The sequence below is a fragment of the Leucopleurus acutus genome, assembly GCF_964270905.1.
Source record: "Leucopleurus acutus genome assembly, chromosome: X".
Classification (NCBI taxonomy): domain Eukaryota; kingdom Metazoa; phylum Chordata; class Mammalia; order Artiodactyla; family Delphinidae; genus Leucopleurus; species Leucopleurus acutus.
Genome location: NC_139148.1, coordinates 11,771,609 through 12,059,966, shown reverse-complemented (window position 1 = coordinate 12,059,966; position 288,358 = coordinate 11,771,609). Strand labels below are relative to the sequence as shown.

Sequence of the window (288,358 nt, the reverse complement as noted above, 5' to 3'; positions counted from 1 at the left end):
GTAAAATATCATTACATTTTCTTATAAAATAAATTAAGCTGTGATCCAGGTTGCAAACTGGCTCCCCTGAGCAGGCAGAGAATCCCAGAAGAAGAAAGGACAGGCAGTGGGGTTCTAGAGGCTGATGACTGGGTCAGTCTTTTTGGTAATGCTGGGGAGATTACAGAGTTAGGTTGGGAGGACAGAAAAGGTTTCAGTTTGTTTAAGAAAACGAATGAATGTATTAGAGCTGAAGCCCTCCCTGACACAAGCTGAATAGGGATCTCCTCCCTGTCTTCCATCTTTTTTTTCCCAGTAAATTAACCATACATATATATATATATATATATATATATATATATATATATATATATATAATGAAAAATGGTAGGAAATGGAGTTTAAGAACCCAAGGGCATGTCCATACCACTTCCCAAGGACACGGAGATGGGAACCTTGTTGGCCTTCGTTGACACAGGGTGGCGGAGTCGTGTGATCATGCCTGCAATGGAATCAGCTTCACATCATCACATGATGACATTATATCACATCACATTACCTTACATTGGTTCACACCTCTGCTTATGCTCTCTCTAGAGCAGCTGAAAAAGCACAGAGTTCATGATGTTGTCATGCAGAGAGAGAATCCATTCTAACCATATTCATCCTGTAGTTATATTAATTTGCTTGACTTGACTAACTAGTTCTATGTAAAGCAAAAATTCAAAGAGTAAAAGCTATCAATACTTTATGTGATTTTTTAAAAATCTCATCAAAGTTAGTTGCTTGATGGAATCTTTTATTTTAAAAAGTTTCTCATTTTTATTTTGCTAGCTTTTCTTGTTTTAATTATTTTATTGCATTTGTAGCTAGCCATCAACTATTTTTTTAAATTGAAGTATAGTTGATTTACAATATTTTATTAGTTTCAGGTGTACAGCACAGTGATTCAATATTTTTATAGATTATACTCCACTTAAAGTTATCACAAAATAATGGCTCTTTTCCCCTGTGCTGTACAATATATACTTGTTGCTTATTTATTTTAGACATAGTAGTTTGTATCTCTTAGTCCCCTGTCTCTATCTTGTCCCTCCCCCCTTCCCTCTCCCCACTGGTAGCCACTAATTTGTTCTCTTTATCTGCAAGTATGTTTCTGTTTAGTTGTATTCATTCATTTTATTTTTTAGATTCCACATATAAGTCTTATTTCACTGACTTATTTCACTAAACATAAACCCTCTAGGTCTACCCAGTTGTTACAAATGGCAGAATTTCATTATTTTTTATTGCTGAGTAATATGCCATTGTATATACATATACCACATCTCCTTTATCCATTCATCTGTTGATGGACACTTAGGTTGTTTCCATATCTTGGCTATTGTAGATAATGCTGCTGTGAACATGGGGTGCATATATCTTTTCAAATTAGTGTTTTCATTTTCTTCAGATATATACCCAGGAGTGGGATTGCTGGGTCATACGGCAGTGCTATGTTGAGTTTTTTGAGGAACCTCCATGCTGTTTTCCATAGTGGCTGCACCAATTTACATTCCCGCCAATAGTGTACTAGGGTTCCCTTTTTTGCACATCCTTATTAATGTTTGTTATTTGTGGACTTTTTGATGGTAGCTATTCTGACAGGTGTGAGGTGATAGCTCACTGTGGTTTGGATTTGCATTTCTCTGATGAGTACTGATCTTGAGCATATTTTCATATGTCTTTTGGCCATCTGTATATCTTCTTTGGAAAAATGGCTATTCAGGTATTTTGCTGTCTTTTTATAGTCCCATATTTAAGTATTATACACACAGCACATACATTTGGTTAAAAAAAACAAATCCAAACAGTACACAAGGGTACAAGATAAGTAAACCACTTGAATTTTTTTAAATGAGCTTGGGCTTCCCTGGTGGCGCAGTGGTTGAGAGTCCACCTGCCGATGCAGGGGACACGGGTTCGTGCCGCGGTCCGGGAGGATCCCACATGCCATGGAGCGGCTGGGCGTGTGAGCCATGGACGCTGGGGCTGCGCGTCCAGAGCCTGTGCTCCGCAGCGGGAGAGGCCCCAACAGTGAGAGGCCCACATACCGCAAAAATAAAAATAAAAAAAATTAAAAATGAGCTTATTCCTAAATTGCATTTAACGGTCAAGTCATTTTAATTGTTTACATGGAGTTATGGTAAAGCTGGGTTACAATAATCAAAGTATTTATAGTGGTTCAAAATAACTCATTTTAAAAAATGTATGTTTCTTGCTTTAAATGTGTGATGTTTTCCAAGTCCTGGGAGCTCTCACACATGTTTCGTTTCTCTCCTTCCTTTTTTCTCTATTACTTATCTAGTTTTTACATGAGTGGTCTCTTGTAAATCCTGCACCTTTAATTAGCAAAAAAAAAAAAAAAAATTAACATACTCCTCCAAAATATGTGTATATATAATTGCTGCTGTGTTGATACAATATATGAATCATGAAATATACTCACAAATAGAAAACTTAAGAGAATTAGATTTTAGAAACAAATCTAAATAAACATTTTAGTATTTTCTTCCAATCCCCTGGGGAATTTCTTGTGTATCCTCTGGAGTGGAATCATTCCACTTGGAGACATCTATTTGTACAATACCTTTTCCAAAGTGTATTTTTCAGGTGCTACATGTTAAAATACACAATTGAAGAAATTGGGACCATGGAAAAATACAAATAAAAACCAAAATCAACACCAGGAGTAAGAGCAATTCACCCACGTGCCTGTGATCAGGTCAGGTAGAGTTGCACAAGTTTGATGCTGATCCCACAGCTTACTTTTACTAACTGTTGGAAATTCATCCAGTCACTGCCTGTAAGTGGAACTAGTCTAGATAAGACATTTAGAGTGGATTTTTAAATTTCATTTTTTTTAGGTTTATTGAGATTTTATTGACATATAACATAGGTAACTCTTAAGGTGTACAACTGTGATGATTTGATACATGTATACAGTGCAAAATGATTGCCACAATAAGGTTAGTTAATACTTCCATTACAAGGGATTTCTATATATTTTTATATTATTTTATACTATTTGTATCAGTCAATTAGGCAAAATTTCAAAAGAGTGATAGCACCCAGGGGCAGTGAGGATGAAGTGTTGCTGTTAGTGGGAGCGTACATTTCTGAATAGCATTTGACAGTGTCTGAATTTTAAACTTCTTAACCATTATCTCAAATTCCACTTTTAGGGAATTTGGCTACAGAGACACTCATACAGGTACACAGAGCTATGTTTGCATGAAACAGCCATTGTTATGTGAAAATATTGTACATGATCCAACTGCTAATCAGTATACGGTTCAGTGAATGAATTACGGAGTAATTCTACAATAGATTTCCATTAAACAGATCAGAGTGAGCTATACACATGTGCATGGGAAGACTTCTAAGACATGCAGAGTAAAGAAAGCAGGCTGAAAAGTAGTATGTATAGAATGATCTCATATCTGTAAACAGATAATGTGTGTACATACATATATATTATATATATGCATATATATAATGAATAATAAATGTTAGTGTCAGCATAGAAAAAAATTCTGTCAAAATAGACACCAGCTTGTCCATGAAGGTTATCTCTCCGATGATGCACATTTCTATATTGCTTGAATTTTGCAGTCATCTTACTTCTGTAGGCAGAAAAAAACCTGCAAATATTTTTATAAAGAGAATCTCTACTTCTAAGTCACTGAACTCACTCAACTTCATTTTTCCTGGCATTATAGAGTGTATAATGTTATATTCCAGGAAATGTAGGTTAAAAATCACAACAGTCATAGGGCTTGAGAGCATTTTCCCCCTACTTTCATGATTCCTTATATAATTAAGAGTATTAGGAGTGGGGGAAGGGATAAATCAGGAGTTTGGGATGAACAGATACACACACTACTGTATATAAAATGATAAACAACAAGGACCTACTGTACAGCACAGGGAACTACACTCAATATCTTGTAATAACCTATAATGGAAAAGAATCTGAAAAAGAATATATATATATTATATATATCTGAATCACTTTGCTGTACACCTAAAACATTGTAAATCAACTATACTTCAATTTAAAAAAAAGAGTATTAGGAGGGTCAGTAATATCCAAGAAAATTTATATTTATCAACAAGGACCCATAAAAGAAAAACTGAACCAAGTTACCTGCTGAATTGTGTTGATGATAGTGAATAAGCTTTGGAATGGAATCAAAACAGTAGTTTTCTGCCAGGTACAATTTGTTCTCGGCATTTGTATGCACATGGTAATGTTTGACGGTTCCTTTTTTATCACTAGTAAGGAAGAAAGAATGTTAGAATGTTTTTAATAAACAAGTGAAGCTTGATTACATAATGGTTAAATCATTATTTTATGTGCATTTGCAGAGTTTAGAAAGGGAAGTCAGAGGTGGCTTCTGAGTCTTGACATCTAGTGTTTTTCTGGAGGTGTCCACGATAATCCATAAGTATGGAAGAGGGCTCCTCTCTGAACTCAGTGGATCCTTTGTGCTCATACAGAATTCATCTATAATAAAATCCCCCCTTTCTGTACCGTTCTTCCTTTAGTAAGTATAAAGCCGGCATCTTCCTTTGGTGATTGAGAGCCCTGCAGTTTTCAGGATCATTATTCTGAACATTAATTCTCTTTTAGGATAGTAATGGAGATTAAAAGGTGGGAGGCAAAGGTCATTAGGCTGTGGATGGGAAGCTCTTTTGGGAGTGGAGTGTACAGGTTGGAGTTGGTGGGAATAGCCTTAAATTCCTCATGCGAATTTGTGCCTTTTTCCCATAAAACTTTTTTTTTTTCTGTTGCTCTACTTGTAGAAAATAGTGGTGAATTGATGCACGTTGATTTAGGCTAACCAGGAATGATATGCCTGTCTTAGATGTTAGAGTCTAACGTAGCGGTCAAGAACTGGGCTTTGAGTACATTTCTATTGCTGGCTAGCTACCTCATCCAGTTGTTGGAAAGCTCAGATGAGAGTATGTATATATCAGTTGCACTATGCTTGGCACATAAGAAACTGTTAATATATTCTTGTTGCTGTAATGTCAGCCTCGTTAGAATTACAGTTATAAAAAGGAGAAAGGATGCTTTCTTGTTGCATATGGCTCACTGGCTCTTGGTCTGAGCATCACATTCACTCCAGCCGAATGATGGTGCTTCATTAAAGAAGGCTTCTGTAGTCTTTCATTGGGATTCTTTTCATTTGATTCCTCATCTATTTGCTGATTTTTTTTTTCTATGTATCCACCTTCAAAAATGAATCTGGTGTCAAGAAGCTTAACTAAGAGGACTTCTGACATCAGGTTTGGCTGAAACTGGAGGCCCTGAGGGCCATAGAGCTTTTGATATTCAGTGAACCAAGCCTTCTCCCCCTTCTTACTGGGTTGGCTTTAGTCAGCATCCAAGTTTGCAAGCTAGTACACGAGGTGCACCGGGGATGTGGCTTCTGGCCCTGGAAAATGCCATGTGAATGCTTATGGTACATGCTATTATCTCAAATTGGAGGTAGGTACTCTGTAAAAAAAATTCCCGAAATAAAATAACTTTTTCATCACTTAATTATTTAAAAAATACATATATGCACCACAAGGCAGGGCACATGGAGAAACCACCAAGGCCCTTCAGTCATTCAAGGTCGTTCAATCCAAGCATTAAAAAAGGGGTCGCACACATAGACTTTTTTTTTCAAATGGCCCTAATCGAGATTTGACCAGATTCTCATTCCAAAACATTGGGTGGTTTCAGCATAGACACAGGGATATGATTGAGGGAACATGAACTTGGCTGTTGAAGGCCTGGCTTCAAGTCTGTCATTTATTAGTTTTGAGGGTGGTCTTTATAAGCTCTCTTTGAGAGTGGCATGGACATATATACTCTACCAAATGTAAAATAGCTAGTGGGAAGCAGCCGCATAGCACAGGGAGATCAGCTCGGTGCTTTGTGACCACCTAGAGGGTGGGATAGGGAGGGTGGGAGGGAGATGCAAGAGGGGGAGGGGATGTGGGGACATATGTATATGTACAGCTGATTCACTTTGTTATAAAGCAGAAACTAACACACCATTGTAAAGCAATTATACTCCAATAGAGATGTTAAAAAAAGAAAAAATAAAAGCTCTCTTTGAACCTCAGTCCTCTCATATGTAAAATGATGTAAATAAAAACAGCTTTCCTGTTTGCTTCACAGGATGTTTAGAAGGAACAAAAAGGCTAACAACCAATGGGAAAGTGGCTTGTAAGACTCTGGAGGGGGACCCTAATGTTGGTGAGGGTGACTTGCCTGAGGTAACCGTGGGGCCTTATATACCTAAGCATGCGGGGGAGGGAGGCAGGTAGAATTACTGTTTCCCAGCAACAACAATGCTAGTGATTACTATTGCTTTATTAAGTGTGTGCTCTGTGTCAGGCACTGTTCTGATCCAATTTGTGAATTAACCCACTTCATCCATAGAACATAATAATGGTTATTATGTCCACTTTTCAGATGAGGAAGTTGAGGCACAGAAGTTAAGAAACTTGCCTAGTGTCATAACGTTTTGAAATGGCAGAGTCAGGATTTGGACTCAGAGGTGCAGCTTAACACCAGAACTCTTAACCACACCAACAGGACAGCACCCCAGAAAGAAGCCATCCAGGGAACACAGCTACACTGATTCAACCTCCTGCTCCCACTGGAAAGACTTACTAAAAACCAGACACCGGGCTAGGTTTCTCAGCTCAGCAGGTGGCTAGGGCCAAGAGTGTAGAGGCACCATTGCTATTATTTTTCTCTTTCTAGGGTTAGGATGAATCAAGGGGGAATAACGCAGGATGCCTTTAACAAATGTTAAAGGCTCGCCATGCGCTGGGCGCTCTGCTGCGGTCTGGGATGGGCAGGAGAGAATCGCCCAGAAAACAGCCTCTTGATAGTACGGGGTGGGGCGGGGGAAGGCAACTACGAATGGTCACATTCCACAGAAATACTTTGATCCCAAATTCCAGAGCTTAAAGATGGGATCTTATCCCCAAATGTGACTGAATGACCAGCATATTCAAAGAACATACACAAGAAGGCGAAAGAAGTCCGCATCATACTTACTTCATAGCCTTACTAAACAAGGACACTGTGTACATTCCCGGCTGGCTGGAATTTCTAACCATAAATGCTCCTTCTTTTCCCTAAATAGGAAGGAGAGTGTGGAAGGGACAGAAAACATTTTCATTATTCTTGAAAACGATTTGCCCTGGTAGGTTGGTCGGAAAGTAGATCTTTTAGATCCACTTTAGACATTGATGGTACAGATTACTCACCAGTTGGCACAGAAGGGACCCCTGGTTTAGCTTTCCTCCTTCTCTCACTCAGTGTCCTTATAGATCTACCCTGTGTGCTTCAACTCTTCCTCCCCAGTTAATTTTTAACCTTCTCTGATAATTTTCCCTGTTTTGTGTTTGTGCAAGCCTAACGTTTTCATCTTTCAGAAATAAAATTTAAAACCACATATCACCATATCATGCCCTTGGAAGGTTTTAGAAAACCAAAGATGCAGAACAAATCATTTATTAAATTTATGCTCAACTTGTCTTCTGTAATGTGCTGATTCTAAGCAAATTTAGATTTAGACGAAGTGGATATTAAACTGTGCATGTGGCGAAATAGCGAGTTAGGTAGTGACCACCACGTTCTCACTAGGGCCCCTCCAAGAAATAATTGGTGTGTGTCGTATTAGGTTGAACTATAGCAAAGTGTCACTTTTGTAGGTCAAAAGAGTTTGCAATTGGTAAGTCCATTACCAATTAGTACCAAAATCCGATAGATTTATTCCCCATTACATCTGCTGTACTCTGGTTTAGGTGCTAATGGTTTTAGTGACAGGCTTGAAGTATGAGGTACAGGTGGCCCCCAGTAAATCATCTCTCTGTGTATTCCTGCCCTGTGTAGTCCCCTCCCACATCGACTTTGGGCTGGCCCAGGTGATTTGCTTTGGCCAGTGGGACATTAGCAGACGTGGCAAAAGCTGAGACTCTGTAATTGCTTGCACTGAACTGTGGGGCTTGGCCTCTTCAGCCACTGCCTTGAGATGACCATGCCGTGAGGAAGCCCAAGTTAGCCACATGCAGATGGAATATGGCACCCTGGTTGACTACCCCAGCTGATCCCACCCTTAGTCAATCCACCAGCTGAATGCAGCCACATGAGTGGCCCTGACCAAACCTGCAGAACTGCCGGCCCCGCTGACTCACAGAACGGTGAAGAATCATAAAGCTTGTTGTTTCAAGCCACTAAATTTTGGAGTGGTTTATTATAGAGCACTGGGCTTAGAGGAAGTGGCTAGGTGTGAAGGGCCTGGTAACCCACAGGGTGGGCAATTAACACTATCACGTCTTGACTGTATAATTAGCAGTAAGGTTTCTATGAGCAGTGCATTACCCTCCACGCCCAACAATAGAAAGACATTCTTAGAGGCTATTTTAAAGACTAGACTACTTACCTTTTGTCTCAGTAACTGCTCAGATTGTGACCTGGAGATGTTACCTGCAAACCAGCTGCAATAGAAAGGAATTCCATTTTGAGAATTAATAGGTTTTAATTGCATAACTTGTCACTTAAGTTTCTCACCTGTAAAATGAGGCATTGACCCAGATCAGGGTTTTCCAAACCTGGCTGTTCAAGAGGATCACTTGAGGAGCTGTTAAACACTCAGATTCCTAAGTCTCCGCCACCAGTTATGATTCTGGGTGGGGCCTGCGTATCTTTCCTGATCATTTCCCCAATGCACGCCTCTCACACCCCATTGGAATCTAGAAATGATGGAGATAGAGACTGTCTATATGGTCAGATCTGGGCTTTCCAAGTCAAAGAAAGCCTTCCAGTTCATCTAAATGCGAAAGACTAAAATCCATGATTAGAGGTTCTCTCCCTTTGGTTTAAGTCTTTGTCACCTGTTAAAGTATAAATATCTTTGAATAATTTTTGTGCTAGCCTTTCTCAGTCATTTTTCTTTTTAACATCTTTATTGGAGTATAGTTGCTTTACAGTGGTGTGTTAGTTTCTGCTTTATAACAAAGTGAATCAGTTATACATATACATATGTTCCCATATCTCTTCCCGCTTGCGTCTCCCTCCCCCCCACCCTCCCTCTCCCACCCCTCCAGGCGGTCACAGAGCACCGAGCTGGTCTCCCCGGGCTATGCGGCTGCTTCCCACTAGCTCTCTGTTTTACATTTTGTATCTCAGTCATTTTTATCTTAGTTTGAATGATTCCAGTAGTTGCTTTCCAGAGGGTAGATGTTGGGGAAGAAGCTACAGTTAAAGGGGAGCTAGAAGGTGGTGAAGAGTGACATGTACTTTGTAAATGCTCTCACTGCGCTCGTAGCCAATGAATCAGTAACAGCACTCATACAAAACCAGAACTAGAAAAATGTGTTATCCTAGTGTCCAACTGAATTGGTCGCTGTTGGGTAGCAGGTGTCTGAGAGATGCACTGTGCCATTGCTCCCACCTCTCCTTAATGCCAGACTTTAAGTCCAGGGGATGATTATTTTGTCCCTATTTGTTGTCGAATGGTAGAGTCTTAGATTTTGGAAAGGACCTTAACAACCACTTAAGACCACCCTGTCTCAGTATAATTGGGGCGATCACACATTCTTATTTGCCCAGAGGAGTCCAGTTTATGCCTGATGTCCAGATGTAACATTGAGCAGTGCACTCTTTCTCTTTCTAAAGTGTCCTAGTTTGGATGTTCAATGATAAGGTCACTCTAGGAATAGGAATCTCTCAACATAAATGCTGTGATATTCAAGGCTCCGTTGTGCTACCTTGTAAAATTACTGCATCATAACTAACTTCACAATTGGACTCGACGCTAATAAGAGCCTTCAAACATCATCCTGGCAAGGAGCCTCCAGGGAAGAAATAATCAGCAGAAATGTCATGGGCTGCATCTATGAAGTCAAAGCGAAATGAAGAGGAGGCCAGGTGTGTGATAGATCCCAGGAATATGTGCAGCTGGTTTAGATCATCCAGACTGGGGAAAAATACTTTCATTAGCAACAACCCAGTTCCTTGTCACCCATCCTCCAGATACATGGCCCAGAACCTCACATGAGTGCCTCCATGTAAATACAGCCTCCTGAGCAAGTTTGAACCATCTGCTTGTAACCTTAGGGGGAGAAAACAATAGAAACATCTATGTCTAGTTTTAGAGAAACACAGAGGACTTTCAAAACTCACTCATAGTCATCAAGGTTTTCCTCTTCTTCAGATGAACTTGACTCAGGGGATCCCCTTAAGAAGAGAGGGAATGACATGAATACAAAAAAAAAAACAAACCACCAAGAAGTAATCCAAGTGCCTCCCAGTGCCATATCAGATCCCACCCTGCTTTCATCCATGTGAGTAAAAGCTGGACTGTTAGCTTTCCCTTTTCTGCACTTGGCAAGGTGTCAGCAAAGTGAAGAGAGAATTGCTTAAAAGTTGAGCTCATGCCCAGTTTCATGAGAAATTGGCTCCTTGATACAGAAGGCCCCCAGGAATGTAGATTTCTTGGACTCTGTCAGAAGAGCGGGCTCGTGAAATAAATGAGGATGCTTCCGGGAGAGCCGTGATACGAAGCTAGAGAAAATCTTGGTTGTGCATAGAGCTATTCTCAGAGAAGAGTTACTCAACTCTACATTGTTTTCCCGCCTGCTAGAGATGCCTGAGCCCGGTGTGTCCATGTTCACGAGAACACCAGTGTATATCATGAACCATGGGTAGGAAATTTCAGCGTGACCCAGAAGCCATCAACTCAGACCACCTGCAGGGTTCAGAGAAGCAAACTAGCTGGATTTGTTTTATATTTACCTTAAAAAGTAAAGGCTAGTTGCAAAATTATCACAAATGTGGTTAGTTTTCCTGCCAAAGGCAGAAATCCTGGGTGTAAAAGAATATCTGAATTTGATTTACCATGACATCTTTAGGGTGCTGTGATCTGCAGCATTTCTTTCCCTTTGGTTACTGCATGCCAGATCTTCACTGCTACAAAAAAGAGGGATGCATTTCGTAAATTGATGTTTGTTTATAAATGTTAAATGACAAAAGTAGTTTTGTTAGATATGTTTCAGCTTTCACAGTTTGACCCATATATGTCACTTGGTTTGGAAATGGAAGCTAATGAGTCGTTTTCACATTTTCATCCTTGCAGGGACTCCACTAAAAAGCAGTAGTTTGACAGGATGCCTAAAGAAAAGAGAATTTTTAATAATGGCTCATAATAACCCCAAACAATAGAAAACTTGGAATAATAAATCATCCTGACTGGGTTTGCCCTGATTTTCTTGTATGTATGCAAGCATTCTGTTGCTGATATATTTTAAAATAAGTTATTTTCCTCTTTGCTGTTATGATTGCAAAGGAAAGTCCTGAAAATACCAAACCGTTTAACTCCATGTGGACACAGATGGATCTGCAGGATTCTCTTCATCCTCTGCCACCCATCATTTTATCTGTCTCATTTGGGGTGCAAAGCGGAGCATGGGGAAGTACTGACTTCTCCAAGTCCAAAGGCTGTGTTATTTGGAATGTAGGACCTACTTCCTGTTTGCCTTCACAGCCCAGGGTCTTTCTCAAAACCACACTTCAGTGAATGCCTGGAGAAGCCCCAGCACAGCAATGCCTCCTTCCCCAGCTTCCCAAACAGCCTTGCTCACGAACATAGCTTTTTCCCTTCAGTTCTTCATAAGAAAACGCTTACTTAAAAATGCTAAGTGAAAAAAAAATGCTAAGCGATTTATTTAGCCTTTTTGTGGTTTTTAAGAGCACGTGGAGAGTATCCATCAATTGTGCATCGCTTAGGTTTATCCACATGGGAGAATACTATACAGACATTCAAAGTAATCAGGCAGGTTGCACAGCACTGGGAGTGTAATGGGCACCACTGAACTGTACACTGCAAAATGACTAAGGTGGTAAATTTTACATGACGTTTTACCACAATTAAAACTTTAAAAAATTAAAAATTTAGTATGTTCTCATGTATTCAAATGGGAAAAATGTCCCAGATGTTAAGTGAAAAGAGGAACTGGCAAAGAAGACTGTGTGGGCGAAGGTGTACATCCTGAGAAGGCAGCCATGGCCTCACTTGATCGACTAGTCATTTGGCCAGTGATGCCGAAGTGCATTAAAAAGTAACCCAGTCGAAGCTCTCTCAGACAGAGGATATAGTTGAAAGATTTGGTGTTCTGGAACACGGGGTTATTTGGAGGTGGAGGGGAGAGAAAGGAAAGGGAATAAAATGCTCAAGTATTACTTAGATCATTAGATATGATCATCTAAATGGAAAGTCTGTGCTGCTGGGTCTCAGCAGGGCCGCCGCTGCCCAGGCTTCCGGCTCAGGCACCGACCATTTTCTCGGAGGGCATCTCTATCTCAGCTGAGGCCTGTGTGGACCGAGTTGAGGCTCAGCTCCAAGGCAGTGAGTGGGGCAGTGTCTACTCTGTGCGCCGCACAGCCAGACTGGAAGCTGGGGTTTACCTTTTGAGTCCTCTTACTTGCCACCAGTCAGGGCAGTCTTCTCTGGGCATGAACCACGTGTTGACGTTTGACTGGGAGCCACAGTTTTTCTTGGAGTCGCTGTCATACTGAGCTAGAGCGGTACTTGAAGATGGTTCATCCATCTTGAGAACAGGAACTGCTCGAGGGACCTTCAGCTTTGGAGGATAAGATTTTAGTACATCACAGTGAGGCGCAGATGCATGAACTGGGGACTAACAACCAAAGTATATTAGCTCTTAAATTTTAAAAAATCGGAAGGAAGGGAGGAGGGAAGGGGGGGAGGGAGGAAGGAAGGGGAGGGGGGGAGGGAGGGAAGGAGAAGGAGGGGGAGGGAGGGAGGAGGGAAGGAAGGGAGCAGGGAGGGAGGAAGGAGGGGAGGGAGGAAGGGAGGGGAGACAGGGGAGGAAGGGAGGAGGGGGAGGAGGGCGGGAGGGAGGGGGAAGGAAAAATGGGGAAGGGAGAAACGGGGGAGGGAGGGGGAGGGAATTACTTGCCAGAGACTAGATGCCATGGTTTTGGGCTCCTAAATTATCCTCTGCTCTTAGATTTGTTTAAAATAAACTTTATTAGCGTATAATTTACATACCACATACTATAAAATTCACCCTTTGTAAGTGTCGAATTCAGTGATTTTTAGTAAATTTATCAGGTTGAGCAGTCACCACCACAATCCAGTCTTAGCATCTTTCCATCAGCCCTGTAAGATCTCTCGGGCCCATTTGTAGTTAGTCCCCGTTCCCATCCTGCCCCTAGGTAACCACTAATTGACCTTCGCTTATTCTGGACATTGCTCTTAGGTGTTTTACAGAGCCGTAATTTTCAAGCTTCAGGGCTGGAGCATGTATCCAAACCACAAAAAGCAACATCACTGACAACAGACTAAAACTCCCAACCCTTAAAAATTCCATCAGTTTCCTGGGGCTGCCATAACAAGTTACTACACATCTGGTGGTTGAAGACAACAGAAATTTATTCTCTCACAGCTCTGGAGGTCAAAAGTCCAAAATGAAGGTTTCACTTAAAGGCTGTGGGGGAGGATCTTTGCTTGCCTCTTCCAGCTTCTGGTGGTTCTAGGCATTCTTGGCTTGTGGCGTCATAAGTCCAATCTCTGCTTAGGTCTTTAAATGGCCTCCTTCTCTGTGTATCTCTCTGTGTCCCCTCATCTTCTTATAAGGACATCAGTCATTGAATTTATGATCTATTCTAATCCATTATGATCTCATCTTGATCCTTAACTAATTATATCTGCAAAGACCCTCTTTACAAATGAGGTCACATTCTGAGGTTTTGGGTGGACATGAATCTGGGGAGACAAAAATTCAACCTATGACAATAATGGATTTCTTTTTGTCCTTCATGTTGGTTTACAAAAGTTATATGGTTTTAACTTAGATAGAAAGAGAGAAGTAAGTACGTGTGAATGTGGGTAGGTGAAAATAAGTACCCAAGACACCACAGAGCTGATGGGTGGATGGAGATGCTCCCTTACTTTCAGGTGAGCTTCCAGAAAACCACAAGGAGGCCATTTTATGTGTCTCCTGGCATTTGAGGAGGCTGACGCCTACCTGGGAAGCCTAAAAGCAGGGAGCACGAGCCACATAGTTTTACTAAGCAGAGCAGTCAAGGTTTTGTTTGTTTTCCTGTAGGCCAACTCCACCCTTGAGTGAGGGTTGGCTGGGAGCCACCTTGAAAGGAACTCTGCCCTAGATGAGTGAACGGACCCAGTAGAAAGTTTGAGGGCTAGAAACCGAAGAGCTAAGGGTCAAGACATTTGCTCTGTCGTAAAACTCCACCCCAGGGGGAAATCCACGAAAGTGTCCTGTATGATAAAGAATCAGCATTGGAAACCTGTCTCACCCAGAAGCCACCACTGCCAAATCATGATGGGAGTGGCCACGTATGACTGTCTCTTTTTCATTATACCCTCTCTTCCTGGGCCTCAATCCTGAAAGCGTCAGAAATCTCAGCCTCTCCCTGACCTCTCCCCCAAAGCAGGCTGCCCTCTGAATGCAGACTTGAGCTAAGGGAAGGGGGGGATGTTTCAACTTGAAATGACGTTTCGAGTCATGGGATTATAACATTGGATGGATCACTTTAGAGGCTGTTCTCATGACTACTAGTAATTGGGAAATTTTATGTCATCTGAGGTAATGACATACCTCAGGGACAGAGAAGAAAGCCCACCAAGTGGCTCTGAAGGGATAATGGAGGGAAAGAATTATATTCTGCTTGTGCCCTATGGGGTCCCATTCCTTTGCCAGGATACGTACACGAGGCAGACTTAGCCATGCTGGTGGTGGGGGAGGAATGTCAGCCAATATAGCTGCCTGTTATATGCGATGCCATCTTAAGGGCTTCTCCCACATACATCATTTTTTGCGTTTACAGGTTAGAAAAAGGCCCAGTCGTTAAATGCAAAAAAACATAAAACGGTTCTTTGTTTGAGTTTATTATTTGCTACTGCCATGGCTGTTGGCGATAGGTCACGTCTTCTCTCTCTTTGCCGGGCATTCTGAATGAAGCCCATGTATTCCAGTCTTGAATTTGGCAACTCTTGGTTTATTTAATATATATTGACTATGAAAAAAATTGAAATGTTGACTTACCACTCTGTCTGGGAAGATGGGAGCTCTGTGTTTTTCTTCTTTGGGTTCAATGTGCAGATCAGCATCTGAAGAGTAAAACCAAGTAATAGCAGAAAAAACTTTAAATAAAACAAAGCAAAACACCCAATGTTATGAATCAAAAGAGTGAACTAGATTGTGTGAGCAATACTCCAGATTACATGAACTTAGAACATCTGGAGTGATTCTGTTGCTTTCCTGTATAATACCCAACTCAGATACCACTTCACCATTGATGATCAGTATCTTCCCAAGTGGATAAGAAATTCAAGGTCCTCTAAATTCTATAAACTGTTACTTTATGCCACATTTCTACCTCGTCTCTGAGTAACATATCTAATCTCATTGGGTAGTATCTACGAGCCTAGGATTCAGAATCCATGTCTGATTCTTCTTTGATCAGCTCATACAAGATGCATAGAAATAGCTGATTTATAAGTGAACAAACTTATCCTATGCTTCCCCCCACCACCCCGTTGTTAGGATACTTGCTGGTTTTTCTTTCTACTCACACATGTAGATAGACATCCAGGTTGTGAGGGTGAAGCCATTGTATGTCTTATAAGTGGGGTCACCATATGGTGTATTGACTCAGCGGGAACCTTTCTGACAGTGATGGGTAGGCTTTTAATAACTATGCCAGGTCCCCAGCTGCAGGATGGACTGTCCCAAGCAAATTGGGGTGTGTGGTCAACTTATTTATAGGCCATATATACCTTGGACAGAGGATGGTCCATGACATTTTGGAAACAGAAGGAAGCAAAGATGCCCAACTGTTCCCTTCCTAGTAGATGTGCCTGCGGGCTGCCTTGTAGCTCAGCAGAGGAGGAGGCCGAGGGAAGAAGTGACACTTAGGCAGACAGACAATATCACAGCTGTCTGCAAGCCATGACACCTCTACTACGTTCTGTAGTTTTCTTCAGAGGCCGGCAGAGAGCCTTTGGCACCCAGGACACACGGCAGGTGCCACCCAGACAGGGCCCAGGAGGATAACCCCAAGGCAGTGCTCTCTCTGGCCTGTTTTCCTGCTCTTTACCAGGGAGTTAGGGCAGAGTCAGAGCTGGAATCTGGCCTGCTGAGTAATAATGCTGACCATAGACAGAATCATTGGGGTAAATGATTAATGCTGTAAGGAGACATTACTCTCTGGCCCTTCACACTGGAGGGAAGATCCATGCACAGTCCATTCTGTATAGTTCATTAAATCATTACAATTCATGAGTATAAAGGGCAATGGGATCTAATTAAGATGAATAAATATTCATTGTGTAGTTTAATTGAGATGGGAAATACAATGAATATTTAGTCACTGATTTTTGTGTGTGTGTGTGGTATGCGGGCCTCTCACTGTGTGGCCTCTCCCATTGCGGAGCACAGGCTCCGGACGCGCAGGCCCAGCGGCCATGGCTCACGGGCCCAGCCGGTCCGCGGCATGTGGGATCTTCCCGGACCGGGGCACGAACCCGTGTCCCCTGCATCGGCAGGCGGACTCTCAACCGCTGCGCCACCAGGGAAGCCCTAGTCACTGATTTTATTGTAAAATTACCCATAATAACATTAACACGATTGTCGGGGGTCAATACTATTGTAGGGTGAATTTGAATAATATTTCACATCCTTGTTTTACAGTTCTTGAAGTTGTTATCATGCAGCTGATCTCATTTAATTCTTTAAAGTCATTATAGTCCAAGCATAGTTTGTCCAGGCTGGTAAAACTGTTACCAGAATAAGTTCTCCTTCTTATTTATCAACAACTTCATGTTGTTAAACAATGATAAACTTCTAAAATATATGACTGCTTCATGTAAGTATCCTGGTGATACAGTAGGACCCCGTAGGGCACAAGCAAAAAACAGCATAATTCTTTCCCTCCATTAGCCCTTCAAAGCCACTCAGTGGGCTTTCTGTCCCTGGATAAAGTGTCAGGCAGATTTCCCTGGGAATAAAAGTCTGGGTAGAATCCGATTGCACGTAAAGCAAACCCTACACTACTTTCTGTGATGTTATTAAGAAATCAGCAAACATGTACAGAATGGCAAACCACGTTAAATATATCTTTGAAAACTTGGCCATCCATCATTTTGGTATATATGGTGATTAAAAGTGTTACTTAAATTTTATCCTTGGACATATTTTTGAAAAGAATGTTGGTTTTTTAAGTTTATGATGTTAGTTTGTGCACCATGGTGATATGTTCACCACGTTCTACCCATCTGGAGTTTATCTTCAACCAGGAAGAATTTTGGGAGGAAATAAACAGCTCCTTGCTTGATTTATGATTTCCGTTTAAAAATATTTCTCATGACATGAATGAATGGCAGATGTTCATATTGTTATTATTTTAAGGAACATGACTCAGTTGACCCTGGAATTAGGTTTCATTTGCTAGATATCATGTTCGAAGCTGGATATTCATGATGCTGACCAATCTGGCACATCTTGTTTTCCTGAAGTGGCGAGCTGTTCTGGCATTTGCCAGGTTTGCCTAAAGGGCATTGTCCACCCAGGGTCCAGCCCAACAGAGGGGTCACATTACATGCTTCCCAGAGAGTACATCCTGGGGCCGCTTTGCAGCTCTGCTGGCAGCACAGGAACTTCCCGTAGGCGAAGAATCCACTGTGGTACTTGATCAGCAGATGGGGGTTGCCCCTTATCTCTGGGGAGCAGGCAGGAAGAAAGCACAGCATGAGTAAACGTTGGCCCAAGAGAAGAAACACATTCAGTAAGTGCTGTTATCAGAAAACAATGAAAACCTCATTTTGCTAGCAACCAGCCTAGGGGCAAATGGTTCCCAAAGGATGTAAGTCTTTCCCTCAGAAGTTACAAAGCCAAAAAGAAAAGTCCAATCATGTTTTAGTAAGAACAACACAATAACTTCTATCAGTCTTTAAAAAATACTGCTAGAAACTACATATACGCATCAGCTTGGTGTTAGGATTTTAGAGTAGGACTAGATCTTAGCAAGAAGAAAAGAAGTTTCCAATAAACATGTACTCCTCCCGCTTCTGCTTTCTATTTTGAAACATTTCAAATGTGCAGAAAAGTTGCAAGAATAGTGCAGTGAATGTCCATATACCCTTCACACAGAGTCACCAGCTTTTAACTGTTTGTTTGTTTCATCTCATTTTCTCTCTGTACATACACATTATTATTATTATTAAAATTTTTATCATTATATTTTGCTTAACCATTTGAGAGTAAGTCACAGATATCATGACCTAAATAATGTCATCCATCACTACTTGAGCGTGTAACTTCTGTTAACAAGGACATTTCCTTACATAACCGTAATACAATTATCAAATTCAAGAAATTTAACACTGATACCATACTATGACTTAATATATATTTTGTATTCAAAACTTTTCCAGTTATTCCAATAATACCCTTTGTAATCATTCACTTTTTCTGATCGAGGATCCAGTCTAGAAACACACATGGCATTTAGTTATCTAGTTTTTCCTGAGCTAGAACAGTTCCTCATCCCTTCTTGGTCTTCCGTGACTTTTGACCTGTTTCCACTAAGGAATAAACGGTTTATGGGGCTACTTTTCTAGAAATATGTGCATATTTAAAAAAACCATGGAACTAGGGCAATGTTGAATCCAAAGAAACGAAATTCTAATATTGGAGTATAATACTGTGTCTACAACAAATTCACCTCTCTCGAAATACAGCATAGAAGCCTACAAGGTCTTAGTAGAGAACAGTTCAACAGGATTCTCCCGGTAGGGAGGGCTGGTTCTCCGTGTGACTTGAACTCTTTCCTTGATTTTGTATTCATCTTGAGGATTCCTTATTTTGATCCCAGGAGAACTCCTGGGATCAAAGTCCCGTGGCCCGACTCTGGGCTGGAATCAGGAATATTCCAAAGAGTTGATAGTCTTTTGCTTTTGGCAAAACTCTGCTTAATCCAATGGGTTTGTCCCTGTACAGTAGATTTTCCAAATGGAATAATAAACTTTAATATAAAGTAAAAAACAAAACAAAACAAAAACCAAAAAAAGAAACAAAGAAAACCCCTTCTTTACAAGCATGACTCAAGGAAGTGTTTGGGGATAATAATATCTACTTTGCTGGGTCATTGGGAGGAGATGAGCCAATGTATGTAAAGCGTCCAGCACAGTGTTTGGCTCAGAGCAGGTGCTCAGTGAACAGTGGGCTTTAATGATATCATTCCCTTAGTCTAACCCAGCTCAGCTTAGCTGAAAATTCTGGCATAAAAAAACTTTACCAAATATTAATGGGAAATTATTACAAAAGTCACAAAAAGCAAAAGAAGTTAAGATTACAAAACACTAGTTTCTGACCTTGGCCCCAAATGGTCATTGCAGTTCCTTGGGCACATTTCTTGCCTTCCTGCTCTATAAGCTCCTGGTCTCCATGTACCAGGATTCCTATTGTTCTCTATTACATGGATTTGGTTTCCTGGGGAACTAATTGTTTTCCAGCCAAGTCCAAAAGTCCACATTGCAACAGTCCCACCATCTAATAATGAGAATAAGAGGAACTCATATATTGATTATGTGTATAGGACTCTACATTTGCATATTTTCCCTCACACTATCTCACTGAACCTACTCAACAACCTTGGGGGGAGCTATTACTGTTATCATGGCTCTTACAGAGTCAAGTAACCTGAGGTGCAGAGACAACTTGCTCAAGTTCACAAATCTAGTCAATAGCGTATTTGAGACTCGGGCCCAGGCTTTTTCTACTATATTCCAATGCCCAGATGCCAGCTTCCCTGCCAAACCCCCTTCAGTTTTGATTTTTGGAAAGAAGGATACAGTTTATTCACATCGGGTCAGCTGAATTCAGAGCCATGGTAGCTGATCTCACTCACCTTCTCTCTTGCTGTCTTCCAGCACAGAGGCTGGAAAAGCCAGATCCTGTGTTCCAGCTTCCTTTGCACACAGAGATGGCCATGAGACACAGCTCTGGCCAACGAGACACGAGCAAAAGTTTGCAGAGGGGCTTCTGGGAAAGCTCAGAGCCTTTCTGGGAACCTCTTAAGGGTGGCAGAGCAGAATCTAGAAGGAGCCAGGGTTCCTACTGACTTCATTGAGCTGCTGCACCAGCCCTAGGTTTGCTTACCTCTGGCCATGGAAGAGGAACAAACATGTATCTGTTTCAGCAACTGTTTGGTGTCTTTTTACCTGCATCCCAAAGCATTATTAAATGATACAAATGGCTTACTATGCACATGGCAGCCTTAGTGATAGGGTCTCTCTGCAGCTTATGAGGGGCTGAGAGGTTCACTTCTGCTACTCTCTCTGCTTTCCTTTTATGTTCCATAAGCCTTCACATGAGCTGCCCAGGGCCCACTCAAACCTGACTACCATATATAGTTCCAGAAAGACCCACACAGAACCCTAGTGCGTGACAAATAGCTGCACACAGGGGGTGTCTCCATAGCAACTGCCCCTGGCAAATCCCCCCAAAGGAGACCGAATGGGAAGCAGCATCTTAGAGCTCCTCCCGGAGGCCCCGCTATAACACAGTGGTTCATGTTTGTGTGTCGGACTCTTTAATGTATTTATGAGTCATTCATTTCTGGCTCGTGAATGCTCTAGGAAAAAAGAAATCCAATCTCCCATTTTACAGGTCAGGAAACTGAGACCCAGAGACGTTAGATGGTTTTATAGATGACACAGCAAAGCAGCACTTGTTCGCAGATTTGTCTGACTCTAAGAAGGATGCCCTTCTTACGTCAACAAGCTGGCGGCAGGTAGAGGGAGGCTTTTCTCTTACCTGGACCACTTGATTCTCCTACAGAATAGGTTGCTAAACCCTTTCATACAAAGGGAAAATTAAGCCCTATGAGTGAAAAAGGATGTATTTGCATTGAAGTAGAGTAGGTGGTTGTCTAAGTGGTGTAATTTGAAGGGTAGTGAGAAGAGCCCGAATCTAAAACTTAAATGAAGTAAAATCTTCCCCCATCTAGGAGCTTAATATCTGAAATTCCACCAACAGAGTCACTCGTTTGAGTTAAATATTGTCCTCATACCATTACCCACCTTTAAAATAAAAATATCATAGGGAGAAACATCATAGTGCCCAATTAGTAATAATTTTCTCTCTTCTGTCACAGGTTGTTACCAGGGCAGCCTAAGAATCACTAAATAAATGTTTCATGAAATTCCCAGTTTTGCCTGGCATTTATACTGTACTGTTAAAAAAGTTGGGTTTGGGTAATTGAATTATGTGTTCTCCATAATTAGGTATGTGACGTTTGCCATGTCTGTGTAATTTCACTTATCTGAAAAATGGAGAATAGTATTATTACCCCTTGCCGTGGAGTTGTCGAGAGGATTACCTAAGAAAATGTTTCCAACTACTTGACACAGTAGCTGGCAAATGATAAGTATTAGTAAGTATTAGACATAATTTTCTGTAAATACCCAAAGTACAGTAGCTACGGGACCCAAGAGAGAGCCCCATGAGGATCTAGACTTTGCTCTGATAAAGGCAAGCACAGTGGGTGGAGAGCAGGTGGTCTGGCTTCCTCCTAGCTGTGGGGAAGGCACAATAGCCAGCTGTGTGCTGGGCAGGAAAGGGAACACGATGCCCAGGCTTCCTCTAGGTAACAAAGCGAATGCAAAACAAGGATGAGTGCAGCACATTCTCTGAGGTTGGTAGGAAAATCAACAGATTTCTCTATTGGTGTTAGGCCCTTTTATTGCCATATCTTTCCTCCACTAAGCCTCAAAGGAGCTCAGTCAGAGACTCCCTTTGATGACATTTTTTAAAAATTACCTTTTTGTAATGCTTTCAACCACTGACTTCGGCTCTCTTCATTTGATGCATACACATAGAGAAGCCCATCTTTATAGACAATCTGGAAAGGAAAAGATTTGGTGCATTTAGATATAATTGTGTTATAGTTCACTCTGGTACAACTACAAATTTTTGTTATCCAAGAGAAACACTGAGTTTGCCTATATAATACACATTAGCTCTGGAATTAGATTTTTTAAATCTAGTTATTTTTATCCTCCACCCCTCAGTTTATATTATCCCAGACACCTCTACGCTTTGGAAAATCACAGCAATGATGCATCTGACAGCAGTGAACATTGAGGCCTCAGCAGGAATGCCCTGGACCATGGAGAATTATAAAAGTATAAAATGTTAGACATTACAGGTGTCTTAGAAGTGTTCTGGTCTATCCACCAACCCAGTGCATGACTGTATTTATAGCCCACTGGAAAATGTTTATCTGCTCTATCCTTGAAAATATGTTCAGGGATAGAATGTCCTTTACTTTTGCTATGCCATCCTTGCCAGTTTCCATTCATTCTGATCATTTTATGGTTCATGCTTATATTGAGTGAAAATATGTCTCCCTGTTACTTTACTCCCTTGGGTCATGTCCCACCCTGGGAATCCCCAGTATAAGTCATTTTCTATTCCTTATGATACTTGGTGAAATGTTTGAACATTCCAATGTCTTGCCCAGATCCTTCTCTAGTTTATTCAGCTTTTGTGGGTAAACAATACAGACCATTTATTAAATACCAACTAGTTTCTGGGCTCTTTCCTAGATAATTTAACATTTTAATTCCCTTTCAAGTCTATAAAAATACATGATTATGCCCACTTTGCAAATGAAGAAACAAACTCAGAGAGAGGTTGAGAAGGTTGTCTGTGGTTACACAAATATAAGCAATGGGGCTGGGAGCTCTGGTGTTCCAAAGCTCATGTTCTTTTGAGTATTCCATGCCATGGTGATACTCATTTGAAGCATCTTCCATGAACACACTATCCTCCGGTTTTTCCCAGTTGGGCAATGTTCTTTTTTTTTAAGTGGGAACTATGGACTGTTCACTGACTGGATTATTTTATTTTATTTCATTTTTTGGCCACTGTTCCCTCATAGTAGCACAGGGTAGTCTGACCATTGGAAGAACAGTCTGTCTGTCTCTAGAGCAGAAAGATAAGTTTTCTTGATATAATGAAAGTAGGGCAGGTGTTAGATCAAGTCACTTCCATGGGGTACTGTAGGCACACTCTCCGTAGGAGACCAGTGTTTGAAATACTTCAGGGTAAAATTCAAACTCCTTAGCGTGCTATGCAAAGCCATTTGTGATATGGCCCTGGCTACCTCTCCAGGCTCGTCTCTCACTCTTTCATGGGGCTCCTTAATTCTGAGCACCACCCGGATTTCTCCAAACATGCCACACTGTTTCACCTACCAGGGTCTTGACATCTGCTGTTTCTTTGGTTTCGCTGCCCTTCCTGTTTTTGCTGGGCTAAACTCCCATTGTCCTTACCGACCTGAGTGTCACCTCCAACAGGAAATCTCCCTGACCTCTGGGAGTGAGAAGTGCAGCTTCTCCGTTCTGGGACACCATGGCTACGCTGCCGCCTTCGTCTTAACACTCACCTCCCTGCATTATAATGCTCTGTAAATGCCTTGGGGACAGGCGTAGTGTGCCTAGTACCTTGTAGCATATTGGAAATGCTGCGCAATGTTTGATGAAAGAGATCATCAGACCCCAAGGCAAGTCAGACCACTAAGGCCTACACACTCACCTATCTTTCTCTCCCACCAGGGAAGGCAGCTTGGTGGATAGAATTTTAGCAAACTGCCCCAATCCTATCTGGGGATGTTCCAGATTCAGAGAGAGGTTGAGAATGCTCTCTATGGTTACACACATATAAGCACCTGCCATCGTCTTAATGAATCATTTAGCAACATCTTTATTTATCCCCCCCAATACTGAGTTCATAATAGAAAATATTAAAAGAAGAGTCATCCACCCGATGGAATGTTATCCCTCCCCTTACCTGAAATGGGTACTGTCTCTCCACGGGGGTCTGCTCCTCAAGATTTACTTTCTCCACACATCTGATTTTCTTAATCTCAATTGATCCTTTTCTGCTGCCTCTTTTCTGAATTAAAAGGAAAATATAAGATGCCTCACGTGATATACAGTGGTGCACAAAGAACAGAATCAAGTTAACGTTACACTTAGGAGGGAGATTGGGAGATGAGATGGGCACGTGAGAATCACTCCAGTTATTCCATAATAGTCAAAATCCAATGATGAGACAATATATTTTTCGAGGGTGGACATAAACTCCTCCAAGAGCAAGTCTTCAAGCAGCACTTAATTTTTTTTGTTAATCTTGAAACACATTTCAGATCACCTGCCATGTGGTTAATCTATTCAGGAAAATTAAGCATCTTCATCTTGTTTCAATTTTATGACAGTATTTCAGTATTTCTACTGTGATAGAATTCTCAGCTGCACAGAAATAGTCTTATTTTCAGCATTTGTTAAGACAGGGTTTCTCACCTTCAGCACTATTCGGGGCCAGATGATTCTTTGTGGTGGAGCCAGCCTGTGCACTGTAGGATGTTTAGCTGCATCCCTGGCCTCCACCCACTCGATGCCAGTAGCAAACTGCCCCCCTCCCGCAGTGATGACGACCAAAAATGTCCCCAGCCATTGCCAAGTATCCTTTGGAGGGCAAAATCACCCTCAGTTGAGAACCACTGTTCTAAAGTTACAATTTGCCTTAGTAAAGTTAAGCAGTGTTTGAAAATGCTTTATCTTGAATTAATTATAACTTGGCTAAGAAAAGACAATGTGATGAGTACAAGTTGATTTTTACCGTGTTCGCTAAGAAACCTGATGTTTCCTTGTATTAAGCACTTTGTGGAGACTTGAGAAAAATAAGTAGCATTAAAAACAATGAAATAAATAGGGCCTCACCATTTTGTCATATTCATAGTAGGAGAGGTTTGTTTTGGTCAAAACAAAAAGCCGCTCTTTGTAATTATTGGGTGACATTTTCTTCTTTTGCTGTGACCTTTTGAGAAGAAGTTCTTCTAGAATGGGTTCTGTGTTCATATTGTCGTCCTAAATAAAATAAAATGATCAGAATGAATGTTGGCAGCATCTAGCTAGGTTGTCTTTTAGCTTTCATAATTTTTATTCAACTATTTCTCATTAACGGATAATACAAATAGTTTTTTTAAATTAGATTTAACAGTACAGAGGAAAATGCAATGAAGCGGGCTTCTTTTTTTTTTTTTTTTTTTTTTTGCGGTGTGCGGGCCTCTCACTGTTGTGGCTTCTCCCGTTGCGGAGCACAGGCTCCGGACGCGCAGGCTCAGCGGCCATGGCTCACGGGCCCAGCCGCTCCGCGGCACGTGGGATCTTCCCGGACCGGGGCACGAACCCGTGTCCCCTGCATCGGCAGGCGGACTCCCAACCACTGCGCCACCAGGGAAGCCCTGAAGCAGGCTCTTAAACACACACATTCCTGCACTTTTTTCCTACTGCCTTGGCTTTGACGTGTTTAAATACGTTGATATTTTTATAGCATTTTATGCATTGTACTCATCTCCCACTTTGGATCATAAATTCACCATCTTCACACTACCTTCCAGACCACCATGTCAAAATTCTCCTTTTTCCTTAAACATTCTAGGGACATCTGTTGAATTGAATTGAATATCACCCAACTTTAAACAATCTGAACTCCAGACAGTTCATCGTGTCTGAAGTAACTGATCAGCTGAAATTTCTCTCCACTAATGTGGCCCACTGTTGGATCAAATTATCCAAACCACTGTGAGACTCTGATATTGTTGTAAATGACACCGCAGTCCCTGAACATGATCAGATCTTTAGCATAAAGGACTTGGGTATAATTTTCACTGTTTCTGAGCATAAAACATTTTCAAAAGCTGTCAAGAGAGATTTAAAAGAACTGAAAGAATTGGTGCTTCATAAACTAAAAACACTCTTGCTTTTTCTTCCAAAACTGCATAAAACATTAAAAGTTAAGGTATTTCTGGAAAATAAATGCATTCATTTTCTGGTTCTACTAAGACTGTTGCTTCAACCCTCTGTCTGGTATCAGGTCTAGTAATGAAAAGCAATGCTGAGCAGTCGGCCACAAGAGACCAACCTCCTTATGTTCTTTGCTTTGTGAAATCACGTGCTTGTTAGCAGTCAGATGCCCAATCATTACTATCTTTCTTTGTTTATTGATAATCTGAAGGCAATTAACTTTACTCACCTTAATTTCGACAGAGCTGAAGAAGTGTGCTTGTAGGTCTTTCACTCTCAAGCTCTAGGCAAAAAGTCACTGCTCTGAGACACCCCACTCATTTTCCCTCTGGCTATGCCAGGGTCATGCATTAAAAAGAAGGTATTTGCATCCTATCTATCACCTGATCAGGAAGCAGCCACACAGGCACTAAGGGGCATGGCCGCAGAGTATGATGGGCCCACTATGGTAGGAGTGGAAGAAAGGGAGACTAAGAAACTCTGCTTGGCGTTGAATAAACCATGGTCAGGCCCAGCCAGCTTCCCTCCTGACATAGGCTACACCACTCTAAAGATGGGAATCAAGCAAATCAGCTTTTATTATTTATCTACACAGTCAGAACATATCTACATGTTCTCCAAGGGCATTGTTCGTCTCCTAGGCAGAAGTAGTAGAAATCTTAGCCATTGAATATAATAAAGACTTGGCCACTTTTTGCTTTGAATATTGTTTTACCTGGAAATAAAGTATAATTCTTTTGTGAAAGTAGAATGGGTTTCCTTTTGAGCCCAGTGAGTGCTATTCTCCATGGCCACTGGTTTCTTTTTCCTGGACTCAAAGATGAGGCAGAGATCAGGGCACAGTCAACCCAGCCGGCCCTGGGAAGGCAGGGAGCACGCCTCCCTTCACCTTTGCCTCCGTGGTAACCTCTGCGCACACGCCTGTTCAGATAAGATTATTTTCTACATCCGTAGTCTATGGTCGGAAGAGAATTTGCTTGAAGACTTACTGAAACTCTGGAATGTCTACTTCTTGTGAGTTAAAGTTCCCTTTGGAGGAGCCATATCACACTGGGCAGAGGTGTAGGGAACTTTTTGCCTTTTAAATTTCTCCATGAAAAAAATTAACTAACAAAGCAGAAAGAGAACACTGTGAAAACTCTTGTCAAATGTCTTTTACATCCACAGCTAAAACATTCCTCCTCAAAGCAGAGTGGTAGTTAAATAGACCTGGTTAGTTGAATACAAAGTTAACTTTTCAGCACTTATTTTCAGACGCTGAATCAATTTGTAACATTAAGAGCACTGTTTTAAAAATGCAAATCCCAATGTCCAAGGTAGAGCACAGCCCTTCTCGTACTACATGATGATACACATGCTTCTCTGTTTATAGAACTTGCACATTCATCGCATGAAGAATGGTTTCTTGGGGAATTTTATCTAAAAAATGAATATGATGAACCACTGAAACCACTAACAAATGAAATTCACAAAGTCGCTTCTGTATATTGAAGGGAAGAAGGACATCGAGTAGAAAGGAAGGTAGCAAGTCCTCAAGAACATTTTCTAATAAATCTCCAAGAGTTTATACACGTCGTTGCATCTAATGAAATATAATTTGTCAAATTTTAACAAAAATGTTTATTCCAAATCCTGCCCTTTGTGAATTTTTTGGCTTTCATCTTTAAAACCATATGTGATATATGTTTATTCGACAAAAGCAAGAACTACAGACAAGCAAAAGAAAACTTAACTTTTTGGTGAACATACCTTTAGATTTTTTTCAAATTACACATGCAGGTGTTCATTTTCACAAAAATGAGTCCACATGCTGTGCATACGTGTCTGTAATCTGTGGTTCTTATGTCACACACACCTGGACCCACCTGCCTCTGAAGTCCTTCAAAGTTCCACTCCCTAAGCTGGATTCCAGAGCATCTTAACAAAGTTAAAGAACCCTGTTTTGATGACTCACACTTCGTTCACCTCCCGATCAGTTTCTTCTGAGACAATACTTGGTTCCTGATCAAGTTTGGACCTGCCTTTCTCCTTCTATTTGCTTCTATCCCTTCCTTGTACTTCCCTCTTCTCCTAGAGTAGCCTCGATTCTAAACTGAAGGCATTTCTATGGTGAGGACTAATTTTTAGAAATGGAACGTCTCTCGCCTCGTATTAGGACAGTAAGTCAACAGGCTCCAGGGCCACTGTTCACTCAACCGCCTGTCCAGCGACTAGCAAACTCGGCTCTGCCTACCCACATTTAAGGGAAATTCAGTTGGGAAGGTTTCTTTTTTTTTTTTTAAACTAAACAAAATAAAATTTGATCCTAAAGCTAGAAACCAGAACTCTATTTCCATAGAGAAGCTGGTGCGATTTGGCTGGACACTCATATATCACTACCTACATAGAATAGACACATCAATTTGCTTACCAAATAGCTCAGGCTGCCTATTTCCATAAACACATGAAACTAGAAAGATTAAAGTGCAGGGGAGGCCAAAAAAAAAACCTGTCAGAAATCAGTACAGTATTTTCTATAAGGAAGTCAGCAACCACTGTGTAAGTTTTAAACATAAAAGGTGCATGCTGAATTAACCAGACTTGGAATCATTATGGTTACTTAGCATTTCTAAGGAAACGATATCATGAGAGTAAGGAGTTCAAGCCTGCACATCTATGCAGCACACTTGATGTTGAGCCTACAGTGTGCTTGAGTGACAATGAACGGGTTTGAGAGATAGTTTCAGTAGCTCAGGGATATGCAAGCTTGCTGTGGGCTGGTAGACTCAGAAGCCTTCCAAGAGGTGACAGGACTGTCACTCGTGCACTGTGTCACCCTGACCGAGCCCCTTCCGTGCTGTAAATGTTAGTTTTCTCACCTGTGAAATGAAACGGGTAACAGCTCTTTCACTTTCTGTGACTTAAATGAGGAACTTAATGTGAAAATACTGGGCACGCTGTGGGTACCCATAAGTTATTTATGATGAAAAGAGAAAAAGGTGGAGAGAAACAACTCAAGTTAGAGAGGAGTCCTTACTCTTTGCTACAAAAGGCCCGAGGAAGGAAAACTTATTATTTTTCTTAAGATAATTGAGAAAGATATTATGGAAGAGAGGGCATTCAGATTGGACCTTGAAGGATGTGAGTGATCGCGGTGATGATAATCCTGGCTGACATTTAAGGAGGGCTCACGAAGTGCCAGGAGCTCTTCAAAGAACCTTAAAAAGATGCATTTGTTTACTGGTCACAACGGCCCTATGGGGTAGGCTGTAAACAGCCCCATCCTGTGGGGTAAGTTGTAACAAAGCCCCCCTACGGGGTAGGTTGCAGCATCATTCCCTGCTTATAGCTGATGACGCTGTCACAGATAAGTAAACCGACCAGGCCACACTGCAAGTGCGCAGGAGCTGGGGTCTGAATCCAGGCAGTCCATAGCCCATATTCATTTTATTTTATGTTGGAGAAATATAAAAAAAAATTTTAATTGAAGTATAGTTGATTTAAAATATTAGTTTCAGGTGTACAGCATACTGATTCAATATTTTTTTAGATTACATTCCTTTTAAAGTTATTAGAAAACAATGGCTCTATTTCCCTGTGCTGTACAATATATCCTTGTTGCTTATCCATTCTTTTTTATTGAAGTATAGTTGATTTACAATATTGTGTTAGTTTCAGGTGTAGAGCACAGTGATTCAGATAGATAGATATATATATATATATTCTTTTTCAGATTCTTTTCCCATATAGGTTATTACAGAATATTGAGTAGAGTTCCCTGTGCTATACAGTAGGTCCTCGTTGTTTATCTATTTTATATATAGTGGTGTGTATCTGTTAATCCCAAACTCTTAGTGTATCCCCCCCCTGCCCTTTCCCCTTTGGTAAGCATAAGTTTGTTTTCTATGTCTGTGCCCAGCCCATATTCTTGACCACAACGCAGATGTTAGAGAGCGATATGCCAGCTGTGTAACGCTCCTAATCAGAGAAGGCTCTAACCTAAATGTAGGAAGGCAGCCACAGGGTATCAAAGGTGGTAGGAACCCTAGAAGTCATTTTGTAGATGCAACACTGAGCCCTGGCGGCCTAGGTGACTTAGCCAGAATCACGACGCTGTGACTAGAGAGACGCAGCCCACGGAGCCAGATCACTGGTGTCCTGCCTGGGACACTTGCCCACACCATCATGGCAATAAATACACTAAAAGAGATCTGTGTGTTCAGCTAAATGTATGATAGCCTTGCTGAAGCCTGTGGTCTGGTAGAACTAGGCGTAACTTTGAGCCTGACCAGATACACGCAAGGGAGCTTCTACTGGAAATATCAGAAAGACGTGACCTATAAATAAGGAACCTTTAGAGGTTCCTTCTTTCAGCAGGAACCTCTCAAGCAGTGTTAAATAGCAAAACTCTAGCCCACGTTTTGAAAATAGGTAAGAACATACAATCTCAGAAGTTGGAATACATTCTAAGTGGTGCAAAAGGGGCGCAGGAGTCAGGAAAGGAAGGGAGAAAGGTATGTATAGTTAATTGGGGCCACTGGATAGCTCCCTCAATTAAAATGTATATTCCCTGGCTGGCTCAGGATGGTGGCTTTAAAGTTTTATTTTTTAGAATTGAGAGATGAGGGTAGCAATTCCTTACCCCTTTATTTGATTTGGTTATCCTCCCTTACTTTACGTATCATTTACCTAAGATTTTGGTAGGTGTCAAGATATTAAAATAATACGTGTGGTGGGAGGGCAGTGGAGGGGGGAGGGCGGGAAGGAAAGGGAAGGCGCTCCAAGTGCGGACTGGGATGGGGGCTCCGAAAGCCAAAATGGTGGACCTGTGGCAAACTTGACCTTCAGATACTTGCCCAAGGTCAGGCCTGCTTATCTTCCTGCTAAATAACTGAACAAAATATGATGGTAAGTTAAACAGGAACAGAAAGCTTCACTCAGAATCAGGTAAAGTGGTTCAAAAATAGAACTCTTAAGATGCTGGCCAAAGACATACCAGCTGCACAGAAGCTGACGAGTCCCCGTTCCATAGGACATTTTGCAGGCGAGAGAAAGTTACAGTTGATCTCGGCATGATACGGCCAGAAATCCTTTAACACTGACACTTGAATCCAGCATTTTGAAACAGCATACCTTGGTTGCTCCAAAATGAATTTATGGAAAGCACGCGCTTTAGGAAGCCATTTTTGCACAGAGAATGCCAATGGCTTTCCTGTTAGAGCTAAAATTTGCTTTTGGCGTGAAGCTCATCTTCAGTGCCTCACAGAGCTTTGCTAAGGCCTTTCCTTCTTTTCAGCAGCCTCTTTCCTTCTGCTCCCTCCCCTCTGCCCAGCGCACCCCTCTGGGCACCTTCCTTAGAAGAAAAGCAAAAAGTGATAAATTCACGTCCTAATACATCGTGCTGAATTAGTTTAACACGTAACACTGCTAAGGATACAGGTTGGTGTGGACAAAAGCACCAAGCTTTGGGGGGTTCAGATCCCTGGCCTGTCTCTATGCTATGGCCTAGCACCCTAGTAGATGTTCTAGAAACCTGCACCCCTTCCCCTCATCACTCTGTAGGCAAAGTTTTTAAAAAGACCATAGCAAAGTGTAAAAACTGGAGACAACGAGATGACCTCAACGTAAAAGTTTAGTCCTCACCCTCCTTCCCCCAGCCCTCTGGGGACAGGAGATATTGGGAGGGGAAGACACCTCACGCCTTCTCTCGTCAGCAAGTACCTGCTCCGTGGCTCTGTTACGGCCCTGCAATCCTGGGACTGGTTACCTTAAAATCAGTTTGACTGTGTATTTGCGCCACCGATTCCTAACAAAGAAGTACGTGGATGTTACTCCAAGTGTGGCCCACGGACAGGCAGTATCAGCATACCCTGGGAGCTTGTTTGAAATTCATACTGTCAGATCCCACCCCAGTCCTAGTGCATCAGAATCTGCATTTTAGTGAGATACCGAGGTGACTCATGTGCACACGAGCGTTGGGAAAGCAATGACCTAGAGCACATTACAGTTGTACTACTTTTTAAATCCAATGAAACCATCATGGTCTGCGAGAACTTTCAAAATTCTATGTATGTGGCTGCAACTGTGTGGTTCACCTCCCTCCCATCTTTCTACCTCCATCTAGAATACCCGCAGGCCCCAGACTTAGGGAGACTTCCGGAAGCTAAGAATAAATATTCGTAGCAAAAAAAAAACCCATCATAAAGCACAGATAAGTAAAAGAAGGCATGACCAACGTTTTTTGTCTCTTGAGGAGCAATTAACAGAGCCAACATGAAGCGCGGGAGAGTAATCTGAAGGAGGGTGTGTGACTCACTCACTTTACTGTGCGCCTGAAACTAACACAACACTCTAAATCGACTACACTTCAATTAAAAAAGTAAATAAAGGGGAGACAAAGAAAGGTCCTCAAAGGGCAATGGCTTAAGCATAGTATGGAGAAAATCAGCAGAGAATAGACACAGCTCGATCAAGCTGATGGTGACGCACACAGAACCTGACAGGTTCCCTGAACGGGATCTTGAGCTGGGGGGAATTTCCAGTGACTCTTCTGTAGCAGGCCCCCGAATGACATGGTCCCATCCAAAGCCCCCAGAGGAGCCCCAGCAATTTCACCTTCATGATTTTGCACTATTTTTCTTAAAGCACCCCCCTCCCCCCAAGTTTGTGAACTTCAGGCTCTACAACACCCAGATCCGAACCTATTTTCCCGTAGGACGTGACGCTGTGGAGCCACCTGCCCTTCCACGTACCATTTTGCCTGGCTCTGTCGCCCGGGTCCGCGGCGGTGAGGTCGCTCTGCTCTTGTAGGCACTCAGCCGCAGCTGTCCTCCTTCCAGCAGCCGCAAATTGCCTCACATTTTCCCGGCTGCTGGGTCAGAAATGGCTGCATTACTCAGTGCCCCCCAAACGTTTATTGTCCTGTAAGGTCTTACACAATCCCACAGGAAACCGCGCTCAACACTTAGCCAATACTTGTTGACCTGATTGAGCGCAACAAAAACGGAGACAAAAGCATATTTCATAAAGGTTCCAACTTTGATAACTACAGCTCCTGCTTTTCCCAGGCAGCTCTCGGGCACATGTGATAACCTCTCTTTGTTTGGGGAGCTCTGCGCTGGAAAGGACGAGAAAACATCTCGGCAAAAGCCCGCTTGTGATGCTGACTTCTCTCACACGAGTCAGGAAACCATGAGGTAACGCCAAAGTGTGCAGAGAATAAGCAATGAAAACTTCAACTCAACACTGGACCCAGGGAGGTCAGAGAGGATATGAGTGAGAAGGACTGTCAAATGATGGAAAAGGAGCACATTTCCACAGCTTAAATTAAGAAATCCAGAAATGGAAGAGAGATGGGTGCGGCTCACGTACCAGGCACCAAAAGTGCAGTGAAAGAATGTGATTATCACCTGAATGATTTCTGATGATCACTCTAATGATTTATGACATCACAACTTTTAAATTTTATTTTTTATTAAAAAAATTTTTTTATTGAAGTATACTTGATTTACAGTGTTGTGTTAGTTTCAGGTGTACAGCAAAGTGATTCAGTTATACATACATATATATATATTCTTTTTCCAATTCTTTTCCATTATGGTTTATTACAGGATAATAATATAGTTTATTATTGAATATAGTTCCCTGTGCTCTACAGTAGGACCTTGTTGTTTATCTATTTTATATAGAGTAGTGTGTATCTGTTCATCCCAAACTCCTAATTTATCCCTCCCCCCTTTCCCCTAGGGTAACCATAAGTTTGTTTTCTATGTCTGTGAGTCATAATATCATGGCTTTATTCGTTCTGCCATCTTCTCCAGTGCACACTGACTGTATGTAATCTGTGATAAGTCTAATGACTTATTTTAGGTTCAGCTATGGATGGCTGAGAAAATCATCCTTTTGGCATGCATTGACACACTATATTAGCTTATAAATTGTTGGCTACTTTAACTTATTCGTAAACGTCTGTGTTGTGATGAAATCTTGGGTGGGCAGAGGATGGTGAAGCCCCTGACTCTGAAAGAGGTATTCTTCTGAGTGGACACAGGGTGAGCATCATTTCTATTCATCCGTTCAGTCTTATTGAGAACCTACCATCTACCAAGCATTCTGTTAGGTCTAGAGACACAGCAGTAAACAGAACAGCGGCAGCGCACATATTCAGGAGGCTTATGTCCAGTGGAGGAAGGACTACAAATAAAGATTTAATTACAGTAGAGTGTCTGAAAAATAAATATTTCTATTTGAAACTGGAATTTGGGGAATGACGGAGTCCTTCAGAACAATTCAAAAGAGGAGAAATTACACCCTGATAGCAAATAAGTCACTGATGGATTCCACATAGGTCTCCATCCTCTAGGAATCAAGTAGGCAGTCATTCGAGAAATTGATGGTGAAGCAGAGTGACAGTGGCAAAGCACCTTGGCCAAATAAATGAATTCTACACTCTGCTAATTCACTACCTTTCCCACGTGGCGATTTGTATTTACTCTGCGGTTTAAACATGGTAGCATGGCTGAAGATCAATTCTAGAATAAAAAGTCAGTTTAGGGGAGGAGAGGAGGACGTGGCAGAACGCTGAAAACACCTAGGCACGACCTCTTGGGATTCTCATCCCTTCTTGCGGCTTGAAACGCTCAAGGGCAGCTGGGAGGAGTGGTTTCCTCTGAGTCAAAATGTCCCAGATTTATGTATTTATTCTATTCATTCACTTCCTCTGCTACTTCTCCGGAACTTTTCTTGGGCTTCGTATTTTCCATGTCTTCAGTCCAATTCTAACTTGTTGTGGCGACCTACTGTTTCCGTTATGTGATTTAATTTGCTCGAATTATGGTGTGCGTTGTCACCTCTACCCAGGGAGACCCGTAGGAATTTTCTCTGAGCTTCTCTGCGTGAGCTTTTAGCGCGCAACAGGTTTGTGTAGGGCTGCAGCATGGGGTGATTTGGCTTCACGATGTAAACAAGCTTGTTCAGTTGGGAGCAGTAGTGCTTACATTTTTAGAACAAGAAAGAACCTGATAGGATCCATTATGTGTGTGTGTGTGTGTGTGTGTGTGTGTGTGTGTGTGTGAGAGAGAGAGAGAGAGAGAGAGAGAGAGAGAGAGAGAGGGAGAGGGGGGAAGAGAGAATGTGTCTGTCCGTGTTTCTTCTGGCTTCGAGTGACGTCTATTTTTCTCTTACTTTAAAAAATTCATTTGATCAAAACTACAATGAGATATCATCTCACACCAGTCAGAATGGCCATCATCAAAAAATCTAGAAACAATAAATGCTGGAGAGGGTGTGGAGAAAAGGGAACCCTCTTGCACTGTTGGTGGGAATGTAAATTGATACAGCCACTGTGGAGAACAGTATGGAGGTTCCTTAAAAAACTACAAATAGAACTACCATACGACCCAGCAGTCCCACTACTGGACATATACCCTGAGAAAACCATAATTGAAAAAGAGTCATGTACCAAAATGTTCATTGCAGCTCTATTTACAATAGCCCAGAGATGGAAACAACCTAAGTGTCCATCATCGGATGAATGGATAAAGAAGATGTGGCACATATATACAGTGGAATATTACTCAGCCATAAAAAGAAACGAAATTGAGCTATTTGTAATGAGGTGGATAGACCTAGAGTCTGTCATACAGAGTGAAGTAAGTCAGAAAGAGAGAGACAAATACCGTATGCTAACACATATATATGGAATTTAAGAAAAAAAAATGTCATGAAGAACCTAGGGGTGAAACAGGAATAAAGACACAGACTTACTAGAGAATGGACTTGAGGATATGGGGAGGGGGAAGGGTAAACTGTGACAAAGCGAGAGAGAGGCATGGACATATATACACTACCAAACGTAAGGTAGATAGCTAGTGGGAAGCAGCCGCATAGCACAGGGAGATCAGCTCGGTGCTTTGTGACCTCCTGGAGGGGTGGGATAGAGAGGGTGGGAGGGAGGGAGACGCAAGCGGGAAGAGATATGGGAACATATGCATATATATAACTGATTCATTTTGTTGTGAAGCTGAAACTAACATACCATTGTAAAGCAATTATACTCCAATAAAGATGTAAAAAAAATTCGAGTCATGGCTTTAAACACCATCTATATACTTATGGTTCCAAATTTCAGCCAGGTCCTCTCCCCTGAATTCCAGACTTGTATTCGACTGTCACCTTGTCCATCTATACTTGGAATATCTAATAACCATGTCAAACGGAACATGTCCAAAGGTGACCTCCCGACTAACCCCACAAACCAGCTCCTCCTACAGGCTTTCCTTCTCAGCTGAGAGCAAATGTAGCCTTCCAGTTGCTCAGGCCAAAGAATGTGGAATCACCCTTGACTTTTACCCTTCTTTCACAACCAGTATCTGATCCAGCACGAAATATGGTTAGCCATATTGTCAAAATATATCCCAAATTTGGCCACTTTTCACCACCTCTACTGCTACCTACTGGTCTAAGTTGCCACCATCCGCCATCTGGAATGTTGTGCTCGCCTCCTGCCTGCTCGTCCTGCTTCCACACTTGCCGCCTGCTGTCTGTTCCCTACTGACTAGCCAGAATGATGCTTTCATATGTAAGTCAAAGCCGGCCACTCCTCCTGTCTGAACTCTCCAATGGTTCCCCCTCTTCTGGTCCCCTAGTACTGTCTCTAGCATCATCTTATGATTCTTCTACCTCACATTGCCACTCCTACGATATTCTGAGCACCACCTGCCCCAGGGCCTTTGCCCAGGCTGTTTCCTTTACTTGGCAAACCATCACAGGCCTCTGACTGGTTCGTTTCCTCATCACCAGGCTCTGCTTCCAACGGCATCTTCCTAATGAGCCCTACCTAGACCATCTTGTTACTACCACCCCTCGCTCCACCCAGCACTCCCAATCTCCCTTACTCTGTTCTACTTTTTCTTTTTTTCATAGCACCTAACACCTTAAAACTGACTACATAATTTAGTTATTTATTGCCTTTAATATCTGTCTCTCCTCCCTGAGGGGTAAGCCCACAAGGGCTCTGATAGCTTCGCTCTGCAGCCTGAGCTTTTTCATGGGGATCTCTTCACTGGGGGCGTCACTCTGTCACCTCCTGCTCTTATGTCTCCTGGTGCTGAAATAATGTACTTGGAGGTTGGGATCTGATGTGAATAGTTTACACGTACTGGAATCAAAGATGAATGTGTCATCTCTCCTAAGGATGCTTGCATATTAAACCTCAGGTTCAATGGTGGAACCCGAGGTTTTTCTTCATGAAAGGAGATTGTGAGTGGAGGGTGAGGGTGGACACAGAAAGGTTTGTTTTTTTTCCTTTCTTTTTTTTTTTTGGCCATGCTGCACGGCTTATGGGATCTTAGTTCCCTGACCAGGGATCAAACCTGGGCCCTTGGCCGTGAGGGACCACCAGGGAATTCCCTGTTGTGTGGTTTTGTTGTGCCCTTTCCCGACATCCATGAGATCTTTACACAGATTGTTGGCATTTTATCAATTTCACTCCTATTTTCTAGCGGAAGGTAAGGATTTGAGGTCTAGATGGGGTTGGCAAACTATTTCTACCACCTGTTTTGGGAAATAAGATTTATTGGAGTGCAGCCACGGTCGTCCGTTCACGTGTTGTGTGAGGCTGCCCTCCTTCTCCAGCGGCAGAGTTGAGTTGTTGCGACAGAGACCATATGCCCACAAAGTCTCAAATGTTTACTATCTGGCCTACATAGAAAAAATTTGCCAACTCATGCTCTAGAAGAATCCTGCCAGCTGTGGAAGTGACCTAGTAGCTTGGAATTTAGCTCAACAGCTCAGTTCAGTAGATCTTCACTGAACTGTATTGTGTACAAGGTGCCAGTTGGAAGCAAAGGAAGTAGGCAGAGGGGAGATCTTTATGGAGCCCTTCCAGCTACGATTCCCACTTCGATTCAAATGATTTTTTCCCAAAACTTTATTATGAATAATTTCAAAATACAGAAAAGTTTTTAGAAAGTATGGTGAACACCCATACACCACTAGATTCTACAATTACATTTTATTATATCTGCTTTGTCATCTATTTATCCACCCTCTATCCATCCATCAGTCCACCTTATTGGTATTACTACTATTACTGTTATTTTTTGCTGCGTTCAAAGTAAGTCACAGACACCAGTGGACTTCATACGTGAACACCTCAGAGTACATAACATCAACGAGGATAATTCAAATTAGCCTTTTATTTTATTTATTTTTAGTTACTTTCTTTTTATTGGAGTATAATTGCTTTACAATGTTGTGTTAGTTTCTGCCACACAGCGAGGTGAATCAGCCATACGCATACACACGTCCCCTCCCTCTTGGACCTCCCTCCCATCCCCACCCCCCATCCCACCCATCTAGGCCATCACAGAGCACCGAGCTGAGCTCCCTGTGCTATATAGCAGGTTCCCACTAGCTAGCTATTTTACACATAGTAGTGTATTTATGTCAAACCTAATCTCCCAGTTCATCCCACCCTCCCCTTCCCATCCTGTGTCCATACGTCCGTTCTCTACGTCTGCCTTTCTGTTCCTACCCTGCAAATAGGTTCATCTGTGACATTGTTCTAGATTACACATATATGCGTTAATATACGATATTTGTTTTTTAGCCTTTTAACTCCAATCCTGTGATCTTGAAAGCAGCCTTCATTTGGCCAGAAGACACAGTCTTACACAAGCTGAAAACTGAGAAAAGCTATCAGGATAACTGAGGTAAGTATCATTCACCTACATTTCTCCATTTCCCTGGTTCAGAGATGAATCGGCCTTTCAGGGCTGAGAATGTTTTGCATGTGATGAATTCTAGGAAAGCTCTGTGGCTCAAGAGAGAGGGTCATAAGCTATTCTTTTCTGGCACGCTGCCGAAAACCCATGGGAAAGACAATTACGTGTTTCATGCAATGGCTGATCACGTGTAGCCTCTGGGTCAGAACCCTGGCCGATGGGCCAGACCACATCCATGCAGATTGCTCTCGCGAGGGTGGAAACAGGAGTCACGTATACACATCTTTTCTGGATATTTTTGGATGTCCTTGACCACAAGCACATTAATGCCCTTCATAAATGAATGTTTACAAAATAATCAGTCCCTTACTTGGAGACATTTCCTGAGTCCAGAGAGTCTGAATCCTTAACATGGAATATTCTAAAGATATTTGTCACTTAATGAACAGCATTTACCATGCCCTGGGAGGCAAATTACCGAAACCTGATCAATCTGCAAGAAAGATTTTTTTTTAAGAAAGACTTTTTGAGTTGACTGCTTGAAGGAGAAAACAAATTGCAAATGATGAAATGTATAAGATGTCCATATATTTCTATAAAGTATATTTTTGAGAAGAAAGTCAGTCAGTCATCCAGGAGAAGAAAATCAAATTTTGGAGTGAAAAAGGAAAAAAGGTCACATAAAATATGTTGATAATATGAGTGTCTTCAAGGATAACGGTGTTACTTGGAATCATTGAGCGATTGATGCCGTATCTACACGCTCGTATATCCAGCTGCCTGTTTAGCATCGCCAACTGGATGGCAAATGACAGTGTGAAAAGTGCTCAAAGCTCCATGCATGAAGTCACATTTCTCATCTCAAAAGCCAGCCTTGTTACAGTGAAACATTACTTGCTGCATGTTCTCTTTGTAACAATTTGCCCCCACCTTCGTTTTTCCTCATTTTAAGTCTTCTAGCTTTTCAGGTCTGCTCTTTTTTGTTCTTTTTTTCTGCAGCAGCCCACAAACAGACTTCCCTGCCTTACCCTGACAATGCACACCCTTGGACTTAGCTTCTCCCCATGACTGGCTTCCCAAAGTCAAGAAGGAAGGGAAGCTCTTCTGCCTGTTTCAGTTTCAGAGGTGGAGGGGATTCTGAGTCCCAGGGGAGGTTCTGAAAAGGTGATAAACTGAAAGCATCCTCAAGAGTATGGCAAGTCCAATATAGAAGTGGGTAAAAATGCACAGCGATGCCATTCTCTCCTGTTTTCTTGTATTAGGAAGCTGACCTTCTAAATGCTACATGTAACAGAGAAAACTTTCAGGACATCCGTGCATCAGAGGTTACTGCTCTGGCCAGTGGGATGCAACATTTCATCTCTCAAGTCTAGTTTAATAAATTTTTATCTTACTGGATGGCTGCTTGCCTTGGTACTAACATTTAAATGAACAGATCCGCTTTCTGAAAGGGTAAATTTTTTTTTAAACATCTTTATTGGAGTGTAATTGCTTTACAATGGTGTGTTAGTTTCTGCTTTATAACAAAGTGGATCGGCTATACATATACATATATCCCCATATCTCTTCCCTCTTGTGTCTCCCTCCCTCCCACGCTCCCTATCCCACCCCTCTAGGTGGTCACAAAGCGCCGAACTGAAATCCCTGTGCCATGCGGCTGCCTCCCACTAGCTATCTACCTTACGTTTGGTAGTGTATATATGTCCATGCCACTCTCTCACTTCGTCCCACCTTACCCTTCCCTCTCCCCGTGTCCTCAAGCCCATTGCCTATGTCTGAGTCTTTATTCCTGTCCTGCCCCTAGGTTCTTCATAACTTTTTTGTTTTTTAGATTCCGTATATTTGTGTTAGCGTAAGATATTTGTTTTTCTCTTTCTGACTTACTTCACTCTGTATGACAGACTCTAGGTCCATGCACCTCACTACAAATAACTCAATTTTGTTTCTTTTTATGGCTGAGTAATATTCCATTGTATATATGTGCCATATTTTCTTTATCCATTCATCTGTCAGTGGACACTTAGATTGCTTCCATATCCTGGCTATTGTAAATAGTGCTGCAATGAACACTGTGGTACATGACTCTTTTTGAATTATGGTTTTCTCAGGGTATATGCCCAGTAGTGGGATTCCTGGGTCATATGGCAGTTCTATTTTTAGTATTTTAAGGAACCTCCATACTTTACTCCATAGTGGCTGTATCAATTTACATTCCCACCAACAGTGCAAGAGGGTTCCCTTTTCTCCATACCCTCTCCAGCATTTATTGTTTGTAGATATTTTGATGATGGCCATTCTGACTGGTGTGAGGTGATACCTCATTGTAGTTTTGATTTGCATTTCTCTCATGATTAGTGATGTTGAGCATCCTTTCATGTGTTTGTTGGCAATCTGTATATCTTCTTTGGAGAAATGTCTATTTAGGTCTTCTGCCCATTTTTGGATTGGGTTGTTTGTTTTTTTGAAATTGAGCTGTATGAGCTGCTTGTAAATTTTGGAGATTAATCCTTTGTCAGTTGCTTCATTTGCAAATATTCTCTCCCATTCTGAGGGTTGTCTTTTCGTCTTGTTTATGGTTTCCTTTGCTGTGCAAAACCTTTTAAGTTTCATTAGGTCCCATTTGTTTATTTTTGTCTTTATTTCCATTTCTCTAGGAGATGGGTCAAAAAAGGATCTTGCTGTGATTTATGTCATAGAGTATTCTGCCTATTTCCTCTAAGAGTTTTATAGTGTCTGGCCTTACGTTTAGGTCTTTAATCCATTTTGAGTTAAGTTTTGTGTATGGTGTGAGGGAGTGTTCTAATTTCATTCTTTTACATGTAGCTGTCCAGTTTTCCCAGCACCACTTACTGAAGAGGCTGTCTTTTCTCCATTGTATGTTTTTGCCTCCTTTGTCATAAATTAGGTGCCCATATGTGCATGGGTTTATCTCTGGGCTTTCTATCCTGTATCATTGAGCTATATTTCTGTTTTTGTGCCAGTACCATACTGTCTTGATTACTGTAGCTTTGTAGTATAGTCTGAAGTCCAGGAACCTGACTCCTCCAGCTCCGTTTTTCTTTCTCAAGATTGCTTTGGCTATTCAGGGTCTTTTGTGTTTCCATACAAATTGTGAATTTTTTTGTTCTAGTTCTGTGAAAAATACCTTCGGTAGCTTGATAGGGATTGCACTGAATCTGTAGATTGCTTTGGGTAGTATAGTCATTTTCACAATGTTGATTCTTCCAATCCAAGAACATGGTATATCTCTCCGCTTGTATCATCTTTAATTTCTTTCATCAGTGTCTTATAGTTTTCTGCATACAGGTCTTTTGTCTCCTTAGGTAGGTTTATTCCAGGTATTTTATTCTTTTCGTTGCAATGGTAAAGGGAAGTGTTTCCTTAATTTCTCTTTCAGATTTTTCATCATTAGTGGATAGGAATGCCAGAGATTTCTGTGCATTAAGTTTGTATCCTGCCACTTTACCAAATTCATTGATTAGCTCTAGTAGTTTTCTGGTAGCATCTTTAGGATTCTCTCTGTATAGTATCATGTTATCTGCAAGCAGTGACAGCTTTACTTCTTGTTTTCCGATTTGGATTCCTTTTATTTCTTTTTCTTCTCTGATTGCTGTGGCTAAAACTTCCAAAACTATGTTGAATAATAGTGGTCAGAGTGGACCGCCTTGTTTTCTTCCTGATCTTAGAGGAAATGGTTTCAGTTTTTCACCATTAAGAACGATGCTGTGACAGGGCGAGAGAGAGGCATGGACATATATACACTAACAAACGTAAGGTAGATAGCTAGTGGGAAGCAGCTGCATGGCACAGGGATATAGGCTCGGTGCTTTGTGACCGCCTGGAGGGGTGGGATAGGGAGGCTGGGAGGGAGGGAGACACAAGAGGGAAGAGATATGGGAACATATGTATATGTATAACTGATTCACTTTGTTATAAAGCAGAAACTAACACACCCTTGTAAAGCAATTATACCCTAATAAAGATGTTAAAAAAAAAAAGAACAATGCTGGCTGTGGGTTTGTCATATAGGCCTTTATTATGTTGAGGTAAGTTCCCTCTATGCCTACTTTCTGCAGGGTTTTTATCATAAATGGGTGTTGAATTTTGTCGAAAGCCTTTTCTGCATCTATTGAGATGATCGTATGGTTTTTCTCCTTCAGTTTGTTACTATGGTGTATCACGTTGATTGATTTGCGTATATTGAGGAATCCTTGCATTCCTGGGATAAACCCCACTCGATCATGGTGTGTGATCCTTTTAATGTGCTGTTGGATTCTGTTTGCTAGTATTTTGTTGAGGATTTTTGCACCCATGCTCATCAGTGATATTGGCCTGTAGTTTTCCTTCTTTGTGACATCTTTGTCTGGTATTGGTATCAGGGTGATGGTGGCCTCCTAGAATGAGTTTGTGAGTGTTCCTCCCTCTGCTATATTTCGGAAGAGTTTGAGAAGGATAGGTGTTAGCTCTTCTCTAAATGTGTGATAGAATTCGCCTGTGAAGCCATCTGGTCCTGGGCTTTTGTTTGTTGGAAGATTTTTAATCACAGTTTCAATTTCAGTGCTTGTGATTGGTCTGTTCATATTTTCTATTTCTTCCTGGTTCAGTCTCAGAAGGTTGTGCTTTTCTAAGAATTTGTCCATTTCTTCCAGGTTGTCCATTTTATTGGCATAGAGTAGCTTGTAGTAATCTCTCATGATCCTTTGTATTTCTGCAGTGTCAGTTGTTACTTCTCCTTTTTCATCTCTAATTCTGTTGATTTGAGTCTTCTCCCTTTTTTTCTTGATGAGTCTGGCTAATGGTTTATCAATTTTGTTTATCCTCTCAAAGTGAAAGAGTAAATATTTGTAAGAGTTTTTTTTTTTTAGCCCACAGAGCTTTGAAGATCCACCTCATCTGTTTTCTAGCATAAAAGCATATTTTCCAGTTATCTATTATCATGAAACAAATGACCTGGAAACTGAGTGGCTTGAGACAACCATGTTTATCTGCTCACAAGTTTGTGGGTCTGGAAGTTGGGAAGCACACAGGTGGGTGTTCATGTCTTAGCCACGTGGCATCAGCTGGGGCAGCTGGGCCTGGAGGAGCCACCTCCTAGATGGCTTGTTTGTCTATATGTCTGGCGCCACAGTGTCCTTGGCCTCGGTCTCCTTCCTCACATGGCGTTTCTTCCTCCAGGACCTCTCCTCCACATGGCGTGGGCTTCTCCCACAAAGCTGGTCTCAGAGTCCTCACTCTTCCTACATGGCAGCTGGTTTCCCAAAGGCAGGAAGCAGAAGCTGGCAGGCCATTTCAGAGCCACGCCCGGAAGTGGCACACTGCCCCTTCCACCATATTCCCTCGGTCAGAGCAGCCAAAGGCCCTGCCTAGACTTAAGAGGAAGAGAAGTAAACTCCACTTGTGATGGGGGGAGTGTCAGGGTCACACTGAGGAAGAAGACAAGTGCATATGGGAGATATTGTTGGAGCCATCTTAGGAAAATAGAATCTTCCAAAGGAGGAGAAATGATGACTCTGGTCAACAGTGTGTAGTCATGATGACTGCCAAGTCAAACTTCTCACCCAGGCTTGAGGGGACAGACAGGCAACGCTTCCTAGAGGGAGTGATGTGGAAACTGAGAGCTGAAAGATGAATGGCGATAGGCCAGATCAAGGAGAAAGAAATGTCCAGGCAGAGGCACAGCAAGTTGACAAGAGAGTGAATGCACATTCGAGAGCCTAAAAAAGTTGAGCATAATGGAAAGAGGGGCTGCTGCTGTGTGTGTGTGTGTGTGTGTGTGTGTGTGTGTGTGTGTGTGTGTGTGTGTCCATCCTTGAGCAAGTGTCAGCATGCTGAGGGTGAGGCTGGGTTAACGACATCACAGGACTTTCTCTTGAGGGCAATGAAGGTTTTAGGCGGTTATTCCATTTCCCTGCGACGTGGAGAATGGCTTGGCTATCAGAGAAGATGGATGGTGGCAGTCAAAATGGGAAGCACTGGATATATTGCTACTTAAGAGAAATAGGAGCAGAATCCGCAAGATTTCAAGGTGGAAGAGTGATATCTTGAGTTTCAGGCTCAGGCAATTGGCTAAACATTGAACTTTTTGGTAGGGAAGGCAGAAGTATTTACCCAGGTCTGCCAAGTGCCAGACAGAGAGCCCATGCTTCTATTTTCTTTGGAGACACCTGCAGACGTTAAGTAGAATGATGATGAGCAACAATATTATTTCATGGTACTTTTAAGGTTCACGTGTATTATCTCATTAGCTTTTTTAAAACTATTTTATTTATTTATGTTTGGCTGCATTGGGTCTTTATTGCTGCGCGCGGGCTTTCTCTAGTTGAGGCGAGCGGGGGCTACTCTTCATTGCGGTGCGCGGGCTTCTCATTGCAGTGGCTTCTCTTGTTGCGCAGCTCAGGCTCTAGGTGCGTGGGCCAGTAGTTGTGGCTCGCGGGCTCTAGAGCACAGGCTCAGCAGTTGTGGTGCATGTGCTCCGCGGCATATGGGATTTCCTGGACCAGGGTTCGAACCCATGTCCCCCGCATTGGCGGGCGGATTCTTAACCACTGCGCCACCAGGGGGACCCTCTCATTTAGCTTTCACTCATCGGAGTAAAGTGGGAAGGGGGGACTTGAGCCCCACTGACATATAAGGCATCAGGGGGAATGCCTACGGACTGTTGTCTTAAAGCAGGGGTCTGCAAACTAGGCCTGCAGCCAAGTCTGGCCCACTGCCTCGTTTTTTTAGAGCCTGCGAGCTAACGGTGGTTTTTACACTTATAAGCACTTGAACTAAAAAACCAAAAGGAGAGTAACACTTCCTGACAAGTGAAAATTACATGAAATTCAAATGTCAGTAGCCATAATTAAAGTTTTATTGAAACACAGCCACGCCCATTTACTTGTTGCCTCTGGCCGTTTTGTTGCTACAAAGACCAACTGGCTTGGTAGCCACAGAGAACACGTGCAAAATCGAAAACATTTACTATCCAGCACTTTCTTTCCTTCTTCAAAACCAGGCAGTGAGCTTTCTTGTATTTACAGAACAGAAACCGCGAAGGCTTCTGCAACTCCGCACTCCCCTGGGAACTCTCCAATTCCCTCACCCCCTTGCAGGGAGAGAGCAGCAAGCAACTTATTTATGTAGCCAACAGTTGTGTAATGCTTAGCACCTGCCCAGCTCATTTCATTCTCATCACAACCCCATCAGGTGGTGTTATCACCTTGTCCATTTTACAATGGAGGAACCGGAGGCACAAAGAGGCCGAGCCATCTGCCCAAGGTCACACAGCTAGAAGTGGTGGAGGCAGGATTGAAACCCGTGCCGCCAAGCTCCTCGGATTGCGTGACCAGCGCACTCCAGGTAGAGACAGGTGTCCTAGAAGGTCCACTGGGGCCTTCGCCCTGAACAGAACACCTGCCAGGTCAAACCCCCGCTCCCAGGGCCCCGCGCGCAGCTGTAGGGGGCGGGAGGGGCGTCGAGGTCAGGCGGGGGCGGGGGAGCGGCGGGGGGCGGAGCGAGAGGATCCGCGCGGCGGCGAACTGTCAATCAAGGAGTATCAACCCCGCCCAGGGCCCCAGAGACCCACACACTCCCGCCTCCCGCCTCCCGCCCCCCGCCCCCCGCCTCCCGCCTCCCTGCGGCCGCCGGCAGCGAAGTGCTGAGTCACCGTGAGGCAGGTGCGCGGCGCCCTCCGAGCCCACCTTCCCCACGCCTCCCCCGCCGCACGGGCTGCAGCAGCCGCCCTCACCGGGCGGGACTACAGAACGCCCGCGGGGCCGGGCGGGTGCCGGCTATCAGTTAGCAGGACCCCGCCCTCTCCGGCCCGTCTCAGACTCCCAGGGGAATCTCCTAGGGAGATGGCCAGAGATGCTTAAATAGTCCTCTGCAATTGGGTGCAAGTGGTAGACAACTTTTCTTTCTGCAGACCACTTTGATCTGGTAAGTACCTCATCAATGATTCACGTGCATAGAATTTAATTGTAGGAGTCTGGAAAGACCCAGAAATAGTCCAAATTGAGGGGGCGGGGCGTAAAATACCAATACTTTCAAGATGGGTGTAGGTAGGTGATGACAGTTATGTACGGCGTGGAGGATTGAGCTCATTTTAGGTGCCCCACAGCCCAGCACCCAGTAAATATTTATTGATTGCCTGCCTCGGGGAGGGCACATTTAGGGTGAGCCTCGCTTGCCTGCCTGGAGGTCTTTGCCCCGCACAGTGCTCTGAGTAGCAGCAGCTCACGTTCTTAGAGCGCTGACTACACTCCTTTGTGGTAGGCAGTCTTATTACTCCTATTTCGCAGGTGGAAAAACTGAGGAACAGAGAGGCTTAGCAGTTGGCCTCAGGTCACACAGCTGGTACGTTGGTGAACTTGGGATGCAGACCCAGGCTGTGTGGCTCCAGAGTATGCTTCTTGCTGAAGCATCTCTCTTGGTTTGAGTGGGAATCTTTGAAGGAAAGGATTATACGCAGTTTGCAGAAGAGCGTTAGGAATTGCGGGTATTGTATGCAAGCATTTGAACTGGAAAGGGGGTTGATTATACCTGTTTTGTGATATGCCGTTGAGTAGGCTTTCGACCCACAAAGAGGAAACACTTTTGGATTGGGGCTGTGGATGGGTGCCGAAATACGGATAGCACTGTCAAGGGTACCTCCTCCATGAGTTTCCTGTGCTCTACTTCACAAGAAAGCTCCAAGATTTCTTGCTACTTAAGTTGACCCTGAGCTTCAGGGATAGATGGGTCTTTGAATTTGATGACCCTCAAAGATCCCTTTCAATGTCAAGGTCTTTGGCATGTTCAGGTGAGAGTCCCAGACCTGTTGGTTTTTCTCCGTGTTCCCTGTGTCGCCACACAGATCTCTCTCAGCTCAAGGTAGCACCTCCGTCATGGGGCAGCGCTGGGTGGGGGGGAGGTCGAGGGACTTCAATCATGTAAAGCAGATAAAGTGAGCGTTCGAGGTCCTTAGTCAATGCCCAGCGGAGCTGTTATCACTAACCCTCGCCAAAGGTGGTCGTAGGACTACACCCGCTAAACATTGTAAATCATTAGTAGGGTGCTGGGAACCTAGTTAGTACTCCCACGCGTTCACCATCATTATGCTTGTTTTAAAGCACCTAGCCCAGGTCTTGTGCAGAGTAAGCAATTTAAAAGTTGTAGCTGTTAATACTTGGGGCAGGTGTGAATTTCGTATCCTATATTTTATAGTCCTTGGGTGGTCCCTCCTTGATGATTTCTCTGTTTTGTTGTTCCTCCTCTTGCCCTCTGTCGTCTACAGCTCAGCCTCAGAACGCTCTCTTTTTAGCCTTGGGCATGGCGTGGTCCAAAAAGGTTACCTTCTCACTGCTCAGCCGCGAGCAGTCGGAAGGGGTTGGAGCGCGGGTCCGCAGAAGCATCGGCAGACCTGAGGTACGCTGGCTAGTTGGGTGGCTGTTTCCTGCTTTTTTAGCAGAAAGGACTAGTGGGACCCTGAGGATAAACTTGGGAAGAGAGGGCATGAGACAATCACGAGCCGCCCTGTTGGGTGCCTTGGGAACCAACTCTAAACTTAGCAATTGGGGTCCTCCCCGGAGCAGCCCCAGTCCCAAGGGGGTTTCTGTAATATGGATCCGGTGGTCCTGAGGTGAAACCTCTGTGCCCCTCTCTGCACACCCATGTCCCATCCTGGGTTTATCTGTCAGCCTCTGTGGGCACTTACTTCACCAGGCTCACCCACCTGATACCCCCGGGTTTACATGCCCACAGGTCAAAGCACCAAGGAGAGACACTGGGGCCCCATCCCAAATTCCCAGGAGAGAGAATCCGACCGGCTCGGCTTGGGTCAGGTCTCTACCCTGGACCAGTCAGCCATTGCCAGGGATCTGAATTCTTAGAGAGACCCCTGAGACCCAACTTTGTGGACCTCTTGGTGGGAGGTAAGTGGGGGCTTCCCTCAGAGAAGGTGATTGTAGGTGAGGCAGATATCTTTCCACATTAGAGAGCAGTTTTATTTGAAAATTATGGGAGACATGAGACTTGGCGGAAAAGAAAATCTTATTCGCATAGAAAGGTCATCAAATGGTGGTTATCGCCCAAGGAATACAGTGCCCAGCCCCAGATTCCAAAAACAGATTTCTTTTTATTGAGGTATGATCGACATATAACATTACTTTCAGGTGTACAACACAATGATTCAGTATTTGTATATATTGCAAAATGATCACGAGTCTAGTTAACTTCTGTCATCATACATAATTATTTTTCTCGTGATGAGAACTTTTAAGATCTACTCTCTTAGCAACTTTCCAATATGCAGTACAGTATTAACTATAGTCACCATGTTGTACATTCCATCCTCATGACTCATTTATTTTGTAACTTAAAGTTTGTACCTTTTGACCTCCTTCATCCATTTTGCTCACCCCACCCCCACATCTGGCAACCACCAGTCTGTTCTCTATCTATGAGCTTGTTTTTAATTTCCACATATGAGATCATACAGTATTTGTGTTTCCCTCTCTGACTTCTTTCACTCAGCAGAATGCCCTCAAGCTCCATCCATGTTGTTGCAAACAGCAAGATTTCATTCTTTTTTGTAGTTGAATAATATTCCGTTGTATATTTACACCACATTTTCTTTATCCGTTCATCTGTTGGTGGACACCTAGGTTGTTTCTATGTCTTGATTATTGTAAATGATGCTGCAGTGAACATGGGGGAGCATACAGCTTTTCAAGTTAGTGTTTTCGTTTTCTTTGGATAAATACCCAGAAGTGGAATTGCTGGATCGTATGGTAGTTATACGTTTAATTTTGGGGGGAACCTCCATACTGTTTTCTATAGTGGCTGCACCAATTTACATTCCCACCAACAGTGCACGAAGGTTCCCTTTTCTCCACACCCTCACCAACACTGTCATTTCTTGTCTTTTTGATAATAGCCTTCCTAATACATGTGAGGTGATATCTCAGTGTGGTTTTGATTTGCATTTCCCTAATTAGTGATGCTGAACTCATCTTCCAAAAAATATTTTTGAATAAAGGAAGAAGTATATTAGGGAAATGGATTCTTTTTGAAAAGTGAGGCTGGTTTGTTCCTCTTCTTAAATTCTGCTCTGATATTCTCATACTCTTCCCACCGTTAGGTTCCTATTCATCTGAGAATGTCTCTTGAGGTCTGTCAAACATTGTTTTTCCGAAGGGACACACGCAAACAGGATTATTCTAAGGGCTAAATGCACAGTGGATGTTGGGAAGATGCAGGTGGGCGTGGTGTCATTTTATACTAGGCCACATCGCCAGCAGGGGAATTCGAATACCCGTCAGCAAACCCACTATTGTATGTTGAGGGTAGCTAATACTTTAATTACTCCATCTGTCAGAAACACATCTGCTGAGGAGTTCTCAATTTTTCTGGTCTTGTGAACCCCTTTGGAGGTCTGCTGAAAACCATCAGTTCATTCTCAGAATAATGTTTTATCCATTCCTTCTCAGAAAAATGTTTTTTACTTTAATTTATTTTTTAATACATCTTTATCGGAGTATAATTGCCTCATAACACTGTGTTAGTTTCTGTTGCACAACAAAGCGAATCAGCCATGTGCATACACATATCCCCTGCCTCTTGAGCCTCCCTCCCACCCTCCCCATCCCACCCCTCTAGGTCATCTCAGAGCACCGAGCTGATCTCCCTGTGCTATGCTTCTGCTTCCCACCAGCCAACTATTTTATATTCGGTAGTGTATATACGTTGATGTTACTCTCACTTCACCCCAGCTTCGCTTTCCCACCCCATGTCATCAAGTCCATTCTCTATGTCTACCTCTTTATTCCTGCCCTGCAACTAGGCTCATCAGTACCATTTTTTTTTTTAGATTCCATATATATGTGTTAGCATACAGTATTTGTTTTTCTCATTTACTTCACTCTGTATGACAGACTCTAGGTCCATCCACCTCACTACAAATAACTCAGTTGCATTTCTTTTTATGGTTGAGTAATAGTCCATTGTATATCTGTGCCACATCTTCTTTATCCATTCATCCGATGATGGACACTTAGGTTGCTTCCATGTCCTGGCTATTGTAAATAGAGCTGCAATGAACATTTTGGCGCATGACTCTTTTTGAATTATGGTTTTCTCAGGGTATATGCCCAGTAGTGGGATTGCTGGGTAGTTTGGTAGTTCTGTTTTTAGTTTTCTAAGGAACCTCGATACTGTTTTCCATAGTGGTTGCATCAGTTTACATTCCCACCGACAGTGTAGGAGGGTTCCCTTTTCTCCACAGCCTCTCCAGCATTTATTGTTTCTAGCTTTTTTGATAATGGCCATTCTGACCTTCATGAGGTGATACCCCATTGTAGTTTTGATTTGAATTTCTCTAATAATTAGTGATGATGAGCATCTTTTCATGTGCCTCTTGGCCATCTCTAAGTCTTCCTTGGTGAAATGTCTATTTAGTTCTTCCGCCCATTTTTTAACTGGATTGTTTGTTTTTTTGATATCGAGCTCCATGAGCTGTTTGTGTATTTTGGAGATTAATCCTTTGTTGTTTCATTTGCAAATATTTTCTCCCATTTTGAGGGTTGTCTTTTTGTCTTGTTCATGTTTTAATTTGATGTGCAAAAGCTTTTAAGTTTAATTATGTCCCATTTATTTGTTTTTATTTCTGTTACTCTAGGAGGTGGATCAAAAAGGATCTTGCTGTGATTTATGTGAAAGAGTGTTCTTCCTATGTTTTCCTCTAAGAGTTTTATAGTGTCCAGTCTTACATTTAGGTCTCTAATCCATTTTGAGTTTATTTTTGTGTATGGTGTTAGGGAGTGTTCTAATTTCATTCTTTTACATGTAGCTGTCCAGTTTTCCCAGCACCACTTACTGAAGAAACTGTCTTTTCTCCATTGTATATCCTTGCCTCATTTGTCATAGATTAGTTGACCATAGGTGTGTGGGTTTATCTCTGGGCTTTCTATCCTGTTCCATTGATCTATATTTTTGTTGTTGTGCCAGTACCATATTGTCTTGATTACTGTAGCTTTGTAGTATAGTCTGAAGTCAGAGAGTCAGATTCCTCCAGCTCTGTTTTTTCCCTCAAGACTGCTTTGGCTATTCGGGGTCTTTTGTGTCTCCATACAAATTTTAAGATTTTTTTGTTCTAGTTCTGTAAAAAATGCCATTGGTAATTTGATAGGGATTGCATTGAATCTGTAGATTGCTTTGGGTAGTATAGTCATTTTACTATAGTCAACATACAATATTGATTCTTCCAATCTAGGAACATGGTCTCTCTCTCCATCTGTTTATATCATCTTTAATTTCGTTCATCAGTGTCTTATAGTTTTCTGCATACAGGTCTTTCGTCTCCCTAGGGAGGTTTATTCCTAGGTATTTTATTCTTTTTGTTGCAGTGGTAAATGGGAGTGTTTCCTTAATTGCTCTTTCAGGTTTTTCATCATTAGTGTATAGGAATGCAAGAGATTTCTGTGCATTAATTTTGTATCCTGCAACTTTACCAAATTCACTGATTAGCTCTAGTAGTTTTCTGGTGGCATCTTTAGGATTCTGTATGTATAGTATCATACCATCTGCAAACAGTGACAGTTTTACTTCTTCTTTTCCAAATTGTATCCCTTTTATTTATTTTTCTTCTCTGACTGCTGTGGCTAGGACTTCCAAAATTGTGTTGAATAATAATAGTGGCAAGAGTGGACATCCTTGTCTTGTTCTTGATCCTAGAGGAAATGTTTTCAGTTTTTCACCATTGAGAATGATGTTTGCTGTGGGTTTGTTGTATATGGCCTTTATTATGTTGAGGTAGGTTCCCTCTATGCCCATTTTCTGGAGAGTTTTTATCATAAATGGGTGTTGAATTTTGTCAAAAGCTTTTTCTGCATCTATTGAGATGTTATGGTTTTTATTCTTCAGTTTGTTAATATGGTGTATCACATTGATTGATTTGCATACATTGAAGAATCCTTGCATCCCTGGGATAAATCCCACTTGATCATGGTGTATGAGCCTTTTATTGTGTTTTTGGATTCTGTTTGCTAGTATTTTGTTGAGGATTTTTGCAGCTATATTCATGAGTGATATTGGTCTGTAATTTTCTTTTTTTGTAGTATCTTTGTCTGGTTTTGGTATCAGGGTGATGGTGGCCTCATAGAATGAGTTTGGGAGTGTTCCTTCCTCTGAAATTTTTTGGAAGAGTTAGAGAAGGATGGGTGTTAGCTTTTCTCTAAATGTTTGAAGGAATTCACCTGTGAAGCCATGTGGTCCTGGACTTTTGTTTGTTGGAAGATTTTTAATCACAGTTTCTATTTCTTTCTTGTGATTGATCTGTTCCTATTTACTATTTCTTCCTGGTTCAGTCTTGGAAGGTTATACCTTTCTAAGAATTTGTCCATTTCTTCCAGGTTGTCCATTTTATTGGCATAGAGTTGCTTGTAGTAGTCTCATAGGATGCTCTGTATTTCTGCCGTGTCTGTTGTAACTTCTCCTTTTTAATTTCTAATTTTATTCATTTGAGTCCTCTCCCTCTTCTTCATCATGAGTCTGGCTAATGGTTTATCAATTTCGTTTATCTTCTCAAAGAACCAGCTTTTAGGTTTGTTGATCTTTGCTATTGTTTTCTTTGTTTCCATTTCATTTATTTCTGCTCTGATCTTTATGATTTCTTTCCTTGTACTAACTTTGGGTTTTGTTTATTCTTCTTCTCTAGTTCCTTTAGGTGTAACGTTAGATTGTTTATTTAAGATTTTTCTTGTTTCTTGAGGTAGGCTTGTATAGCTATAAACTTCCCTCTTAGAACTGCTTTTGCTGCATCCCATAGGTTTTGGATCGTCGTGTTTTCATTGTCATTTGTCTCCAGGTATTTTTTGATTTCCCCTTTGATTTCTTCAGTGATCTCTTGGTTATTTAGTAATGTATTGTTTAGCCTCCTTGTATTTGTGTTTTTTACAGTTTTTTTTCCCTGTAATTGATTTCCAGTCTCATAGCATTTTGGTCAGAAAAGATGCTTGATATGATTTCAGTTTTCTTAAATTTACTGAGGCTTGCTTTGTGACCCAAGATGTGATCTGTCCTGGAGAATGTTCCATGTGCACCTGAGAAGAAAGTGTATTCTGCCACTTATGGTGGAATGTTGTATAATTTTTGATTAGATCTGTCTGTTGTGTCATTTAAAGCTTGTGTTTCCTTATTTATTTTCTGTTTGGATGATCTGTCCATTGGCGTAAGTGGGGTGTTAAAGTCCGCCCCCTAATATTGTGTTACTGTCAATTTCCTCTTTTATAGCTGTTAGCTATATGTATTGAGGTGCTCCTATGTTGGGTGCATATATATTTATAATTGTTATATCTTTTTCTGGGATTGATCCCTTGATCATTATGTAGTGTCCTTCTTTGTCTCTTGTAACAGTCTTTATGTTAAAGTCTATTTTATCTGATACGAGTATTGCTACTCCAGCTTTCTTTTGATTTCCATTTGCATGGAATATCTTTTTCCATCCTTTTGCTTTCAGTCTGTATGTGTCCCTAGGTCTGAAGTGGGTCTCTTGTAGACAGTGTATATATATGGGTCTTGTTTTTGTATCCATTAAGCCAGTCTGTGTCTTTTGGTTGGGGCATTTAATCCATTTACATTCAAGGTTATTATCGATATGTATGTTCCTATTACCATTTTCTTAATTGTTTTTGGTTTGTTTTTGTGGGTCTTTTTCTTCTCCTGTGTTTCCTGCTTAGAGAAGTTTCTTTAGCATTTGTTGTAAAGCTGGTTTGGTAGTGCTGAATTCTCTTAGCTTTTGTTTGTCTGAAAAGCTTTTGATTTCTCCATCGAATCTGAAAGATCCTTGCTGGGTAGAGTAATCTTGGTTGCAGGTTTTTCTCCTTCATCACTTTAAATATGTCCTGCCAGTCCCTTCTGGCTTGCACAGTTTCTGCTGAAAGATCAGCTGTTAACCTTATGGGGATTCCCTTGTATGTTATTTGTTGCTCTCCCCTTGCTGCTTTTAATATTTTTTCTTTGTATTTAATTTTTGATAGTTTGATTAATATGTGTCTTGTCGTGTTTCTCCTTCAATTTATTCTGTATGGGAGTCTCTGCACTTCCTGGACTTGATTGACTATTTCCTTCCCCTAACATGTTAGGGAAGTTTGCAACTATTATCTCTTCAAAAATTTCCTGGTCCCTTTCTGTTTCTCTCTTTCTTCTGGGACCCCCTATAATTCGAATGTTGGTGCGTTTAATGTTGTCCCAGAGGTCTCTGAGATTGTCTTCAATTCTTTTCATTCTTTTTTCTTTATTCTGCTCCTCAGCAGTTATTTCCACCATTTTGTCTTCCAGCTCACTTATTCGTTTTTCTGCCTCTGTTATTCTGTTATTGATTCCTTCTAGTGTAGTTTTCATTTTGGTTATTGTGTTGTTCATCTCTGTTTGTTTGTTCTTTAGTTCTTCTAGACCTTTGTTAAACATTTCTTGTGCTTTCTCTGTCCGTGCTTCCATTCTATTTCCGAAATTCTGGATCATCTTTACTATCGTTACTCTGAATTCTTCTTCAGGTAGACTGCCTATTTCCTCTTCATTTATTTGGTCTTGCAGGTTTTTACCTTGCTCCTTCATCTGTGACATATTTTTTTGCTGTCTCATTTTTTTTTTATGAGTGGGATTGTGTTCCTGTTTTACTGGTTGTTTGGCCTGATGCTTTCCACACTGGAGTTTGTAGGCTATTGGGTAGAGCTGGGTGTTGGTGCTGAGATGAGGAATTCTGTGAGGCCTCACTCTGATGAATATTCCCTGAGGTCTGAGGTTCTCTGTTAGTCCAGTGGACTGGACTCAGAGCTCCCACCACAGGAGCTTCTGCCTGACCCCAGGCTTGCGAATCAAGATCCCGCAAGCTGCGTGGGGCAGCAAAAAAAGAACAATGACAAAGTAAAAGATAAAATTAGACTAGGAAGCTAACAGATATGTTAGAAAGACTGTAAAAATAAAAATATAGATGAATCAACAGCTGGAAGGTAAATCAGTACCACAATAGTAAAAAAGAGGAGGTGGGAAAAGAAAAAAAAAAGGCAGGGTGGGGGGAAGGCCTTAGCTGTGGAGGGCAGGGCCTAAGCAAGGGCAAAGTTTGGGTGGTGGGTGGGACCAATGCTCAGGACCCACAGGGCTGGAAAAGGCCCTGGGGGCTGTGTGGGGTGGGGCTCAGGCATGGTATTACATACAAAGGAAAACCTTTGTATTGAAATATGGTTAGCAAAATATTACAGAACAAATCTGTAATCTAGTAACTTAAATAACAACTCTAGTGACATTCAATAAGGCGATCTGGTGGCAGTTCTCATAACTACCTAATTTCAGATCTGTGAGGGGCATGAACAGTAGTTTGGTATACCTGCAACAGCTATGATGTGATACGAAAGGAGCTTTGATTTCGGTTGGGGGCAAAGTCACAGGTCCTGGTAAATTACTGTGGTTCTTTGAGTATATCCATAATTAAAGGCAATGTTACATTTTACTTTGGAGCTGGGTGGTGGTGACTTGTTGCGCACCAGTGTGAATGTACTTAATGCCACTAAACTGTATACTAACAAGCGGTTAAAATGGTAAATTCCATGTTATGTTTGTTTTACTACAAAAAAATTCAGAAGAAAAAAATTTCCAGTTAGAGGTTAGTGAAAACAAAAATGTGTGTGTGTGTGTGTGTGTGTGTTTGTTTCTTTCCCCCAGCCAAGTTTACCTGAATTCTATCCATGGTTCCCAGTTAAGAGTCCCTGGCTGGGCTTCCCTGGTAGCACAGTGGTTGAGAGTCCACTTGCCGATGCAGGGGACGCGGGTTCATGCCCCGGTTCGGGAAGATCCCACATACAGCAGAGCGGCTGGGCCTGTGGGCCATGGCCGCTGAGCCTGCACGTCTGGAGCCTGTGCTCCGCAACGGGAGAGGCCCCGCGTACCGCAAAAAAAAAAAAAAAAAAAAAAAAAAGAGTCCCTGTCTGAAAACCTACGCTTTAAAGACCTCTGCATTTTACTAATGCCATGCCCCAGGTGTGCCTCTACCCTAAAGAAAAATAAATGGATAGGAATCATTCCTAATGCCATCACTCTGGTTTAATCACTGTTAAGACAAAGCGTGTTTCCTTTTGTCTGTGTATAGTTAAATATTTTAGTTGTACAGAATAAAGAATTTTGTGTCCTTAGTTTTTCATTTAAGAGGGTAGCAAAAGGACTTCCCATGTTATTGTAAATTCTTCGTAAACACCATTTAAGTAGTTGTGACATATTCCAGTGTATGAGCATACCATTATTCTCTTACTCCTGGCCCTACATTTTTTATTTTTTAATTTTTAAAAAAATTTTTATTGAAGTATAGTTGATTTACAATGTGTTAATTACTGCTCTGCAGCAAAGGGATTCAGTTACACATACATATATATACATATTCTTTTCCATTATGGTTTATCATAGGATATTGAATATAGTTCCCTGTGCTATGTTGTAGGACCTTGTTGTTTATCCATTCCGTATATATAAAACCTTACATCTGCTAACCCCGACCTCCTCCCCCTTGGCAACCAGCAGTCTCTTAACTATGTCCGTGATTCTGTTTCTATTTCATAGACAGGTTTGTTTGTGTCATATTTTAGATTCCACGTGTAAGTGGTATCATGACATTTGTCTTTCTTGGTCTGATTTATTTCACTTAGTATGATAATCTCTAGGTCCACCCATGTTGCTGCAAATGGCATTATTTCATTATTTTTAATGGCTGAGTAATATTCCCTTGTATGTATGTACCACATCTTTATCCATTCATCTGTCGAGGGACATTTATGGCAACTCTGTTTTTAGTTTTTTGAGGAACCTCCATACTGTTTCCCACAGTGGCTGCACCAACTTACGTTCCCACCAACAGTGTAGGAGGGTTCCCTTTTCTCCACACCCTCTCCAGCATTTATTATTTGTAGACTTTTTGATGATGCTGGCCCTGCATTTGACCATTTAGATTGTTACCCTATTTGTTAGCACTCCGCACACTGCCAGCTTTCCAGAAAGATGGACCCCAACCCTCCCATCAGCAGAGGAGGAAAGCATCACTCTCACTTCAAGGTGGTTACTTTTCAAACTTTTTGCACCAAGGCTCTGTCAGTAGAAAATAAAATCTCATAAGAAATCTGGAGCCCAGAGCTATTTTAGTGTAGAATTTACAACAGTGTTTGATGTTAGTGGCCCTAGGTGACACATTCCCTGTGACTGTACATGTGGAGGTGGAGGAATTCACAGTGCTCTTTCGGTGATGAATGGTAAACAGGATGGAGTTGGGCTGCCTGGCACCTTCCATTAAAGTTGTGTATGGGCCGGGACAGCCCCAAGCTGGAATTGAAATGATCGCACAGCATGATGTTGACGGGTGGTTCCTCTATGCTCCCAGCAGGAGGGAAACCCACCCATCACCTGCATTTGCCTCTATGCCCCACTTCCCCTTCCACCAGACAGTCCTTGCTGATGTGATTTTCCTTGGACCACTGTCATGCAGTGACACCTCAGAGATGTTGCGGGTTCCGTTCCAGGCCACTGCAATAAAGCGAATATTGCAGTAAAGTAGGTCACGTGATTATCTTGGTTTCTCAATGCATACAGAAATTACTTACGTTTAAACTATACTGTAGTCTACTAAGTGTGCAATAGCATTGTGTCCAAAAAACAATGTACACACCTTAATTAAAAAAATACTTTATTGCTAAAAATGTGAACTGTTATCTGAGCCTTCAGTGAGTTGTAGTGGTAACGTCAAAAATCACTGATAACAGATCACCATAACGAATAGAATAACAGTGGAAAAGTGTGAAATATTGTGAGAATTACCAAAATGTGACACAGAGATACAAAGTGAGCAAACGCTGTTGGAAAAATGCCACCGATAGACACTTGTCGCAGGGCTGCCACAAACCTTCAATTTGTAAAAACCACAATATCTGCAAAGCGCAATACCTCTAAGTGCAATAAAACAAGGTATGCCTGTATATGTTTTTTATTAGGAAGAATTTCGAACGTAGAAAAGTAGAAAATAGTATAATGACTCTCCAGGTACCCAGCATCCACAGTGATCATCAACTCATGGGCAGTCTTGTTTCCAGTCTTGGTCCCCATCCATTTCTTCCGTCAGAGTATTTTGAAGTGAATCATTTCATTTCATTCAGAAATATTTCAGTTTTTACTTAAAAAATATAACTGTAATCCCATTATCACAGTTAAAATTGTAAGAGTCTCTTAATATCAAACCACCTTGGTCCTAGTTGATGCAGGACTTGTAGATGGCGCTCTCCATTAGCTGTGTCTCTAGACCTTGAGTCAAGGTAGAGGAGCATAGAGTCACAGGTCAAGTCCATTCAAGGCCATATTTCGACCTCAGTCTGGACTACGTGTTGGCAGTTTCCTTCTACCTTCTCATTGTTACCCTCAGGCTCCAGTCTAGAGGCTGAGTTAGGCCCAGGGGATAGTCTGAGGTGTTGGGAGTCTACGTTTGAGGGGCCTCTGCCTTTTTTTGCTGCCATATTATCTTGATGTAGCCTGGCCTTTTGTCAGGTGTTGGGAGGGTTGGGGGGGGGTCCTCTCCGGAGACAATAATTTAAAAGAAGGAAAAATAATGTAAAAAACAGGCATTATTGCCCTTATATCAGTTAGATTAGGCTCAGTTGTGTATAACAGAAAGCATCCTCCGAAACCAGTGGTTTATGTATGTAAGGATTTGTGTTTCTCTTTTGAAAATCCAAAAGTAGGTGGTCCAGGGTGGGCCTGGAAGCTTCACACTTACCAGAGACCCATGCTCGTTCTATCTTAGTTCATCCTTCTTACTGCATTCTTACTGTATCACGTTATGGTCCAAGACGCTGTCAGAGCAGTAGCAACCATTTGCCCTTGGGGGCAGAAAGGAGGAAGAGGGGAAAGGCAAAACGATATATGCCAGCTGTCTGTCTCCTTTTATAAGGGATTTCCCTAAAAGTCCCACCCAGTTCCTCTCATTAGCCAGATTTGGTCATATGACCACACCTACCTACAAGGGAAGCTAGGGACCTAGCACAAGTACCACTTGGGATGTTGGTGGAGTACCTTCTGTGTACACAGAATTATTCTAGATTCAGTGGAGCATCATAGAAAAGCATAACGTTGGCCCTGTCCCCAAGGAAGTGATATTCCTGGTTACTTCCGGTGCTTCCTGATTTCAGTAAAATGCCAGGCTGCTGAAGCTTTGTTAAAGGAGCACCACAGGCCGGAGGGGTGGTGGCCACAGGTTTCAACTGGCCTTCTCAAGAGATCCAAAGAAATAGCTCGGAAGCTGCCAACCGAAGGTGGCAGCTAAAAGGTTTGGAAGTGTTTGAAGGAAAGGAAATTCTCATATCGTTCAAAAACTTTGAAAGATCATCAGTTTACTGAGTTGGGGACCAAGTCAAGACATTTAAAAAAGTCAGAGTTCTTATATATCTCAGAGCTTGTCATGCAGATAACAGGTGTCTCTCTAACATGTTCTTGGATACATGCTGACTGTTTAGAGAATGTGAGGAACTTTGGTGAGGGCTAATACCTAACCTGCAAATAACACTTTAGGACAATAGTCTGATGCAGATACTCTTGCTTGTCGGAGGAAGAGTGTCTCTTACACACGTGCCCCATCCTTTAGCCAGATAAACAGTTCATCCCTCTGACTTTCGCCACATCCAGCCCCCTGGCTTCTGCAGGCTTCTTGTGCTGCCTTTCTTTGTGTGTGTGTCCATATGTCATGGACTGGTGACAGAAGGGTTGGATATGCGATCCAGATGTCACAAATAGGACTTTCCAAACAATGAATACCTACTGGTCTCTAAGTGGCAGATGGTGATGAGGGTAGTATTGGAAAGAGGGAACCCCTTCTTTTCATGATTTAGTTAACAGCAGGACATATTTGCTCATAGGAAACTGATCCCAAGAAGCAATGCACATCTCTTGATCTCATCTTTACCCACATTTTAATACCATAGAACCACAATAATGTAGAAGTAAAAAGCCATCTTGAGGCTCTAGACCCTTTGTTTGGCAAGTAGTTGTGTCTAAGAGATTTATGGAACTGGTACAATGTAACAGATCCATCCATCTTTGTAGAACCTGCCCTGCTTTAGGCTCTGGCCCAGGTGTTCTCCATTCATTGATCCAGGCCTTCAAGCTGTGTATTATCCTGTGAGAAGAAGCAGTGTATAATAAGGTATGAGAATTTTCAGCCTCTCCTCCTCCCAACCCCAGTTCCATTCCTGGGCTTTCACTGAGCTGAAGTGGAATTATGAGAGACAGGATGAGACCGAGAGGATCTGAGATCTGATTTTCACTGGAAAGGACAGAGAATTACTGGTGGGAGAGAAAAGAATAAATTCAGAAGGTGAGGGGGAGAAGGAGAAAAGGGAAGAGCTGCCTCCACATGGGTGGAGGAGATTTGAAGGGTTAGAGTGAGAGACGATGGAAATATTGGAGACATTTATTGGAGAGGAGGAGGGCTGATTTGAAATCTTTAAGCCGAAGCCCCTTTTGGCATTTTTGAGAGAATTCAATAGATATTTGAATTGTTTTCCAGTTACTTTTAAATATTGGACTGGATGAAACACTGGGCTAAGATGGGTTACAAAGTGGCCCAGCTATATATGGCTTACAGCCCGTATTTTAAAGTGAAGAAATTGAGACTTGATTAGGCTAAAAAACTTGTAGTAACTTGTTGAATTTGTGTGCATGTGTGTACTATATGTGTTATATGTATGTATATACAGATGTGTGTGCAAGTGTGTATGCATATTTTTTCCACAGAAAGTGAAAATAAGAGTCAAGACAAGAGACAGGGAGGGTTTGGTACCTTCATTTCCAGCAATAGGACAGAGTAGATACCCTGAAACAAAGAAGCAAACAAACAAATAAATAACCTAAAAATTAATTAGCTGAGCTGACAGGAAGTTGGAGCAATTCTTAGAGTCTAAAAACGATGAGGAAGAAAGAAAAAATAGGAAATCTGAATAGTGTCATAGCTAGTAGGGTAATTGAATCAGTATTTTGAAAGTTTATTACAAGGCAACAGGTCCAGATGTTACAGACAGATTTTACCAGATATTTAAGGTACAGATAATTCCACTGATACACAAACTCTCCAGGAGATGAAGCTCCAGGGGGTCCTCAAATCACGTTATGAAGTCCCGTTACCTTGCTATCAAGACCAGGCAAGGACAGCAAATGAAGGGATAATTGCATCTCGTTTAGAAACATTTTTGCAGGACTCATAAGCAAAATATTAACCAACCAAATACAGCAATGTATAAAAAGGTATTATGTCATGACCAAGTTTGGATTGTCTGAAGAAAGCAAATTTGGTTTAATGTTGGAAAATCTATTTATATAACTTACCAACACTAAGAGATTAAAGGAGAAAAAACATATAATGTCTCAATCAGTGCAGAAAGCACATTCACTGGAAGTCAGCATCCATTTATGCTAAAGAAGAAATCAGTAAACTAGAAATAAAAGGGAAATTCCTTAACATTATGATAGGAATCTACAGATAAACCCACATTAAACAACCTGCTTACCAGTGAAACTTTAAAAAGCAATCTGTGTAACATTAGGGACTAGGCAAGGTTGCCTATTACCATCTATTCTACTCAGCATCCTTGTAGAGGGGCCAGCTTGAAAGAAGACAGAAAAAGAAATAGAAAGTATAAGGGTTGAGAATAAAGGGCGGAAAACAGTTATTTGCTGATGGCTGTTGGTTGGAATATTACTCCCAAATATTCACTCCCTCCCTGTAATAGATTATACACTCCCACCCACTTTTGGGTGCGTTACCCATGAGTCCACAGGGCGGGTTTAAGTGCCCTCCTGTCTGCCTTTGGGCTCGACCACGTCACGTGCTTTGACCAATGGGACAATGTAACTGGGATTGTGCACCATTTGGCTCCTGCCCTTGGCTATGAGCACAGCACGTCCTAGAGAGTGGCCACTGTTTCATCTTGGGACCCAGAATGAGAAGACATGTAGAGGCCAGCCTGGCCCAGCAAAACCCAGAGAAATGGCAGCCTGCCTCAGCTTTAATCTAATGCAAGCAAAAAATCCTTTGTGAACTATTGGCCAAAAGCTTATTGATAAATATACTGGTGATACGAATGTCTGCAAAGAAAACCCAAAGGAAGCTACAGATGAATTATTAAAATTAATAAGAGCTTAGCAGTGTTCAAAATCGCCTTTGTATTCACGTTTCTTTCTTTTTTTTTTTTTTTTTAACATTTTTTGGCTGCACCGCGTGGCTTGCAGGGTCTTAGTTCCCCAACCAGGGATTGAACCCGTGCCCCCTGCAATGAAAGCACGGAGTGTTAACCACTTACCACCAGGGAAGTCCCTCTATTCACATTTCTAATCCCCAGCAGCAGACTGTTCAAAAACATTAGTTAAAAATGCTGTCTACATTCCTGTAGCTTTGTGCTATAGTTTGAAATCAGGGAGCGTGATGCCTCCAGCTTGGTTCTATTCAGGGTCTTATGTGGTTCCGTACACGCTTTAGGATTGTTTGTTCTATTTCTATGAAGAATGTTATTGGGATTTTAATAGGGATTGTATTGAATACTTTGGGTAATATAGGCATTTTAACAATATTAATTCTTCCAGGACATGAGCACAGAATGTATTTCCTTTTATTTGTGTCATCTGCACTTAGTTTTTAGTGTATAGGTCTTTCACCTCCTTGGATAATTTATTCCTAGGAATTTTATTCTTTTTGATGCAATTGTAAATGGGATTCTTTTTTTAATTTCTCTTTCTAATAGTTTGTTGTTAGTACATAGAAACTCAACAGGTTATGGTAGTGCATATCTGAAAGTTGCTAAGAGAGTACCTTTGTGTAGTGACAGATGGTAATTAGACTTAGTGTGGTGATCATTTTGCAGTATTTACAAATATCAAATCATTACCTTCGGGGCTTCCCTGGTGGTGCAGTGGTTGAGAGTCCGCCTGCCGATGCAGGGGACACGGGTTTGTGCCCCGGTCCGGGAGGATCCCACATGCTGCAGAGCGGCTGGGCCCGTGAGCCATGGCTGCTGAGCCTGCGCGGCTGGAGCCTGTGCTCCGCAACGGGAGAGGCCACAACACTGAGAGGCCCACATACCGCAAAAAAAAAAAAAAAAAAATCATTACCTTCCACATCTGAAACTAATATAATGTTATATGTCAATTATACCTCAATGAAAATACTATTTACAATGCTATAAAAGTATGTTAGAAAAAATGTTTAATATATGCAAAATCTGTATGGAGAAAATTATAAATCCTATTGAAAGACATTTTCAAAGGCCTGAATAAATGGAGATAACCATGTTTATGAGTAGGAAAATTCAGTATTATATAAATGTCATTTCTTCCCAAATTGATCCATAGATTCAAAGCAAGTCCAATCAAAAGTCTAACATTTTTGTTTGTATATGTTTTTAAGTTTTCTAAAATTTGTGTAGACTAACAAACGGCCAAGAATAACCAAGATGAACATAAAGATACACTGCTGACAGCCAAATCTGTTTCTGCCTCTAATTTGGGCTCAAGATTTATCTTCAGTTGCCATCTAGCTTTTGCACAATATACTGGACACTGAATATTCATAGTTCTATTTATATAAATATTTATATACATATCTCAAACTCAACGTGACCTAGAATGAAGTCACCTTGACTACTTCAAGGCTGCTGCTTCTGTTATGTTTCTTGTGCTTCTGGATGGCCCTACTGTCCTCCCAGGCCCCATAGCTAGAAATTTGGGAGGGATCTCATGCTCTTCCTTTTTCCCATTCTCCATCACTACTGCCATTGCCTTAGTCCTGGCCTTTGTCCTTGCCTGGACTGTTGAAATCACCTTCTGAATATTCTTTGCCTCACATCTCTTCCTTTTCCAGACCATCTTCCACATGTATGCTAGGGTGGTCTTTCTAGATCTGATCGTGTCAACCTGATGAAAACCCATCACCTTCAGGATAAAACCCAAACTCCTTTAAGATTTGGCCTGTATCCTCAGCCTATCTCTCATCATAAATCCACGTGCATCTTTTGCTTCAGTAGTTTCCTCGCAGTTTTTCAAGTTTGCCGAGCTGCTTCTCTGCGCTTTCATTTAGAATATTCTTCCTTCTCCCACTTCTTGATTAACTTCTACATGTACTTCAAGACCCAGCTCAAGTGACACCTCCCTGGTAGAACCTTCCCTGATCCCACCCTACGCTCCTGTGTGTTGTCTTTCTCCAGAGCATTTATCATCACAGCACAGTAATTGATGTTCTAGTCTGTTCCCCTGTGATGAATCTGTGTATATATAGACTGTATCTCAATTGTGCTTGACTATTTAGATCTTAGACAATCGTAAATTGTCCACTTCTCACAAAATGTCAACTGTTTAACTTAGTGAATCCGTGTGTGTGTGTGTGTGTGTGTGTGTGTGTGTGTGTGTGTAAGGAGTTCTTTCCTGAAAGCAACTAGCATTGCAAAAAGTTGCTCATTAGTCAAATCATTTTTAATTAGGTTTGCTAGATCTCTTCTTGAATGTAGCCCCGAGTAGCGTGGCTTAAAAGGCACAGCTAATCTGCTGGATTTTTTTTTTTTTTTCAGTTAAAACATCTGGATCCATTTTTACTGTTTGATGAATTTAAAGGCGGTAGACCAGGTGGATTTCCTGATCACCCGCACCGAGGTTTTGAAATAGTAAGTAAAAGAATTTGACCACAAAATTGTGTAGTTTAAAATTTACCTCTGTTCTTAAAATTAGTAATCACTTCTAATAGAAAATTCAAATTTAAGAGCAATGAATAGTAGGCAAAAATTAATTTATAAGTTCCTGGCTATAGACTGGTTGTTAACAGAATTGTAATATCTATTTTACATGAAATATACTCAAATTTAAATATTTACTGTGTTTAATCTTCTTTGAATTCGTTTGAATTTGTGCCACTGGATCTGTTCGTGTCTGAGCAGTTAAAAAAGGCAAAAATTGGCTTCTTAAAGTATTTATATAATTAAAATAATTTATTGGAGGTAGAAGAAACAATTTAAGATGTGATTAAAATACTTTTATATGAAAACCTGCTTCTCTTCAAGAATTTTCAGAAATGTTTAATCTCATGTAGTGTAATATTTTACATCCCAAAAGACAATCCAAGAACACTGTTAGTATTTAACTCAGTTCTAAGGAGTTATAGAATCAAGGGGCCGAAACAGAACGTGGCCTAAAAATTAGAATTTTAAGGCCAAATATATACATTTACAAATTTAACTGTAAAGTCTATAGATTCTGCTGAACACTTATTTTCAGTTTTAGTTCAGTGAGAAAATAAGAATGTGTAATATAATATTGGGGCCCTTTCAAAGATTCCCATTCTCCACACACACAGATATTGTGGGGAAAGATGCAGGGACAGTTCCCAGCCAAGTTCAGTCACCTGCTCCCTGAGGAAAACCTGTATTCTAAGGAAACAGACCAGGGCTTAGTGTGTTTGTCAAGTCCACTACTGAATGAGCAAATATTTATTGATGTCTGGTGACGTGAAGCATGGTGTCAGGTGATCTTTTGTATGTTGGGATGTGTGTGTTTGTGTGTTGGGGGAACTGGGCAGAGGCAGAGGAAGGGGAGGCTAATGAAGAATGAGGCATGACCCCTGCTTGCCTCCAGTATGGGGTTTAGTTAAGGATGTAAAAGATGGACAGGTAAAGAGTTAACCTCTGCAGTGTGAAAATAGAATAAGCCTAGAAGCTTCTGGAAACAGTATGAAGGATTAAGGTCGTTGGACTGGTTTCCATTTGTCACTTAGCCATTTGCCTTCCGGTTCTCTTCTCTGTGACCACTTCGGGGCCACTGTGCCTTGCTTTACAGCAGTAATGGAAGGCATGCCTTTCACCTCGCCTACACTCATGCTGAGTTCTGACTGTGCTCTTCTGCCTCTGGTATCAGGACATTCTCACCACTCCATCCCACAGCTCCAGCTACCATTTTACTAATCCTTCAAGATCTTTTCAGATATTACTGTCTCCATCATGTTTTCCAGACAGTCCCGAGAGGATACCCTTTCTCCTTCGTTTGGCCGCCGTAGCATTAGATTTTTCCACTCATACATGTTAGATATTTATGGTGGCCTTGATCATATTCTGTTTTGTATTAAAATGAGGAATTGCCTCAACCTCCCCCTCCCACACCCAAGAGGACTGTAAGTTTCTTCAGCTCACATCATCCCGCCCATCTCCATGTTCTCCTGGTGGAGATTCTCAGTCACTCCTGGCTGAGTTTAATTGAATAGTAAAAAGAGAAGGCTTCTGCTGAAGACGACAAATATATTAAATAAAATGAATGATGAAACACGTTGCTTTCCTTTCCATTATTGAAAGAGTATTTAATTTCCTTTCTTTCTTCCTTTTTTTTTTTCGCCACACCACGCTGCATGCGGGATCTTAGTTCTCTGAGCAGAGATCAAACCCGCTCCAGGGAAGTCCCTAATTTCCTTTCTAAGTTACAATTTATAAATTGTACAGTGCTCAATGTTAAACTACTCTGGGAAGGGGTCCAGCTGTAGAATATCGATTTTCGGCTCTTTACTTTTGAGTAAAGCATTTTCCTGAAAAGTGTAATTGTAACTATAGCCAACCCTCATCATCTGTAGATTCTATATTCGTGAATTCACCTACTCACTAAATGTATTTGTAACTGGTGCTTGCGCCGTCATTGACGGGCATGCGCAGAGCAGCCCAATGTGCACATGCTCTCAGCTGAGGGTCATCAAGACGATGCTCTGCCTTCTTGTTTCAGCTCTCATACTGCAAACAGGTGTCCTTCTTGAGGTCTATTTAGTGCCACATTTTTGTGCTTTTTGTTGGTGATCTCGCTGTTTTAAGTGCTGTCCAGTGATCCTAAGTGCAAGAAGGCTGTGAGGGGCCTCATGGAGAAAATACGTGTGTCAGAGACGCTTCTTTCAGGCTTGAGTTACACTGCTGCTGGCCGTGAGTTCAGTGTTAATGAATCAGTGATATATATTCAGTAAGGTGTCTTTAAACAGAAGCACGCATAACAGGAGGTTACGTATTGATTCTTGGTTGTGACTTGAGGCTCGCAGGAATGTAACCCTTTATTTCCCCAGGAGCAGAGGTTCAGTGTTGGCTCATTCAGTGATCATGGCAACTTTATAGAACATCGCTACTGTAAATAACTAGAATCGACTGTACCAGTTTCCCCCAGGAGTGTAGGTAAGCTAAGGACCCAGCTGTCTCTTACTGTGAACTTCAGTAGTCTGCAGTTCAAAACCAGGTGCACTTCTAGGCTCTCCTCACCTCCTCCCTGGAGCATTTTCTACAGGCTTGTTGTAAATTTTGAAAATGCTAATTAGTATAAAGAACAGAGTTAGAATCACCTGTTATCTTACCATCCAGAAATAGGCATTGCTATTGTTCTTCCAGTACTTTTTTTTCTGGTATGCTATATATGTTTTGTGTCTTTTTTTATTTCCTAACATTATACTGTTAACATTTTCCCAATATTTAAAAAAAGACTAATCTTTGATGGCTTCATTAAGCATCTGCCATGAAATTGTACCAGTTGACATTGCCAGAGCAACGTATGAGGGTACTTGTTTTCCTTCAGCATCACCAACACAATATATTTACCCAGCTTTTCTTTATCTTTGCCATTTTGACAAGTGAAAAATAATGCTTCATCAGTTTTAATTTGAATTTTTCTTATCTGAGCAAGGTTGGATATCTTTTCATTCATTTTTGGCTGCATTGGGTCTTCGTTGCTGTGCGTGGGCTTTCTCTAGTTGTGGTGAGCGGGGGCTACTCTTTGTTGCGGTGCATGGGCTTCTCATTGCAGTGGCTTGTCTTGTTGTGGAGCACAGGCTCTAGGCGTGCGGGCTTCAATAGTTGTGGCCTGTGGGCTCAGTAGTTGTGGCTCGCAGGCTCTAGAGCGCAGGCTCAGTAGTTGTGGTGCACGGGCTTAGTTGCTCCGTGGCCTGTGGGATCTTCCCGGACCAGGGCTTGAACCCATGTTCCCTGCATTGGCAGGCAGATTCTTAACCACTGTGCCACCAGGGAAGCCCTTCTTTGCATTTTTAAGCATCTTTTTACCATACATGTTTATATTCTTGGCCTATTTTGTTCTGTTGGGTTGGTGGTGGTATTCTTATTGCTTTATAAATGCTCTTTGCATATTAAGGAAATCAGGCCCTTTTCAATGATAGGAGTTGAAATAGTGTTAACAAGGATTTGGCTTGTTTTGCACGCCCCCAAAGGTAGACCTTTAGTTACAAAGCATAGATACAACCCAATAGAAGGAAGCCCTTTTTAACAATTCCTCATGCAAAGATGGAATAGGTCCCCTGGATCAGTGATTTTCTTATGCCTGGAGAAATACAAGCATGCACTGCATGTTAACATAATGGGTATGTTATCAAGATAAATGGCCCTCAAAATAGGCTTTGTGCGAGATGAGTCAGTGCTGTGCTGAAATAAAATATTAGAACTCATGTTTATATTTTTAAAGAAAACTGAAATTATGCTGAACTAACACATGAATATAAAATAGAACTAAATATATGTTGTTTAGTCCCTGCTCATATTTTTTTAAACTAATAGTGATACATGATCAAAGAAATGTGGAGAATATTATCCTGCAAAATTCTTATTACCCCAAGTGTGATCCGTGAACCAGCAGTGGTATCACCTGGAACCTCAGGTGCCAACTCAACCTAGGAGTCACTTATCTAGATGACCCTCCAAACCAGAAATATTATTTCTTAATTGAAGTATAGTTGATTTACAATGTTGTGTTAATTTCTGCTGTACAGCAAAGTGATTCAGTTATATATATATGTGTGTGTGTGTCTCTCTCTCTCTCTCTCTCTATATATATATACTTTTTCATTTTCTGTTCTATTGTGGTTTATCACAGGATATTGAATATAGTTTCCTGTGCTATACAGTAGGTGCTTGTTGTTTATCCATCCTATATATAGTAGTTTGCATCTGCTAATCCCAAACTCCCAATCCGTCCCTCCCCCACCCCCACCTTGGCAACCACAAGTCTGTTTTCTATATCTGTGAGTCTGTTTCTGTTTCATAGATAAGTTCATTTGTGTCATATTTTAGATTCCACATATAAGTGATATGATATGGTATTTGTCTTTCTCTTCCTGATTTACTTCACTTAGTATGATAATCTCTAGGTCTATCCATGTTACTGCAAATGGCATTATTTCATTCTTCTTTATGGCTGAGTAGTATTCCGTTGTATATATGTACCACATCTTCTTTATCCAAGAAATATTATAACTCTATGAGCTAGGAACAAGAACCTGATTTTACTGAGTTAATGGCTAATCATTTTCTAAAACTTAACTCTTCAGTTTAGATAGCGAAATATATTTTGTTAAAAACTTGCATAAAAGTTGAGGAAGAAGGAAGGCCCTGGAGGAGGCACAGCTGGTGGTACCAAGACAAAGGGGAAAATGCACGCAATATTTCCTGCCTGTAGTTTGGACTCCAGGGAGCATTGTTTTGAAAGGCCAAGTGGTAAAGGGTGGAATGATTTTGCAGTTACCTATTTCTGGTCAGGCCTGATATCTTGATTTGTTTAGGGCAATTCTATATGCTCAGAACAAAGAACCATCTGAAAAAATGCGCAACACTCTTCCTTTTTAATCCACGCCCTGCCCAAGTTTAATTTTGCCTGAAAGAGAAGTGCTTCAAGTTCACACACTGTTGATGAACCCTTCACCTACCATTTTGTACCTTTCAAAATCATCCTTTAAATTATAGCCTCAGGACTTTCCAGGTTTTCGCACTGAAAGGCCCCTTTTCCTAGGAACCCCTCTGTCCTGGGGAAACCAACGTGGTTGATCATTTCCGCTTCAATTGAAGAACGGTTAGGAGGAAGCGTCCTGCCTGCTTCGCAGGAATGTTTTAGGATGGTCTCCATTCTGTCCTTAGTTGGGCTTAGAAATGTTTTATCAAGTTTTTCACCACAAGCCTCAGCAGATTCTTTGATTTTGTTCAGGAGAACAAACCCGCTCTGTTTCCAAGGGTGTGCCCATCAGAAAAGCCAGACTAGCATTTACTGGTTGGCAGCCAGCAGCGTTTGCATGCAACCTCTGAACAATACCTCTAGAGGAAGGGTAGGGTTCTGTTGATTCACACCTAAAACTTAAAACTGGACCCAAACCTCCCGTCTCCCACGCGGCCTGTTTTTTCTGGTTTGCGTTGCACTTTCAAACTCAGGCCATACCATCGTTGAATCAAAGCTGGGGGAAAAAAAAAGCTTGATTGAATTCAAAATCCATTCTGGAGGGACTTCGCTGGTGCAGTGGTTAAGAATCCGCCTGCCAATGCAGGGGACACGGGTTTGAGCCCTGGTCCAGGAAGATCCCACATGCCATGGAGTGACTAAGCTTATGCATCACAACTACTGAGCCTGCGCTCTACAGCCTGTGTGCCACAACTACTGAGCCCGCGAGCCACAACTACTGAAGCCTGTGCACTTAGAGCCCGTGCTCCACAACAAGAGAAGCCACCGCAATGAGAAGCCCATGCACCGCAACGAAGAGTAGCCCCTGCTCGCCGCAAGTAGAGAAAGCCTGTGCAAAGCAAAGAAGACCCAACACAGCCAAAAATAAATAAGTAAATAAATTTAATTATAAAAACATAACGTTTAAAAAAATCCATTCTGGAAAGAAAAAAAAATACTCTAGGAAAAGTAGGAAAGAAGGATATTTTCTGAGCATCAGAAAGACTTGTTCAAGGAACATCCTCTTTCATCTCTAACATGGAGGTATTGACACGTTCCTGTCACTGTGAGAAAAAAGATGAGAATGTCTACCAGCACCACCACGATTGAATATGGTTCTGGAAGCTTTGACGCTATTAATAAGGGAGCTATTGGAAAGGAGGAGGACAAATTATTTATTTGTAGGTAATATGCTAATAAAATGAAACCCCACGGTGGCTGCATCGAGCTTTGGGTGGTGATGTGATTGGAGCACGTTGGAGGGCACAGGACTTGTTCTGAGGTTACCGTTACAGTGCAGCATATGGATTTTAGTGTATACATTTATTTGGCGTGAATTGGGGGTGACACTAACAGATTATAGGAAGGAAGCTAAAGCCACCCTCACCCCCAGGACACCCCTCGGCACCACCATGCTAAGAACATCAACCAAAACCTCTTATTAATAGAAAATATTAATTTTTTAATAGATAGAATGGATAGAAATGGATAGAAAATAACTATGCAAAAATCACCCACTTTCCTGCCCAAAGGCAATAGCCAGATATAATGGGGGGGGGGCAGTCCCATTCATAGTAGCAATAAGACCCCTTATAATTCCAGGGCAAAAAGTTCTCCTTTAATCCAATTATCCTACTTCTAGGAGTCTAATAATTTCCTGAAAAAAACAAAAACAAAACCAACATAAGAACAGAGGCTTGTTATACAAATGTTTCTTCCAGTGCAATATTAAAAAGTCAAAAAAAGAAAAAAAGGCACAGAGTATCCAAAATAAAAGGGAAATGATTAAATATGTGGAGATTATATGTAAGGAAATTTTTGTATGTCTGGAAGGTGGAATATTATGCAACATTATTTATAAAAGCAGATATTATAAATAATTTAAATTTTCATGAATCGTGGTCTGTTTAAATCAAGGTTCTCACCCTTGGCGCTATTGACATTTTGGGTGGATCATTCTTCGCTGCGGCGGGGGTCTGTGCATTGTAGGTTGTTCCGCTGCATGCCGTCCCCTTCTCACCGGATACCGATAGCACCCCCCTTACCTCCAGTGGCGACAAGAAAAAATGTCTCCAGGTATTATTGCCAGTTGTGCGCTTTGGGCAGGGAGGCCACCACATTGCCGCCAGTTGAGAACTAGTGGTTTACATACATGTGTGCATATAATGACATACTACGCAGCTGGTAGAAGAATGTCACAGCTTGATAGGTCCTGATAAAGAATCATCTCCGTGATAGTTGGAAAGTGACAGAGGCAAGGTACAAAATTGTTATGGCATAATGTGGGATTTGTATAAAGAGCAAAGACTGTACCTTTATTCTTTCCCCAAAATGGTTTATTATTTATTGTGGGGAAGGGGGACTCTCTGAATGAATGACAACTTCCACAGATTACGTTGATGCAAAGAAAACAGAATTACAGAATTCATGGAACAATACCGAAAGAAGATGGTGCTTAGAGAGAAGACATATAACGGCAGATAAAAATACATATTCGCAAAGCTTTTTTGAAAATTTAGTGGTTTTCAGTATATTCATAAGATTGTGCAAGTCTCACCACTGATTCTAGACATTTTCATCACCCCCCAAAAGAAAGCCATCACCCATTAGCAGTCAATCGCATCACCATGTCCCCCAACCTCTGACAACATCTGAAACTTCGTGTTTCTATGGATTTGCCTGTTCTGGACACTTCATATAAAAGGAATCGTACAGTATGTGGTCTTTTGTGACTGGCTTCTTTCACTTAGCATAATGTTTTCAAGCTTCATCCATGTTGTAGCATGTGTCAGAACCTTATTCCTTTATGGCTAATAGTCCATTGTATGGCTGTGTGACATTTTGTTTATCCAGTCATCTCATGATGGACATTCGGGTTGTTTCCACTCATACTTTGATTCTTGGGAGTGCCTAGATTCTCTCTTCAAAGGACACCCAAGAAGCTGATAATGTACCTTCCAGGGAAGGTTACTGGGTGATGAGGGAGAGTGGGAAAGAGTTAATTTTCAATCTAACCCTCTTTTTCTCTTTGTACCATTAGAATTTGGAGCATGTATATTGGTTGTTTATGTGTGTATACACGGATGCGTGTGCATGAGTTTACAAGTGGGGGCAGAGGACTTCCAGTTTGAAAGAAAGTTAGAAAATGATTAAGGAGGAACCAGAGAGGTCCAACTGATGTAGTTTTGCATTCTGAGGGAGAAGCTAGCACTTCTAACAAGTCTGGGAGGGTTTCAGGGAAGATCTTTAGTCTAAAAGTCTGGCTTTTAGACTGTGTCAGTGGTTCTCAACTGGGGGTGATTTTGTCTGCACACGGTCTTGTGGCAATGTCTGGAGACCATGCTGGTTATACCAACTGGAGGGTGCTACTGCCATCTAGTGGGTAGAGGCCAGGAATGCCGCTGAATACCCTGCAGTGCTCAGGACAGCTCCCAGCATAGGTCATATGAGGGAAAGAAGCAGTTTAATGGAAATATTCTTTGAAAGTAGTCAAAATATTTTCCCAACCAATTTCCCCATCTGCCCCACTCCCCCACCCGATTCCAATTACAAACAGAAACCATTCGTGTCTGAGAGACTACATTCCTAGAGTTCTTAAGTAGACAAATTGAAGCGGGATGTAATAAAGACTATATACTAGCCGTTAAACATTCTTTTATGTTACCAAATATAAAATAATGCTTCTTAAGTGAGACCAAAGATAAGTCTAAAATAAATTAACATAGATGATTACGTGACAAAAAGCTTCTTCCAAATGTCGAGCACCATTAGCAAAGCTTCTTCAGAGTTACCCGTCAGTACACTCTTTTCAAGTGAGATGCCCGAACATGCAGGAAATGCATGGAAATGCAAAGGAAATTTGCCGCGCAGTAATATTAGCTCCCTGTTGTATGAGACGCTTCACGTGCTGTGTCTGCTTTAGCTCTAAACCTCACAGCAGCCCTGAAAGGCAGGAATTGTTAGCACACATGCCCACCCCCCATTTTACAGATGAGGAAACAGAGGCCAGAGAAGTGGTGACTTGTCAAGCTCACGGCCCGTACAAGGCAGGTGGGCCCCTCTGATCCCAGGCCCACACCGGTCCACTCTTCCATGCTCCCACTCCTGGAACAAAGTTCCCATTCTGTACATCTGATAGTGTTTCAATACATAGACATGTTCATAGCATTTGAAGTGAGGTTGCACAGGTTGGCACAGATCCTCAAACTGTCAGCACCTCATACTTCTTCTGTAACTTAGTGTGGGACCCACTGCTCTCATGGTTCAGGGACCTGGATTTTCCTGCCCATAAGTTCAAAGTAATGCTCTCACTTCTCTGAACTTCCAGTATAATGAGGAAATGGATTGGGTTGGTTGACTGCTGGGATATTTAAGGACCAATCATTGAACTTCTTGTAGCCACAAGGAGACCATTCATGATTAGGAATAACATGATAATTAACAAAATGGTGCTTTAGTTGCTTGTGACCTTTTATTACAACCTAAAGATTCTTTTCCTCCTTCTCTGTACCGTTTTGCCCCACCCACCCCAGCTTTTCCCCAATATTTCAGTCCTTTAGGGACCAGCTGAGGGGGCTGCCTTCTCCATGAGTTACTCCCCCATTCCTCTAGATTCATCCTCATCAGGATTGATCTTTCTTCTGTGTCCAGTGGGACTAATTGTACTTCTCTGCAGCATTCGCTTCTCTTAGCTACATATTTTCGTAGTGTCCTCCCTGCTGGAATTACCAGTAGCTCCCTGAAGGTAGGGAAGGGATAATCATTGTGTTCCCCTTGGGTGCTTTCTAACTTCCTGTTTATGAGTTTGTGATGACATTTTCTCTTGTGCAGGCTGAAATGAAATAAAAAGAAAATGAGATTAAAAAATATTCCAAAATTAAAGGATTATTTAAAAAGACAAAAGAAAGGGCTTCCCTGGTGGCGCAGTGGTTGAGAGTCCGCCTGCCGATGCAGGGGACGCGGGTTCGTGCTCCGGTCCGGGAAGATCCCACATGCCGCGGAGTGGCTGGGCCCGTGAGCCATGGCCGCTGAGCCTGCGCGTCCGGAGCCTGTGCTCCGCAATGGGAGAGGCCACAGCAGTGAGAGGCCCGCGTACCGCAAAAAAAAAAAAAAAAAAAAAAAAAAAAAAGACGAAAGACAAAAATTGGCATCCCTGTATCACACCCCCTTATTATAAAGTGTTTTATTGCTTCTTGAAGTCCAAAATCCCGAGAACTGTGGCCCAATAACATCAAGTGCAATGAACACATTCACTGAAACATTCAGAAATTAGATCCTTACAATGAATTGAATCAGGAATAGTAAGAAATCACCCACCAAAAGGTGTCACCTGCTTAATTAAATTAAATATTATTATAATGAAATTTTAACAAAATATTAAAACAAGAGGGAAATCGACATGATTCCCTTAACTCTGTCTCTGTAAGAGCCCTGTGAGCCCCAAGCCTGCCTAGGACCATGTGTGCGGAGGAGCGTTTCAGGCCTTTCTTTCTCGGGTGTTGACCTTGACAGCTTTTAACTAGAGGAAAACTCACTTCTACACCACAGCACATCCCCTCCCTTGATGAATAGAGGGCAGCCTGCCCCATGGACACGTGTTCTTTGAGCAGAGACAACGCGCTTGGGCTGGAAGACATACTTAGTCATTGGTGAATCTTTTAGCCAGACAGCTCCCTGGTTTGGCGAGAACTGATTTTAGAAAAACAGTGAGCACACATCATAAGGAGCAGCAGAGGGCACTCTTAAGCAACAGTGCTTCGAAGTACCCACTTTTCCGCTGGGTACAGACATAGTGCTTTTTTTTTTAAATTAATTAATTAATTTTTGCTGTGTTGGGTCCTCGTTTCTGTGCGAGGGCTTTCTCTAGTTGTGGCAAGCGGGGGCCACTCTTCATCGCGGTGCGCGGGCCTCTCACTATCGCGGCCTCTATTGTTGCGGAGCACAGGCTCCAGACGCGCAGGCTCAGTAGTTGTGGCTCACGGGCCTAGTTGCTCCGCGGCACGTGGGATCCTCCCAGACCAGGGCTCGAACCCGTGTCCCCCTGCGTTAGCAGGCAGATTCTCAACCACTGCGCCACCATGGGAGCCCGACATAGTGCTTTTGTATGTGGGAAATTGGAGTAATTGTAGAAGCTGGCACACCATTCCCTAGAAGCCCCTTCAGTGTAACATGGGAAATGAAACAATGGACGTGAACGCCTTGACCACAGTTTTACAAGATGTAGGTGGTATCAGTTAAGAGGCTGGCCTGACGACATGGGGAGCCAGGGGTAGTTTGTCTGAAGAGATTCCCCCAAAGGGTTGAATCCTGAGTGGAGTTTGAAGAGGAAGGGCATGTCTGAATCTGGGGTTCTAGAAGCAGCTGGAAGATTCTCAGGAAGTTTGCAATTCAGCCTGAGTAGATTTGGGAATGTGATCATCATAGAACCTCGATGTGCATGTCTGAAATTTTATTCAGGGTGAAAGGAAAATCAGTAAATTTGGGAGACTTTTGTGAGGGGAGCAACAGAAAAATAGAAAAGGAGAGTTGCTTTCAAGTCATTTGTTCATTGCCCTGTAGTTAGACGTTGTTGGGTAGAACTTGTCACCGTCCACACCAGAGAAGGATCCCGTGATCACCTCATCGCGGGATCACGGGGCTGCCTGGCCCTCCATCAACCTCTTCTCCACTTCACCTGGGAATCCCGAGGCCTGTTTTCAGCTTTGTATACAATAGCAAGGACCCTTTCTTTGCCAGAGGTGCCAGGTTGCCTGAAGCCCTCGCAGTTGGCAGCGCTGGCTCCTCTTGCAGCTCCCATCAGCCGTCTCCTCCAAGGCAGGCGCTGTGCTCACAACACCTGTGTTACTGCCAAGATGGCACCAGCATCTGTGGGACATTGTGGGAGAGTGAAAATAGTTTTATTCTCAGAGACAGAAAATGTTAAGTCCTTTCTCTGCTACTATTAATGGTGTAAATTTAATCACACTAAGCCACAATGTTTTCATCAGTATCGTGTAGGTGATAATATATTCCCAGGATCATATGCTTTTTAAGTGCTGAAATGCTGTGCAAATACAAGATGCTGCCCTTCCTTCCTTCCTTCCTTCCATCCATCCATCCATCCATCCATCTTCAGTGTCAGCTATATGTTCTAGCCTTCAGGGAGATTGCATTTTCTTAGGGAAGACAGACAATAAATGAATAACCAAATAATTATATAATATAGTGCCCTTCATGAAAAAGCTAGGAGGAAGAAACAGAGTCGGAGGATTGAGAATAGATTGACCAGTTAGATGACCTGGTTGGGGGTGGCCTCTCTTAGGCAGTGACATTTTTTTTTTTGATGTGGATCATTTTTAAAGTCTTTATTGAATTTGTTACAGTATTGCTTCTGTTTTCTGTTTTGGTTTTTTGGCCGTGAGGCATGTGGGATCTCAGCTCCCCGACCAGGGATCGAATCCATACCCCCTGCATTGGAAGGCTAAGTCTTAACCACTGGAGTGCAAGGGAAGTCTCTAGGCAGTGATATTTGAGCAGAGGCCTGAACGAAGTAAGGATGCAAACCATGAGCATATTGGGGGAAATCATTCCAGGAAGCTCCAGTGAGGACCAGAGGGAGGACCCATGAACAGGATCTCTGCTCGAGGAATGTGGCAAACGTGCTGATTCTAGAACTTACTGAACACTTGTTATGTGCTTTGCACACATCACCTGGGTTATCCCTCACCATGCTCGGTGAGCTCATTGCCTAGGTCCCTGTTGTAAGTGAAGAAACTGAGCCTCAGAGAAGTTAAGGCCTTCACCCCACATCTCACACCTGGCAAGTAAGTGGCAAAGCCCAGGTTCCCACCCAGGCTCCAGTGCCCGAGTGGCTCCCGAGGCAGGGCTTCACCAGCAGGGGGCGTCTCCGGGGGTTGTGGCAGAGCGTTAAAAGGTTTGGGTTTGCCCCTTGGCTGAATACCTAAACCATGTTGCTTCTCTTTTCCTCTTTTGTGCAGACGACCTTCTGGCACTTGTGAAGGTGTTTTTGTGGGGTCGTGATTGGATGAGCCAACTTGGGGGCGGGGTGTGAATTTCTAGGTTCTCAGTGATTGCTCAAGAAATTAAGACATTTTTGTAAAATAAGTCGGGTCCTGGATTGTATGGATTCAAACGTGCTGTTTCTGTCCTTGAAGACCAGTTAGCCGCTTCGATTACGCAAGATGCTCCCTGCCGGCCTCTCTCATCAGCCACGACCTCAACCCGTGTTTTTGTTTGTTTTTCTCTGTTTCCTACTCAGCTACCAATAGAGAAAAGGGCACCATTTTAGGGCAAACGGAAATTAAAAGAAAACAGAGTTTAATCTATAATATAACCTTTTTCTTTTAAAGAGTGTGTTTTGCATCTGTAACAGGGAATGAGGTCATGACACTCTTCTTCCTAAATACCAGCCAGAAACAACAAACTCTGTTCAGTGCTGTAGTTCTTCAGGATTCATTTATAGCTCCTTGAGGTACACCTTCTCTAAACTTCATATTGCAGGTAATGCTTTACTTTCATTACTGTTGCGGGTTTGTGTCTTTCTCTTTCCAAATACAAACAAACACAGAAACAAATAACTGACAAGGAAGCACAAATATTTCGTAAAGACCCGTGGAAAGTTTAGGACCAGGAAAGGATGCAGCAGGACCAGGAAGCACGGCAAGTCCTTTAAGAAAACACCTGTTTCAAATTACAGATTTCTTACTTAATTAGACACATGCAAGTCTCCAGTTTAAACGTAACACTCCCAATCCCCTCAACCACCCACGGCAATTCTCCAGGTGTTTGCGATTATGTAATGGCCTAAAAAGTCATCTGGATCATGTCAGTTCTCAAAGTACTGCCTGAGGTTTGTTTGTTTTTTAATCCTCTGCAGCCCTTAATTTATCCTTAAGGTCTCAGTGTAACATTTACAGCACTTAGCAAAAATAAATAAATAAATAAAAGATAGTAAATAAAATTTCCTGGGTTTCTGATTTTTCTTTCCCCAAAGGCGAAAAGCGTGTTTTTTGCTTTAAGTAGTAAAAGGTGGGCATTACAGACTCAGTAAAGCGTGGTTGGCCAGACTTCTCTAATTCAGATTTTATTTAGGATAGGGGAGATGCTGTTTACTTGTGTAGTGCCAGAGAAAAGAGCACATCCACACGGCAAAGGTAGGGGAAAAAGGCAGCAGTAATGGTCTCGTCAGTCTTTTAGAAAGTGTTGGAACTGCTCCCTAAAATAAAATTTGCAAAAAAAACCCAAAAAAACCCTCTTTTGATATCCATGTAAATTTTCATCTTTAAGTGACTCATGTTCCCGACAATTTACTTTTGCAAGTTGCCTGACATAGTTTTAGATGATTAACAACTTGAAAGTCCCTAGGCTTGGATAATTGAAAGATCTTGGGGGAGGGAAAGAAGTGATTTGAAAGAGACTCCTTTGAGAAGCCAAAGGGGAGCTTCAACCCAAACAGAAAGAAATTTGCCTTTATTATGCAGTTATTTTAATTAAAAGTACATGAATAACAGGAAAAGGAAAGCAATTCTAGACACTGCTCAGTGTAGTTTGGCTGGTTGTATGAAGTTTGGAAGCTGTTTATTTGTCCTCTGAGATTCTTAAGCTCTGTATGGAGTCCTAAGTGCTTAATTCTTACTTTGGCATGAGTGCCCTCTATAAGAATTCCAGATCTTTCCCATCTAGCAGCATATTAAAGGCAGAGGTACCTATGTGGTCCTCACAGGTAATAGGGAGTTATTCTGATTCTTAGGGTTTTGCCTTATGTCTTATTGCCTTCCTTCCCGCCCCAGTTTACGCACACAGGGAACCAATATTCGCCAGCATCTGTGCACAATAAAGCATATCACTTACTTTCATTCACTGATTAGTGGCAACATCTTTTTATTTTCCCCAAAGAAAAAAAGTTTCCATTGTAAAAAAGTAAACTACTCATTGCAGAAAACGTAGACCAGCAGAAGAGGAAGCAGATAATAAAACGTACTTGCATTTCCACCCTTTGGAGATGACCTTTGTTCACATTTTGACACGTGTCCATCCGGGCACTTACACGCGTAGACAGCATGACGGGCTGCAGTTTTATTTGAATGAACCCATTTAAATGCATCGTTGCCTTTGACCCTTTAAATACAATTGCTGCTCTGTAGCCTGCTTTTTTGATTAAATAATATTTCATTTTTCTGTATCAGTGAATAGAGATCTGTATCACTTTTTAACAGGTGCATAATAATATCCTCTTGTATGGCTGTACCATTATTTAGCTAAGTGTACCCTATTAACCCATCGTCCAGATTGTTCCTGTCTTTTTGCCATCATAATAAACATTGCTGAGATAGATTTGTGCCGACATTTTGGATTTTTGTTGTCTCCTTAGATTTAAATCTTCTAAGTGTATTTTTTAAATCCTTAATCCATTTGGAACACGTTTCTGCATGTAGTGGGGGCTTACTCTCTTTTCTCTGAGAAATAAAATGCTTCCTGCCATATCTGTAAACAAAGGATGTCACAATCCTCAGGGATTGCAGCCACCCCCTTGGTGAGCTGGAGAGCCCTGAGGGAACTCAGGGATGAAAGAATACCTGCCATCTAGCAGCCGTCAGACTGCAGCCACTCCCCACAGTGAGCCCTGAGGAGACTCAGGATGTGAAAACACGGGATCCTGGCCCCAGATAGCTGAGGTGCATATCAAAGGAATGGTTTCAGTGAGCCCAGACTCCTGCATCTTCCCATACATAGAAAAGCCCTAAATTCCTTAACGTGAGATATCTGGTTTTCTTTAATTAACGGTAATCTTTCGACCTACAGACTACCTGCCCTTTGCTGCAAAACCCCGATATATCCTGCCTCCCCCTGGCCTCCTCGGAGCAGTTTCTCAGGTTTACTTGAGATGCTGCTTCCGGGGTTGAGGTCCTTAGTATGCCCGCCGAATACAATATAGCTCTCAACTTTTAGGTTGTGAACATTCTTTTAGTCATATCTCATTTGGTCAGTCACTTGTTCCAATACCGTTTATTGGAAAAGGCATCCTTGCCCCACTGATTTGAAATTGCTGTCATTATATGTTAATTTCCCCTACAAATGGATCTCCTTTGTTCCCGTGCCGATGTTGCACTGTTGCCATTACGATAGCAAGTTTCCAGGAGGGGGTTTTAGACTTAAAATCTAGTCAGGGTTTTCCAGAGAAACAGAACCAATTGGATATATAGAGATTATATAAGAGGAGATTTATTATAGGAATTGGCTCGTGTGATTAAGGAAGGTGGGGAAATGTCACAGTCTACTGTCTACCGGCTGGTGAACCAGGAAAGGTGGCGGTATAATTCAGACCGAGGCCCAGAATCCGAAGGCTGAGAATCGGGAGCTTTGATGGCTGAGGGCAGGAGAAGATTGTCGTCCCGGCTGAAGAAGACAGAGCAACGGCTCATCCTTCCTCCACCTTTGTGTTCTATTCGAGCCCTCAACAGATTGGATGGTGCCCCACCCACACTGGCGATGGTAGATCTTCTTTCCTCAGTCTGCTGCTTCAAATGCTAATCTCATCCAGAAACACCTTCACAGACACACCCAGAAATGTTTTACCAGCTATCTGGGCATCCCTTAGCCCAGCCAAGTTGACACGTAAAATTAACCACGGTCTAGACCCTCCAGTGTCTGTAGCCATCTGCCTGTCACTTGCTGGGATAAAGGTTGCTACCAAGGCCATTCTGTACACAGTATACCTCGGTGACATTGTTCTGCAGGATGACACACGAAGAGTCCTCGTGTCAGCCAGCTCGACTTGCGCTGGAGTAAGTGCTCTACAAATACTTGGTTTCAAGATCCGGCACTCAATAAAATAAAATTAAAATAAAATAAAATAAAATAAAATTTGCTCCAGAAGAGGTGGGTTTTTTATAAGGCTGTAGTATAAGATTTCAAGAGCATGACAGTACCAGGTCTTAAGTTGTCTTGAGGTGGGAATATGAAGGGGCAGAATAAACGATGGCCTGCTTTCCTAGCCTGAATTCCGAACCAGTTGAGATGAAAGAGTAAGAAAGATAGCAGACAAAAATAGACCTTTATTTCCAATAAAGCTGATACTGTCGAATGTGGCTTATATCTGCAGGCAGCTGGGCTTCTGAATACAGCACCTGAAACTGAGGCAGACTCCATTCAGACCTCACTGGCTGTGCTGGAGCCCTGCAGGCCACTGCCAGGGGCCAGGGGGCTGGCCCTTCTCACAGAGGCAAAGAGCGGAAGAGGACCCTGACCTGTGGCAGGCTGATTCCCAAAGACGAAGAGGAGAAGCAGGGTTCAGCTATGCGAGCGCAGCTGCTTCTTTCACGTCCACCAATCAGATCAAGCTGTTTCCTTCCCACTATGGAGGGGTGGGTGAGATACAGCAAGAGTTGAGGAGTGTTAATGTTAATGGAGTACCCTCCATGGGGAGGGAGATATCACCAAGGGCAGCGGAGGTTTTCCCTAACACTGTGTGGAAGGTCCTGCCCTGCTGATGGAGCAGGGGTCACACTGATATAGGACACCAAGGTCATGGCTGAATCTAGTGTTAGTGCAATCTTGGTTTTATTTTGTGGCCCCTTCTCGTCTCTAGGCTTATGTCTTGCCATTCGTGCTCCTTGCGTGAGTCATGATCTCCCTCACTTCTTGGTCTTCACACGTGCCTGAAACACACTCCTGGCCCACCTTCACTGCCATCTTTTTTTGTCTGGCTTACTCCCTTCCCTCCTTAGGACTCCCTTCCCTCCTTAGGACTCACTTCCTCCGAGAAGCTTTATCTGGCACCCAAGTGTGAGCTAAATCCTTCCTGTGCTCCTCACACGACCGTGTACTTACCCAGCAGGACCCTTACTCTGTATTTTGTTCCCAGTTACTCTCTTCTGCATGAGAATATGAGCTTCATGAAAACAATTATTGATATTTTCTGTGTCGTTTCCATTGGAAGACCTCAATGACTGTTTGTTCAATGAATTCATAAATCTTTATTATTTAAAAAGTATTCTGTTGTAAGTTTTACATCTATGAATTGATAATCTTTTGGCTAGTTCCTAAATACACAAATGTATAGGAAAATGATCAGAAACCCATTGCCACTTATAGGTTATGAAACAACTTTTTGAATTTTCATATTAAAAGAAGTTAGATCTACTTTTTGTGCCTTAGGATACAGCAAAAACAGACTGCAAAAACAATCTGGCCTAGACATATATAATGCGTTCTCGTATGGAGGAGGAAATAATCTTATTTGTGTAAAACAGTAGTATCTGGTAGATATGCTGAAACCTTCATAGATATTTTCTCTTCTCTTACCTCTTGGGTATATTTTTTTTTGTTTTTCTTTCCTGTTGAAATATAATATTTCTACTCTTTCTTTTTGTGGTTTTAGAGATTTGTGATTTGTTCCTTAAAAAGTATTATTTACTCTTTTTAAGTAGTGACTTAAATTGTTATATTTGGTGGAATGAGTCTTTGAGCAAAAATTAGATCTGGCTTACATAATTACAAGAGATGTTGGGATTTTAATTGCAGACTGCATTTTCTGGTTTGCTTGTTTAATAATGGTTAAAGAGAGTTTTGAAGTACAGTTTCCAAGGTTAAAACGGATAAACACATTAAGCTTTAAAGAAAGCATTTGGATAGCTAGAATGTGAAAACTTCATCCAATGATGCAAACGATCGGAGTTGTCACCCGTAAGCCTGAGGCGGGGAGCCACGCGTGGTTTGCCAGTAAACATGGTTTTGCAGACACCTTTCAGAGCTGTTGTGGCTGATTGGTATTTCTTGTTGGCATTACAGATGAATTTCGTAAGTGTGTACAAAATGAGCAAAATGGAAAGTCGAATCTAAACAGAGGGGTACAGAGAGGACCCCAGCACGAACGTACAAACGGCGTCTTAAGCTTTCAGTGTTAAGTCTTACATTTCAAATGTTACCATGTCCCTGGGGTAGTTTAAAATGCTAAGTAGTTGGGTGTCTTTTTCGTTTTTGTTAGTTAGGATAATCACAGTCGTTTTTAAAATGAGAATTGTAGAGCTGCTTGACTTTTCCGTTTAGTGAAATCATGAAATAAGAAGGGCTCGATTTTCTAGTGCTGTTTAGAATCGGTGAAATTTCGTTCTGCCAAGAGGTACTGTGATTGCAGACGCTCCCAGGAGGGTTTTGCTCCCTGCACAGAATGCCTCCCATAGATGGCTGCTGGTACGCAGATTTATTTACCAAGATCAGTGTCGTCAAATAGAACTTTCTTTGAAGATGGAAATGCGTTGTAATCTGCGCTGTCCACTGTGGTGGCCACTAGGCACATGGGGCCGTTGAACCTGCGAAATTTTTTGTTTTGTTTAATTATTTTAAACGTAGCCACTTGTGGCTAGTGGCTACTGTGACGGACAACACAGAATGTCAACACGGACAATGCTTTTAGATTTAGTACGGTCTTGCCTCTGGAAACGTTGACTTTAATTTCTATGAATTCATCTGATATATCTCGCCAGCATTTATTGAGCACCTCAGGAGTGCGTGTGCCTGGTGTTGGAAAGACATACGTCCTTCGGATTTCTCCTATTAGCCTGTGAAGGAAGGTGTGGAGGCCTGAGATCTGTCGTCCCACACACCGGGGTGAACGTGGCCTTGGTAACAAGGCTCCTGCTGTTTCAACAGGAGCTGCCTCTCTTTCACCCTGGGCTCTGGGACCCAGCGTGGCAGGGCCTCGTCCCGGCGGGCTGAGGGTGTGAGTGGCGGTCCCTCTCACCCAGCTGGGAGCTCTGCTTGCTCAGGGCTGCATCTGCCCGGAGGAAGGGGCTCCCACTTGAAATTCTCTCAAAGATGTTGCTCAGGCTAGCGTGGCCCTGTCACTGAGGTTCATCCCCTCAGCTCGCTCAACCATCTTAGTTGCTCCTGACACGTTGGTCAACACATTTTCAGTGGAAAAAGTGAACAACTCTTCACAGCCCTCCAACACCTACTTTTTCTTCTGTTTTTTTCCTTTCTTTTTTTTTTTTTCCCAAAGGTATCTTACCTCCCGGAAGGGGGCAGCATGGCCCATGAAGACTTCTGTGGACACACTGGTCAGTTGAACCCAGGAGACCTGCAGGTATGGCCGAGATGAGGAATGGCTGATGGTTTCATAGTCTTTGGGTGAGGCTGCTCCGTCCCACCCACTTCTGGTAGCTTCCCGCGTCCCCTGCTCTGTCTGTTACACCTTGGACCTGTCCCTTTCTATGGCTTCTTGCACTCCGCCTGAAAACCTGCACAGGTCCCTTGTATTCCTCTCTCATGCTTCCCTGGGCCCTCACAATCAGTTTTTAGCTCCCACGTAGGGCTTTTCCTGATGTTTCTGAAAAAAGTAACCACAAGTCACTGTCTCGGCTTCCTTCTCTTCCATCCCATCCTCCAGTCACTGAAATCAGGGTTGGCCTCTCAGCACTGCCCCCCAAGCCTTTCCTGAAGCTGTTCGGGTCACGGTCGCTCATGATGTCCCAGTTGCTGCCACATTCACTGCGCCAGTTTCTGGCCTCATCTTTCTAGATCTCTCTGCTGCCTTTGAGACAATTTTCTATTTATCTTCCAGTCCATCTGCAGGGGTAGGTGTTGTCACTTAAAGAGCATGACCCAAACCCGGCCACCATCCTAGTCCTGTCCGAGACGTGTTACCATTAAAATCCCCAGGAAGTGCTTGGTTCATCTTTGCCAGTTCTTATAAGTGTGGACTCTGTACAGGTAGTTTCTGGGATCATTTACATATTTTGGGGATGACATCTGCAAATATTTGAATCGTGGTGTTTCAGTGAACAGGAGATTGAGAGACAGAAAAGCAAAAGGGCAAAGAGTCGTGCCCAAAAGTCAACAGTAACCTGGCCCCGGAGCAGAGTGTAAAGCGTAGCTTCGACTGCTTGTGACCCCGGAAGTGGATTCTTCCGCCCTCCATGCATCAATTCTAACGTGCCTCGGCATGGTTCCCAGTGGGATTGAGCCCCAGGTGCCCACAGGTGTAACCTGCTCGTTAACCCCCCTTTGTGGCTTTCTCCCTTGCCTGGCTCACCTTCCTGCTCTTCCCTACTTGTGCTTTCTGTACCACTTGCCAGATATACTCCCTGCACTCGAGCCCTTGTCTCAGCATCTTCTGTGGGAGAACCCAAGCTGAGACGGGCAAGAAACCTACCTATCGTGTTCTATCCCTTTATCCTCAGATCCCGAGGTTGGCATCTGGGGCTGGCCCCTCATGTGCTCTTAGTAAAGAAATAAATGAACGCTTGAAAAGTCTGCAGAAGAGCGGAGGCAGTAACTTCCTCCAAGTGGTGAGGGCTCCGTTCCCCGTGTTGAAGTCAGCCGCCTGTGGTGTGGTGGGTCCCGTGGGCCTCCACGGGTACCAGTAGGCCCACCTCGTGTCCTCCAGCTGCTGCGAATACCGGCTGTTGATGGCTCTCAGCTGCATCCCACTCTGGGCGCTGCCCTCTGTCCCGGGAACCGCCTCTCCCAAGGTTGTGCTCGCTACTGCAGGGTGGCCCACAGTCAAGGGTTTGCTGATGTGGGGATAGGAAAGCCTCAATTTGGGACAATTCTGAAGTTTCATCCGACTCCAGAGCTCCCTGTTGGCTCGGCTAAGGCCTCCGTTGTACAATAACTGCATTGGTGATTGGCTTCTCCCCCTGCCCAATCCTGCTTTCTTCACTTGTTAAGATGCGTCTCCCGAGAGCACTTCTCAGTTTACTCTCTGCCCGCAACTCCCCATCTAGGGGCGCAATCTAAGACTCAGGGATGCCAAAGAGGGGGTTCTTCCATTTGTGTGAATTCCAGAGCTGATGATTTGATCGCACACGCGGAAGCATGGGACATGTTTGGAAAACTGGAAAGGGCCGCAGCAGTCGTCTCTGTCGTTTTGTTATTCCTCGGAAAGCAGACTTGTAAGGTGCCTGACTTAGTTACCAGGTGGTAATCATCCCACCTGTGGACTCATTAGAGGCCGGGTCACACTTCCTTCTTGTCGGTCTGGTGTTTGCAGTGGATGACCGTGGGCCGGGGCATCGTGCACGCCGAGATGCCTTGCTCGGAGGAGCCAGTCCATGGCCTACAGCTGTGGGTTAACTTGAGGAGCCCACAGAAGATGGTGGAGCCTCGGTACCAGGAACTGAAAAGCAACGAAATCCCTAAACCCAGTAAGGAGGCCGTGAGCGTTGCTGTCATTTCTGGAGAAGCCCTGGGAGTCAAGGTAAGCCGCGCTGTGGTGTGTTTGTGAAAGCTGAGGTATGCAGCGACACGAGGCTGGCCCGCTCTGGGTCGACAGCTCTCACCGGGTTTGTCACGGTTCAAGTCCCAGGGGATGGACTTGCTTCAAAGGTGTCAGAATAAATGCAACCTAAGGGAACCCAGAATTTATTTTTGCCACGTGCAAACCTTTAGAGTTAGGAAAATTACAGGAAAGCAAGCCCATGTAAAGAATTTGGTAAAAAAGCAGTTTTCAAGATTCATCTTAATATGTGTGCAGATTGAGCCTGTTTCCTTTTGTTTATCGTGCAGTTTTAGAGTGCCTCGTTTAAGAAACAAAAACCAGAACTGACTCCACTCCCCGAAGATTGATTTAATTATTTATGCTCAACTTAGTAAGGACAGCACACTACGACATCATAGAAAAGTTTTTAAAAAGATTAACTTGAACATGTATTTAATCCATACACGCCACGCCCTGTACATTCTTCTTAACTGAGACTTTATAATATTTCGGTTCCAGGTCCCACCTTTTAATCAAATGAGATCAATTTTGGCTAAACTTTGTGAAGAGATTTTGGTAGGAAAAGGGTATGGCCAGTACTGTGTTAATTGCGCACCAGAACTGCTTGCCTGGAGCCCAGGCTTCTGGTGGTGAGCTCGGTAATGTGGTCTCTTAGGCGGAAATGGTTAAAAGGGATGGGAAGGGGGGATCTGGGAGGGCCCCCCCATCTCCAGTTCCACACGTGCTACCTGTTGTCTGTTACCTGTTGTTGAGTGGTATCAATATATTGGGAACCACTTTGCCATTCTCTTCGTGCAAAGAGCACTTAAAACTATTTTAAATACTAATTTATGTAAATTTAAATTTTGTTTATATGCACCCACAGGGATGATGGCCAGGCAGTGGGATGCATTCATGGTTAAGAGGTTGGTCATGATTACTGGTTAGGACTTCACTGGTTTTTGTATTTCCTGCACCGTAACCCGCAGTTCTTTTCCTGTACTGTGCCTAGGAGTATGTGTTATTTTGCTTTGCTTCCAGTGCAAACAGAAGTGATTGAAGAAAAAAAATATCAAAATTCACTCCCTAATAAGCATATATAGCTGACTGCTATCTACGCCCTGGCAGGCCTCCACGTTACTCTGCAGTTGGAAACGTCACCCTTCATTGTGTTTCTGTGACCCATTCGTGTTTTGCCAAGCATTGGGCAGTGCGCTTTTCAACTGTGCGTCTAGTTTCCTTCTCTTCAGCTTCACAGGGGAGAATACAGGTCCTGTGAGGTCTTTCAGGTATAAGGCAGAGGACGTCACCTTGTGTAGAGTCAGGCAGGGAGGGTCGAAGGAGAGCTGAATTGGTGCAGAGGAGAGGCGGCTCACTGTGTTGCCCTTGGCGTTTTTCATTCTGTGTTTTCAGGACTCTAGGGACGGGCCTTCTTGGGATACTGAGGCAGATGGTAAAGGTCAAGAGATTTCCTTCTCTCCACTTCCACCAAAGCCCAAGGCTTTACCCAGTCACATGTATTGGTATTGTCTTTAAGATTTCACTTACAAAAAGAGTTATCTGCAGCTAAAAAGAGAAATTAGACCACTGATTTAATGCATAATCAAAGCCAGCAATATCATGAATCCTTAACGTTTAGAACTGCTTCTCATTTATAGAAAATACAGTGCAGTTTTAATGTCAGAGCTGGTACCAGTTACAGGCAGAAGGACATTTTAAAGCACTTCCAAGCAGCAGACCACGTGCTCTTGCAATCCCAACTAAGGATTAGAAACCAGACGTTAATAATGTTTTAACTTAGTGAAATAATATCTTAGTAGCTGCCAGCCTCTCTCTTTTTGTCAACTGAAACCTCTGAAGTGAATTATATTCTCCTAAATAACTGATCAGTCTTTATCTTTTAAAATTAATTAATTAATAAATTATATTTACTTTTTGCTGCATTGAGTGTTCGCTGCTGCACGCAGGCTTTTTTCTAGTTGTGGTGAGCGGGGGCTACTCTTCGTTGCGGTGCGCGGGCTTCTCATTGCGGTGGCTTCTCTTGTTGCGGAGCTCGGGCTCTAGGTGGGCGGGCTTCAGTAGTTGTGGCACGCGGGCTCAGAAGTTGTGGTTCACAGGCTCTAGAGCCCAGGCTCAGTAGTCGTGGCGCGCGGGCCCAGTTGCTCCGCAGCATGCGGGATCTTCCCGGACCAGGGCTCAAACCCGTGTCTCCTGCACTGGCAGGCGGATTCTTAACCACTGCACCACCAGGGAAGCCCAATCAGTCTTTATTATGAGAGCATTTGAATAAGGGACTCTTGGAAGCCTGGGCAGCATTAATTTGGGCTCTGAGAGGCCATGTGGTGCTGTGGTTACCAGTGTGGACTCTGGAGACAGCTGGCCTGGATTAGAATCACCACCATGAACTAGCTGTGTGGCTTAGGGCAGACCATTGAACCTCTCTGTCCTTCGTTGTCCTCATGTGTAAAATAAGGTTGCTGTGAGGATTAAGTGATTTTTTTTTTTACACTTTAAGTTGTCAAAACAGCATCAGACGTGTTGTAAGCACCACACGAACGGTAGCTGTTATTATTATTATTTTGATTACTTTGTGTTGACTTGGGCAGGAGCTGGGCTGAGATTTGTTTGTGGTCTATGCTAAAGGGACTTGCTGGGATTTGGGAAAGGTAATTAACCTGCTCTGAAGAAAAGACACCAGTGTGAGTCATTGTCCACACGGGAGGCTCCTGACCATTTCTTTCTGGGTGTCATAAGAAACGTAGTTTTGCACATCTGAAGCCTTAATGTCTGCTCACACAGGAATGATTGGATTGTAAAAAGTCTAGATCTACCATAAGAACGAACTGAAGATTGTATTGCATCAGGAAGATAGTTTTAAGTTAAATCACGAGGTGAGGCTGAGAATATACCTTTCAAGAGATTGATGTGTTTATAACCAATAGAGAGTCACCAACAGCTCCCCTCCCAGCACCTTAAATAGCTAGAAAATGGAATTAGTGACCATTCCAGTGCTTCTCCAATTTTAATATTCACATGGATCACTTGGGGCTCTTGTTAAAATGCAGTCTCCGATTCAGCAGGTCTGGGTGAGGCCTGAGGGTCTCCATTTCTAACCGGCTCCCAGGTGATGATGTTGCTGTGGTCTGGGGACCACAGTTTGTAATATGTGTAATGTTCCTGGAATTCAAGACATGGGAGTTGACTTATCAGGAGGGACAGTTTGATTAGGTACCTATAGAAGATGTTAAGGTCCAATTCTGTGGCTTCTGGCAAATCTTCAACCTTTATGTAGTGAGGGGGTTTTTGTGCAGAGCGCTATAAGCTTTTGCACGCAGCACAACTGACCTTTGATATTCCCAAAGCTAGATGTGTCCCTGTTCCCCAGGTTATATGTGTCTGGGCATTTCTTTAGCCCTTGGGAAGCCACAGCCAACTGTGAGCAAGATTCTGCCAGGACAGCACAGTGTAAAGTGAAGGCTGAAAGGGGGAAAAGATAAAAATGGGATACTTTGAATAGTTTCTGTCACTTCTGGAAGGTCAAAAATCACATGTTTATTTCATGAGAGTATGAAATTCTCCAAACCCCATTCCATCCTTATCAGGCAGCCAATCAGGAATATTTATTGCCAGTTCTCTCTGCAACATGATTCTTTTCCCAACAATGGCCTCTTCTTGCCTCCTGCTGTTTTAAATTACATTATGTCAGAAGCAAACCTTAAGGAGGCCTCAGCCCCACCGGGGTCAGAAAAAGGCTACCTTGAGCCAGACTGCTGAGTTCAAGGCCAGCTCCACCACTGACTGCCTTTAGAGAAGTCATGTAAGCTTGCTGGGCCTCAGTTTTCTCATCTGTAAAATGGAGATAATTATAATGACCCAGAGAGGGTCACTGGGAGGATTAACTTGGTTAATATGGGTAAAGAACTTAGAACAATCCCTGGCGTCGAGTAAGCCCTCTATAAGTGGTTGCTACTTTTACTTTTTTTAAAAATTATTTTATTTATTTTATCTTTGGCTGCATTGGGTCTTCGTTGCTGCACGCGGGCTTTCTCTGGTTTTGGTGAGCGGGGGCTACTCTTCGTTGCGGTCCACGGGCTTCTCATTGCGGTGGCTTCTCTTGTTGCGGAGCACGGGCTCTAGGCACAGCGTCTTCAGTAGTTGTAGCACATTGGCTCAGTAGTTGTGGCCTCAGGCTCTGGAGCACAGGCTCAGTAGTTGTGGCGCACGGGCTTAGTTGCTCCGTGGCATGTGGGATCTTCCCAGACCAGGACTCGAACCCGTGTCCCCTGCATTGGCAGGCGGATTCTTAACCACTGCGCCACCAGGGAAGTCCTGCTTTTACTTCTTTGCAGAAGCTTTGTGCAGTGTTCGTGTGTCCCACAGTCATAACAAGAAGAAGCTTCCTTCTGATGAGCAGACTGTATATTCATGTATTGGATAACCAAAAATTTAAAAATTCACTTTCCAAAAGAGTTTGCCAAGCGTGTCATGTAATTTGCTCAGATCTTGTTTACCACTGTGCCCCCAGCACCTGAAACAGTGGCTGATACATACAGGGCAATCAGTAAATATTTGCTGGGTGGATAAGTGAAATCGTTCAAATGTAAACGAATGCTGGAATAAGAAAGTAGGGTGAAGTAATAAGATCGACAATATAGGGATTAAGAATGACTGCAGTAAGCTTCATACAAGCTAACTAAAAAGTTGAGAGAACAATGGAATTAGCTAATTTCCGTTTTCAAATGAAATAAACTATTTAAGGGATTTGGAAGCAGGGAAATAAAAACCAGATTGATTTTTTTTCTTTAAATATGAATACTAGGCTGTTTTTCAAGACCCACATTGTTCCTTGCAGGTTTCTTAAATTCAAGCAGTGACACCAATCACTGAGCAGAGGTTTGGAGGTTCGTGGTTCCCTTTGGGGGTCCACAGACAGGTGTCTCCTTGTCTTTGGTAGCGTCTTTCCTGTGGGTTTCAGGGCGTGGCTTGATCTGTAGTAGCGGACATACTGGCTTTCAGTGCGTCCCTGTGGGCCGTCCCCCTTCTTGGCCCTGATTTAGCTCCAGCAGGCATTGGGAGACCTCGTGTGCCTTGCACCAAAACCCAACGTGCCCACTAATCAGCCTGTGTTGGTTATGGGCTAGCATGTGATTTGTAGCCAAGCCTGTGATTGTCACCTCCGATTCGGAGAACTAGGGGTGTCTCCAGGCTGTGGCAGGCCGTTGGTACCCACACACGCCTTTTCTTACACCAGAACTAGAGAAACAGCTGCCTGTACCACATTTCGCAGCTTTTGTTTTCATCCGGGAACCTCCAAGGGCCAAATGTCATTTGAAACACTTTATCATCAATATAGAATTTTGTCAGTATCCCCCTACCTTAATTTGATTAAAAAAAATATGTAGTTTATGTGGCTTTCGAGGAAATGCTCTTACAGCACGTCCAAATGGCAGTGGGTTTTTGGCAGTAACACTGGACAGTAAACTTAGAACATTTTTACATTGTACCCATTTTGCTCTTTCAGGGGCAGTCTGAATTTTTTTAAATTGGATCTGGCAATGTGAACTGGACCTTGCCGACTTTACAGTTGGCTCCAGGTTCTCCGCTCCCCCGCTCCCCCGCTCCCCCCGCCATTTCCCTGGCCTTTCTGAGCTGGCTTCTGTTCACTTGGGGATGTGGGGAAAGCTGACCCCCTCCCACAGGAGGCCTCTCTTTCCTTCCCAAGCCCAGAAGAACAACTTCTCAAGGTAGCATTTAAAAAACAATAAATCTTGAAAGCAGGTAGCACAGACACTTGTTTTTCCTTTGAAGTATTCCAGCAGGTTCATGAGTCTAGCTTGAAAAAGAATCATGGCTAGTCTCCCAGTGGCAGAGGTTGCGAGTGGAGCCGTGGGTTTCTGACGAAGGGAGCTCGGGTAACAGGCTTCAGCTGGCCCCGAGAGCACGCAGAGGGAAAACAGCACCTGCTCAGAAAGGACTCCTCTCTTCCAAAGGCCTCTCTGTTCATTGTTTCTATTTATAAATCGGAGCGCTCTGTGATAGATTTTAAAACTGGATATTTAAAAAAACATTCCCTTTGGGATGGAGGGGGATAAGGATGGGCCTGGGACTTCTCTCACTATGTCTTCTTATTTTTAATTTTGAAAGATGTAAATGTTTACGTATTTAAAACCAGAAAAGGAAAAAAAACCCCCAAAGCTTAAAATGAAAACCGAACGGAAACAAATGAAGAACCTAAAAATTTGTGTAAAGATCTCAGCATCATAACCATACAGAGAAAATATTTATTTTAAGGGCTTTTAAACATAGTTCTCTGACTGTACAGTTTGAGTGGGATATATTCTACAGGCAAAAACATAAAATTTTAAACTTCATTTTGTGTTTGTATTGTTAATGTTGGCACTACAATTTTAAAACAGTTTTGTACATATTATGAAATAAAACAAATGAGTAAGTTTGTTAACATTTTTAGGAATCAAGATTTTTCAGTGTCAGAAAAATAGGTACAAATATAAAAGAGCTTAAAAAAATACTGGCGTATTCAGTGTTATATTAAATACTAAATATTTTTTTAATGGATGGCCATTGTCTCTAAGAGGCAGTTTCTGGAAACCTAATATAATTTGATCATTTTAGGAATTCAAGATTTTTAATGATGCAATTTTATCTTTCTTTGTGATGATAACAATGTCACTTTCCACTGGGTTTTATTTCCATTGATTTTTCTTTTATGGTCCATGTTTGTTTAAATGCTATGAGGAATGCTTTTAAAAAGTCCCTCCTGAGAAATTCACAATCACCCAAACGAATTCACGCTGAATTTCCCTTTTCAGATTTTAAATAAATGTATTTTAATGGGTAGGTGTGGGGCGAGAGGCAGGGAAATATCACACAAGGCAGAGAGCCTCCTGGTCTTCCTCTGACACAGGGCAAGAGGGAAACAGAGCAGTTGGAGGAAAAGTAATTGTCAGGTGCGAAGTCCTGTAGAAATGTGGAGCCGAGGAATTCACCATCTGCATCTCCTTGCTAGTCATCACCAAGGTCCAGCCCAGTCCCCTCTCTTTAGTGAAGCCTTCTCAGCTGCCCTAGATCCACAAAGCCATCCTGTCTTCACCATCCACGAGATCTTTGGACTGACAATTATCATTTGATTCACGCGTCCCATTTCTCTACAAGCTCTTTTCATTCAGTCATTAGATACTTGCTGTGGGTACAGTGTGCAGAGCCCTAGAGATACGATGTGAATAAAATACAGCCTCTGTCCTCAAATAAGGTCACAGTCTAGCCGGGGGCGGGGAGAAACGGGCCAACATTAGAAGTATCATGTGATACAAGAAATGCTAAAACAGCGGTTGTGTAAAACTTCCGTGGTGGTCCGGAGGATGGAGAAGTAATTTTCCTTGTGTGGATGGAGGTAGGATAGGAAACAAAGAAAAGAGATGGGGACAGGGGTCATGTGTTGTAATGGCTTATACAAAGGCTTGGATAGTAGGGGTGCAGTGGCTGTTTGGGGATCATGATGGGGGGGCTGCGTAGGCAAGCAGAAGCAACCAGATGCTGGTGGGGTTGTGACAGCGTGAAAGGAGATGATGCAGAGTACTGGGGAGTCGAGGGAGACCCAAGGCCAAGTTTGCCTACTCCTGGATTTTACCTAAGGCTGACCTTGGTTGTATATAAATTCCTGCATCCCTCTCTCTCCCAGGGCTTTTCAGTAGAATAGTTTGAGGGTAAGGTCAGGTGGGGTGCTGTGTGCAGCCCTGTCTCATCTCGAATTTCACAAAGCAGTTCATTCTATAGGACCCGCCCCATCACAGGCTGGGTAGCCCGAGCAAATGATCAGCCTCGTTGCACAGACCAAGTGCAAATCTTGGTTCTGATTGAGTGTGAGACCAGGCACAGTTAGGTCTGTTAGTGTTGTCACTAACAGACAGTAGGTCTGTCACTAAGTAGGAAGACACCAAAGAGCTTGTCCTTGTCCTGAGTTGGCAGCCGTAGTTGCACTTCATCTGCAGTTAGGAATGTTCAAATAAACAGTGGTCAGGATCTGCTCACATCAGCTCTACAGAAGGCTGCTCTTGCCCAGGGCAGCCTGCTCACCCCAGAAATACCATTCCTGGTGCGCACGAAGGGTGCCAGATGTTCTTATGCCTTCAAGATGTCCCTGCCGACCCAGTCACCTAGGAAGAACATTCCAGTGGTGTCAACGAGCCCTCGTCTGCCAGTAAATGAAGATTGGATAAGTGCACTTTTAAATCAGAAGTTACATCCTGAGTCATTCATACATCGTTGGCCATTACTAATCAGGGTTACAAATTAGCAGCAGATTTAGACTGAGAGCCTAATGAAAGCTATAAAAAGCAAGGTATCACCTTCAGTAAAGGTGAGCGGACACTTTACATACCATTATAATCACTTCTGTGACTGTCAAGGCTTGTCCTTTTAGGATATAAGAAGCCTTTCCCCAGGAACACGTAACAGATTTTTTTTCTAACCACAGTGAGAAAACACAGGACAGCTTCAGAGAGCTTCAGAGGCTCTTGCCTGTTGCATTAAAAACTGAGCTCCTGTGGATATAAATGAAGTGGATATTGGTATTTTAAAAACTGGCACCGGCACATAAAGAGCTACACTGTTGAGAGCTACGAACACCATACTTTATTTTGCCCGAAGCACAAATCTTTTGGATCATGTGGCTTTTGAACAGTTTGACCAAACTCACACTAAAATGTGATGAGTAAATTTGATGTCAGGTAGAATTCTGATTACTTGAAGCTTCGTTAAGAATTGTCCTGTGGTCAGGTATAGGTACTCCAAGAGAGATAAGCATTAAAAGCTTTCCACTCTGATGGGCTCTAAATCATGGATGGGGATGACTTTGTAAAGAAGGGGCATGTTGTGATGTTCTGACCGCAGGGAGTCCTTTTCACCATGTGTTGCAGGCCACGGGCCGTTGAGTGTATACCCTTAGTAAAACGAGATGAGGACATGGTCAGAGCCAGCCGTTGCTGGAAGGACTCCCGCACTGGCCTTTGGGGAACTGGGAGGATTTTCCAGGAAGGTATTTATGCCACTGTAGTTCAGTTGAGCTCAGCAGATGTGTACTGAGGGATACCTATGTGCAAGACTCTGTGAAGATGTAAGGGAAAAAGAGGAAAAAAATCAGAGAGCTGGAGGTGCACCATTGGAGGAACAGACACATCCACTGGTAACACGAGTATGCTCTGCTGAGTCACTGGGCTAGTAAACACGGCGGGATTAGGGGAGGGCAGAACAGATGGGGGGCTCAGCCCAGTCTGGAAGCGTCAGGAGAAGCAGGCCTGAATCTAGGAGCAAACTGGCCTGGCAAAGGGTGGAAAGAGTCTAGACAGTGTGAAGGAGACAGCATGAGTGAAAGCGATTCTGTTCGTAGGTGTCAGAGTTGTCCAGTGGAATAACTCAGTACTTTTAGGAGGCCTTCAAAACGTATGTCCATTGTTTGAAGCATGAAAATTGTTAATCATCTTTACCGTGTAAAACTTTCGTGGTAATTTGGTAATTTCTCTCTCTCTTTTTTTGTTTAACTTGTCAATTTCATTCTCTTGTGTCTTTAAGAAAATCATGAATATACTGATGATGTTTCTCCTGGTGTTATTGCTCTTCTGCCTCCTCTGCCTTTTCTCTCCCTCTCTGCATGACCCAAACCAAAACAGTGCAAAATTCCAAAGGTACAGCTCTCACGTCACTGTCTGAAGGGGTCACCCATGTGGAGACTAGAGTGGTTCCATTTGGAACGCAACATGGGGTGATTAAACACCAGGTTCATTGACGAATAAAATAATGATAATTTGCCTCTTTTTCATGAAACCTGAAGCCCCTCATGAAGGCCCCCTTGCTCTCTTTGCTTCCATGTAGATGATCATTTTTAACATTATGGAAGGAAACCATGATGGCCCCAAATTTTCTTTTCCTGGTCCAACTATAAATAGCAATTGGAGAAATTTAAATGCTTCCTTTTAAAGGCAACCATTTTGAAACTCAGAACAGGGCCCTTTCCCACCACCTTCAGACACCTGCCTGGCTCAGTTTTCCTCACCTTTCTAGGCTCTAAGTTCCCATCATCAAACCTCTAAGAAGAGAATAAGGTTCTGATCTAAAACTCGTTGCCTTTATAAACCAAGTCAAAAGAAATTATAATTAAAAATTATATTCTAAATGAAATTCCAGAGTGTCCTCACCCAATTTAAATTCTGCTTTGCTGGGGTAGAATATGGATTTTCTTTTCCTTTGTAAGTGCAGTAGGCTGGGCTGCCTCCGCTGGACTGGTTGTGGCTCCATCAGGACTGCCAAACTGGAATTCACTCCACCCCAGTTCTCATTTGTCTCACTTAAAAAATATCCCCAAAGATAATAGGACACACATTTACTGCAATACCAGCCCTGGTTCCATGAGATTTTGTTGCACAAGCAAACCTCTGAGCCCTAGAGCAGTTACATCTGCAGGAAATCGATGTACGCGGTGAGGCCAGAACATTAACATAGTTGGGAGAACAAAGCATGTACTCATAGTTCTCCATCCTCTGAGGTGAGACGTTTGTGCCTTCTTGAAATTTAGATGCTTGTATTGGTGGCAACTCCAGACACCAGGTCTTTAGAATATCTTCCACCCAACTGTTGAAGGCTAAGAAGAATATGAAGAGGTATTCTTCTGACCAATACACAGAGAAATGTGAATTCTAATAAACTACCACTTGATACCTTTTAAGTTGACAAAAATCAGGAAGGTGGGTATTATCAAGTGCTGGGAAGGACAGGAGGAGATAGAAACTTCCTGCGTGGCCAGTGAGTGTAACTGTATTCCTTATGGAGAGCAAGCCAGCATTACTTAGTGAAGCTAGCGCTGCGTATAGGGTATGCCCCAGCCATTCCACTCATAGATATTTACTCCAGCAAAGCTTCACCAAGTAGACATATGATGGTGGTCATGAGATGATGTAGGTGGCGACCACTTAGGGAAAAGATAAGTATAATTTGGAGGTTACGTATCATGGAATATGGTACAGCTGCTAGAAGGAATGGATTATGTTTACTTACAGCTGTTTTATTAGATCTCAGGAAATAATGTGAAATAAATAAGAACAAGAAAGCGGTTTTGCACACAATACCACTTTATTTTTTAAGGCCACCTGTCTTTCTAAATAAACATACAGAGGGTAGGTTGGAAGAATGTTCATTAGGTATGCTTGACTGAGAGCCAGTGGGGGAATGGGATTGAGGCAGAGGATGATGGAGAAAAAGTACAAAATGAGGGGCTTTCATGGGTGTCTGTGACCACGTGCCATAGAAGTGGTGTATGACCACTTCATTCCCATGTACCCACGGCAGGGGTGTGTGTGTGTGTGTGTGTGTGTGTGTGTGTGTGTGTGTGTGTGTGTGTGAGAGATTGATTGATTTGTGTCCAGCAGCAGCTTTTAGGTTTTTTAGTGTAGGTGATCTCCTGTGTGGGTGATTTAAAGGATTCTAGGATGCCCTCACCCACGCCAAAAAAATTTCGGTTACATTATCTAAACTGTACCATTAGAAAGTCAATCCTACTTCCGGGAAGATGGCAGAAGAGTAAGACGTGGAGATCACCTTCCTCCCCACAGATACACCAGAAATACATCTACACGTGGAACAACTCCTACAGAACACCTACTGAACGCTGGCAGAAGACCTCAGACCTCCCAACAGGCAAGAAACCCCCCACGTACCTGGTTAGGGCAAAAGAAAATAATAAACAGAGACAAAAGGATAGGGACGGGTCCTGCACCAGCGGGAGGGAACTGTGAAGGAGGAAAAGTGTCCACACACTAGGAAGCCCCTTCGCGGGTGGAGACTGCGGGTGGCGGAGTGGGGGAGCTTCAGAGCCGCGGAGGAGAGCACAGCAACAGGGGTGCGGACGGCAAAGCGGAGAGATTCCAGCGCAGAGGATCGGTGCCGACCGGCACTCGCCAGCCGAGAGGCTTGTCTGCTCGCCCGCCGGGGCGGGCAGGGCTGGGAGCTGAGGCTCCGGCTTCAGTCGGAGCGCAGGAAGAGGACTGGGGTGGCGGCGTGAACACAGCCTGCAGGGCGTTAGTGCACCGCGGCTAGCCGGGAGGGAGTCCGGGGAAAAGTCTGGAGCTGCCGAAGAGGCAAGAGACTTTTTCTCCCCTCTTTATTTTCTGGTGCGCGAGGAGAGGGGATTAAGAACGCTGTTTAAAGGAGCTCCAGAGACGGGCGCGAGCCGCGGCTAAAAGCGTGGACCCCAGAGACGGGCATGAGACGCTAAGGCCGCTGCTGCTGCCACCAAGAAGCCTGCTGCCACCAAGAAGAGCACAGGTCACTCTCCACACCCCGCTTCCGGGGAGCCTGTGCAGCCCGCCACGGCCAGGTTCCCGGGATCCAGGGACAACTCCCCCGGGAGAACGCACGGCGCGCCTCAGGCTGGCAACGTCCCGCCGGGCCTCTGCCGCCGCAGGCCCGCCCCGCACTCCGTTACCCTCCCTACCCGCCCGCCCCAGCCTGAGTGAGCCAGAGCCCCCGAATCAGCGGCTCCTTTAACCCCGTCCTGTCTGAGCTAAGAACAGATGCCCTCCGGCGACCTACACGCACAGGCGGGGCCAAATCCAAAGCTGAGCCCCTGGGAGCTGTGAGAACAAAGAAGAGCAAGGGAAATCTCTCCCAGCAGCCTCAGAAGCAGCGGATTAAAGCTCCACAATCAACTTGATGCACCTGCATCTGTGGAATACATGAATAGACAACGAATCATCCCAAATTAAGGAGCCGTGTGGATGAAAGTCTCTTGGTGCTGCAGCCAGGAGTCAGTACTGTGCCTCTGAGGTGGGAGAGCCAACTTCAGGACACTGGTCCACAAGAGGCCTCCCAGCTGCACATAATATCAAACGGCGAAAATCTCCCAGAGATCTCCATCTCAACGCCAGCACCCAGCTTCACTCAACGACCAGCAAGCTACAGTGCTGGACATCCTATGCCAAACAACTAGCAAGACAGGAACACAACCCCACCCATTAGGAGAGAGGCTGCCCCAAATCATAATAAGTCTACAGACACCCCAAAACACACCACCAGATGTGGACCTGCCCACCAGAAAGACAAGATCCAGCCTCATCCACCAGAACACAGGCACTAGTACCCTCCACCAGGAAGCCTACACAACCCACTGAACCAACGTTAGCCACTGGGGACAGACACCAAAAACAACAGGAACTACGAACCTTCAGCCTGCAAAAAGGAGACCCCAAACACAGTAAGATAAGCAAAATGAAAAGACAGAAAAACACACAGCAGATGAAGGAGCAAGATAAAAACCCACCAGACCTAACAAATGAAGAGGAAATAGGCAGTCTACCTGAAAAAGAATTCAGAATAATGATAGTAAAGATGATCCAAAATCTTGGAAATAGAATAGACAAAATGCAAGAAACAGTTAACAAGGACCTAGAAGAACTAAAGATGAAACAAACAATGATGAACAACACAATAAATGAAAAGAAAAATATTCTAGAAGGGATCAATAGCAGAATAACTGAGGCAGAAGAACGGATAAGTGACCTGGAAGATAAAATAGTGGAAATAACTACTGCAGAGCAGAACAAAGAAAAAAGAATGAAAGGAACTGAGGACAGTCTCAGAGACCTCTGGGACAACATTAAACACACCAACATTCGAATTATAGGGGTCCCAGAAGAAGAAGAGAAAAAGAAAGGGACTGAGAAAATATTTGAAGAGATTATAGTTGAAAACTTCCCTAATATGGGCAAGGAAATAGTTAATCAAGTCCAGGAAGCACAGAGAATCCCATACAGGATAAATCCAAGGAGAAATACACCAAGACACATATTAATCAAACTGTCAAAAATTAAATACAAAGAAAGCATATTAAAAGCAGCAAGGGAAAAACAACAAATAACACACAAGGGAATCCCCATAAGGTTAACAGCTGATCTTTCAGCAGAAACTCTGCAAGCCAGAAGGGAGTGGCAGGACATATTGAAAGTGTTGAAGGAGAAAAACCTGCAACCAAGATTACTCTACCCAGCAAGGATCTCATTCAGATTTGATGGAGAAATTAAAACCTTTACAGACAAGCAAAAGCTGAGAGAGTTCAGCACCACCAAACCAACTCTACAACAACTACTAAAGGAACTTCTCTAGGCAAGAAACACAAAAGAAAGAAAAGACCTACGATAACGAACCCAAAACAATTAAGAAAATGGGAATGGGAACATACATATCGATAATTACCTTAAATGTAAATGGACTAAATGCTCCCACCAAAAGACACAGATTGGCTGAATGGATACAAAAACAAGACGCATATATTTGCTGTCTACAAGAGACCCACTTCAGACCTAGAGACACATACAGACTGAAAGTAAGGGGATGGAAAAAGGTATTTCATGCAAATGGAAACCAAAAGAAAGCTGGAGTAGCAATTCTCATATCAGACAAAATAGACTTTAAAATAAAGACTATTAGAAGAGACAAAGAAGGACACTACATAATGATCAAGGGATCGATCCAAGAAGAAGATATGACCATTGTAAATATTTATGCACCCAACATAGGAGCACCTCAATACATAAGGCAAATACTAACAGCCATAAAAGGGGAAATCGACAGTAACGCATTCATAGTAGGGGACTTTAACACCCCACTTTCACCAGTGGACAGATCATCCAAAATGAAAATAAATAAGGAAACACAAGCTTTAAATGATACATTAAACAAGATGGACTTAATTGGTATTTATAGGACATTCCATCCAAAAACAACAGAATACACATTTTTCTCAAGTGCTCATGGAACATTCTCCAGGATAGATCATATCTTGGGTCACAAATCAAGCCTTGGTAAATTTAAGAAAATTGAAATTGTATCAAGTATCTTTTCCGACCACAACGCTATGAGACTAGATATCAATTACAGGAAAAGATCTGTAAAAAATACAAACACATGGAGGCTAAACAATACACTACTTAATAACGAAGTGATCACTGAAGAAATCAAAGAGGAAATCAAAAAATACCTAGAAACAAATGACAATGGAGACACGACGACTCAAAATCTATGGGATACAGCAAAAGCAGTTCTAAGTGGGAAGTTTATAGCAATACAATCCTACCTTAAGAAACAGGAAACATCTCGAATAAACAACCTAATCTTGCACCTAAAGCAATTAGAGAAACAAGAACAAAGAAACCCCAAAGCTAGCAGAAGGAAAGAAATCATAAAAATCAGATGAGAAATAAATGAAAAAGAAATGAAGGAAACGGTAGCAAAGATCAATAAAACTAAAAGCTGGTTCTTTGAAAGGATAAACAAAATTGATAAACCATTAGCCAGACTCATCAAGAAAAAAAGGGAGAAGACTGAAATCAATAGAATTAGAAATGAAAAAGGAAAAGTAACAACTGACACTGCAGAAATACAAAAGATCATGAGAGATTACTACAAGCAACTCTATGCCAATAAAATGGACAACCTGGAAGAAATGGACAAATTCTTAGAAAGGCACAACCTGCCAAGACTGAATCAGGAAGAAATAGAAAATATGAACAGACCAGTCACAAACACTGAAATTGAAACTGTGATTAAAAATCTTCCAACAAGCAAAAGCCCAGGACCAGATGGCTTCACAGGCGAATTCTATCAAACATTTAGAGAAGAGCTAACACCTATCCTTCTCAAACTCTTCCAAAATATAGCAGAGAGAGGAACACTCCCAAACTCATTCTACGAGGGCACCATCACCCTGATACCAAAACCAGACAAGGATGTCACAAAGGAAGAAAACTACAGGCCAATATCACTGATGAACATAGATGCAAAAATCCTCAACAAAATACTAGCAAACAGAATCCAACAGCACATTAAACGGATCATACACCATGATCAAGTGGGGTTTATTCCAGGAATGCAAGGATTCTTCAATATACGCAAATCAGTCAACGTGATACACCATATTAACAAATTGAAGGAGAAAAACCATATGACCATCTCAATAGATTCAGAGAAAGCTTTCGACAAAATGCAAGAGGGAGGAGATATGGGAACATACGTGTATATATAACTGATTCATTTTGTTGTGAAGCTGAAACTAACATACCATTGTAAAGCAATTATACTCCAATAAAGATGTTAAAATGAAAAAAAAAAAAGAAAAGAAAGTCAATCCTTTGACAGTACTATAGATGGAAAAGAGCATGGACTATGGAGTCCAGTAGACCCGGGTCCACATTGCAGCTCTGTTGTTTAATACCTCTGTGGCCTTAGGAAAGTTTATTTTAGCACCTTTATTTCCTCATCTGCTGAATAGGGAGAATGACGCATAGTGCATGGTGTATAATGTGCCTAGCAACCAAGAGTGTAATTCATAAATATTTGTTCCCTTTCCCTTATCTGTCTCCGTTTCTGCTCCCACATTCCCTTTTTATCATTAGACTTTACTGACAGTAAATCTCTAGAATTTCTTGGGATGAGAAATGAAAATGGCTGACATCTTTTGTAGGTTTACAAGGTACCAAATTCTAAGTCAGAGCTGTCCAGTGAAAATACAATGGGAGCCGTATGTCATTTCAGATTTTCAGTAGACACACTCAAAAAGTAAAAACAAACAGCTGAAATTAATTTTAATAGTATACTTTAGCCAATTATCCAAAAATATTATCATTTCAATATATAATCAATGTAAAATTATAATGAGATTTTTAATATTTTTTGTACCAAGTCTTTAAAATCCACTGTGTCTTTTTTTATTTTTTTTTACACTCATAGCACATCTCAATTCACACTCGCCACATCTGCTGTGCTCCGTAGTCACAAATGGGTAATGGGAACTGTATTGGACAGTGAAGTTCTGAGTGTTTTACCTGTATCGGTTCTTTTACTCGTGATTTCACTTGGGTTCTCTGGAAAACAGAGCCTAAGGCAGGGCACCCCCGGGCAGTGAGAGTGAGGGAGAGGAGGGGAAGCAAGACAGATGCTTGCTGGCACAGGAGGCCTGTTCAGAAAACTGGGGCTCAGGACTTTCTAACGAAGGAAGAAACAGGAAGAATTTTTCTGTCATCCTACACCTTCCATCCTTCTTTGGCCAAAGTCAGCGTGTGGACGCTAATTCCCTGCCCTTCTTGATTGTGTCACCAGCCCCCTGCGGCAGCCTCTGTGGAGGCCACACACCACATCTGGTGGCTCGGATCTTCACTCCTGTCCAGGCGTGGAGGTCTGTCAGGCTCTGGAGCTCCTGTAGCTCCCGCCACTCTGGGGGGGTGATGGAAGCCATTCAGAACTTGACAGTCAGCCAGGAGGGGCCGAGGCGGCAGCAGCCATGGCACCTAGGGGTCTCCGTAAGTGGCCGAGGCCTCAGAAGCCAGGGAAGCTGACTGTGTCGAGTCAGATTCTCACGACAGCCTGATGAGGGAGAGAACTGAGGCATCGCGAGATGAGCCACTTGCCCAGGGTTATGCATCTAGTGAGTGACAGAGCTGGCCTTCTAGCTGGATGTCTGGCCCCTGACTCTGTGCTCTTAACCACAAGCCTACACACGTCCTTACCAGTTCAGCACAACCCAATAGAAATGAGATTTTCTGCTGAGAGCGGGTTTCCTTCCCATGGAAACTTTAAAGACAGAGAGGGCCTAAGAGGAGAGATGGACGTTGACAAGGGAATTCTTGACCCGTCAGTCATTTTGCTAAGGAGCTGACCCCTTCCTCCTCGCCCAGGAATTCATGAACAATCCCCTGCCCTGGATGGGGGATAAGTGCCAACCCTTCCCTAGGTCTCCAGCCCTTCAGCAGACTTGTCAACTCTTCGGTTTCTCAGAATTGTTGCTGAGTAGCAGGGAACTTACACTCTTCTTATTTCTGGGTAGAAGGGAGACCCATATCTGATACTTTTGGAACCTATTTGTACACTTACTTCAGTCAGATGGCTTGGTGTAGTAAGTTTGGGGTCCTGGGGGTTGATAAGGAAGAGACAGGTTCCTGAGAGGCAGTAACACACAGGCTCTGTTTAGGTGGTGCTTCGACGGGGTGGCATGAGAAGGGAGTCCATCACGGTCAGAGACCTTCCAGAGACAGTGGCGCAAGGCCACCACCCAGAAGGGGGCTAGGATGAGGGAGCTCCCTGGGGAGTCAGAGGAATTGGAGAGGGGGCTTACGTGTTTAGGTGATGTCACTCAGCAACAGGGTGGAGAGTCTCTGGGTCAGAGAGCTCCAAAAGGCAACTGCAGTGCGGGGTCTTTTGTAGCTGGAGAGTTCGTCCTTATTTGCGGCAGATGTTGGGGGCAGTTCCACAGGATATGTAAAGTAGGTAGGCTCTAAGTGGCTAAAAATGTGTTTCTTTGGAATATATTTAAAGTGATTGGATGTGTGAAAATTTGAGTTGGGCTCCAGTGGGCTTTGAGCTGAAGGTCCTAGCTTGCTGTGAAGAAGTAAAGAAGATGGGTGCCCTTTTTACTTCATACACAGGGGCCACGTCAGGCCCATTTATATAACAGCTGGACAGGAAGCTTTCCATTCATTCACCTCTTTCATTGCTGTTATGAGCTATTAAGATGTGAGTGAAGTTCTTAGGGAAGCAAGAGTCTAGAATTCCTGATAGTATGAGATGCTTTTCCAACCAGGCAAGACCTACTCTCCCTTTTTCTTCTGGCATGATTTGAATCAGAGCGTCAGGCAGCAGTAGACGTGAGAGAGCAGCTCTCCACCTCCGCCACGTTGTAGATGAGAACGCGGCAACTCAGCTGGGCCAAAGGTCACGCATCTCGTTGTGGAAAGAACCCAGACCGAAACTCAGGTCTCCTGAGTTTTGTCCCATTTGATGTGCACAGTAGCCCTGCCTTATCACACCATTCAGCCCTTGTACGTAAACTTGCCGAGTATGTCTCTCTCCAGTTTGGGAATGCCTTAGCTCATTTTCATGGAAGGAAGCTTCAGAATGAACCTCCATCTCTTTCTACACCAAAAGGGTACCTTCAGCCACTTACTTGTCTTCAGATGCCTCGACTGTGTCAGAACATCCTGCGGACAGTCACATAGGAGAAGCCTTGTGCCATAATAGATTGCCCCTTAGACATGAAATTGAAGGTTCAGGTCTACACAATCGTCTGTCCCCAGAGCCCTGTGAAATCATGTCTTTGCCAAATAGTCTCCCGTGTCGATGCACTTTCTTACAAGAACTCTTAAAGACCCTTAGCAAATACCAAGCGCAACTATTAGAGATTAAAAGTGTTATAAAGCCCTGTAAGGAATATTCTAGCATCTGTTACTAGATTTACTGACTCAGCCTTGAAAAACATTACCCATGGATGGGAGATAAACGACCGGAAGGCTCCCAGTTGGCATATTTGGGGGTCATTTGTGATTTTATTGTACTGTTGCCTTTGTAGGATTATGGATGAATTATTCATATAAGGGATGGGCATTTGTTCTTTCTCTGGTTTTAATTTTCCAAAAAAAAATTGAACATCTGTAACCCAATTTCAGGCGAGGATGCTGACTCAAAGGGTGAAGAAATCAAAGTCTCTACTTTCACAATTAACATGTCTCTGATTAAATTTCAGGCCCATGAGTCCTGTCAGCATCTTTATTCCCTCCCCCCTTAGCTCTTCTCTCCTCACTACCTGTACCCCAAATACAAGGTGAGAAGAGAGGGACTCAAGTGTTACTATTGATTAAAATGCTTCTTGAAAAAGGATACTCTTGAGACTAGACTGTAGAATAATTTGGCTAAAATGTCCACAATTTCTGGTCAGCTGGACAGCTTGATGGTCAAGATTTTCCGCAATCCTTTATGGCTGATAGAAGTTAAAAATGTGGTCTGACCTAGAGGGGTGGGATAGGGAGGGTGGGAGGGAGGGAGACGCAAGAGGGAAGAGACATGGGAACATATGTATATGTATAACCGATTCACTTTGTTATAAAGCAGAAACTAACACACCATTGTAAAGCAGTTATACTCCAATAAAGATGGAAAAAAAAAAAATGTGGTGTGGCCCTCTCTAGCTCTCACCCTATACAGAATCATTGGCATTTGGCACAAGAGTTTCTTGTCTTCTTTTTGCGTAGCACTTCATGTATATGTCTAAATGTGATTACAGGGTTTTAATCCTTCCCGTAATGCCTTTGGCACTGAGGATGGAGACTGATCTCTCCCGATCCTTATCAGAATTCTTTAAAATAATCAAGAATTCAGAAATCAGAGTGCTTTGGATTGGAGACAGAAGACATTTACCCTTGGGTTGAAGAGCATCAGCCTATTGTCAACAAGAGTTGGAACTTGGCTTTAAATAACGTGGTAAATCTACTTTTCATTTCCTCAAACAGTAAGATCTCCCGAAGAAAGGGGAAGGTATGGTTCTCCACACTGGGACCATGGATCTGCCAGTGAGTTTCTTGAGTGTGTGCAGAGGTGTAAGTGGTGGAGAGAATGGGTCTGTGAGAGCAGGAAAGTGGCGGCAGGAAGGTGAGATTGGGAAGCCCCGTGGGCCATGGCCTGGGTGATGCCCAGAACTCCTATGGACTAGATCGTCCTCTCTTAGTTGAGTCTCCTGAGCTCGTCAGTGAAGTTTTTTCCACTGAGCCTCTTTTTTTGTGATTGGCAGAAAGAGAACCTACCCAAAATAGACGCAAGTATAGGTGCGAACTTAGCGATACAGAAGATGGTCAACAACTGAGGAAAAGAGAAGAATGAGTCAACTGGGACAATTGGTTAAACATTCATAAAAAGAAACCAGTTTTGCTCATGATCCCATCCCTCGTAGGAAAATAAATTTGACGTAGATCAAAGAATTAAATGTTAAAAAATTTGAACTAGAAAAAGGCAAACATTTAACATGATCTTTGCTTGGGAAAGACTTTCGAAGTTTAAAAGCATTGGAAGGAAAAGGTTTTTCCAACAAATAGTATTAAGGACAAATAGCTTGAATTTATTTTTAAGAAACCCTCTCATATAAATTGAGAAGAGAAGCGCCAAACTCCCTTAACCCCACACGCTGCAGTTCTCTGCCCCCTCTCTGAGTCACACTGCACAGAAGATTTGTCGGCACGTGTTCTCTCCACTTCCCCACCTCGTCGAGGCCCTCTGCCTGGCGGCCACCCCCATCAGTGCACTGAGTCACTACTCCATGTGGCCAAACCTAGAGGTCTTTGTTTTCCTTCCTTCGCACGGGTTGCACGCTTCCTCCTCCACACTGTCTTTCCTTCCTTTGGCTTCTTGTGTCTCTGGATGCTCTTTGCTCCTTCTCAGTGTCACTTCTCAGGTAGGTACCATTTCCTCTACTAGACCCCTAAACACCCAGCTTCCCTGGATCTCAGTCCTGAGTCCTCTTCTCTCATCGAGTGTCGTCTCCCTGGATGATCTCGCCCATCCCATGGACTTAGATATCATTTATAGTCTTACAACTCCCACATTTATTTTATATTTTTATCGGATTGTAATTTATATGTAACATGTTAGTTTCAGGTGTACAACACAGCGGTTTGATATTTGTATATTGTGAAATAATCACCACAATACACAGTAAGCCTAGTTAACATCCGTCACCATACAGAATTACAGAATTTTGTGTGTGTGGTAAGGCTTTTTATTCTCTTGGTCAGTTTCAAATGTCTCCCACTTTCGAACGACTCCCACATTCATACCTATAGCACAAGCCTCACCTCTGAGCTCTGTGTGGACTCATATATTCAGCTACCTACTTGCCATCTCCATTTGCATGGTTCCCAGGCACGTCGACTTTAAAATGGCAAAAGTTGAAGTCTTGCTTCCCTACCCACACCTGCCTTGACAGCAAACACACACAAACTCGTTTCCCTTCCAGGCTTCTCCGTCTGAATGAGTGAATGGTACCACCACTCACTGCTCAGAGTGGAAACATGGCAGTCATCCTTATTCCATCTCCTCCCCTACCTACATCTAGTCCGAAATATATTTTAAATCTACTTCTCTCCCATCCCCTGCCCAGCCTTGGCCAGGCCCACTGCAGCAGCTTCTTCAGGGGTCTCCCCTCTCTTATTTACTCCCTTCCAGCTCTCCACATAGCAGCTCAAGACATCTCTTCACGATAAAAATTGGATCAATGTGTTCCCATTGTACTTTAAAGAAATCCTGCCTGGGTCTTTTCTAACTCTCTAAACTCATCTCATGCCATTCTCTGCAGCCTCCTCCTGCTGTCTGCACGTGGTTCTCCTGTCAGTGTCCAGATCCTCCAGGCTCTTCACTGCCTCAGGGCCTTTGCACATGCTGTGCTCCATTCCCTGCCCAGAAACCTCTTACCCCCAACTCTTCTCATTCGATGCCTTCCATTCCTCTCCCATTTTATTTTCTCCCCTCTGCCTTGTTTATTTCACTTACGGCATGTGTAATTTTATATTTAATTTGTTAAATTGTCTTCCTTACTAGGAAGTAGACCACAGAGGCTGAGCAGATCTGTTATTCACCGATATACATATCCAATGACTAGACTCTCAGTCAGTATTTCTTAAATGAGGGAGCTAAGTAATGAATGAAAACATAAATAGGTTAATGAGCGGATATTTTATAAAACGGGAAATACAAGCGGCCAAATTAATACACATGAAACATACAGAATAGTGCCTGGGGCTTCCCTGGTGGCGCAGTGGTTAAGAATCCACCTGCCAGTGCAGGGGACACGGAGCCCTGGTCCGGGAAGACACCACACGCTGCGGAGCAACTAAGCCCGTGTGCCACAACTACTGAGCCTGCGCTCTAGAGCCGCGAGCCGCAACTACTGAGCCCATGTGCTGCAACTACTGAAACCCACGTGCCTAGAGCCCGTGCTCTGCAACAAGAGAAGCCACCGCAATGAGAAGCCCGCGTACCACAGGAGTAGCCCCCGCTCACCGCAACTAGAGAAGAGCCCGCGCGCAGTGACAAAGACCCAACACAGCCAAAAATAAAATAAATAAATTAATTAAAAAAGAATCGTGCCTGGTATATACTAAGCCCTCAATATATTTAGTTATTGTTATTCTTGTGTTAATAATATTTAGTAGCACTTGTTAAAATAATAATATCACCCAAACTAATAGTCAAATTAAAAGAGTAACGAGATAGTGATTTCTGCTTCTTAAATAAGCTAAGATTAAAAAAAGATAAGATGGTCACTTATTTGATGAGATGGGCACTTTTTACAGGTAATTACCAACTGATATGACCAAAAACAATTTGGATGAAAGCATTTCAGTTAGTGTAACAATTGGTAAAAGTGATCTTTTTGTTCAGAAACATGCTGCTAGACACTGGTTGTTCAAATATTGGTGTCTGTACTGTGGAGGTTGTGCCTTTAAACTTTTTTCAGGTTAAATTTTTTCCTGATATTTTTTCTTTTTGTCTGTTTTTTCAGGCATTTCCAGGTATGTTTTTTTCTTTTCCTTTTTTCCCCCCCAGCAATTAATCCCTCTATTCTATTTTTGGACAAGGATGTATTGGGGAAAAAAAATTTAATGTGTAACAACAGGGAATTTGTTGGAATGAGTTAACTTTCTAACAATAGGAGATTAGATGAGTGAAAAAAAGCCACTATTTGGAGCACCTAATGAGTTGGAAAACGGCCCTGTGGTATAGCAAAATTACAGAGACCAGAAAAGCCAATGACTAGCGGTAGACTTGTTCAGGAAAATTGCTGTTCAGTCATGTCATCGTGTTGACCAGCCTAGCTCACTTTTAGCCACATTGCATTTGGCCATAAACCTGTAGATATCTCAAGAGCCCTATTAAAATGTCTGGACTTTTAGATGTACAATTTCAGTGTGAAGGAAAAAAATAGAAATGTGGTCAAAATTTTATGTGCAAAGATATTCATCAAAAGTTAACAGTGGGGGCTTCCCTGGTGGCACAGTGGTTGAGAGTCCGCCTGCCGATGCAGGGGACATGGGTTCGTGCCCCGGTCCGGGAGGATCCCACATGCCGCGGAGCGCCTGGGCCTGTGAGCCATGGCTGTTGAGCCTGTGCGTCCGTAGCCTGTGCTCAGCAACGGGAGAGGCCACAACAGTGAGAGGCCCGCGTACCGCAAAAAAAAAAAAAAAAAAAAGTTAACAGTGATGCCAAAGAACAACTGTAAAACGAAATGCCCAACGTTAGGGGCATGATCCAACATGAGAGTAAGGATCCAGGAATAGGTATACGCACTGTTTCTTTCTTTTATACAATACTGAGGATTTGCACTTGTTACCTTAGAGTAATTTGCTTAAGCAACATCTGGTAAGATTGAGAATTCAAGTGCATTTCCTGAATAAATCACTGAATCATCAAGGGTTTTCGAAATACTTCTCAAAAAGATGTGAAAGTATTTATTACAGCTCTGACATGTAACAACTTGCTGCCCCGTGCTTTTAGGGAAGGCCAGCATGATGGCAAAATGAGCAGCATTCAGGGTAAACGGGTGGCAGTTAACCTGTGAAAGGAGCAGCAGCAAGATGAAAGAGACTTTATTTTCTTTACCATGCTTATACGTAGCAAGCAACATAGCACTCTTTTTCTTGGGAAGACGTACTAAGCCACATAGCTTCCATGTGGAAGTGATTTCATCTTCTAATTAAGATCACATTTAAGAATAAAAGCAGAGGAAGGAAACCAGGTTAACACGGGTATCATACCAAAAGCCCGGGGAAGCGGGAGGTCTTTGAAGGATAGAAGATGAAGGTAGTTCGGGTTCAGAAGGAAGTGGTTTTGTAGACCTTGTTTTTTTGTCTTGCTTGTTTTGTGGTCATTATTGGAGTGGTGTCTTAGACTCATTTAGGGTTTAATTCTGACATTTATAAAGAGAGACAGGGCTTGTCTGGGTTTGGTAGCACCCCTGTTGTTAGAGGTTAGCCAAAATTTACCCTTCACATCTCATAAAGAGTTCTATTACTTCATTTCTAGAAGGCTTGCTTACATGGTATTTGAACTGTAAGATTTTAAGCCGTTGGGCTTTTAAAATACAGACTAAAACTTTTTTTTTTTTTTTTTTTTTTTTTTTTTTTTAGCGGTACACGGGCCTCTCATTGTTGTGGCCTCTCCCGTTGCGGAGCACAGGCTCCGGACGCGCAAGCTCAGCGGCCGTGGCTCACGGGCCCAGCCGCTTTGCGGCATATGGGATCTTCCCAGACGGGAGTACGAACCCGTGTCCCCTGCATCGGCAGGCGGACTCTCAACCACTGCGCCACCAGGGAAGCCCCAGACTAAAACCTTTGAAGATAAGTTTCCCAAATGCTTTAAAGAGAGAATTAAGAAATGAGAAGAAAAGAAGGACAAGAGAGGAATAGCTTGGGATTTTAGTACCTGTGCAGGCATGTTAATCAGGACCAAAAGAAAAAGGGAAAAGAAAGTAATTCTACTGATGGAATTCAGGTGCATTAGTTCGGTACATGCTGAAACAGATTTATAGAGAAATGTTTTATTCTGGGTTGCCTTGGACCAATTTATTTTAATCCTGTGGAAATAGATAGATTGAGGACAAAAAGGAATGATTTGCTTAATTAAAGTTTCATTCTGTTTTGAGGGTCTATTAATAGTTTAATACTATACATGAAAAGAAACAAAACAGAACTCAGGAAAGAGTGTGCCTAATGGCGACATTTCTTTATAGTTGCAAAGCAGCAGTGTGTGTGATGGAAAAATTAAGTCCAGATTTGCTCAAAGTGCATTTGAGCCTGGCATTATCATCTCTGAGTTAAATGAACAGAATTTACATTTGCTATTCCAGCAGTTACCAAGGAAGATAAAAATTTTAAAAAGCAATACCTATTTGCTTTTCAAAAACTGTGTGTGTATGTGTGTGTATATATATCCATACATATATGTATACACACACTCATGGGAACAGCTTTCAAACTGAATTTTATCTCAGGATGGATTAACTGAAATAGAATAATGTACATATAGGTTTTGGGTAGTTGCTTATTCAAGACGTGTTATATTGAAACCGTCAATGATCTGATTTTCAGTACAAAAAGGAGAGTAGAATCCGAATTCTGTTTTTGGCTATAGATGTTGTGAAAAACACCTTCAAAATGAATTTCATATTTCCCTGTAGCCCTTTTCACACTGTAAGGCAGTAGGATATATTTGTGGCTTTATAATGTCTCTCGTTGGTTTGTTTACAATTTTGTAAACGAATATGTAAGTACAGAATTCTGTGTCTGTGTGTGCATACGCATATCTGTGTCCTTGCAGCATTAGAGAGAGAGGTTACTCTTTTGGGGACAATATGGATTAGGTTGAGAAGCTAGAGGCAGGAAGAAAAGAGCTCACCAGGAGGGCAAAACTGATGGCCGAGCTTGAGGGCAAGAGTAGTGCAGTTAGCCAGCAGCCCCCTATTCACTCCCCACAGCCCTCATGGCTCTCCCTTGCCCCAGCCACGTTCTCACTTCTCTACAGCTCTAGTCTGAGAAATCAGAAGGGAATTTACAATATTAAAAAGTGGAGGAAGACATTAAAATTTTCTGACTTCAGATTTCAGAAGCAGAAATACACTTCAACATCAGTGAAGTCCCAACACCAGATTTTCAGATTGAGTGAACTAAGCCCAGAAGAAGATAAAGGCTTTGCTAGTCAGCAGGAAAAGCAATACCAGCATCAGAGGCTCCTGGTTTCCAGGTTGGAATGATTTTTATGACTACATTCTGGGAGAATTCTAGTAAAAGTTAAACCGAGAGCCTCTTTTTGATTCATGTCCTTGCTGTAGGCAGGGATACTGCAGCGGCCCTGGAGGCAGAGGTTGGGAAAGATGTTTGAACCTTCTTTTTCTGGAAGAGAGCAAAATATTGCCCAGCAAGAGGAGTCATCCGATACTAAGTGAAGTTTCCCCTTGATCTTTTTAGAAGTAATTTTAGAAGTCTTCATCAGGCAAAACCAGATCCTTTCCAGATGGTGCCTTACACACTTCATGATGCTAGAGGATCAGACCCTGCATCCCGCGGGTGCTGCCCTTGTTTCATGTGTGATCCAGGCTCTTCAGATTGATTGGGAATCTTTGGCCTCAGGTTGCCCTTGATGTCACAGGTCTTTCTGCTTTCATTTATGTATGCACAGGGGAATTTGCCTTTCCAGCTTTTGGAGCTGTATAGATGCAGCTTGTCCTCCTAAGCCACATAAAACCACGTACCAGACCACTTAAAGCCCAAAGCTTCTATACATGAGACTTTTACAGGAAAGGGAACAATCTTCCGATAGCATTATTTACAGTTCTCTATTCTAAAACTTAAAGTACAGACATACACTTGGGCCATACCTAATCACTTGTCCTGAAGAGAGGCATTTTGCTGCGTGTTGGTAAAGCAATTGATGAATATGCTATGTATACTATAAATAAATTAGTTATTTTTTAAAAATAAATTTGTTATTATACATGAGATTTTCCATTATGCAACATCGTTTGGTAAATATTTATTCAACACCTACTATGTGACAGGCCCTGTGCATTGGCCTCGGGTGAAAAGGGCAGATATGTCCGTGTCCTCATGGAGTTTACATAGTTATTCTCTGCCAAATGATGCCTTTATTAAGGATAGTAAATAATTCTGGGCTCTGGATTTTCTTTTGTGGTCTATTTACACATGCATGTTTTTAACGAGTGTAAGCTTTTTGTTAAAATATAACATACACAGAAAAGTGCACAAATCATGTGTACAGCTCAGAGAATTTTCACCAAGTGAACTCATCCGTGAAATCATGAAACAGAACATTGCCAGGCTCCAGAAGCCCCCTTTTAAACCCCATTCAGTGACTAACCTTCCCGAGGTAACCACTTTTCTGACTTCTGATACGATAGATTAGTTTTGCCTTGTTTTGAACTTTATAGAAGTGGAATCATATGTTATACAGTCTGTGTCTGCCTTCGTTTGTTCAACATTGTGCTTGTGAGATTCATCTGAGTTGTTGCATATAGCTGGGTTCGTTCATTCTCTTTGCTGTATTGTAGTCCCTTGTATATATCACAGTTCATTTATCCATTCTATCATTAAAGACATTGGGAATATTTCCAGCTTGGGGCTATTGCTGACAGTGTCACCATCAAGATTTGAGTACATGTCTTCAGGTGGACATGTCTCTTGGGGACACGCCTAGTGAGTTGGAATGCTGGGTCATAGATTATGCATATATTCATCTGTACTATGTACTGCCACACAGTTTTCTCAAGTGTTTATATCAAGTGATAGTCCCACCAGCAGCGTATGAAAGTTCCAGGTAACTCCACATCCTTGCCGAATCTGGCGTTATGTACTTTTTCATCTCTGTGTGTTTTTTAAGTTAAAAAAAATAAGTAGAACAGAACCACTGGGACTTTGTGGTAAACAATGAAACATCATAAAGTTTATGGCAACAGTGATAATCCCTCAGATTTTGGTCTGTGCCAGTGATTCAGAATGGTGTTATATTGAATTACAAACTCTGCTGAACTGTTGATCGAATCAAAGCCACTGTTTACAATGGAAAATCCTGCAAAAGTGGGTCTTTCTTACATTTTGAGCTGTGGCTTTTTCAGGCCAGCAGCGTTGGACCACCTTTTTATGCAAGAGGGCCAAGTTAGAACAAATAAAAATATTTACAGGCTGCCCTCTTTGAATTTCAAAATAGACATGGCTTTATTGAGACCTGGGGAAGAATGATGCATCTGATGTGCATTAACCTACCATATTCAGTAGAAGGGTAGAAGTGAGAAAGTTGGAGCAGCTATTAGGCAGTAAACTATTGACATTGGATCATATTTGAGAAATGGCTGTAGGGAGACAGCTGTCATCTGGAAATTAGCTTGTCAAGCTAGGAGGGCTAACTTTTAGACTGCGACCCTAAGAAGGGGGCTATATTGGCAGCCCATCCTCCCTGCTTTAACAGCATCTCCCAAGGAGGAATTGTATATGTTAATGGATCCAGACTCCAGGCCCATGACAGAGGGTCCAGCTGAGGTAAAGATGAACCTTATTCTTGGAAAGATGGTGATGATTTCCTTTTTCTTTGCAGTCCAAGAGTTACACTGACACACCAACTTTATATTTGGACTTCAGATTGGGCCAAGGAGCAAAGCATTCCCAGCCTATTCCTAAAGGTATGATGGGCTCTGCAGTTTAGTGATCATTTCAGGGGGAAAAAAACCCACAAGGGGCTGCTTTCTCTGGAATGGACTTGTTTCTGAACCTCAACACAAAGTTCTATGAACCTTGTTTACGTTTAATTATGTTTAAATTAGCAAATACTGCTTGAGCTTTTCAGGTTAAGAAAATCAAGAGGAATTCATAGAATGTTAGGGCTGAACCGTTGGGGCCGCCCCTCATTTTATCATTGTGAACGCTGAGACCCAACACATGCGCTCCCTGCTCAAGGCCACGTGAGGACTCGCTGGACACGGCAGGACGTTTACCCAGGTCTCCTGACTTCTGGGCCACCTTTGACTCACAGAGTTCTGGAGGGCAATCCAGTCTGTGTTAGTTATGAACAAGTGCATTCTTGATTGAGGTACAGCTTTGGTTATGGAGGATTTACTTTTAAGTCGTCGTTTAAATCCAAAGAACAGAAAACTCCCAAGTGTTTAAGGCCAGTTTTATTTTTAAAAATGGCCACCCCTGAGGTCATTAGGCATCAACCTCGGGCCCATTGTTTTCTTCTTTGGTTTCTTTCGTTCTGGGCATTTTTAAGTACAGGAAGATTTTTTACATGAATGCATATGCCTACCTTCATACATAATTTTTATAACAATAAATGTGATAGCACGTGTGCTTGAAGTTTTAGTGCTGTGGATTTTTCTTTTACTTTCGAGTTTGCTTTCCTCTAAACCCTTTCCGTCTCTCATCCACCCATAGCAGTATCCTCCCTGTATATCCCAGATCTGCAGTAGATGCCAGATATATCCTTGAATTAGATCTTACAGTGTTTTTCTCGACACTTACTCTTCTCCACTTTCATTTATGTGCATGTAAATATACACACATACAGGGTTATCTTGTCCTTGTTTTACTAAAATGGAATCATACCAGAAATAGATTTTTTGCATCTTGCTTTTGTGACCAGACAATACCTCATGGAAGTTCCTCCGAGTCTGCTCGTATGGCTTGGTTGAACGGCGACGTTCTACGCCATGGGTTGACTACGATGCATTTAGCTCTTCCCTGTCAGCGGGTGCTCCCCTTGTTCCCTGCGCCTGGCTACTGCACAGTGGTCTGCAGTTTCTCCATGACCCCACCAACACTTGCGTGTGTGGTTCATGTTAATTTTGACTCTGCACTCCGCTGCCACCCTATATATTGCCTCATAAGAGAATGTGTATCTGTCAGTTTACAAAGCTGTACTTCTAGATTATTTTGTCATTACGAATTTTAAACCTGAGATTTGTTTTCAAAAATGTTTTGGAATGCATACAAAAACAAGTAGCTTAGAAATGCATGTATATCACTGAGTCGCTCTAAACCCACTTTAAACGAGTCTGTTATAAACCCAGTTATGCAGAAGAACCTTTCTTTTCCAATATGTCACTTCCAGTTACAGTGTGTTCTCCCCCGCACCGTGCCCTCACCCCCCGTATACAGTCATACACGCCTTCATTGCGTTAGGTGACAAGTCTAACGTTTGAGGCTTCCCTGTCCAGTGCCAGACAAACAGTTAATTCAGGTATTATAAAGCACTTATTATTTACAGACTCAATAGTACTGGCTGCCTGTAATCCAACATACTGGCTAGTAAAATTATACTGTACAAGTTTTATTATCAAACCATTCAAGTCAAGCTCACCTTTTGTCTTTTTATTTTTTATCCGCCTTTCCAGGTCAAATGCCAGTATAAAATTCAAGGACTGTCTAAATTCATTTTATTTGAGTGCTTTGTTGCATCAAATATTCCTTGAAATGTGTAGCCCATTGGCTGGGTCCTGATCGTGTTTTGTTTATAATATTTTGATTGTTTTGCTAGTCATGGTAAAGGGATTTGACGTGGATGTCTGGGTTTTGTTTGGCTTTTTGCATAAGCTTTGCAATCTAACTAATTTAATGTTGACTTTCTTGTATCATCACCAAACTAAAGGGATAGAAATAGAGGCATACACTGCTACCATCCCATTTCTGACACCAGAAAAAAGCATATGTCCCAAGGGACATCCAGTTAAGGGAGACTGGCAACATTTCTCATGAGTCAGACAGGTTTTATCTGAATTCCATCCCATAAATAATATTGGAATCGATTTTTACCATCTCTTTATTTCCTTTGGGCAAGGCACATTTCTGTGGGGCTGTGCTAATCTTGCGGAAAACAGATGTTTCATGCAGTGATGATTTGGAAGGCACTTGATATCAGAAATTGAGCTAGATGGTGCATCACTCACAAAGAATCCAGTCTGTTGAGTCCCTGACGGTACCAGATTCCTCTCACATTTTTCATGTTGGTTCTTGGCTAAAGTAAGAATAAGTAGTTGTGTTTCGTGTTTTGTGTTTTTTTGCAGTGACTTTTACCATCTGTTGCAAAGCAGTCTGATTTCCCTCGCTGCAAACTGATATACAGATAGCACCATGTGTTATCATTCATTGAGAAGGACATAAATCTGTATTTCTAGGAAAATATCAATCTTTGCCGAGAAACTTGCGCCTTCTGGTCCTCCTGTCCCCTTTGTCTTCTGACTGACTGCATCAAAGTTGGGCCCTCAACAGGCACTCTGTTTGTTTTCTCCATCTTCCTTCACAGTATCCCTGCTACTTGGCATTTAAAAGCATGATCTGGAGTGTTAAAAAATGGAGGATTGTTATGGTATCGAAAAACTTAATTTTGCTTCCCTCAACTTTTAACTTTTCTTTAGAGTATAGGTACATCAGTCAACAAAATTTCTTTAGAGAACGTATAGCTTATCGCATTATTCTGTGGTAAGCAGAATAATGGCCCCACGAAGATGTCCACGACCTAATCCTGGAACCTTTGAATGTGTTACCTTACATGGTATAGGGGATGCTGCAGGTGTGATTAAATTAAGGATCTTGAGATGGGGAGATTAGCCTGGGTGATCCAGGCGGGCTGATGTCATCCTAAGGATCTGTATAAATGAAAGAGGGAGATGGAAGTCAGAGTGAGAGAGAGAGATGTGACAGTCGAAGCAGATACGTACAACAAAAACTGGTTAGAACCTACTAGGCCCAAGATGGCTGAAGGTTTGACTTCCTGTCGACCTTGAGCCTCATCATGCGCTCATTGTAATACGTTAGCATGTTTATGACACACCCACAGTTGCCGTGACAGTTCCCAGGCGAACCATAAAAGGCCAGAAAAATGGCCCGTGGCCCGATTCCTGGAAATCCCCGCCCCTTCCCCAAATTAGCTGGAATACTCCTCCCACTCCTTAGCCTATTACCCAGCCCATAAAATCTAACGTCCCCACACCCTAGAGGCCTCTCTTGCCTTCTCAGATGGACCGCACTCTGTCTATGGAGCACATATCTCCCTGGATAAATTTGCTTTCACTCTACTTCAGCTTCCTCTTGAATTCCTTCCTTTGTGAAGCCAAGGACCCTCACTTGGCAGCCCGTCCCAGGGGCTCGGATGAGACCTGGGACGTGACCATTCTCTCGTGCCCCCTTCTCCTGCAACAAAGTCACATTCTCTGCGTGTAGAAAACTGATCAGAGGCAACCAGTTAGGGGCTGTTCTCTCACCTATATGATTTTATCTGTAAAAGAGTAGAAAGATAATGAAATAAATATGCCAATGTCTATGTTCATTGTTTCATCCTTTGTGCTCTTCTGAACTAAAATATTAAAGTATTGAAAATAAACAAAAACCGGTCTCTAAAGTTGAGAGGGAAAGGGATTAACAAACAATGTGGTCTAATGACGAGGACACATCACACAAACCCAAACTGAGGGACATTCTACAAAATAATGGGTCTGTACTTTTAATGAAGAAAATGACTGAGGAGCTATTTCAGATGAAAGGAGATTAGACATGACAACTAAATGCCGCATGTGAAGCCGGATTCCATCCTGGCCTAGACATGGTTTTTTCTTTTTGCCCTAAAAAGCATTACTGAGACAACTAGCTCAATTTGAATATCTGTACATAGCTAATAGTATTGTATTAATGGTCATAATTTTTAAACTGATATTGTATTTCATAATTTTTATAAGTGCACTAGGGTTACGTTGGAAAATATCCTTGTTTTTAGGAAATTATTTCAAGGTAACGGGGTATCATGTCTCCAAGATTACTCGCAAATATTTCAGAAAATAAAGAATGATGTATATTTCTAGAGAGAATGTTAAAGCATAGGTGATAACAGGTTAGCTTTTGGAGAATCTGAGTGAGTGGTGTATGGTAATTCTCTATACTATTTTTGTAACTTTTCTGTATGTCTGAAATTATTTCAGAGGAAAAATTAACAAAGAATTTGGTGGAATGAGGAGGGGGAAGGGAAGACCCGGTGGGTCTGCCTCCTGTCCAGGAGGCCAGGCATGAGGTCCATGGTGAGTGAGCTGCCTACCCAAGCTGAATGCAGAGCTATCTGGGGGGAGGCTCTTAGGAACCGGCACTGCTTTGAGGTGTGGCATCTGGTGTGACCCAGAGTTTGGGTAGAGGTTTCTTCTCTCCTTAGCCCTGTTCCCCTCTCCCCTTTCGAACCCAGAGCTGACCTTTGTCATGGATTTGTCATGCCACCAAGTCATGTTTTTCTACTTTCTCTACACATTCATGTATAAGCAGCCATTGGAAAGTTCTTTGAAATAATGAACTTAAGACTGAGGGGGAAGGAAAATGAGCTGGGTTAAGGCAAGGAATGTAGGCCAAGAAACGCTCTCACTAGGGATGTTTGCAAGAATTGGGAACCTCCCTGGAAATGAGAGCAAATGCCACAGAAAATGATTTGTGTTTAAAAGAAAAGTTTTCCACGTCTTCTGTTGGACTGAAGAAGGGCTGACATAAATGTGTTGCCGATTAACCCAAGCTACAGGACCAGGGGTTAATGTGACCTTCTTCCCAGCTCCTGTTCGTTGTCATTGACTGAGGGAGGGAGGGGAAAGAGCTTCCCAGCTGTGAAGAGCCAGTAGCTTGGAGACCACAGTTGCAGGGCCTGTGACCTCAGACAGAAATAAAAATGCCAGGATGGTATCCATTCCTGGTGCAAGACAGAAAAGTGGGAGGAAAGATAGGGGAACAAAGAAAGATGAGAAGGACCTGAAAATCTCACAAGAGAACTCTTTGATGATACAATCCTGCTCTTGGCAGAGAAGGAATTCCAAAAAAATGTGGTAGTTCGTAAACATATAGTAAGCACTCACATGATTTGACTCTTGTTTTGCTATAGTTTTAAGAAAAAATGCTTAGTGGGAATTAAACTAGGTTCAGTAGAAGCGAGTGCAGTGCAGATAGACAACATGATAAAAAGAAGGAAAAAAGGAAATTGCCCTCTGTTCCTATTTTATTCCCTGTAACACTCTGTGCCTTCTAGCCAGTAGCATGAATTGTGTTATTGATGGTGAAGGTGGAGTCTGTATCCTAATGGAAGACTTTTGCAAGGAACAACAACAGGGGAATGCACATAATACATTGACTTGGCCATTCCTTTAAGCAAACGTTTGGTCCTTCTGGATAAAAGATTTAAAAAGATAAAAAGAGAAAGAAAACAGACCGAGGCAATTATGTGTAGACTAGTTTTCTGCTTGAAGGGTGAGTAGGAATGAAGCAAAGGTGGTGGAGGAGAAATGAGTTTAGAACAATCAAAATGATTCCAAATAAAAACCCACTTGAACAATTGAGAGCTTTGACGTTCTGTCAAACTTGGAAACCATTAATTTTTTAATACCTTTCAACCACGAGGAGAGGATCGATTATGTCAATCACAACACGTCCTTGCAATGGAATGCTTTGCAGTCTTTCCCAAGGATGAATTATTTCTCTGTGTTTTGGAAAGCTATCCAAAATAGAACACTGAGTTCTAGTTTTTAAGCAAATAATACATAGTGCATAAAAGAGAAAAGAAACTGAAAACACAAATACCGAATCGCTAATGATATTTATGGGCTGGGAACAGTTAGCATGTGTTTTCAGCATCTAGCACGAACCTCCGTCCCCCCAAATTGGACAATGTGAAGACCCCTGGCTGTGCCTTCGTCTTTCTGTCTCCACCCACAGCAAGTACACCTGAGTGGTAGCTGGTCACTGGATGATGGGAGGCCGAGCTCGGAAGACTGAACCAAGTGGGTCAGTAAGGGAGCAAAAGAGTGAGTGTGCTCTGAGCAGTTAGACTTAATTCCAGAGCCCTTACACTCATTCTCGTAAAATCTCGGGGAGGAAAAAGTGTGAAATAGGAGGATGAAAAAAATGTCGTCTGGCGTCCACCTGAGTGTCTGTCTTTGTTTTGCCATCCTTCAGGCTTTCCGAACCAGACTCAGTTTATGTTAAGTTTGATCAGTCATGCCTTATCACGTGGGCCTCTCTTGCACTTTTCAACCCACCTGCCGGCACAGCCACATCCCTAGAGTCTACTTTGTCCTCTGTGATTCTTCCATGCCTGCCTTGGTTTTGTTTACTCTGCCACCACGTTGACTCTCTCACAGACTCCAGTCTGGGTCCTGCCCTTGTACCTTGGACTCGGCCCTGCATTCCCTTCGCAGATCTTCTTTTCTCCCAAAGGCACACGGAGTGATGTTCTGATTCTGTTTTGAGCTGGCCACTCCTACATTCATGTCCCTCAGTGGCGCTGTAGCGTCCCCTGTGGGCCATAGGGACAATACGTAAATATCCGTGGAAATCCAGTGCTCGTTCCAAGAGGGCAGATAGTGGGTTGTCACTTAAAACTGTTTGGAGGGGACTTCCCTGGTGGCGCAGTGGTTAGGAGTCTGCCTGCCAATGCAGGAGACTCAGGTTCAAGCCCTGGTCCGGGAAGATCCCACATGCTGTGGAGCAGCTAAGCCCGTGCGCCACATCTAAGGAGCCTGCACTCTGGTGCACACGAGCCAGAACTACGGAGCCCACGTGCCGCAACTACTGAAGCCTGTGTGCTCTAGGGTCCGCGTGCCGCAACTACTGAATCCCGCACACCTAGAGCCCGTGCTCCGCAATAAGAGAAGCCACCACGATGAGAAGCCCGCGCACAGCCACGAAGACGCAACACAGCCAAAAACAAAAAAAAACAAAAAACCCCAAAAAACTGTTTGGAGGCCCAAGGAACTGAAGATAAGCCAGACTGGTGTGTTGTAGTTATTAACATGATGTTCAACCCGGAAGGAACAGCTTGTTTGTTAGTACACCTGTTGGCATATAGATGCATAGCCAGTGAATAGCACACTGCCTGCTTGGGTGGCTCTTAAATACTTGAGGCCAGTTCATTTAGGTTTTGGGGGCTGTGTGTGTGAATGCATGCATGTGGGACTGTGCTTAAAACTGTTTACAGAACTTAAGTTTTAAAATGTATGTATATCTAAAAGATTTCATTTTCAAACCTTTTGTATCTGTAACTTATATAAGTTTATATATTTGTATGTCATATGTAGAGTATTAAATATTTGATATCGTTATCTCTTTGTTCCTTTTGGCATTATGGACACTAACCTTTTAATGTCGCTGGTCCCTTTTCAGGGTGGACAAGCTTCATTTATACCATATCTGGAAATGTGTATATTGGTAAGTGATGAGTCTGTTGCTTTGGGTTCAATTGCAATATCATTTACACTACTGCCAGGAAGGAAAGGTAAGATGAAACCTTTCGTGTAATTGAATACTATGTTTCCTCCTGTTCGGCACCAGCCCCCTGTACATCCTGGTACATCCTGGTACACCCAGGGCAGGGCACCTCTCAGCTTCCAGTATATTCAGTGAGGGAGGAGAATAGGAACACCAGACATGACAGCAGCCATTTTACTGTGGCCTGTGTGCACATGTAAGGTCCAGGCACAATTACGTGGGTTGACACCTTGCTAGGATGTTGGCAAGCCCCATACTGATAAAGCTTTAATGGGCTGCAAGGGGAGCAGGACACTGTCTCCTGGGAGGTGGAAGGAGGTGCATTTGCAGTCCCAGGTGCTTCTGAGAAATCTCTAAGTCGGTTTTCTTTTATTCCGAGGGGTTGTGCATGTGTCACTTGTTGAGTCTAGTCTAGAAGGGATGTTTGAGAGCCAATCAACTCTCATTTTATAGATGAGGTATGTAAAATCTAGAGACCTATTAAACTTGCCAGAATTATGCATTGGTAGACCTGGGACCAGAACCGAGGGCTTGTCAATTCCACTCCCTGTGCCCCACCCCATATCCTTTGTACGATGACAGCACAGGAACCACACCATCTAACTTGTCTTTTCCAGTCTAAACCCTTTAGCCAACCCAGTAGTAGAAGAGCCAGGAGTGGTGGGAGAGTGGAGCTTGTAGAGTAGGCTGGCTCCTGCCTGTATCTACTCCCACTCTCCCCATCCTCCTAGAAGCAGCATGGAGGCCAGGAAAGGTCGCTGTAGGTTTGTCAGGGCCCACTGACCAACTTCCAACTGCCAGTAGTACCTGTGTTTCTTGGCCTGAGGCTTTCTCTGAATCCTGGGAAGGCTACTCTGCCCCAGTCAGGGCAGGATGAAAGTGCTGAGGAAGCTGCCTTGCCCCTCAGGTGGGATAGCGCTGAGGCCTGTGTGTGACGCCTTTTCCTAGAGTCTCCTGGAGGCGTTATGTTCAAGCAACCCATGTGAGCGTCCTTGGTAACACATCCTTCATTGTCTGCCTTCCCTTTCCTGTCTAACTTTCCCAATTCCTGGACTGGTGTTTCCTGGGACTGCCTCCCAGATAGACTCCTTGGACTCAAATATTTATGCACCTCAGGCAGTGCTTCTGGGAAAACCTACAGTAGGAGAACCAGCCTCCCTTCTCCCCTTCCCTGCCCCTCATGGCCGTGATGGGTGGTATGGACGGGGTGAGGGGGATGGAGCAGAGCATCTGACCGCTCCAAGCTACAGGCCAAGAATCCCATTTCTGAGGCCCTCTGTGGTTGGAGCTCTTTACCCCAACCTGTAGGGTAGCCTCCTCTGCAGTGAGCTTGCCGCCCTAGCATGGCTACTTCCTTGGACAACACAATCCCAGCCCCAGACAGCTGGCTCACTGATACTGTCTGCTGAGGGCTTGAAGGCTACACCCAAAGCCATTTAAAGCATCTTTATATTCTCCAGAAGGGCAGTTTAATTGCCTGAAATTAATCTTCTGAAAAATAGTGGTACCACGAGCTCGTATATTTTGATTTTATACCACAGAAATGGGCTTAGTTCCTCTTTCATTGACTAGCATTTCAATTATGATTCAGAAGCAAAATTCATTTATTTCAGCATTTGAGGAAGTGCGAAAACAATTTAGTAGTCGTATCACAAGTCCGTGGGCACACACATTAAACTATATTAACCATCTGGAAGGGATGAAGCGTCATTTGTTTTTATGATCTTTTGAAAATCTTGGTTATCACATAGTACTTTCTAAAATGGAGTAAAAGCCATTTTTGTGGAGGTAGCACCCCTGACTTAGGATTTCAGGAGAAATAAAATAATCTGCACAAACGGAAAGTAATAAAGCACATGGATTCTGAGGTGCTAAGGATACCAGAAATGTGTAGAATGAGAAAGGACAGGGCCACATAGCAGCCATCTTCATCATTGCGGGCCATACGGTTTCTGTTGCAGTGACTCATTCCTGCCTTTGTAGCACAAAAGCAGTCACAGGTGATACATAAATAATTGGGATGGTTGTTCCAAAAGAAGTTGATTTATGGCCACTGAAATGTGAATTTCATATATTTTTCACGTGTCATGAACTACTACTCTTGGGATTGTTTTTAGCCATTTGAAAACATAAAAACCTTTCTTAACTTGTGGGCTCTACAAAAGCTCACATTTGACTTTGGTTTTATAGGCAAGGACAAATTTTTCCTCTACTCTTCTAGGTTCTTTTTGGCTGGGCTATGAGTTAGATTGACATGAGACAGGTTAACAGGAGAAAAACAAACTTAATTACATAGGCACAGGGGTCCCGTAAAATGAGAGACCCAAGGGCAAGTTGGGCAGATGCCATCCTGAGCCAAAGAATGAGATAGGAACCTGGGGCTTCAAAGGGGAGGAGAGTAATTCACAGGACGATAAGAAGAGCAGATGTTTGGTAATTAGATGTTTGCCCTGCCATCCAGGTAGGTCATTCAGATGAAAGTTATCTCTGGTAATAGCTCTCTCTTTGAACCAGGCCCCTTAGCTAAATTCTTTAAGGTAGTTAAGAGAGTGGTTGGAAGCTCTTCCTGAGTCTTTTGGGCCTTGACTGTCTTCAGCTCAAAACTATCTGCGTGCCAAAGTGGCACATCTTGGGGAGTCTCATTCTGAACCCCTTCAGTTTAAATGACATTGTAGAGGTTGAAGGGGAGAAAGATTAACAAATAATCTTCAAACCCTCTTTGAATCAGTAGTTAGAGCCTTGTTTCCTGACAGACCTTTAGTCCAAGAATTTAACAAGTGAAAAGGTCAGTGGTTCGAGGGGTAAGAATGACTTACACATCCACTTGTTTTTCTCGAGGTGAGGCAGGATTTTCCTGAGTCATCCCTATTCACTGGCCTGGTCACCTCTCATGACCATGAGCCACAAGTGCAAAACATCTGGCAGGAAATGGGGTCACGGTCTGTAGTGCTGGAGCAAACTTGCATCTGTCCAGGGCAAAGTGGACCATGGAGAGAATCTAGCTCGCGAAACTGCCCTCTTGGGAACCTGCTTCAGCCAACGAATAGCTGGCCAGGTGACCTCATTTGAATGTCATCTCCTTCCCTTCCTCCTCTTGACCCCCGAATGGAGATATTAATGAGAAAAACAAAAGGGCAAGAACACATCACCAGAAAAAAAGAAACAACAAAGCAGAAATAGCTCTTGAATGTGTACTGACCTATCTATAGAGAGAATCCAAAAAATGCTCTCTGACTTTATTGCCTCAATTTTATCTTGCTTATAAAACCAGGATGGCAGCAGGCAACCACAGATGGCAGGAACTGATAAGCAAGTAATTGTCTTAAATGTCATGTACCTCCATTCTGTTGAAATAGATGTTATAAATATGTACTTAATGTATGGGGCTGGAATAAAGAGACTGCAGTTTGGCTTGAGAAAGTAGTCTGGGGAGATTCCATAAGTGGAGATCAGGATGACTGTTAAAAATATTATTGGGGCTTCCCTGGTGGTCCAGTGGTTAAGACTCCACGCTCCCAGTGCAGGGGCCCTGGGTTCGATTCCTGGTCAGGAAACTAGATCCCACATGCCTCAACTAAGAGCCCACATGCCACAACAACAAAGAAAAAGATCCCGCATGCCGCAACTAAAGATCCCGCGTGCCACAATGAAGATCCCGTGCGCGGCAATGAAGATCCCATGTGCCACAGCTAAGACCCGGCGCAGCCAAATAAATAATAAATTTAAAAAAATATTAATTGACGCAGGAAGTACTTAAAAGATGGACATCAGTAGATTTAGTTTTGTAAGGACAGGTGGAGTTTTGAACGTTAGAAAATGCTGGACGTTAACTATTTGTCTAAGTTAGATATTTTAAAGTTCATGGTGAGTATAGTGAAGTCATGTAATTGCCCACTAACGACACCCTGAAGAAGAGAAGGAATTAACAGAACTAAAATAAGACAAATAGAATTAGTACTTCCTTATGTAAGAGTACTTATTTGAGATGTTTTATGGATTTCCAGGATCTTCTTAATTTTTGATACATTGTGTTTTTTTTTCAAGCCTTCTGACTGTTGAATAGTAGCTTTAAAAATTGTGCAGGAGGAAGATCTTTGACAGCAGTCTTTTCCTGAGGCAACAAGTCCTTTGCCCAGCCCCCGGCTGAAATCTTATGCAGTATATGATTTAAAAAAAAACAAAATAAAACAACATGGTCAGAAAACCAGTAGATCCCAAGGATATTGGCTCTAAACCCCTTCCCTGCAGCTGAGATGAAAATGACATTACACATCAACACAGAGATCAACAGGTTACAGGAGTTTGTATCCTGTGTCCCTGAAGCTTGGGGCAGTTTATCAGCTTGCATGCCAGTCCCTTAGAAGAACCAGTATCAAATATACTGTTGGGGCTTAGAAAATATATTTAGAAATCTAAAAATATTTGTGGTTATTGAGATGACAACTAACTGGTTTATGTGGATAGTAAAATGTTTCAAACTTATTTGAATAAGTAATTATTCATGCTCACTGTGCTCTGCGCTTTGCTTCTGGTTCTGGGGGGATATTAAAAAGTTTGACACAGCCCCTGGATCTCAATAAAGGTGGGGAAACACACTAGGAGCCCTCCGAGCTGACCTCCACTTACCCAAGGTGAATTGGACTAAGCAGTGCGCCTCATTCCATGCGGAATACGTTGAATGAGGTGCCTGAACGCCCAGGATGATCGGCTCCCCTGGTCCACTTGCCCCCTGCTACTCCCCCTGGCAAGTTGAAGTGGACTTAAAGGCAGGTGTGATTGTTCTCTAATCTGTTTATGCCAGTTGCACCAGTGATTGCAATTATGCGATTTAATTAAATAATATTTAAATTAACGAAATAAGCTTGAAAAGAGTTTGTATTTCTAGAGCAACCGAAGTCAAGTGCTTTGTAAAAGTATATTGCTAAAGAAAACTCTTAGAATTAGTATGGCAGAGATGACAGTAAAAGATCAGGGGAAACTGTGAAAATCTAGAAGGATTTCAGTGGTGCATTATGGGTATGCTTTATAAAGAAAGGCAGTGCTTCAATCCAATTTCTGAAAATTGGCAAGTGGATGCACATTTACAATTTAATTTAAAGTACAATGTTGGAGGCAGCTTAATCTTTTTCAATTAATGATCCGGATTGCATCAGATAAGAAGGCTTCAACTATACATACAAAATTGATGATATCAAAATCTGTGATAGAAGTACCAGAATGTACGGAACAGAGGGTAAATGGGACAGTAGTTCTTGTAAAGAGAAGAAGAAAAAGGAAATCTTGTGTATGGGGAGAAGTTTCACAGCAATAAACCACACACTGAAGATGCAGCACTAACTTTAAAATGTTTTAAAGTATTTTGCCCTTTCATGACTGTTTACGCAAACAAAAATATTTGCAATTCGTTTTCAGTTAAATTTTCCTTAACTGCACTATTAGATATCTTGGCGAAGCTTCCCAGTGGAAACTATTTATTATCTGATTTGGCTCGATTTATAATTGAAAGTAGTCAGAACCAATAAAATATATTTTCTTTGAGACTTATTTTAGGTTCAGGAGATAACCAGATGGGTGAAACAGCATAGAAATAACATGAAGATGGAATCAATCTTTGCTTTATGTGATCCTGCTTTAAACATTTTATAAAATAATACAGAAGCTAAAGGTACACTTAGAATGATTAATCTTAAAAACCTGACTTTCCAGTGTCTATAAAAAAAGTTTGCCAGGCTTCCCTGGTGGCGCAGTGGTTGAGAGTCCGCCTGCCGATGCAGGGGACGCGGGTTCGTGCCCCTGTCCGGGAAGATCCACATGCCGCGGAGCGGCTGGGCCCGTGAGCCATGGCCGCTGAGCCTGCGCATCCGGAGCCTGTGCTCCACAACGGGAGAGGCCACAACAGTGAGAGGCCCGTGTACCGCAAAAAAAAAAAAAAAAAAAGTTTGCCTTATGGTGGAGCATTTCAAATGGCCTCTTCAGAATCAATACTGTGATTCCTCTCCTAGACCAGCAAGTAGAATGAGCGGAAATTGCATTCCGTATAAAATTAGAATGAGAGCTCTTAGGGAAATATGAACTCTGTTTCTAAATTAAGATTTTCTCATAGACCAATGACTGGCAGTCAAGCAAGCTACCCTGATAGGAGGTGCAGAGAAATCCCAGTTCAGCATGATTTTTGAGAGCTGTCTCTTGCCAGCTCACTCCATTAAAACATAGTTAAGGGGTTTTATAAATCATTTTGCCCTCTGTATCATAAAACATCCTACATGATAAAATTAGGGGTCAGGGGTAGACCGCATGGGTAATGGGTGTTACATATGAATTCATTGAAGATAAAGACATGGTTCATTGCTCCCAGGGAATCTCAGTAAAGCACACTTAATGCTGCTTTATCTCACAGTTTAAAATATTACCCCAATCTAAATGAGATTATTCTTAGACTCCAAGACCCCTCTTTCTATGGCCACATCCCTGCATGAGTGGAAAATCAGCGGAGTTCTATCATTCACTGCCGTGACATCTGTTAACCTAACTCCTTGGGGGAGAAGAAGCCTTCAGTGATGTGCTGGGGCTCGCTCTTGCTGGAGCAGGTTGTATACCTCTTCCCTGGCCTCAGATTGGTAGCTTGAAATTGGCCACAACGGGAACATTTAAACCATGGAAATTGGCACACAGTACAAATCAGGTTTGTTTTTCCCCTTGTCCCCGAAAGCCGGTAGGTAAACATTAACCAGCACACCACTGCCTCTGAGACAGAAGTTCCTAAGCTTTTTGTGCCATGAACCCTTTTGACATTTGCCAAGGCCCCACCTCTGAACAATGTTTTTTGGGGTTTTTTTAAATTCAATGGTGTCATTAAAAGGTTAAAAGAACAAGTCTGTGATACAGTTCCACGTGTGCTTCTCTGATGACATTTGAAATAACATGATCCAGAAGCAGATCTACTTTAAATTGTTAAGTAGTGATTAACATAAACTTATTTTGAGATCTTTACAATGCTAATGTGATATGAAAATATCCATGATTTCTACTGGAAACAAAATCATTGGTCCAGCTAATACTGCTGTGGTTTTCTGGCTACAGTCATGACTGAAAGAAAGGCCACATTTCAGTTAGGTGTTCGTGAAAATAAAGATGTCATCTGTCTCCCATGCAAGTCCATGATTGCTCTGAATTCTATCCATGGACCCCTTGGGAACACATTGACTCCAGGTTAAGAAGTTCTCTGTTAGAATCCTATTTCACGTTTGCAAGCATCAGAATGAACCCTGCTGCTTCATGTAGGTTATCTCCAAAGTGGAGGTGAAAGGGAGGCCTTCTCTAGAAAATATGAGTATGTTTGAACTCCAGTCAGTATTCACAAAATTCACAAATTATGTTTATATGGTAATTCCTCAAGCTACTGCTTTTGCTTAAATAAGTGCTTCCATGTTGATTACTCAGCTTTAGCTGTATCGTGTCAGGTGAATGCCCTTTTTTTTTTTTATAGTCCAGAATGTCATGCAGACATCGTTAACGGGCTTCTCAGCCTGCTCGGAGTCTTCTCTCTGTTGTGTGTTCACGTGTCTGGTTTTCAGTCAGCTGAAAGGCCCAGCCACGTCCCACCCGCCGCCTGCTGTGGCCGTTCAGGCCGCTGCATGATGCTGCTTCTAGGGAGAATCGTGTTCTTCGGCTCTTCTCTCTCCCATTGTTGCCCAATCTTCCTTTCTCTACTCCACCTCTCAAACCCATTCCTTTCTCTCTGTGTCCACTCTCCCAGTTCAGACTGGAATTCATTTCCACTGAGACTGTTAGAATAAACTCCTAACAGGTCATCCTAACTTCAGTCGTGCCCCTTCCAATTTATTCTGTGCTCTGCTTTCAGTTATTTCTCCAAGACACAGATCTAACCATTTCCCACACACACCCTCTCCTCAGAGGTCCTCCGTTTTATACGGATAAGCATGGCCTTCATGTCGTCCCTTGACCTGAAGCAAGTGTGCATTGCCATCATTCCTCCCAGAAGAATGTTCCAGCAATGAAAGAAGGTTCACCCGGGCATGCCCTGCACATTGCCAGCCCCTCACCTTTGCACAGTCTGTCCTCTTGTCCAGAGCACCCTTTATCCTAGCTTTGCCTTTTATCGGTCTATCTGATCCTGCAGAGCTCTGCAGTCCCTGTTCTCTCTTTGAACTTTGTTTATTCCTTTCTTGTTGCCTTTAACACACAATTTCATTTGTATTATTTTTTCTGTTTCATCTGTGAGCCTTAATGTAGGAGGGATGGAAATACATCTATCCTGAAACCTCCCCACTCCCGCAGCATTTAGCAGAGGGCCTTGTACATAGTTCCACAGCTGTTGTTCACTAGCTCTCCAACTTACCTGTTTCCCAGTTGAATTAGTCTCTGTTTTATGAATATATATTTACTTTCTCTCAGTGAGATTTTGAGTTATTTGTATGTGAGGAATCGGCTTTGCACTTCTTTGCATTTTCTCACAGTGCTGGGCAGTTAGTTGTAGCTGTTCAATAAATATTTGTGGAAAGGAATTAATGATGGAATTTACTAATTTTCCTAAGCATGCTTAAATCTTTTGAGGTTTATAATTGACCCAAGGAAACACTCTTATTAGCATGTAATGCCAAGGACTTTGCTTATTAATTAACCTATTAGGAATGACATTGAAAGTGTAAGTGGAAACATAATACAGGATTCACTTCCTTGTCCTTTTCTACATTGGAAAGCAGCCAGTTTTAGACTTTAATAATAGCAAATACCATCAACAAGAGATTTCAGGAGATTCCTAAGTTGGTTGTTTCTGAACTTGAAATTCATATTATGGTGCTGTGTAGTTAACCAAGTTTGTAATCGTATGAGAAATGTACTACCATGAGGACTGAATTAAGTGGGTCGTCTTTTTTGTAGGACCTGATGACACGCAACAAAAAATAGAACCTCATCACACAGCCGTGCTGGGGGAAGGTGACAGTGTCCAGGTGGAGAACAAGGTTAAGTATTAAAAATCTTTAATTCTCTTTTTTCAAACATTTTTTTTGCATTTAAAAATTTTAATGTAATTTTTTTTTTTTGCGGTACGCGGGCCTCTCACTGTTGTGGCCTCTCCCGTTGCAGAGCACAGGCTCCGGACGCGCAGGCTCAGCGGCCATGGCTCGTGGGCCCAGCCGCTCCGCGGCATGTGGGATCTTCCCGGACTGGGGCACGAACCTGCGTCCCCTACATCGGCAGGCAGACTCTCAACCACTGCGCCACCAGGGAAGCCCTAATGTAATTTTTAAAGGTTACTTTCCATTAACAGTTATTTAAAAATATTGGCTCTATTCCCCGTGTTGTATAATACACTTTTGAGCCTACCTCACACCCAATGGTTTGTACCTCCTAATCCCTCACCCCTGTCTTGCCCCTCCCCCAGCACTGGTAACCACTAGTTGTTCTCTGTATCTTTGAGTCTGCTTCTTTTTTGTCACTAGTTTGTTGTATATTTTAGATTCCACATATAAGTGATATACAGTATTTGTCTTTCTCTGACTTAACTTCACTTAGCATAATGCCCTCCAAGTCCATCCGTCTCACTACAAATAACTCAATATTGTTTCTTTTTATGGCTGAGTAATATTCCATTGTATATATGTACTGCATCTTCTTTCTTTATCCATTCATCTGTTGATGGACACTTAGGTTGCTTTAATTTTCTTAACTTGTACTTTCTACTAGTTCCCAGGAAAATGCCGAAATCTCCTGTGTACGTGGAAAATTTTTTCTCTTCCTCCGGGATAGAAACTATGCCACAAGTTTATCAGCCCCTTTCATTAACTTCTGTTATTTCTACTGGTTTATTTTAAGGTTTTATCTACACTGATTCATCATCTTCAGGAATCATTGAAAGTCCGTATTGTTTACCCCTAGAAACTTGAATCTGAAGGCAGCTCTTCCTTGTCTCTCACTTTTTCTTTCTTTATACAATTGATTGATTTTATCATTAGCATAAGTGAAAATGAATCAGCCCTTTAGGGGTATAAATATAGATCTACACACATATTCCCATGGAGCCCTCTGAAAGTCAGCCCCACGTTGAACTGAGAGGAACATATGATCCATTTTGTAGTCCTTTTGTGTTGAGTCCTTGCTTTTTAAGTAAAGTTTCTGATATTTTAGGAGTCCAAGGAGCTTTTTTTAATCCAGGTTGCCAGGTTTCTTCCTTGTGTTCCTTCCTTCATTCCCTTGGACTGTTCGCTTACCGTCTTGTGAGCCTATTAAACCCGTCTGGCCACTTCGTGACATTCCAATAAGGAGAACTGAAGAGACAGTTGTGCAGAAGCTCCTGCAAAGATGAATTTTGAAAAGTAGGGATGAAAACTATGTTGGCGTGCAGGTGACTGGCAGAGAGGCCATCTGACTGACTGCCCGCCCTCCGGCCGTGGTGCGGTAGAATGCAGTGGATGTGAGGAATGATTGTATCTTAACCCCCTTTGCTGACAGCTCCCCTCCTGCTGCTTTAATCCTCTGCAACACCTCCAGGAGCAATGAAGTAAGGCGAAGCAAAACCCCATGAGCTCCAGAGGAAATGCGTATCTCAGGGTCTGTGCTCCCTATAATTAGGTCGAACTGTATGGAACTGCCACTTCTGCCCTTCAGAAATGGCGATCTCGTCTGTTTTCACCCAGTGCATGAACGAGGCGTGGAAGCTATATGTAGGCCAGACCCTACTGACAGCAGATTAGTCTGTGACATTGTCTGGTTTGACTTGACAGTCTCAGTCCTTCCTGTACTATAGCAGAGGGCACATTGCAGGTGATAAGGATTTGGAAGCTGAAGCAGAACACCAGCAAGAAGTGGTGAGGGGGTCCAGAAAGAGAGAGGCAGCGGGATGGAAAAGGCCTGACTGAAACCATCAGTTCCTTGGCCCCAGGGGCATGGTTCTGTTGTGTGCCCTTCTGTCATTTTGATTGTGTATAAGCGTAGCCTGAGCCATCAAGACATTAGAAAGAGTTCTGTGAAAAAATTTATTCCGAAAAATTCACCTTTAAATGGGCACGTATCACTGACATCCGTGAAGAGTAGAAAGTCCCCCTTAGATACAACGGGAGGAGCCTGCGACGGTGTGAACCTTGGCTTCACCGCTCACTAGCCACGTGACTTTGGACACAGTTCGCAGCTCCCCTGAGCTTCATTCATTTTCTTCTTCTGCAGAGTTGAAATAATGATGCTAACTGCGTGGGGCTGTCAGATCGACGGTGTGAGATTACGTAGGTCAACAGCCTAGGCCACATCTAGCACGGGGATCAGTACTTTATGCCCAACAGGCTAGATGTAAACTTTTTCTATTGAACCCCAGCTACACCTATTCATTTCCGTTTGTCTGTGGACGCTTTCACACCACAGTGTAGAGCTACGTGGTTGCAACAGAGACTGGATGGCCCACAAAGCCTAAAATCTTCATTCCCTGGCTCTTTACAGGGACGAGTGTACTCATCCCTGGTCTGGTACATAGTGGGTGCCCCATGGTGGTAGCTGGAAAGGTCACTGATCTAAACACCTGATGTGACAGGTGGTCTTGCCACGTCCATGTTACCTAGTGAGGATTTATACCTTAGGCCCCAAGGTTTAGGGCACATGAGTTTCTACAGAGGCCCTGAAGGACCCTAATTCACTCGGGCTCCAGGCCAGTGGTATCTTCACTTGGAACTAGACTTACCCTGAGGATTAAAGAAGGAAGCTGCCTTCCCAGTTCGCCCTCATTCCCATGTGCGTGGCGTTGTGGACAGGAATGAGGAGTTGATATATAGGCCCCAGCTTCCCTCTGGCACCGCTCTCCCTGCCCTTTCTCTGCTTCTTACTCTGTGTCTTCACCATCACGCGTGTCTTCCTGGTGGCTCAGGAGCCTGGGAAGTTTCCTCTAGAATGGCCAGTCCTCCAGGGCAGGCAAGGAGGGCAGGGAAGAGTTGATGTATCGATAGATCACATCTTTTCTCTCCCCAGGTTTCCCGGCTCCATTTTAGCATTTGACTCATCTTAGACCAGCACATATTAGGCTGCAGGGACCCCTACCTTTTTCGCTCAGAGTGTGGATTGTCTTTTGTGACTGTATTCTGAAGTCTTCCATGGTGGGTAGCAACTGCAGGGGGCTTGGTTTATGCTAGATTGAAGAGTCCTTAAGCCAGACTCTCTGACTTCTTAGAGGAAGCCTAAACCCCAGCAGTGCCTTCAGAATGGCCTTAACTTTTTCATTGTTCTTAGAGATGGGGATCAACCCTGGGCTCCTCTGGACATTTAAGCCTGGACTGTAATGGTCACCCTGGAACAACCTCTGTTTCAAGCGTTAAAGCTCCCTGTGCTGCTTTGGCCCACAGTCGGTACCCTGGTTGCCAAGATGGCTCCATGATCAGGAGCACATGGATTTGATATGAAGACTTGATCTCAGCTTAAAACTCATGTTTATACTAGTGTCCTATTGAGAAAGTCTTAAGCCTCCTGGATTAGCAAACTTACGTGTAGTTTGTCAAGGTAGGCAATCAGTTCCTCAATGACTGCCATGAAAACCATCCTTGAGAATAAGGGTACTCTGTAACTGGCACCATTCATGGGGAGTTCGTTAAACTAATACAGATTAATATTTGATTAAAATAAAGATCGAGGGCTTCCCTGGTGGCGCAGTGGTTGGGGGTCCGCCTGCTGATGCAGGGAACGCGGTTCGTGCCCCGGTCCGGGAGGATTCCCACGTGCCGCGGAGCGGCTGGGCCCGTGGGCCATGGCCGCTGGGCCTGCGCATCCGGAGCCTGTACTCCGCGACGGGAGAGGCCACAACAGTGAGAGGCCCGTGTACCACAAAAAAAAAAAAAGATCGAAAGACAACTAAAACACACTTTTAAAGCTAGAGACAACTTTTTGCTGATGTGTACAAATTCATAATAAAATAAACGATTAATCTTCAAAAACTGGTAACAGTTCACTGTTTTCTCTTTCAATTGGCCTAAGAAGTATAAACAGTGAAGTCTAGTAAGAACAGTTACACGCAGTGAAGTCCTGTTAAAGCTCAGTTGCTTTCTGATAATGTTTTCAGGTAATATTTCACCCTAATAAATGTTCCTGATGCAAAAGCATGCCCTCAGTTTCCTTCTCGGAGTCCCACTGCCATCTCAAGCTTTGTATTTCTGATTAATCAAACTCTGAATACATACAGTGTAGAAGTTATCAACACCTTAATTAAATCCTAGCGCCTTCATCTGGGCTTCGATCATTTATTGTTGGTGTCAGTGGAACTCAAGACATGTCTTGCCAGTATTTATGGAATAACAAAGAGCAATTTGTAAAAGTAAATTATTATGTAAACCCAGAAGGGCCTGACTCAAAACTAGGAACTCTGAGAAGGTGTGCCACAGTGAAAGACATGGTCTGGGCCCCAAGAGATCGTGAGTTTCAGTTGGGGCACCTGTCCATGAAGCAGTAAGTGAACTTCTGTTGCCTTTGTGTGAGGGTCTCTTCATCAGAACCTAACAGGGCACTGACTTAGATCCACACAGGGACTCATGATCTTAAACAAGTCTTTCTTTCTCTCTGCTTTGGCCTGATTTTCATCATTTGACACTGTACCCAAGGTCGCCATAGAGGAGGGCTTTTCAAGATAGCAGCATTCGGGACTCGGAGCCACAGAAGCACTGTACTGAATATCCAGAAAGATGGCCAGCTTTCACCAGAGAAGGCCAGTTAAGGGAGGAAGAAGGATGCACTTAAGAAAAAAGAAAAAGGCCCAAAACATCTGGCTTAGGTTAGAGGAGAAGGGGCCAGGCAGAGGTTAATTTTGTAAAAAAAATCATTCAGAGAAGCTTGGACCAGACTTCAGCTTTCTTTCTTTTTTCTTTTTTTTAATTTTTATTGGAGTATAGTTGCTTTACAATGTTGAGTTAGTTTCAGGTGTACAGCAAAGTGAATCAGTTATACATATACTTATATCCAACTCTTTTTAAAATTCTTTTCCCATTTAGGTTACTACAGAGCACTGAGTAGAGTTCCCTGTGCTATACAGTAGGTTCTTATTTATCAGTGTTATACATAGTAGTGTATAGATGTCAATCCCAATCTCCCAATTCATCCCACCCCCCTTTCCCCCTTGGTATCCATATGTTTGTTCTCTGTGTCTGTGTCTCTATTTCTGCTTTGCAAATAAGTTCATCTGTATCATTTTTCGAGATTCCACATGCAAGCGATATTTGTTTTTCTGTTTCTGGCTCACTTCCAACCTTCAGCTTTCTGAAACGGAAAGCCAAACTCCCAAACAACTCAGCACCCAGCACTTGAATCATTTTTCATTTCAGACCAAATGCAAGTGTCCTTTTATCCTACTGTCTGACTTTATAAATGAAAGTCATCATTTGATTTGAGTAACATCAAAAGGAGCAAAACTTGTATTTTGAGCACTTTATTATTATTCCAAACTGTGTAAACTGTAGGACACGTTTGTCACTCACAAAAGACGCATCTTCTGAATTAAGAAACTTACATTCTGAGGAGTCGCACACCCATGGCACAAAGAAGTGGGCCTTTCCTTTCCCCTTCTCTCGTGACCCCCGACCCTTTCTCCTCTGCCTCAAGTGTGTATCCCCTCCGAAACCAAACACCTCGAAACACTTCTTAGTGATGTCTTCCCTCAGATTAAATTATAAATGACGTAGCACCAGCGATCAGAACTATTTTTCTAAGATACTTTTCTTGAATATGTCATTTGATTCGCACTGAAATTCCACCCCTTCAAAGCCCTTAGGTAGAAACCTTCCCCTTTCTTGGGGACTATTGGCCTATTGCATCGTAGTATGCACAGTTTAACTTATAACACTGGGTCATCAGCATGTATATTAATTACTGTGCTGAGCTATAAAGTGTGACGATGTCTTTAGGGCCTACTGGCTACTACAGTAAGTGGTCCTAGACTAATTTTTAAGCTTCTGTGCCTGTTTTTCATAGTTTTTTTGGTGTGTGTTGAATTTCCATAATTGATGTTAAGCTGTCCATTTCCTTGTATTGCTGTATAGTAGTGCTTTCCTGTCTTCTAGCTTTGAATCTCGTGGGTCTGATAACCGCAAAGCTTACTTATTAACGTCGTGTATAATGTGAGAATAAGTGGAGATTGAGTGAGGGTCTGTACTAAGGTTAAAAGACTAAACTTTAGTACATGGGGTTTATGACATCTGTTTTTAAAATTTGAATTAGCAGAAGCCTTTTTAGCTTACTCTGATTCTCAGCTGAGTTCACATTGGCATATTTTGACAGCAAATGGGGTTATGGATACATGAGGTGATGTGTAAATAAATACAGGCCTGGGAATGGTTAAACAGATGTTTTTTAAACATGAAGAAATGATTAAAGCATCCACTGGGTGGATGTACTAAATGCACAGCCCTGGGACTGTAGGGAGTAAGTTAAGACTTTTGCAGAAACCATTCGACCCTAAATTCCCTTTTAATTTTTTAAAGTTAGAGGCAGAAGGGGAAATAAATGTCGGTTCTGTAAGATACAAATATTTCTAACTACATGGAAGATTAAAGACTTAGTTCCTCATATGCTTCATGTTAATTGAATCCAGTGATAAATCTTCTGGTACTAGTAACATTAGAATTATTTCTAATTAAAGAGCTTTATATGAGTAGGAGCATATAATATATTATCACATAGTTATATTATCACAAGTGTGATGGGAGGTTCTTCTGCTGGTTTCTCTGGCATTACTGGGTCAGAGGACATCAGCGATAGGAGGGCTTGAAGTCATACTGTCAAAGTGCTCTCTAGAAGGACTACAGCACCCACTTAAAATCTCCCAAATGATGGATAGAAAAGTGTATATTTCCCTGCATCCACACTAGCACTGGATTTAATAATTAATATTTTTCTTCAGTTTCAGGGAAAAAAACCTAATCTTAATTCTAAACAAAAACTTTTAGAGACTTTAACACAATGGGACCCTTTTGGAGAGAAATTTGCCTGAGCAGGTATCTCGGGGACTTTTTTAAAAAATAAATTTATTTATTTTTTTTGTTTATTTTTGGCTGCTTTGGGTCTTCATTGCTGTGCGCAGGGTTTCTCTAGTTGCAGTGAGCGGGGGCTACTCTTCGTTGCAGTCCGCAGGCTTCTCATTGCGGTGGCTTCTCAGAGCACGGGCTCTAGGCACACGGGCTTCAGTAGTTGTGGCACATGGGCTCAGTAGTTGTGGCTCGGGGGCTCTAGAGCGCAGGCTCAGTAGTTGTGGCGCACGGGCTTAGTTCCTCCACGGCATATGGGATCTTCCCGGACCAGGGCTCGAACCCGTGTCCCCTGCATTGGCAGGCAGATTTTTAACCACTGCGCCACCGCGGAAGCCTCCTGGGATGTTTTTGTAAGGTTCCATTTAGTGCAACATTTCTGGGGCATATTTTACATTAATAGTAATAAATGTCAAAAGTAATAAAATGTTACTTTTGGATTTGCATAAATAATCTTCACTTTTAAAAACTAAATTTTTAGCAGGAAATTATAAACTCTATAATAGGCCAAGTCAATCACATAGTTTGTCATAAAGATGTTTCTAGTTAAAGAAAAATCTTAATTTAAATTCTCCTTCTTTATTAGAGAAGGTTATTATTTTGGTGTTCGGGACATATTCTTGAGTTCTGATTGCTACCAAACGTCTTAAAGAATAAGCATTTCCATATCATGCGTTGCACAGAAAATATTTCTGGAATTTATCTTTGGAATTAGGGACATCATCCCTTTGGCCCGAATGTCAACTTCAAATCATTCCTAATCAGACATTCAAAAATAAGGCTGTTTATTGTTTGATGGTCTCTTTCTTGACTTTAGGATCCTGAGAGAAACCACTTCGTCCTGATTGCTGGGGAGCCATTAAAAGAACCAGTTGTCCAACATGGTAAGCCCCACGTGATGGCGAGTTCTTTGGTTGGTTTTCCTTTCCTTTGAAAGTAGTGTCCATATATAGGGTCACCGGGAAGAAAGCTGGATTTTTGTCCTCTCTCCATCTACAAAGTTGAGGATTTTGTTTCATTTCTCCATTGTGAAAGGAAAATGTATACGTGGTTTTCACTTCTACATTCATTCTCTCTCCTTTAAGGAAGCATTTCTTGAGTATCTACCACATGTAGGACATTGAGGTTTGAACTGTGGGGAAAACAAAAATAGTGTTTTTTACATAGTGTCATAGGGAATTTCAACTTAAAAAAAGATTTTGTGGTCTACTGGGGACTTGAATATCGTTTTTATCTTTACCAAAAATAAGTGATTTCTTTCTTTCTTTCTTTCTTTTTTTGGCCGCGCTATACTACTAGCAGGATCTTAGTTGCCAGAGATTGAACCCAGGCGCATGGCTGTGAAAGCACCGAGTCCCAACCACTGGACTGCAGGGAATTCCCATAAATAACAGTGATTTCAGTACTGTCCTTGTAGTCTATTGTATTTTTAGTGAAAACTGGCGACTTCTTAGGAATATTTCTTTGGAAGTTTCTAAAATATTTGAGTCACTCTTAGTTTATTTTAAAAAACAAATAGAGGGACTTCCCTGGTGGTCCAGTGGTTAGGACTCAGTGCTTTCACTGTCGTGGCCCCGAGTTCAATCCCTGGTCGGGGAACTAAGATCCCGGAAGCTGCATGGCACAGCCAAAAAACATAAAAGAAAAAAACCCGAAGATGTAAAACAGGTAAACAAAAAGGTCTTACTGTATAGCACAGCGAACTATATTCAATATTCTATAATAGACCGTAATGGAAAAGAATATACATGGGTGTATGTGTATACATATGTATAACTGAATCACTTTGCCGTACAGCAGAAATTAACAGCACATTGTAAATCAACTATATGTCAGTAAAAACAAAACAAATAGAGAGAACTGTACTTGGAGGCAGAAAATCCTGGAATAAGGACTCATGATAGTCACTTCAATTCTTTGTCTTGACTTCCTCAAAATACTGTTGTTTGATTGAATGAAGAACGTCTAAAAGCATCCAGAACCCAACCTATTACTTAGATAAATGCTACAAAACATAGTGTATGTCAGCTTATCTGATTATTAAATTTAACATGCATTAAAATCCCATTACACTACCTTGCCTTGCCTACAGGTATGCACGGTGATTTCGGAAAAAAAAAAAAACCTGGCTGATCATAAATTTAAAGAACACTGATTGTTTTTATTTTATTTATTTATTATTTTTAATAGAACTTTTTGGAGTATAATTGCTTCACAATACTGTATTAGTTTCTGTTGCACAACAAAGCGAATCAGCTATATGCATACACATGTCCCCATATCCTCTCCCTCTTGCATCTCCCTCCCACCCTCCCTGTCCCACCCCTCTAGGTCATCACAAAGCACTGAGCGGATCTCCCTGTGCTATACGGCTGCTTCCCACCAACCATTTTACATTCGGTAGTGTATATATGTTGATGCTACTCTCACTTCGCCCCAGCTTCGACCTCCCACCCGTGTCCTCAAGTCCATTCTCTATGTCCAAATCTTCATTCCTGCCTTGCATCTAGGTTCTTCAGTACCATTTTTTTTTTTTAGATTCCATATGTATGTGTTAGCATACAGTATTTGTTTTTCTCTTTCTGACTTACTTCACTCTGTATGACAGACTGTAGGTCCATCCACCTCACTACAAATAACTCAATTTCATTTCTTTTCATGGCTGAGAAATATTCCATTGTATATATGTGCCACATCTTTATCCATTCATCTGTCGATGGACATTTAGGTTGCTTCCATGTCCTGGCTATTGTAAATAGTGCTGCAGTGAACATTGTGGTGCATGTCTCTTTCTGCATTATGGTTTTCTCAGGGTATATGCCCAGTAGTGGGATTGCTGGGTCATATGGCAGTTCTATTTTTAGTTTTTTAAGGAACCTCCATACTGTTTTCCATAGTGGTTGTATCAATTTACACTCCCACCAACAGTGTAGGAGGGTTCCCTTTTCTCCACAGCCTTTCCAGCATTTATTGTTTTTCTAGCTTTTTTGATAATGGCCATTCTGACCGGCATGAGGTGATACCTCATTATAGTTTTGATTTGCATTTCTCTAATAATTAGTGGTGCTGAGCATCTTTTCATGTGCCTTTTGGCCATCTGTATGTCTTCCTTGGTGAAATGTCTATTGAGGTCTTCACCCCATTTTTTAACTGGATTGTTTGTTTTTTTGATATTGAGCTCCATGAGCTGTTTGTACATTTTGGAGATTAATTAATTTGTTTCATTTGCAAATATTTTCTCCCATTTTGAGGGTTGTCTTTTTGTCTTGTTTATGGTTCCCTTTGCTGTGCAAAAGCTTTTAAGTTTAATTAAGTCCCATTTGTTTTTTTTTCTTTTTATTTCTGTTACTCCAGGAGGTGGGTCAAAAAAGATCTTGCTATGGTTTATGTCAAAGAGTGGTTTTCCTCTAAATTTATAGTGTCTGGTCTTATATCTAAGTCTCTAATCCATTTGGAGTTTATTTTTGTGTATGGTGTTAGGTAGTGTTCTAATATCATTCTTTTACATGTAGCTGTCCAGTTTTCCCAGCACCACTTATTGAAGAGGCTGTCTTTTCTCCATTGTATGTTCTTGCCTCCTTTGACGTAAATTAGGTGACCATATGTGCATGGGTTTATCTCTGGGCATTCTATCCTGTACCACTGATCTATATTTCTGTTTTTGTGCCAGTACCATACTGTCTTGATTATTGTACCTTTGTGGTATAGTTTGAAGTCGGGGAGCCTGACTCCTCCAGCTCCGTTTTTCTTTCTCAAGATTGCTTTGGCTATTCGGGGTCTTTTGTGTTTCCATACGAATTGTAAGGTTTTTTGTTCTAATTCTGTGAAGATGCCATTGGTAGTTTCATAAGGATTGCATTGAATCTGTAGATTGCTTTGTGTAGTATAGTCATTTTCACAGTATTGATTCTTCCAATCCAAGAACATGGTATATTTCTCTATCTGTTTATGTCATCTTTGATTTCTTTCATCAGTATTTTATAGTTTTCTGAGTACAAGTCTTTTGCCTCCTTAGGCAGGTTTATTCTTAGGTATTTTATTCTTTTTGTTGCAATGGTAAATGGGAGTGTTTCCTTAATTTCTCTTTCTGTTTCTTCATTGCTGGTGTATAGGAATGCCAGTGATTTCTGTGCATTAATTTTGTATCCTGCAACCTTACCAAATTCATTGGTTAGTTCTCGTAGTTTTCTGGTGGCATCTTTAGGATTTTCTATGTAGAGAAAATCTACATAGACAGTAGACAGACAGTGACAGTTTTACTTCTTCTTTTCCAATTTGTATTCCTTTTATTTCTTTTTCTTCTCTGATTGCTGTGGCTAGGACTTCCAAAACTACTTTGAATAATAGTGGCGAGAGTGGGCATCCTTGTCTTGTTCCTGATCCTAGTGGAAATGCTTTCAGTTTTTCACCATTGAGTATGATGCTTGCTGTGGGTTTGTCATATATGACCTTTATTATATTGAGGTAGGGTCCCTCTGTGCCCGTTTTCTGGAGAGTTTTTTTTATCATAAATGGGTGTTGAATTTTGTCACAAGCTTTTTCTGCATCTGTTGAGATGATCATATGGTTTTCTTTTATTGTTTTTTTGTGTTTTTGGTTTTTTTGCGGTACACGGGCCTCTCACTGTTGTGGCCTCTCCCGTTGCGGAGCACAGGCTCCGGACGCGCAGGCTCAGCGGCCATGGCTCATGGGCCTAGCCTCCCCGCGGCATGTGGGATCTCCCGGGACCAGGGCACAAACCCGTGTCCCCTGCATCGGCAGGCAGACTCCCAACCACTGCGCCACCAGGGAAACCCGATTATATGGTTTTTATTCCTTAATTTGTTAATGTTTTGTATCACATTGATTGATTTGCATATATTGAAGAATCCTTGCATCCCTGGGATAAATCCCACTTGTTCATGGTGTGTGATCCTTTTAATGTGCTGTTGGATTCTGTTTGCTAGTGTTTTGTTCAGGATTTTTGCATCTATGTTCATCAGTGGTATTGGTTTATAATTTTCTGTTTTTGTGATATCTTTTTCTGGTTTTGGTATCAGGGTGACAGTGACTTCATAGAATGAATTTGGGAGTATTCCTCCCTCTGCAATTTTTTTGGAAGAGTTTGAGAAGGATCAGTGTTAGCTCTTCTCTAAATGTTTGATAGAATTTGCCTGTGAAGCCATCTGGTCCTGGGCTTTTGTTTGTTGGAAGATTTTTAATTACGGTTTCAATTTCATTACTTGTGATAGGTCTGTTTATATTTTCTAATTCTTCCTGGTTCAGTCTTGGAAAATTGTACCTTTCCAAGAATTTGTCCATTTCTTCATGGTTGTCCATTTTATTGGCATATAGTTGTAGTAGTCTCTTATAATCCTTTGTATTTCTGCAGTGTCAGTTGTGATTTCTCCTTTTTCATTTCTAATTTTATTGATTTGTGTCCTCTTCCTTTTTTTCTTGATGAGTCTGGCTATGGGTTTATCAATCTTGTTTATCTTCTCAGAGAACCAGCTTTTAGTCTTATTGATCTTTGCTATTATTTTCTTCATTTCTATTTTATATTTTTCTCTGATCTTTATGATTTATTTCCTTCTACTGAGTTTGGGTTTTCTTTGTTCTTTTTTTTTTTTTTTTTAGTTGGACCTTTTTATTTATTTATTTATTTATTTAACATCTTTATTGGAGTATAGTTGCTTTACAATGGTGTGTTAGTTTCTGCTGTATAACAAAGTGAATCAGTTATACATATACATATGTTCTTCCTCTAGTTGTTTTAAGTGTAGGGTTAGGTTGTTTATTTGAGATTTTTCTTGTTTCTTGAGGTGAGATTGTATTGCTGTAAACTTACCTCTTAGAACTGCTTTTGCTGTGTCCCATAGGTTATGGGTCGTAGTGTTTTTGTTGTCATTTGTTTCTATGTATGTTTTAATTTCTTCTTTGATTTCTTCAGTGATCCCTTGGTTATTTAGTCGCACACTGTTTAGCCTCCATGTATTTGTGTTTTTTATAGTTTCTTTTCCTGTAGTTGATTTCCATTCTCATAGCGTTGTGGTCAGAAGACATGCGTGATACGATTTCCGTTTTCTTAAATTTTCTGAGGCTTGATTTGTGACCCAAGATGTGATCTGTCCTGGAGAATGCTCCATGTGCACTTGAGAAGAAAGTGTATTCTGCCACTTTTGGGTGGAATGATCTGTAAATATCAATTAGATCTATCTGGTCTATAGAGCACTGATTATTCTTAAAATAGTCTTTTTTGTTTTATTAGTAGCTTAAGGGAAAAGCATTAAATTATACTCCACCTAGCCCATAGCGTTTGCCTCCATTCTGCAGACTTCTGATTTCCACTCCAGAGGTTCATAGTTGTCACTTTCTTTTGGTTGAACAGCCCTGAAATAGTTTGTTCTTCTGGAAGAAGCCTGCCGACAGACTGAGTAGGGTCATCATCTTTATTAATAGCAGCTAGAACTTAGGTGGGAAAAAGATGTGTGGGATGGAAACCTTTTCAGTTAAGCTATGTCCTCTGCATCAGTGATGAAAACCAAGACTCCAACTACAATAGGCGACATTCATCCCCTGTGAATCTTCTCCCAGAGGCTTGCAACTCGGGGACACTGGGTGTGCCAGCACACACAAATTCGGATTAACCAGACAACATAGAGATGGCCCCTGAAACCTCAGCTAATGAGAGGCAAAGCATTCTGCTTGTTTGTTTTATTTATTAATTTTATTTTGCTACCTCTTTCAAACCCAGACGTTTAAGTTTTTCTTTTACCTGTGCGTGTTTGAAGGCCACCACAGCCACCTCTTGACTATTTGGGAACCAGTACTAGTTGTTGAGGAAAACGGAATCCAGATGTTCCACTTATTTACCTAACAGATACCTCGGTAGCATTTACTGTCTACTAGGATTGGTCGGAGTGCTTTCCAAATATTGATTCATTTAAGCTTAAGAACAACCTGACAAGGTATGTACTCTCATCCCCACTTTATGGATGAGGAAGCGGAGGTGCAGAGGTTCGTTGGCCGCACAGCTGGGTTCACACTCAGGCTGTCTGGTTTCTACCCACCTTGCCCTTCCGCCTCTCACCGTGCCCGGTTGCCCCTTGCTCTGCCCTGTGGCTTCTCTGCTGGGAAGTAATTGTTGGTGGTGGAGCTGGGATTTGAACCCTAGTCTCCTAAACCCTTGTCTTGTGCTCTCTCCACTATAGGAAGTTTCTACACAATGAGAGATTCAACTCACACCATTTTTATTACAGGAGAGGGAGGGAATTCAAAGCTTTAATTAGAGAAGGGATGAATAGTGTAGTTTAAAAGAGGATTTGTGGGATTATTGATAACTAGCAAATCATTTTCTTGTTCAATTAAGAAACATGCTTTCTGGGGGAAATAATGTACAGCATGGTGATGATAGTCAATAACATTGTACTGCATATTTGAAAGTTGCTAAGAGAATAGATCTTAGAAGTTCTCATCGGGGGCTTCCCTGGTGGCGCAGTGGTTGAGAGTCCGCCTGCCGATGCAGGGGACACGGGTTTGTGCCCCGGTCCGGGAGGATCCCACATGCCATGGAGTGGCTGGGTCCGTGAGCCATGGCCACTGGGCCTGCATGTCCGGAGCCTGTGTTCCGCAATGGGAGAGGCCACAGCAGTGAGAGGCCCGCGTACCACAAAAAAAAAAAAAGTTCTCATCAAATAAAAAAAAGTTCTTATCACAAGAAAACAAATTCTATAACTGTGTATGGTGATAGATGTTAACTAGACTTATTGTGGTGATCATTTCCCAGTATATACAAATACGAAATCATTATGTTGTACACCGGAGACTAATATAATGCTGTATGTCGGTTATACCTCAATTTCAAAAAAAAATAAATCAATTTAGTTATATATTACCCCCCCCCCCCCAAAAAAAGGAGAAAAACAAAAACATATACTTTCTGGTTTGGGTTTTCTTCTTGTTGAGGATCTGAGGAGATGAGCTTCCTCCCCTGGCTTTGGAGGGCTTACACTTCCAGCGCTTCCCTTGTTTCTCACAGTGGTCCATGGACCAGCAGCAATGGCATCACTGGAGAGACGGTTAGAAATGCAGAGCTTCAGACCCCACTCCAGACCTCTTGACTCAGAATATACATTTTAATAAGATTCCCACGTGATTTATGTGCACATTATGATTTGAGAATCACAGCAGAATACCCCAGAGAAGTGTCAAGATGGAAGCCCGGAAGCGTACTGTTTGTACAGAAAAGTAATTGAGGGAGGGGAGAGGTGCTCCGCAAGTCTCATCTATAGCAAAATTATGACGTGTAGGAAGTCAGTCCTTGGCCCAGTACCTGCTCGCATTTTCTCTGTTCCGTCTCCCTTTCCCCCCTGCGTCCTTTAAAAAGGTGGCTTTTCCAGGATGCCCTCTTGAATTTACGATTTTTTTTTTGCATATGAGGGCTCTCTCATTGTTTCCTACCTAGTACAGTCCACATCTCCATCTCCAGGTGAAATTTCTCTTGCGAGCCCCAGACCCCTATTTCCAACAATGTACCGAGCACCTCTGCCAGGCAGCTATCTGATTGTCTCCAGCGCCTTCATGTCAGAATATCCAGGACTGAGTTCCTTGCTCTACCCACAGCTTCCTGTGTCTTGTGTCTCAGTTACCCTTAAACAATTCCACCATCAACTCAGCCTCCCAGGCCAGGCATCTTCTCTACCCTGATGCCAAAGTTTTCTTCTAAAAACTTCAGATCAGATTACATTGTTCTGTCCTTAACGCTTCACTGATTCCAGATCACCTGCAGAATTATGTCCAAACTTCTTCCCATAGATGGCGTCCAAAACCCAGAGGGCTCAGGCCCCTTGCTACATATCAGACTCCACCCTCCTTTTCCGCACCCTCACGTCCTCCTGCAGGCCGGTCCCGAAAATGCCGTTCCGCTACGTCTGCCTGTGCAGACATTACCTCCTTCTCCCCTTCTGTGCTGATTCTTTGCATTTTCCATACTTTTATCGTTCTGTGTATCACACTGTTTTGTAATAATTTGTTTTCATATCTGTGTTATAGATTTGAGGTCCTTGAGGGGAGGGAGTCTGTCATTAAGTTGTCTTTCAGCTTTATGTCTCTAGCTCCTAGCACCATGTTCGTCATTCAGTAAGCACGCAATAAATCCTGGATAGATAGGTCATTGAGTGAATGAATGAATTTACACACCTGCTACCGGTTTTCCCTTTCTCTTGCCATCCTATTCCCTGAAATCTCCCAAAAGGCGTCAGCGTCATCAAAGCATGTGATCCTGGGTCTTCCTTCTCAAGCACTAAAGTGGGTGCCGAATCTGTGCTGATACGCCAAGAGTAGTTAAGAAGTTTGCCTGTGTTATTCCAAGTTTTAAGTTATATTTTAATCTGGGTCTCTCAGAGAAAGCCTCTTAGGGGGGGCACTTTGTAAAAGGTTCCTGACAGCACCTCTGAAGACTGGGGGAAGAAATATACTGACTGAATGGACAAATCTGTCAGCCGCTTTCAAGACACTGCCAATGCCATATAAGAGCTGGCCTTGTTTATCCAACAGGTGGATGCTCCTACAGTATGTGAAGAGACAGACATTTTGCCTCCTGGTCGATTAGGGGAGGACTTCTTCTACACTTTTAGCAAATGCCAAGTTCAGCCCTAGGAATTAGACAAACAGTGACCATGGGCCAAATCTGTCCACTGCATGTCTTTGTAAATGAAGTTTTATTGGAACACAGCCATCCCTAGTCACTTCTATATTGTCTGTAGCTGCTTTGCGCTTCAGTAGAAGAGTTGAGTAGTTGAGACAGACACCGTTTGACACACAAAATCTAAAATATATACTGTCTGGCCCTTTACAGGAAAAGTGCACTGACCCCTAGAGAATCCAAAATGTGATGCTTTCTTGACTTGAAATTTTTATAATCTCCTTTTTATTGTCAGTGAGATGCTACTAATTGTCAAAAATGACTTAGACCCCTCATGCAAGGACACAGCCTCATATACTGTGGAGATACCAACACTGTGACAAGATTTGCCAATTTAAAAAATCAGATCAGTTAAATTCTTGACATCAGCCAATGCTAGTGCAACTGACAACTACAATAAATCTTAAAAGTTCTCATCACAAGAAAAAAAACTTCTGTAACTATGTATAGCGACAGATGTTAACTAGACCTACCGTGACGATCATTCCCCAATATATACAAATACTGAATCATCATATTGTTCACCTGAAACTAATATAAGGTTGTAAGTCATTTATACCTCAATAAAAAAGAACGATAAAAAGAACTAACAAACAGCAGGCTTCCTTGGTGGCACAGTGGTTGAGAGTCTGCCTGCCGATGCAAGGGACACGGATTCGTGCCCCGGTCCGGGAAGATCCCACATGCCGCGGAGCGGCTGGGCCCGTGAGCCATGGCCGCTGAGCCTGCGCATCCGGAGCCTGTGCTCCGCAACGGGAGAGGCCACAACAGTGAGAGGCCCGCGTACCGCAAAAAAAAAAAAAAGAACTACCAGCTACAAAAATGGTCGTAATAGAACCAAACTTAAGAATGTTTTGAATAAAGAGATTGCCATTGCTGATGGCAACCTGCAATGGATGAGTGAGATATAATTGCATTTGTTTATCTGAAGTTTAGTCTTTATAATCATACACAATCGTAGTCAAGAAACTTGTATTACAGTCCTCGGAGATTGGATGCTGCAAAAATAACCTTCTGCTGTTCAGATATGCCTGAGTTTGTCTCAAATTAAGAACTACAGAAATACATACCATTTTCGTGGTAGAAGAAAATATTCTCGTCACCCAGAACTTTCTGAATGTCTCTTTCTGCTCTAGGTCCATTTGTGATGAACACAGATGAAGAGATTTCTCAGGCCATTCTTGATTTCAGAAATGCAAAAAACAGCTTTGAAAGAGCCAAAACCTGGAAATCAAAGATTTGAAACTAGTGACAAGCGCAAGGGCAGGTCTGGCTGCCTTCTAGAATTTTGCCCTTTGTGGCATCCACCCGTTCAGTGCATCCAGTTTCCAAAGCTGACTTCGCCAGTGCTCTCAAGAATTCCACACTCAAGTGATGACATGTTTTCCATAGCAACGTCTGTGAGATATTTCCTGGCCCAAGCAAATAAACCTAATTGTTGCTTCTTTAAAAATCAGTGTTCTTCATTTCAATGTAAGTTACTTCTGTTAAAAAAATTATTTTGTCTATGTTTTCCTTTTCATGGGCATGTGGACATTTTGTCGTCTTTGTGCCTGTGTGTTTTTTAAAGCACATTTGATTACTTTCTGTGTGTCACTGATGGAGGTGCGTGAGCATCTGAGGTCTCTTTCTGAGCAACGCAGTTTCGATGCCTATGTGCTGGGGTTTCATGTTACAGGTTATCTCCGTGGGTAAAGTAACAGCAGTTCTGAGCGTTTCAGTCAGTTTTCAAAACTGCCCTGCTATTGGTAGGGACACGACAGGATTACGGCCAAGACTTCCCTGCTTTTTCTGCCAAAATGTGTGTCAGATTTAAGACACATGCTCCTGCAAGCTTCCATGAGGGTTGTGAAAAAAGTTTGAATCCACAACTGGGTCCCAGCCTTCTGTAGCTGCAAACATCGGTGGCCAAACCACCTCCTTCTAAAACAACTCAAACCTGGGGCACAGGGGGGGAAGATTTTTTTTTTTTAGTTTGCTGGAAATGAAATGGACTTAGAGGCTTTCTCATTTCAAGTAGAAGACATATCCACTTCCTGATTATTTTTGGAGCATACGAACATTTAAACTTTTTTTCAGTTCTCTCCCCCCCATAAGATTGTGCAGAAACGTACCTTGACTAATTGATTTTGATCACAACTGATTATTTGTTTTTCCCTGTGAACTCCTGGGGTTTCGAACTTTCCTTCTGGAGAATATGCCTTTTGAACCAGTTTGCTCTAGCTGCCTGAGGTCAACTGCTTGGTAATCAGTGGATATTAGAATATTCAAAATGTACAGACAGTGGGCAGTGGTGAATATTTTCATGATGTCTTCTCTGCAGTTGGTGCAGAGCTCCAGTTATGAACATGGACCAGTGAAGGTAGGTGAGCTCAATTTTTCATGTGATGCAGATTTTTAAGTTGGCTTATACAGAGGATGTTCTTTCTTTGCCGCCACTATTTTTGAGACAATATAAAAATGCATAACACTCCTCGTAGTGGGCAGGATATATTCTGTACTTGTTAATGAGTATTCTGTTTCTTAGGCTTACTAAGATTCTTGCCATGAGTTTTTGAAAACGCTGGGGGTGGGGGCTTTTGGAGATGTAATAGGACATGAAAGTTTCCCCTCAACTGTATGTGCAGATAGCACAGTGATTTTTTTTATTTGCAACAAATTGACTTACAGGGTTGTGTTACTTTCTGCTGTACCACAGTGATTTTCTCATGAAGCATTGACTTGTTTTTATGACACATAACTTTGGGGGCTGTTTATTTTCAGGTCATCTGTGAGCTAGTTTAGTTAGTTAATTTCTTCTGGGAACTGAAAACTGCCATGCTTTCTACAGATGTTTTCTATCTGGTTTTCCAAATTACCCATTGCCACCATCTAGAAAAATCTTTTCTCTGAAGTCGTTTTGGTCCTTTGCTTTTTGAAACGTGTGTAAAACTCAACCATAATCAAATCTTTGATTCTATGAGCAGGCATCAGAGCCCAATGAATTGAGAGTAATGAAAAAAGATTAACTGGGATGTCACTGTCTGAGCACTGTTTCGCCCAGACAGTATTTGTATTTCATAGACTACTGTTTTTCTCAGCTTTTGATTTTGAAAATGATTCAGATATAATTGTTTTGACTGAAGTGGTGCTAAATCATTATTGATTTTGGAATTTCTGGCCGTGAGCAATCATGTTGCATTTTCAACAAGGGTGATATCGCCCCCAACAGGGGAAAATTGGTCCTTGGGGGTGAAAACGTCTTACTCTTATGTATAAAGCACAGATGTACTTACACTACAGAAAGAGATACACAGTATTTCTGCGAAGGTTGAACTCTGTGTTAGGTGTAGAGAGTCACCTTGTCCAGCAAGCGACACCTTTCTAACTTTACAAATTCCAAACGGACACGAGAGAGATCACCGTCGTTCAGCTCCACTTCATGGCCACCAGCCTGGATGTGGGATCTCAATGCCAGATCGCAGGTAAAAGGGAATCTCATTTTGAGCCTAGGGGACAGGAGAAAGAAAAATCAGACTTGTTTGAAGTAAGGCTTTTCAGGCTGTTCAGCTGTCTTTAAGTCCACCCAACCCCTGGCTCAATTAAATCTTTCCGATGCGAAGGAAAGACGTGCGTACAGTTAAACAGAAGTTCGGGCGTAGATACGAGTGGGTGGTGAGGGCTAAGGAGGTATATCATATTGGTTATTACACATTTTCTTTTCCCCCGTAACTTTCTCTTAAGAGAAAAATCCAAGAAGATATGTGTTTCTTAATGTTCTTCTTGTTTAAATCAAAATTGAGTATGAAAGCATATTCAAGATGGTAATGGTTTGGGCACTGGGATATGAATGTATTTTGTGCATTTTGAGATAAAAATGTTTCATTTATTGTAAGACGTGTCCAGGGTCCTCCTTGGTGGTAGGTCCGTGAGCGTGTTCTTCTCTCCACCCTCCCCTCTTCTAACCACCTCTTTTCCCAAAAGGATGGCAATGATGCCAGTTCTATCACGAGGTTGCCCTTCCCCCACAGTGGTCACTTTCTAGCCTTGAACATCTTCCTATTTTTTCAGCTTAGACTAGCAGTGCCTCTAGTACAGTTACACAAGTCTGTGAACATTTTTTTTTCTGCAGTAACCATGCAAAAGGCTACCAATACCCTGCAGAATTGCTCTCAAAGCCATTTGAGTGTAAGGCATCCTGATTTCATTAGTCTTGCCATCTGTACTTAGGACAGCTGTTTGGGGTCAGTAGTGCATGGAATTTGTGAACTGAGATAAATCTGTTGGAAAATCTCAACTCAAATCTACTGTGCATACTGTTTAGCTGCTAAGTTTTTCAATCATCTAAGCAGAATGTGTTTTCTTCTAGAAATAAGATTAACCCAGTGCCTCTTTCTGGCTCACTAGTATAATCAGATTAACCACCTAGATATGGGATTTATTTCTGTGTCTGTTTTCTCCAGCTTTTGTATATGTTGGGGTAATCATATACAGTTGCACAGAGCGTGCACTGCACAACTCTAGGATGCTCCATCCACATAGTCTCACGTCTGTATGTGACAGCCCTGAGTACGATAGCGTAGACATTCTGGGCGTTTGATAAATAAATACCTGCAACCTCACTGTCCTGTCATTCACATCGACCTTCTGACCAGCACTGTTTCTCGTGTATTTGATAACCATTGTTTGTCACCAGGAATCTTGGCACCCCCTTGAGTCACTAGAGGAAGCCATTGCCCTAGATCTCTTCAAAGTCACTGATGCTGCTGGTGGGAATGTGAATTGGTTCAGCCACTATGGAGAACAGTATGGAGGTTCCTTAAGAAACTACAAATAGAACTACCATATGACCCAGCAATCCCACTACTGGGCATATACCCTGAGAAAACCGAAATTCAAAAAGAGTCATGTACCAAAATGTTCATTGCAGCTCTATTTACAATAGCCCGGAGATGGAAACAACCTAAGTGCCCAACATCAGATGAATGGATAAAGAAGATGTGGCACATATATACAATGGAATATTACTCAGCCATAAAAAGAAACGAAATTGAGCTATTTGTAATGAGGTGGATAGACCTAGAGTCTGTCATACAGAGTGAAGTAAGTCAGAAAGAAAAAGACAAATACCGTATGCTAACACATATATATGGAATTTAACAAAAAAAAAATGTCATGTAGAACCTAGGGGTAAGGCAGGAATAAAGACGCAGACCTCCTAGAGAACGGACTTGAGGTTATGGGGAGGGGGAAGGGTGAACAGTGACGGGGCGAGAGAGAGTCATGGACATATACACACTAACAAACGTAGTAAGATAGATAGCTAGTGGGAAGCAGCCGCATGGCACAGGGATATTGGCTCGGTGCTTTGTGACAGCCTGGAGGGGTGGGATAGGGAGGGTGGGAGGGAGGGAGACGCAAGAGGGGAGAGATATGGGAACATATGTATATGTATAACTGATTCACTTTGTTATAAAGCAGAAACTAACACACCATTGTAAAGCAATTATACCCCAATAAAGATGTTAAAAAAAAAAAAAAAAAGTCACTGATGCAGACATACCAGGAGAGTGACGAAGGATTAATTCCGGGTCCTGGTAGGCTTGCCGCACTCTTCTCTGACGGAATTTGTCTCCTTCTTCCCCACACGACCTTTCAGCCCCCTCTTTCATCACCTCAGTGGTGGAAGACTGTTGCTGAGTGGTGGAGTCGTTCAAACTCGGCCTGGGACTGGAATAAATCCAAGATCCACAGGAATGTGGGACACCTCTAAGTACCGTGAGAAGCCACATGGCTCACGAGACTTCATAACCTTTGTGTCACTTGCCTTCTCCTGAAATTGTCTCTAAAGGGAATTGAGTAACAAGGACTAAGATGCACCTTCCATATTTAATTCCAGGAAGCAGACCCGCCCCCACTGCTCTCCCTGCGGTCGTGCACAGGGAAGTCCATTGACTTCGTTGCTAGTCAGATGGCCCAACGAGCTCGTGCCCACTGTCGTATCAGGCACCATCCTTGGCACAAAATACATTTGAAATGTTTTCCATTAATTTCTTCTTCATTTATGACCTTATAGGTAGATGTGTTGCGTTACGTGCTTCTGTACACAGATCTTTTCTATCCTTAACTGGTGGTTGAAGCTTTTATATCACTTTAGCCTATTATTGCTATTCAGGATACAGTAGGACCCTCTGTATCTTGTAGCTTGAATATACTACTTCCTTGTATGACTTATTTTTTAATTTACAACCCCTGATTTGGGGAATTCCCTGGAATTCCAGTGGTTAGGACTCCGCGCTCTCACTGCCCAAGGCCCAGGTTCACTCCCTGGTCAGGGAACTAGGATCCCACAGGCCGCATGGTGTGGCCAAAAAAACCAACCACCTGATTTGGACTTGGCGGATTAGCCTTTAGACCCCTAAAAGCTCTAGAAAAAAGATCCCATTAAAGCTGTATGTTGAGCGAGTTTCGTTAAGGAACTGCTCTTCGGACAGTCTTATAAAGACCATTTATGGAATGAAAATGCAGTATTTGGACACACAGATGCTTCCATGTAGGATGTAACGTAGGACGATCTGGAACTCCCAGGCACCTTTATCATTACCACAGTGGCCTAGAGGTAGTAGAGGAAGAGGGACACAAGTGACAGTAAATTGTTTCTGAGCACCTTTCTAAGCTCAGCTCTTTCCCACCACTTGAGATTAACAGAGAGGGCGGGAAACTATCCACAATTGGGAAAGTGATTGAGATGAGGTGAGATGAGACATTTCTTTTTTTTTTTAACTTTGTATTTTATATCGGAGAATAGGTGATTAACAATGTTGTGTTAGTTTCAGGTGTACAGCGAAGTGATTCAGTTATACATATCCATATATCTATTCTTTCTCAGATTCTTTTCCCATTTAGGTCATTACATAATATTGAATAGAGTTCCCTGTGCTATACAGTAGGTCCTTGTTGGTTATCTATTTTAAATATAGCAGTGTGTACATGTCAATCCCAATCTCCCTATTTCTTCTTAGGTTGCTTTTATGGTGGGAAGTTCCCTTTTTTAAAATTTATATAAATTTATTTAATTAATTTATTTTTGGCTGTGTTGGGTCTTCGTTGCTGTGCGTGGGCTTTCTCTGGTTGCGGCGAGCGGGGGCTACTTTTCACTGCGGTGCGGTGGCTTCTCTTGTTGTGGAGCGCAGGCTGTAGGCGTGCAAGCTTCAGTAGTTGTGGCTCGTGGGCTCCAGAGCTCAGGCTCAGTAGTTGTGGTGTGTGGGCTTAGTTGCTCCGCGGCATGTGGGATCTTCCCAGACCAGGGCTCGAACCTGTGTCCCCTGCATTGGCAGGCGGATTCTTAATCACTGCGCCACCAGGGAAGTCCAGAAGTCCTCTTTTCTCTCTCTTACCACTCGATCTTATAGTCTCTACCAAGATACTAGGACATTATAAAGCAAAGCCTCTCTGAGGCCCCCGTTCATCATGAAAGTCTTGACTGGTTGTGATGTCCTGTTCCTAAAGGCTCTCCCTTGCCTCTCCTTAGAACTTCCCAACATCTGACAATTCATTTGTTTATTTATTGAGCACGTGCCGTGTCGAATGCAGCAGGAAATAAGGCAGTGTTTCAGCCCTCATGGAACTCATATTCCACGTGTGGCGGGTGAAAAGTGCCACGAAGAGGATCAAGAAGGGGGCGGAGACACAGAGGGATGGGTGCGGGGGACCCCTCTGATTCCGTTTACTTTGTGCAGTGGCCGTGCGGAGGGGCCAGCGTGGCTGCAGTAGGGAGAGCGGAGGCCAGAGCTGTACTTCCGGAGCTTGGAGAAATAGCCAGGGCAGATCACGTAGAGTGTGGCTGTGTTCCAGGAAAACCTCTTGCACACTGAAATTTGAATTGTGCATCATTTTCATGCATCACGAAATAGGCTTCTTTCCACTTGTTGCAACCATTTAAAATTGTAGGAAGGATTTCTTGGCCCACAGGCCATATAAAAAGAGGCCGCAGGCTGGATTTGGCCCACAGGTCAGAGTTGGCCAACCCTGATCTGTATCATTACACTGTTTTATCCTATTCATGGGACGTATCCGTACCTGACATTTTTTATTTGCTTGTGTATAGGTTTATTGCTTTGTCCACTAGCATGAAAGGTTTTTGAGGACAGGGATTTTCATTGTTTACTTCAGCTTCCCAGTCACCTAGTGCAAAGGTGGAATAGAATGGATACTAAAAAAGTGTTTGTTACTGACTGATGGACTGGGCATCTAGGCTTTGAGATACCCAGGCAGTATATTCCCCCTGTGCTATTTTCCTGTGGAGATTAGAGAGGATTTGGCCGGAGGTATCAAAGAATCCTGCAGTATTTTTTCAGCCATAAGCTATCCTAGAAGGTGTTTACTTCTAGGAGCTAGTTATAGAAGGAAGTCACCTTAGCCCATTGTTCCAGCTTGGTGGTCACAGAAAGAGATGGCAAAGCAGCATCTGGCCACACAGCAGATATGGATAAAACTTGGACACCTGGATGACTTCCTTCATCTTTGAGATCCTTGAAAAGTGCTGTGTTTCCATCCTACACCACGTGGTTTGTGAAGATGTGGTAAATTACGGCAAAGTACTCTGGGCAGATGCTCAATCAGTCAGGCTAGGCCAGGATCTGCTGTAACAGGTGGCAAACAAACTCCATATCTCTTGGGGGCTCCTAAACAGCAGAAGGGGTAGGTATTGCCTGTACCACGTGACCCTCCTGGTTTGTCCAGGGTGAGCTCCACATCAGGATGAAGCTGGCTGGGCATCCCCTTCTTGAATGCCATTAGTCACCATGACAGAGGGAAGGAAAGCCCTGGAGAGCCCCACCCTGGCAGTTAAATTCTCTGGCCTGGAAGTGACACACATCACTTCCGGTCACAGCCCCTTGACCCCCTGCCTCATCCAACCACCAGGGGCCAGGAAGTGCAAGCCTTCCATGTGCTCGGAAGGTAGAAGGCTGGAACTCTGGTGAATAGTATTAATGACTATACTACACACAACTTTGGTCACTTCTAAATGTTTCTGAACTCACCATTGAGATGGGAGGTGACTGTGGTTGGACACTGGGGTAGAATCATGGAAGGAAGACATTCGGGTTTCTTTCTGCTGCTCAGGAGGCTCCTTTTTCTTGGGAAGAGGAAAGCTGTACATTCAGTTCAGTGAACATTTGCGGAATGTCCACCATGTGCCGGGCACATGAGTGGAAATGACATGTTTATAAAATAAAGATGTCTCAGTTATTTGTATATCTTACCAGCAGCCAAGGAGCTCAGCTTGGCCTGTGAGAAGGATAATTTTAATGCCTGAAACTTTAAGTAATAATGAAAATTTTAATGAGTCTCTTTTTTTTTTTTTTTTTTTTTTTTTTTTTTTTTTTTGCGGTACGCGGGCCTCTCACTGCTGTGGCCTCTCCCGTTGCGGAGCACAGGCTCCAGATGCGCAGGTTCAGCGGCCATGGCTCACGGGCCCAGCCGCTCCGCAGCATGGGATCTTTCCGGACCGGGGCACGAACCCGTATCCGCTGCATCAGCAGGTGGATTCTCAACTACTGCGCCACCAGGGAAGCCCAATGAGTCTCTTTTTTGTCTTTCATTGTCATATAAATAATTATACCACTCACATCTTTGAGAAAAGTATTGCTTTCCTGAAATCTAGGTTTGCCTAAAATAATTTCTGGAGAAAGAAAATGACATGTGTCGAATGTTGCTATGGCAAAGGTTTTGTTGTTACTTACTGTTCCATTCTGGAGGGAGTTAGGAAGAGTGTGATTTTGATTGAAGGAATACCCTGAGTTCATCCTATATAAGAGACCCTCCGAAAAGAACAGTTCATAACTTGGTTCATAACGATACTGTCACAGCAAGACTGGGGATCATTGCGCATCTTAGACAGTGCAGTGGTTATGGGTGAGGGAGAGGAGAGCAGTGGATGCTGGCACGGGACCACTGCATCTTTAGGAAGAAAGGTGAAAACGAGCGTTCTGGGCTGACTGCCAGTGGCACGGCAGGGTTGCCTTGTAAAAAAGAGGATGAGGTTTGGCATAAAGATCCTCTGTCCACCCAATGGATTGTGTTACACTTCGGCTGAGATAGGGCTGTAGCAGTTAACTATTACAACAATAATGCAGTATGACAACCCAGTCCAAATTTCAGTGGCTCAAAACATCGATAACCTATTTTCACTGACGTTCCTGTTGGTCAGCTGGAAGGCAGAGGGTCAAGGCCGGAGCCATAGGTTAGTCTGGGTCTGCTCCACATGCCTCTCATCTGCCTCGGATCAGTGAGCCAGCAGGGGCAGGTGCTTACGGTGATGGAGGGCTGTGCGGTCATAAATACATTTCAGTCCTCTGCTTGCATCACGTCATAATATCCCATTGGTCAAAGCAGGCCACGTGGCCCAACATCATTGGGACTGAGAAATACACTCCTGTCTTGGGCAGGGAGAGGACGGGTGGAGGCGTGGAGGCGGTGGAATTGTTTTTAACAATAACCTAATTACCATAAAGGCTTTGGATGGTTTCCTTAGACGTTGGGCCCTTGATCTTTGAGATCAGTGTTAAAGAGACTGTAACAGAGGCTTACTTCCCTGGTGGCGCAGTGGTTGAGAGTCCACCTGCCAATGCAGGAGACACGGGTTCAAGCCCTGGTCCGGGAAGATCCCACATGCCGCGGAGCAGCTAATCCCATGCGGCACAACTACTGAGCCTGCGCTCTAGAGCCCGCGAGCCAGCCCGCACGCAGCAACAAAGACCCAACACAGCCAAAAATAAAGAAAAATAAGAGTAAATAAATTTTAAAAAGAAGACTGTAACAGACCTTAGGAATATATTCTCCTGGGGTTATTCAGAGCATCCTTTTAGAGTTTTGCCGCTCGAGCCCATTCCGCACTCATCTGTCCCCACATTTCCTAAGCATAGATGCATCCGACGGGAGCAGAGGCATTTGAGTGGAGCACGGATTTAAGACATGTAAAGGCAGGCATAGACCTCTCCCCACATGCTAGACAACTTGGCTGGGGAGAAACCCACCCACAATATTCATCAAATTAGAGCATGTGGAGGTCCCAGACATCCTAGCCGTCTAGTATCCCCTTAAAGTACCCAGACAGCTGTGCCACACACACTCACACAAATGCACACACACACACACACACACTTTCTCTGCATCTCTAATTCCTTTCCTTAGTCTTAAGATGAACTCAACACCCTGAGTTTCTCATATATACACATTTAAACATAGAACTGCCTGAGTAAAAGCCACTGATAGTGTGAGGGCCCCCAGATGGCCAGGTTTCTGGATTTCAGAGCAGTAGCACCAGGCCCTCGGGTGGCTCCATGTGAATCATCAGCAGCAACGTGTGTTCTCCTCCCTGCCCTCAGTTGGTACGGCCCATACTATTAGGTACCATCTGTTCTGGGGATGGCTGGACCCTAATGACAAAACACAAAGGTTGAAGAAGTGGGTGGTTTTCCCTAACCCACCTATAAAGACGTATGTAAAGCTTGGGTAGACACTTTCAAATTGGCCTTTCATCTGAAAATACCTCCAAGAAATGTTAAGAAAAAAAAAAGAAAAAGAGAAAGGTTGTCCTCCTTGATTTACCCTGGAAAAGGTTTTCTCATTAACTTTTATTTACTGTGGTTGGAGGTGTCCTATCTTGCTCTTTTCAAACTCACCTTTCTGGTTGCTAAGGGAAATGAAAGCCATAAAGCACCTCTAAACCCCAACCCAGGACCAGATGCCCCACCCCTGAGAGAGGAAAGAAAGGAAATGAACATTATTGAATGCCTCCCCTATATCTGACCCGTTCCCATGTATGACCTTGGGTCATCTCCACAGCAGCTCTGTGAGGCATTGTTAGCATTGCCTTCTGAAATGAGGAAACCATGGCTTAAGGAAATTAAATAATTGGCCCACAGTCAAATAGCTAAAAGGGAGCAGTGCCTGGATTCAAAGCCAGCTTACTTTATTTTTTTAAAGGTACTATACGGTAAAATTATCATTTGATGTGCAGTTCTGTGGATTTTTAGCACAGAGATTTCTGTAACCACCACCATAATCAGGATACAGAAAAAACATTCCTTTATGCTACCCATTTATAGTCACACCCTCCTCCCAGCCTCTGGCAACCTCTGCTCTGTTCTCCATCACTATCTTTCTGGTTTTTCTAGAATGTTATTAATGGAATCATACAGTCAGTAACCTTTTGAGATTGGCTTCTTTCACTCCCTATGCCTTTGAGATCCACCCAAGTTGCTGTGCATACCAGGCATTCATTCCTTTTGACGGCTGAGTTGTATTCCATGGGATGGCCGTGGCACGGTTTGTCTAAGCAACCATTCATATATTGAATGACGTGACAGTTGTTTCCAGGTTTTTAGTTCTTACGAAGAAAGCTAGTATTGATAGAAGCATTCACGTCAAGGTTTTCGAATGAACCTAAGTCCTTGCTTATCAAGGGTAAACTCTCAGAAGTGGGACTGCTGGGTCACATGGTGAGCGTCTGTTGAACTTTATAAGAAACCACCAACACATTTCCCAGAATGCTCTACCATTCAAAACCAGTTTTGGACAATTCTCATCCATGCTCTTCCCGCGCCAATCAGCCGTCTGTCCAGACCACAGAGTGGTTTCCAGTATCGGGCAAAGCTTCCTTTCGGGGGATGTAATTTCCACTTGAGAGTTACAAGAGGCAAATGCACAAAACTTCAGTTTGGACTCGCGAGTCTAACATGGCCTGCGCGGGTTCCTTGACAGGTGGGAGAGTGAGAAAGGGGAAGCAGGGGTGGGGGAACGGTATCTGTGGACAGCTGGGAACGTGGCGGTACAACTTGGATCCCAAACCAGGGAAAAGTTGGTGGTTTGGGCTCAGCCTTAAACATCCAGCTAAAGATGAAATGCAAAATGCATTTCCAGTGAAACAGAAGTTGCTAAGAGGTAGAGGGAGCATGGAATTATTTGTCTTGCAACATGATGCACTCCCTAGACCCACTGCAAAGGGAAACAAATTGCTGACTGGTTTCCTGAACTCCAGGGCCCAGTAATCAGAGGACTGGTTCCCCAGGCAACACTTGTAAATCCCTAAGCAAATCTAGGGAACGTTGTGTGAAATGTGTTCCGTCCACAGCACACTCCGAAGCTTCTGGATCTTCCAGATATACAAATTCTCTTCACCCCACCCCCTTATCACTAAACTTCCTGAAGACACATTGCCAACAGTTTGACAGAATAGAATCATCAGTTTTGAAAGGCTTGGAAACATCGACCCACAGTTCTCGAGAGGTCCAGTGGGGAATTTTGCAAAGCTGGTCTCCTTTTTCATATCTAGAACAGGAGGATTCTTAAGGGCAAAGGACTTGAATGACCCAAGAACAGCTTTTTGCAACTCGTAACTTCTAACAGCTCAGAGGCAGGATGGATCTGAGCCATGTACTCCTAAGCCACGCCCCTTCCCCTTGGCGTTGTGTTTATGTCCTAATTTCTGTGTGCCTTCACATATTTTCTAGACTGCCGTGTGAAAGGATTAGAATTTACTATTCCCAATTAAGTCCCAGTAAGTTAAAGCAGTACCTATTATCTTTAATTCTGTTTGGGAGAAGTGGGTTGTTTTGGCTCCTTGGGAATTTTTTTCCTGTCATCTAGGATGGTCTCACATAAGGCAGCTGCTCTCCTCGTGCTGTTCAGCCTGGAAAACAGTTTTGTTGGTCTTCAATCTTGAAAAAGTCATACAGATTGGGAAGTGGGCCACAAACAGTCAGTCCGGTGACTTGAGTTAAGAGAAGGCTTAGAAAATCCAGTTCAGCAAGATACTCATCCAAGTGTTTTGAATCCACGGTATAATTCAGAGGGGTTTAAAGAATAAGACTATTTCTCAGCTTACATCTACCATTTATTCACCACTCAGTGGGCTTGTACGGGGCTCAGGCACTCACCCAGGCCTTTTGAACTTAAACCAGCATGCACCATTCCCAAGATGAGTGTTTCTCATTCAAATCACTTGGAAAGATTTTTTTTTTTTACATCTTTATTGGAGTATAATTGCTTTACAATGGTGTGTTAGTTTCTGCTTTATAACAAAGTGAATCAGTTATACATATACATATGTTCCCATATCTCTTCCCTCTGGCGTCTCCCTCCCTCCCACCCTCCCAATCCCACCCCTCTAGGTGGTCACAAAGCACCGAGCTGATCTCCCTGTGCTATGCGGCTGCTTCCCACTAGCTATCTACCTTACGTTTGGTAGTGTATATAGATTTTTTAAAGAAACTTTTTATTTTGAAATAATTTTAGATTTACAGAAAAGTTGCAGAGCAAGGGGAGAGAATAGCCTGTATGTCTCTCACCCAGCTTCTTCTAAGACTAGCAACCACTTACGAAGTTTTTCACAATCCTCATGGCAAAGCTGTAGCCCAGAACCAGAAGATGAGAATCTCTGAGGATGGGATCCAAGCATCAGTGTCTCTGTGAGGCTTCTTCCCAGGCAGGTTCAAGGTGAGGCCAAGGTTGAGAACCTCTGCTATAAACCCTTCTCAAGGTGTGGCCAGCCAACCAGCAGTATCACCATCACCTGGGTGCTTGTTAAAAATGCACCATCCCAGGTCTCACCCCAAACCTACTCCATCAGAATCTGCATCCTGGCAAGATTGCCAGGTGATTGGTATGCACTGGAAGTTTTGAGAAGCATCGCTCTATACAAAAGATTAAACAGACCGCACAAACCTGGCCCTGATCACTCCTTTTCAAATGCGTGTACGTATTATATTTATTACTCATAAATTCCTTCTTCAGATATGCATTAAGTACTTATTATATAAAAAGGTGAGCCTGACCCTCTAGGAGGATCTACCCTCAAGGAGATCACAGTATAGTAAGGGAACTGCAACGTGCTCATTAAAAATATAGTCTAAGTTAGGGACTTCATAGAAAGCTTCATGGAAAAAGTGGCATTTGATTTGGACCTGGAAGGAGGATACTCAGAGGAAGATCCTTGAAAAGTAAGTGATGCAGTTTGAATAAGTGAATAATCTCAGGGTTAAATTTTCTATAGCATTTGATGAATCTGTTTATTCTTACATTTAATAAATATTTAGCTCTTACTATTTTTTTAATTTAAGTATAGTTGATTTATAATGTGTTAGTTTCAGGTGTACAGCAAAGTGATCCAGTTATATATATACATATATATACATATGTGTGTATATATATTCTTTCTTTAAATTATTTACTTACTTATTTTAAAATATTTATTTACTTATTTATTCCTTTGGCTGCACCGTGTCTTGGTTGCAGCACACAGGCTCTTCATTGTGGCGTGCGGAATCTTAGCTGTGGTGTGCGAACTCTTGGTTGTGGCCTGTGGCATCTAGTTCCCTGACCAGGGATCAAACCCGGGCCCCCTGCATTGGGAGCGTGGAGCCTTAGCTACTGGACCACCAGGGAAGTCCCTATGTGTATATATATTCTTTTTAAAATTCTTTTCCTTTATAGGTTATTACAAAATATTGAGTAGAGTTCCCTGTGCTATACAGTAGGTCCTTGTTGGTTATCTATTTTATATATAGTACTGTGTATCTGTTAATAATCCCAACCTCCTAATTCATAGCTCTTACTACTGCTATCCGAATAAAACATATCATTACTACTCCAGTGGTCCTGAAGGACCCAGTGGGGAAGACAAGCATTAAGTAAGTAATGACACAAATAATTCATTAGCGTCAGTGGTGATAAGCACTGGGGAGAAGGGTGGGGAGCTCGGAATCCATGTGACTGACAGATCAGACCTAGGCAAGGGTGGGAGTAGTGGGGGAGGCTTCCCTACGCAGGTAACACCTGGCTGAGAAAGGTTTAGCTAGACAGAGTAGAGGGCATTCCCAGCAGAGGGAACAGCATGGACTAAGGCCAAAGCAAGAAGAAATGAACAGGGCTTCCCTGGTGGCGCAGTGGTTAAGAATCCGCCTGCCAATGCAGGGGACACGGGTTCGGGCCCTGGTCCGGGAAGATCCCACATGCCATGGAGCAGCTAAGCCCACACGCCACAACTACTGAGCCTGCGTTCTAGAGCCCGCGAGCCACAACTACTGAAGCCCATGTGCCACAACTACTGAGCCCGCATGCCTAGAGCCTGTGCTCCACCACAAGAGAAGCCACCACGATGAGAAGCCATAACGAAGAGTAGCCCCCGCTCGCCGCAACTAGAGGAAACCTGCGCGCAGCAACGAAGCCCCAACGCAGCAAAAAATAAATAAATAATTTTTTTTTTTTAAAAGAAATGAACAAAAGAGCAAACCAATGAAATGGGTGTCCAGTGACATCCCATTGTTCAACTCTCTGATATTTTTCATTGCCTCCGAAATAAGTAGCCTGGGCTTTAAGCTTCCAATCCTTCCTCTTTTTTGTTTTAAACAACTACATTGTCATACAAGTTACATACTGTAAAATTTGCCCGTTCGCCTGTTGGAAGTAAAATTCAGTGGTGTTTAGTAAACCTACTGAGTGGTGCGGCCATCCTCCGTATAAGATCCCTTGTGCCCTTTCACAATTAACCTTCATTCCCACTCCGAGCCCCGGGCAGCCAATAATCGATTTTCTGTCTCTTATGTAATCCTTAGGAGTGGAATCGGTTGACTGTTTGGTGAGTTTATGTTTAGCTTTTTAAAGAACTGCTGAACTCTTTGCCAAAGTGACAGCACCATTTCACAGTCCCATCAACACTTGGTGTTGTCTTCTTGACTGTGGCCATCCTAGTGGATGTCGAGTGGTACCTCACTGCACCAACCTCTTTTCCAAGTCTTATTTGTCAGCCCTCCCACTCTCAAACCTGCTCTGTGCCGCCACCAAAGTCAACCTCCTGCTGTTTTCTTCAGTGAGGCTCCTTGATATCCCCAAATTATGCCTTTGTTCACTCTTTGAATATGTTCCTTGACTAGATATTTTTTGGAGGAAGAGGGCATTCAAATTGAGAGCTCAAATTATTAGGAGTACAGAAGGCCTTTGATTTCCCCACAGCGTGGATACTTGCAAATTCCTCCTCCAAACCCAGCCACCATACCTTTCCAAATATCTTAGTCACACTTGGTGTAGATGACTGTCTGGGCCTGAGCTATGGAGATGCTCACGCTTCCTCGGGGAGAACACCATGTGAACTTAGAAATTAACAAAAGAGAAAGTGGCTACCCTTCATTCTGTACCTTAGGAAGCAGTATGCATTGAAATAATGGCAAAATCTTGTTACAAAGACCTTCAACCTCACAATTTGGAAACTGGCTTGTGGTAGTCAAGACGTCAGAGAATGATTTGTTATTTAGGAGGGAAATTACTAACAGTCTTGGATTCATTACCACAGACACATAAAAAGATGTTGCTGTAACAAAAAGCAGAGATCTGGTAACCATGCCTCACTTCCTTTTGCTGAGTGCTTTCTAATTATTTTAGTTTTGATTAGCACTTCCATTAGAATATAGGAAGAAATTAGGAGCAACTTACTTGGCAAACGTGTGGTAGTTAAAACCGTTGAAATCCATGGTTTAAATATGTACTGGGGCCTATACTTACGCTTTCTAATTTTAATGTTCGTCTTGCTCAAGTAGATAAAGTTAATTATACAGAAATCAACTAGTGCAGAAAGCCTCTTGGAAACAAACAGTTATTCTTGACCCTTTGTAAACATATGCCCACCCCTGGGATGAATTGGTTGTCAGGTCTCTGCTTATTCCGAATTTTCAATACCTCCACTTGTAAGAGCAAAATAAACTGCAATTTCTCAGTTATTTCAAACTAGGTTTTAAATTATGAGGCTTAAAGTATGCTTAAATAACTTGTACTTGAGTAAACACTTCATTTTTTATGATGAGGTAAGTCGTATGAGCCATTCAGTGGCTTAAATTCAATCCAGAGGTTTTTTCCCCTCTGAGCTCTCATGGTTGGATAGTGTAAAAATATTTCTCAGATTGAATTGAAACCTGTAAGAGCTATGAAGCCTCATCATTCCGTATTTATGGATTTGCCTCAATAAATAAAAATCCTCTCAGTAGAGTACAATTTTTAAAACATATAAAAAGCCATTTGATTGTTTTCATTATTTTGATGGGGAAGCAGTGTTGTAACAAAATTTTATTTCGCAGAGTGGATTGAATATGAAGTAGTCGTGGCGTCCAATTAGAAGAGGGAATGAATAATCATGAAAAGAGAAACTATTGAAAAACGAGCCTTGTTGGCACATCATTGAATTTGAGTCACTGGAGAGATCGGCAGTTATTCAATTTCATCCCCGGATTTCTTAGATGAAGCAGCTGTGGCACGCTCCTGAGATTCAGTGCCTGTTCCCCAAACCCTATCTATGCTCTTCAAGCTTCCTCCAGCCCTTGCTCCCAGAAAATTGCCTTGATTCCAGCTTCTCAAAGAAGTGAGAAATCATAGGTCCCAAGCAGTCCTGCGATCTACAGACCCGCATCATCTCTATGAGCCTCCTCTTCCAGACCCTCTCATTCGTTCATCTTCTGTCCACCTGTCTCTGGAACTTATGTCACACCAACCCCTCTAGGTCCCTGCTTTCTCATGCATATGTTCCGTTTCTTCCTCTCTGTTGGTTCTTTCCCTCAGGTCATAAACATGTTCAAGATTTTCCCACCTTTATTAAAACATGCACACATGTGCACACACACATTCACATTCACATCTGGACTTCCAAGCAAGATGACCTTCTACATTCATGTTTTGAGTTGGTTTATAGTCCGTAGCAATGATCGATAAAATGTAAAATTGATCACAGGATGGTAAACATCTGCAAATGGCAAACGTTTGCAGAAATGGTACCAAAAACATGAAGCTGAAGAAATCAACATGTCGTATACCTTAAACCTATACCATGCTGTCAACTGTATCTCAAGAAAAATAAATTTTTTAAAAAACCATGAAGCTGAAGCTACAGAACTGATGGACTGTTCTGGAAGGTGGAGGCCACCACAAGTTCAGTTCCAGTGGGTAATGGGCTCCATGAGTGCAATCCAGCAGATCCATGAAAGAGGAACAGTTACTGCTCTTGGCTGCCTGGAGCCGTGTCTTCTATGAAACTGCTTAACATGAGCCAGAGGACGAGGCAGGGCTTGAACTGAGCTGATCCCTGAGTCATAAACACTCAGTAAGATTCTGGACCCAGGGCCCTGAGTGTCAGGGGACGCAACCACAGACCTTTTTTTGTGTGTGTGTGGTACGCAGGCCTCTTACTGCCGCGGCCTCTCCCGCTGCGGAGCACAGGCTCCAGATGTGCAGGCTGAGCGGCCGTGGCTCACGGGCCCAGCCGCTCTGCGGCATGTGGGATCCTCCTGGACCGGGGCACGAACCCGCGTCCCAAACCCGTGTCCCCTGCATCGGCAGGCGGACTCTCAACCACTGCGCCACCAGGGAAGCCCCACAGACCTTTAAATGAAGAAAGAAAAAACGAATCTCCCAATGAAGATGAAACTACTAAACAAAATTCCAAAGCACATAGAGGTAATGATTACTGAGAAAGACAGCCAATAAAATGAATAATCGGGAAAGAACTCATATATATGAAGTTAAAATATAAAACAATTTGAATACTTAAATCTATTTACAACCCTCAAAGAGATAAAGGACTAATATTCATAAAACAAAAATGACAAATTAGGAAAAACGTACAGAAATGAAACAAAAAGCAGACGGGAAGGAGAATAAAGTAGAAATAGGTGACATTAGAAATGTGGTCATTGAAATTAAAAACTTAAACTCTAGACTCACACAATTGGAGAATTGGTGATTGGGAAGAGAAACCAATTAAATTACCTGTCACATTAAAAACATGAAGAGGAAAAAATAGATAAATATGAAAGCACATGTAAGATCATTAAAAGGCTCCAATACATGTCTGATACATGTCTCAAAGAAGAGAATAGAGACAATATAATACCTGGAATAATGAAAAATACAACAACGGAGAACATTAAGGAATTGTTCCAAAAAAGGACAGGTGGCCTCAGATTGAAACTGCTGTGAAAGTCTCTATTGCAACTTCTCAACTCTCCCATTCTAGAATAAAAGCAGCTGTAGACAATAGGTAAGTAAATGGACATGGCTGTGTTCCAGTAAAACTTTATTTATAAAGACAGGCAGGCAGCAGACTAAATTATGCCAGGGGGCTGTAGTTTGACAACCGTTGATCTAGAAAATTAACCATTGTTTATATTTTCATGTATATTCCTCCAGATATTACATATATATTTAATTTGATATATATGATTAACCATAGTTAATGATATATATGTATATATAATGTACATTACACACACATAATTTTTAAAGACATATAACTGTATCATACATGACTGGGACCACACTTGCTCTTTTGAACACCCACTTTTGGACAACTCTCGGTATCCATCATCATAGCTTAAAAAAAATAATCCCCAACAGAGGAATGGATAAAGAAGATGTACATGTATACAATGGAATATTACTCAGCCATAAAAAGGAACGAAATTGTGCTATTTGCAGAGACATGGATGGACCTGGAGACTGTCATATAGAGTGAAGTAAGTCAGAAAGAGAAAAACAAGTATCGTATATTAACAATATATGTGGAATCTAGAAAAATGATATAGATGAACTTATTTGCAAAGCAGTAATAGAGACACAGATGTAGAGAACAAGCATATGGATACCAAGGAGAGAAAGAGGGAGTTGGGATGAATTGGGAGATTGGGATTGACATACATACACTACCATGTATAAAATAGATGACTCATGAGAACCTGCTGTATATATAGCACAGGGAACTCTACTCAGTGCTCCGTGGTGACCTAAATAGGAAGGAATTCCAAAAAAGAGGGGTTATATGTATACGTATACCTGATTCACTTTGCTGTACAGCAGAAACTAGCACAACATTGTAAAGCAACTATACTCCAATACAAATTTTAAAGGAAGAAAAAAAAAACCCACTCCCAAAACACTGCTAAATGATACAGATTTTAACCAAAGTTTTTGAGGGGCAGTGGAGGAGGATGTACATCACACCACCCAGTGTCCAGATGGAGGTCCCATTTGCGCATCTCCGTTTTCCCCCACTGCCCCTCCCCCTGTCAGGTAGCTGACATTCACCTCTCGCTCCACCTTCCTGTCTCAGCACCGTCCTGCAGCTACACTGTTTCTTCCCTCTCTCCCTTCCCTCACCCCAGCTCTAAAAACAAAAAGTCCTCAGCATGCGTATGCAAACCACACAGCAGAACATAAACTCAGTAACCACAGGCTCAGCAGGAGAAAATCCACGTCCCTAACCATAGACAGACTACTTTATTGTCTCTCCAGCACATTCCAGGGAGGACTCAATTCCTTCTGTCCCAGTATACATCTGCATCATTGGTTTTGACGATCACATAGTATTCATTGTATGCATATATCATTATGTAACCAAGTCCCTAATTTTGAACAATTCGACTGCATACTGAAAATCTTTTATCAGCCAAGTCTTTATTTTCCTCATAAATCCATGGGTTGTATCAGTCAATACAGTTCATGCAACTGTGTGGGAAGGAAGTTTTCAACATAAGCTCTAGAAGTGTATGTTTTCAGGAAAAAAAAAATCATGTGTTTGGAATAATAAACAGGTTTAAAAAGGAAAAAAAAGTTCAGAGGGTTAGAAGTCAGCAAATTCAGATTATCAGGTTCTTAAAATCTTTCCTTCTTGTGTGACCGTAGGCAGGGTCCCCAAGACTTTGTGGGTCAGTGTCCCAAATAACAGATGAAAACAATTGTCATTGGCTCCTGCACAAAGTAGTGTGATTTAAAAATCTATATTAGTTTCCTGTGGCTGCCATACTGAATTACCACAGACTTGATGGCGAAGACAACAGAAATTTATTCTCTCGCGGTTCTGGAATCCAGTTGCAAAATCAAGGTGTCAGCAGGGCCATCCTCCCTCCATCGGCTCTTGGAAAGAATCACTCCTTGAGTCTTCCAGCTTCTGGTGGCTTCAGGCGACCCCTGGCTTGTGGCTGCGTTACTTTAGTCTCTGCCTCTGGCTTCACAAATCCTTCTCTGTGTCAGTGTCTTCCCTCGCCTGTCTTTTATAAGGATGCTTATCTTTGTATTTAAGGTCCACCCAGATAATGCAGGATGACCTCATCTCAGGATCCTTAACTTCATTACATCTACAAAGATCCTTTTCCGAAAAAAAGTCATCTTTGCAGGTTCTGGGGGTTAGGACGTGGACATGTCATTTAAATGTCCACCATTCAACCCACTACGATACTGTCCTTAAGTGTTCTGAGAACCCAGGGGGAATAAGTCATTCCATCAATCATAAATGAACAGAATGTGAATCAAAACTACTAGATGTCATTTTCCCTAGGTACTGGTGTCCATTTGAATAATCTAATTTCTTCTTAGCTCTACTTACATTTGTAAGTGTTAGCAATGAATATTATCAAGACAAACTAGAACTTGAGTAAGTTGCCTGTAAGCCAGTTTTTTTGTTTGTTTTGTTTCGCTTTAAGCGGGCATCCCGGTCAATGTTAGAACAATCTGAGCAGCAGATTAGGGCGGCTTCGGGTTTGGAGGAACTACTGCAGATCACCCACTTCGAGGACTGGAAGCTGTGGAGATGCCGACTGAAGCTCAAAAGTCTCACCAGCGCGGACTCTCGCTCAGCATCCCATCGGTCCACCAGGTTTGCGGCCACTTTCTATGACATTGAGACGCTAAAAGGTAGGTGTGTGCGTGCGGAGGCCGATTCTTCCTCTTTGTCAGATAGTAACAAATGCGCCAACTTCTTGTAAAAGTTTGAGTAGGGCGGGCACGTGTCTGGGAGAAAAAAACAAGGGGGTCTTTGGTTTCATAGCTTCAGTGTTAGTGGAGAGTCCTGGTTTCCTGGGTTTACTCCACAGAGAAATACACCCAATATGATTTTGAGATCAAAAATTCAACACCACATAACACTTCCCAATATGGAAATATATTTAACTCAAGAGATGTGAGGGCAAAAGGAACCCAGAAAGCCTGTTCTTAATAGAAAAAAAAAAATAATTGAGTTTACTTAAAAAACAAAACAACCTGGGTATTCATTAATAAGGAGCATTCTACGGCCATACATACATGGATAAAAACCAATAGATTAGGTATAGCTTTTTTATGTCTTCAAAATTCTGTGATTTTTTTTAAAGTAAAAATGAAAAGTAGAATTTAAAAGCTGAGTTGGAATAATGCATATTGGTATTACTAGGAGAATAACGGAGGGGGAAATTCTCTAGACAAAAGAATCCAGACGCTGGAGTAGAAAATAACATGATTTGAAATAAAGAGAATGACTCTTCCGTAGTAAGGTTTGGAGGATGTTTACAAGCAAACTGTTGTCTGTATGTACTGTCCTATAACGAATGACATGCTTGCCAAATACAGTTGTGCGGCCTCCAGTTAGGCATTTAACTTTTTTGATGATGTGTCAAAACGGCACAAGAAACCACCGTGGCATTGATGATTTAGCCTTTTAGATTTGATGAACATAGGATTACCTGGTATCGGATTGTAGCTATTGCATAATTTAAATTGACTGCTCAGCCAGAATTATTCTTTTCTTTCTCTGTAGAGTTATCTTTATTTTCTTCCGTTTGTAAAAGGACGATATTGTTGGCTGCGGAGAAGGCTGTGCGTAGGTGGGATCGATACCTTAGCAGCACCAGAGTCCGGGAGTGAAGAGGATGCTTGGTGTGCATCTGTATGACTGTGTCTAAATGAGTCGAGATGGTTGGAACCATGGCCTAGAACCCAATTTAGCCAGAGGTCTGAAGCTCTAGTTGTTTCTGTGTGGTGAATGAGCAAGGACTTCATGAAAGTACAGGGATCAGACCTCATCTGGAGATTCAGGGCCTTAACCAGATTACGTGTTTGAAGGCCTGAGGCAAGCCTGGAGATGCTCTGTGAAGATGGAGATAGAGAAGCATTACCATAAAACCAAGAGGAGGTGATTTTAAAAAGTCATTCATGTCGAAATTGACATTTTCTAAGAAGGAAACCATAAAAAATTTTTAAAAATATTTTTAAAAAACATAAATAATATGGAATTTGCCAACTCTGAAATGTCTCTTGTTACGTGGGGGGGGGGGGGGCGGAATCATCTAAAGTTACTTAGTAAGTTAGAAGCAGCACATAATTAAATCGGTGTGGTATCCCAATTATAATTTGCTCTAACTCTCCCTCATGGATTTCAGGGTAATTCCCTGAGGAAGAACAGTCCTGCTGGGCAGTAGTAATGACAGTAGAGATATGAAGCCTTTGCTCAGTGTCATTGGTCATAGTTCCACACAATGTTCTGACTTTGAAAACTTAGTTTTATAAAAAAGAAAATAGAAAGCAACATTTAAATAGCATTTTAAGCAAGGAATGTTTTTATAACTTGAGTACTTGTTTTTTCAAGGATTTATGATTAATAATAGTGAATTAAATAGTACCTAACTGGGTAATTTATCTCCCATGTTTACAACCTTCAGACTCTGTATATAAATATTCATAATCAGGCATTTTAAGCGGTTTCTTGGACTAGTAGATTTTATGATGAAAAAACAGAGTTTAGGTAAATTGTATAGTATATGCAGTGCTTTTCAGCCAGCCAAACGTATTTTGTGTTTTCAGTGATTGAAGAAAGCATCATATGAGGAAATCTGAGATTAATGGGCGGAAAAGGAAGAAGGCTGTGGAAAAGATGTTTTAAGAGAATAATTTAGAGACTAGCGTCAGATCTGCAACAATAATGTTTTATCTGTATCCTCCAGATAGAAGTTCTCTCTATCCCTTCTGGTAGAAACACGTTCACATATATGGGAATTCAGAATCTGGGCAGAGACCATTTACAAATTTTTGAAGATGGGGTAAAAATGGAGAAGAGTTTATCTATCACTGTGTAACACATTACCCCAAAACTTAGCTGCTTCAGACAACATTTTTTATCGCACAGTTTCGGTGGGTCAGAATTGCAGACATAGCCTCAACTGGTATCTCTCCTTCAGGGTCTCTCCGGAGGCTGCAGTCCAGGTGTCATCTTGGGTCACGGGCAGCATCCCAAGGTTCAGTTGGGGCCAAATGTGCCTCCAAGTTCACTCAGAGGTTGTTGGCAGGATTCAGTTCCAGACAGGCTGTTGGACTGAGGGTCCCAGCTCCACACTGGCGGTTAGGTAGAGGCCACCCTCAGTCCCCTGCATGTGGGCCTTTCCAACATGATGGCTTGCTTCATCCAAGCCTGCAAGCTGAGAAGGCAGAAGAGTGCCAGCGAGAGTTGGGGATTGCCAGCAAGATGGAAATCAGACTTTGTTAACCTCATCGTGGCAGTGCCACCCCATCGCTCTTGCTGTGTTCTCTTCATAACATTCGGGCCACTAGGTCCAGCCCACAAGCAGAGGAGGGGATTATACAGGGTGTGAACACCAGGAGGTGGGCGTGATGGAGGGTCAGATGAGAAGCTGCCAACCACTAAGGGTTTTCACCACTCCCCTCCACCCCAGTGTATAATCAACTCTACAATTCCATGGCAAACTAAAAGAAAGTCTTTAAATATTGTCTTTATCATAATATTGAATCATTTCCCAAAAACGTCCATAGAAAGGCTATGCAGCATTAAGTATCATAGCATCAAAATCTAATTTAAAAAAATAAACTTTGAGAGAAAGGCGAGTATGTTTTACAAGAATGTATGTAATCTTTTTTGATTCTCCGAGACTTGTTTCTTTTTCCTGTTTCCCACAAATTAGCTAGAATGGCCAGAATATTGCTCCTTTCATCAAAATGAAGCAGCTTGGGCTTCCCTGGTGGCGCAGTGGTTAGGAGTCCGCCTGCCAATGCAGGGGACACGGGTTTGAGCCCTGGTCCGGGAGGATCCCATGTGCCGCGGAGCAGCTAAGCCTGTGCGCCACAACTACTGAGCCTGCGCTCTAGAGCCCGTGAGCCACAACTACTGAGCCCACGTGCCACAACTACTGAAACCCGTGTGCCTAGAGCCCGAGCTCCACGACAAGAGAGGCCAACATGGTGAGAGGCCCACGCACCGCAACGAAGAGCAGTCCCCGCTCAACGCAACTAGAGAAAGCCCGCACGCATCAATGAAGACCCAACGCAGCCAGAAATAAATAAATTTATTTAAAAAAAAATGAACCAGCTTATTTCATCATTTGATAGAAACATCAGTATCGGGCATTTGCAAATAAGAACACTCTGACTTGAGGAAAGATTAGCTCCACTTAAGTGTTTTTTTTTTTTTTTTTTTTTGCAGTACGCAGACCTCTCACTGTTGTGGCCTCTCCCGTTGCAGAGCAAGGCTCCGGATGCGCAGGCTCGGCGGCCGTGGCTCACGGGCCCAGCCGCTCCACGGCATGTGGGATCTTCCCGGAACGGGGCACGAACCCGTGTCCCCTGCATCGGCAGGCGGACTCTCAACCACTGTACCACCAGGGAAGCCCCCACTTAACTTTTCATTCATGTGTTTGCCGTATATAGTTAGTTAAGCAACCAATAGAAAGGTATTTCTTTTTTTTTAATTTTATTTTTTATTTTTTTGGCTGCACTGCACGGCTTGTGGGATCTTAAGTTCCCCAACCAGGGATTGAACCCGCACCCTCGGCAGTGAAAGCATGGAGCCCTAACCACTGGACCGCCAGGGAATTCCCGAAGCATATTTCTTAATGCTGCTAAAACCTGCCCACACCTGGCTTCAAGGAGAAGAAATGCCATCCAGCTGTGTCCCGTAAATTGCTTAATAAATAATGCTTACATGTCATTGCTTTATGTGCCTCTATTTACTTTCTTATTAGCAGGCTTCTCCAGATGTACCCAGTGTAGTCATATCCAGAACATGGTGTTCATCACCAACGGAAGGTAGAATTAGAGTCTACGAAGGGATCGTATAAATGGGAAGGAATGCAGATTTTGGTTGTAAATTTTCTGCAGACAATCCTTGGTTAAAGGACTGACCCCAAATACCCGTCTGGTGAAATCACCAAGCGCTGCACGTGTGAGAATGACGGTGTTGAGTGTAACCCTGGCACACGTGGGCATGTCAGGGCCCTTTGTTCCACTGGCCCAACGAGCTGCCTCTCCGCAGTTATAGATGAGGAATGGCAAAGGACGCAGTGCAGCCCTCGAGAGACGTGCGTGGAGGTGGCCGGCGAGCTGGGGAGAAGCACTGACACGTTCTTCAAGCCCCCCTGCGTGAACGTGTTCCGGTGTGGCGGCTGCTGCAATGAAGAGAGCCTCGTCTGTGTCAACAGCAGCACCTCGTACGTTTCCAAACAGGTATGAGGACATCAGCCCTCCCCGGAGCCCTGACGCTGATAGTGTCGACAGCTACAGCTCAGCTGATTGCCAAGCGCTGTCTCAATGCTTTATGTGTGTCATCTCATTGAACCCTGAGATAAGGTAAATGGGTAGCTTATCATCTTCCTTTATAGATGAGGAAATGGAGGCTCAAAGAGGTAGCTTGTGGCAGAGCTGGGATTCAAATCCAGGTGACTCCAAAGCCTGGACCCTTGTCAGTTGCTGTCTCTCTGATGCTATAATGTCAAGGATCAGAAAATCATATGGAAGTTACTAGAACAGACGTTTAAAGGAACGAAGATAGCCACACTGACTTGTGTATTCATTAGGTTCTGTGTTGTTCAAATGGAGCGATTGAGAAGAGTTCAGTGAAGGGGGCGGGGGAAGGAGAAAGGGCTGGTGAAGTACCCAGAGCTGGCAGAAAGGGAGAGCTGTTCCCACCCTTAGACTGAAGAGGCAAGAGGATGGAGCGGTTATGGGAACCGAGAGAGGAAATGGAGAAGCGGGCTGCAGGACTGGCTGGAGGAGGGGCAGCCCCTGCCAGCCCTTAGCCCGGCAGGCGGGTGGGGGGCAAGAGGGCCTATGGATGCATTCTATGGAGGTCAGCATCCTGGGATACAGCCCAGTGGGGAAGGAAGGAAAGAGGATGGCGTCTCCGGAGGCGCAAATGGAAAATACCTAGCACAAAAGACCTTTGAAAATAATCCTCCAGTCCCCATGAAAGAAATAATTCTTCCCTCTCCATCTTATAAAATTCCTTTTGCTCAGTAGATAAGTTTTTGATTCTGTCGCTACCATATTGTTGGGAAATGTAATAAACGTGGCATAGAAGAGCAGTAATAACAAACTTAGCAAAACATTAAAAAGCTGTAAGTCAAACTACATTCCTTTTGGTTCTGTGTCGCAAATTCCTCACGCATATCGGTATATTCATTTAATTGTCACATTTGCCTCTACAGTCTAGCCTCATGATTGTGAAAAGAGGTAGCACAATAACATTAGCCATGCACTGAATATACCCATGTTAGGTAATTATCTTAACTGGATGGAAAGAATGGAATCCTGATTTGTTTGATACTAGGTTAACTTATCCTTAATTTCCCCCCCTACTTAAAATATCCCTTAAACTGAAGAGTTTCTTTTTCTAAATTCTTTTAGAGAATCTTGGAACTTGTAAAAATTCTGACCTCTGCTGTTTGACAGTCAGGGGAAAAAATGACATAAGTATGGCTAAGCATCAACCTGTGAGTGGAAACAAAGCTTGCATAACGTAAGAGACTTTAGTTCATGACCGTGTTATACCCTAGAGTATAGCTGAAAAATTTCGCAAGAAGATGAAGTTCATGCAAAATAAACACTCTTAAAAACACCCGCTTACTTAGACTCATGGACGTGCCATTACGTATAAAAAGGTCAGGCTAAGCACAACTTTAATGGATTGCTTCCACCTAACAATGGATAATTGAGTATTTTGACTGCTGTCCTCAACAAATGAGTAGTTTTAAAGAATGTGTTTAAGTGTAAATGTACAGCAGTTTTTCTTTCCAAATATGCATATTTGAACATTGTAATAGTGGTTTTTTTTTTAAAGAAAAACTACCTCTCATCCCAAAGTTATGGACTGTTCAGTGAAATACATCTTAGAAACTAAGTGAATAAAATGAAGACTCTATGTAGTAAGGACTACATGGAATGCTGATTGAATGGACAGAGCATTCAAATCAAGTTGAAATGCATCCATACATCAGAGAGCCTCTCTAGAAACAAAGTAACTGATATTCTCAGCAAGTAAATTTTACTTATGGAGATCCCATCTTGCTTCCTCTGGTCACAGCAGTTTCATTGCAAAAAGTAATAAGGCATATTCTTAAGAATATCCCCTCTAGCTCTAGAGTAGACTGCCTGGGTTCAAATCCCCACTCTTCCGATCAATAGTTATATGGCCTTAGGCAAGTTATATAACCTCTCTGTACATCTGTTTCTTCCCCTGTAGAGTTGGAGGGGGGTAATTTAAAAAACCCTCCCTATAATGTTGTTACAAAGGTAAATGAATTAATATAAAAGTGTTTACAACAGGGGCTAGCATATAGAAACATGGAATGATATTCATGTTACCTCTCATTGTTTGGGCATGATGGTCTTGTATCAGTCAGTTAGTACTATATAATGCTGCATAATAAACACCCTAAAACTTAGTGGCTTCAAACAACGATGGCTTTTTCTCATTCGTATATCTGAGATTCCTTTAGTTTAGAGTGGGCTCAGTTGGGCTTGGTGGCAAGCTGCAGGTTGAGTCCAGGTCTGGTCCCTGTGTCTCGTATCCCTTAGACCAGCAAGCCTGCCAGCTCATGCTCTTCACGTGGCTAGAGCAAATGCATGCACGCACAGTTCAAGTCTGTGCTTGTGTCATGTCTGCTAATGTCCTGTCAACCAAAGCAAGTCACGTGGCCAAGTCCAAAGTCAAGGAACAGAAAACTGTATTCCTCCGATGGAGATGGCATGGGAAGAGATAAGTAAATAGTTTTGAACAGTAATCTGTTCACCATGGTTGCAAAGAAACTTCATAGCTATAATTTCATTTAATCCTTACAATTCACACTCAGACCTAAAGCAGGAGCAGGGGACATTTTACAAGGTTACCATTTTACAAGCGTTCTAGGGACACCAAAAATTTAAGAGATTTGACAGAACTTAAATACTTGATAAAGTTGGTTAAGGCCCTGGTCTTCTGACACCCAGCCCAGAATTCTTTCCTTCATGCCAGCCCTTAGCCTTATTAGTTCTGTTTTTTTTTTAATTTTATTGAAGTATAGCTGATTTACAATGTTGTGTTAATTTCGGTTGTACAGCAAAGCGACTCAGTTATACACATATATATTCTTCTTCATATCCTTTTCCATTATGGTTTATTACAGGTCATTGAATATAGTTCCCTGTGCTATACAGTAAGACCTTGTTGTTTATCCATCCTATATATAATAGTTTGCATATTAGCTCTATTCTTTTTTTTTTAACATCTTTATTGGAGTATAATTGCTTTACAGTGGTGTGTTAGTTTCTGCTTTATAACAAAGTGAATCAGTTATACATATGTTCCCATATCTCTTCCCTCTTGCGTCTCCCTCCCTCCCACCCTCCCTATCCCACCCCTCTAGGTGGTCACAAAGCACCGAGCTGATCTCCCTGTGCTATGCGGCTGCTTCCCACTAGCTATCTGTTTTACGTTTGGTAGTGTATTCTTAATGGACGACTTTGCTAAAGTCATTACCATAAGGGACAAAGGCAAAAAATGCAGACTGTAGAAATTATTCTTATTTTTTAAAATATGTATTATAGTTCTCTTTCTCTGCTCTAGCTCTTTGAGATATCAGTACCTTTGACATCAGTACCTGAATTAGTGCCTGTTAAAGTTGCCAACCATACAGGTTGTAAGTGCTTGCCAACAGCTCCCCGCCATCCGTACTCGATTATTAGAAGATCCGTCCAGATCCCCGAAGAAGATCGGTAAGCATTTCTTACACTTCTTTATGCTTGTTCTTGCCTTGGCTAAAGCCGTGTGTGGAGCATAGTTCATGAATTACAGAGTCATCGCTCTCTCTTCAAGCTCTTCGTCTTTTAGGTTCTAACCCAGATCTACGGGTAATAACTGTTTGGCAAGTGTATTTTTTATGAGGTGTTACGTGTATATTGCAGTAGGATCAGAAAGTTCAGTGGTTTTGAACTCAGCATGTCGAGCTGTGGGCACGTTTGTTCTTAATATGCCTAGTCTGATGCAACTGTAAAACTCTACTCCAGACTCAGATTTGGCATCTGTTCCCTCATTCCAGAACAAGCATTAGATAAAACCCATTTCAGGCTGTTTACATCTTTAAGTCCCGAAGTTAGGAGGGGAAAGTGGGCTCCTGGAGTCACTGGGGAGCGGCACAACGGTGTGCATCTGATTCTGGTAGTGTTTTAAGCCTTCCTCTTAAGTGGACCAAACGGGAAATATTATTTTAAATGAAAAATGACTTAAATTTAATTTGACTAGACGTTTTGTGAGTATTTTGTGATTCTTTATGAGACAAATTATGACACCCTCAAGTGTTCTGAAATCAAAGGCAAGAATCATTGATTTGGGGGAAAAGAATTTACTACAGAGAAACAAAGGGCAAGTCACAGCTCTTGAATAAACATACAAAGTAATTAAGTTGGATGCTTAGATCTTGCACAAGTAAAGGAGTAAACGCCCTGCGTGAGTGCCAAGTAGGAAAGAAAGCTCGTAATAAAGGAACGTTTATCCTCAAGATTTTCCTGCTGTCCTGGCCAATGTTCTTACCTCCGTGTTACAGACATAATGCTCAGGAGCTATGTTAGAACACTGTTCACTTGGGGTAAATAAGCTCTGTTGACAGCTAATTTACATAGTTTTTAACACCAATCCTCTTAAAAAGATTATACCTTTCCAAAATTTCAGTTTGGTTTCCAAACGTTTCCACAGAGAATATTTGTAATTACAGAATTACTATCTAATAACATGCTGTTCATCAATATGAATTAAGCTCCTTAAAAATCTTCACTGTTCTCCACTCAGAAATGTATTCAACGTTTCTTAGAAAATGTTCCAAAGGTATGACTGCTCTCGAAAGCTTTAAAATCTGATTTATTGTTTTCTCCCCCTAGCTGTTCCCATTCCAAGAAACTCTGTCCTATTGACATGCTCTGGGACAGCAACAAATGTAAATGTGTTTTACGGGAGGAGAATCCACTCGCCGGCATGGAAGGTAATCATAGCAGTGGTGAAATGATAATAGTAATAATAACAACAATAGCAGCTAGTAGTTATTGACCAAGCGATCTTGTAAGCCTTTTATATGTATCAACTCATTTAATCCTCCCAATAATCCTAATGTATGATTAGTATCCCTTTTTTTTTTTACAATTACAAAATGGACACACCAAAATGTCTAGTAACTTTCTAGACACACAGCTAAGAGTGATAGAAGCAGTGAGAGTCCAGAGACCTCTGTGCTATAATTATATAGTAAGTCTACCAATGCATCATTCTGCTTTTAATCTTAAAGACCCAAATGATTAGAGCATCCCAAAACATTGAATTTGAAAGGGGATGATAAACTTTAATGAAAGCCACTTCAGAATGAAACACGAGTCAACCACGTGTTACTAAATTATTTATATAAAAGTCCTACAGGAATGTAAGGTCATTTTGGACGTGTTGGTTTCTTTCAACTGTGTCATGTGAAAACATGCCAATAATTTGAAAAAAATGGGGAATAAGAGAAGAATTCTTCTGAAACGAGGGCAAAGTAAAGCAAAACACAGCTGTTGGGCTCAGGGGACTTGGGAACCAGATGAGCTAGGCTCTCGTCACTGCACATAACTCACAATGCTCTGACTTTTGATTATGAACATCTGGCTGAAAGTGAATCCACTTTTTATTGACTTCTGAGAGAACTTGACGTGATTCCACTGTAAAGATAGTAAGGAATCATGCAATTTGAACCTCGCTTGTTTCCAACTATGATCTACAAGCAAGATTAGTAAGGATTAAGCTCTAAGGAATCTGTCCTAGAAACTGTAAATAACAAGCTACTCCCTGTGCTTCAGTCTCTCAGCTTCCAAGTGTTTTCATGACAGCTCAACCCAGGGTTTGAGGGAATCTTAAAGTGCATGCAGTTTAAATGCCCATGCAGATCTTTTTTAAAAATTGAAGTATAGTTGACTTACAATGTTTCAGGTATAGAGCAAAGTGATTCAGTTTTATATATATATTCTTTTTCAGATTGTTTTCCATTATAAGTTATTGAATATAGTTCCCTGTGCTATACAGTAAGTCCTTGTTGTTTATCTATTTTATATGTAGTAGTGTGTTTATGTTAATCCGAAACTCCTAATTTATCCTCTCACCCCTTTCCTTTTGGTAACCATAAGTTTGTTTTCTATGTCTGTGAGTCTGCTTCTGTTTTGTAAATAAGTTCATTTGTATCATTTTTTTAGATTCCACATATAAGTGATATCATATGATATTTGCCTTTCTCTGACTTACTTCACTGAGTATGATAATCTCTGGGTCCATCCATGTTGCTGCAAATGGCATTATTTCATTCTCTTTTATGACTGAGTAGTATTCCATTGTATACATGTGCCACATCTTCTTTATCCGTTCCTCTGTTGATGGACATTTAGGTTGCTTCCATGTCTTGGCTATTGTAAGTAGTGCTAACATTGGGGTGCATGTACCTTTGCAAATTAGAGTTTTTGTCTTTTCTGGATATATGCCCAGGAGTGGGATTGCTGGGTCATACAGTAACTCTGTAAATGCCCATGCCAATCTTGAATGTCATGTACATCCTTCCCACCAAGTCTTCAGCCATCCTCTGCTAGAAGATGCCATCAGTCATGGGGAAACTTGACAAACCCACTGAGGCATCTCAGTTACACTGAGCACACTCTTGTTGCTAATAAACTCTATTGAACCTGAATCTGTCTCTCTCTCTGTCTAGAAGAGTGCTGTCCAGTGGAATTACAGTGAGAGTCACATATGCAACTTACATTTTATAGTACTCACATTAAAAAGGTTAAAAGAAACAGATGAAATTAATTTTAATGTTTTACTTAATCTAATATATAAAAGATACTCTCATTTCAACATGCAGGCAATATAAAATTTATCAAGGATATACCCTTCATTCTTTGTGCTGAGTCTTTGAAATCCAGTGTGTATTTTACCCTTAGAGCACATCTCAATTCCCACTTGCCATTTCATGCTCATTGTGGCCCGTAGCCAGCATGTTGGACAGCCCAGCTCTAGAGCATCAGCTTGTTAGTTCAGCTTTACCCTATAGAACCATGTAAAACCAATCTAATTCTTTCTCCATGCGACCCATTTTTAAATGTGTTAGACAGTTATTGTGTGGAATCCAAAAAACGGCACAAATGAACTTATTTACAAAACAGAACTAGAGTCACAGATGTAGAAAACGAACTTACGGTTACCAAGGGGGAAGGGGGGGGAGGGATAAATTGGGAGATTGGGATTGACATATACACAGTATTATACATAAAATAGATAACTGATACAGCACAGGGAACTCTACTCAATACTCTGTAATGACCTATATGGAAAAAGAATCTAAAAAAGAGTAGATATAGGTATATGTATAACTGATTCACTTTGCTGTACACCTGAGACTAACACAACATCGTAAATCAACTATTCTCCAATAAAAATTTTTTTAAAAAGAAAGTTATCGTGGAAAGCTGTATACATAGAACTTAAAGGCTGTTCTAATCAAGCTTTTCCTGGTACACAGCTCCTGGGAGAGAGATTTGTACTTTGGAGGTTTACATGCAGGACTGCTTTCAAAGGTGAAGGGTCGGGGGCAGGACTGGGCAGAGGGAGAAGTTGAACCGTGTTGCAGTTGCTGAGAGGCATTAGCCAAGCCTGTGGGGAGCTGAAACTGGGACAGCCCATGGGGGAATGCCTCAAATTGAGGCAAAGGGGCTGGGTCCTATGGACTCGTCACTGGATATGGGCTGCCTCAGAGAGGGGATATAACCTTGGGTGAGGCAGCTTCTTTCTGCTGAAGGTAATTCCTGGGGAGGGACTTAGCTGGCGCCCATGTGTGTTGAGGACGGGAAGAGTAGTGGAGAAAGAGAGGAGTGCTCTGAGCCAGGGAAAATGAGCGCTCAGGGCTGGAAGTGAAAGACCGCAGCGCGTCAGGCTGCTGGAAGGTCAGCATGGTGGGGACGTTACAGGAGGGGGCTGGGTAGATGTGAGAGAGGAAGCTGGAGAGGTTCACAGGGGACCCTTGTAAAGCGTGTCCCAGAGCTTGGACGTGATGCTAAACGCAGAAGGAAACCACTCAACTGGTTTAAGTGGACAGTGACAGCACCAGTTAGAATTTTAACAAAATCAACCGAGTGACAGTGTACAAGAGGATGGGTTGGCCTGGGGCAGGCAAGGAGGAAGGGGACCTTTTAGGAAGTTGTGGCAATGATGGAAGTGAGAGGCATGGGGTAGCCTGGATCACTTCTGATCACTTCTCCTTTTCATCTCTTGCAACTCAGTTAATGTGGGCCAAGTTCATGGTCACTTCTCCAGTGGCTTCATCAAACTGATGACATATATTGAGCTTACTGTTCACTAAATACTTTTTCTTCCCACACACGTGGCTATTAAGCCAGCTGCCTTTTCTATAATAACTTCTCTTCCCTGGATGAGCATATGTGAGTTAGTGAATCCAAGTCCAATTTAATTTCATCTTGTTAGATTCAGGCCATTGCTCTAAACTGTTTAAAAAAAAAAAAAAAAAAACAAGAAAACTAACAATACCAAAAAAAGAAAAAAAATTAGGGAGTCCTGATTCTGGATTTTAAATTCTTCAAGATACCCACAAATTCAAGAATTTACTTTGAAAAATTCCATCAGTTTATTGATTTAAAATGATAAATGGAACAAGGCTGAGGACCTAACACGTTGGTACCCCATCATCAGCTTCCCTAGGATTGAAATTGATACACAATGCATGGGGTATCACCCTTAGCTAGTTACCGCTTCACTCAGCTCTCCTACATCCATTCTCTGTCACTTTCAACTTATCTATAAGGATTGAGGTCAGCCACTGCCAACTACCTTGCTGAAGTTCAGCAAATACCCGGTAGACTGTGTTTCCCTAAACCACGGCTCTAAGAATGGAGTTGGGACAGCCTGAAGTGTTCTAAGTGAATCTCTACTGCCACCTAGTGATCCATGCAAATCTTTTAGGAGCTTCTGTCTAGTCTCGTCTTGCCCCAGAGTGACATCTGGCATCTGCATATGGCTTACAAAGCTTACCTTCTTCCTCTTCACACAATTCAGAATGGAGGATCCTCAGATCTAGCCTTTCAATACGCATTCCACAGGAGCCCTCAAAGATCATCAGTCACAGAGCAGTTAAGACTATGAGATTGGATGACATGAGACTGCCATTTTGATATATCATTAATGGCCAGATACTGGCAAGACCATATGCCTTAACCCAATGTCTTGGAATGCTGGATGGGATTCTTCAGAATCTCCATATATCGGCCTGCTTCAGGACCCTTTTATTACAACAAATAAACTCAGCAAATGTTTTTCAAGTGCCTATTTTATGCCAGAACGATGAGACCTGATCCCTATAACCTTTAGGAGTTTTTCATTAACAGAGGAAACAGAGAAATAAACAGACAAATGTAAGCAGTACCAGAAAGGACAGAATGGAAATATGCACAGGGTAGGGCACTTAACTAAATTTGAAGTTGGGAAAGGTATCGGGGGAAAGGATGACTAGCAAAGGGAACGACAAGGCGAAAAGCATGGGGTTGAGAGACCCTGACATATCACGAGAACTGAAAGTACTATAATTTGGTATGGAGGAACATAGGATACGTGAGAGAGAGACAGAATTGAGTCTGGGAGGTTAATAGGGTCCAGCTCATGGAGGGTCTCTTATGTCTTGGTGGGGAAATTGACTCTTATTGGGGAAGAGAGAACCCTTTAAGGTAGTTAAAGCAGTAGAGCAGGGACTTCCCTGGTGGCGCAGTGCTTAAGAATCCGCCTGCCAATGCAGGGGACACGGGTTTGATTCCTGGTCCGGGAAGATCCTACATGACACGGAGCAACTAAGCCCGTGCGCCACAGCTACTGAGCCTGCGCTTTAGAGCCCACGAGCCACAACTACTGAGCCCTCATGCCTAGAGCCCGTGCTCCGCAGCAAGAGAAGCCACCACAATGAGAAGCCCGCCCACCACAACGAAGAGTAGCCCCCGCTCACAGCAACTAGAGAAAGCCCGCGTGCAGCAACACAGCCAAAAATAAATAAATTAAAAAAAATAAAACAGTAGAGTGACATGATTAGATTTGCATTTGATATTGTGGAGAATGGACTGAAGGGGTAAAACTTGTGGTGAAGTGAATGAGTGCCATCTGCACAAAAAGTACAAGGTACTGACTTAATTGAGGCAGTGGCAGTGATGACGCAAAAGAATAAATTCAGGGAGGCAGAACTGGGTGGACACGGTAATTAGATTCAACATGGCGGGTGAGTCAAGAGTGATGGTACCATTCGCTAAGTGAGGCACACTGGGAGAGAAGCAGGTCTGGGGAAGAAACTCAACACTTAACTTTCCTCCGAGCCTTTCAAGAATGCTAAGGTGACATTGTCAAGTTCTTCCAAAGTTTCTGTCTCCTCTGTTTTTTGCAATGAATTTCAACTCGATGATCAGAATTGGACATGGGGTAGTAGTTATCCAGTTGTTTTGTATATTTTCTAGAAGAAATATCGGTCAGCTAAGTGTGTCAAAAACCTCTCAGACCCTCCTCTCTCAGCTGATCATGTTTTCTGACAGATGTCTGTGGAATCAAAGTTCATTGTCACTGCTGTATCCTTTATATTAGTATTATGATCTGCGGTGGGGAAATACATCACTGTTTCTACCCGTAGCCTGGAAGGTGTGAGGTGTATTTTTTGACCAACACTTTTTCCGTTTAGATCACGCTCATCTCCAGGAGCTGGCTCTCTGCGGTCCACACATGAGGTTTGATGAAGATCGTTGTGAGTGTGTCTGTAAAACGCCATGTCCCAGAGATCTCATCCAGCACCCAGAAAACTGCAGTTGCATTGAGTGCAGAGAAACTCTGGAGAGCTGCTGCCAGAAGCACAAGATATTTCACCCAGACACCTGCAGGTGAATGACTTTTGCACTTTTGCCTAAATTTGGCCCATTGACATTTAATGTAAATACCATTTAGATTTGGTGGGATTCCTTATTAAGCCAATTTTACTGTTCAGTGCCAAGCCCCCTTTTTGATAGTAAAACAGAGGTTTGGCAACTACGGAATAAGTATATAGAGTGATGATTGACTGTGAAATCCAGAAAATCCTGCCTACTGTTGTTGGCTTATGGATCTTAAGCAAAAACTAAAGTTGATAAAATTTCAACAATTATTATTTCAGATCAGCTGACTCTTTAGCTCAATCTCTCTCTCAATATATATCCACATATGTTTGCTTTTTTTCTTTGAGGAAGGGGATGGCATTGGATTTATATAGCCAGAACTTTACTGATGAATAGAACGCTTAGAAGTTAGCAGTTGTGCTTTAATAGATTTTGAAACCATGTGGGGTAACCATCAGGATTTTATATTGACATTTCAAATATGTATCTGGAAAATTTACTTTGAAAACGTAATCAAATCAGATCAGAGTTTTTCTTTGGAATTTAGTCCTTGATTCTGAATTCTCATGTTTATTTTCTTTTGTAACAGCTGTGAGGACAGATGCCCCTTTCACACGAGAACCTGTGCAAATGGAAAACCAGCATGTCCAAAGCATTGCCGCTTTCCAAAGGAGAGAAGGGCCGCCCATGGGCTCCACGATCGAGAAAATCCTTGATTCAGCCTTGATCCCCACCCAGTTCCCCACCCCTGTCGTTTTAAACAGCATGCTGCTTTGCCAAGTTGCTGTCACTGTTCCAGGTGTTAGAAAAAAAATCCGCGTTACATAGTACTATGGTGAATCCAGATGGACCTTCCATTAAACACCAGCTGAGGATCCCCTGGCTCTCTGACAGATGTCTTCTAACTGAAGGTGCTCTGCACACCAAGGAATGGAGAGTGGAAAAGGTTTGATCATCGTGGAATGACAGGTACCATGTGATTAATTACTCAGAGCAGATGAGGCAGTTCGCATAGTCTTCGAGTCCTTTGCTAATTGCAACTCTCTTGTGAATTATTCTGATTCTTTCTTATGCCGATTTTGATTTGTACGATCAGCACTGATTATCTGATTACTGTCCAGCTTGTAGTTTTGAGTTTACCAAACTACTGTCTGTTGTTTCATATTTAAGTGTATTTAAAGAAAATAAACACATCATTCAAGCCAGAGAATTTCGTGTGTTATTGAATATGCTACCGCTCTAAATTTTATGCGAAATAAAAAAATATTTTACAGAGAGAAAGGAATTCAGAAGTGCGAGGTGTGGGAGAGACATGAGCACAAGAAAACTAGACTCCACTTTTGGGAAACCGAAAGAATAGGTCTCAGAAGGTTTAAGGTTCTAAACGAGGTTAAATAAATGTGACCCCCAAATCAGCTGGACATCAGTCTTTCCTTTGAGATTCAGTTGACCTTGACTTGACCCCCAGTTGAACTTGACTTGATGGAGGAGAGCCCACTGGTGCCCCTGACATCTTTGCGGCTGTATGTTTCTTCCGGCCACCTCCAGCTCCACGTATCTGCGCTTATTCAACTATCAGTCTCATTCACATCTCAGTTCTCAGGGCCTCATGATTCATCTCTCTTTTCCACAGCTACCCAGGAAGGGAGCACAAGCCTTTTTCCTTTGCTTTTTTGCTCAAATACTCCCACAAATAACTTGTTGATGGTGTAGATTTACTGAAAAGTTTGGTAAAACAGGGAATTTAGCAGCTCTAGCGGAACGAAGTTACTTAGCAAATAACTTAAAAATTGATGCTCTCCCAAGCATCTTGCATAGATAGGTAGGTAGGTAGGTAGGTAGATAGATGATAGATACACACATAATCTATTCCATTTATTGCACACTTTTGTAAATAGTTATGTTCACATTATCTCCCCACTACTCTGTGACCTCTTTGCGATTGGAACTGTGTCCTGATCAAACTTGTGTAACCCAAGTTTCTCAGGCCAGACCATCTGGAGCAGTACAATAATAAGGAGATAAAGAATGATAAACATAGCAAAAAACTGTATTGTTTCTCCTAGAGCCGAGTGGTAGAATGGTTGGATCCTGTCCCAAATCCCTGCCCTTCCTCTCTCAGGGTTCCTAAGCAGTTCCCAAGTTCTCCCGTCCTTTGCTGAAGTTCTCTCGGAGGCTGTGGCTCTGGGCCCTCTGCTTCCTTCCTTCCTTCCCTTGCCTTAGCTCTCAGCCCCTACCCTGGGGACACAGCTGATCTTGACCTTGCCTGGGACCAGTCCCCACAGTGCAGCCATTACCATGGCCTCATCATTTACTGGTGTTGGCCCAGTCACTGCTGTCCTGTCACTGTCCCTTTTGTCCTCACTTTATGACCTTTATGTCAATGGGCCTTCTTTCTTCTAGTTGTACTGTTTGATTCTCAGGCTTCTGAAAGGGCTCACAGGTAACTAGTTTCTTAAATGCATTAGCATTCAGCTTCTCGCTCTGTCCCTTCATTCAGTTTCTACCACTCTCTCCTCCTCAATAGTATTTGGTTAAATTCCCTTGAGAGCTGGGGCAGCAGACGGTCCAAGGGACACTGCTCAATTAGAGTCACTTTGCTCATCTTGATTGGTTAACAAGAGAGGTCGAATCCCAGACAAGGAGAAAAGACTTGAGTTGAAGGACAGGCTCTGCCACTTAATTGCATTATGAGGCCAAGCCACCTCATGGTGCCTTCGCTTCCTCTCCTGCTAAAGGCATGAGTGATAATCTCATCTCCCTGTATCTCAGAGTTGTTAATTTCACTCCATAAATGAAAACAATTTGAAAAATACAATGTACTTTACATATTAAAGGGATTATCCGCCAAAAGAGAAGCATGACTGTGAGCAAAATTCTTGGCTTATACTGGATTCCTGGATCTGCCCTAAAACCAACTCAAACCACATTTTGGTTAGTGGCTCTGGCTTCCCAATTGCCATTTAGATGGAGATGTTATAGGGAACTCTGGACAAAACTATACGAGATCCGGCTTTCCACTTCCAAAACCTGGCCCCCTGTTTTCTCCCCAACCATCTCTAAGCACCAGGAGACTTGGACTTGGATTCCCTGAGGCTAGGTCTCGGCTGGGATGGAGCGGGTCCTTAGGGCGGAGGTGGCGGAACTGGCCTATTGCCTTGTTAGAGTTCACTGGTCATCGTACAGGAATATTTGTCATACTAATAGCTTTGGAACGTGAGCTGCAATTTTTCAACCCACAAAATTGTGTTGCAAAATAAAAATATGTGAGAAAGCCCCGAGAGCTTAAAGCAAACACGATAAATGCCAGCGATGCATGATGTCCCTGATTATCTAAGCCACGAGGCCAGAAAATGCATTAATAGGGCAGCACAGATCATAAATCTGTGACTACAGCGGCTGGTGGGAGACCCTTTGGAGGTGGGAACAGATTGGATGGTATAATGGTCAGAGTTGGATGAGATTAAAATACTGCCTGAGATACTTGATAAAGGAGATGACACAAATAATCCATTTTAAGACTTTTAAGGAAAGGAAGAGTTGGGTGAAAATTGTGAGCTTAATGGATTTGGTCATTTGCTCAACAAGAGCTGGACTTTGTCTCATTTACTCATAATCCTCAGAGTGGGAACGATGTCTTGCATGTAGTGGGTGCCTAATAAATAATTATTTAGTTAATAGTGAAGTATTGATTCTGTGACCAGTGAATGGGAACTCATCTGCCACTGGAATGCCCAAGATGAACTCTTATTCTCCAGGGCTTCTCTCCAGGTGGCTTTTCATCATTCAGTATCTTGCCTGAGTTTCTTCACAGCATAGCCACTGGCTTTCAAGAGGAGAGCTTCCAACAGGACATGCCTCAGTGCATAAGCACGTATTAAGCTTCTGCTGTATCTCATTTACTGATGTCCCATTGGCCAAGTGAGTCACGTGGCCAAGCCTAGAGTTGATGTGGGAAGGGATTAGACAACGGTGTGAACATAGGAAAATGGTTCATTGAAGGCCACCATGTAACAGTCTCCCACAGGGTTGGTTCCTGTCTCTAGCCACACATGGAGACCTTTTAGTCTCTATTGTTTTACAAGAGCTGAACCCTCGTCAGTGTCTTCCTGCTTCCACATACAGAGTACAGGACCTATGTGGCTTGGTTCTGATCACCGTTTTGCACTTTGGTTCTGTTTCTGATACATGGAAATATTTAGGATCTTAATCACAGCTATAACATGAATTTTGTCATTTATGTCTCTTGTTTTTCTTTTTGAAGCACAATGAGAAGAGAGGAATCTCAAAATATTAAATGAAAATGTCATCTTGGCTGGAAGTCTGGCTCAGCATCAAATCCATTTTCCATAGTAAGATCCTCTATCAGTTTTCTCCAACCTTCCCTGGAAATACCGCCCTTCTCCTATCTGAGCCCTTCCCCTTCTCTCCCGCTGTGAAATTGCACAACAGCATTCACTGGACAGTCAGCATCTGTCTCTGTACCCCGGTCACGTTGTTCTTGGAATAATCTTGCTCCCAGCAGTTGCATGAGCACTCTTTACTTCCAGGAGCTAAATGCTGGCAGCCAGAAATACTCTTTCCCTCTGAACTCCCAGTATTTTTCTTGTATTTCTTTTGTGACATTTATCGCTTCCTACCTTTTATCATAGATATTTACATATGCCTTAACTTTGCCTTGTTTCCTTGCTGGTAAAGCTCATGCCAGTTTTTCCCTGCCTTGTGCCTTGTGTATATATAGATAGTGGGTTCTCCATACAAATTCATTGCCTTCCCACTCCAAAATTATCCAAGAGCTAATTTACGTATGAATTTGCAAAGAGTTGAATTTCAAGGGAAGGTGATATCTAGTTTTATTTTATTTTATTATTATTATTTTTTTGGTGGTACATGGGCCTCTCACTGTTGTGGCCTCTCCCGTTGCGGAGCACAGGCATTAATACAGCTAAAACGTATTCAGTGTCTAGTACCAGGAACAGACCCTGCTTCTGCTTACTCCCTGGCTGGGAAGGCAAACATTTAACAAGCAAATACAAATGCCAATTTTCAGAAAGCAGTCCATGTGAGATCCCAAGAAAACACAAGTCTCCAAGGACCAGGTTGAGGAAGAAGGCGGGGGAGGGGGTGTGAGGGGGAACAGGCAAACAAATTGAATATCACCTGATAAATGCTATACCAGCATATGGCCAAAGTACTGTCAAAATACAAAAGAGGAGGATTTAATTCTCTCTGGAAGTTTGGGTAGGGCATCAGAAAGGAGCCGAAATCTTCAGGGATGAACAGGCTTTCTACAGGCTTGAGATGGGTGCTGGCAACCATGGTGATGATGGCGCTCAGGAAGGCATTTGCTCGGCTGGGGAACCCTGTGTACCCACTGTGAGGGCTGGATGACCATCAGACCACTTCCAGTGATTCATCAGCCTCTTGGCCAAGCACCACCGCAGCCAGCTGAACCAGTTTGAATGGGAGTTGATATTTCAGGTCAGACCTCAGGTTTTTTTCCTCCAGAGTGGAGGGTTGCCAGGTAGAATGAAACATGCCCAGTTAAATCTGAATTTCAGATAAACAACGAATATTTTTTTAGTAAAGACCCCAATATTTGGGACACACTTATATTAAAAAATATTTGTTTATTTGAAATTCAAATTACTAAAAACTTTGACTTGACTTTTTATTTACTACATCAAGCAATCCTACCAGAGTGGTAAGAAACTGGCAGGTCGGCTGTGGCACAGATAATAAATGACAAAACCCCACCATGACCCCAGCTTTCTGTAGCCTTCCCAGCCAAAAGTCTCTCCAATTGGAAGCCAGAGAACAAGCTTCCAGAAAAGAGACGCTGTACCTAGACAACCAAGGCGCGAACCCACCCGACGGTCCGCAAGACCCGCGTTTAGAAGTGCGGTGCATCCTGGGAGTGAGTTTTCTAAGTTCGGATTCGCCTCCGAAGGCCACGGGACTACAACTCCCAGGAGCGCCAAAGAGTTGCTGCGAGGCACGCTGGGAGTACTGGTTTTACCCCGTCGAAGGGTCCCGGTGGGCTGCTTGTGTAACAAGAGCCCAAGGCCGATTTTTAGAGAATCTCGATATTCAGAATTCATATAAAAGGTTAAACCGAGGATTAGTGCTTTCAACACAGAGAAAACAAGCCTTCCGGAACATAGTGGCAACTGTGCAGGCGCCCGCTGACGTTACACCCCGCGCTGAAGGGTGGGGACTGAGCGTCACTCCTGCATGTGACCCCCGCGCCTCTTTGTGATTGGCTGTTCCGGGGGCGCGGCGCTCGGGCGCGGACGCCCCTGATTGGTGCTTCGGGGCAGCGGGGCGGGACTCCGGCTGCAGCCGCGGGAGGTCCGGACACTGGCGGCCATGGGACTCGCTGGTAAGTGCGTGTCTGAGCTTCCCGCGCCGGTACTCCCTGCCGCTTCCAGATGGGACTGAGCTGCCCTCAGGGGAGCGTGGCCGACGAGGCAGGGGGCGAAGCCGAGCCGGCTTGAGGGTCGGAGGTCGGGGTCGAGGGTCTCCGGAGTCGAGTGGGGCTGAGGGTGCGCTGGGGCCGCCGAGCTGTAGCCGGTTCCGCGTCGGCTAAGGCGGGCGGGGCGAACGGCTCTGGGACTCCCGGCCTCGACCTCCTGCTCGCTCTTTGGCCGTTTTCCTCCCTTTGGGCCTGGCGAGACCCCGCCTGACTGCGCCGGGGTCGCTGACTGAGCGGGGTCATCCCTTCCTTGGCCCTGGCGCTCCCCAGCGACCCCTCAGCGAGTGAAGCTGGAACGGCGCTCGGCGGGTGGGTGGAAGCACCGTCCTTTTGACACCAAGCCCCCGCCGGGTCACCCTAAGGCTTCTCTGGAGTCTCTGCTGATAATAACTGTCTAGGAACTTGTTGACCGTGGACTTTACGGCCGTCTCGCATTTGCCGCTCAAGTGGCTGGGTGGGGACCTTGGACCGATCGCTCAACTTGTCTGGTTTCTCATTCGTAAAATGAGAGAGGTATTCACTAGATCTCCAAGCCTTGCTTCAACTTTAAAATTTTAAGATTCTGTGATTGTGCCCTTTGTTGAGCTTTTACCCCATGAAAGTGTTAGGCGTGATAACCGTGATAGGCACATTTCTCACAGAACATTGCAGGTTAATGACAGAACTTTAAATGATTTCATTTGGTGCTTTACTCACTGTTTTCGTTATCATTCATCTTTTAAAATTGAATGGAACTGGAAATTCGGGTTTAGGTGACAAACCACAGTAAGAAAATGTTCGTGAAGCCACTTAAAAGTACAGACTTGAAGAATCTTATGATTTGGTAATATTGAATTGTAGTTAGCAAATTCAGCTCAACAAACACTCATTGAGTATTTCTGAGACAATATTTAAAATAAACATGACTTTGTTGGAGAGAATAGACTTTGCACAAGCTGTTACTTTGCATATTCTGAGTTTGCGGTGACATCAGAAACTCAGACCTTTAGGATGGCTTCCCATTGTATAGTTGAGTTTCTGGAGGCATGGAAATCTCATTTGTAAAGCTGAGAAGGAGTTTCACTCACTTTCCAAGATTCTCTTTAGCTTTAAATGTCTAAGAATCTGTAATCATACTGAATATTGAGTTGATGATTTTTGCGCTGATGATCTCGGGGACCCCTGAGCTGAACATTTCCTACTTTAGAGGTATAAAGTGGCCCCAGATCTAGCCCGTCTCTAGTTTAGTTTTTATCTTTCGATTCCAAACTGAAGGGAGGGATACTCATGGAGGGAAGATATACATAACTGAAAGTTTAAGAAAATGAGGGGAACGGTTTGATTATCACCATTCTTGAACAGGGAAGGAGAAAATAAGGTGTGTGGCATGTGCTACAGGTGACACTTTAAAAAGCTGCTCTCAAAAGACAGTTCTAACTCCAGGTATATTTTAGTGTAAACCACAGACTTAATACTAGTGAACTTGATGAGATTCATTGAGTCAATGGCTAAGCTCTAAAGTGGGGTTAGCAAACCTTTTCTGTCAAGATGCGTATGTTTTATTACGTGAATGAACTGGTTTGTTAACCTGGCAAAGTATTCTATACTTTGGTGTAACAAACATTATTTAAGATTATGTGTAACAGTATTTTTAGAGCAAAATTAAGATATAAGGACATGCAGAGTCTAGTTTTGTTGTATGACACGCAGTAAGTACTAAGCAAGTAAATGCTGTCAAATGCATGAATTCATCATACGCTTTGTTTTATTTCTAGGGGAAAAGCTAACAGATTAACATTAAAAGAATATATATGTCTGGATTTGGAGTGTGGAATGTATTTTGTCTCTGAGCTTAGATCCTTGTTTACTCTCTCTTTCAGGTACTAGAGGACACATATCTTAACTGGGTTGCTCTAAGGACTAATGCCTAAACCATCTCAGCATGGCCTGTAGAGGAGGAGGTGGGCATGGCCAGCATCCCTCAGCTTCACTCTCCCATGTCAGCCCTGGACGTCTTTCCACGTGTAGAACCTGTACCCATAATATATGCATGGTGTCGGACTTTTTCTACCCAAATATGGGAGGCGTGGAAGGCCACATTTACCAGCTCTCTCAGTGCCTGATTGAAAGAGGGCACAAGGTCATAATTGTCACCCATGCTTATGGAAATCGCAAAGGCATCCGTTACCTCACTAATGGCCTCAAAGTCTATTACTTGCCTCTGAAAGTCATGTACAACCAATCTACAGCCACGACCCTCTTTCACAGTCTGCCATTGCTCAGGTACATATTTGTTCGGGAGAGAGTCACGATAATCCATTCACATAGTTCCTTTTCTGCCATGGCCCATGATGCCCTCTTCCACGCCAAGACAATGGGCCTCCAGACAGTCTTCACGGACCATTCCCTTTTTGGATTTGCTGATGTCAGCTCGGTGCTTACAAACAAGCTTCTAACTGTGTCTCTTTGTGACACAAACCACATAATTTGTGTCTCTTACACTAGTAAGGAAAACACTGTGCTAAGAGCAGCACTGAATCCTGAAATAGTGTCCGTCATTCCTAATGCTGTAGATCCTACTGACTTCACTCCAGACCCATTTAGGAGGCATGATAGTGTAATAACTGTTGTTGTTGTCAGCAGACTTGTTTACAGAAAAGGTAATGAAATGATAGCTACAAATGCACTGCACAGCCTTTTTTTCCTTGTAGAAAGCTGTTGAGTATTTGTGTTATAATGACTGTTGGGCTTTTTGTTTTGTTTTATGGTTTCATAACAACTGCGTTAAATACAGCAAAGAAGGGTCTAATAACGTTTTATACATCTTAAAGGAGAAATTTCTGGAACAGTGGTAAATGCTATCCCCAGCCCCAGCCCCCCCCCCCGATGTTTTCATAGTTATTTAAAAGGAAAAACAATAACCTGATGTTGTTTAATAGGTCAGGTCTTTTAAAAATTTCCGTACACATGCAGTAGCAAGTACAGGGCCCAGACCATCACATAACCCTTTCTTTTCATTGCAGATATTTTGAAAACTAAGAAAATCGCAAGGGTGAAAACTAAAATCAGCTGTAACTGTATTATTCAGGGATGGCCCTAATGAACGTTTGATTTATAGCTTTCCTGTTGTTTTTATGCATACACTCAAAGTCAGTGAGCTTGTTCTGCACGTTACTGTTTTGTAGCTTGCTTATTTCCTTTAATCGTAGATAAGACGTTAATAATGAATTGGCACGTAAGTGCTAAAGGGGGGTCAGATAGCCCAGAGTCTGATCCTGGCTCCATCCTCCTGTGTGATCGAAGACAAGCTACTTGACATCTCCGAGTCTCAATTTTTTTCTATTGTGTGATTTGGGCAACATTGGTAATCTTGTGAGGTTCAGTGATGGTTCCTGTACAGTACTTAGCCCAATTTGTACTCGGTATGTGTCTGCTGTGCACAAGGAGGATTGTTTTAGTGCCTCTGCAGCACTTTATGGATGCCACAGTAGAATTTGTAGAGCCTTGCTGACTAAAAGTCTGAAGCAGTCCAGTTATTCAAAACATAAATGGTTTTCTGGATGGTATTTGAAAACCTGTCCAGCAATCAAAATTGTCACTAAAAGTGGGGAATTGTTAAAAAGATAATATGTAAAACCCCCCCCTTTAAAATATTTTAATTTACTCAAAATATTATTACCATGCACTGAATCACCAATGATTTGGTTTAGGCCTGCAGGCTTAAGAGTGCTGATTTGAGCCGCATCATCTTTCTTGCACAGTCACCTTTAAAAAGCATAACTTAACAGTTGCCAGTTTGGGTCTCTTAAATGTGGTGAGAACCTAAAGGCACATGAAGTCATGTACTTCTGGATTTTTCATTTGTTTTTGACCTTATACAGTGGTTCAGGCTATCCCCTAATCTGACAAGGTTTTTTTTACTGTGTCTTTATTGAATTTTTCAAACCGTTCAGCTTAGTTTCACAGAAACTCATTTTGTCCATTTTTGTGCTATTTAAATACTGTAACAAGTATAATAAAATAGGCATCAGACAGATTTGTGGACAAATGCAGCTGATTCTTGGTAAGCATGAAGCTCAGCGGTGGGATCAGAAGTGTCCCAGTGTACTAGGGAGTGGCCTAAAATCCAGATGTGGGCCTTGGCCACGATGTTTTACCTTTGGAATGGAGAGCCTTGGTCCATGCAGTGATCCACTAAGCGGAGGTTGGTGAGAAAACTTCTACTGAACTGCGTTTTTGGGAGTGAAGGCAATGAAATGCTTCCATTCCTTACTTGAAGAAGATGTGAATGGAGCAGCATTCTGTGTTCTGAGGCCCTCTTGGGATATTGGTAATGTGTTTGTTGTAACTTAAGAAATGTGCCTATTTTGTTTTTTCACCAAATAATATGCCTTTGTGAGATAGCTAGCTGAGAAAGCATATGATGCGTGCATGGTCAAGGATCAGAGCAAAATTAACTTACCTGTTCAAAGATTGAAGCTTTACCTTTACTTCACTAACTGGTATTTTAACCAGCTGAGCTAACCACCAAAGAGTGAAGGTACAGCCTTTCCTGTTCTCAGTTCAGTCATTTAACAAATATTTATCAAACCCTTTCGGTATGTCAGGCACTGTGCAAAAAGTAACATTCTGAGAAGGAATGGCCACATCTTTAGTTCAAAAGTGAGTAGTTGTATTAATGGTCCATTAATTATTAATAAATTAATTTCTTTAGGAGGTGTTCATTTGGGCCAGATATCAAAGGCCACTGGAACATATTAAGTAAGAGAGAATAAATCAGAAGTCCTATTACCCAGGATCCCTGGCCTCTTCCCTCTTCCATTGAGCCTGTTTTGCTCTCAGGCAGGGTTTAGCAGTGCTCACGTGCATGTGCAGACATGCCCCACTTCTGCTCTAGTGCTAATGATGACTTACATTTATATTCTGCAGTTGATAAAGCCTGTACATGGTACAGTACCTAACTTGACCCTCCCAGCAACTGTAGGGTAGATGTTATCTGCATGTAACAGACAAAGAAACTGAGTCTCAGAGGGGGTAAGTAACTCACCCAGGTTACACAGTAAGTAACAGAGATGACAAGCCTGAGTTGAGCTCTTCTGCAGTTAAGTTCTCCTGTTCCCTCCACCCTCAGCCCGGCCACCATTATCCTAGGTATAGATTCAGAAGATTCTATTAGACTGTGCTTTAGAAGCACTTCAGATCAGAGCTTTTCTTGTCCATCTTGTGAGAATATGGCAATTGAAAGTCCTTTGGTATGTTTCATTGTGTTGGACGCTTGCTAGAGGCACGAGAACATTTCTTATTATGGGGAGAAAAAAACCTTTATTCTTAGAATAATAATATAGATCGTTGATAATATTAATCATTTCCGTTTCTTTTAAAGTACTTGTCAGAATTAAACAACAATGCATTTAAAGCCCACCGCCTGGTATAGTAAGCCCTCAGTAATTGTAGCTATTGTTACTAATTATGATTATTGCTCTAGATGTGGGGTTTTGGGTTTTTTTCATTTAAAGAATGGATTCTTAACCTTTGTATTAGAAGGGAGAGAGGGCAAGGAGGGAGGGGAAGGAAACAATTATACGAGGTAACTTGTTAAAAGTCATTAAGACACCTTCTGGTTTGTCTAAAAATCCAGTTGATGGACTTGGTAATAAACTTGAAACATAGGTAAGATTTTAATGAGAAGCTTTCATAATTCAGAAAAGCCACATGTGGGGCTTCCCTGGTGGCGCAGTGCTTGAGAATTCGCCTGCCGGTGCAGGGGACACGGGTTCGTGCCCCGGTCCAGGAAGATCCCACATGCCGCGGAGCGGCTAGGCCCGTGAGCCATGGCTGCTGAGCCTGCGTGTCCGGAGCCTGTGCTCAGCAACGGGAGAGGCCACAACAGTGAGAGGCCCGCGTACCGCAAAAACAATAACAAAAAAAAGCCACATGTGAATTTATGTTTGCTAAAGCAGTCATATTTTGAAAATACTAGCAGAGTTTACGTAATAAATCCTACTTGGAATTATTTAATAAAAATGACCCTATATATATTATTTCTCCTACCATCTTTTTAATAATTGATCTGCCTGTATTTGGGAAGATTGATAGAAGAAGTGCAGTTCTTGTGTATGTATGTGTATGCATTTCTTTAACTGGCTTATTTTACATTTACTTTTGAATGTGTATGATTTGTACTTGTTAATGAGCTAAAGTCTTAAACGTCAACACTACTGTCACTTTGGATTGCTACTTTCAGACTAGTAGGGCATGATTTATTTTGCTGCTTTATATTACCTAAGGTTGTATTTACATATTATAAGAAAGTTTCATTAAAAAGAAAAAAAAGGACCAAGATGCACCCTTTTGTTCTGCAGACTGTAATGATCTGGCAGTGGAAGTCCTGCCACCTTCATTCACTGTCATTCGGGGGAAGTGGGCTGTAGCAGATTTGGATGGACTCTTACAAATTTTGCTAATACCCTAGTGTTCGCTGCAAAGTCCTGTGTACAAACTGCATTCTCAACACAATGGAGGCAGCAGTCATATTTTGCTGCTTAGCCCTTTCCTATAGTAGGAAGTAGAATCATAACGCTGGTAGAATTTTGTAGGTGAAAGAGACCTTGGACTTCAGGTACGTCGGTCTGTTCATTTTCTCTTATCAGGAAAGTCCCATTATCAGAGTTTGCTCATAAAAAGGCTGGGTCAAGACCCAGATCTCCAGTCAACTCTCCTGCTCTGCAGAAAGTTTTAACTGAAATGTAAGCTACCTCAAATGCCATTTTTTAGCAGTAGGTGTGTAAACACAGGTGAATAACCTACAACACAATGTTGAAACGGAACAGAATAGTCCACAAACTGGGTGTGTGGAAGGTACCCATGGGTGTCAGTGTATATATCCTCAAGAACTCTTGGGGGACCCCTGGCAGTTTGAACGATTCCACCATTCCAGGAAAGGTTTAAGAGAATTTGTTTCTCTCCTTAAGTAAGGGAGGCATAGCTAATATTACTTTTCAAAGTGAGTGGATTCTCAGAAGTTCTGATAAAATTTTTTTAAGGTTAATTATTGATAACTCAAACATTCAACTTGATGTTTTCAGGGACCGATTTGCTTAGTGGTATAATACCTGAACTCTGTCAGAAATATCCCAATTTAAATTTCATAATTGGAGGAGAGGGACCAAAGAGAGTCATTTTGGAAGAAGTACGGGAAAGATACCAGCTCCATGACAGGTATTGATGGATTCCATATTGTCTTGGGTGAGAAAATATCAGTTACCTAAAATTGGTTTTGGCTACATGCCTGCATTAAGTGGGCTGCTTCTCCTACATGTACTTGACATAAAAATGTAATGCAAGGCCTATTTAAGAAAAATTATATAAAATAGGGAACCCTAGTTAAGGAATTCATAATTTTATTTTTTCTGTTAGCCCAACATTATCTGACTTTAGGGGGCCCTGGTTGGGGCACCAGAGAATGCACAAAAAAACAGCTATTTGATTGGAAATGTTTGCAGATTCTCAAGCCATACTGAGTTGTGATTTAAATAGCACGGCCCAAATCATGTAAATTGCTCTGCATGTACAGATTCGAACATTTCTCTTCCTCGGTAACTTAGTTAACATGTGAGCTGTGTGCATGTGAAGCATCAATTTAAAAGGAACATTTTCCTGTTTAGAAACGACACTTTAACATTTACTCATCAAAGTGTATTAACATTTTCATTGAATGCAGACTGATTTTGGAGAAGATGAAATTTGATCTGTGTGACGAAAGTTAGAAATATGTTAGCTGTACAAGCTTTAACCAAACAGCTTTATATGACTTCCTTTTAGATCAGAGTTGGGTGATATTAATCTTTTGAGATGGAAAACATTAGAAGCAGTAAGATTCTAAGTATAATATGAGTAGCACACTTGGCTTATAAATGGTATTTCTTTTGTAGCATGATTTTTACTCCCCTCTTTTTTCTCTCGTTTCAAAAATCAGAGTGCGTCTCTTGGGAGCCTTAGAACACAAAGATGTCAGAAATGTCTTAGTTCAAGGACATATTTTTCTTAATACTTCCCTTACTGAAGCATTCTGCATGGCAATTGTGGAAGCAGCCAGTTGTGGTTTACAGGTAAAAAGCTTTGAGGGCTTATTACACTGTTGGGGTCTCTGTATTTGTATTTTGAAAAATAATCAGATGCAGTCTGTAATATTTTTTTTAATTGGTATTGTTTATTTTCCTGAGAGATGAATTATGGAGGATCACATGTTCTTTTTTCCTTTTTAAGGTTGTAAGTACCAGGGTTGGTGGAATTCCTGAAGTACTTCCAGAAAATCTTATCATTTTATGTGAGCCTTCTGTAAAATCTTTGTGTGAGGGATTGGAAAAAGCTGTTTCCCAACTGAAGTCAGGAGCATTGCCGCCTCCAGAAAATATCCACAACATCGTAAAGACTTTCTACACCTGGAGGAATGTTGCGGAGAGAACTGAAAAAGTATGTCACATGCTAAGAGAAGGGTATTTGAAGATTGTGTCTTGAATTCTTACTTGATGTTTCACGTACACACTTGCTGCTTTTATATAGGTTTACCATTTCTGCTCTGTTGCTTAAGTTTATGAAGTCTCTTCCAAGTGAAAAGAAGTGAATTCTGTATTACTTCTGGTATATGTTAGGCTAAGTTTCTAGTCAAATCATTGCATTTGACATCTGAAAATAGCAGTAATGCAGTATCTAGACCTTTCATTAAACTGGGCATGCAGGAGTTACAAAATTTTCTAGAAGTCACAACAATTAGAGGCAAAACTAATATTAAGATCTACTCTTAGACATTTTCTTGAGGCTCTTTATAATTCTAAAGCATATAGGTCTATTAGAAAATATACGGTTTTGCTTAGCCCGATTGTGGCAACTTATAAGTTACAAATAGTTAATCCAGGCTACTTCCTAAAACTCCCGTGTCACTTTTGCTAGCTGCTGTGATTTTTCTACAGGAGAGGGATTTTTGCATCTTTGGGCTGATTGAGAACATAGTAAGTTAGAATTCAAAAAGCACATGACAAATGTTGGCAATAGGATCACAAATAAAAAGCAGCAGTAGAAAATTGGTAAAAGGACAGGTGCAGGAAATAGGTTAATGCCCTTAGGTGGGAGAGTACAGTTGTAGGAAATGCTTCCTTATTTCGAGGTCAGGACTTCATTTATTCTACTCAGTTGTGCCCTTTGTTTAAGTACCTCTCATGACTTCGTCTACCTCCTGCCTCTTATTATCACATAGCAAGCTGGATGGAAACGCTGTGCTTCTTAGAAATTGTGACCCAGAAAGACACTTGGGAGCGTGGAGAAGGTAGTGCTTTATACTCTCATTGTGTTCAGTGGAGCAACTAGTTTCTAGCCCAAAGTAGAGAGCAAGATGGAGCCGAGTAAGCAGAAAGGCTTTCTTGCTTGGTTTAAATTGTAAATTCCCGTACGTAAGGTGAGCCCCGATTTGAATGGAAATGCAACAAAACTCTTTTTATCTCTAAAAATCGTCATACACAGTTTGCATTGAAACATGAGAAGTTTCAACTAACAAACAGTTTTGACTGAAGTAGCTCTGAGATAGCCACTTTCTAGAAGTTTTGCAATCGCGCCACCCGTATGAATTAAGTACATTTCCTTGTTTTCCTTTGGAAGTTGGGGTGCAGCACTGATTACCTGCTGGGAGCGCGTGGCAGAATCGCCCCGGGAGCCTTTTCGGGCTCTGTCCGGTTCATCTTCCTGTGCCCACTGCTGGCTTCTAAAGTGACCCTTTAGGAGCAGAGGGGATATGGGAATGGTGGGCAGGGATATTTGGTTAGGCAGGTTTTTTCAGTGAAACCCACCCTGATTGAGGACCACATCTCCGTAATTGTGCCTTTACCTTCTTGATCAGTGTCGTGTAAATCTCAGAAGTTTGCGCTGTTGTACATAAAGTTTGGGGCAAAGAACTACGGTGACAGTTTGTCAGCTTGTGTTAAAGGAGCGCATTAGGGTTTTTTTTAAAAACCACGAATTTTCTTTTATTTACGCTTAAAGTAATAGTAGGACGTCTGTATTGTTTTCAGTTTTACACCCTGGCAGTTTACAGTATACATTCCGAAAAAGACGTTAATCCTTGTCCCTAGTGGATTGTCCTCCCTGTCATTCTCTCCCTAGTAGCAAATTGTTATTTTGTCACTTGAGATCATGAATTAACTGACTTAGAAATAAAGGTGGGCTCACGGGTGAGTTTGTAGTTGCTCTTTTAATTCTACCTGTTCCACACAGGATGTTTGATCCCTTTCAACTTAGTTTAACTGCTATTTAGAAAAATTGATCAAGAAATTAAATCAGCATTCATGCTGGAAACATACTTTTTCATTTATAATTCGCCAGTCTCAGCATAACGCTCGATATAATTCTGACTACAGTGTATTCCCAATGTCCTCGGGGTAGAGGAGCTAGATGAAAACAGCCCGTACCTTTCAGAGGCCGTTGACCTTTAGAACTTGCTCTGCACGTCAGAACTTTCTTGAGTTCAAAAGGAGATGGTTTACAGGTCTGATAACGTGAGAGTGACCACAGGTAATGTCCAAATGCAGTTAAAAAACGTGAATGCCGGCCCATTTTATGTGTTTGAAATAAGTATATTCAAGGACCTTTGTTTTTTCTTTAATATTTCAGAGTTTAGTGCTTAGCAGTACTTTAAAAAAGCAAGCCACCTACTACCAATGCTCAGCAATAAACTTTATCTTGTTTGCCACTGTTTCACCCATACCGTCTACCAAAATTTCCCCCATCTCTTTCTGCTCCTTTTACTTGGAATCCGTGAAATGTCTCTGTATATTCTCCCCGTTTGTGCTCAGCAACACGGCGTCACTTGGGTGTGGGAAGAGGAGCCTCTCTGTACCCAGAAGCACACTAGATTGCTAACTCTCTGATGGTAGTTGAGGCAAGGAATCTTAAAGGGCCAGTCCTTCCTCCCTGCTTGGGGAGTCACTGCTGAAGTAAATATGGCCTCGACAGGTGGCCCGCAAAGCCGCTGCAGCGTCTCAGGACTTTGGAATTCTCATAGTTGGTTAAATATTGATGGGGATCCCCTAGGGGACAGGAGCCGTGGTAGATTCATCTTTGTACCACACGGTATACATACCCCAGTGTTTCGTCCAGAATAGGCACTCCATAAGTGTTGTCTCAAATGGCAATACGTAGTGTAATCAGTTTCATTCGTCACATCATTTCTGTAACAACAGTGAAATGTACGCGCCTTCTGTTGACATCTCTAAAGCACTCTTGGTCTGTGCAGGTCGTTGTTTATTGTGGCTCACGGTGCTCATTCTCGGCTCTCTCCCGCCAGGTGTACGACCAAGTGGCAGGAGAAGCTGTGTTATCGATGGACAAACGACTGGACAGACTCATCTCTCAGTGTGGCCCCTTGACAGGCTGCATTTTTGCTTTGTTGGCTGTATTCAGCTTTTTCTTCCTCATTTTCCTGAGATGGGTGACTCCAGATTCTATCATCGATGTTGCAGTAGATGCCACAGGGCCAAAGGGTGCCTGGACTCATCAGTATCCTTACAGGAAAAAGGTGGACGAGAACAACGAGGTATCTAAAACCAGGTAGAAGAAAGCCTGGATTGTGAGATTTGAAACACTTGTAATAGTTCTATTAAGACTATTGAAAATAACCTTGCTTTTTTTCTTTTTAAAGTTAATAGTAAGTTATGCTACCTCTTTATCATTCCGTGTTTTATTTTGAGGAAAGATAAACACTTATGCAATTCCTGAGTGTAGAAACTCCTTGCACTTATTTAAAATTTAGGAGAGAACATTGAAGCCACTCAGGTATGCAATTTTTCAGACTACTGAAATCCCTCTAGCGGAGATGTTTTAACGTTATATTTTGGGAGCTTTGGGTGCTGAAGGGCCAAACGTTTTCTGGGCATTTTTTGGCCAATTTTAAATGTTCTACCATTAATTAGACATTCACCAGATGTTTACAAGTTTTCTTTAGGGAAGTACAACAACTCTGAACTGTTTTAAGTTGTGTTCATACTACATTTATTAGACACTTAAGTCGTGTTCTTAAACTTTTATTGGGTATGCTCAGTAAGTGTTCCATATGATCAGCAGGTTTCTTGAGTAAAATGGGCTGTCAGCGACCAGCATGTTTTAAGCACCTACCAGGCATAGAACGTTGAACTAGATGCTTCCTGCGGTAAGGACCGGGGGTGGGGGGGTGGGGGGGTGCATTCGCTCTTTGTTGATCAGTCAGATGGCTCACTTCGTCATAGTCAGGTTTGACATGAAGTGCTAAGATATCCGCCATGCCGAAAATGCTCATGCTTTTAATGCCGGGAAAAAATCGCCGGCGTACTCTCAGTTCTTCTTTGATCCTGTTGGATGCATTCTCCTAGGTCGAGCCTTCATCTTCGCCTGTGTGTATGAAAATACTTTTTGTTTTTTAAATACTAGGGACCAATACCACTGTTGATGATAGTGCAGAGAAACCCTCCACATCTCGCAGTGCATAATTGAGTCCTGTCAATGCCTTCTTGTTTTCCGAGCGCAGTGTACGAGGTGTGCCATCTCAAAATCAGCTGCTACCCTGTCCCTTTGATAGAAGTCACTTCCCTTCACTTGTGGCCTAGCTGATGCCTGATAAGTATTGTCAGTGTGCAGAAGTCTTGACCCCAGAATGTTTTGTTTATAGCCAATTGAGTCTGAAAATTTTAGGAACACAGTCTCTTTGTGGATGGATGTTGTTAACTGTAATCGTTGTGGCCCATAGCCATGGGTTTTTAAACACCCAGTTATCCACATGGTGTGTCTTATTAATTCTTTGAACTCCTTAGAATAAGTTTTTGTGATTAAGGACCGTGAAGTCACAAGAATGAGGCACTGGGGGCGCGCTAGTTAGATGCTGGCAGTATTGCGATTCTGTACAGGATTTTTTTTTTTAATGACAACATTCACAGAACTTCTTGTGAAAAAGTATCTTAACATACCTACTAATTGGTTGCCACTGATACATAAGAAATATATTTGTGTTTTGTACTAAAACACAAATGCAAGAGTGCAGTTTTTAAAATCTAGAAGTTAGGGGTTCTTTTGTTAAAGAAAAACAGACTGACCCAAACCATTAAATCTTACTGGGATTTTTATGCATAGAAACTGACTTATATAAATATGAAATAAACAGTGCCAATATTCATGATAAAGCAAGAAACTGTAACATTTGGTTTAATTTATTCTGTTCAGCAATTTTTAAAGGCATACTGCTGTTTTTTCTTGTATGTTATTTTTGTTTCTTAGCTTTTTTTTTCAGAATTGTCTGTTAAATTGCCATTTAGTTCAGATGGAAAATAAATAAGATTTAAAGTTCTTGCATGAAACATGTAATTTGCATATTTTCCTTTTTTTTTCCCCTTTAGCAAATGGAAGTAAATTTGCTTGTTCTAGTAAATCTTAATTTTCAGGCTTCCTGAATACCTAAATTGTAACTGTCATTGTTGCACTGGTCAATATGTGGAAACATATTGTTCTGCCCTGCTACTTACATTTATTTGAAAGTGAACTTGCAGTGATGAGGAATTTATGAAAAATATATTGTATTTCTTTGGATGTTCCAAAAAGTAGCACATGTAAAACTGATTTATGGAAACATGCTACATGTCCAAAAATAAAGACCAAAATGACATTTTGACATTTTTCTTGAGTTTGTCTTGTTTGAAGAACAGAATATTATTTACTAGTTGAGCAGCACTGCCCCCAGCCCCTACCTCCCATGTTTTTTTTTTTCAGTGCAATTTGATGTTTTGCTTAGTCTGTTAGAAAAACAGGAAATATCCTTCAGTTGTTGAATTACTCTGTCATCTTTTCTTTCTACAATATTCTCTCTTTTACTCGTGGAATAGCAAGTTCAATTGTGCCTTCGTTTCCTAATTCAAACTCTTGTTTTTCAGTGCACTAGAGTTTTTCAGTGCACTGCGTGAGACAAATGAATACATCTGTACAGTACTGTGCATGTGAGCTACATAATTATGCATTATATCTTGCAAGCTATTTTAAGAGAAATTGGAATTTTGACTTCATTTACAGAAGCCCAGTGTATGATCAGGCCCCCCAAGATGGCTGTTCTCATGCTCTCTGTACATCCCCTGCCGGACCAGTGCCTGCTTCACCTACACCCCACTCACATGACTGACCTTGCTACATTCCTGCCCCGACCTGAGCTAGTGATTATTCTAATCTTTAGATCAGAACATCTTCACCTGATAACTTATCAAAGGAGCCGTGAGGGGCGTGCCCCTCTGCTGGTTTCCCTGGTAACTGATGAGCCCACCTGACGTCAATTCCCCTATAACTGGTAAATCTGCCCCTTCCCTGGGTAGCGAAGACTCCTGCCATGTCCCGCCATCCTGCCAGCTGCTGTCTGCCGCACGCCGTGGGGTGTCGCTCCAGGACCTTGCTTCAAATGTGTAAGATCCCCCATCTATTAAACCACTGCTATCTCTGTCGCTGACTGTAGACTCTTCGGTCTTGAGGCTGGGCAAGTATAGGGCTTGCAGGCCTGCGGGGTGCAGCCCAATGCCCAGCTTCTCCAACCCACTTTGTTGGAAGCAGTCCCCTACGTTGATATGTTCTGATTTATCTTCCACCAAAACATTTTTGGCTCAGTCAGGGTATCCTAGGTCTGTGTTTAGTTTCGTGAAGGATTTTTAAAGGCCTCTTTATCCTTCTCTGCATTCCCAAAAGAATCTGGGTAGATGTTAAATTGTATCATTCTATGGCTGGACTTTTAAAATCTGAAATTCTGAAAATGAAAGTTCTCTATAGATTTTGATTTGTATTCACAGTACTTTTGGGAGTTGATTTTCCTTTATCCTTCATATTTGCTCGTGGCTCAGTGATTCTCAACTGGATGTGGCAGTGGTGATTTTGCCCCCTGGGGGACATCTGGCAGTGCCTGGAGACATTTCTGTTTGTTCCAGCTGGATAGGAGTGGGGCACTGGCATCGGGTGGGATGCTGCTAAATGTCCTGTGATGCTTTTGGACTGCCTCCCACACCAAAGAATGATCTGGCCCAAAATGCCGGTAGTGCCAAGGCTGAGAAACCCTGGAGCTCTAGATGGTTTCACCTCCTTCAAAGATACCATGAGTTAACTCCTTACTTCAGTAGCCTTTTACGTCCATCTCAAATGTAGTGCTCAAACGTGCTAAAGATGGTCTCTCTGAAAGAGTACAAAAGTCGACCTTCTCATGGCCAGCTTTTTTTTTTTTTTTTTTTTTTGGTGGTACGTGGGCCTCTCACTGTTGTAGCCTCTCCCGCTGCGGAGCACAGGCTCAGCAGCCATGGCTCACGGGCCCAGCCGCTCCACGGCATGTGGGATCTTCCCGGACTGGGGCACGAACCCGTGTCCCCTGCATCGGCCATCCCCTCATGGCCAGCTTTTCTGGTATGTAAAACAAAAAGAACAGCGAGGTTTTAAATGAAAATTAGGGCGAAAACAAGATTGAATGGTGTTATGTAATTCTAGATACACCACTGGGCTGACGTGAGTAAATGATCACCTTCTTACAGAACAATTGGAGAAAGAGACATGAAAAGAACTGAAATACTTGTGTTGATGTATTTTCATACACTGGCACGCTACCAGGTAATCTAAGCTTGGTAAAGTAACCTTATATAATATATGTCCTTGAGAATGGAAACCGCACAAGCTCGTGATGGCGTGGTGATACACAGAAATGGGTATGTTGTATATTGTGACTCAAGGCTGATTCTCATGCCTTACCCTTTTCACAGAGTACAGGGAGGCGGTTCTTACCTAGGGAGTCATTCTATTTTGCCCGAGTGCTAGGAGAAACTCCCGTATTTTTGCATGAAGCATTTATTAAATAAGATTGATTTAGTTGTCTCCTATAATTTTGTTTGGGCTTGTTTTTTCCAATAGGTTGTAGAAATTTAGAAAATCTAATATAGCCAAGAGTGAAACAGGAGACCTAGAGTTTCCTCATCTATTCTTCCCAGGTGAGGAAAATTACACATAAATCAATTTTACCGGTATTGGCCAGCTGATGCATGTCAAAGAATCAGGGTTACAAGAGAATATTGTCCAGCGAGGGAAGGTACTGATTCACAGAATCTTTGGGTACTTCACCCAGAACCTAGATCATCTTCATCCATTTCATTGCAAGCCCTCCATGATCGACTATAGCCCACATTTTCCAGAACGAGGCACCACCTTTACTGACACCTACAATGGGAAGTAAAAGACCAGGAATGTTGCCGGAGGACTTTGTCACGGATGAAACTATTACAGGCAGTGGTCTAATGCTTCCAGTCTGGAGAGGCCTCCAAGCTGGGCCTTTTAGGGGCTTCCCTGGCGGTCCAGTGGTCAAGACTCCACACTTCCACTGCAGGGGGCACGGGTTCAATCCCTGGTTGGAGAACTAAGATCCCACATGCCGTGTGGTGCAGCCAAAAGAAAAAAATCAAGCTGGGCCTTTTATTAAATACTGCCTTAGAGTAAATCATCTTTCTTAACTGGTCATATTTTAGATTTGGGCTTTATCTCCCATAAACCTCAGAATGCAGAGGAAATGAAACGTTCCAGGGGCTGGTACTTCCCACCAAGAGCATAGAATGTATTAGTACTTCTTTTCATGAGCTTCAAATAACTTGCTTCGTCCCCATGGGATCTGAAAGGTTTGTTCTATCTTTCCAATCCTGCCTTCCAACATAATGTAGCAAAAACTGGGATTTAGGAGTAGAAACGTTTTGGACCTGAATCCTGTTTGTTAAACAACACTGAGGAATGTAGGTCCAGAACTATTGGGTGTTTCTGGTTTGAAGGAAGTTTCTTTAGTTCATTTAACATTGCCATGAATGTCAGTGCATGCAGTCACCAAATCACAGTTAGCTTAGAATCTACAAACTCAGTTCTCTGTAACAGGAACATGGAGAGCTAGAAGGTTTAAAATAGATGTCATATGATACCGATTATAACTCAGTGAAATTTTGCAGTCCCAAGAACCTATACAGAGTGTGAACCAAAATGGAGGACGGTCCTGTTTCCTTTGGCTTTAAAAACATTTTTATTACAATGTTTGCTACTTTTTTTTTCTTCAAGCTTTTAATTAAAGTGTTCTTGGCGCTCCTAACCCATTTCTATATCGTCAAAGGAAATAGAAAAGAAGCGGCTAGGATAGCAGAAGAGATCTATGGTGAAATTTCAGGTAAAAATACATGAATTTGTTCCCAATACTTTAAAAGAAACTTCCTAGATAATTCATATGAATAATATTTCTAGAAGGCAGATTTTATTTAAACTTTGGCTTTGAGTGGGTAGTTTTAAAAAATTATTATTTAAAGTGGCAAATGGTGTTGACTGCACCAATTTGTGAAGGATTTTCAGCTTTCTTTTCTGCAAATTAGTAGTTTCATTAGCAGTTATTATTTAAGAAGTGAATAGACTAGTGGCTTTCTAAGAGTATTTTGGGAAAACTCATTTCTGCTAACAAAAGAATTACTTTATAGGATTATCTTCTTGGATATTTGTAATCAAATGTTAGCAGTGCATTCTAACAAAACTGTTTTCCCCAGGAAATGGAATGACCAGTAAATTTGATTTAAAGCAGCAGTATATATGCTATATATATATGTATTTGTGTGTGTGTGTGTGTGTGCTGTCATTTGCAATTCGAATTGCTTAGCCACTTGTCACTGTCAGGAAAAAACCCTTCACTGAATCCATTTATGCCCAGCACCATGCAAAGCACAGCAAACAAAGGTTATTGTAATATGAAATGCCAACCTTTGGTCCAAACGTTTTAAAGTCTCCTGCTTTGTAGAATTCAGTCTCCATTTCTTTCAAGAAATGATTCACGTTAATTGTAGGGAGAGGCTACGAAAGTAAATGAATCAGATATCTTGGTTACTGCTGGGACTGCCACTGGATAGAGGGGTATTTATTCATAAACAGAGTTCCAAATTTCCCTGTGTATTTTTAGTGTTCGCAGGGGTTCCAGGGTTACCTCATTCTTTATCTAGTATCCATTTCACCTTGCACCCTGGATTCTCTTTCAAAATAGACTTATGTTATGTGATTCCAATACACCAGACAACTTTAAGGGCACTAGGGAACAGCAGTCTTATCCGAAGAGTTAAGACCTCCAAAGACAGAGCATCAGAATGCTTCAATTAACAGGGGAAAATGAGAAGAATCTCGAAGTTTCGGGAAGTGGCAGAAGGCTCGGAGTGTGGAAAGAGGTTTCTTTTGGGGATTACATTTGTCACACGTTTCAGGGAGGTATGTCGCTTTGACTTGGTTTTTAAAAAAAACTTAACCTTAATTTCAAGTTAAGCATAATCTGAAAAGCTGTTTTCTAATTTAATTTGTAAATAGGGGCAGGGGCTTTCTAGACGTTTCCATCACAGTTTTAACGTTCTCATAGATACATCATCCTCATGGCTTAAATTAGTAAAGTCCGACAGTCAGCATCAGCAACAGTGTGTTCAAAACGTTTTCTCCTGGTGCTCGTGTGCATTATTTCTGCCCTTGTGGTCCTCGTAAGCAAGTTTTATAAGAGTCAAAACCTGGAGCCATAATGCAATTCTCATAAATAGAGCGCCCTCATTTTTTAGCTCAAGTATCTTGTTGAAGCTCCTAGGATAATCATTTAATTTGCAAATGGCATGGTGTTCTATTGCAAATGGCGTGGTATTCTAAAGTCAAAAATGTGTTTTTCAATGATCACTAACAAGAAGCAGTGGGGTGAATAGTACCTGTTAATTTCTCAGTTTAATTTCCTATATACATGTGTATGTGTGTGAGGATCGCTGCGTATACGTCTACACACCACTGACACACCCACACACGTATATAGTAGAGAGTATATCCAGATTCGGTAAATAAGGCTTTCTGTAAATAGGCAATAATACGCCAGAAACAGTGGTTTTTACATGATTCCCACAGCGATTTTTCTTTTGACACTGTTAACAGATACTATATATATATATATATATATATATATATATATATATATATATATATTTAAAGCTAGACATTTTAAAAACCAAGAACAAAATTTTGTCTAAGTGTTCAACTCAAACCAGAAATTACCTTTGCTGCTTGTTGGTCAGACAAATGTTTGTTGGGAAAATGTGTGACATTTAATCAGTAAGTCAGCTAATCGACTTACTAAAATCTCAGAACTTTCTTGAGTCCAGTAGCATATTCTGTTCCTGTAACTATCGTCAGTGTTGTAAAAAACAAGGGGAGGTAGTGAAAACCTCAGCCAGGGCAGAGTTTAGCCTGTCATAGGTCCTGGCACTTTTCTTTTAGAAGCTGCACCTAGCATCACATCCCTCATTAAATATCTTTTTTTTTTTTTTTGGCTGTAAAATTTTTTGGAAAGTTTTTTTTTCATATTCTGGAGTACATCATTCGATTCTTTGTGGTTTAAACTGTTACTTTTGTAAATAACTCATCAGAATTGAGTTCAGCTATGTTTGGTTGGCTGTACTTAGTTTTTTCCGGCTTCTTTGTGTAATTTGTCAATAATATATGTATATTTTTAAGTTTGAAACATTGTCATTGGCCCTTGATATTCTTCTATCTAGAGCACCAGATGCATCACTGGCCCCCGCCTTCAGGCCATACATATTTCTGCAGGCACTCTCTCTCCCGAGAGACGTGGGGTATGATTTTTCACCCTTTGCTAATTTGGCCAGAACTGAAGCTATATTTAGTACAGTGACTTGGTCATCACACTTGATAAAAATAAAGTGTAGATGCAGGTTGATAATCTCTTATTGACAACCCTTGGGCCAGATGTTTTAGGATTCAGGAGTCTGGAGGATACTAGAATCATTATGCAGCGTGTATACCGTATATGATGTGGCACTCCCAGCAGGACCTGGAGCTTCCTCCTGTGATCGAACGTTTTGATATTTCTATAGTGAAAAATATGAATATTCACACTAAGTGAAAATACAAATTAAAAATAATAGTTTGCTAAACCTGAGTCCTGACCATGTTTTGCTGCCAGAAGAGCTTGTTTCCAACTTGGTTTTCAGAACTGGGGGAAATTTACAATTGCAGGTAGGAGATTGTGGAGTTACTGTACCCTTTAAAAAAATGAGTTCTTTGCTTCCCTGGTGGCGCAGTGGTTGAGAGTCCGCCTGCCGATGCAGGGGACACGGGTTTGTGCCCGGGTCCGGGAAGATCCCACATGTCGCGGAGTGGCTGGGTCTGTGAGCCATGGCCACTGAGCCTGCGCGTCCGGAGCCTGTGCTCCGCAACGGGAGAGGCCACAACAGTGGGGGGCCCGCGTACCCAAAAAAAAAAAAAAAAAAAAAAATGAGTTATATTCTAAGTGTTTTGCCTAAAATCAATTGTCCTTGTTTTTCTAAATTCAAAGGACTGACCTTGATTTGATGGCCACGCCTCTGCCTGACTCACCATCCTGACTCCTTTTCTCTATCCTTCCCATGTCAACAGTTTTTTTCCCTCCTTTGGTCCATTCCTGCCCGGTCCTCCACCTCGCCTTGTTCAGTGTTGGTGCTTGTCTCCTCAAGCCTTGGTCCCCCCATCCTCTGAGTGGTTATATATCACAGGTGCCTGCTGGCTTTCCCGAGTTGGGACACACAGCACTCAGCAGGGGCTCTGCCACCCGACCTGTCATCTTCAGCTCAGCTCTCCTGCTCCTAATGGGTTCAAAGGAAGCTTCTTTCTAACACATTACAAAGAGATGTTCATTGACTGTAGTTCATCTCCTGGCCAGAGCTGAGTGTTGTAGAGGGTACGCGTTTTAACTCAATTGTATTAGAATACTTTTGATACCTTGGGAAATTTCTTGTAATATGTTTTTTTTCCAGTTACCTTTATTTTACTTAAGATATCATTAACTCTGTTAGGCTCTTGCCTATATTTTGGTTCAAATTTGAATTTTCTATATTTTTTTGATAAGTGCTACAGGAGAAGATATTCCTTCATATGATTTTGGAACTTGAATAAAGCGAATAAAGATTGTTTCATAGGCACTGGAGATAAAAACCAGTCAGGCAGTTAAAAAAATAAATAAACCAGTCGTCTCAAATACTTGTTGGAATTTGGCAGGGTAAAAATTGCAAAAAATAAAAATAATAATTGATTTTTATCTTGAATTCTTGGAGCTCAGACACCCATATTCCATCTGAACCCATTTTGTTATTGAAATCTATGGTTTTAGACATTGTCATGAATTTGTTATTCAGAGAGCCTGAGAACTAGAGATATAAATCACATTCTGAGAAAAAGTCAAAGGGGGGAATGAAAATGTACTTGAACATTTTCCATACACCTCATCAGGAACAAGTAGACATATTTGTACAGTAAACAATCTTCAAAATGTGCCTGCAGCCCTGTGACACAGGCAGCGTGCCAAATAACTGAAAATAGACTGCCTTAGGAGCGAAGGATTGATTGCTACTTCAGCATTCATTTATTTGGAGATCTTAGATACATATTTCCCGAAAGGAATGGAAAAACTCCCTAGCCGCCAAATAACTTTCATCCTCAGTTTCTCGCAATTAGCTCCAATTTGCAAAACAAGAATGATAAGAGCAAGAGGCTGTGTGTTGGGAATCAGAATAGAAAAACGGAAGAGCCCACCGTGGCAGAGTTTCTGGAAAAGCGTTTTGTGTGAAAACCCTTCAAGGTCCTTTGAAGCAAGTGCTGGGAAACAGACTGACCGGAAAGGTGACTTCCAGGAGAGTGGCTTTATTTCCAGTTGGGAAACCGAAATGACTTCCACATTTAAGGCAATCCAATTGATTTATTTCATGTTATTTACAGAGATAAGGGGGATGTAGGAAGGCACCCCCCCAACAAGTCAATCTACCAGGAGGATGGGCAGGATAGAAAAACCAGTAGTTCTTAAAACCAGAACGGGGTGCATTCTCAAAGTGACTCCTCAAATAGGGAGAAAGAGAGCTGGAAAGCAGTGGCGAGGAAATAGAAGCCCAGGACCACCCACCCTTCCCTCTTCCTCCCTGGATCAGAAGATGGCCTGCACACTTGCGTCCACCTCGGAAGCCTGGGGTGGGAGTTGGGGGTATCAGACGATGCTGCACTGATGGGGGACACTAGGAGAGGTGGCCAAGTGCCAGTGCGTAGGAAAGGCACTGGGTGTGAGACATGCAGTTGAGGCCGAGTGCACAGGACTGGTCCCCTCTTCCAGGCCGCTAGGGAGACATCTCCCCATCCCTCTCGCTTCTCCCCACCCCCACGGCACCAGAGGGGCTGTTGGCACCTCAAGAAGGAACTGAGAACATGCTGCCCTTCCTCGGGCGGAGAGGGGGCCATCCCCTGCCCTGAGAATGGGCAGAGGAGTGGAGATGACAGTTTTAAAGCGGACTGACCAGTAGACTGGTGGCCTTGAAATGTCTTTCTTGAAGTATGCCATAAATACAGATAAGTGCACAAACCCCAAAGCGGACAGCTGGGTGAGTTTTCACCATGGAGTGCCAGCTCCCAAGAACAAGAAACCGCCCGTTATCAGCATGACCCTCACCCCACCCACCTCCAGTCAGTCCCTGCCCCTTCTCATGGTACTTTTGACTCCTAACGCCCGAAGTGAGTCTGGCCCTTTTGTACTTTATGGAAAGGGAGTCATCTGGCACATCCTCTTCTGTGCAGGGCCGCCTTCATCAGCGTGATGTTTGAGAGATCTGTCCAGGCCGTGTGTACGGATGGCGTGGGTCTTAGGGGGCTGAGGGGTAACAGAAAGTTACTAGAAACAGGATGAAATCGTGGTTAAGGTGCCTGCTTCCCAGCAGGAAAGGGCACACCGCGGCCCGCTTGGAGGCAAGTTTTAGAAATAATAAAGCCATTTCATGTTGCTGTTCTAAGTTAATAATAGCAAGTTGCCATTTAAATCCTGGTGTGAAGCAAATACTTAAGAGTACCTTCAGGTGACTCAGTTGGCTGGCTATTGTTAGAACAAAAGAATAGCAAAGCCACAGCTGTGGGCTTGCTTCTTAGGTTGGTCAGGGCGCTGAGTTGCCATCCATGGGGGAAGACCGTCCTTCCAAACTCGGTGCTTGTCCCTCTCCAAGCCTGATGAGGCGAGAGGGCGACGTGTCTGGCGCACACTTCATATTGAATGGGATGGAGATGTGGTCGAAGAAAACCAAGGCTGACTACTGAGGATTCTGTGCGTACGTTATCTCATTATTCCTAACTTATGCAAATGATCAATGTCCGAAGAGGTTGAAAAATCCTCCACTCATCAGCTTTTAACTGACTTAGGAACAAGTGGACATACAAACGCAATATATTTTCAGGTTAAAATTGTCTGTTTTTCTTACTAGAAAAAGTATTCTACGTATCAGAAGTATGCATTTCACCAGTGATTAGATAGATTGATTGATAGATTAATAGATGGACAGATATAGTTAGATATAGATAGATACACACTTTTTATTTTGGAACTAAAGTGGTACAAAGAATTCCCACTTCTCTTTGCCCAGACTCCATTCATGTCTATCCAACTGTCCAGTTAACATCCTTGATAGCAAAAGGATCCAGTCCGGGCACGTGTTGCCTTTAGATGTTGTGTCTCGTCAGCCTCCTTCAATCTGGTTACACACCAATTAGTTTTGAGAACATCCCTCAGTTTGAGTTGGTTTGAGGTGTCCTCACGATTAGATGCAGGCTATGCATTTTGAGCAGGAATATTCCCAGCAACGCTGTGTTCTTTTCACTGCGTTCCCTCCGGTAGTATGTGATGTGGCTCATTGTGTTCCAACAGACGGCACACTGTGTCAACTGGTTCCATCGCTTCTGAGGTTAATTTTGATCCCCGGGGTAAGGTGGTGCCTACCATTTCGTTCCACTGTACGATTACCCCTGTTCCCTTGATAACTATGTAATTATTTTGTGGGGAGATAATTTGAGGCCGATTCTATTATTTCTCCTATGTGTCTGAAGTTGGTGTTCTACTATGAGGAAGAGCTTTCTCTTCTCCCTGTTTATATATTCATTTGTATCAGTGAGGCCTTATAGATTCCTGTTTTATTTGCTAGGGTATAATCATGATTTATTTTCATGCTCAAATCGTCCCGTATTTGGCCAGTGGAAGCCCCTTCAAGGCAGCTTCTGCACTTTTTGACATTTCCCATCGTTCGTTGAGCACTTCCTTACTTTCTGGCAAGATGTTTGTGGCCCATCTTACATTTGTCCTGGCATTTCAGCCTCGGAGTCAGCCATTTCTCCAAGCAGCCTTGGTTTAGGTTTTCTCAGTATACAGTGCTATTCTGTCTATCTATATATATCTATATATCTGTCTATAGGTAGAGATATATAGATATATCTATAGAGGGAGAACCAGATGGGTCACCAGATCCCACCTTCAGCCCATAGATATTTCTGTAGGCACCATCTTTCCATATACACACATATATTGAAAATCACATTTTCATACCAGTTGTTCTAATTGTTCCAATTTCAATCCAACCCTGTAGAATTCATTCTAGCTTTCTCCCTTTTCAAAACCCAGAGGGTTAGAGAAGATAAAAATTGAGTTTCAATGTAAGAAGAGCTTTTATGGAAATGTTTAGAGCCCTGGTTCTCATCCACTGGAAAATTTCAGTCTCTCCATGAGGATACACTACTTCAAGTTCACATAATTCCATATTTGTTGGGATTGTTTTTGTCAAGGTTGTAGGTATGGGAAAACCTGAATTCTTAGCACCATCCAAATCACCTAGAAAAAGGTGATAAGATGGGCCTTTTGTGTTAAACCCAAACTGTACGACGTGCTCATCAATGTATGAAGAGCACAGTTATACTTTGAAGAATGCCCCAATTTTGCAAACCAGTGTAGGTTTTCTTCCAAAACAAATGATTGCCCTTTGGCATGTTTAATAGAAGCTTACTTCTCAAATGCACACTTAAGCTTGTTCCTCTTGTTTCCTGACAAGCAATTAACAAGAAATATACATTTGTAAGGCAGTTCTAAGGCTGTTCCTTAGAGCGCTACCCTACCACCTGTACTTATTAATCATAACTTTTCTTGAGCACCTAACATCATGGATATACTTTATTGGCCTACTTAGAGACCAAAGAACCTGCTAAATACTAGATCACGATTCCCCCACTTTAGATCAAGAAACTGAGGTTCAAATGATTTTAGTAACTTGCCCATTTTGGCAGAGATAGTGGTTGAGGCAGGACTGGCCCAGTGCTTAGCCATCACATTCTAACTGCCCACCAAAAACTCTTGGATTATGTCATCTGAAAAACAACATTCTGCATTATGATAACAGACCGGCTTCATTACCAAAATCAAAGAATTATCTAGGGAGTTTCGAACAAAACCATTTTCCCTGAGCCCTTAGGGTCTCCTTCCTGGCATATAGGATGTCTTAGGGTAGGGGTGAAGGGGGAGAGGCAGGGGAAAGAAGAAAGTGGGGAAGTTCATGGAGCAGCTTTGCCCTTCATTTTGCCTATTCAGAGTTATCGGATTCAATCACTGGGCAGTATTTATTTGAATGAAATGTATTCCTTATGAAAACTGCCCCCTAAAGCCAGAGAGATGGTCTGTGCTCCCGCTCCACGCCCATGGACTGTATCCTCTGTGGCTGGTCACCCTGCGAGTGGCAGACCGGAGAACCTGATGCGTGGTGCCGGCTCCCCTCCCCTTCCGCCAGACCTCCTCTCACAGTGCGCGGGCACATGAACAAGCTGGAGGAAGAAGACTCCTGACCTTGACTCTGAGCTTGATGTGTGTTTCAGATTGCTGGGCCGATCGGTCTCCACTTCATGAAGCGGCAGCTCAGGGGCGCCTACTGGCCCTGAAAACTTTAATTGCACAGGTGAGTAAACGAAAGACTTGATCCTTGGTGCTTGTGCTGTAATCAAGCATCATTCTTGATCAGCTTTGACTGCAGCAGGGGTCTTGCTGGCCCCATCTGGTTCCCAGCACAGCCATTCTACATGGATGCATCCTCTCCCAGGTATTTGTTCCTCCTGCCTCTCCCTCCTTGGGGAGCTGGCTGGTTTTCTGCCCAATTCCAACCTTCCCCTTCTAGGTTTCCCTTTGCTTCATAAAAAGTTTCCCTATGAGGCTGATGGGGGATGCCCTCAAACCTGTGTTGCACTAAGTCACCTTGCTCTCTCCCAGTGTGCCTTAGTAACAGCAGCCCTGAAGTTGCGTAAGTCAGCTATTGCTCTGTAACAAATTACCTTGAAACACAGTGGCTGAAGACAACAAACACTTAGAGTCTCATGGTTTCTGTAGGCCAAGGAGCAGCTTAGCTGGGTGGTTCTGGCTCCGAGTCTCTTGCAGGCTTCAAAGTATCAGCCAGGGCTGCAGTCATCTTACAGCTTGAGCAGGGGAAGGATCTGCTTCTAATCTCACTCATGAGGTTGTTGGCCATTTCCAGTGCCTTGATGCCTGGGCCTCTCCATAGGGCTGTGTCACAAGATGGTAGCTGGCTTCCTCCACAGACAGCATGAGAAAGGGCCTAAGAAGGAAGTCTCAGTACATAACCTGTCTCCAAAGTGACATCTGATTGCTTCTGCCGTATTCTATTAATTAGACGGGAGTCAGTAAATCCCGCCCATGTCCAAGGGGAGGGGATTACACCAGTGAGCCAATATCAGGAGTCAGGACCCATCTTGATCCCTGGGAACCATCTTAGAGGCTGCCTACCCTGATGATCCACTGTTTCAAAAGCAAACATTGAAATAGGTTGACAAATGGGTAAATCTTACTCCTTTGGGAAGATTTCTTCAAGTCTTAGTTATTAAAGCTAATTTATTTTTACTTATGACTGTATCCCTTGCACCATGAATAATGACTAGAGGCCTAGTAAATATTTGTGAGATGAATGAAAGTGTACACAGTGCATTTACTTTGTTTTAGAGTCTGTGTGTGTACAGAGGAGGTAAGTCATTAGATCTTTTTTCCACAGCCTAGCTACCACCCAACCTGGCTTCCTTATTTGAAATTTAAACAGCTGGACACACTGCTCTTTTTCTCTCTCTGTGTGTGTGTGTGTGTGTGTATGTGTGTGCCTTTTCTTTCTTTCTCCTTTATGAGTTGTGTTACTTCTTTAAAAAGTGGAGGCAAAAGGAAAACAGTACTGCCAGTAATAATCAAATGGACTTTGCACTTGATTTTATCACTTGCTTATTTATTTGTAAGCACTTAAAATTTTATTTGGTTTGATTTTTGTCCTTCCAGTTTTATTGAGATATAATTGGCCTACGGCACTGTATAAGTTTAAGGTGTACAGCATAATGATTTGACTTACATACATCATGGAAGGATTATCACAATATAGTGACCATCCATTGTCTCGTATAGATTTAACAGTAAAGAAATAGAAAAAAGGTTTTTCCTTGTGATTAGAACTTTCAGGATTTACTCTCTTTGAAGTATAATTGACCTACAACACTATGTTAGTTCCTGTTATACAACATAGTGATTCGATATTTCTATACATTTCCAAATAATCACCATGATAGGTCTAGTTACTATCTGTCACCATAGAGATTACATAGTTATTGACTATATTCCCCACACTGTATATTTCATGCCCGTGACTCATTTGTTTTGCAACCGAAAGTTTGTACCTCTTAATCTCCCTCATCTATTTCCCTCCTCCTCCGACCTCCTCCTCCTCTGTCTTGAAGCACTTAAACTGTTATTTGATTTGATTAGTTTTCATATGTGACATATTCACATAGTTTCCAAATTAAAATGATAGAAAAAGGTACACAGTGAACAGTCTTGCTTTCAGCTCCTTCTTCTTGGCCCCCGACCTCAATACTTTTATTAGTATTTAAAATTTTTAATTTTAGAATACTTTTAAAGAAGAGTTGCAAAGATAATACACAGAGTTCCAGCATACCCTTCACCCAACTTCCCCTCGTGTTAATATCATACATAACCATGGTACTTTAGTCAAAAATAAGAAATTAACATTGGTACAACACCATTAACTAAACTACAGACTACTGAGACGACACCAATCTTCCCAGTAGGGTCCTTTTTCTCTTCCAGGATCCAGTCCAGGATGTCACGTTGCTTTTAGCACTTCTTTATTTTTGACTGTATTTTGTAAGCATGTTGGTTTCTATAGTGTCCTTCAACGTGTAAAGAGCATTCTTCGTGGAGAATTCTTCAGCCTTTTCTTAGTACCTCCCCACTTTTTTACCCTTACACACTGGTAAAAAATGGATTATTCTCCTTTATTTTCTTCTCTATTTTACGTGTAGACAGTGTGGTGTGCTGTGAGCAGAACATTAAACCAAGGGTCAGGAGCTTCTGCCGATCACACTGGCTGCCACCGACAGCAGGGGAACCGCAAATCTTAATAATGTGAACTCTCTGCTCCCCCGTCTTCTCACCCGCAATGACAGTGAGTCACTCTAGCTGATCTTTCAGGCCTGTCCCACATTACATTTGTACAGTTCCAGGGATTCTTGAGAGTTTGCATCGGATCAATGTTTTTCTTTAGCACACTGCTGCCACCTTGTGGACTTTTTTTTTTTGGGCCACGCCGCCGGGCTTGCAGGATCTTAGTTCTCGGACCAGGGATTGAACCCCGGGCCCTCGGCAGTGAAAGCGCCAAGTCCGAACCACTGGACCGCCAGGGAATTCCTTGTGGACTATTTTTTAAAATGCTCTTATTTTTTCTTTCTTTTCTTAAAATGAAATTATAAATGGGAAGAGGAAAAGAAACCTCCTTGTATTAGATATCCAATTGTAAATATACAGCACGGCTCTGGAGTAATGACGTCATATTCAGGACATAAACATGGACAGGACCAAGGAGGCACAAACAGGCCCTAAGATGACGATGGGACTGGCAATAGTGGGTAGTCCCAGCTGCTGGCCACAGGAGGGATGCGGCCAGCACCATGGAGGTCTGGTGGGAGGGGTTGGGAACTTAGGTTGGGGTTTGGGGTACAGGGTCTCGCACTAGGTTTTGGAGCGTTTCAGCAGGTAGTTACGAGGCAGAGAATCAAAAGCAGAACTCGGCTGGGTCCTGGCAGAACCTAAATCCTTTCACAGATACAAAGTGGTGATCATGGGGGCAAGCGGTAAGGGCAAAGTAGAGTCAGGGCATGAAGTTGGCCGGCAGCTAGGCTGAGCCTGGCATCTGTCAAATGGACTCCAAGGCGAGGAAAGTGGAGCACGGCACGATGGGGAGGGCAAGCGTGCCAGGACTGGGCGGAGACGCTCGGATCTGGGGAAGGAGAGGAGCGTTAGGGGAAGCCCCCGGCTCCAGACTCTGCTCCTGCGGAGAGCTCGGCAGGCAGTGAAGGTCTGGCAGTCAGCATCACGGCTGCTCAGGCACAGGAACCCCAGGAGCATCATCTATTTTACTTTATACTCTTTTTTTTTTTTTTTTTTTTTTTTTTGCGGTACGCGGACCTCTCACTGTTGTGGCCTCTCCCATTGCGGAGCACAGGCTCCGGACGCGCAGGCTCTGCGGCCATGGCTCACGGGCCCAGCCGCTCCGCGGCATGTGGGATCTTCCCGGACCGGGGCACGAACCCGCGTCCCCTGCGTCGGCAGGCGGACTCTCAGGTTACTGCGCCACCAGGGAAGCCCTTTACTTTCTACTCTTGAGCCTGGGCGTCATCCTTCTGTGCCACATCCACTTCTAACACCCCCAACCCTGGACTCTGTCACCCGCTCCCCGTCCCCGTACCCACTGCTGTTCACACCTATGTCAGTCTGTGCCTGACTCATCGCCATGTCTTCATGACGCTCCTTTCTCCAGTGTCACATCCCTACCTCTCCGAGCAGCCCTCCTTGGTGCTACCAGTGTGCTTTTCCGAAAACGTCCTACGTATTAGCTCCAGACCTTCTACGGACTAACAGACTCGAAAGGCGCCTCATTCCCTATAACACATGCACCCCACCTCCACCCCCGTTCGGAAACCAAGGCCTTTCACGATCTGTCTCTAGCCTACCGTCCCCTTTCATCTTCCCCCTCCCCCCACTTCCCCTTTTTTCTTCCTCCTCTGTCACGTGTGGGCTCTTTCTGATCCAGAGATTTGGCAAGTATCCACCTCCGTGCCCTGCCTCGCCCTCCTCCGCGTCCCACATTTGCATATCCTGTTCCCTCCTAAGGGAATGCCTTTTTTTTTTCGCCTTCCTAGTTTTTTTTTAACATCTTTATTGGAGTATAATTGCTTTACAATGGTGTGTTAGTTTCTGCTTTATGACAAAGTGAATCAGCTATACATATACATATATCCCCACATCTCCTCCCTCTTGCGTCTCCCTCCCACCCTCCCTCTCCCACCCCTCTAGGTGGTCACAAAGCACCGAGCTGATCTCCCTGTGCTATGCGGCCTAGTTAGAAATTTTTTATGCTTCAAGCCGTAGCTAAATACTAGCTCATTTGCAAAGTTTTCTCTTACTCCCCAAGGCAGATTCAAGGATACCCTAAGTCCCCAATTAAAATGTGAACATGCTTCCAGTATGGCAGTATTCTGGCTGGGTTCCTCCCCACCGTACCCCACCCCACTTCCCGCCACCATTTCTGTCTCCCCACTAAGCTCTTAGAGGCGAGAGACCCATGTCATAAGCTTTGAAGCCCCAGGTGCTGGCACAGGGCCTGGCCCAGGATACCGAATGAGCTTTTGCTGAATCAGTGAAGCCGAGGCTCCCAGCTGTGTTTGGATTCCCCTAGTCATGGCCTCTACGCCTCTCTAGGTGGTGCCCGCAGGCTGCGAACACTTCACAAACACGTCCGACAACCTTGCCGTTTACTCTTATTGCTGATGCAGCCTTTAATCTACTTCTCTCCAAATTGTAGGGCGTCAACGTGAACCTGGTAACAATTAACCGGGTCTCTTCTCTCCATGAGGCGTGCCTGGGAGGCCACGTGGCCTGCGCTAAGGCCCTATTGGAGAACGGCGCCCACGTGAGTACCATCCCCGCCCGCGGGTCTGGCTGCCCAGGTGCAACCGCTAACGTGTAAAGACACATCACCTTCCAGAACCCTTACCCGCGGTGGGGTGCGCAGGCCTGGCCCCATCGGCGCCCATATTCTTGGATGGTCGGGAAGACACTGCTGGTTACCCCTCTCTTCAGCCTCTATGTCCCCGTGCCAACGTTCAGATAAGGTAATTTACGGAATTCGTTCAGAACTGTGATACTAACTTGAAAAAAAACAGCTTGAGCTACAGTAATTTGAACACTGATCTTGGAAAATTTATTTTAAAACATTTAGAAGAACACATTTAAAAAGAACAACAGGGGAGGCTTCCCTGGTGGCGCAGTGGTTGAGAGTCCGCCTGCTGATGCAGGGGACGCGGGTTCGTGCCCCGGTCTGGGAGGATCCCGCATGCCGCGTGGCGGCTGGGCCCGTGGGCCATGGCCGCTGGGCCTGCGTGTCCGGAGCCTGTGCTCCGCGGCGGGAGAGGCCACAGCAGTGAGAGGCCCACGTACCGCAAAAAAAAAAAAAAAAAAAAAAGAACAGGGGACTTCCCTGGTGGACCAGTGGTTAAGACTCGGCGCTTCCACTGAAGGGGGCATGGGTTCCATCCCTGGGCGGGGAAGATCCTGCATGCCGTGCAACGCGGCCAAAAAAATTTAATTAAATTTTAAAAACAATGAAAAAAAATTATAAAAGAACAGCAATCAAAAACCACTCTTAATTCAACACGCTACACCCACAACGATTTTTGTTGAGCAAAATTATCAAACTAAATGAGCTTGTAATAAATAATACATTGGAAACTACGCAATGAACTTTATCTTATTTTTAAATTCTCTCCTTTTCAAGGAGTGACTGAGCTGCTGTATATCGTACAGATATCAGCATAGAATTCTGAAATTAATACTTTTGAAAATCTCAAGGACTTTTATTTAGTCACCAGATATTGTTGTGATGTTACTTTCGTTTTTTAAAAATTTTTTTAAGGGAATTCCTTTATTTTTATTTTTTATTTATTTATTTTTGGCTGTGTTGGGTCTTCGTTTCTGTGCAAGGGCTTTCTCTAGTTGCGGCAAGCGGGGGCCACTCTTCATCGCGGTGCGCGGGCCTCTCACTGTCGCGGCCTCTCCCGTTGCGGAGCACAGGCTCCGGACGCGCAGGCTCAGCGGCCATGGCTCACGGGCCCAGCCGCTCCGCGGCATGTGGGATCTTCCCGGACCAGGGCTACGAAGTCGTGTCCCCTGCATCGGTAGGCGGACTCCCAACCACTGCGCCACCAGAGAAGCCCATTACTTTCGTTTTTGAATTCAGTCCTTGTATTCTTTGTTTCACGAGCTATAATGTTTTTAAGTGCCTAACGAAGATTTTTCTTTGCATTTTATATGGAAGTTGGGTTTCTATGTGTAGCACAGGTGGGAAATAGAGGAGCCTCTGGGAAGTTCTGTGGGGGACAGAGAGTACGACGTGGTCCCTTGTCTTTGGCAATCTTATGAGGGAACAGTCACTAAATATTATACTATTTAACATTCAAATCAGAGTGAGAGAAGGAATAAGAGAAAGTTGATCAATCAGTAGAAAATTCCTCAAAATTGGCAGTCCCGTGGGTGCTTCGAACTCAGTGCATCTGAAACTGCTTATCGTGTTCTTCCCTCTGGGAGCGGCTCCTCTCTTGGAATCCCAGCCTCAGAGACCAGGTGAAACATATTCCTGGTTTCCCCAGCCCCAAGCCTGGAATCATCCTGTTTCTTCCATCTCCCCATCTAATTAATCACAACCTCCTAGAAATCCTTAGAGTTTATGAATTTACACATATTTGTCCCTGTCCGTCTCTGCCATCTTAGCATCTCATCTTTAACTTTCCAGTTGAATGGGGGCTATCCTGGCATTGTGGAGAAAGATCTTGTTTCTGAAACAAGAAAATTTAGTATCCTGGTGATCACAAGCGTATGTCCTTAGTTGTTGAGGCAGAATGGCTTGACACCAAACCTTCGTTGTCCTACATGTCCTGCCAGAGCCTCCCCACCAGAATGCCTTGGTTCCAGGATGTTCTTTTCAATCTGGTGCTAATACTCAAAGATGCCTCCCAGCTGTGCTGGTTCTCCCCTGCCCCTCAGATCCCTAGAAGGTACTGAGGGTGGTTAGAGACACCATGTTGATGACTATTTTCTTTGTGTATTTCGCCTGGTCATGATTTCTTTGGGATTCCCTTTTGGCATATGCAGTTTCTGTGGATGGTACCGGACCAGAAAGGAAATCTGTGGCTAGATGGTTTCTCCAATACTTTTTGCTCCTGCCATGTTTGTTCATGATTGGCACGGGGAGTCGGCTCCATATGAATGGAAAATGGAGATCATGGAGATAATTTTTGCAAATGTCTCTCTTTTTTTTTTTTTTTTTTTTTTTTTTGCGGTACGCGGGCCTCTCACTGCTGTGGCCTCTCCCGTTGTGGAGCACAGGCTCCAGACGCGCAGGCTCAGCAGCCATGGCCCACGGGCCCAGCCGCTCCGTGGCATGTGGGATCTTCCCGGACCGGGGCACGAACCCATGTCCCCTGCATCGGCAGGTGGACTCTCAACCACTGCGCCACCAGGGAAGCCCCTGCAAATGTCTCTCGAACGCTTACTGGGCACCAGGCAACGTTCTAGGTGTTTACCGTATAGTAACTCACCTCATCCGCCCAATAACCTCCTGAGGTCGATTCTTTTATGATCCTCATTTTACAGATAAGGAAACCCAGGCACAGAAAGTTAGTATCCCAACCAGATCTCTGAGCACATAAAGGAGAGAGAGCTGGGATTTGAACGCAAGCTAATTGTTCCAGAGACCATGTTCTGATCCACCATACAGGACCACTCCTCACAGCTAGGAGGCTTCTAGGAAGCTCTAGAATACCCCTGAGTACATCTTAAAAGCTGTCCCATTTGGCCTCATTTCTGCTACTATTGATATTTATAGGTGAGAGTTGATAGGCTACTGGTACCTAAAAGAACCCCACAATACTGTAAGGATGCGGAGTTCCCTTGTTCATTCACTGGCGTGGGAAGTTTCTCCAGGCAGATACATAGGAGATGGTGAGAAAGAAATAGCAAACCCTCCGGTTCTCTCTTTGCCCATCGTTAGGTCAACGGGGTGACAGTTCACGGAGCCACGCCCCTCTTCAATGCTTGCTGCAGTGGCAGCGCTGCGTGTGTCAACGTGCTGCTGGAGTTTGGAGCCAAGGCCCAGCTTGAGGTGCACCTGGCTTCACCCATCCACGAGGCAGTGAAGAGAGGTAAACGAGGCATCACGTCGCACACGGGACATTGGTGGGCTCCCTCCTACCTGCATGAATCAGTCATAGAGGGTTTTCTTTGCAAGGATCGCCCAAATCTTTTTCCCCAGTAGACTAGCTGTGGCTTAGAAATCCCACAGCAGTAACTTGAATATACCTCAATCTTTAGGAAATACCACTGGGGCATGACACAGCTCTTCTTAGAACCAGGGAATGGCTGTCTGCCTCAGATGTCCTCTTTCCTGGGCTCAGTCTCCCAGCAGGCCTTGCTTGAGGCTCCTTGCTGGTGTTTGGGCGGCAGCTGGTGGAGTCGGGAGTGCAGGGGTAACTTCCATGAGCTGTACTGTGTTTATGTCTCTGTTCTTACTAGAAAAGAACAGTTCATGCCCCAAAGCCCATAAAACATCAACCACCGCCATAAAATAAGTGGTGAAAGTGTTTGAAAGCCCAGACCGATAGTGTCTCTAATGGAGGATTAAAGGTAACTGTGCACAACAAGCAATATACTCTAGATGAGCTGATAGCTCTCAAGGTCACTAGTTATAGAAAAAAAGTTGCAACTGTAAAAACCGTGGCATTGGAAACGTTGAGGTGAATTCTAGATTTCTGTGTTCTCAGTTGCTTTTGAAATGATGGAAAAGAGTAAAATTAAGGAATTTTAAAACTGTATGCATAGACTAGACATGAACAAGAAGAGCCATTGAAAGGCCAACGCCATTTGTCAAAGGTCACACCCAAAGAGCAACATTTTCTGTGTTACCCAGTGGTGGAGTTATTCTCTTATATTGAGATCGGAAATACAGTGGAGAGAGTTCCCTGGTGGTCTGGTGGTTAGGATTCGGTGCTTTCACTGCTACGGCCCGGGTTCAGTCCCTGGTTGGGGAACTGAGATCCTGCAAGCTGCATAGCACGGCCAAAACAGAAAAAAAAATTTTTTTAATTAAAAAAATAGAAATACCGTGGAGAAGTTAGAACACTGTAGAACAGTGATCTTCGCTGGTATAATGAGAATTAAAGTCTTTATTTCAAAAGGCAATAGTGAAAGTTTTGTCCCAGGTTGTTAAACATGTCCCTTGGTAATTTTTTTTTTTTGCAGTGGATTACTATAAATGATACAAAACCCCCAAATCTCTGTGTATCTATGGTTTTGATGTCCTGTACATATTTACCAAACATTTATTAATTCATAATTGATGCTGATTATTTCCCAAACTTCAAGTAAGTCCTTTAAGTTGTAGGGAAATAGTCTACTTTGGAAATGATATAAAAGTGTTTAAAATTTTTAAAATATTGATTTGAAGTAAAAATCTATTATCTGTATTTCCATCCAAATGCTTAAAAATGGATGAACGTTGGTAATGATTTGAATTAAGTAATTCTGCAGTGCTTGGATGGTTATATATGGAGTGTTTGGTATCTATGTACCTCCGGTATATACATGCTTATCATAAACAGATGAATTCATGTGTCTCTACATATTTTTTTCTGTATCATAAAAACATGTGAGGGACCAATGTCCACAGAGTGGAAGGATGAATAGCAAATTCATTATTTTAGATACTATTATATTAGTGCCAATCATTTGACTTTTATATATTCATTTTTTTAAAACTTCCTGAGAACACTTAAATTTAACTCAAGCTAGGCTCAGTTTCTTTTGGAAAAAAAAAAAAGGAATTATGCTTTTTTTTTTTTTTTTTTTTACGGTGCGCGGGCCTCTCACTGTTGTGGCCTTTCCCGTTGCGGAGCACAGGCTCCGGACACGCAGGCTCAGTGGCCATGGCTCACGGGCCCAACTGCTCTGCGGCATGTGGGATCTTCCCGGACCGGGGCACGAACCCGTGTCCCCTGCATCAGCAGGCGGACTCTCAACCACTGCGCCACCAGGGAAGCCCAGGAATTATGCTTTTAAATGTTTATTAGATACACTGAATTTACCAGGCAGTTTTAGGTCCTGATTAGATATTTCTGGACTCTTACAGCTTTAAACCTCTAGGAACAAGAGGGGTCAGTCTGAGTCAATACTTTGACAGATTAATGCTATAATATAAAATTTACTTATGTGAACAATAGTAAAGTAGTTGGAATACACGGAAGCCTTGTAGATTTTAATGCATAATTGTGCTTAATTCAGAATTTGTGATGAATCAAGCAGGCTGAGATGAAGCTTATTTTGGTGTCATCTCTAAAAAGGTTGGTTAAGCTAATCAGTGATGATAAGATTTTGTTTTTTTTAGGAAACATTTCAACCTTCAAAAAAGAACCAACTCTCTATAAAACTCCCATCAATACCTCAGAAGCATTTGCTCCCAAACAAATCATTCATATTCTGCAAATTAATCATGTCTGTCTCTTCACTGGGTGGACTCTCCAAGGAGAACGCTTACTTATCTAGTTCTTGTTGGCCACTAAACTTGAAAGTGCATTTAAATAGATTCTATACTTGAGGCTTTTTATTAATTCTCACAGGAGTCTTACAAGTTGACCAAAATAAGGAGGTGCATGGCGTGACCATCCACCCAATCTTACATGCATGGGCGAGGAAGAGAAGGAGAGATTTGTAATGGAGATGGATGGATCAGGGCTGGGCCTTGGATTTGAGCACTGGCTTTTCAGGGTAATAAGAGCACGAGTCATTTATTCCCCTGGGTCTTGTAAACTCTGCCTGTAATCCGGTGACTTATTATAGAGAGTGATTTCAGCCGTGTTCCTTGGAACCCTTAGTTTGGTTGGAGGTACCTCAAGGCTGCAGGGAAGAATGTCAGCGGGGCAGGGGGTGATGCATGGGCATGCTCTTCTTTCTAATCTTTTTATTTTGGAGATTTCTAAGATTTCCCCCACCTCCCAAATTCTTTTCCTGCTGAAAAAAAAAAATCTAGGTTGTTTCTAAAGCCCATTCCAGATAAGCAATCTTATAATTCTGTGAATCGTTAATATTTCCCTTACTTGAGTGAGCTTGTCTTGTGTTCCCCCAGGTAATAGAGAGTGCATGGAGATTCTGCTGGCAAATAACGTTAACATTGACCAGGAAGTGCCTCACCTTGGAACTCCCCTGTATGTGGCTTGCACCTATCAGAGGCTAGACTGTGTGAAGAAGCTTCTAGAATTAGGTAACTTCCAGAAGTCTTTTCATGAGAAGAACCAGTTAACCTCGTTGGTTTTCCATGACTTCAGAGGCGAAGTTCTTGTCAGGCTGGACAAAATTCTGACAGCATTTGATATCTAAATGGTTAAAACAACTTCAGAGATGAGTGTCTGTAGTTCTCAGTTCTGCTTCTTTTGATATTGGCTCCATTTACCTGGTATGGTTCTCCTTGGAGGTCTGAAGAGAGAGCAAGAGTCTCTTTCCCATAAATCCTAGGGGAAAACAACCAATTGTATTTCACTGGCTCTTTTTAAGTCACATGTCCATTTCTGAACCAATCATGGTGGCCAAGGGAATACAATATACAGACTGGCTTAGGCCTAGATTTCAGTGTACACTGCAGTTGTTGGGCTTCACTGGAAGCACATGAGCTGGGAATCACGAGAGATGGTTCCCCAGAGGGAAATCTAGGTGTGGTTACCAGGAAGATGCTGGCTAGTAAAAACAGCAGACATTTGTCATAGAGTACTTTAGATCAACCCTGCAAAATTAGTTGTTTAATTCTCAAAGGCATGTACAGAAACTGAGAGTCCAGGGAAAAGTAAAAGGTCTTGAAAGTATTATTTGGTTAAAGATTCCCCAAACTTAGCCACTGACTTAAAGGTCGAGATTGTATTAAGAAACTTTAAATAAGAATTTTTGTCTCTAAGATTTTTTTTGTCTTTTTTTTATCCCCTATCATTTACCACTCCCTATAGTAATTCAGAAAACTTTTTTTTCGAGCCCAGAATAATGTAAATACCCAGTAAACCTAGCTGTGTCCTTTGCCAAAAAACAAAATAACTATGTAAAAGGAGCTGCAAAGATTTAATTTTCTCTGTCACACAGTTCCTGTGGGAAGGCAAGTGAAGCATTTAAAATTACTAAAAATATCTTTATTCGATACTTTTCTCATCAGAGTGTTTGGAAACAGTAGGCATTGCTGGGGGTCTGAGCTTCAGTCATATATTTTCAAAGATGTGTCACATATGTCATGACGTTTAAGATGTCTTTATCGATGGCTAGCACATCTCAGGCTCGTAGTGTTTCTCCATTAACCTTGGGTGTTGACTTGTGGTCATCTGCTTTGTTAAGGAGCCAATGTTGACCACGGCCAGTGGCTGGACACCCCCCTCCATGCCGCTGCGAAGCAGAACAGCGTGGAAATCATCCACCTGCTGATAGACTACGGGGCTAGCCTCAAGTGCAAAAACGCTCAGGGCAAGAGTGCACTTGATCTGGCAGCTCCGAAAAGCGGCGTGCAGCAGGCGCTTCTGCTCCGGGAAGGTAAGGAAGGGCTGGGCGTCCGTTTCTCTTCCACAGGCACATTCGCCCTCTCTCCTTCCAGTCTCCCCTCTAGACTCTCTTACCCTTTCCTTTGCGTCTTTTTAATTGCGAGTGGCACGTGGGAGGGGGCAAGTCCTAGCATCTCAGAGATGGGATTTTTGTCTGCTGGGCGTATTCACTTATAACAAAGGGACATTTACATACCACTGGTACGTTGCTTTGTTATTTGCATTAACAAGAAAATAATCAGAGAACTTTGGTGAAAGGGCTGGGCTGTCTTATCTATCCTGGCATAAGCACGTGATTGAGCAGACCAAAACTCTGCTTTGTAATTTTTGGAGGCAGTTCAGGGAAAATGAAAAATACTTGAGTAGAGATGGTCGGGTGGACACAGAGTGTGTCTTTCAGAAACTGGACTAAGCGGTGAAGTTGTTTGCCTGTTCTCCAGCTAAGGGAGTAGGTGGGTTTGCGCTCCGCATTGCCCCACGCCCATGTCCACATGGGCTAACGCATCTCTAGACGCTAGAGGAGGGAAGGTGGCGTCTATAAGGCTTCATATCCCAGATTCTGAAGAGAACCGTGCTGTGTCCCTACAGAAAGAGAACACTATCTGAGCCTCTTCTGAGCGTTTGTATGCTCGGGAGACTATTAAAGTAATAATTATTCAGCTTTCCACGTGTCAGACGCTGAGCTAGGTCTGAAACATAGATTCATCTCACTGAATTCTCAAAACTTTAAAGCCATGAGAACTTTATAGTAACTGGTGCTATCCCAGCTGCAAGCGGGAAATGAGGGGCATGAAGAGATGGGCTTTCAGAAGGTTACACGGCTACTAAAAAGTAGGTCTAGGATGCTAACCAAGGAATAGGATTCTAACTTGCCCTCTTTTTTTATTATTGGAGTATACTTGATTTATAATGTGTTGCAGGTATACAGCACAGTGATTCAGCTATATATGTGTGTGTATGTATATATAAGTATTATGTGTGTGTGTATATATATCCTTTTTCAGATTCTTTTCCCTTATAGGTTATTACAAAATATTGAGTGTAGGTCCCTGTGCTATATAGTAGGTCCTTGTAGTTTATCTATTTTATATATAGTAGTGTGTATCTGTTAACCCCCCAGTCCTAATTTATCCCTCCCTTTCTTCCCCTTTGGTAACCATAAGTTTCCAATGTGCACTCTTTTTTTTTGTTTTGTTTTGTTTTATTTTGTTGTCTTTTTGCGGTATGCGGGCCTCTCACCGTTGTGGCCTCTCCCGTTGCGGAGCACAGGCTCCGGACGCGCAGGCTCGGCGGCCATGGCTCACGGGCCCAGCCGCTCCGCGGCACGTGGGATCTTCCCGGACCGGGGCACGAACCCGCGTCCCCCGCATCGGCAGGCGGACTCTCAACCACTGCGCCACCAGGGAAGCCCCAATGTGCACTCTTAATGTTTTGATGCCCCAATCCTGAATCTTCTGAAACAGTTTCTAATGAGGAAGAGTTTAATTTCACTCACCAGTTCCATTTTGTGAAAATGCCCCCATGTCTTGTATGCCTTCCAGGTGGGCTGCTTGGTTCAATAGTTTTTAGGAATACTCTCCAGACCAGTGCTTCTTAAGCTTCAATGCATGTATGAATCACCTGGGGATCTCCTTAAAATGCAGATTGTGATTCAGGAGCTCTGGGGTGGGGTCCCAGACGCTGCACGGCCACCAGACTCTCAGGTGAAGCTGATGCTGCCAGTCTGAGGTCACTTCGAGTAAGATGGGTCTAGATTATTTCCAGTAGTCTGTGTCATTAATGATTGTTCTTTGATTTGAACCTCTACTGGAAGAATTAGGACCTTCCTTACCAGCTCCCAGTTTGGAAATACGGGACACTTAACAACTGTTAGCCGAGAATACGGTTTATAGCAGTCGTCACGTTTCCTGTTTGCTTCCATCAAAAATGTTTCCAGGTCCAGGATTCATATTTCTTCTAAACAAGTTCCTCTGTCTCTGTCTTCATAAATACAGCTGCTTGCTCTAGAAGGATGAACAGCAGCTATGTCAGAGGTCACTCTGTTGTGTGACAGGAGAGACACTTTGCATTCTCGCTTCCCAAGATTTTGAGGAAGGGCGATGGTCTGCTCCTCCAGGTAGCGTTCTGTCACGTGGGTGCTCCTTGGCAATATCAATCCACGTGTCGTGCAGCTACTTATTTGCCTGTGTTGTCACCGTTTCTCATGGGGTGCTAGACGCTGTGACAATAGGATTTCCTTGAAAAGGAAAACTTTGTCTAGTCCAGTAATCACATGCATCTACTTGCATCCATCTTTATTGATAAGTCAGGTAAGGAAATAATGGGGCATTATTACAAATGCCCCTGTGTGACACGGATCCCAGCCAAATGCTCAGTCAGCCTATTCACCCATATTTTGGACACTGGTTAGTTTGCTCTCCTTCGGGACTCAAAGCCTTGGTTGGGCACGGCGACTCCATGAGACCCCATGAGACTGAGGTTCAGGGTATAATGGGGTCTAAGTAAGTTGGTTCCTTTCTCCAGATCCTCTGCTGAGCTGGGATCCTTGCGAGAATGGAGGTCCCTGCCGAGTGTGAGTGGGGACCCAGCCAGCACCGCCGCATGGGCAGCTAGAGCCAGGAGGTCCCTGTGGCCTGACTGTCAGGCCCCAGCACATCTCCTGACACCGCCTCTGTGACCGCGCGTTTTAATTCCTCCCTCAGGCCCGCCTGCTCTTTCCCAGCTGTGCCGCCTGTGTGTCCGGAAGTGCTTGGGTCGCACCTGTCATCAGACCATCCACAAACTGTATCTGCCGGAGCCACTGGAAAAATTCCTCCTATACCAGTAGTCCCAACTGTCCACGGGAAGATACTTGGAAATAAACAGGTTGTTGCCTGCTGTACCCAGGGTACCTAGTATAGACACCCAACAGCTAGACTCCCTAGTGTAACACCCAACAGCTAGACTCTCAAATGAGCTAAGCTAGTTAGAGCACATCCCTGATGGACTGGCACACGTGGGGAATGAAAACTCCTGGTTAGTTTAATGTTCTCTTTAACCAAGGGGCAATCAGAAACTTTTCTGTTTTTAGCTCTTGCTGTTAAGAAACTTTAAAAAAATTGTGAAGTAGTGTGAAATTAATAGGCTGTTTTTCAAGATTCATGATCTTTGATTAAGGATCACCATTCTGAATAGCGTGTAGACACATAAATCTGGGTGGGTAAGATTAGGATGAATATGAGTATTCGAAGATGGGTTCCTGATTTAGTTCTTCCCTTCTTCCCCCTTTCTTTCTTTCCTTCCATGAATAAATCTCTGCTAAAATTTTATTTTCTTGTGTTTTATTTTATATATAAAAAAGCCAAATACTTTAAACCATCACAGTTAATTGAGACTTGCACTTACTGAGGTCCTGGTTGATGTTGATTACGCATGGAAATGATAATATTTTGAATATATTAGGTATATTTCATTATTAAAATTAATTTCACTTCTTTTTACTTTTTAAGTGTGACTACAGTCCAATTTTCAATTACACATGTAGCTAGCATTATATTTCTGTTAATACTGTTCAGGACCTTTTCTGATCTTCACAACTCTGGAATATCGCATAAGTTAATGTTAATTAGTTAACTATTTGGGGATAAAGATTAAATTCTCATTTCACATAATCATCTAAAAACGAATCTTGGTTTTTGAAAAATGTTAAAACATTTTAAACGATAGTATAAAATACTGGAATAAAATTTTCGTGAATGTACATGAAAGGGAAGCTCTTTTCTAATCATAATATCAAAGGCAGAAACTTTAAAGGAAAATACTGCTAAATTAAAATACATATGATAGAATATGCAGGAATTGGAGGCTTTCTATCTTCAAAGTGTTCTCGGGAGTGCATTTTTTGGTCAACCTGCATCTTGCTGAATGTCTGAAAGTCTGTGTTAAGCCCCAGGATGTCCTAGGGTGTTCAGTCTGTCTAGAATCCTGCTGTGGCATTCACTTTCTGAAACGTCGGACCATGGATTTCACGAATCGTTTGTACGAACCTCCGAACTCTGGTAGGGGTGTGTGCGTGTGTGAATCACTCACCAGAACCGATCCTTCTGGATCCAGAACGGATGCAGAACAAGTCCAGATCCCTGCATCTTGGGGTTGTGATGTTTTAGCATTTGTGATGGGGCATGAGATAGTCTTTAGATTCCCTCTGAGCCTTCCAGTCCATCAAGCTAGAATTAGACCCTCAGATGAATCATCTCGTTTAGATGAGATTATATGGCTTGCTTTTGGGGGTTCTGAGCACTAATATAGATTATTTCATTTTTTTCACAGGATGTGGAATGTTTTATTGCCAAAGTGGTGTGATTTCTCACAATTTCAGTCATATTTGAAGTGCTCTAGGCTAACTTCTCCATTCATTCATTCACACATTTTTACTCAGTATCTGTTATGTGCCAGACACGGTTTGAGGCTGTGAAAAAGACAAGGTCCTTGCCTTCGAAAAGCTTATGTGTTAGTGGAGGCAACAAGGAATAAGCATACACGTGTCATCATGTCAGGAAATAAGAAGAAAAATGAAGGAGATTAGGGTAAAGAGTGATGGTGAGAGCCACTATTTTAGATAAGTTGATTAGGCAAGGTCCTTGGCTGGGTGACAGGATTTTAAAAGAACTATTCATGTGTGTATCTAACATTTATTATTTAATTTTTACTATTAAGGTTTTAGTGACTTTTTTCAGTGTATTCTCAGTACATCATGATGGTTTTCTGTTTGTTTCTTTGACTGATTTAATATAGCAATCCTGGGCTTCCCTGGTGGCGCAGTGGTTGAGAGTCCGCCTGCCGATGCAGGGGACACGGGTTCGTGCCCCAGTCCGGGAAGATCCCACATGCTGCAGAGCGGCTGGGCCCGTGAGCCATGGCCGCTGAGCCTGCGTGTCCGGAGCCTGTGCACCACAACGGGAGAGGCCACAACAGTGAGAGGCCTGCGTACTGCAAAAAAAAAAAAAAAAAAAAAATATATATATATATATAGCAATCCTATTACAAAAGTATTTTTTTAATTGAAGTATAGTTGATTTACATTGTTGTGTTTGTTTCTGGTGTACAGCAAAGTGATCTAGTGATACATATGTCTATTGTTTTCCATATTCTTTTCCATTATGGTTTATTACAGGCTATTGAATATAGTTCCCTGGGCTATACAGTGGGTCCTTGTTTATTATCTATTTTATATATAGTAGTGTGTATCTGCTAATCCCAAACTCCTACTTTATCCCTCCCCCACACCCTTTCCCCTTTGGTAACCATAAGTTTGTTTTCTGTGTCTGAGTCTGTTTCTGTTTCGTAAGTTCATTTGTGTCATATTTTAGATTCCACATACAAGTGATATCATATGGTATTTGTCTTTCTCTGTCTTTCTTCACTTAGTATGATCATCTCTAGGTCCATCCATGTGGCTGCAAATGGCATTATTTCATTCTTTTTTATGGCTGAGTAATATTCCATTGTATATACGTACCACATCTTCTTTATCCATTCATCTGTCGATGGACATTTAGGTTGCTTCCATGTCTTGGCTGTTGTAAATAGTGCTGCAGTGAACACTGGGTTGCATGTATCTTTTTAAATCAGAGTTTTCTTCAGATATATGCCCAGGAGTGGGATTGCTGGATCATACGGCAGCTCTAGTTTTAGTTTTTTAAAGAACCTACATACTGTTCTCCATAGTGGCTGTACCAATTTACATTCCCACCGACAGTGTTAGGACTGTTCCCTTTTCTCCACATCCTCTCCAGCATTTATTGCTTGTAGACATTTTGGTGATGGCTCTTCTGACTAGTGTGAGGTGATAATCTCATTGTAGTTTTGATTTGCATTTCTCTAATAATTAGCGATGTTGGGCTTCTTTTCATCTGCCTATTGGCCATCTGTATGTCTTCTTTGGAGAAATGTCTATTGAGGTCTTCTGCCTTTTTTTTTTTTTTTTTTTTTTTTTGCGGTATGGGGGCCTCTCACTGTTGTGGCCTCTCCCATTGTGGAGCACAGGCTCCGGACGTGCAGGTCCAGCGGCCATGGCTCACAGGCCCAGCTGCTCCGCGGCATGTGGGATCCTCCCAGACCGGGGCACCAACCCGTGTCCCCTGCATCAGCAGGCGGACTCTCAACCACTGCACCACCAGGGAAGCCCCCTCTGCCCATTTTTTGATTGGGTTGTTTGTTTTTTTGATACTGAGTTGTATGAGCTGTTTGTATATTTTGGAAATTAAGCACTTGTCGGTTACATCGTTTGCAAATATTTTTTCCTATCCTGTAGGTTGTCTTTTTGTTTTGTTTCCTTTGCTGTGCAAAAGCTTATAAGTTTGACTGGGTCTCATTTGTTTATGTTTGCTATAAAAGTATGTTTTGATTCCTGCTTTCCCCACAAAGTATGTTGTAATGATTTTCTAAGTTTCAAACCCTTTGAAACTACCCTTCAAAATGGCTGTATCATATTTCTTAGCTATTTCCATATTGTTGGATACTTAGATTATTTCTAATTTCTTGCTATTTTAAATAATACTAGTGTGAACTTCATTTTTTTTTTTTTTTTGCGGTACGCGGGCCTCTCACTGTTGTGGCCTCTCCCATTGTGGAGCACAGGCTCCGGACACGCAGGCTCAGCGGCCATGGCTCACGGGCCCAGCCGCTCCGAGGCATGTGGGATCTTCCCGGACCGGGGCATGAACCTGTGTCCCCTGCATAGGCAGGCAGGCTCTCAACCACTGCACCACCAGGGAAGCCCTGAACTTAATTTTTTATAAATCTTTTAAAATGTTTGAATTATTTCTTAGATGTTCAGAAGTTATATTTACTGATTAAGAAAACTATTTCAAATAATAGTATAAAATAATTTTAAATATATATATAATGAATCGTTTTAAGGGAAAAGTATTTGCATAGCCAAATACCACATATTATCTGTTCATATGCCATCTGTCTCTCTATATAGACATCTAATATATCTATCTACATACCATGTGTCTGTCTGTCGTCTGTCTGTCCATCCATCATTTATCTAACTGTATCCATCATCTGCCTTGACCCATTATTTAAAAAAAAAATAAGCTTGCCTGTGTCACTTGAAGATGTAAACCTCAACTCTTTGAAAAGCCCATAAATTATTTAAAAGGTTGGGTACGTCATTCAACATCTCTAAGTTTTTGTTCATATTTTATTAAGGAACCATTTCTCCCAAAGTAATCCTCCTCCCTGATATTTCTAATATTGCCATGTCAAACAAACCTGAGGTTTACAGATAATACTTTTTTCAGTAACAACGCTCATTGCTGAGACAATTTTATGCGTCTAACACAAAGAGGAGAGCTGACGCTTCAGAGACATTGCCTGAGGGATGAATCCTTGTCAGGGAAGGGCGCTCTCAGGGGCTGGAGGACCTCACGTTTCCTCCCATCACAAATCCTCGCCAGGGGCCGCTCCTGCATGGACGTTTGCATGTGAAATACATCATCTTCCTTTAGCAGAGTCAGTACCAGGACAAGACCCAGGTCACGCTCAAAATAGCAGCTTCATTTTTCAACATGAGTTTAACCTATAAAAAAATGTATACCAGGTTTTTATTTTCATTTATTAATTTCTTCCCCTGCCATTGTTATATCTTGAAAATCTTTCCGCTTACAGAAAGATTACAAGAATAATGCAATGAATATTTATACATCCGTCACTTCAGTTCGTCAACTGATGGGATTTTGCCACATTTGCTTATGTCTTTGTGTGTGTGTGTGTACGTATGTATGTGTGCAGGTGTGTACACACACCTATATAATATATATGTATATAAGTAAGCCCATGTATAATGAATACCTATACACATATATATTTTTTAATGAATCATTTGTGAGTAAACTGTCGACATTGTCATTCTTCACCAGGGCTAGGATTAGGAGGAAGTGAGTGAGGCAAAAAATTTAAGGGGGCACCGAAAATGTAATCATTGGGAGAAAAATTTCAGTGCAATATTAGAAAATACAAATGTTAAGGGAAAAAATCCCCTGATGACCAAAATATCAAAAATTTTGATAAAGACAGGCTGTGGTTGGTTTGTTTTAGGACCCTGCATAATTGTGCAATGAGAACAGTGTTCCCCATCAGCCCAAGGTCCTGGGACATGGGGCTGCTGGGTTTATGAGGAATGACAATGGCCTGTGAGCAGAGTGGGCAATGTGGGCTTTATATATCCTCAAGCTTTTTGACTGTAGGGCTTGCGTTAACTTCTTCTATTTGGTGCAAAACGTGTACATAGGGGCATGCATTTCTCCCCCTGCGTCACGCTCCCGCGCGTCTCCATACTGACCCCTTCAGCGAGCATCTCCTAAGGACACAGCTTCTTTGACATAACTGCGGGTGATGCAGTGATCACACACAGGAAATTTGACATTGATGCACTATGAGTATCCGATATACGTCTGTGTTTAAATTTCCATGGTTGTGGCTTTGATGTCTTTTATGTCTTGTCCTCCGCAATCAGGACCCAGTCAAGGATCATGTCGTTTAACGATCAAGTGTCTTCATTCTCCTTTCATCTGGAAACCTCCTCCACCACTTTTGTCTTTTACCCCACCCCACTGGCATTTTTGAAGAGTTCAGACTTACTGTTATGGAGACTCTCTCTCAGTTTCGATTTGCCCAATTGTTTCCTCAAGAATACGGCATTATGCCAGATTTTTAAAAAACACACCCTTGTTTGAATCTTACTGCGCTGGTCGATGGAATAAGAATGAGTGACAGCTTTCTAAAGTCGCGACATCAGCCAGCTCAGCATATGCAGAGCCAGTTAGGCGAGCACAACTCAGATAGGAGTTTCGCAGGAAAAGCAGATCATTCCAAATGACCAGAGGAGACGTGCACCTTTAGGTTTTTAAAGGTTTTGTGCTAGAAAGATTGCCAGCTGGATTGACAAGAGGTTTCAGCTCCTGGGCCGACTTCGACTGATTGGAGGTGACTGTCAAGGCTCCCCAAGGCCTCGGGAGGAAAGTCTTATAATCCATGAATGATGTCAGCCATGGACATCTAGGGGTGGGGCAGTGGCTAGTGTTAAGTCTGCACGTGATAAAGAGGGTTATGGCCTTACTGCTGCTACAGGCCAGAATTCTTTCTTCTTACCTAACCTGGGCCAAGTTTCCTGAACATGCAGACACACACAGAGACTGACTTGAAGCTGGTAAGATTGTTCTGCTCTTGTGGCTTTTTGTAAGCCAACCTATTTCTCTATAATCCCAGCTCATATACATGTAATTCAACTTTATCCCCATGTAGATCCTTAAAAATGCATGAACTTCCCTTGTAGTGGTTTTCTAATTCCTGACTAGAACTGCTGTTAAATAGTTTAAAAAAAAAATCAGTTCCCATCCTCCAATGTCCACAGGTGTTGATCAACATTATAAATATAATGAGAAGATAAAATGGTGATTAATTCCCTCCCAGGTACTAAGGCAACAACCTGGAAATCTTCTTTATTATCATTTTGGGCAATCAAGTTAAATCTGAATATGCAAAAACCTTATCTTCTTGGAATTTAATGAAAAGTAAATAACGAATCTTTACTATGAAGATTTTGCTCAGAAAGAATGGAATGGTATCTAGCTTTCCCACTGCACCCCTCTGTTTAACTCCTTGTCAGCAGTCTACATTGGGAGTAAATTTCTCCCTCTCTGCCAAATACAAGCTGCATTGTTCTTCAAATCTTTCCTGACGCAGTAGTGAACAATGTGTATGCTTATGGCCTTCTCGGTTAATTCTGCAAATAATAGAGCCCGGAGGGCAGTTTGGCAGTGTTTCAATTTTAAGTGAACAGCTTAATTAATTAATAATTGTAGATTCACATGCAGTTGCAAGAAATAATACAGAAAGGTCTCCTATAGCTTTGCCCAGTTTCCCCCAATGATAACTTTGTGCAAAACTGTAGTACAGGACTTCCCTTGTTGCACAGTGGTTAAGAATCCGCCTGCCAATGCAGGGGACACGGGTTTAAGCCCTGGTGCGGGAAGATCCCACATGCCGCAGAGCAACTAAGCCTGTGTGCCACAGCTACTGAGCCTGTGCTCTAGAGCCTGTGAGCCACAACTACTGAAGACTGTGTGCCTAGAGCCCGTGCTCCACAACAAGAGAAAGCACTGCAATGAGAAGCCTGTGCACTGCAACGAAGAGTAGACCCCTCTCTCTGCAACTAGAGAAAGCCCGTGCTCAGCAACGAAGACCCAACAAGCCAAAAATAAATTTAAAAAAAACAAAAAAACTGTAGTACAATATCACAACCAGGAAATCAACATTGAGACCATCCATTGATCTCATTTGGGATTCTCGTTTGACTTGTACCCACTCTTTTTTTTTTTTTTTTTTGCGGTACGCGGGCCTCTCACTGTTGTGGCCTCTCCCGTTGCGGAGCGCAGGCTCCGGATGCGCAGGCTCAGCGGCCATGGCTCACGGGCCCAGCCGCTCCGCGGCATGTGGGATCTTCCCGGACCGGGGCACGAACCTGTGTCCCCTGCATCGGCAGGCGGACTCTCAACCACTGCGCCACCAGGGAAGCCCTGTACCCACTCTTGTGTGTGTCTTTAGTTCCGTAGAAATGATCAAGTGTGTATGAGCACAACTTGGACCCAGCATGTCCACTATTAGGAATCTTGCCTCTAGAAATATTTGCATATTGTCACTGAACCAAATTTGGGTCCACTCGCCTGTACAGTAAAGCCAATCTACTGACGCCAGGTTGTGGTGAAGGAAAGTATAGCGTTTATTGCGGGACACCAAGCAAGGAGAACGGGTAGCTCATGCTCAAATGACCCAAACTCTCCAATGGCCTTCAGGGGAGGGGTTTTAAAGGCAGTGTGAGGGAGGGCGCCGCAGGTTGCCTGATGAGCTCGTGCACAATTCCTGGATTGGTTGGCATCAAGGTGAAGTTTCAAGCATCATCAACCTTCAGGTTTTGACCAGTCTAGGGTCTACATGCTTGCAGTTAGCAGTTTTCATCTGGTGCAGGTCTGCTTCCTGTAAAAACAGCTTAGGCACGTGTGTCAGACCTTTAGCTGTATCTTTTAGGGAGCTGGGAGTTCAGTGATTCTGCTGGGTAGCTGGTTTATCGTCTAAAGTGTCACCAGTTTCCCCACCCAACATTACAATATTCTTTGTTTCTACATCTTCACATTTCCCAATCATTAGCTCTTGAGACAGTCTTCTGAGACTCAGGGAGGCCTGGGAGACTAAAGCGAAAGCCTTGTACTCCAAAGAACAGGGACACGGGGGCTTGCACATGGCTTGAATCCCCCCTTGTCTTTGATACCCCTCAGTCTGAGGGGAACAGGTTCAGGACAAGAAAGGGAATAAAATTTTGGACAGAGGTTAATCATAAACTTGGTGGAGGAACTCAGTTTTAGGGGGACTTGGTTTCAATATGTGCAGGAAGCCATATGGAGAGATCTATGGACTGCAGTATTTTTGTAGTAGTAAAAGAAAATGGTAACATTCTGCCTCCATCGTTAGGGGAATAATGAAATACTTTTGGCATGAAATATTTATGGAATGCTATGCAGTAGTAAATAAAGGGACAGAGCTATTCTGCTGAAATGGAAAGATCTCCAAGACAAGTGTAAAAAGCATATAGGATAATCTAATTACAATTATGTGGAAAATGTAAAGGAATAAATGTGTATCCACATACATGTGTGCGTGGAAATGCATTTTAAAATATGAAGGACATTCCTCAAACTGTAAACAGTGGCTACCACGTGGGTCAACTGAGGCTTCATAAATCCAAAACAGTAAGGCTGTATCTTTGGTGTTAAAAATAATCTGTAATTATTGCATAGCCAGGCTATGCTTGAGAAGAACTCAGAGACTTCCTGAATAGGGAAGAAAAATCCCTTTCTACCTGGAAGAGAGGAGCTGGGTGCGGGGAGGAGGGGGGCAGTCCGGGGGTGGCCATCAGCCTGAACCAGCACCAAGTGGTGCGGGGAAACAGGGTTTATCTGAAAACACACAGACAAAACCCCAAATGTTTTGTAAAGGCAAATAGGCGGAACCTTCACAAAGTAAAACCTTTTATAACGAATCATTGAAAGATAGCAGCTCTCCTCCAGCGCTCCCTGCCGCCCAGCAATCCATTTTTGTTTTTGCGATAGCAACCCTGAATTATTTTGGAGGAGGGTGAGCGGGACATTTAGCACAACCCTGGCAGTCAGAGGAAGAAAATAGAAGTTCTTTCCAAACGTACATTTTTGTAACATATAGAGACTTTTTCCTATAAGCAACTCCCAGAAAAATTGAAACCACATGTGCAGATGGCCAGGGCGTGCTGTGTAAGTTGCTGTGCAAGCAGTTCAGCAGGGCTGCAGCAAAACCAGCTTTCTCAGCTCCTGGGTTCTGGGGCTTGTCTCAACAACAAGAAACCCCCAAACAACAACCGGATCCCAGCAGGGGGAACAACGTTGCAGCAGACCAGTGCTTTTCTCCCCGCCCCCGCACACCCCAACCCTGGGCTCTCCCAGAGTTACATACTGTGTTTCCTTCCTGAGGAACCTCAAGGCTTCCTCCCTGATTGGTCTCAGTTTTGGAAAGGACGTGACATCAGCAACTTTGCAGACTTGGGGCTGGGGGGCTGCTGTGGGCTTTGGGCAGCCTCTAGCCAGTTAGGTAGAGAGAGAGCGTGTGTGTACGTGTGTGTGTCTGACCACAGGTAGTATTCAGATTACCCTGCCCTGTTCTGTTCTCTGCCATCTGACCAGGACGGTGCTGCCCAGCCAGTCAAAGCCCTGGAATTTCCCAGGAGCTGGGGGAGCATGGAATTTGGACTTTTCCTGAACAACTGAAGCGGAGCTTGCCCAGCCCAGGAGAGCACCATGGATGGTGAACCACGGGGCAGCAACGGCAGTAAGCCCCCGAGGCTGGGAGACTCTCCGGACGTCAGGCTCCTTTCCAACCCATTGATGGGGGGTGAGTCTAGGGGCTGTGGAGTCAGCCTGCTGGGGAGGTCGGTTAACGTGCTTAGGAGAGAGGAGAGAAAAGGGTGGGGCAATTTCAGTGACTCCATCTGAGACGTGGCCACGGGGCAGTAACTGGACAGATGTCCACGGCTTGCTGGGATCTTTCACACGGTTGTTCAAAAATGTGTACACCTCTTTCCGCAGGGTCCTGTGGACCATACCAAGTCCATGATCACCATTTACTCTCCAGGAAAAGCTTCAGCTCCAAAGAATTATTCTTTGTGGGTCAAATGTATCATTTACATTACAGTTATTTCTAAATAGGAACATCTTTATTGCTAAAACATTTATTAAAAGGTCTTAGGTATTTGGCATTTAGGTGGGGCTGGGTTTATAAATGATGTTCGACCGTTGAGCACTGATTGATTCACTTTAAAAGCAGCCTTTTAGACTTTGGGGGAGTGTCGCACAGGTATGATTCTCGCCTGTCTCGTGGTATCTTTGCTAATGTATAGAGCCCCACGCCTCCGGGAAACTGTCATTTCCTCTGAGCACTTAGCAGGTACCTGCTGACTGAAAGGATTCTGAAAAAATGGGTCTAGGCATTAGAGGAGAGATGATTACATTCAGCGGTCAAAGGGACAAAAAGCAGGGACTCTGCAGTCAGCTAGGACTTACTACCCTCCTACTGTTTAGGTGTTGAAGGGGGAAAAGACAGAAGAAATAAAATACAAAATGCCTTCTCTCGGGTTTCCCTGGTGGCGCAGTGGTCGAGAGTCCGCCTGCCGATGCAGGGCACGCGGGTTCGTGCCCCGGTCCGGGAAGATCCCACGTGCCGCGGGGCGGCTGGGCCCGTGAGCCATGGCCGCTGAGCCTGCGCGTCCGGAGCCTGTGCTCCGCAGCGGGAGGGGCCCCAGCGGTGAGAGGCCCGCGTACCGCCAAAACAAAACCAAAACCAAAAGGCCTTCTCTCTGGCTCATTGAGCAGACAAGACTGCTCATTTATTCCTTCGTTTATCCACTTTGGCTCGTAAAATGAGCAGAGCCCTCAACAGCGAGTAGGATTTGGATCTCCAGAGGCAGACCTGGAGTCATCAGAGATATTGAGCATGAACTTGGAGCAGCAGAAGGCAGAGCGGCACCAAATTTAACTTTAAAAAATGCATTTGATAAATACATTTTTAAAGCAGCAAACCAATCAATACGGGGAAGAATCAGTAATGTGGTTGACTTCTCCATGGTTATTTTAGTGCTGAGTAGTTTTATGTTTATTTTTATTTTGGCCTGAGAGCGGGGCGCCAGCGCTTTTCACCATTTCGGGCTTCTAAAGGTCCTAATCCAGCCCTGGTTAGGGCCGGGTGGGTGGGCAGCGGCAGCCGGGCATATATTGGGTGGCCATAAAGTTCGTTCGGGCCTTTCCATACGATCTTATGGAAAAACCTAAACAAACAGTGTGGCCAACCCGGTATATAGCGGACAGTCACAACTGGAGTGCAGTGTCGTGGCCAGTCTAGTGAGAACAAGTTGGGAGAGATGGAACCCGAAAATGAAGCTTCAGAAGCTGAGTGGAGGAGTTTAGCCTTCATGAGCCAGGCAGTTGGGAGCCACTGTTGGTTCTGGAGCGGAGACTTGGCCATAATGAAGACTGTAAGTAGTTAATCTGATAGCCACATTCAGGATGGATTATGGAGGATTTATGAGATATTCTTGCACTAATCCACTGCTTCTCCAACTCCGATACATCAGCATCACCTGGATGGATTGTTAAAATGCAGCTGGCTGAGCCCCACCCCTTCTGATGCTAGGTCTGGGCGAGGCCTGGGAATCTGTATAACACGCTCTGGGTGATGTGGATGGTGCCGGTTGGGGACCACACTTTGAGAACCACTGCATGAAGCTGACATCTGGATCAAGCCTCAGAAATGACAGAGAAAGGGAAAATATGGCTGATAATTTCAAAGGAAAGAGAAATCAAGCTATGTTGCTTGATTAAATATTGGGGCTAAAGGAGAGAAGGTGGCCAAATGTGCCAAGTTTTCAAATGTCAGATCAGAGGGCTACACAAGAGAGAAGTTGGGAAGGGGAGCTGGCTTGCGGGCAGAGGGAGGGAGGGAGGAGAAGGACTTCTGTTTTGAACATGAAAGTGCCCAGGGCCCAGCATGATGGGTGGGACACCGGCTGGGGAATGAATACGGGTTGGGAATCACACCTCAGGCTGTTCTGCAGAGGGGCTGGGCTGAAATCCTGGAGAAGGAGACATTGTCTGATGGCTGATTTATGAGAGCCAAGGATGGAGCCCTGGGACAGGCCTCCAGTTGAGGACGTAGGACCAGTAAGTTGGACAGAGAAGCAAGAAGAGACTCAGATGCTGTCATTTCACAGGGACTAAAGGAAGAGACGTTTTCCAAGAAGCAGGAGTCACAAGGGTGGGTGCCAGGACCCTACCGCTCTCCCAAGTCCTTCTTCTCTACATCTGACCCGCAAACTCCTGCATCCTTCCTTCCACCCGGCCAAGCCACTGCCCCCATAGAGCCCTCCCAGGCTTCCTGCCCCTCCTTACCCAAGTGGAGGCTCTCTCTCCCTACTGTGTGTCAGTCCTGCCCTTTGGGTAGAACCTCACTGATAGCTGGATTGCCTTTGTTTATGCTTCAGGAGGCTTGCCCTTGGCGAAGTGTGGAATGTGAAACACTCAGAGTGTTTCTGGATGGCGCTGACAGGAAACTCAGCTCAGGTGAAGCGTATCCCCTGGCACAGGGCCAGGGCCAGGGGCAAGCCAGGGCCCAGGTGTGGTTGCTCTTGGGGAACTTTGCTGCTCCCACCCGCACTTGCAGGCTTTTCTTTGCCTCCCTCTTCGGAGGAAGGGTGGAAGGGGTATGACAGTGGCAACCAACTCTTTATAAACTGTAATTTTTTCTTTTTTTTTTTTTTTTGCGGTACGCGGGCCTCTCACTGTTGTGGCCTCTCCCATTGCGGAGCACAGGCTCCGGACGCGCAGGCTCAGCGGCCATGGCTCACGGGCCCAGCCGCTCCGTGGCATGTGGGATCTTCCCGGACCGGGGCACGAACCCGTGTCCCCTGCATCGGCAGGCGGACTCTCAACCGCTGCACCACCAGGGAAGCCCCCAACTCTTTATAGAGATTTAATTCTTGACTCTTCTGCCCCAGGAGCAGGAAAAGAATGTCTTTGTTTTCCTGAAAATACCTTGTTATGGACTGAATTGTGTCCCCCCCCCACCACCAAAAGACAGGCTGAAGTCCTAACCCCCAGTACCTCAGGATGCCACCTGATTGGAAATAGAGTCATTGCAGGTGTAATTAGTTAAGATGAGGCCCTAGTGGAGTAGGAGGGTCCCTTAATCCAATGACTGGTCCTTATAAGAAGAGGAGAAGAGGCACACAGGGAGAATGCCATGCGATGACAGAGGCAGAGATTGGAAGCATGCATCTGATAAGCAAGAAACAGCAAAGATGGACCCCCACCACCAGCAGAGGTAAGGAAGGATTCGTCCCTAGAGGCTTTGGAAAGAGCCTGGCCCCGATGACACCTCCATTTCAGACTTCTAGCCTTCAGCACTGTGAGACAATGAATTTCTACTGTTTTCAGCCCCCCAGATTGTGGTACCTTGTTATGGCAGCCCTAGGAAACTAATTCACACCTAGTCAGAGAAACTTTGGAAAATACATTGAAGGATAAACTCACAATCTCCCGTAATCACGCTGAGTTCTTGTTTTTAGTGTCTCTCCTTCAGGTTTTTGCCTGCAGGCTCACACCGGTAGGGAGATTTTCTTCTTCACAAAATTGAGCCCACCCTGTAGGGAGTATTCACATTTAAACAGAAGACAGGCAAGAACAGGCATGGAAAGGAAATCATTTCATTCTCTTAGGGTGGATTTTTAGAAGTGGAGAAAGAATTGCAGTAGACAGGGCCAATGTGCCCAACAGTTGCCTCAATGGACCTTTCTGTTTATCTGTTTGCGACCGTGAGCCTCTGTTTCTCTTCCTCCTTTTTTGATTTGTCCTGGAATCCAACCAACACTATAATTGTTCACACAGTACCCAGATCCTCTTTCCAATGTTGGAGAGGATCTCCACTGAACCCACCCCATCATGTCCCAAAGACTGAAAGCAAGTGTTCCAACACTCTCAGAGCAACCCAACCTCTCTTCTCCCCTCCTTGACCTTGCAAAATGTTTCCCAGGAGGACTAGATTGATGGTACTCCCAGCATCCACTGCAGGCTCCCGGAGCTTCGTGAATAGCTCTTTGCAGAATGTACCAATTAGTGCATTTAAAATCTCTTCTGAAATAATGGACATTTAAAAAGTCATTCCAGAAATTTCAATAAAAATGAAACGGCACCCTTCCTAATGTGCTGCACGGTTCGACGGAGACTCAGTTTAAAAGAAATGTAAGTTGAATGGCCCCGATTGGAGGACTTGTGGGGTCGTTTCCTTAGGAGAGCTCCCTGCCCCATGTTAACCATGAGCTACACTAACGGATCTGTGGCGCTGCCCATGACCCCCATTTGGTATCTGTTTCTTGGCAGTAAAACCAATGGATCTTGGTTCAAAAAGTACTGCGGAAGGATCCTTAACATGTACCAAGCGCTTGGGTGATGTGTTGTATAGATAGAATGGCCCTTGAGTTTCAAAGACTTCATTGGGGTCAGTGGAAAAGGGCATGTGACCTGGAGTTTTCCCTTCATCCATAGCCGCCTTCTATGAGCAGCGTCCATGTTCTGGCAGGAACGGGTCCCCTTTCCTGCTTATTCTGTTCCCTCCAGTTGTCAGCACGAAGGCAGGCAAAGCTGCTCTGGGGTTTAATTGCTCATGCGTTGAGCTTGTAGCTCACTGCCTGCTTGTGATGTGGGCTCTGGAAACCCTGGAGAAACATCTGGATGTCTCGTCAATGTCTTCAAGAGCCAAAGAGAGTGTGTGGATTAATCCATGTTGCAAATTATGGCGTTCGCTAAATGAGCTATATATAAAGTTCATGCTCTCAGTGCTAGAAAAATGTCAACCTTTCACAGTTTAAAGTCTTTAGCTAATCGCTCAAGTGTTCAGAGACCAGCTGAGGCTCAGGTCTTTGTATAAATTTGAGATGACTTTTCGCTTTAGAAGCACCTAAGCTTTTCTTCTGGCCTGGAGTACTGGCAAGCTATGATACATTCACCAAATCCTAGTCTGAAAGGGCTTTCAATTAGGAAAGGAAGTCTCGTACTGCTGATGGAATATAAAGTGGTACAGCTGCTTTGGAAAATAGTCTGGCCGTTTCTCAAAAGGCTAAACACTGGGTTACCATGTCATACAGCAATTCCACTCCTAGGTGCCTACCCAAGAGAACTGAAGACATACAGCCACTCAAATTTGTACACGCAAATCAGAGCAACATTATTAATAACAGCCAAGAAGTGGAAACACCACAAATGTCTATGAACTTTTTGGTCTATCGATACAAACATTTGGCCATAAAAAGGAATGAAATACTGATACATACTACAGCGTGGTGAACCTTGAAACATTACACTCAGTGAAAGGAGCCAGTCACAAAGGACCGCATATCGTATGATTCCATTTGTGTGAAAAGTCCAGAACAGGCAAGTCCAGAGGGATGGAAAGTAGATCAATGGTTGCCAGAGGTTGGGGGATGTGGAAATGGGGGGAGTGACAGCTGATGGGCAAGGGGTTTCTTTCTGGGATGATGAAAATGTTCTAAAATTGATTGTGATGATGGATGTACAACTGTGAAATCTACTGAAAACCATTGAGTTGTACACTTGAAAGAGGTGAATTGTGTAGTATGTGAATGATAAATCATTAAAGCTGGTAGATAGATGGGTAGCCACCCACCACGTGTCCCAGGACAACATCCTATGCTTCTCGAAGACACAGGCCATCTCTGCTTTGTAAATACTATGTCCTAATGCATGAGTGCAAAAACCTCAGGTAGTCTTTTTTTTTTTCTCTCTTGGAGAAGTACATAATTCTTTATTTACTCTAAGTAGAAGGAGTCATGTTTCCATGATGAATGCACGGAAAGCAAAGCCCATTTTGGTCTACACTTGATAAGATAATTGCATCGCTTTTATGAAATCTAAACAGAGTTAACAACTTAGGGCCCAAATTACCTGCCCGGCTGTCAGCTCTAATTATCTGAGGTAGCTTTCACAAAGGTTGAGTGTGGCAGCGATACTTCTGAGCAGCTGAGCACTTGGCTGGAAAAAATGGCTTAATCATCACACATGTGATTTTCAAGACCTTTCCCAGCATTTGGTTCTTCTCATCAGGATTTCGTGTGGATGGGATTGTGCCTTAGCACCAACAGGGTGGAATCAGTCGTCCTTTTAATTCTAATTTGGAGATCAATCTTCCATAGCTGCTGTTCGGATTGTAGGCTCCAAGCCCTAGAAGCAGCAGCATTTTTCCTGAAAGCACTAGGGCCCTCAGAGAATACTGTGAGGACACTAATTTTCTATTGAGCGTCAGGTTTTGGAGGTTAGAAGAAGCCATTTCACTGAAGGTACGTCGAGCATGTTGGTGAGCCCGGAAGGGAAGCCTTGGAAGGGCAGCGTGTAGGCAGGCTCATTCAGCTTGTTCTTCTGTATTAAATGCCTCATGAATCCATCTGGAAGGATGGTAATTTGCTCACTGGGACAGGTTTTCTGGGACACTGATAGCTCCAGGTGGCAGGCCCACGTCGGCCAACACGTGTTAAGTCCAAAGCATTCTAGCGTCCTCCTTGATGGGCTGGCGTTGGCCAGGCTTTAGAAACTTACCCTGGTTCTCCAGGTCTTCTGGGCTTAAGTTCGTCTACGAGGCATGACTGGTATCGGACCATCCTGCCTCGTTTGTGTGTAGTGTGTTTACTTGAGCAGAGGCAGAGCTGGAGCTGCAGCTCAGACCAGCCTCCTCACGTTCTGACTTCCTGCCTTTGTTTGTTCTAGAAACCAGATGCAGCTGGAGATGAGAAAAATTCAGGTCTGCGCCGCAGTCAGTTGACATCCAGTCAGTTAGAAAGAGAGGAAAGCATTTAACGTGTTGGGATGGGTTTTACAAGCTTCCTTCCTAAGAAAGTGTATTCTTTCCAAATGGTTGGAGAAGACATTTGCTATTTTTTAAATAGCAGTGACTGGGGGGGGGGGTCTAATCAAGACTCTCTGGTTATTGTTAGGGCAGGATAATAATAGTAGCTAATAGGGGTTGAGCCATAGGTAAGAATATTGCTGTCTTGACTTTACAGGGAAGGAAACTGAAGCTCGGGGTCTGCCCAGGGACCCACAGCTCAGAAGAAGTCAAGTGGTTCTGAATTCACAGCTTTCTCTTAATCGCATTGTCGCATTGCCTTTGGGGGTAAATCACGTCCCTGTTACAAGGTCAGACTGAGCCCTGATTTGTGCTTGATATGGGGACGGGAGGTAATCCATAAATATGGTTTTGTTTAGATTTGATTCCAAACCTAATGGCGTATGTAATGACATGATTACTACTATTAGTATATGGCCAGAGTTTGTATTTCGCACAGGAAACTAGACTGGCAACCACCACTTAACGCACTAATGCTGGTAATTAGCGAAGCTCTCATTTAACTAAATGGACCATTTGCCTTTGAAACCAGCGTCTAAATGGAAGTACAGTAATCTGTCATCCCAGTCCACCACTTTGTCCTCAGTTTGGACACTGGCTGTAGTTATTTCTTTAGCTAGCTAGACATTTCAAATAAACGGTGTTCAAAAAACATCTATAGTGGGGAGAAATTCTGAAGTCCTGGTGGAGTTTTGGTTGATTGACTCCAATGTCTCCCTCCAGTAAGACCGGTTAGACTCTACTGATGGGCAAGGATGAGCCTCTGGGTCTAAAGTGCATTAGCGGGATGTCACCTGCTCCTCCCTTTTCCGTACAGATACCGTGTCTGATTGGTCTCCTGTGCATGAAGCAGCCATTCATGGACGTCTGCTGTCTTTGAGGAACCTCATCAGCCAGGTAAGTTAAGTTTTTTGGGAAAAAAAGATGAATACTGGGCTTCCCTGGTGGCGCAGTGGTTGAGAGTCCGCTTGCTGATGCAGGGGACACGGGTTCGTGCCCCGGTCCGGGAAGATCCCACATGCTGCGGAGCGGCTGGGCCCGTGAGCCATGGCCGCTGAGCCTGCGCGTCCGGAGCCTGTGCTCTGCAACGGGAGAGGCCACAACAGTGAGAGGCCCGCGTACCGCAAAAAAAAAAAAAAAAAAAAAAGGTGACTACTGAGCACATTCTACTGCTCACCACATTGAGAAAAAGACATCACAGTCAGACATTAAGATATAAATTTCCTCTTTAGCAGAAGGAGATGAATCCTGTCCTTTATTTGCAGGCTGGCATAATAGTAGAGTATGGTACAATTCTACGCACAGAATAGATTCTATACTAAATATCTATTGAATGAATAGCGGGCAAATTAGTGCATTCAAGTTGCTGTCACTTTATTCAATAGACTATGTTCTTGAAAATTATCATGTAAAAAGTGGTTTTCAGCTGGGGCAGTTTTGCCCCAAAGGGGACATTTGACAATGTCTGGAGACATTTTGGGTTGTCACGACTGGAAGCAGGAGCAGGGATGAGGTGGGGTGGTGGTGATATTGGCATCTAGTAGCTAGAGACTAAGGAAGTAATTAAGCATCTGACACTGCACAGGGCCGCTCTCCACATTAAAAAATTATCCAGCCCTGAACGTCAGTAGTGTTGAAAGAGGTTGAAAACCTCTCATGTAAAATAAATGCTTGAAAATGTCTTTTAAAATATGACATCGGGCTTCCCTGGTGGCGCAGTGGTTGGGAGTCTGCCTGCCGATGCAGGGGACGCGGGTTCGTGCCCCGGTCCGGGAAGATCCCGCATGCCGTGGAGCGGCTGGGCCCGTGAGCCATGGCCGCTGAGCCTGCGCGTCCGGAGCCTGTGCTCCGCGGCGGGAGAGGCCACAACAGTGAGAGGCCCGCGTACCGCAAAAAACAAACAAACAAACAAAAAACCAAAAAAACCGACATCGTATAATTTCAAAGACTTGTTCAGTTCTGTTGAATCTCCAGTAGAAATGGCTCTGCCCAGTTTCATTTTAGTGTCTCTGCTCCTTGGGTGTCATTTCAAGTACACATTAATTTGAGTTTTGATGGTTTGAAATTATTGGGAATTTAAGCAAAGGCACTTTTAAGAAAGCGGTTTCAATCACCATTCAAAATTCCAGTGAAGTTTTTATTCATAGTGTTCTGTTCTCTGAAGAGACAATATGGACCTTTTAGGTTAGAAGCTCTTGGCCCGTTCACGGACCCCTTTGACAGTCTGGCAAAGCCTATGGACCCCTTCTCAGACTAATGTTTTAAATGCATAAAACACAATATAGAGGAACTCTATAAGCAAATGTGTGACATTGTAATATATGAACTTCTTTATTAATGCATTCAATAAGAAGATTTAGTGGTGATTCTAATTACTACCATAATTTCTAAGTAGGATGCATGTGTATTTTGAGATATTTTAGATATCTGCAATATTCATACTGCAATTAAAAATATCTGAGATTCCTCTCTGTGATAGTCCTATATACTGCTGTTACTACTGTGGTCTGTGATCTAAATTCACAAGTCAAAAGACATGATAAATTTCAGGTGGTAGTTCGTGGAAATGTGCTTTGAAAAAATTCCAATTTCACGGACCTATATAGACTAAGAAATCCTCCCATGAGAAAACAGTTTCTAAAGACGATTTTCAGACTACTCTAAGCCACTATCTTAAGCTGTTTTTTGGTAGCAGCAGCCTCTTATAGATAGAAATACAGATAGTAACACGTAACTCTAGCTAAATGAAGCTAAGCTGCTTCTCAGATAAAATGAAGCATTTACCTTTTTTTGATAGGGTGAAGAATGATCATTGCAGCTTTTATATATGACTTATTAAATTGGACTGATATTCATTTATGTTTAGTATTTACATGTTTACTGAATATCAGCTGGAATCACGTCTTTATCTAAGCTCTTTTGCATTATTTAAGCAAGTTATTTTCTTGGAACCTCAATTTCTGCCTTTATAAAATGAGTGTTCCAATACCTGCCTGTATTAGTCAGATCTTGCTGTGTAACAAAACACCCCAAACTCAGTGGCATAATACAAGTAACATTTATTTCTTGCTAATGAGACTTTGGATCAGCTGATCTGGACTGAGCTTGGCTCCAAGCTGTGGGTTGGGTACAGCTCTGCTGCACACGCCTCCCATCCTTATTTCACCAGTAGCTACCTGAGGAATTTTCTCCTTGTGGCAAAAGGCTGAAGCACAGCAGGGCAAGCTCCACCATGAAAGAATACTTCCAGTCTGCTTATGTCACATCTGCTAACACCCCATTGGTCAGAGCAAGTCAGATGACCAGGTCCAAATTCAAGGATCAAGGAAGTATTGATACATTTTGTCAACTATGAGGTCATGGCAAGGGTGTGAATGTATGACACTGCTACAGGAGAGTGAAGAATTGAGACCAAAACTTCAATCTATTATGTTACCTTGTATGAGTTTGAGAGAATTAACTAAGGTGACATTGTGTAAATTACCTGCTCCAGTTACTCCTCATAAATGAGGAGTATCTATTTTCTTATTACAATCTACATAGCGCTTCAGGTAATCAAAGCATACTGGAAAACGCTCCTGCTAAACTAAACAAACATATTTTAGTAAGGCGAGTAAGACCAAACATTCAAACAGCTATAACAAAGAGAAAAGAAAATTACAAAAAATAATTCTCACTTGGTCCAAGAAGGGAGAAACTGAAACTGTAGCTAATTATTCTTTACCGAGACTTCACATTAAAATAATGTGAGATTTAAAAAAAAATAACAATGCCTGGGCTTCACTGTAGATATTCTGATTTAGCCTAGGGCAGGCTTCATGCATTGGTATTTTTTAAGCTCCTGTAGGACCAGTACATTCAGGGATTTTTTTAAAAATAAATTTATTTATTTTACTTATTTCTAGCTGCATTGGGTCTTCATTGCTGTGCACAGGCTTTCTCTAGTTGCGGCGAGCGGGGGCTACTCTTCGTTGCGGTGCGTGGGCTTCTCCTTGCGGTGGCTTCTCTTGTTGCGGAGCATGGGCTCCAGGCACGCAGGCTCAGTAGTTGTGGCGCACGGGCTTAGTTGCTCTGCGGCATGTGGGATCTTCCCAGGCCAGGGCTTGAACCCGTGTCCCCTGCAATGGCAGACAGATTCTTAACCACTGCGCCACCAGGGAAGCTGAAGAATTTTTTAAAAAAGGCCATTGAGAATCTGCCTGCCGATGCAGGGGACACGGGTTCGAGCCCTGGTCCAGGAAGATCCCACATGCCGCGGAGCAACTAGACCCGTGAGCCACAACTACTGAGCCTGCGCGTCTGGAGCCTGTGCTCCGCAACAAGAGAGGCCGCGATAGTGACGGGCCCGCACACCGTGATGAAGAGTGGCCCCTGCTTGCCACAACTAGAGAAAGCCCTCGCACAGAAATGAAGACCCAACACAGCAAAAATAAATAAATTAATTAATAAACTCCTACCCCCAACATCTTCTTAAAAAAAAAAAAGAGTATGTGGAAAGGAACAAAAAGACTGATAGGTTGGATTTGATTAAAGTTAAGGGCTTGTTCATCAGAGGTAGTATTTTTGAAAGCAATGAGTCAAGCCACACATGAGAAAATATTTGTGCTATATATATATCTCACAAAGAACTCATATTCTTAGCCTAAAATCAATACAAAAAAGATTGGCAACCTAACAGAAAAATCAGCAAAAGACTTGGACTGGTACTTCATAAAAGGGGATATTCAGATGTTCAGTAAATATATCAACCTGTGCTAATAGTAATTGGAGTAATTTAAATTATGAATAAGTAATTATATTACCAGTTCCTTCCATGAGAAGGATTAAATTTGGAAAGACAGAAAACACCAAGTGTCAGCAAGAGTGTGGAGCAACTGGAACTATCATACATTGCTGATGGGAATATAAATTTGTATAAACCACTTTGGGAAATTGTTAAGGAATATCTACTAAAGCTAAAAATATCTCTATGCTACAACCCCGCAGTTTCATTTCTAGGTTTATATGCAACAGATATGTATACACGTGTTCATCAAAAGACACGTACAGGTATATTCATAGCAGCCTTATTCATAACAGCAAAAAAAAAAACACCTTGAAAACAACCTAAGCGTCCATCAAAGGTAAGATGGGTACATATATTTTGGTATATTACTCAGTGGAACCCTATACAGCAATGAAAATGGATGAATCTGAAAAAACAGGTAAGTGAAAGTAGCTGAGCAAACACAAAAATACATACTTCATGGTTCAATTAATATAACGTTCAAAACCAAGGAAAACGTTTCTATGATGTTAGTATTCTATATGCCTTTGCCGATGAGAGGTGGGTAGTAATTCGGGTAGGACATACATAGGTTTCTGGTAATTTTTTTCCTTTCTCCCTTTACCTGTACAGTGATTACGCAGATAGATTTTCTTTGTGCTAATTCACTGAGGTTTACATTAAGGATTTATGAACCTTTCTTTATATCTGTTGCACTTCAATAGTAATTTATTTTTTAAAAAGCAATGACAATTTGTTAGGCCAGCAGGAAGCAATTAAGGCATCCTTTGGGCATCTTGTGCCCTTAATTTGGTGCACATTAGGATCCCCTTGGGCTGGGATTGGGTAGGGGTTCCTAAAAATGCTGACACCTGAATTCAACTACCTTTTTTTTTTTTAATGACTCCCAAAGACATTCTTCATTCTAAGCGAAGCAAGCCATACTCATATTTTATACACTATATGATTCCATTTGTATGTCATTCTGGGAGGGACAAAAATATAAGAACTTACTAAAATCAAAACCAGGTGATAATGAAGATAAGATAGATGAATGAAACAGAATAGAGAGGTCAGAAAAAAAGACCACATATGGCCAAGGTCACAAATATTTTCTTCTAAAAGTTTTCTAATTTTACATTTATGTCTATAATCCATTTTGTTCAATTTTGTACAAGGTGTGAGGTGTTTGTCAAAATTCATGTTTTTGTTGTATATTGATGTCCCTTTGTTCTGGCACCGTTGCTAAAAACTCTAACCTTTTTCTATTTAATTGCCTTTGCATCTCTGTCAGCTACCTTTGATGATACTGCAGTTGCTCTGAGATGCAGCCTGGGTATCCGGCCTTTTTTTTTTTAAAGCTCCCCTGGAGATTTGAATGCACAACCCTATAAACCTTCCCAGTAGAGTCCCACTGCATGCAGCGGGTAAGGACTGGCTTTTCTGTTTCTTGAATAAAACGTTTTATGCTGCTCCCTGCAATCTTTAAAGAGCTAAGCCACTCTCAGGGTGTGGATACTAGGAAAGATCCTCAGCATTCTGAAACATCAGACCTTTAGGATGTGGCAGCTCCTTGAAGGCTAAGTAATAAAGAATAAAAAGAAATCTCAGATAATAACTGCCTAGAAGTGACCGAGCGCTAAGCATTTTGCATACCTCATTTTTTAGTCTTCATAACAATCTGTAGGGTAGGTGAAATTGTCCCCATTTTACAGATGGAAATTGAGGCTTCAAGAGGGAAGTAGCTGGCGCAAGGTCACACTGCTTGTTAGGTGATGGTACCAGCATTTGAACAAGGGAATCACTCTGCTATCCTCTCTCTGAGGTCTCAATCCTAGGTATGAAACGAAGATAGTGGCGCCACTCAGAGAATCAGGTCTGGCAAGACAAGGAGCTCCTTTCAGGGGAGCTTGGTTGGCAAAGCCTGAATTTATGTGGTGAGCTGGGTCTCTGGGTGGTTATGTCTTAGCAGGGAATTAGAAACATGTACTGGGGGTGGAGATTTAGACTTTTTATTTTTAAAAATAAATACATTTATTTATTTATTTATTTATGGCTGCATTGGGTCTTTGTTGCAGTGCATGGGCTTCTCATCGTGGTGGCTTCTCTTGGTGCAGAACGTGGGCTCTAGGTGCGCGGGCTTCAGTAGTTGTGGCACACAGGATTAGTTGCTCCGCAGCATGTGGGATCTTCCCAGACCAGGGCTCGAACCCGTGTCCCCTGCAGTGGCAGGCGGATTCTTAACCACTGCGCCACCAGGGAAGTCCCGAGATTTAAATTTGAAAGCCATGTATAATATATGAGAGAAAAAGAAAAGGATTTGAGGGCAAATCCTGGAGGAAATGCCTGCATTAGGAGATTAAGGATGAAAAGGACAGAGTTAGTGAAAGAGACAGAAAAAAAGGCAGGCAGAGGTCGGGGGTAATTCCAGGTAGAACTCTGTTTTAGAAGCCAGGGCAGAGGTTTCACGAGGTCAGGGTGAACATGTGGCAAATTTAGAGGTGGAAGGAGGTGGGGGACAGTGCAGTGCAAACTGGTTTCCGGAAGTCACAGATGGTCTTTAAAAGCAGTATCAGCAGGATTGTGTTGGTAGAAAATGAGAGAAGGGGTAAAAGTAGAGACGATGGGGATAGACTATTTTCAAAAAGAAAAAAAGGAGGGGGCAGCAAAGGGAAGAAGCACATGGATGGATGCTTGGCCGAGGGTCAGGACTGAGGGATGGGGAGACTTTGAAAGCAAAAAGGAAGTGTACCTCAAGAGAGCAGGGGACGCATGTGAGAAGGTGGATGAAGGAATGTCACGGGTGTGGCGGGAGCGGGTGGCGGGGGGGCCCGGGTGCAGTCATGGGCTATTGGACTGCACTCATGTATTTCTTCTTCAAAGAAAGGAGCAATGGGAGAAAAGAAGACTGGAGGGATGCAGAGAGATTTTAGGTGTGGGGAGAAAGGGAATGTAGAAAGTTCTCACATCAGATGGCTTTGACCTTGGTAAAGTAGGAAGGAAGTGATGTGTTCTGATGAACGTGAGTACCATAGGTGTTCATGATTTTCTTTTCTGCTGAGTGTAGAGAAGGAAGTGATAACTGTGGGAAGGACAAAGGATAAAGCCTCAGTTTCTTGTAGTCAGTTGGTTCAACCCGGGTAGGCATATGATTTGGGGCTGGGACAGAAAGTTGCCAGGTACTAAGCACTGTGTCACCCATGGGTGCCCTGATATTATACAACCCCAAGGACCCATCAGAAAGAGCTTCTGAATATAGGCTGAGACTAGGGGACAGACAAGTGATGATAGAACAATTAAAGATAAGCTATTCATTTTTTTAACTGAGAACCCACTGTAGACTGGACCCTCTCTGAAGTAATGGGTTCGAATTTACCTTATAATAGTATATGATTCAGCCTTGTCAATAATTCAAACAAAATGCCACAGTTCATTTAAAGTCATACTTGTACCTATAAATACAGTCCGCAGTTTGCAAAGGGAAACTTAATTTAAAGGAACTTCGTTGTAATGTGAATGTGTAATGAGTGGTGAACACTTTTGTACTGTGAATAATTCCTTTTTTACATTTTCATTTACCTGGATTTATGTATAGGCACCTAAATGATGATTTAGAAATAGCAGTGGTGACTGCAGTTAACAGAACACAATAAAGAATTCCTTTAAAGGACAGTCTTCTTTCAGCTCAGGATCTGTTGCACAGCGAAAAATGCAGTTAACATTTTGCTGTGAATTTCTTGTGTCCTCTAGCAGTGTGTGGGGAAGAGATTGGACAAATATAGAACATTGAGAGTGGGGAAAAAAAGGATTTGAGAACAGATCTTTGAGGGGATGCCTCTAATAAAATAATAATGACAATAATAAGACAGCAGATGCCACACTGTGAAGTCCGTGGGCAGTGCTTGTGAAGGGAATAAATGCTGTAACTCGAATTCTTCTCGAGTCAGAGGGTCAGGAAGCATTTATTGAATACAGATGGAATTTGAGGTTATGAAGGAAGGGAAGATACAGTCCTATCCCTCCCTGCAAACAGCAGAGCTGGGATGACAAAGTAGTATAAAGGATATTGGAATTTTTATTTTTAAGCAGATGATTTTGAGTCTCCCAGAACCCCTTTGCAGACCCACCTAAAAAGGCTCTGCGTTTGAGATCCTGTAGACTCAGGTGTATGTCCAGGTGTACATCAAAGTGCACGAGCTTGCCAGTCAGAGGGTAGAAGTCCAAAGGACAGCATGACTAGGGGGCTGACTTGTGCATGTCCACAGAAGTAGAAGAACGTATGTTAGGAATGATGGTGAGTGAAGTAATTTATTGGAATGATTTTAGGCAAATTTAAACTCTTCTGGGAAGAAAAGGTATAATATATTACCCAGATGTTAATTAAACTATCCATGCTCTTAATTGACTTGCCCTAAGGAAAAGAACTTTTATTGTACCTGATTTCTTCCTGTTAGGGATAGATGATATGTTCCAAGATCAGGGGGCGTCTGTGGAGCCTCTCCTGGAGCTCTTTGATGTTTGGCTTGGGTTGGGCTCGTGATCCATCTCCTGGAGAGCACATTTTCCCAGAGGATGAAGAATCCCAGGGCCTTTCAGACACTTTCGTGCTTCTTCAGCCCTAGCGTGCTAGAGTGAGAAGGTAATTGCTCCTCAGCCTCGGGACCTTCTGCCTCTCAGTCTGTGGAGGTTCACCTAATGCTTTGGCCTGTGTTAGTCCAGGGCTATTGGAGTGCGCTCATATATACCTGTACGTATATAAGAAATACGTATACGTATTTCTTATATATACCTGTATGTATATAAGAAATCCCGAACTTAGCGGCTTAATGTAACAGACATGTATTGGTTCCCAGTGTCTATGGGTCAGGAATCTAGACACAGTTTAGCTGGGTCAGGGACTCTTATGAATCTGCAGTTATAAGAGTGTGGACCAGAACTTCAGGCATCTTGAGGCTTGACTAAGGATGGACCTCAGTCCAAATTCTCTTACATGGCTGTTGGCAAGATTCAGTTCCTTCTGGGTTTTTTTTTTTTTTTTAAACACACACTAGAAACTGCCCTTCTTCTTTTATCTTTTTTTAAAAATTTTATTTATTTATTTATTTTTGGCTGTGTTGGGTCTTCGGTGCTGCGCACGGGCTTTCTCTAGTTGCGGCGAGCGGGGGCTACTCTTTGTTGTGGTGCGCGGGCTTCTCATTGCAGTGGCTTCTCTCATTGTGGAGCACGGGCTCTAGGCGCGTGGGCTTCAGTAGTTGCGGCACGTGGGCTTCAGTAGTTGTGGCACGCGGGCTCAGTAGTTGTGGCTCACGGGCTCTAGAGCACAGGCTCAGTAGTTGTGGCACACGAGCTTAGTTGCTCCACGGCATGTGGGATCTTCCTGGACCAGGGATCGAACCCGTGTCCCCTGCGTTGGCAGGCGGATTCTCAACCACTGCGCCACCGGGGAAGCCCCCTTCTGGGTTTTTTTGACTAAAAGCTTCAATTCCTGGCTGGCTGTTGCCTGGAGACTGCCCTAAGTTCCTTGTCATGGCCCTCATCAAAACAATGAGCCAATAAGTGAGAGGACAAGAGAGAGTGAGAGCAAGTTGAAAGTCAGTCTTGAGTGTGTACACCTAAGAGTCACATGGCTAGGTCATAGGTATGTGTGTCATCAACTCTAATAGATACTGTCGAACTGTTATCCTGAGTGGTTGTATTATTTTACACTCCCGCCAGCAGTATGATGGTTCCTTTTTTTGTTTCTTTTTTTACATCATTGTCAACACCTTAGTGTACTGTCAGATTTTGAGCCAGGTTAACTTTTTTTTTTAAGTTGTTGGGTTTTTATTTTTATTTTATTTTTTAATTGAAGTATAGTTGATTTACAGCATTGTGTTAATTTCTGCTATACAGCAAAGTGATTCAGTTACACATATATATACATTCTTTTATATGTTCTTTTCCATTATGGTTTATCACAGGATATTGAATATAGTTCCCTGTGCTCTACGGTAGAACCTTGTTGTTTATCCATCCTATATATAATAGTTTGCATCTATTAGTCCCAAACTCCCAATCCATCCCTTCCTCAGTCCCCTCCCCCTTGGCAGCCACAAGTCTGTAATAGTTCTGTGAGTCTGTTTCTGTTTCGTAGATAAGTCCATTTGTATCCTATTTTATATTCCATATATAAGTGGTATCATATGGTATTTCTTTCTCTGTCTGACTTACTTTGCTTAGTATGCTAATCTCTGGGTCCATCCATGTTGCTGCAAATGGCATTATTTCATTCTTTTTTATGAGCCAGATTAACTATTTTTGTAAATTTTTAAATTGATGTATAATTGATTTATAATGTTGTGTTTGTTAATTTCTGCTGTACAGCAAAGTGATTCAGTTATATATATATATAAATATATATATATACATTCTTTTTTTAATATTCTTTTCCATTATGGTTTATCATAGGTGAGCCAGGTCAACTTTTAAAAGAATTGTCTTGTACTGACTTCATGACTGAAACCCAATCCTACAGAACTGTTGCTTTGCATCCCTTACTCTGCCCATTTCCCCTCCTCCAGGGGTGGCTCGTGAACCTCGTCACGGCAGATCGTGTGTCCCCGCTCCATGAAGCCTGTCTCGGAGGTCATCCCTCCTGTGCAAGCATTTTATTAAAGCATGGAGCTCAGGTAAGTGCAGCTCAAATCACACCTTAGACACCATGACTGAAAAATGACGATTTCTATCCCTTCTGAATACTTTCTAGCGTTTTTGATTAGCCTGATTTGAAATACGAAGGTTTTTCTTTTTCAAAAGTTTTATGTCTATTAAGCTTATTTACTTTAGTGGTAGATGAAATACTGCATTTTTAGCTAGAAAGTCATGGTCTGACTATCTATCATTTTCTTTGACTGTCACTATTAATAAATAACTGTTAGATTTCTGCCTTCATTTCTGTGGCTGGAAGGTAGTGACATATTGTAGAAAACACATAACATTTGTCTCCATAAGACCTGAATAATCGTTCCAGACCGTCTCTACCATTTACTAACATTGGAAACTTGGACAGGTTACTTAGCCTGTAAGCTTTAGAGTCTATATATGAGAAAAAAAAAACAAACAGGGAAAATACCAAAAAAAATTATGTAGCATATTTTGTGGTATTGTAAGGATTGAGAGGGATAAGGCATGTGATTATTATTTGGAGAATGGGAATCGGGATGACATAATGAGATTCTAGAGAAGGAAGATACGAAATCATTGCATTTGAAAGCAGGGACCAGTAGATCTTCCATTAACTTAAGTACCCTCTTGGTCAGGAGTGATGGGAAAATCTGATCAGGAAATTCTGTATGGGTTTCTCATCTTTTCTCAACCAGTCTGTACTGAGCATTTATTATGTGCCTAACTCTAGATAAAGATTTTCAGGAACTTCTAAACTAAATGAGGAGACGACCAGATAAACAGGTAAATGGCGGCATGTAACGCTAACTGCTTCAAGAGATAAACCCTGAAATCTCAGTAGCCTCATATAATAAAAGTTTATTTCTTGTTCAACTCAGAATCCAGTGTGGGTGTTCCCAGTTGGGTGGCTATTTTCCGAGGGTGATTCAAGGACGCAGGCTCCTTTCATCCTGTTGCCCCACTGTCTTCAACAAGTGGCTCCCACGTGTGCTCCATCCTAGATGGCTAGAAGGGGAAACGACACGGAGGGTTGTGAATGGAAGCTTTTTAAGGGCCAGTCTTGGCAGTGACATATGTCACTTTTGCTCGTATCCCATTGGCCAGAATTCAGGCCATGTCTAACTGCCAGGGAGGAGGGCAAGTGTAGTATGCCTCTGCGCCCAAGAGAGAGGAAATGAGTTTGTTTAACGCATAGTATCTCAGCCACAGCAGGCAATTACAATAGCTGTTTTTATCTGTGAGTTTCTTCTGTGTAACAAACCACCCTGACTTAATGACTTAAGACAGTAGCCATTGATCTCACAGTTCCTTGTGTTCTCTGGACAGCTCGTCTGGTCTGGCTGCTTCAGCTAACCTCAGCTGGGCTTACTGAGGCATTTCAGGTTAGCTGATAGATGGGCTGGGGCAGGCTACTTCATGATGACCTTGGCTGGGATGGCTGGGAGGTCTGGAGAGACAGAAAATCTCTACGTGGTCTCTCATCCTTTAGCAGGCGACCCGGGCCTGTTCACATGGTAGCAGGGATTCCAAGAGCAGCAACAGAGGGCAAGCTCTCTGCTTTGCATCACACTTGTTAACTGTCCCATTGACCAAAGCAATTCATGTGGGCAAGCCCAGATTCAAGGATTGAAAAGATATAGTCTCCGTCTTGGGATGGGAGGAGTTACTAAGCCACTCTGCAAAGGGATATGCATCCTGGGCAGAGAATCTGTGGCCATATTTTGCAAACCACTACCATGTAATAAGAATTAATAGTAAGGGGATTGTTGGGAACACGTAGAAGTGTTCCTAACCCATTTATTTCTGATGGAGAGGGGGAGTCAAAAGATGCTTCCTACAGGAAATGATGTTACAGTTGAAACCGAAAGGACCTGTTGGAGTTAGTCAGCTCAACAGGGGGTTGGGGGAAATGATGGACTTCCCACCCCCTGGGAACAACAAACGCAAAGGCCTAGAAGTGAAAGTGGGGGCTTCAAATCGTTCCTTCAAATCATTCCTTAGAGACCTGCCTGGTGGTGCAGTGGTTAAGAATCGCCTGCCAATGCAGGGGACACAGGTTCGAGCCCTGGTCCGGGAAGATCGCACATGCCGCGGAGCAACTAAGCCCATGTGCACAACTACTGAGCCTGCACTCTAGAGCCTGCGAGCCACAACTACTGAGCCCGCGCGCCTATAGCCCGTACTCCGCAACTAGAGAAGCCACCGCAATGAGAAGCCTGTGCACCGCAACGAAGAGTAGCCCCCGCTCGCTGCAACTAGAGAAAGCCCGCGTGCCGCAACGAAGACCCAACACAGCCAAAAATATATAAAATAAATAAATTTTTAAGAAACTGAAAAAAACAATTCCTTATAGCAGCAGAGTAGAGCAGGTGAGAGGGGTCAGAACACAAACAAGCTTGCCGACCAGGCCAAGAACATGGGCTTTGTCCTGAGAGCAGCTGAGAGCCATAGATGAGTGCATCAAGAGGTTTATATTTTGCTTAAGAAAACTTACCCCAAACTTGGAAACAGGCCCAGGACTAAGCAGAGGCGAGAAAGGAGCCTGGGGTGCAAACTCTAAACTCTGCTCACTCGCAGGGTCGTTCAGCACTTTTGTAACCCTGGGAGCGAGTGTCTCCTTAAACTTTGCACCCTGGACATCTTTCATGCATCACTAGTTCTGGCCTTGCATGGAAATAGGGCATGAGAATGACGTCCCTGTCTTCACAGTATCATCGTTTAACAGGTTCACCAAAGAATTCCTTGATAGAGGAAAGTGCATCTGCATTTGCCTTTGCTCTTTGCCATTCAATTATAGCCCAGACACTGTGAAGTTAGATGTTAACTTGTAAGTTTCAGTCTGATTTCCAGTGTTAGAAAAGATAGCCCCAACGATTATAGTTTTATGGCCCTATAGGATGTTAACCAGTTTTGTATCTATTAGCAAATTTATTTCAGCATTGCATTGACTGACTATATAAATTCTCCTTTTAGCCATCCTTGCCATTTTACTGGTTCCCTCATTAATGAATGAGCTGAATAAAATCTTTGGCTTGTGTTCACTCTATATTTGGATGAAAGTGATGTTTTTAAATTTATTTATTAATTTATTTTTGGCTGTGTTGGGTCTTCGTTGCTGTGCATGGGCTTTCTCTAGTTGTGGCGAGCGGGGGCTACTCTTCGTTGCGGTGCGCAGGCTTCTCATTGTGGTGGCTTCTCTTGCTGCGGAGCACGGGCTCTAGGCGTGCGGACTTCAGTAGTTGTGCCAAGTGGGCTCTGTAGTTGTGGCTTACGGGCTCAGTAGTTGTGGCTCGCGGGCTCTGGAGTGCAGGCTCAGTAGCTGTGGCGCATGGGCTTAGTTGCTCCGCAACATGTGAGATCTTCCCGGACCAGAGATCGAACCCATGTCCCCTGCATCAGCAGGTGGACCCCCAACCACTGTGTCACCAGGGAAGTCCCGAAAGTGATATTTTTAAATTAAAAAATAATAATACATTAACAATTTTAAAAGGTTACTCTAACTTCTGTGGGGAAATTGGATTGGTGTGGGATGGGTCTAGGATGGCATGTTTACAATAAGGTGATTAGTGGGAATTTCCTGGCCGTCCAGTGGTTAGGACTGCGCACTCCCGCTGCAGGGGGCACGGGTTCAATCCCTGGTCTGGGAACGTTCTTGGCGTTACATTCTATACCTCATCCGCTTTTTCACAACTTTGGGGAATCTGTTATTTTTTGTCCCCATTTTGTAGCTGTGGAATTTAAGGCTCAGACAAGTGAAATAATAGCTTGAAAGTGGTGGAGCTTAGGTCTGAATCCAGGACACCCCACTGCCCGCCTTCACGCTGGAGCTTTTCTTTCTAGGTGAATGGTGTTACTACAGACTGGCACACTCCCTTGTTCAATGCTTGTGTCAGCGGCAGCCTGGACTGTGTGAATCTGCTTCTGCAGCATGGAGCCAGTCCCCACCCTGAGAGTGATCTGGCGTCCCCCATGCACGAAGCTGCTAAGAGAGGTAAATCTGCTGAGAATTTAAGTTTTCCACCCTCTCCTTCAAGGGACATCTTGTTGTGGAAGGGAAGAGGGAAAAGGAGGTATATGGAGAAGTTGTTCTCAATGTGTGGATCCTGGGACCAGAAGCGTCAGCCTGACCTGGCACGCAAATGCAGATTCTTGGGCCCCATTCCAGACCCAGTGAATCAGTAACTTTGGGGGTGGGGTTCAGCCATCTGTGCTTTGTTTAACAAGCCCTCCAGGTGATTTATGATGCAAGTAAGTTTGAGAAGAACCCTTTTAGAACATTTGGAATATTGTTCACTGCTGTGTTTCTGGAACAGGGCCTGGCATATAATAGACTATCCATCAGAATGTGTGGAATGTGTTGTTGAACCCATGACCCCATAAAGTCAAGTCATTTTATGAAACAAATTATAGTCTTCTGTTTTAAGGCCTTAAAGAATATTGTCTCAGGGCCACCTAAGTTTGCTAAGTGAAACAAACTTTCAATTTTTGGAAATATAAGATGTTATATACAGTTTTGGGTAAGTCTCCCCATCCCCGTGTTTGTTGAGGTATAATTGACAAATAAGATTGTATATATTTAAGGTGTACAGTGTGATAACTTGATATACGTACACATTGTGAAAGGATAACCGTAGTCAAGTTAATTAACACATCCATTGCCTCATATAGTTACCTTTTTTTGTGGTGAGAACATTTAAGATCTATTCCTGTAGCAAATTTAAAGTACAGTATATACAGTATATATATTATTACTTTTTTAAATTATTATTATTTTTTGCTGTACGCGGGCCTCTCACCGCTGTGGCCTCTCCCGTTGCCGAGCACAGGCTCCGGACGCGCAGGCTCAGCGGCCATGGCTCACGGGCCCAGCCCCTCCGCGGCATGTGGGATCCTCCCGGACCGGGGCACGAACCCGTGAACCCGTGTCCCCTGCATCGGCAGGCGGACTCCCAACCACTGCGCCACCAGGGAAGCCCGGTATATATATTATTAACTGTAGTCACCATGCTGTGCATTAGATCCCCAGAACTTATTCATCTGGGATAATCCTTTTCGTAAAGTCGCAGTTTTCCTGCTATTCTTAACTCTGAGACAAAAAATAAAATTGTAAGTTTTGCTTTTCTCTGACATTTCTCCTCCTCCTTGACATCACGATGGCCGTACCTTGCCCCGAGGGCTATTTCCGCAGTGGCTTCACACAATAGCTTCCCCTCATCTTTACAGCAGCCCCATTTGACTGGATCCACCCGTTTTATAATTATCTCCCAAAGCACGGGCATTTCTTCACGAGGAGACATGTTATCATATTCACTGGACACATAGAGCTAAAATGGTATAACAAGATAAATGCAAAGGAGCAATGTTTCAAGTATGATGTCCTAGACCAAGGAAGAGCGATTCCGCTTTCACCAAACCTAGTTGGCCACACTGGGCCTCACTCACGTTGGATTTGGCACCTACTTCTAAGCGTCGCCTGTGCCCACCGTGGCCTGTTGGTCTCAGGGCCTGCCCTTGGTGAGGTTGTAACTTTCCTTCCCTGTTCCACGGTCCGCTCTGTGCCCTTTCTTCTCCAGGTCCACCTTTAGTCCCTGTTGTTTCATATCTCTCCTCAGCGCTCACTTTGATTTCGGTAATCAGACTGATTACAGAGCCACCAACAATTGAAAAAGGTGGCTGGCTGCTCGTTGCTTACCGTGGCTGGTAAACTCAAGTGGAGTTCCAGCCAGAGCTACAGATGCCATCTTATAGTCAACCCATTAACTGGTGACAGTGTTGAAGATCATTCCCTATTCCAAATAGAGGAAATAGCTTTTGGTCGCTGGAGAAGTTGTTGGAAAATTTAAGCACACAAAACATGGGCGAGGTGGTGTTTCCCTAGCTACGAGAATTTGTGCTGTAACTGTTTTCTCCCTCTTTGGGCTGCAGGCCACGTGGAGTGCATTGAGTCTCTTGTGGCTCATGGGGGCGACGTTGACCGTAACATCAGCCACCTGGGCACCCCGTTATATTTGGCTTGTGAAAATCTGCAGGTGGCCTGTGCCAAGAAGCTTCTGGAATCAGGTAAAACCAAAAGCAAAACATACCAAGGAAAGTAAATGAAAAGCAAATTAAAGGTCTCTGAAAGCTCTTTCTATTGTAGCAGAGGAAAGAGCGCGGGCAATGGAGTCGCACAGGATCAGAGTTCATATTGACTGTGTTTCCGTGGGGAATTAGTTTAAACTGTTTCAACTTTAGCTCTCTCACTTGTAATGAGAATAGTGACAATAATGATAATGATGATGACATCTCCCAGGATGGTCCTCAGTGATTATTAGTTTCTCCTCCCTCCGTCTGGCCATTGATACTATTAGGCCCTGAGTAACTTGCACAGCTGCTGGATTAGGGCTGAATCTTCAGGTTTGGGGCCGCCTTCGCCAGTTCTCTTTGATTTGGAAATAGAACTTGCCCCAGTTTTAGTCCATTGTAAATATTATATTTTTGAAAAGTCGTAGGTCGCATCATTCTTTTTCACCTTCCTGCTGTTATCCAGCCCCTTCTTCAACACTTGGGATACCACTTCATCACCTCTTTAATTATTTGAGTCCTGGTTATTCTTTAAAAACCCAGTAATCTTGCCCTGCACTGAATGCTCTTACGGTTCCCATTGCCTTCTACTCACTTGACAGCCATTACCATGAATTAGGAGAGTGGTTCTCTCTCTCCTTCTCTCCCTCTCTTTCTTCTATTACCCTACGTGGATTTTAAGCTCCTAGTCAGGAAAGGGCCATGTTTGCCACCCCTCACAAAGCCAAGACCAATACAAGAACAATTCAGTTAACATTTGTTGACTGGACATAGATTCCCATTTTACTAGAGGGACAGCAGCCCAGGCAAAGTCCTATGTCCCCACACATCACAGCGGGAACCAGCATCTGGACTGGGGTAGGGATTTGCTGAGAGTGTAAGGATGGAACTGGGTGGGGGTGGTCCTCGAATTCTACCTTATCCCCGAAGAGGAGGGCTTTGCCCCCTTCCCCGTGATCTTGGGATTGGCCACCCCAATCTAGACAATGCTGCCATAATGGATTGCCCTTCACAGTCCAAATCACACGGTCCCAAGTCTCTGGTTTAAACCTCACGGCAGTTGCTCGGCGTGTAAATGTGGATAATCGCCATAGGTGAGATTTCACCATCTAGCCTCACCTCCGGCCTGTACCGGCATTATACTATTTGGCCTCCGTTAATAATGAATGTGCAGCTTTCATGCCACCAGGATTCTTCCTGCATGTGTCACACCTGTGTGGAGTGCTCAAAGGCAAGCTTTCCAACCTCATATGTCACAGAGCTCCCATGGTACGTTCAGTCACACTGTCAAGTGGCATTTTCCCCATATTATTCAATGGAATCAAGTCGTCTCCTGTTTTCTCAGGAGAACTACTGTGCCTGCTATGGACGCCCTTTCGTTAGGGAATTTTGAGGTGCAGTGCTTTGAGAAGGGGGCGCTTGCACTCTGCTGACTCTGACTCTGTTGTTCTCGTGACTGTTTAGGAGCGAGCGTGAACCAAGGCCGGGGGCTGGATTCCCCTCTGCACGCGGTGGCCAGGGCGTCCAGTGGGGAGCTGGCCTGCCTGCTCATGGACTTTGGAGCAGACACCCAGGCCAGGGATGCTGAAGGCCACCGTCCCTTGGAGCTGGTGCCTCCAGAGAGCCCCCTGAGCCAGCTCTTCTTGCAGAGAGAAGGTGCTTCTCCTTTGCCTGAATCTAAGCCTAATCCATAGACTCCTGTGGGCTCTAACAGGAGGCAGGTACTTACCGAGTTCTGACTTCGGGTCTTATGAAAAAGATTGTTCTCTGCCTTCACGAAACGTGGGGAGCTGAGATAGTTTAGTATTCAGCAAGGTACAGTACTGGTTATATAATAAATAACCATCCTGCTCTTTGGCATGTTGGAGACAGGCTGTTTGGATGATCTAATGTTCATCTGTGGGATAGGCCAGCTTTCAAAGAATTCAGATATTGTTTTAAAATGTTAAAGTTACCTAAGACATGCTATATTTAAAAAAAAATTTATTGGGGTATAGTTGATTTACAATGTTGTGTTAGTTTCAGGTGTACGACATGCTTTATTTTTTTTTAAACTTATTTTATTGAAGTATAGCTGATTTTATAATGTTACGTTTATTTCTGCTGTACAGCAAAGTGATTCACTTATACATTCTTTTTCGTATTCTTTTCCGTTATGGTTTATCACAGGATACTGAATATAGTTCCCTGTGCTCTACAGTAGGACCCTGTTTATCCATTCTATATATACTAGTTTGCATCTGCTAACCCCAAACTCCCAATCCATCCCTCCCCCACCCCCCCCCCTTGGCAACCACAAGGCTGTTCTCTATGCCTGTGAGTCTGTTTCTGTTTTGTAGATAAGTTCACTTGTGTCATATTTTAGATTCCACATATAAGTGACATGATAGGGTATTTGTAAGCCGTGCTTTCGAGAGATGCAGCAGAAGGGTCTTTGGGGTTGTACAATGCCCCAGGATGTCTTACTGCAGTACAGATGGGCTGAACTACTGGGCATTTGGCTTCTGGGATGGTGGGTAAGAATGCAACTCATTGAGTATTACACGGTATTACTTTCATGATGCAGAGCAATTGGGAGACATTTACTATCGGCTTGGCCAAAAAGTTCGTTCGGGTTTTCCGTGCCATCTTATGGAAAAATCCGGACGAACTTTTTGGCCAAACCAATATAATAAGTTAATCAACACTGAGCCCACACTCCTCTACAAATAAAAACTGACACTCCTGACCCAAACCACTAAACACTGGGGTTGAGCAGTGTGCAAGGGGATAGGGGCACTTCCCTGGGCTGCGAGGTCACGGGTGGGCTGGGGTGGGGAGCAGAGACCCCTCAGATTGCATTCTTGATTGTCCCTAGAGGTGGAGGGCAGCCAGCTCAGGACCTGCTTTTCTTTTACCGGAGTGTGGACTTTGTTGAGTCTTAGGGGTTGTGGGAGTTTGAAGCAGGCTTCCCTACCAGAAGGATTCTTTTTTATGTTTTATTTGTATTTATTTTTGGCTGCGTTGGGTCTTCGTTGCTGAGCACGGGCTTTCTGTAGTCGCGGCGAGCGGGGGCTACTCTTCGTTGCGGTGCGCGGGCTTCTCATTGCGGTGGCTTCTCTTGTTGTGGAGCACGGGCTTAGGTGCGTGGCTCAGTCGTTGTGGCGCACGGGCTTAGTTAGTTACTCTGTGGCATGTGGGATCTTCCCAGACCAGGGCTCGAACCTGTATCCCCTGCACTGGCAGACGGATTCTTAACCACTGCACCACCAGGGAAGTCCCAGAAGGATTCTGATGTCATGTAATCTGGTTATTTTCTCCCCACATGCTGAGAATTAGGGCTCTGGGCAGAATTGTAAAGTGGCCCCTGAATCCTTCTTCCTGCTACACCCACTGCCCCAGCGTACTTGTGGCCATAGCCTGCCTTGGGGCCCCCCCAAACAAGGCCTGTGCTCCCCGAGCCGAGGCACAAGGAACAGTCCAATAGAAACCCCTTTATGAGAAGCAGTGGGGTCACCCCCCGGCAACTCTGCCCGTACTTTGATAATTTCTTGTTTTCAAAAAATTGTATCTCTATAGACAGGGCTGATTTCTCCAGCAGGCACAGATGGCACAATGCATGGGGTCCACCATGTTTTTAGGGGCCCGCAGAAATGTTTTAATTTCTTTTAAAATCAGAAGGAAAAACAATGAATAAAACTCAACCTGGGTTATATTCATCTTTATACTGGCACTTGACCCTGACATTGTATCTAGCACGTGTGATTAGTAACTTCCTTCAAGGTGCCTTAGTGAGAGAGATTAAGTTCAGTTGCCCCACACTGTGCCTTTTGCAGCTCGTTAATAAATGCTTTGAGCACACTGGGAAATCCTTCATTAATATATGCCTTGAGTACACTGAACATATCTGGAAGGTGCCCTAAATTTCAACAGGGACCTTGTGATTGTGCTCTGAGGACCTGATTGAAAATATTTCCTTTCTTTCTTTCCTTGTATATATGTCTGTTTCTACCTCTCCTTGTTTTCCATCACCTGAGAAGTAGGCAACCCAGTTTATCCTGTAGCTTGCGGTGATGCTATAGGAAATTGAAGCCAAGTCTGGCCTCTGTACCCTGACACTGAATTAAATCTCGGAGACAGAGTTTTGGGTGAAGTAGAAAAGAATAGCTTTATTACTTTGCCAGGGAAAGGGGGCCACGGCGGGCTAATGCCCTCAAAACTGTGTCCCGACCTGGAGGGGGCAGTGAGGAGTTTTATAGTAATGGTTCAAGGAGGGTGTGATCAGCTCGTGGACGTTCTTCTGATTGGTTGGTGGTGAAGTTGGAACCGTCTGGTTCCAGCTGGTCTGGGGTCTCTGTGCTTGTGGGCAGCATGCGGTTAACTTCTCCCACCTGGCGGGGGCTTCAGCATCTGCTAAACAGCTCAAATATATTGTTATATGGGTCCCTTGAGGGGAACCGGGACCCTGCCCCAAGTCTGCACTGTTGTTTCTCTTGTCTGTTCCTCCCTTGTCTCTGCATCCCCTCCATTCCCTAATTAGCATCGGTTTGAACCTGCTTCTTGGAACTCAGGGAAGGTCAGGGAGGCGGAATGAAGCCTATTTCCTGTAATCAAGAAATGGAGGGGCTTCCCTGGTAGCGCAGTGGTTGAGAGTCTGCCTGCCGATGCAGGGGACACGGGTTCGTGCCCCGGTCCGGGAAGATCCCACATGCCGCGGAACAGCTGGGCCCGTGAGCCATGGCCGCTGAGCCTGCGCGTCCGGAGCCTGTGCTCTGCAACGGGAGAGGCCACAAGAGTGAGAGGCCCGCGTACCGGAAAAAAAAAAAGGGGGACACGGAAGGGCTTTTGTGCCCTGGAGTCCCACAGGGTCCTGCTTGGTATCAAAGTTAGAGGCCACTGTACCCTTTTGGTTGCATTCTCAACCCTGGCCACACAATACAGTGACCTGGGACACACAGGCCCCACCCAACAGTAACTGAAGCAACATGCCTGGGGTGGAGTTTAAAGCCCTCCCCGCCCCCCCGCCCCAGTCAGGCTTGAGGGCTACTGCTTTATGGGATTCTTGAAGGTATACAGCTTTGCCTTTTAAAAAGTTTTTAATAACCAAAAGGGAATTCCCATTACAATTTAGTGCAGGGGCTGGGGATGGGAAATCATTTCCCATCTTTTTACCCTATGACAGGGTTTTTCAAGCTCATTTTGGGCCAGATGGGGGCCATCCTGTCCTGTGCACTGTAGGATGTTTAGCAGTATCCCTGTCATCCACCCACTAGATGGTAGTAGCAACACCCCCCCACAAGTTGTGACAAAAAAATTAGCTCCAGATATTGCCAAGTGTCCCTAGGGAGCAAAATACTCCCTCCCCCCTCTTGAGAATCGCTGTCTTAAGATGTAAACACTTGGCTGGATCCCTATGCAAGGTTTGTGCTAGTTCACTTTTCACCTGTGAGTTGAAGCACTGGGACAACTCTGAATGCACAATATAAAAACAAATATGAAAAGACCTGTATGCACAAAACTATAAGACACTGATGAAAGAAATTAAAGATGATACAAACAGATGGAGAGATATACCATATTCTTGGAATGGAAGAATCAACATTGTGAAAATGACTATACTACCCAAAGCAATCTACAGATTCAGTGCAATCCCCATCAAACTACCACTGGCATTTTTCACAGAACTAGAACAAAAAATTTCACAATTTATATGGAAACACAAAAGACCCTGAATAGCCAAAGCAATCTTGAGAAAGAAAAACAGAGCTGGAGGAATCAGGCTCCTGGACTTCAGACTATACTACAAAGCTACAGTAATCAAGACAGTATGGTACTGGCAGAAAAACAGAAATATAGATCAACGGGACAGGATAGAAAGCCCAGAGATAAACCCACGCACATATGGGCACCTAATTTATGACAAAGGAGGCAAGAACATACAATGGAGAAAGGACAGCCTCTTCAATAAGTGGTGCTGGGAAAACTGGACAGCTACATGAAAAAGAATGAAATTAGAACACTCCCTAACACCATACACAAAACTTAACTCAAAATGGATTAAAGACCTAAATGTAAGGCCAGACACTATCAAACTCTTAGAGGAAAACATAGGCAGAACACTCTATGACATAAATCACAGCAAGGTCCTTTTTGACCCATAAATCACAGCAAGGTCCTTTTTGACCCAACTCCTAGAGAAATGGAAATAAAAACAAAACTAAACAAATGGGACCAAATGAAACTTAAAAGCTTTTGCACAGCAAAGGAAACCATAAACAAGACGAAAAGACAGCCCTCAGAATGGGAGAAAATATTTGCAAATGAAGCAACTGACAAAGGATTAATCTCCAAAATTTACAAGCAGCTCATGCAGCTCAATATCAAAAAAACAAACAACCCAATCCAAAAATGGGCAGAAGACCTAAACAGACATTTCTCCAAAGAAGATATACAGATTGCCAACAAACACATGAAAGGATGCTGAACATCACTAATCATTAGAGAAATGCAAATCAAAACTACAATGAGGTATCACCTCACACCAGTCAGAATGGCCATCATCAAAAAATCTACAAACAATAAATGCTGGAGAGGGTGTGGAGAAAAGGGAACCCTCTTGCACTGTTGGTGGGAATGTAAATTGATACAGCCGCTATGGAGAACAGTATGGAGGTTCCTTAAAAAACTAAAAATAGAACTACCATATGACCCAGCAATCCCACTACTGGGCATATACCCTGAGAAAACCATAATTCAAAAAGAGTCATGTACCACAGTGTTCACTGCGGCTCTATTTACAATAGCCAGGACATGGAAGCAACCTAAGTGCCCATCGACAGATGAATGGATAAAGAAGATGTGGCACATATACACAATGGAATATTGCTCAGCCATAAAAAGAAACGGAATTGAGTTATTTGTAGTGAGGTGGATGGACCTAAAGTCTGTCACACAGCGTAACGTTAAGTCAGAAAGAGAAAAACAAATACCGTATGCTAACACCTATTTATGGAATCTAAAAAAAACAAGAAAAAATGGTTCTGAAGCACCTAGGGGCAGGACAGGAATAAAGATGCAGACCTAGAGAATGGACCTGAGGACATGGGGAGGGGGAAGGGTAAGCTGTGACGAAGTGAGAGAGTGGCATGGACATATATACACTACCAAACGTAAGGTAGATAGCTAGTGGGAAGCAGCTGCATAGCACAGGGAGATCAGCTCGGTGCTTTGTGACCACCTAGAGGGGTGGGATAGGGAGGGTGGGAGGGAGACGCAAGAGGGAGGGGATATGGGGATATATGAATATGTATAGCTGATTCACTTTGTTATAAAGCAGAAACTACCACACCATTGTAAACTCCAATTAAACTCCAATAAAGATGTTAAAAACAAAAAAATGTGACTTCAGGTAACATTTATGCTTCACTGATAGCTTCTTATATTTGAATATCTTAAAACTGCTAAATTATAAAAGTATTTGCATCCAGAAATATGACCTTATTTTTTTTAAAGGTAAAGACAAGAAAGGCATTAAACATGGATTTTCTTGTCATTGCTGGGATTTCCATACTTTTGTAATTCCAAAATTAGTTCCCATAAGCCTCCATTGGTGAGACTGAGCTTTGAAGGTCTTTGTTCTAAATCAAAACCTAGCAAACTCATTTCAATGAGATACCAGAAAAGAGAGAACATGGCCTAAAAATGCCTCCTACAAAAAGCAGAACATGGTCTTAAGCTGCACCATATTATTTCCTTATAATAGTGTCATAGTTTGTATGCTTTCAACAAAGGAAGGGAAAAGTCTTAGATCAGTGAAACCCATGGGTGACTTGTCTTATCATCTTTCTCCAGGGCCCCCTTCTTTGATGCAGTTATGCCGCCTTAGAATTTGGAAGTGCTTTGGGATCAAGCAGCATCATAAGATCACCGGACTCAGCCTCCCTGAGGAGCTGAAATGGTTTCTCCTCCACATTTAAATGTGTCAAGGGAATGGCATCACAAACGACAGACAAACGTTATCGAGTGTTGAGGCCACTGGGATTTTAAAATAAAGTCAGGTTTATTAGAGTTTGGCTAGTTTTCTTTTTTCAAGGAGATTTTTATTTGTAAAGGAGCATACTGAGTACTTTTGTGTTATTGGTTGGAGGGCATGAAAAATTCCACCACACGCCTCCGCCCCCTGCCGCCTGGAAGAGGGTGGCTAAGATAACAACTATGGTGTTGATCGTGCCAAGCCCTGAGCTGGGAACGCTTTACGCTTCACCTAATTTAGCTCTCACAGCAACCCCACCAGGTGGGTACTATGCTCTCCCCTTCTCCAGGTGAGACCCTGAGACTCAGGGAAGTCAGTTTGTCCCATTACCCCCAGTGAGGACAGGCAACCAGACGAACACCAACAGCATACCACTTGCTAGTTCAGTTAATTTCATTAGTTCACTTGTTCAGGACACATCATGCATCTTCTAGAACCGTGCTGTTCAGTGCAATAGCTACTAGCTCAGTGGTTCTCAACCAGGGGTGATTTTTCCCCTTAGGGGGTATTTGTCAATGTCTGGAGACTTTTATGATTGTCACAACTGAGGGCGAGGGTATGCCTGGCCAGTGGGTAGAGGCCAGGGGTGTTGCTAAGTACCCTACAGTGCACAAGACAGCCACCACAGCAAAGCATGATCCAGCCCAAAATGTCAATAGTGCCAAGGTTGAGAAACCCTACACTAGCCGTATGTGGCTATTTTAAAAATGTAGATTAATTAAAATTAGATACAATTAAAAATCCAGTTCCTCAGAGTCATTAGCCACATTTCAGATGTTTAATAACCACACATGGCCAGTGACTACTGTATTGGACAGCACAGACACATATAGATCATCGCAGAAAGTTCTGTTGTTCCTTTGTTGCAGAAATTCCTATTCGACAGCACTGTTCAGATGCTCGACAAATGGATTTTAACTGCCTTTCAGTTTCTGGTTTATATGAGACCTGTGATATAATTTAGTAATGATGGCTGTAGTTTGTCTTCTCTCTGAGACATGAATTTGGTGCTCCGCTGGATCAAGAGAAAGTAAGAAAATATTGTACCCACTTAAGGCAAATCGTTACCTGTAAGATGACATATGGCCTAGATGACCTGTAAAGATATTTCCTATGTAATTTTTTGTGATTCTAAATTCAGTTTGCTATATGAAAAAGAAGACTCCAGAATTTTGTTCTAAAATGCCCAACTAGTTACCCAGAAGATGGCGCTGCTGGCACACAATCATTTAAGCAAAACAGTTCCTCCTCATAAATGACCCATTGTAAGATGGTTTACAACATAGGCTCTGGAAATTTCCATGCAGGGATGAAAACTTCGTAGTGGTAAATTCCATTGACACTGGGTTTTCTTCTCTTCCAGTGTGCTCAGAAATTCAAATGTGAATTTATATCACCTCCCTGCTTTTTTTTTTTTCTTTCTTGGTCTGATCATGTTTACATTTTTAACTGCTCAGAATTTAGACAGAAAACGAACACCAACAGCATACCACTTGCTAGTTCAGTTAATTTCATTAGTTCATTTGTTCAGGACATATTTAGTGAGTGCCAGGCACTATTCTAGGCACCAGGGTAGCCACAGTGAAGGAGATGTGGGCAAAGGTTCTGACTTTCTGGATCTCACGCTCTAGTCGGGAGAATCATTTTTTTTTTAATTTTTTTTTTTAATTTTGGCTGCACTGGGTCTCCGTTGAGATGCGCGGGCTTCTCATTGAGGTGGCTTCTCTTGCTGCGGTATGCAGGCTTCAGTAGTTGTGGCATACGAGCTCAGTAGTTGGGGCTCGCAGGCTCAGTAGTTGTGGGCCACAGGCTTAGTTGCTCCGCGGCATGTGGGATCTTCCCAGACCAGGGTTCGAACCCATGTCCCCTGCATTGCAAGGCGGACTCTCAACCACTGCGCCACCAGAGAAGCCCCGGGAGAATCATTTGCTAAGGAGTAAGGAGCTTAGGCATTTTGCTATAGTTTTCTTTTTGAAAACACTAGGTTTGTTTTTGTTTGTTTGTTTTTTAAATAGCCTGGTTTCTCATAGAAAATGTATCGGACAGAATGTTGCTTATGTTAATCTACTCCTGGCCAAATTCTCTGAGTTTAACCCAGGACTGTACAAAAGTACTAGAACAGCATTTTTCTTCTCAGATCTTCCAGCCAGTTAACCAATTTGCACATCCATATAATAGATGGTCATCTGCACAAATGGGAAAAATACCACCACCACCTGCCTCATTGCAACTTAGGAAAATTTCAAATTACTTCACTTAGCAGTGCTCAGAAAGAAGATGCTGTTCAAATAGGAAGTCTATTTTTATGAGTGTAGATGTGGTTATATTTATAAGTGATATACACCTTTGAACGCTTTATCATCACGATCTGGCGCAGCCTCATAAATTCCATCATCAAAGCTCGTTCGGTGACATTTAATAGAACCCCACCTTTTTGAATGAGGGATGTAAATTTTTAGCATCGTGAAACCATCTTTTAAAAATGCTAATTACTTTGTCTGTTTTAAGAGTGCAAACTTCCCACACATTTCTTGTAGCCCAGTCTCATATTGGAAGTTTACTACATTCTCTTGGTTTTATCCAGTAGAAACACTGACCACTTGGTACAAGAAGAAGGCAAGAAGAGGCCAGCGAAGGATGATTGTTTTATTCTGCGTTTATATTGGGGCTAATTGACATGGTTTGATACTCCATGTTCCAGGCTGGAGTAGTTAATCATTAAGCAGTCACTCGGGCTCAGAAACAATGGAACGAGATGTGCTCTGCTGTCTGATCTGGGGCACGGGGTGGGGGTGGGCGGACATTTACAATCTGATGAAAGCCCAGCATTAGGGCTAGTGTAGAAGACCTGATCAGCAACAAAATCAGCTAAACAACAGCTCGCGTTTTGGAGGGCTTGCTAAGGGCTAGACCCCTCGCACCAGTGTTTTAGAAGCCTTACCTTCCAACCTTCACAACTCTGGTATCCCCATTTTACAGATGGGGGTGCACAGGGGGAAAGGAATTTGCAAAAAGTCACAGGTGGTGAAGGCAGATTTTTTTTTTTTTTTTTGCGGTACGCGGGCCTCTCACAGCTGCAGCCTCTCCCGTTGCGGAGTAACAGGCTCCGGACGCGCAGGCTCGGCGGCCATGGCTCACGGGCGCAGCCGCTCCGCGGCACGTGGGATCCTCCCGGACCCGGGCACGAACCCGCGCCCCCCGCATCAGCAGGCCGACTCTCAACCACTGCGCCACCAGGGAAGCCTGAAGCCGGACTTTAATGCAGAAGCCAGAGCTCTTACCCATTATACGCCCTGCCTTCTGTTTTCTTCAGGAAATCCCAGAGCTCTGGTTCCTGGGTCCTAAAGCCCCTGCTTAGTTTCCCGGAAGGCCTTGGAAGTGGAGGCGGAGCCACGTCCTTAGGTCAAAGGTCTCGGCATGAGGTCAGGAGGCTGTGTCGGGTTTAGATCGAACATCACCCAACTCTTACCCCAGCCACGGGAACCATCCTGGGAGCCCCCAGACTTGCTGCGTCTTGAAGCAGGTGGGTCAGCCTTGCCCTGCCAGTGATGCTGGCGAACAATGCCTTCCCGGGGGACCAAGCCCCGCGTGGCAAAGGAAATTTTTTTCGAACTGAGAGTATTTGGTACTGATTTCGTCAGTGAAAAATCGTTATCTGTAATGGGCAGGGTGGAGGGGACGCTGTCTGGGCTTTGAACAATATCGTCTGGCTGTGCATTTGCGAGTTCTGCATGTTTTTTTTTTTCTTGCTGTATTAGTGTTCTATTGCCGCATAACAAAGTATCACAAACTTAGTGGCTTAAAGCAACATGAATTTATTATCTCATAGTTTCTGTAGGTCAGAGGTCCAGGCATGGCGTGACTGCATTCTCTGCTCAGGGACTCACAGGGCTGAAATCAAGGTGCTGGCTAAGGCCACAGTTCTCATGCAGGGCTCAGGGGTCTTCCTCCAAGATGACTGGTTGTTGGTAGAATTCAGTATCTTGCACCTGTGGAACTCAGGTCCCTGTTTTCATGCCTGCTAGCTGTCAGCTGAGGACTGCTCTCAGTATCTAGAGACCACCCACAGTTCCCTGCCATGTGGTCCCCTCCGTAGGAAGTTCACAACATGGATTTTGGCTTTCTTCCAGGCCGTGGAGTGCATCTCCCTGCATTCCTATGCTGTGAGCAGCTGGAGGAAATTCTCTGCTTCTAAAGGGCCCACCTGATGAGGTCAGGCCTACCTGGATAATCTCCTGATTTGGGACCTTAATTACACCTGAAAAATCCCTTCAAATGAGCACCTAGATTAGTGTTTAATTTAATAACTAGCAGAAGGAGTGTGTACACCAGGGGCCCAGAATCTTGGGGGCCATTTCAGAATTCTGCCTACCATACCTACTAATGGCTAATAACCATCAATGTTGTGTCAATTTATCTGAGGTCCGATATATAATAACATGATAATGATTGTTTTTGTTATATAATCAAACATGTATATAGTGCTTACTCTATATCAGGCGTGGCTCTAAGAATTTCATAAACATCAAGTCATTTAATACTTACCATAATCCTGTGATATACATTTTACAGCTAAGGAGACAGCCACAGGGAGGTCAGGTAACTTCCCCCAGGTCATACAGGACTGTCAGGGACCACATAATTCCTTTAATCACATCAAGCCTAGATCAACAAGTTTGGCAATGATGAAGGAAGGGCTAGGTGGGGCCGAGAAGTGGGACTTCTCAGCCTTGCCTCCATTCCCTCTGGAGCCTGCTCACTAAGTACAAGGTCACTGGCATGCCTGCCTGTGGGTGAGTGCGGCTCTCCCTTGTACTGGCTGTCACGATGCTTCTGTAAATCTCGGTATGTTGTGGACTGAATGTGTCCCACCAAAATTCATATGTTGAAATCCTAACCCCCAATGTGATGGTATTTGAGGTGGTGTCTTTGGGAGGTGATTAGGTCATAAAGATGGGGCCCTCATGATTGGATTAGTGCCCTTATAATGGAGACCCCAGAGCATTCTATTGCCTCTTCCACCATGTGAGGACACAGTGAGAAGATGGCCATCTAAGAGCCAAAAGCTGGTCCTCACCAGACACCACATCTACTGCCGCCTTGATCTTAGACTTCCCAGCCTCCAGAAGTGTGAGGAATAAATACTTGTTGTTTAAGCCGCCCAGGCTATGGTGTTTTTGTGATGGCAGCTCGAATGGGACCAAGACAAGGAAGGACAGTTGCAACTAGGCAGATGTTTTACAGGAGACTTCACTACCGTTTATAGAAACCAGAAGGGAAACCAAGTAACATGCTTATAACATGCAGCTGTGTTTGCTACTGGTCCACCTCCTGGCCCCTGGCCAACTTCCCTTGCATACTCTACTTTCCTGTCTGATTCCTTGGGGATGTCACAGGAAGTCTCTTCTATCAGATGGCCTGGCAGCCCCCAAATGCCAGAGGCACTCACCATCAGAGGCAGGATAAGGGGGACTTCTGTTGGATGTAACCTGGAGGCTTGTTTTGGTGAGTCGGGAACAGGAGCTTCCAGGCCTTCCTGTGTCTTTCTCTGGTCCCACCCTTCAGAGTGTGTGGGCTGAGGAGGTTGCGCTCCGGTTTGGCTTCCGCCACGGACTTGTCTTGACGAGGAATGCGGCAGGCATTCTTGGCACGCTCTCCTCAGTACAGAAAAGGGCCCAACCTTCACGCCGTATCCCCCATGATGTGCTGGAGGAGAACGTCCTCCTGTCTAATACACCCTACGAGACCTTTGGACTCCGTCAAGTGTATAAATTCACACTGATTTGCCAAGATTGATTTTCTACCCTTTACTTCACAAAATCCACTGTGAGACCGAAGCAAGTAAAATTGATTTCCACTCACTTTCCTCCCCACCCAAGGTCTCTTTGCTCACTCCAGGCGATATGAGATTTTTTTTTCAACTTTCTATGCCCTTTTGAAAAGCTTTTTCATTTTTAAAGTACAGTGAAATCAGGTGGTTCTCCAGGCCTGTGTGGGAATTTTAATGTGATGTTTTAAGTGTTTAAGCTTCATTGGCTTAGACGATACCTCTGTTGGAAGATACTTCTGTTAGAAGATAACTGCTGGATGCCTGAGTATTTACGTTGTAAACATTGGGCTAGGACCATGAAAACTGGGCACGGTAGCATCCTGCTTTTTGATCAATTCACATGTTGTGTGTTTGACTTAAGAATGCACTTCCGAAAGCCTCAGGTGGAAATTTCTTCCTCTGAGTTGCATTGTACAGACTCAAATGTAGTGGGTCTGCGTTTTACCCTTCTACATAGGATATAAGAAATGTCCCATTTCTTTTAATTCTCAAGTGAATTGGTTCCAAACCACTCTCATCCTGGCTGGAAATTCAGCATCAGTCATAATGTGGACCCCACTGAAGGGTTAAGCAGAGATCTCAAGCATCTTATGGTACCCGGAACATGCAAGGAGGGCCTCCTGGTCTTAGGTCGAGGTGGGCGCTGATGATGTTTGTTGTCCAGTCCCACGTGGTTTCTTGGATACAGGAGGCTCTGTGGCAACCACGTGACCTAATGCCCAGATGGAGGCTGGGAGCCCTGGTGCCTGAGAGCCAGCCTCCCTCGAGACACCCTGTAGGATTCTCTCTTAACGCTCTGCCACTTCACCAAGCTGTTGTGTGGGAAGAGGGCGTGAGCGCACGCTTCTGGCACCCACCCCCAGACCACAGTCCCCTTTCAGGCTCAGGGGATTAATGTCTCCCCATGTTAACAGATTCCACCCTAGGTCTCCAAGCGTTCTCTGCCTTCAAGCTCTGGGAAAACTTAACATGATCCCCTCAGTGAGTTTCAGAAATGCAAGCCAGGAAAGTGGGCACTTAACACAAAAGGTGGCTGCCTTTAGGGAATCCCAGCCTCCAGTCCCGAATCATAAATGTTCGTGAGCCCAGGGAAGTCCAGGCTCAGGTAGTTTCTATTATTCCAATGAAACAGGAAGAGTGAGTAGGAGAAGGTGACTTTGTAGGTCAGAGGGTGGAAAAGATGTGAAGTGATTGTCTCCAAGAGTGGAAAAGTTAACTGTACCAGAGAACCATGGTAGGATAGTTGGGTATGCAGAGTACCCACCTGAGATCTGTCGTCATGATTGTGTTTCTCCTCCAGCCACACTCAGCGCTCAGGTGCAGCCCTGGCATGGGTGACGTGCTGGGAAAGGGGGACAAGGGAGTTAAGAGGAGTACACACACAATGTTCACTGCAGCTCTATTTACAATAGCCAGGATGTGAAAGCAACCTAAGTGTCCATCGACAGATGAATGGATAAAGAAGATGTGGCACATATACATGATGGAATATTACTCAGCCATAAAAAGAAACGAAATTGAGTTATTTATAGTGAGGTAGATGGACCTAGAGACTGTCATACAGAGTGAAGTAAGTCAGAAAGAGAAAGACAAATACCGTATGCTGTTTAGATTCCACATATATGTGGAATCTGAAAAAAAAATGGTTCTGAAGATCCTAGGGGCAGGACAGGAATAAAGATGCAGACGTAGAGAATGGACTTGAGGACACGGGGAGGGGGAAGGGTAAGCTGGGACAAAGTGAGAGAGTGGCATGGACATACATACACTACCAAATGTAAAATAGCTAGTGGGAAGCAGCCGCATAGCACAGGGAGATCAGCTCGGTGCTTTGTGACCACCTAGAGGGGTGGGATAGGGAGGGTGGGAGGGAGACACAAGAGGGAGGGGATATGGAGATATGTGTATACGTATAGCTGATTCACTTTGGTATACAGCAGCAACTAACCCAACATTGTAAAGCAATTATACTCCAATAAAGATGTTTAAAAAAAAAAGGAGTACACAGTGGTATGGTTGCTGTGTAAACTGGGCAAGGAGGGATAGGAGGACAGGGCTGGTAGACAGTAAAAAAGTGGTACGGCCAGTGGGTTGGAAGTCCCAGTGACCTCAGTGAGTCAAAGAGCTATTGGTATGTAGAGCAAGAGGGACTGATTGTTGGTGAGAGGCTGGAAATCGAGATTTTGGAGGTAGTTTGGTTATTGGAGATGACAGACCTATGAAAAAGTGAGCTCATTAAGTGGGTGGGTTAAGGAAAAGATCATTGGCACCGAAGGCTGCAAGGAACAGAGAAGTGAGGACATAGGATGAATTACCTTCTCCATGAGCGGGAAAATTGCCAAGAACAACGACAAGCATAAAAGGTTCAGAGGGAGACAGAGAGCTAGGTCTAAAAACCAGACATTTGTTGATGACTGTAGCAAGGAGGGGTGGGGGGTTGTATCCTCTGGCGATATTCCTTTAAAAGGAGTTAGAGGTTTGAGGGAGGAGGAGTAGAAATGATCTAGAACAGAGGCTGGCAAAGAATGATTAGCAGACCCAATCCATCTTGCCTCCTGTTTTTGTAAATAAAGTTTTATTGGAACAGAGTGACACCCATTCATTTACATATCCTCAGTGTCTGCTTTGGCACTATGTCAAAGTTGAGTAGTTGTGACAGAGACCGTAAGGCCTGCAAAGCCTAAATCACTTACTGTCAGGTCCTTCACAGAAAAAAGTTTGCCGACCCCTGAACTCGAATTAGCAGTGAAGAATATTAACCTCACAGTGAAAAGAAAGCACAATTAATATCACAGTAACTTATCTTGCCATACACACGTCAAATCTTTCTGTTCCTTTCAGTTTGGGTCTGCTCTCGGTCACCAGATCAAACATTTTGACTCAATAGATATTTTTTTCCCACAGTGAAATCAACCCATTGGATGGTTGAAATGACAGAACGACTGGCCACTTTAACTTTGCGCGTGGATATATATTTCCATGTGAGCCAGAGCCAGCATACGTGATTATAATGTATGAAATGTACTGGGGTAAATTTCATCAGGTTGCAAATCCAGATTGCCAATTACTCAAACATAAACCGCAGGCTATAGCACGACCCTGTGGCTTGTTAGGGTACTGAGCAAAGATGCTAGTGGATCTGACTTCCACAACCAATTTCCTGTTCTAGCTTACCTTGTTCCTTGCTATTAGTCTCAAGAATGGGAAACTGGCCTACATGGCTTTGCCCGGTGTAATGAGACAGGCAAACATAGCATTCCTAGAATAGTCGATCTGAGGTTTGCCAGGGGTCACTCACATTCCTTCTCTGGAAAGTTTGAATCAAGCAAAACAAAGACTCAGAGAATGGTCATCTGTGTCAAGTGAATGGTGGGGCGCTGGACTAAATAAATATTCATGTGTGCCTCTTGTTAAGCTTCTTGAAATTATCTTTTTTCTTCCTTCTCTTTGTGGAACCTGAAATCTATACGGCTTCTTCTTCCATGACATTTTTGTCCTTTCACTTAAACTAGCTTGAGTAGATTCTATTCCTTAGAACCAAATGATTACTGAAACAGTCTTGAGTGCCAGATTCTTGGTCATAAGGGGGTCCATTGTCTTGTCTCTTTTAGGATTAAGATGTGTTCCCCAGGCCAGTCGTCCTTTGTACCCTTTGTCATAAGGAGAAAACAATATGGAGGGAGCAGCTCAAATGCAGATCAGTCTTTACCCTTGGGACGACGGTCAACAAACAGCACTAAGGCGAGTCAATAGGTACACTTTCTGTAACAGATACACTTTTCTCGTCTTACTAGGAAGGACTGACACTTGAATAGCAAGAGCCCCTGGGGTTATTTGCCACCCAAAGATAGCCTAGGGATACTCGCAGACAAAGCTAAGAGTGATCATTTGAGGTGCACATGGTTTCCTCAGAAGGTTTTTATTAACTAGAACATCACCTTGGTCGTTTTCCTCCCTACGTTTTCCAGAACTGA

General features: G+C 42.9%; 6 protein-coding genes across 10 annotated transcripts in view; 5 read left to right on the top strand and 1 right to left on the bottom strand.

Annotated features, from left to right (window-relative positions):
- Window positions 1-32,765, bottom strand: part of BMX (BMX non-receptor tyrosine kinase) — a 49,576-nt gene extending 16,811 nt beyond the window's left edge. Inside the window, exons 1-13 of the mRNA XM_082865304.1 lie at window positions 32,687-32,765; window positions 24,870-25,016; window positions 23,938-24,042; window positions 21,904-21,985; window positions 17,681-17,800; window positions 15,127-15,191; window positions 12,500-12,675; window positions 10,934-11,005; window positions 10,220-10,273; window positions 8,478-8,532; window positions 7,088-7,167; window positions 4,169-4,296; window positions 407-481 (exon numbers count right to left, since the gene is read on the bottom strand). Of these exons, the coding sequence (XP_082721430.1) occupies window positions 407-481; window positions 4,169-4,296; window positions 7,088-7,167; window positions 8,478-8,532; window positions 10,220-10,273; window positions 10,934-11,005; window positions 12,500-12,675; window positions 15,127-15,191; window positions 17,681-17,800; window positions 21,904-21,985; window positions 23,938-24,042; window positions 24,870-25,016; window positions 32,687-32,689 (1,162 nt within the window). The 5' untranslated portion in view covers window positions 32,690-32,765. The remainder of the gene's footprint in view (window positions 1-406; window positions 482-4,168; window positions 4,297-7,087; window positions 7,168-8,477; window positions 8,533-10,219; window positions 10,274-10,933; window positions 11,006-12,499; window positions 12,676-15,126; window positions 15,192-17,680; window positions 17,801-21,903; window positions 21,986-23,937; window positions 24,043-24,869; window positions 25,017-32,686) is intronic.
- Window positions 32,766-46,547: 13,782 nt separating this feature from the next.
- On the top strand, window positions 46,548-151,284 carry PIR (pirin). Its single transcript, XM_082865297.1, has 10 exons — window positions 46,548-46,579; window positions 47,916-48,046; window positions 65,248-65,340; window positions 85,395-85,478; window positions 87,387-87,593; window positions 116,574-116,658; window positions 124,151-124,195; window positions 133,157-133,239; window positions 141,077-141,143; window positions 151,078-151,284. Exons 2-10 carry the CDS (start codon window positions 47,951-47,953, stop codon window positions 151,182-151,184), a joined length of 867 nt encoding a protein of 288 aa, XP_082721423.1. The 5' UTR covers window positions 46,548-46,579; window positions 47,916-47,950; the 3' UTR covers window positions 151,185-151,284.
- Window positions 151,285-152,213: 929 nt separating this feature from the next.
- Window positions 152,214-189,055, top strand: VEGFD (vascular endothelial growth factor D; the record flags this gene model as incomplete). Of its 3 annotated transcripts, none has more annotated exons than XM_082865296.1 (7): window positions 152,214-152,303; window positions 172,450-172,651; window positions 177,030-177,220; window positions 180,597-180,745; window positions 181,904-182,004; window positions 187,756-187,951; window positions 188,532-189,055. In XM_082865296.1, the coding sequence occupies 7 exons, from the start codon at window positions 152,214-152,216 to the stop codon at window positions 188,656-188,658; spliced, it is 1,056 nt and encodes a 351-aa protein (XP_082721422.1). In that variant the 3' UTR covers window positions 188,659-189,055. The 3 variants fall into 3 exon arrangements, with proteins under 3 accessions (XP_082721422.1, XP_082721421.1, XP_082721420.1); XM_082865295.1 differs by having other exon boundaries at window positions 172,444-172,651; XM_082865294.1 differs by having other exon boundaries at window positions 172,441-172,651.
- Window positions 189,056-194,784: 5,729 nt separating this feature from the next.
- On the top strand, window positions 194,785-206,568 carry PIGA (phosphatidylinositol glycan anchor biosynthesis class A). The gene is made up of 6 exons (XM_082865422.1): window positions 194,785-194,930; window positions 196,277-197,056; window positions 201,482-201,614; window positions 202,372-202,504; window positions 202,662-202,868; window positions 205,729-206,568. The coding sequence occupies exons 2-6, from the start codon at window positions 196,339-196,341 to the stop codon at window positions 205,993-205,995; spliced, it is 1,458 nt and encodes a 485-aa protein (XP_082721548.1). The 5' UTR covers window positions 194,785-194,930; window positions 196,277-196,338; the 3' UTR covers window positions 205,996-206,568.
- Window positions 206,569-211,361: 4,793 nt separating this feature from the next.
- ASB11 (ankyrin repeat and SOCS box containing 11) lies at window positions 211,362-235,845 on the top strand (the record flags this gene model as incomplete). 3 transcript variants are annotated; one of them, XM_082864281.1, is made up of 7 exons in its annotated part: window positions 211,362-211,614; window positions 220,158-220,237; window positions 225,206-225,313; window positions 228,449-228,599; window positions 231,575-231,709; window positions 232,819-233,010; window positions 235,721-235,845. In XM_082864281.1, 7 exons carry the CDS (start codon window positions 211,434-211,436, stop codon window positions 235,843-235,845), a joined length of 972 nt encoding a protein of 323 aa, XP_082720407.1. The 3 variants fall into 3 exon arrangements, with proteins under 3 accessions (XP_082720407.1, XP_082720408.1, XP_082720409.1); XM_082864282.1 differs by having other exon boundaries at window positions 211,434-211,614; window positions 225,257-225,313; XM_082864283.1 differs by lacking the exon at window positions 211,362-211,614 and adding an exon at window positions 212,567-212,687.
- Window positions 235,846-245,872: 10,027 nt separating this feature from the next.
- ASB9 (ankyrin repeat and SOCS box containing 9) lies at window positions 245,873-278,789 on the top strand. Its single transcript, XM_082864563.1, has 7 exons — window positions 245,873-245,981; window positions 253,870-253,949; window positions 264,378-264,485; window positions 268,321-268,471; window positions 270,406-270,540; window positions 272,008-272,199; window positions 278,374-278,789. Exons 1-7 carry the CDS (start codon window positions 245,888-245,890, stop codon window positions 278,496-278,498), a joined length of 885 nt encoding a protein of 294 aa, XP_082720689.1. The 5' UTR covers window positions 245,873-245,887; the 3' UTR covers window positions 278,499-278,789.
- The last annotated feature ends 9,569 nt before the right edge of the window (window positions 278,790-288,358 follow it).

What these genes read in the sequence shown, in the direction of transcription:
- ASB9 (XM_082864563.1), top strand. Translation starts at nt 245,888, where the DNA reads ATGGATGGTGAACCACGGGGCAGCAACGGCAGTAAGCCCCCGAGGCTG. An exon ending in TATTAAAGCATGGAGCTCAG is followed by an intron (nt 264,486 to 268,320) that starts GTAAGTGCAGCT and finishes TTTTCTTTCTAG; the next exon opens with GTGAATGGTGTTACTACAGA. An exon ending in CAAGAAGCTTCTGGAATCAG is followed by an intron (nt 270,541 to 272,007) that starts GTAAAACCAAAA and finishes GTGACTGTTTAG; the next exon opens with GAGCGAGCGTGAACCAAGGC.
- PIR (XM_082865297.1), top strand. Translation starts at nt 47,951, where the DNA reads ATGGCGTGGTCCAAAAAGGTTACCTTCTCACTGCTCAGCCGCGAGCAG. An exon ending in CGCACCGAGGTTTTGAAATA is followed by an intron (nt 65,341 to 85,394) that starts GTAAGTAAAAGA and finishes TTTTTCCCAAAG; the next exon opens with GTATCTTACCTCCCGGAAGG. An exon ending in AGAACCAGTTGTCCAACATG is followed by an intron (nt 141,144 to 151,077) that starts GTAAGCCCCACG and finishes TTTCTGCTCTAG; the next exon opens with GTCCATTTGTGATGAACACA.
- PIGA (XM_082865422.1), top strand. Translation starts at nt 196,339, where the DNA reads ATGGCCTGTAGAGGAGGAGGTGGGCATGGCCAGCATCCCTCAGCTTCA. An exon ending in CAGACTTGTTTACAGAAAAG is followed by an intron (nt 197,057 to 201,481) that starts GTAATGAAATGA and finishes TGATGTTTTCAG; the next exon opens with GGACCGATTTGCTTAGTGGT. An exon ending in AGATACCAGCTCCATGACAG is followed by an intron (nt 201,615 to 202,371) that starts GTATTGATGGAT and finishes TTCAAAAATCAG; the next exon opens with AGTGCGTCTCTTGGGAGCCT.